The following is a 288,358-nucleotide window of genomic DNA, read 5'->3' on the forward strand; positions in this document are numbered from 1 at the left end:
GAATTTTCCCCATATTCAAAATGTTTTAATTTGTTAACCTCCCATCTTTTCACAATGCGTGCCTGTAGAATATTGGCCAATTGTGATCTTAGCTCGGCAAGTTCCACTCTTCCTGCCTCCTCCTCCTGAGACCCAACCAACATTTCGTTTTTCATCAACATTTCCTGTTCTAAAGCCCTTATTTTGTCTCTGAACACTTTGCGTTTATAACATGAAATACTTTTAAGCACCCCTCGTATTACTGCCTTAAAAGAGTCCCAAACCACTGATAATGATGCCGACCCTATATTAATATTGAAAAAAGACTCCGTTTCCCTACGTAATTGCAGCAAGACATCTTCATCTAATAATAGCGCACGCTCCAGTGTCCACCTCTTAAACAGCCTTCTCTGGGGCGAAGTCAAGTGCAGTACTACCGCCGTATGGTCTGATAAGTGTGAAGGCAAATATTCGACCCCATCAACATTTTTCAACAACTTTTCATCCACTAAGAAGTAATCGATACGTGACGCATGACTATGGGGGTCATTCCTACCCTGGCGGTTCGAGACCGCCAGGGTAGGGGACGGAGGAAGCACCGCCAACAGGCTGGCGGTGGTTCTGGGGCTATTCTGACCGCGGCGGTAAAGCCGCGGTCAGAAAAGGGAAGCCGGCGGTTTCCTGCCGGTTTCCCGCTGCCCCTGTGAATCCTCCACGGCGGCGCTGCAAGCAGCGCCGCCATGGGGATTCCGACCCCCTTCCCGCCAGGCTGGTTCTGGTGGTTTTCACCGCCAGAACCAGGCTGGCGGGAATGGGTGTCGTGGGGCCCCTGGGGGCCCCTGCAGTGCCCATGCCACTGGCATGGGCACTGCAGGGGCCCCCTAACAGGGCCCCACATTGATTTTCAGTGTCTGCTTGGCAGACACTGAAAATCGCGACGGGAGCAACTGCACCCGTCGCACACCAGCAACTCCGCCGGCTCCATTCGGAGCCGGCTTCCTTGTTGCTGGTGCTTTCCCGCTGGGCGGGCGGGCGGCCTTCTGGCGGTCGCCCGCCAGCCCAGCGGGAAAGTCAGAATGACCAAAGTAGGAATGACAGCCTATATTTCTTATTAAAAAAGGAGAAGGCTCTAGCCTCCCCTTTCTTCTTTCGCCAAATATCACACAAACCATGGTCTTTCATCATTCTCTTTAAAAAACATTGCGATTTGGGTGTACCTAAAGATCTGCAAGAGTCAGTTCTATCCAATCTATTATCCAGTGCCACATTAAAATCACCCGCCATAATAACCGAATCTGAAAATTCAATTAGCTGTGAAAATACCTTCTTCAGAGGTTCGCTATCGTCACAATTCGGACTGTAAAAACCAACCAAGACCAAAGGTACTTCATTAACCTGTAATTTTACTATGATCCACCGGCCAGCTTGGTCTGCCCTTATTTCGAAAATTTCTCGTCTGGCTTGAAATCCTTGTTTAACCAAAATAACTCCCCCCCTTGTATGAAAATTATGGGAGGTGCAGAAACACATTTGCACCCATTTTTGGGTCCTAAATAGCTCTTTACACTCGTCTGCCGCCAAATGAGTCTCCTGCAAAATTAAGATTTGAGCCGGCGAATCCTTTAAATATTGTAAAATTTTGTTTTGTCTCGATTTAGTCCTCAAACCATTAATATTCCAAGAGAGAAGTTTTATCGTAGGCCTCCCCTCCCCCTGGCCCTTACCAATTTTAACCATTTAAAACTAACCCACCACCCCACCGCCTAGGTGTATGAGGAACTATTTCCGTGCTTATCCCAAAAAAACAACCCCCTTGTACCCACCCCTCCCTAACCCCTCCCATGGAGAACCCCCCCACTATGTCAGCCACCATGGGCCTAATTTTAGAGTGCCCTGCCTACCTGGGGGGCTCAAAATTCCAAAACTTATTACAGATATTACACATGATCGGCCTGTTCTTTCCTTATAACGTCTAACAACTCATCCGCCTTATCTATCTCCCTTATATTATGCATTTTATTATTGTGCATTATTCGCAAGAATGCCGGGAATTTCAGCTGTGCCGTAACTCCAAGTTTTTTAAATTCAGCCAGCCTTTTTCCCAGCTCCCACTGTCTGTCCATTGTAATTTTAGATAGGTCAGATCTAATCTCAAAAGTCACATTATCCATCCTTAATGATTTCTGTTTTAGCTCATTAGTCAATATTTTCTCCTTTAGATGATAAGTTAAGAAATTAACCAAAATGTTTCTCGTCTTTAGCTGTTCGGCCGCCTCATAAAGGGATCACGATGAACTCTCTGAATGTGTCTTTCAATCTCTTCATTGCTCTCTTCCAACTCACAGACAGATTTAATTGGGGAGACAACATATGACTTAAGATTTGCTCCTTCTACTCCTTCCGGAACTTTAAACAATTTTATATTGTTCCTACGTGAATAGTTCTCCAGATGCTCAATCCTAACTTGTAATCCCTGCTCTTTTTCATTCAAGCCTCAGATTTAATCTTTATGGAGTTTCAACTCCTCCTTCATCCCCCCACCGTCTCCTCCAATGTCTGAATCCTCTCCATCAAGCTATCAATTCTTTTTTTCCAGTACCTCACAGGCTTCTCGTATTTCCCCTTGGTTACACTCCGAACTTGCAAACCCTTTCTTTATATCCTCCGAGATGGAGAGGATCACTTCCTCCATAGAGGGGATGTACCTCAAATCCAGGGCCACAGATTGGCCTAGGGGGGGACTGGTGACTAATACTACCAGCCTTCTTCCTCCTGTCGTGGGGTGGGCAAATTGCCACCTTGACACGTTATGGAGGCATCAGATCCAACCTGTATATTCTCATGAAGAGACAAATTCTCGACTAAGGAGGGGAAACCCTCCTCAGCCCCCTTGCCAGAGTCTGTACCGTTTCCAATATCCTTGACCACAAGGGTATCCATTTTTCCTTGCCCCGGCACTAGCACAATATCCTCTGGCCTAGCCCTGAAATAGGATCTTAAAGAAGGTGCCAATCTATTCTTTATTTTAGATCTCCCTTCAATTCCTTCTTTTTTTTTTTTTTTTTTTTTTAAATAATTTGCCTGGTCCGAGGTTTTCCCCTTCAGCTTCACTTGATTATCGCTGACCGCCCGATCCCTTTTATCCACCCTTATCCCCAACCCCTGCCCCCCTACCTGCCATAAGCTGACGGAGGACTGGGGTGGGAAGGGGCTCTTTTCTTCCTCTTGAGTCCTGATTGTGGCCCCAGCACCAGCTGCCGCCTTGCTGGCTGTTTTAAAATTTCCTGAAAAAACGCGTGTAACCGCGCTACCAGGCTCCCGGGACGCCTTCCCGGGAACCTTGCTGGTGCTGGCGCTGCCCGGAGGGGAATCCTTGCCGAGCCTCTTCGCACCCGGCGGAGCTCCAGCGCGGCACGTCCCCAGTGCCGGAGTCTCCCGCCAGGCACCTCGTCCGATTTCCAACGCGGCCGGCTCCCAAGAATTGGCACGTCTGGCTGACACAGTCAGCCGATCACTACGTGCAGGCACCACACCCCCCTGGAACGGCAGAAGGCGCCTCTAACGAGCTGCGGCCGTGACACAGCCCGCCATGTCCTCCCTCCAGGGGCAGGTCGTTGTTGTCAGAGTGGTAGTAGAGTTAGTGCACTTAACTTCCTTTAAACTGAATCTATCTTTCTGATATGGCCACGGGAGCGGTAGAAGAACACCGGGATGCTCCAGCACTTTTTTTGGAGAATAATAACTGTTGCCACAATTACTAACACTGCATTACCAAAAACCCAAACTGAGTGCCATAACAATAAGTACTGCGACACTAGGGCTGGCTTCACAGAGATTCACTGATGCACACTACAATTAGAACTGTGGTTGCACTTATCACGCACAAGAAAGACAAACAAGGGCATTAATTATATCACGTATAACTTTCCTGCATGCATAGGGTTAAACTAAAAGGACCAAAAACAATCCAAGAAATACAAATGTCCACTCCGGGTTTAAACAGTTAGGGTAGCACAGTTTGGTTTGGTTTCACTGTGTGTGTGAAAAACCCTTCAAAAGCAAATTCCTCAAACCTGAAACACAGGCATGAATGACACAATTTAAATCCAAGAGTTATACTATTAGAGAAAGAAAAGTCACGTAAATGCTCTTTTAAAATTGCACTGTCACTTGTTGTAGTACTTGAGCTCAAACAGATTTCCTGAAGCACATTTAGGCAAGTAACTACAATAATAATGTAGAATGTTCAGAAATGCATTTGTCTCTTCAAAAGAAGCACTCTGCCAAAATACGAGGTCTGAAATACATCAGCTGTTCTAGGAAAGTCCTGCGCTCAAAGAACAAACTCCGTGGAGACTACTAGTCACTTAGCTGCAGTCTTTTCCGGAGTGCTGGAGGAATGCCTTGTGTCAGCTGGTACAGTAACGAAGAAAAGAATTGCCTCAAAAGTCCACGTGCCCATGTCAGGCCTATTTCGCAAGAAAAAAACATGCATTTCTATAAAGCACCATGTAGGCCAAATGGGGGATAAGAGGGGTCCTTCTGACCAGGATTTCCATCTATGCTGCATGTCCATTTCAGCAAGTCCTCAGCCTTGCCTCTGCAAGCCAGCTAAGGAGACAAAGGGCAGCCCTTCATTTGAAGGTAATGGGGGTGGGTTCTCCTCTCATGGACTCAATATGGACAGATTTGGCTCTCACTGCTGTACTTTTGCTAGAAGATAGACACTAGGCCTCAGTATCCTATTAATTACAGCTCGTATATTTTATCGTAGATTGCAGTTTTAAAAAAATATATTGAAAACCACCATGCATCTTTTTATTGCCTGCGTGTGTATCAGACCTTTTGCTAATGAGAGGAAGGGGTTAGATCTGTTAACTGTGACTTCCCTGAGAGGTCACTAGAGTGTAATGCAATAGGTCCCCAAAAGTCACCTTTCCTTCTTGGATTGGGTTAGGTGCTACTAGCAAGCCAGCAGGGTTGGGCCAGCAGCCACCAACTGGTGTGGGAATTACTCAGTCATCCACAAGCAGTAGTGATGTCACCCTGAATCCAGCAGTATAGATTGAACAATAAGGGTCCTACAACATTCTTTGCAATGAGCTGTCATGAGCAAGCCTCAATGGGTTTTTCACCCTTTGAACTACTTTTTGTACACTGCCTTGTACCCTCCTGGACATGGTGGCTGAACAATGGGAAGAAGAAGAGGATAAGGGTCGTACTTTGTTGGAATATGCTTCTAGCTTAAAGAACTCTGTTCAATCGCTATGGGAGGAGGTGCAAAGAATCTTGGGGAAAGCCCAAGTGACCCATAACCAATAATATGATAAATCAGCAAAAAAACAAATCCTTATTCCGGGGGAGGAAGTCCTGATTCTTTTCCCCTTATCTGACAATAAGTTGTTGGCCCAATGACAGGGACCGTATAAAGTCATTGAGCAACTTACCCCTTTATCCTACAGAGTAGCAGTACCACATAAAGGAAATGAAGGGCAAATATATCATATCAATACACTAAAGAAATGAAGGCATTTGGAAGCCCTAACCTACACTGGAGAGCAGGCCCTATTGATAACAGATTCAGAGCCGTTGACGATTTAATATTTTCCCACCACAGTACACAAGACCTTAGAGAATAGAAACATAGGGCCCAACATCAGTCAGGATGAGAGAAAACAACTAAACCACCTTCTTCATTGTTTCCCTGGGTTGTTCTAGGGGAAACCAGGGGAAAATGATTTGGTCCAGCACAACATAATCATGGAAGGGTAATTAGATTAAAACTGTATCACATTCCTTCAGCCCGGAGAGACACAGTTGAAAAAGGAATAACCACCATGTTACAAGATGGTTTCATTGAACCCTCAGAGACTGGTGTACCTCATTGTTCTGGTGTGAAATCGGACGGTAGCCTGTGCTTTTGTATAGATTTCTGACAGCTGAACAGCATCTCAAAGTTTGACATATACCCTATATGTAGGTTAGACAAATTGATAGAAAAGCTTGGTAAAGCCATCTACCTGTGTAGTGAATCCTAGTTTGTTTTAACAGGTTAACAGGAGTTCGCTTAGCCGTAGGCTTGTAAACTCGTGCCCCCGTCACCCAGTGACTTTTAACCTACTTAGCTTGCTCTGGCTTAGTCCATTTAGTTATTTATTTCCTTTACAATGGCGGCCTTGTTTATAGTTAGGCCACTTGTTATGGGTTCTATTATCAGTGTCACTGCGCCAAGGCGTCAAGATCAAGCACGAAAAGACAAACATACAGTAGGCATTCACACTTAGGGATTTTCCCTCTCTATACTTTCGAGGGATTGTTGATTTAATTGCCGTCCCAAGCATGCCTGTTATCTATTGTTATGAATAACACTTATGTCAGGGGACCTTGTAGATCTGTATAAATACAACACACTTTTAGACAGATAATCAGAGGGATTCCGACCAGAGGGCATCGCCACCATCGCTGATACCGATGCTGCAGTCATCTTGACACTGACTCAGTCTTCGTGTCCCTACGGAGCCTGAAATAGAGACCTCATTCCAAGGTAACGAGGGTTGGGGGCTCCTCTCATGGACACGGCTTTGGCAGATTAGGTTTAACGAACCCAGCTCTTCTTTTTTAGGTAGGAGGTTAGACCTACTCTCCTTAGGGTATTAGAGCTTATTCCATCTTTTACATATACATATATTTCTTTCATATATTGCATAATGGTGGGGGTCTTTATAACTATGACTCTCCTCTTTACAATACTGTTGCTTGGTATATTCATTATCCTAATCATTGCAGTTCATGCAACTTATCACAAATTGCAGTTATGTTGAATAAAAACTATTATAACTTTACTGCATCTGTGTTATTGCCTTTGTTTGTATGAGACATAATAAATCTGTGAGAAAAGGGTAATTTCCGTTTAACCACGACAACCCTGAGATATTGTACTTTGAGTCCATGCGTAAGCAACTGCTACAAATCACCTTTTACTATTGTGTTTCTGGTGAGGTACTGCTAGTAAGCCGGTAAGGTTTGGACAACAGTTACGAATAGTTGTAGGAAGAGACTTAGGGGGTCATTCTGACCTCGGCGGTAAAAGTCGCTTACCGCAGGCCAGAAGGCCGCCATAACACTGCCGCGGCCGCGGTAAACCGCCACGGTCATTCTGACCCACAACTGGCAAACCGCCAAAAACCCGACATCCACAATATTCCGCCACACCAAAGGTCAGCGGGAAACTGGCGATGACCAAACCTCCACCGTCACGCCAACAGAAATACGCCCATGCCATTCCGACCCACAAATCCCCGCAGCTGTCTTTCAACCGCGGTATTCCATTGGCGGTACACACCGCTGCGGTCAAAATACACACACCTTTACAAAACACATCCACATTGGATAATTTAAAATACACACACCTGAGACACATACACACACCACTCCCACACAGCCAATCCAGTATAAAACACACACCCACATCACCCACAAACCCCTACGACCACAATTGCGAGTGAAGGACAGAGAGAGAGAGCACAGCATAGAGTACACCATCACACAGAGGCAAATCACAACATCACCCACACACTTTCCACGCACAAAACACCATACACCACCACACTCACCACACTCTACAACACATACACCACCCCTCACCTCATCCACACCACCCCATGGCACCCCAAAGACACCCCAGGTTCTCTGACGCAGAACTCAGGGTCATGGTGGAGGAAATAGTACGTGTCGAGCCCCAGCTCTTCGGGGCACAGGTGCAGCACACCACCATTGCCAGGAAGATGGAGCTATGGAGCAGAATAGTGGACAGGGTCAACGCTGTGGGACAGCATCCACGCAATCGGGACGACATCAGGAAGCGGTGGAACGACCTACGGGGGAAGGTGCGTTCCATGGTATCAAGGCACAACATTGCGGTGCAGAAGACTGGCGGCGGACCCCCACCTACTCCCCCAGAATTCACAGCATGGGAGGAGGAAGTCTTGCACGTCCTGCATCCTGAGGGACTCGCAGGAGTAGGCGGAGGAATGGACTCTGGTAAGGCAAATCTTCACTACTTCATTCCCCCCACCCCACCTGCATGCCAAATCATACCCCCACCCTCACCCCCACCCCCATCACACCAACTCCTTGCTAATGGCTCACCATCACAACCCACCCATCCCAAAACCCAGCCCTGCATGCCTCCCCAAAGCATGGACACCCATCCCCAAAGCATGCCCACTGCACACACCCATCACCCCCACAAGCCACCGTCACAAAAGCCCCCACAAGGGAATGCCATCTCTGGGGGACACGGCCACCCACCCATTACACGAAATGCCACACACAGAAGCAATAACCATACTCTTATACCCCTGCAGGACCCGAACGCCACCACACTGCCACGGAGGGTTCAGAGATGTCCATCCCACCCCCAAAAGAGGCCCCCAGTGATGACAGCAGCTCTGTCTCCCTGGACCCTGATGACCAGCCCGGCCCATCGGGGACCTCGGGAGAGTCGGTTCCCCACAGACAGCCACAGGCTACACCAGACCTAACCCCCTCTGGGAACACCAGCACAGCTCCCACCCAGCGGGCCCATGCCTCTGTCTCCAGGACACGTCAATCAGCGGTGTGTCCACCACTACAGGGCACCCAGGTTGACCCACCACCCTAACAACAACAGGGACCTGGGGGCAGTGGTAGTGGGCACACCGTCCAGGGGACAGAGGCCCAGGGAAACAGGGGAACTGGGAGGGCTGCTGTGCGACGGGGGGGGACAGGCCCAGGGAACTGACTCTCCAAGAGGCCCTCTCCTCCATCATGGGAGCATACCACCGCTCCCAGGAGACGATGGCTACGGTACTGGCCAGGTTCCAGGAGATCCAGGTCATGCAGGAGCAACAGTACATGGGGTTCAGAGAGGAACTGAGGAACATTAGTTCCGCAATGGGGACCATTGTCATGGCCCTAACCCAGATAGTCACCACATTGCGGGACCATGTGGCACCACAAAGGGCCCCTGTCACTAGCCTGGACCAGGAACAGCCTACCACCTCCGCCGGCGCTAGTGGACAGGAGGCCCCCACACAACGATGGGCCACCAGAACCCCACCTCCTGCAGAAGAAGAACCACCCCGCAAGCGGAACCTGAGATCTCACAAGAAGACAGAGTAGGATTGCAAGACCCCCGCCAGCAAACGATACCCCCTGATGTCATCCCACTGTCCCACATTGTCACCCTGTCCAACCTTGAACTGCCCCTGCTCCATCCTTCCACAGGAATATGGACAATGCACCTGTGCAACTGAGAACTGGACTCTGCCATGGACATTACTCCACCATCACCCATCCCCGTTTTACAATCATGTTCCATAAATTTAGCACTTGAATTAAATCACTTTTTGCACAAAGAAAATCTGGAGTCTGCATGTAATTTGAACAAATGTATTAGACATAACGGTGCCAAAATGTTCAGTTACATTGTGATGACAACATACCACTGTCACACAGCTGTAGTACATGGGCAAACAAAGCAGAGGTCACGCAGTGGGGCCCACAGCTCTGAAAGCGGAAGGGAAAGTCACAACTCAGTTAACAGGAACTGGGGGGGAACTCAGACAGTAGAGAGGCAGGAGACTTTAAGTAAATGTAAAATGGCGTGGTTGATTCGTACCTGTGTGCTACTGAAAATACTGTTGTATCACTGTGTCCCTGTTGTCTGTGTCGTCCCCGTCGTCCTCCTCCTCTTCACTCTCCACAGGCTCCACAGCTGCTACAACACCACCATCTGGACCATCCTCCTGCAGGAAAGGCACCTGGCGTCGCAAAGCCAGGTTGTGAAGCATACAGCAGGCCACGATGATATGGCACACCTTCTTTGGTGAGTACATTAGGGATCCCCCTGTCATATGCAGGCACCTAAACCTGGCCTTCAGGAGGCCGAAGGTTCTTTCTATAATCCTCCTAGTTCGCCCATGGGCCTCATTGTAGCGTTCCTCTGCCCTTGTCCTGGGATTCCTCACTGGGGTAAGTAGCCACGACAGGTTGGGGTAACCAGAGTCACCTATTAGCCACACACGGTGTCCCTGTAGCTGTTCCATCACATAAGGGATGCTGCTATTTCGCATGATGTACGCGTCATGTACTGACCCAGGGAACTTGGCATTCACATGGGAGATGTACTGGTCAGCCAAACAGACCACCTGGACATTCATAGAATGATAACTTTTTCTGTTCCTGTACACCTGCTCACTGCCACTGGGGGGAACCAAGGCCACATGTGTCCCATCAATGGCCCCAATGATGTTGGGGATATGTCCAAGGGCATAGAAATCACCCTTCACTGTAGCCAAATCGGCCACCTCAGGGAAAACAATGTAGCTCCGCATGTGTTTCATCAGGGCAGACAACACTCTGGACAAAACCTTAGAAAACATAGGCTGAGACATCCCTGATGATATGGCCACTGTTGTTTGGAATGATCCACTTGCCAAAAAATGGAGTACTGACAGAACCTGCACCAGAGGGGGAATCCCTGTGGGTTGGCGGATGGGGGACATCAGGTCTGGCTCCAGCTGGGCACACAGTTTATGTATAGTGGCTCGGTCAAGTCTGTATGTCAGTATGACATGTCGTTCTTCCATTGTCGACAGGTCCACCAGCAGTCTGTACACGGGAGGATTCCTCCATCTCCTCGCAAGTCCCAGCGGACGGTGCCTAGGAAGGACAACATGGAGCACAGAGTCAAGCAACCCACAGGTACGTAACCACAGGTTGCACAGTACACGATTCGCTATGCATTGAATGGCTTGTATGAGTGGCAATGCAAGGCCTAGGCCTGTGTGACGCAGCAGAAATTCAGCCATGTGGGCCCTTGAAATGGCGGCTGCCTGACCTGTGAAGTGTGACAATGGGATGTGAGGTCAATGCGCTGGCGTGGCACACCGTGGCGGTAGACGGTCGAAGACCGCAGCGCAAAGCAGCATTGGTTAACATAGAACCCTATGGGTCTCAGGAGCCAATGACGATGTGCGCCGGTGGTCGCGGTACGCACCGCCGCGGTACGCACCGCCGCGGGCGTGACCGCCATTTTCTAACTGCTTAATCACTCGAGACCTGATCATCCACAGGACAGGACCTATACTGCAAGTGCTGCTGTGAACTCGGTCTGGAAGAGACAATGGCTGCTGCGACTGGGGAAAGGGCCCCTGCCTTCACATCTGAGGAATTGGATAAACTCGTTGATGGGGTCCTCCCCCAGTATGCGCTACTCTACGGTCCTCCAGACCAACAGGTAAGTACACTGGGAGCACGTAGTATGGGCTATGCCTGTGTTGAGTGGGGTGGATGTAAGATGGTGGGGAGGTGAGCGAATGAGGATAGCAACGCACGACAGATGAGAGCATGTGCCACATGGCAAGGTTGGGGAGGGGGGGCCACTCACATCGACCATGCAGAAAAGTGATGATATTTCTTTTTCCACCCTGTCCATGTCACATAGGTCAGCGCCCATCAGAAGATCGACATTTGGCGTGCCATCGCCAAGGACGTCCTGGCCCTGGGGGTCCACAACAGACCGGGCACCCACTGCCGCAAGAGGTGGGAGGACATCCGCCGCGGGAGCAGAAAGACCGCTGAGGCTCTGCTGGGGATGGCCTCCCAACGTAGGAGGGGTGCCAGTCGTCAATTGACCCCCCTGATGTCCCGGATCCTGGCAGTGGCCTACCCCTATTTGGATGGGCGCGTGAGGACATCACAGCAGACACAAGGGGGTGAGTATCAGCACATTCTGCTATATTAGCGCACAGTGGAGGCGTCTGGGTGGGGGAGGAGGGCTGTGGCTATCTCTAGGCCTGGGAGGTTTCTGTAGGCTAGGCCCCTCCGTTAGACATGGCCCTGTGCCCCCGCCCCCCACCTCTGTAGGGTGCTAAGTTCAGCTATCCATGGCCCGGGCTCACCTATGTGTGAATTTGTCGTCCATAGACTTGTAGGCCAAGTCACAATAATTGAGTAGTGTACCCCGAGTGCGCAGCGTAGTGCAGGGGGCTTCTGTGTCTGTCCTCTCCGCCAACGGTGCCGCCAATGCATGCACTCAACATGTCTTTCTTTCTTCTCTTCCCCCCTTATTTTTTGGTTTTCCTGCTCATGTGTGCATTAGCATCATCAGGCGGAGGAGAAGTGGCATCGGCGCACGAGGGAGCTGCATCTCACATGGGCCCGGAGGGCCCTGCAACCGACTCGGACTTAACCAGTGAGACGGAGGGCGAGGGGGGCTCCACAACGGGGACCCGTGGAGACGTCAGCGACACCGACACGTCCTCGGAAGGGAGCTCCCTTGTGGTGGCGGCAACATCCGTGCCCACCGCAAAAACATGTACAGCCGCCACCCAGCGCACCAGCTCCGCCCTCCCAGCAGCCCCTCAACTTTCGCCCCGTGCCCGCTCGGCCAGGAAGCCGGCCATCTCCTTCGCCCCTGGCACCTCAGGTCCTGCCCCAGTTACCCCTGCTGCCCTCAGTGAGGAGGTCATTGACCTCCTCCGGACGCTCACTGTTGGGCAGTCTACCCTTTTGAATGCCATCCAGGAGGTGGAAAGGGAGGTGCATCGGAGCAATGCATACCTGGAGGGCATTCATTCGGGTCAGGCTGCCCATCAGCGATCGTTCAACGCTCTGGCCTCAGCACTGACGGCAGCAATTGTCCCTGTGTCTAGCCTCCCCCCTCCAACTTCCTCAACCCAGTCCCACTCCCCTGTTCCTCTGCCTATCCCAGACACACCTACAGACCAGCCTGCACACACATCAACACCCAAGGGCAGCTCATCCAGACATAAGCACCACAGATCACACAAGCATTCACCCAAGCAACATCCATATGCAGACACAGCAACACCCACTGCCTCCACTGTGTCCCCCTCCTCCTCGTCTCCCTCCTCCCTCCCTGTGACGTCTCCACTCACACCTGCATGCACACCACCATCAGCCAGTACATCCATCACCACCACACCCACCAGAACAGTCCGCACACGTGCAGTCACCACCCCCACTACCATTTACACGTCCCCTGTGTCCTCTCCCAGTGTGTCTGTCACCTCCTCTTCCAAACCACACAAACGCAGGCAGCCACCCACCCAACAGCCAACAGCCATCCACCTCACGACAGCCTCCGTCACAAGCACCTGAACCCAAAGACAGCACACTTGACTCTCCTACAACCACATCCTCTTCCTCCACTCCCATACCCACTACAACTACCCGTCCCTGTCTTTCGAAATTGATTTTCCTTTCCAGCCTTGACCTCTTTCCAACAACTGACCCACCCCCTCCATCTCGTAAGAGTCCAACCAGCACCTCAGCCACCACAAACCCTGCACCTACTAGGACCATCGTTCAGGGCTATTGGAGTCCACCAGCTCCTAGGGCAGGAAAATCGGCCAGCAGCAAGGGGACAGCCAGCCCACCCCCTGGGAAAAGAAGCAAAAAAGTGAAGGGCCGGCGCCACAGGCCTGAGACGGCTGCCCCCAAGGACACCAGCCTTGCACCGTCACCTGGCCCATCCACCAAGGGAGGCAAGGGCCCAGAGATACTTCCAAGGAGGGCAAGGGCCCCAGAGATACTTCCAAGGGAGGCAAGGGCCCCAGAGATTCGTCCAAGGAGGGCAAGGGCAGCAGGGCGAAGAAGTCCAGCAGCAGGCGAGCTGCCCAGGAGTGCCCCACCAGCCCCATTTGGGGTGTGACGGAGGACACCCACGGGCCCAGGAGTCCAACACAGGAGGGCCCCGCAAGCGATAGGTCGGATGGCGACTGAGCGGGAATGATTGCCCAGATCTGGTTCCCTAGGAACACAAGACAAGCACCGCTGAACAGGGCCCCGCCGTGAGAAGCCCCGCTCCGCTGGGCCCCGCCGTGAGAAGAACCGCTGAACAGGGCCCCGCCGTGAGAAGCCCCGCTCTGCTGGGCCCCGCTGTGAGAAGAACCGCTGAACAGGGCCCCGCCGTGAGAAGTCCCGCTCCGCTGGGCCCCGACGTGAGAAGAACCGCTGAACAGGGCCCCGCCGTGAGAAGCCCCGCTCCGCTGGGCCCCGCCGTGAGAAGAACCGCTGAACAGAGCCCCGCCGTGAGAAGCACCGCTCCGCTGAGCCCTTCCTGTCAAGCACCGCTCCGCTGGGCCCTTCCTGTCAAGCACCGCTCCGCTGGGCCCTTCCTCTCAAGCACCGCTCCGCTGGGGCCTTCATCTCAAGCACCGCTCCGCTGGGCCCCGCCGTCTCCTGTCAGGCACCGCTCCGCTGGGCCCTTCCTGTCAAGCACCGCTCCACTGGGCCCCGCCGTCTCCTGTCAGGCACCGCTCCGCTGGGCCCTTCCTGTCAAGCACCGCTCCGCTGGGCCCTTCCTCCTCCCCCCTCCCCTGTGTCGTAGGTGCAGTACTCACTGTTGTCTCCTGCGGCGGCGTTCGTGCTCCTGGTAGAGGAGCAGGTAGACAATCGCTGGTAGGATGTTTAATTCGGCTTCCATGCTGTCCAGATTCCTCGTGGAGTGTATAGAGGTGAGAGTTTTCCCGTTCGTGATCTGTTTCCGCCGTGTTTTTATCGGTGGGGCTCCCGCCCCGGAAAAGTTGGCGGATTGGTGGGTCGTGATAGGGTGGGCGGTACATTGTCTGCCGCCTGTCTGTTGGCGGTGACCGCCGCGCTGTTTGTTTGCCCTGCCGTGGCGGTCGGAGTGTTAAAGTGGCGGGCTGTGTTGGTGGTTCCCGCCAGGGTCTGAATTCCATTTTTTTGACCGCCTGCCTGTTGGCGGGTTGGCCGCCGCTTTAACACCGACCGCCAGGGTCGGAATGACCCCCTTAGTCACCTACAAACGAAAGTACTGTCATCCTGAGACCAGCAGTCTTGCTCAGAGCAAGAGTCCAAACTACAACATGGCGCCACCAACGATGGTGTTTAGGCACTAATTTACGGATACCCTGACTATCACTGTCTCACAGACAACAGGTACCCTCAGTACCATTATACGGAGACGTCCGTGGTCTTTGGGAGAATCCTCCTCAGCCAAACAGGTAATACCTGATTAGGCTGTAGGTTGTTCGAGCTCGAACTCACAAAAGGAAAAACTTCCCCTATTTTGGTGTTCCGTTTCTCTAAAACAAATATGGCCAATACCATAGACATTCCTGCAAATGCTAGAAATGCACTTACACAACATTCAATAGCGCATGGCCTTACAGAAGAGGGCGGGGATGTTACTCTGATTGTAGAAGCGAGTGAAGCCTACCAAACAGAAACATTTTACTGTTGGGTTGCCTTTCCTGAGGCTGACCAACGGACGCACACATTTCACACATATGACATTGCGGACGTGCCCGTAAGATACGAAGCATACCAGTATCATGAAATATCGCTCACATATCAAGAACACCAGAACTGGTTTGAAGGCGCCCTACCACATGTACTAAGACGGGTGAGGCTAGGTCCTTTAAGTAATGAGGGACCTACATGGCCTATGTTTGCCACATATACACCTCACCCAGGCATCCAGAGTATGCCGATCGCAGATTTGCGAATATTATATAATGAATTAGTGGCATTTTATAGACGATTGGTTCAGTTCGTGATGCGAACATTGAATACTACCCCAGCGCGTCCAGCACCGCCAGTAGCTGGTGGATATCAATTAGCTACCGGGATTAATCCACAAACAGTGCATACCATTATGGGTAAAGTGCCCATGGAACGGGAAAAAATACCGTTCTGGATTGCCCAGAAAACAAATCAGCTGGAAGCTGTGTTCCCCCATACGGGGCCACAGGACAAACATAGATTGCTCACTATGTGCTTGCCGTTTGGGATGGTTCCCTCGGTGGATGAATGTGCCACATAGGGTACAGTCTTCGCTGCCATTTATACTACCACACATGGTACCCCTACACTTGCCAATTTGCCGGAAGTGTTAAAACAAATACAAAATGAACATGGGGCCGCACCGGCCCTGGATCTGGGGATGAAATTGATGCGTAACTTTGATGCCGTCTCCTCGATAATACTAAGTAATATTAAATGGGAAGCGGTGGCACTGGCAATACGCCAGCGTCTCCGGGAAACTCCAAATATGGAACAAGAGAGACAGCTGCCGAGAATAATATCCGATACCTATACTAGTATAGGACGGGATGGTTTGGGAGCCAAACCTAAAAAATTGGAATTACCAAATACCACCCATAAGGAAGGTACGAAGCAGGCACAAGAGGGCTCTAAGAAGCGCTGGGACAAACAAAAAGATTTCAAGGATAGGAGAAACAAAAGAGCTGATTCTCCTCATCCGGAGTACTCCGACAGGAGATATAGGGGGTCATTCTGACCTCGGCGGTAAAAGGCGCTTACCGCCGGTCAGAAGACCGCCATAACACCGCCGCGGCCGCGGAAAGCCGCCACGGTCATTCTGACCCACAACGGCCAAACCTCCAAAAATCCGACCTCCACTGCAGGCCGCCACATCAGCGGGCAGCGATAAACTGGAGATGACCAAACCTCCACTGTCACGCCAACAGAAATATGCCCATGCCATTTCGACCCACGAATCAACGCGGTGGGCTTTCCAACGCGGTATTCCATTGGCGGTACACACCGCCGCGGTCAAAATACACACACAGCACCAAAACACAGGCACATTGGACAATTACAAATACACACACCTGATACACATACACAACCCACTCCCACACAATCAATCAACTATAAAACACACCCCCACATCACCCACAAACCCCTACGACCACAATTACTGAGAGAAGGAGAGAGAGACACAGCAGACAATCCATAGCAATACACACTGAGGCACCCTACACCATCACACACACCACATAGTAGCACAAAGCACCACACACCAACATACTCATCATCACATACACCACCCCACACCTCACCCACACCACCCCATGGCACCCCAAAGGCACCCACGCTTTTCGGACCAAGAACTCCGGGTGATGGTGGAGGAAATCCTAAGAGTGGAACCCCAGCTCTTCGGCTCACAGGTGCAGCACACCAGTATAGCTAGGAAGGCGGAGCTATGGCAGCGGATCGTGGACAGGGTCAACGCGGTGGGACAGCATCCCAGGAATAGGGAGGACATCCGCAAACGATGGAACGACCTACGGGGGAAGGTCCGATCGATGGTCTCCAGGCACAACATCGCGGTCCAGAAGACTGGCGGAGGACCCCCACCCACCCCTCCCGAATTTACATCATGGTAGCAAGAGGTCTTCAACATCCTGCATCCTCAGGGCCTCGCAGGAGTAGCCGGAGGAATGGACTCTGGTAAGTCCAATCTCAACTACTATATACCCCCACCCCACCAGCATGCCAACCCACACCCCCACCCTCACCCCCAACCCCCCAGCACACATCCTCCCTGACAATGTCTCACCAGCACAACCCACCCATCCCAACACCAACTCCTGCATGCCAACACAATCCATGGACACCCATCACCCAAGCATGACCACTGCACTTACCCCCCCCCCCACTAACTACCCTCACAACACCTCCCTCAAGGGAATGCCTGCACTGGGGGACGAGGGCACCCATAACACGCACGCCATTGCACACACAGAAACAATAACCAAACTCTCTTACCCCATGCAGGACCCGAACGCCAACACACCAGCCAGGAGGGTCCAGAAATGTCCATCCCACCCCCGGAACAGGCCCACAGTGAGGACAGCAGCTCTCTCGACACTGAACCTGATGACCAGCCCGGACCATCGGGGACCTCTGGGCAGTCGGTTCCCCTCAGGCAGCCACAGGCCACACCAGACCCAACCCCCTCTGCCAACACCAGCACAGCTCCCACCCAGCGGGCCCATGCCTCTGTCTCTAGGACACGTCCATCAGCGGTGTGTCTGCCACTACAGGGCACCCAGGCTAACCCAACACCCCAACAACAACAGGGACCTGGGGGCAGTGGGAGTGGGCACACCGTCCAGGAGACAGAGGCCGGGGGAAACCGGGCAGCTCGGAGGGCTGCTGTGCGACAGGGGGGGGAGGAGAGGCCCAGGGAACCCACTCTCCAAGAGGCCCTCACCACCATCATGGGGGCCTACCACCACTCCCAAGAGACGATGGCGACGGTACTGGCCAGGTTCACGGAGATCCAGGCACAGCAGGAGCAACGCTACATGGGGTTCAGGGAGGAGCTGAGAATCATCGGGACCGCAATGGGGACCATCGTCCTGGCCCTCAACAGGATAGAAGACGCGTTGCGGGACCATGTGGCACCACACAGGGCCCCTGTCACTAGCCCGGACCAGGAACAGCCTACCACCTCCGCCGGCGCTAGTGGACAGGAGGCCCCAACACCACGACAGGCCACCAGAACCCCACCTCCTGCTGAAGAACAACCACCCCGTAAGAGGAGCCTGAGATCCAAAAAAAAGACAGAGTAGGATGTCAAGACCCCCGCCAGCAGGACATACCCCCTGAACTCTTCCCACTGTCCCACATTGCCACCCTGTCCAACCATGAACTGCCTCTGCTCCATCCTTCCACAGGCAAAAGGACAATGCACCTGTGAGACTGAGAACTGGACTCTGCCATGGACATTACTCCACCCCCACCCATCACCCTTATAATCACATGTACCAATATCTAGCACTGTAAATAAATCACATATTGCACACAAATCAGTTTGGAGTCATGCTGTATTATTAGCAAATGTATTACATATTACTGTTCAATATCTGTTCTGTCAATTAGTGATGACAACATACCAATGTCAATACGCTGTAGTTCATGGGCAAACCAAGCAGAAGTCAGGCACTGAGTCATACAGCACTGAGAAGGGAAGGGAAAAACAAAAATTACCCAAAAAGATCTGGTGGGAACTACAGAAAGTACAGATGCAGGAGGCTATAAGCAATTGTGAAATGGCGTGGGTGATTCTTACCTGGGTGTTACTGGAAATACTGTTGTATCACTCTGTCCCTATTGTCTGTGTCGTCCTCTGAGTCTTCCTCCTCTTCACTCTCCACAGGCTCCACGGCTTCTACAACACCACCATCTGGACCATCCTCCTGCAGGAAAGGCACCTGGCGTCGCAAAGCCAGGTTGTGAAGCATACAGCAGGCCACGATGATATGGCACACCTTCTTTGGTGAGTACATTAGGGATCCACCGGTCATATGCAGGCACCTAAACCTGGCCTTCAGGAGGCCAAAGGTTCGCTCAATCACCCTCCTAGTACGCCCATGGGCCTCATTGTAGCGTTCCTCTGCCCTTGTCCGGGGATTCCTCACTGGGGTCAGTAGCCACGGCAGGTTGGGGTAACCAGAGTCACCTATTAGCCACACACGTTGTCTCTGTAGCTGCTCCATCACATAGGGGATGCTGCTAATTCGCATCACATACGCGTCATGCACTGACCCTGGGAACTTGGCATTTACATGGGAGATGTACTGGTCAGCCAAACAGACCACCTGGACATTCATCGAATGATAACTTTTTCTGTTTCGGTACACCTGCTCATCGTCTTTTGGGGGTACCAAAGCCACATGGGTCCCATCAATGGCACCAATGATGTTGGGGATATGTCCAAGGGCATAGAAATCACCCTTCACTGTAGGCAAGTCACCCTCCTCTGGGAAAATGATGTAGCTCCGCATGAGTTTCATCAGGGCAGACAACACTCTGCTCAAAATCTTAGAAAACATAGGCTGAGACATTCCATATGACATGGCCACTGTGGTCTGGAATGACCACTTGCCAAAAAATGGAGGACTGACAAAACCTGCACCAGAGGGGGAATCCCTGTGGGTTGGCGGATGGGGGACATCAGGTCTGGCTCCAGCTAGGCACACAGTTCATGGATAGTGGCACGGTCAAGTCTGTATCGAAGTATTATATGGCGTTCTTCCATTGTCGACAGGTCCACCAGCGGTCGGTACACGCGAGGATTCCTCCTTCTCATCGCAAGTCCCAGCGGACGGTGCCTAGGAAGGACAACATGGAGCACAGAGTCAGCCAAACCACAGGTACGTACAGACAGCTTGCACAGTTAAAGAATGGCAATGGGTTGAAAGGCGTGTATGTGTGGCAATGCAAGGCCTAGGCCTGTGTGTCGCAGTCAAAATTAAGCCATGTAGGCCCTTGAAATGGCGGCTGCCTGACCTGTGAAGTGGGACAATGGGATGTGAGGTCAATGCGCTGGCGGGGCACACCGTGGCGGTAGGCGGTCGAAGACCGCGGCGCAAAGCCGCATTGGTTAACATTGAAGCCTATGGGTCTCAGGAGCCAATGACGAAGTGCGCCAGCGGTCGCGGTACGCACCGCCGTGGTACGCACCGCCGCGGGCGTGACCGCCATTTTCTATCTGCTTAATCACTCGAGACCTGATCATCCACAGGAGAGGACCTATACTGCAAGTGCTGCTGTGACCTCGGTCTGGAAGATACAATGGCTGCTGCGACTGGGGAAAGGGCCCATGCCTTCACGTCTGAAGAGTTGGAGAAGCTCGTGGATGGGGTCCTCCCCCAGTATGCGCTACTCTACGGTCCTCCAGACCAACAAGTGAGTACACCGGGTGCACATGGAATGGGCTATGCCTGTGTGGATTGAGGTGGATGTAAGTTGGTGGGGTGGGGGGCGAATGAGGAGTGCAACGCCCGACAGATGAGAGCATGTGCCATATGGCAAAGTTGGTGGGGGGGGCCAATTACATCTAACATGCAGGTCATTGATGATTTCCTCCTTTCCACCCTGTACATGTCAAATAGGTCAGCGCCCATCAGAAGATCGAGATTTGGCGTGCCATCGCCAAGGAAGTCCGGAACTTGGGGGTCCACAACAGACGGGGCACCCACTGCCGCAAGAGGTGGGAGGACATCTGCCGCGGAACAAGGAAGACCGCAGAAACACTGCTGGGGATGGCCTCCCAACCAAGGAGGGGTGCCAGTCGCACCATGACCCCCCTGATGTCCCGGATCCTTGCGGTGGCCTACCCTGAATTGGATGGGCGCTTTAAGACATCACAGCAGACACAAGGGGGTGAGTATCAGCACATTCTCCTATCTTTCTGCGCAGTGGAGGCGTATGGGTGGGGGAGGAGGGCTGGGTGACATTAGGCCAGGGCGCTTTCTGTAGTGTAGTCCTCTCCCTTAGGCATGGCCCTGTGCCCCCGGCCCCCACCTCGGTAGGGTGACAAGTACAGCCATTGAAGGTCCAGCATCTCCCATGTGCGCGTTTGACGTCTCTTGGCCTGTTGTCTTAGTCAGTACTACTGAGTAGTGTACCCCGAATGCACGGCTTAGTGCATTAGGCACCTGTGTCTGTCCTCTCCGCCAACGGTGTTGACATTGCACGCACTCAACCTGGTCTTCTTTTTTCTCCCCCAACCCTTTCTCTTCATCTTCTTGTGCATGTGTGCATTAGCATCATCAGGCGGAGGAGATTTGGCATCGGAGCATGAGGGAGCTGCAGGACACAAGGCCCCGGTGGGCCCAGGAACAGACACCGAGGGCACCAGTGATCCGGAGGGCGAGGGGAGCACCACGACGGGGACCGCTGGTGAGAGCAGCGAAAGCGACACGTCCTCGGATGGGAGCTCCCTAGGGGTGGCGGCAACATCCGTGCCCCCCGCCTCTACAGGTACAGCCGCCACCCAGCGCACCAGCCCGCCCTCCCAGCAGCCCCTCAGTCTTTGCTCCGTGCCCGTTCGCCCAGGAAGGCGCGCGTCTCCTTCGCCCAAGGCACCTCAGCCCCTGCCCCTGTTGCCCCTGCTGCCCTCAGTGCGGAGCTCATTGACCTTGTAAGGACGCTCATTGTTGGGCAGACGACCCTTTTGAATGCCATCCAGGGTGTGCAAAGGGAGGTGCAACAGAGCAATGCGTACCTGGAGGGCATTCATTCGGGTCAGGCTGCCCATCAACGAGCGTTCACTGCTCTGGCCTCAGCACTGACGGCAGCCATTGTCCCTGTTTCCAGCCTCCCTCTTCTAACTGCCTCCAGCCTTTCTCTGTCTCCTGTTCCTCAGCCTATCCCATCCACACCATCAGACCAGCATGCACACACCTCAACACCCAAGAGCAGCTCATCCAAACACAAGCACCACAGATCCCACAAACACTCACCCAAGCAACACCCAGATGCAGACATGCCAACAGCCACTGCCACCCCTGTGTCCCCCTCCTCCTCGTCTCCCTCCTCCCTCCCTGTGACGTCTACACTCACACCTGCATGCACCCCAACATCAGCCAGTGCTTCCATCACCACCTCACCCTCCAGTACAGTCCACACTCGTGCAGTCACCACCCCCACTGCCATTTACACGTCCCCTGTGTCCTCTCCCACTGTGTCTGTCACCCCCTCTTCCAAGACACACAAACGCAGGCAGCCACCCACCCAACAGCCATCCACCTCACGACAGCCTACAGCACCAGCACCTTCACCCAATGACAGCACACCTGACTCTCCTACAACCACCTCCTCTACCTCCACTTCCATCTCCACTTCTCCTACCCATTACCTTGGCCCTAAAAAACTTTTCATGGCTAACCTTGACCTCTTTCCCCCCGATGAGCTCCCCCATCCATCTTCAAAGAGTCCCAAGAGCACCGCAGCCACCACCAGCCCAGCTTCGGGTGTCACTGTTGTGCATGGGTTCTGGAGCCCACCCTTTGCCAGCAGTGACACATCGATCAGCAGCAAGGACACGTCCAGCACCCCCCCCCGGCAAGAGGACCCGCAAAAACAAGGGCCGCTGTGCGAGGACCGACAGGGCTGCCCCCAAGGAGCAATGTGCGGCCACTTCACCACCCACACCATCTAGGGGAGGCAAGGGCCCGAGAGCCCCATCAAAGGAGCGGAAGGGCAGCAGGAGCGCGGAGAAGGTGGACCCCACATGCCACATCCCAGCTGGGAAGGAGGACACTAAGGAGGCCAGGAGTCCGTCCCCGAAGGGTCCAGAAACGTCACGGTCCGAGGGCGACTGAGCAGGGAGTCCAGGCCAGGTCTGGCTCCCTTGACCTGCTGGATGAGCACCGCTGAACAGGGCCCGCGGTGAAGAAGAGCACCGCTGAACAGGGCCCGCCGTGGAGAAGAGCACCGCTGAACAGGGCCCGCGGTGAAGAAGAGCACCGCTGAACAGGGCCCGCCGTGGAGTAGAGCACCGCTGAACAGGGCCCGCCGTGGAGAAGAGCACCGCTGAACAGGGCCCGCCGTGGAGAAGAGCACCGCTGAACAGGGCCCGCCGTGGAGAAGAGCACCGCTGAACAGGGCCCGCCGTGGAGAAGAGCACCGCTGAACAGGGCCCGCCGTGGAGAAGAGCACCGCTGAACAGGGCCCGCCGTGGAGAAGAGCACCGCTGAACAGGGCCCGCCGTGGAGAAGAGCACCGCTGAACAGGGCCCGCCGTGGAGAAGAGCACCGCTGAACAGGGCCCGCGGTGAAGAAGAGCACCGCTGAACAGGGCCCGCCGTGGAGAAGAGCACCGCTGAACAGGGCCCGCCGTGGAGAAGAGCACCGCTGAACAGGGCCCGCCGTGGAGAAGAGCACCGCTGAACAGGGCCCGCCGTGGAGAAGAGCACCGCTGAACAGGGCCCGCCGTGGAGAAGAGCACCGCTGAACAGGGCCCGCCGTGGTGGAGAAGAGCACCGCTGAACAGGGCCCGCCGTGGAGAAGAGCACCGCTGAACAGGGCCGGCGGTGAAGAAGAGCACCGCTGAACAGGGCCCGCCGTGGAGAAGAGCACCGCTGAACAGGGCCCGCCGTGGAGAAGAGCACCGCTGAACAGGGCCCGCCGTGGAGAAGAGCACCGCTGAACAGGGCCCGCCGTGGAGAAGAGCACCGCTGAACAGGGCCCGCGGTGAAGAAGAGCACCGCTGAACAGGGCCCGCCGTGAAGAAGAACACCGCTGAACAGGGCCCGCCGTGGAGAAGAGCACCGCTGAACAGGGCCCGCCGTGGAGAAGAGCACCGCTGAACAGGGCCCGCCGTGGAGAAGAGCACCGCTGAACAGGGCCCGCCGTGGAGAAGAGCACCGCTGAACAGGGCCCGCCGTGGAGAAGAGCACCGCTGAACAGGGCCCTTCTTCTCAAGCACCGCTCCGCTGGGCACCGCCGTCTCAAGCACCGCTCCGCTGGGCCCTTCCTCTCAAGCACCGCTCCGCTGGGCCCTTCCTCTCAAGCACCGCTCCGCTGGGCCCTTCTTCTCAAGCACCGCTCCGCTGGGCCCTTCTTCTCAAGCACCGCTCCGCTGGGCCCTTCTTCTCAAGCACCGCTCCGCTGGGCAACGCCGTCTCAAGCACCGCTCCGCTGGGCCCTTCATCTCAAGCACCGCTCCGCTGGGCCCTTCCTCTCAAGCACCGCTCCGCTGGGCCCTTCTGCTCAAGCACTGCTCCGCTGGGCACCGCCGTCTCAAGCACCGCTCCGCTGGGCCCTTCCTCTCAAGCACCGCTCCGCTGGGCCCTTCTTCTCAAGCACCGCTCCGCTGGGCCCTTCTTCTCAAGCACCGCTCCGCTGGGCACCGCCGTCTCAAGCACCGCTCCGCTGGGCCCTTCATCTCAAGCACCGCTCCGCTGGGCCCTTCCTCTCAAGCACCGCTCCGCTGGGCCCTTCTTCTCAAGCACCGCTCCGCTGGGCACCGCCGTCTCAAGCACCGCTCCGCTGGGCCCTTCCTCTCAAGCACCGCTCCGCTGGGCCCTTCCTCTCAAGCACCGCTCCGCTGGGCCCTTCTTCTCAAGCACCGCTCCGCTGGGCCCTTCTTCTCAAGCACCGCTCCGCTGGGCACCGCCGTCTCAAGCACCGCTCCGCTGGGCCCTTCATCTCAAGCACCGCTCCGCTGGGCCCTTCCTCTCAAGCACCGCTCCGCTGGGCCCTTCTTCTCAAGCACCGCTCCGCTGGGCCCTTCCTCTCAAGCACCGCTCCGCTGGGCCCTTCTTCTCAAGCACCGCTCCGCTGGGCACCGCCGTCTCAAGCACCGCTCCGCTGGGCCCTTCCTCTCAAGCACCGCTCCGCTGGGCCCTTCATCTCAAGCACCGCTCCGCTGGGCCCTTCATCTCAAGCACCGCTCCGCTGGGCACCGCCGTCTCAATCACTGTTTATGGTTCACTGTGCCCACCATGCCTCCTCCTTGACCAGTGGAGACTGTCATCCACCTGATGGACTGTGGCTTTGCACTCCCCAGGATGGTCCAGTGGGCAGCCCACCCACTGTAGAGACATTGAGAGACTGTGGCTTTGCACTCCCCAGGATGGTCCAGTGGGCAGCCCACCCACTGTAGAGACATTGAGAGACTGTGGCTTTGCACTCCCCAGGATGGTCCAGTGGGCATGGTGGCTCCTCGTGGATCTGGCGTCGTGGACTCATGTGGCTGTGGTGCCCCCCCCCTTCCCTTCCCCCTGAGGTGCCTGTAGTTTTTACATCTGATGCCCCTGCAGTGTTCTCTCCAAAGGACTCAGGTCTCCTGTGTGGGCTTTGCCCTTGTTTCTCAAAACTTTGGCCCACGGACATGATGAATTCTTAGGATGTGCAGGACTTGTTACTTCAGTTATACACTGATGTGTATGTCATTTGTTTTCTTGTGAATATCTTTCATGGTTGTACGATATTTTTCAGGACCTTTTTGGTACATAAATATTTATTCCAAATTTGATTATGGCCTAGCATTTTTCTGGGGTGTTTGGGTGGTGTCACTGTGACTTGTTGCTCTGCATTGGTGTGTACATAGTTGGGGGGGGGGGGTCGCATATGTGTGTGCCCGTAACCTTTCGTCCTCCCCCCTCCCGTGTGTCGTAGGTGCAGTACTCACCGTTGTCGTCTGCGCCGGACTTCGTACTCGTGGTAGATGAGAAGGTAGACGAGAGCAGGTAGGATGTTTAATTCGGGTTCCATGCTGTCCTCCTTCCTCCTGGAGTGCGTAGTGGTGAGCGTTTTCCCGTTCGTAGTCTGTTTCCGCCGTGTTTTTATCGGCGGTGCTCCCGCCCCGGAAAAGGTGGCGGATTGGTGAGTTGTGATAGGGTGGGTGGTACATTGTCTGCCGCCTGGCTGTTGGCGGTGACCGCCGCGCTGTTTGTTTGTACCGCCGTGGCGGGCGGAGTGTTAAAGTGGCTGTCTGTGTTGGCGGTTCCCACCAGGGTCAGAATTCCATATTTTTTACCGCCAGCCTGTTGGCGGGTTGGCCGCCGCTTTAACACCGACCGCCAGGGTTAGAATCACCCCCATAATCTCAGAAATAGGAATACCATTAGAACTCCAGACAGATATACTGATTCACGTCCTTCTCGTTCCTTTCAGGACGCACCGGATAGACGTAGCGAGAGAGGGGGCTGTCAAGATCGACGTCCGGAATACATGAAAGAAAAGAAAGACTCGCCACAGTCTACTGTTAAAAAAGAAGAAAAGACTCCTCTATACAAGCCACAATTTAAAAAGAAGAAAGTGGCTGCACTGACCATTAAAAATGCCGGTAGTATTGAGAACACTGTTGAGGAACAAGAGGTGGGCAGTGACTCTGTTGGACAGCGCAGCAGAGGTCACGCTATGTCGCCAGAGTCTGAAAGATCATCTGGATGCGACAGCAACTAGCGATTACATCGCAGTTGAAACGGCGGATGGCCGCGTTCTTCCACCCGATCGGGTTTTTGATTTAACAATTCAGATAGAGGGAGACGTGGAAAGCATTATTAGTGTAATATTTTGGGATGAACTTACTAGTGATATCCTGTTGGCCGAGAGAGACTGGCCACCTGAACATGTCCGCAAGCTCCCACATGGGGAAGATGTCATTTTGCCTTCTTTCTCCGATCTTGTTCCGGAGGCAGACAAACAAGCCTATGCTGCTGAATGGGCTTTAGCGCAGGCACCTGCATTATACCGTAATCATGTAGGATGGGACAAGGACTCTCCTTGTCATGTTATTCTCGTTCGGTCTACACCACACCGGCAGCCACAATACCCTGTTAAACATGAAGCAAAAGCTCCAGTGACCGAGATACTGTCACAACTTGAATATCAGGGAGTAATTGAGCCCTGTACATCGGCAATGAATAATCGCTATTTCCCGTTGCGAAACCTGATCATTCATATAGAATAGTGGTTGATTATAGGCACTTGAATAGTCATGCACGCACTTATGCTATACAAAATTCACACAGCACAGCGCTAATTAATAATATAGTGCGTAAAAAATACAAAACTACATTGGATATATCTAATGGTTTTTTCTGCCAGAATTTAGCACATGAAAGTAGAGACCTAAGTGCCTTTTCCTTTGGTTCCCAGAAACGCTTTTGTCGTTTACCCCAAGGTTATAAGAACAGCCCAGGACTGTTTTCGGCCCGTGTCACATCAATCTTGCACAAGCTTGATTCCGAGGCATTATCATATGTGGATGATATCTATCTCACTGATGACACCCTTGACATTCATCTTGCAAGGGTTGATCGGATAATTCTGGGATTTGCTGCCTACGGATATAAATTTAATTTTATGAAAAGCAAGATTGCCTTTCTTAGTGTATTGTTCCTAGGATATGAGCTATCAAACGAGGGGAAGAGCCTGGCCCGCACTTCCTAGAGAAGTGTGCTCAGCTACAGCTTCCGAACACGCTTAAGAAATTGCAGTCATTACTGGGTTTCTTTAATTTTGGCAGAACATACATTCGAGATTATGCTGAACGCGTAAAACCATTATATGACTTAATTCAGCCCAATTATTCTAGCAGGCGATGGACAATTGAACACACACACATCCTAAGGGACATACAACGAGACATGCTGGAAGCTAGACACTTGTACACACGGGACAATAAAACGAATTTGGTCATCAGAATAATAGCTGGTGCCCTAGGATTTACCTATGTCACCTTTAATGAGGGTGACACGGTGCCAATAGCATACAAATCACATTTGTACTCCAATGCAGAGAAACGTTTTGCTCCTACTGAAAAAATTCTGACGGCAGTTCAGATGGCCGTCATAAAGGAGAGACCGCTTGCCCAGGGGAAACGCATTGTTGTTGTCTCCCCGGTTCCGGCCTTAGAGGCTGTCACTAAAGCGAGCGTTCCAAACGCTAAGGCATTGCATCCACGCTGAATTCAGTGGGCAACGTCTCTGACCGCCACTGATGTTGATTATGTGTTTGACCCAAGACTTCAGACACAGGAATTTCTCCAGTATGAACAGGAGTACCCCGCTCCCTTACACATATTGCCAATAGACAGTTATGATACAATCATTCATACTGATGGATTGGCACAACCGGCTGTGGGTACTAAACATCAATACTCGGCCGCTTGCGCAGCCGTGTGCGGGGTAATGGAAGACGGAGTTTTCCATCCTCATAATACCTACACTCAGACCTTAGGGGACTGCACAGCCCAGTTGGCCGAGCTTAAGGCTCTTCTTTTAGCGCTCGAACATTCGGAGCCAGGAACACAGACTTTGATTGTCTGTGATTCGTATTATTGCGTCCAGTCATACAATGAATACCTTAATCATTGGAAACTGAACGGGTTTAGAGATTCTAAAGGGAACACCATTAAACACAAAATGCTGTGGGGAAGGGTGGCTGATCTTAAGGATAAGTTGCCATGTGTCCATGTAGTTCATACATTAGGGCACCAACGTGTAGGAATACATGTTGCCGGTAATACATTGGCTGACGAAGCAGCCAAAGCATCAGTAGCTACGGCTTCTGTGGCTGCAGTGACTCGTTCTCGGACGAGGTTGGATAATGAAATACTGATTGCCGTAAAAGCCTCGGCTGCAGGCAGGACACTTCCGAAAGGATACCCTACGAACTATACCTATCATATCAGTGCCCAGAATGTTGCTTTTGCAACAATTCCTGATGTTGGTGATCGAGTGATCCCAAATGAAGACCAAAGATTGGAACTGATTACAGCTGCACATGAGGGTGTCGCTTCTGCACATGCTGGTATACAGGCCACTATCACCATTCTACAACAACGGTACTGGTGGCCTGGTCTATGCAGACGGACTAAACAGTATGTCCTTTGCTGTGACATTTGTCAGCAGATTAAGGGCTCGAATATCAGACGCCCTCCGCAGACATCTCTCTTAGTGTCAGACAAACCACTCCATTGTGTGTACCTGGACCATTGTGGTCCTTTGCAACCTGATGGTGCATACAAATACATTTTAGTGGCTGTAGATTCCTGTTCTAGATTCCTGTGGGTATGGGTATGGCCACAGCGGTCGGCTGACGCCCGGACTGTTATAAAAGATTTGCTGATCTTTATCGGTACATATGCGGTTGCAGCATTCCATTCGGACCACGGCCCTGCATTTGCCTCTAAGGCTTTCAGGGACACCATGAGGACAATGGGTGTTGAACTCCATTACTCCTCACGATACCATCCCGAGGGAAATTCGGTCGTGGAGTGGCGGAATCGTGATCCAAAGCAGTCCTTAACAGCTCGAGTATTAGGTTCAGGCCGCAGTTGGTTACATCACCTATATGGGGTCCAGAGAGCACTGAATAATCTGCCAAGACGGTCCTTGGGTGGAAAGTCTCCATATGAGGTTCTCTTTGGGACAACTATGTATGTTCCCGATCTTGATGCCCCTGGTATGGTGGCAGCAGAAACACCATTTGACATAAAAGAACGTCTCGCTGTTTTACAGGAGCTTCAACAATTCCGTGATGATAAATCATCTGCAAGCGCTGCCACCTTGGGAATAAGGGATTTGGCGAAAACTTCGACTGGCTGGATTCCTAACGTTGGGGATCTGGTTCGTGAGAAGATCGCTGTGAAAAAAGAGTTTGGTCCAGCATACAGAGCACCTGTATCGGTCTTGGGGATAAAAGGCACCAGGACTGTCATCCTTCCGCCATTGTCTGGTTCCAAATCAAACAGATTCATCTCCATTGATGACATCAAATTACACCATGTGGCCGATTCTTCACAGTAGACCAGGAGGTCCCTTGGGTGGTTCCCGATCCCCTCTCACTACCCAACAGGACATCCCTCTACATAGTAGGATGACCATCGCTACTACTGACTATGCAACTATGTCAGCTGCTGTTCCAAACACTTCCTCGACCATGGGGAGGGCGGAAAATGAACTTTTGTTGGTTCCCGTAACAACTTCGGAGAACACACCGCTACAGGATTTGGCTGTATTTTACACGAACACTTCCACGACTGGTAACGTCATCTATCATGAACCTCCACGAACGGTGGATGGGAATTCGATGAGTCCTGTGTTTGCGGAGACTTCCTCTGGCTATTTTGTGGACATTGAAGATTTTTCTTCAGATTCATCTTCAACTGAGACTGACAAACTTTCCAGAGGTAGCATGTTCTACTGATGGCTTAAAAAGAACTATTTGATATATCCATGGAACTATCTCTGGTTCTGTTTGACATTTATTGCATTGTTTTCATGGATTGGTTTTGTGACTGTTTTCTTTTTACTAATTAATGGTCACTATATTGCTGATCGCTCCTCAGTGGAGCCTGTTGATGGAATTTTAACACCACATCATTCATCACATAAGGTCCGACGTGATTTGTCCCCTGTCAATATTACAGCTATTCCAATTTCTGATGGGATTGTTTGGGACAAAGTTCCGTTCAATATATACGGGCCAACGGAGATAATTCAAATACCATACGTGTTCAAAATTTCTATGTCTGATGTTATTACACCTAATGTTGTCTCTGATGATTGGGATGTCCAAACAGTTGATTCCATGCTAACTGAAATGAAGGACTACTCCGCTTTTGGAAATGATGATGTATTTGATTTTACAATGAATCATGGTGAAATGTTCTGCTATAATAATTGGGGACATCACTACCTGCACCGTGCAACTAGATATAGGCCTCTTTTTAACTACACACAATGGGAACATTGTTCAACACCACGGGTGGGGAGTCCAAAGTATTACAGTGACAAATTCACATACTTTTCTGGGCATGATACAAAGAAAGCGGAATCTTATTATTTTAAATTACCAACGACACACATTAGAAAACTATTACTAACAGATACAAAACTGATTTATTCAGATCCCTTTGTTTCCCAACTTTCGATTGAGGGTTATGAATATTGGAAGAACACTATTGATTTGAAGAGTGTATGGGGGACGCAAGATTGGCAGATACAGGGTAGGGAGGCTTTGTTTCGAGCTTGCTTAATTCCTGTGCAAATGATTTTTTTGAGTAACACTGTTGAGCAGACATCATGTCTGGGATTAGCACAAATTAAGGATCTCAACACGCCCAGTATTCCTACACCGACAAAATTTAAAGATTGGCAACACTTTCTAAATGTTTCTGAGGAAAGGTTAGATGCATTGGTTAAGGCTGGTGACTATAATCCTTCACTTTCCAGTCCTGAGGGATGGTTAGTATGGCCCACCGATACTGATGAGTGTCAAAGGCGTTTTCTGAACTCTTCAGGGGGTTTTTCCATTCATAGACCAGACCCTCGCTTTTTGTCAGGTCAGCATGCTGGTATAATTACAACATATAGTGTGGGCAAGCTGTGCCAACAATGGGTACAAACGAACACCTTAACAGCTGTAAAACAACATCTGAATACTCTTTCTGACAGTATAGACCGCCAAGACTTCCTATTAGGTCCTAGAAAACAACGCTCGAAGCGGTTTTTATATGCCATGTATAATGAAATTTGGAAACGTTCTCAAATTGAGGCTGCTGCACGTTTACGGCAACTTGATAAAGAGAATTTGGACAAAAACATTAGCTGTTGTCGACAATGGCATGAACACGCTATCCAACAGGATTTATTCCCTGTCGAAAATAGTGTCATCTGCTATTGATATCACTCAGACTGATTTGTCTTGGTTATATCATGGGCAAACACAGCTGCGTTCCATCATGCAGCTGAGTTGGGCATTGCAGACGCTAAGAAGTGGCCACATTCCATGGAAATACATTAATGGGAGTGAACTATTGGCTGCTTTTAATTTTTCCAGGGAACAAGAGACAATGGCTAAAAGGGAGGCTCGTTTCACCTTGCTTCAAGTAGAAAAATTAGATAAGTTGCCCTTCACGGTAGCAGAGAGTCCTTCAACTATCTGGCTCTTACACGGCATTATTAATTTACCGTTTTCAACGTTTAGTTTCTCAAGCTGCCTGAAACATCTTGCAATGGGACGATATGAACAGCTAGGAGATAGCTTTATTAAGGAAGAGTGGGAGTTGCCCTTTGAGTATCGATGTCTGAATGGCGAACAGGAGGTCTTTCTTAGCGGAAGTGAATGTGAGACCACTGTTCGTCATTCCATGATATGCAAACAGGTGTCTCTTCACAGTCTTTGCAATGCGGGGGTCGCGAATTTGGCCTGTTTTCTGAAGGGTACTCCCGTCCCCTTGATTCGTTCAGTGTTTCATGTACTTTCTAATGGGAGTTAGGTTCTTCTGAGCGATGACAGCTGTTGCGGTTTGCGACCTGGAATTGCCTACGCAATCTCAGTCACGAAGGTCGTTACGTGTTGTGGCCATGTTTTGTTTCTCCCCACACAGGAGATACAAGTATCTGAAATGTGGCTCCACATTGATACTATTAATGTGAACTATGACAAATTGAGTAGACTGAAGGCGCTATTGTTTCAAAAACAGGTCGCCTTGACATCCGCAAAAGAGACGTATGCTCTCCAGGTTGCGAGATCATCAGCCGAGATACAATCCCTTTTAAATGCCGATTTCCCCAAACACTTTGGAGAGTTGGTGTCCAGAATATTCAATGCTTCAAGCACAACTGGGATTGTTCATTTCTTTAAGGCTGTCGGGTCTGGTTTTGTGTCCATCTTCCAGACTGTCTTCGGAGTCATCCCATCAGCCATCCATTCTCTCTTTTCCAGTGTGTTTGGTGGCTTTCCAATTATTTTGGCTTTAATTGGCGGACTACTACTGCTATTTTTTCTGATTCGCGGTGGTTGTTTTTTTCCAGCGACACAGAGCAATGGAGCCGCTCCCGTCCACACCGCTGTGCCGTGAACGCATGGTTCGGATCTTCGGTACACCTTTGCTGGTGGAACTGGAATTTGACTGGTCATTGTCATTCCGGCCTTTACTGTGGTGCGTACAACCGGTGTTCCGCTGCATATGGTGTCTCTTTGAACATCTGCCTATAGTCTGTCTTGCTGTTGCACCGACATCTCCTGTGGACCACGGACTGCTGATGTCCCCGATGAGGAGTCATACACGGTCATGCCCCTTGAGACTGAGGTTGCTCCGTGAGGCCACCTATGAGCCTTCTGTTATACGATCTAACATGGATGAGGACACTGCAGCGAGTGTCGATACGCTGATGACTATGGCTCACTTCTGCTCTGTGGATCCGTTTGTCCGTCCAGCTCTCAATTTCACTTCAGACGATGTTGACTCATTTTTAAGATCCTTGAATGGTGACTTCGATGACATTCTTCAAGATCCTGCATATAGCACATAATTTGATGAATTCGCTTGCCAGTTCCCGATTCTAATAAATTAGCAATTATACTAAAAGTTTGCTATACTTGTCATGGTTGATATTAAAGTCTCTGAAATGTTTTCTAAACGAATTTTATAACACAGCATTTATTTTATGATTAAGTTTTTTTGCTTTTTAGTTCAGTAGCAGCTTTTTAGCAATTGGGTTTCTTTACCTTCATCATACCTTCATCATACCTGTTACGGCAATGGGGAGGGTGTAGTGAATCCTAGTTTGTTTTAACGGGTTAACAGGAGTTCGCTTAGCCGTAGGCTTGTAAACTCGTGCCCCCGTCACCCAGTGACTTTTAACCTACTTAGCTTGCTCTGGCTTAGTCCATTTAATTATTTATTTCCTTTAAAATGGCGGCCTTGTTTATAGTTAGGCCACTTGTTATGGGTTCTATTATCAGTGTCACTGCGCCAAGGCGTCAAGATCAAGCACGAAAAGACAAACATACAGTAGGCATTCACACTTAGGGATTTTCCCTCTCTATACTTTCGAGGGATTGTTGATTTAATTGCCGTCCCAAGCATGCCTGTTATCTATTGTTATGAATAACACTTATGTCAGGGGACCTTGTAGATCTGTATAAATACAACACACTTTTAGACAGATAATCAGCGGGATTCCGACCAGAAGGCATCGCCACCATCGCTGATACCGATGCTGCAGTCATCTTGACACTGACCCAGTCTTCGTGTCCCTACGGAGTCTGAAATAGAGACCTCATTCCAAGGTAACGAGGGTTGGGGGCTCCTCTCATGGACACGGCTTTGGCAGATTAGGTTTAACGAACCCAGCTCTTCTTTTTTAGGTAGGAGGTTAGACCTACTCTCCTTAGGGTATTAGGGCTTATTCCATCTTTTACATATACATATATTTCTTTCATATATTGCATAATAGTGAGGGTCTTTATAACAATGACTCTCCTCTTTACAATACTGTTGCTTGATATATTCATTATCCTAATCATTGCAGTTCATGCAACTTATCACAAATTGCAGTTATGTTGAATAAAAACTATTATAACTTTACTGCATCTGTGTTATTGCCTTTGTTTGTATGAGACATAATAAATCTGTGAGAAAAGGGTAATTTCCGTTTAACCACGACAACCCTGAGATATTGTACTTTGAGTCCATGCGTAAGCGACTGCTACAAATCACCTTTTACTATTGTGTTTCTGGTGAGGTACTGCTAGTAAGCCGGTAAGGTTTGGACAACAGTTACAAATAGTTGTAGGAAGAGACTTAGGGCCAGATGTAGCAAAGGTTTGCGATTCGCAAATGGGCCGATTCGCTATTTGCGACAGTACAGAATCGGAAATGGGATGCAAAAAGCCCATTTCCGACTTGCAAAAAGCGATGGGACCCGTTTGCGAGTCGCATCAGTTGCGACCCCATTTTGCGACCCGCAAATAGCAAGTCGCAATTTGCGAGTCGCAAACCTTATGCAATTGCAACTCGCAAATTGCGACTAGTCGCAAAAAGCCCAGTTTGCACGTCCCATTTACCACTAACTCAGAGCAGGTGGTAACCATTACCAAAGTATAAAAGGAGCCCCAGAAGGCATCTGTGCTCACCAAGATGGCGGAGATATACCTGATAGCAGTGAGAAGGAGAGTCCACGCAGCCCAGCAGAGGAGGAGGAGGGGCCACAGACAGGAGAAGATATATAGAACAAGGCAGACTCTTTTTCAGCAAACTGAGGATGAGATATAAGATAAATACCGCCTTAGCAGCGCAGCCATCCTAGAATTAATTGATTTACTCAAACCACAGCTAGAACACCATACCCTGCGTGGCTGCGCCATCCCTACGCATGTGCAAGTGCTATGCTCACTGCACCTCTTGGCCTCAGGGAGCTTTCAGGGGGTCATTGCTGTGGCAGATGGGGTATCCCAAAGTGCAGTGTCAAGGTTCCTCAGGGCCTTCCTAGATGCCTTGCTCACACACATGTCTCACTTCATATACCTACCAAGGAATGAGGCAGAAATGAACAGCACCAAGCTGGACTTTTACCGCATTGCCCACTTTCCCCATGTCATAGGGTGTGTAGATGGGACACACATTCAAATATGCCCCCCTGCAAATCTGGAACACCTTTTCCGCAACAGAAAGTGTACCCACTCACTCAATATTCAGGTTGTTTGTGACGCCCATTATGTCATCACGGACATTGTAGCTAAGTTTCCAGGCAGTACCCATGACTCATACATGTTTAGGCATAGTGGGATACATCAACGCCTGGAACGTGGGGAATTCGGAGACGGTTACCTCCTAGGTAGAGCTACAGACACTTGCAGACTGTTGGAAAATGGGTTATTGGTAGGGCAGGTAGGTACCTACACCTAGCAACAAGCCACAAACCTCCACAAAAGTACAGTTAGGTCTCAGTAAATTAATCCCAGCTCTACCCTTGGTAGCTTGGCATCGAGCGTCAAGGCTTAACTTAGGAGACAAAGTGTAAAGCATTCAAATATCACACAACAGTAATTAAATAAAACACAGGAAACAGTTTAAAAATCCAAAACCAATTTATAAAAATAGCTTATATTTTTATCTTTAAAATGACACAAAAACTATTAAAATCGGTTCAGGGGAACCGGAGATATGAATTTTTAAAGTATTATTATTTTCTAGCGCATAGAAACAAAAAGCGCCAATCGGGTCATCTGGTTGCACCAGGACCGGGACAAAGTCAAACTTTCAGGCCGACCGCGATGGAGCCCTGCTCGGATACAGGTCGCGGGAAGCCTCGGTTAAAAAGTTACCTTCTGACTTAGTCTTTATTTTGAAGTTTTTCTTCACCGGGACGAACCTGCCAGTTGGATCCGACCTCCTGGAGCCCTTGTCCGGATATGCGAAGTCGGTTTCCTCGGTGGTGATTTCTACCTTCGGACTTAGTCGTTTTTTCGAGATGAAAATCCTTCGACCGGGGTAAACCTGGATCTTGATCCGACGTCCGTGGAGCCCTTCTCGGATACGATGGCTGGAAGGTCCCGGTCAACTTTTTACGTTCGGACTTAGTCTTTTTTTCGGATGTTTTTCTTTACCGGGACGAACCACGAAGTCAGGCCGGGTCGCGGTTGAGGCAAGCCGGCTAGAATTTCCGCGTCGGGTCGGTCACTTTATGGAGCTTTTTTCCAAAATTTCTCCAATCTTTTCCAAACTTCTGGGGCTTCACCCAGATGTTCTTTTAAGGTTATTTTGGGGTCCACAGCTCACCCCAAGGGTCCAGAAGTTCTGTGATGGTCCTTGGGAAGTGCGGACTTCAACTCCCAGAGTGCACCTGGCGCAAACTCCTTTTTGGCCACTGGGCAGTGGTCAGCTGGTCACTTTTTCAGGAGTTGGTGCAGGGGACTCTGGTTAGCAATTTTTCACCTGTAGCAAACAGGGAGTCCCTCCTTGAACCAGTGGAAGCCAGGCAAAGTCCTTCTTGTGGTGAAGCCCAAGTGTGCAGCTGGTGCAGTCTTTCTGAGTGCAGGGTCCAGGTGCAGGCCAGGGGTCCAGCAGGGCAGTCCTTCTTCTCCTTGTAGTTCTTTCTTCTTGAAATTTGGTGGGGATCTGAGGCGTGGGTGCAGGTCTGCCAGTTTTATCCTTGCTCCTGGGTGAAAAGCAGGGGGGCCCTGGTCCTCCAATCAGGGACAGGGTCGTCCCCCTGTGATGACCACTTCCTGGGAAGTGTGGCAAAAATCCATCCCAGAAGGTAACAGTCTCTAAAAATCCAAAATGGATGAATCTGATTTTTAGAGGAGAGATCTGGCTGAGCCCACCCACTGGTGTGGCTAAAAATCATAAACACACCCCTCTCCTGCCCTCTCCTAATCTAATCAAGGGGGCACCTAGCTGTCTGGGGTTGCAGGATGTGGGGGTGTTGCTGGGTGCTCCAGATGTCCTTCTCTGCCTTTGAAGACCAGTTTGGCAGCCCTCCCCCTTCCTGCCTCACCATCTGCTGAGGGGAGATTCTCTCCCCCAAGCACATTCCTTTGTGTGAAGTCAGGCCACTTCACACCTCATTAAAGTAGCCTGGCAGAAGCTGCTGCAGGCTGGCCAATCAGAGCACAGCAGCAAAAACAATGCAGAGCTGAAATTGGCAACTTTTTAGGTAAAGTCTAAACTTTTTACCTGCACTAGTTATATTAAATCCCACAACTGGAAGTTGTGGGATTTATTATAACAATCAATTTGATACCAAATTCTTGGTATGTAACATTTAAGGAGACTTTAAAATTTAAAATAAAGTCTGCCCATTCTAGCCTATGAAGGCCATTTACTTCAATGAGGGAAAAACGAATTTGGCTGTTTTTACCTCACCAGGGCTTATAAATCTATTTTTATAAAGTCCCTGCTTATAGTTACATGGCACCCAGCCCTAGGGGCACATAGGGCACACCTTAGGGGTGACTTATATGTAAAAATAAGGTAGTTTAAGACTTTGGAAGTACCTTTAATTCCAAAGTCGAATTTGCATATAACTTTAATTTAAAAGCAGCCAGCAAGGCAGGCTTGCTTTTAAAATGACACTGGGCACCTCAGCAATGCACCTAGGTGTGCACCACCTATGCTGTGGTCCCTAAACCTACATGCCCTACCATATACTAGGGACTTATAGGTAGGTTAACTTAGCCAATTATAATTAGCCTAATTTGCATATCCATTTTACACAGAGCACAGGCCCTGGGACTGGTTAGCAGTACCCAGGGCACCATCAGAGTCAGGAAAACACCAGCATAAAGTGGAAAATGGGGGCAAAAAGTTAGGGGGCCTCTGCAATCAGCCCCAGTTTCTCACACAACCCCCCCCCAGCCCACACGCCCAGGAGACTCAGCCCAACCCTGGGAGAGTCTTCCTGGCTTGTTAGGCGAGGAAGACAGTGAAGAAAACTGGCTGTCCCTTTGCAGGGCCTACTCTGCCTTATATCCTCCTGTCAGGGTCACTCCCTCTGGGTAGTGAAGCCATCCCAACAGTAAAAGGACCCAACTCAAACTGAAACTTCCCTCTAGGGGGGTTTTCCTCCTCTCTCTCTGCCAACTTGGGTAGTGAGGTGCCCACCTCCCCTACTCCAAACTTTGCTAGGGCAACACCTAGCTTACCCAAAGAGGTCACCCAACACTTGAGCAACCCCACCATAACCAATAGGGTCAGGGGGCCTACTTTGCTATTGGCCCTGGGGTCTGCCTCCCAGGCCAAGTACAGTGCTGCCAGGAAGGCTAGCACCCAGCAGAGGCTACTGACAGCTGTCAGTACCCAGAACCACACCCTAAGCTCTCCACTGACAGGTGGCTGAGCTGCTTTAGGGGCATCTTTGGGGTCCTGGCACCCCTCTTGCTGTCTAGAGTGGGGGGCTACCACCTCCTGTGGCAGACACCCTCCTTCCACTCTCCCTTCTGTCAGTGCAGGGGCAACACCTTGCATCTGGACAGCTGCCTGACTACTCAGGACTTCCTTGGGGTCAGGTGAGGCCTCACCAGTGCCAACTCTGGGCTCCCCCCCTACTGGGGCAGAAGGCCTTTGGCTCCTTGGAACTCTCTTTAAGAGTGGCCTACCCTTCCTTTTCTTCTTTCCTTTTCTTGGGGACCCCTGTCTCCTAACTGTAGGGACTGACTCCCCAGGACTTTGGGTTGGGGGGGCGCCCTGGGCGACCACCCCATCTGTGACCAGACTCTCCTCTGGGAGGTCATTGCCCAGGATACAATCTAGGGGGAGGTCAGCACTGACTACCACCCTAATCCAGTCAAGGATACCCTCCCTCTCTAGGGGCACTATGGCTACAGGTTTGGAGGTGACCTCCCCTGTGGCTATCCTGACTTTCTTTGTCTTTCCTGGGACATACATGTCTGGGGTCACTAACCGGTCACTCACTACAGTGTGACTGGCACAGGTGTCTCTCAGGCCAGTGGTAGGGATCCCATTCACTTGAATGTGGTGGAAGTGCCTACTCCCACCCTCAGGGATCACCAGCTTACCATCTGGTCCTGTCTCCCAGCACAATGCTAGGAGGACTTCATCATCTGAGGAATCCTCCTCTATGGCTACACTGGACAGCCCAGTGCTAACCACCTTCTTTGGACAGGCTGCATTTCCTCTGAAGTGACCTGTCTGCTGACAGTCAAAGCAAGCCCTACTGTCCAAGAGCTTTTTTAACCCTGGGTCTCCCTGTCTCTGCATGTCAGAGTGGGAGTGGGATTTACTCTCCTCCTTCTTAGGGTTCTGGGGTACAGAGGGAGTCTCTGTGGTGGGCTTACCACCTCCCTCCTTAGGTTTTTGGGGACCTGTCCCCCCCTTCTTGGAGTCTCCCCCCTGGGACTTGACAACCACCCTGGTTCTCAACCACTCATCAGCTGCCTCCCCTAGCTCTCTAGGGTTGGTCAGCTTAGAGTCCACTAGATGCTGGCGTAACCTTTCTTGGATACAATTGGTCAAGATGTGCTCTCTCATGATCAGATTGTATAACCCCTCATAAGTATTAACTTTGTTGCCAATAATCCAGCCCTCTAGTGCCTTTAGTGAGGTGTCCACAAAGTCAACCCAAGACTGGGTACTGACCTTCTGGGTGTCCCTGAACTTCATTCTATATTGCTCTGGGGTCAGACCAAACTTCTTGACTAAGCACCTCTTCATACTAGGGTATGAATCTGCCTCCTCCCCCCTTAAGGTCAGAAGCCTATCCCTCCCTGAGTTGGGGACCAACTCCCACAAAAGGGAACCCCAGTATTGAGGCTTAACCCTTCTCATTTGGAGTGCCCTCTCAAAGGCCCCTAGCCACTTATCTATGTCATCCCCCTCTACATAAGCAGGAACCACCCCCTTGGGTAATCTGGGGCAAACTCCCCCACCCATGGACACCTCAGCTTCTTTATCGCTGCTTCCATCTTTTTTCTCTTTGCTTGCCCACTTTTTCTTTTCTAGGGCAAGCTTATCTGCTTCCAAAGCTATGTAGGCTAGCTGGGCTTCCAGCTCTCTCTCCCTGATGGATGGGTTCTCTCCTCCTGAAAGGACCCTCTTCCTACCACTAGCTTTGGGTCTGCCCCTAGTGACTGTGTCCAGTGAGGACCGTTCCTCCTCTTCCTCACTTGGGGTCTGATGCCTTTCCTCCCCTGAGTGGTTAGAGTTAGCATCATCCTCTTTTGGTTCCTCCTCTGGAGCTTCCTCTGTCTCTACCTCTTGGGCCTCAGCCCATGCTGTCAGGGATTTAATCAGGATTTCCTTCCTGAGATTAGTGGTTGCAGGCAACCCCCTCTCAATACACAACCCCCTAAGCTGGACTACTGTTAGTGTGGGTAGGCTAGCCAGATCAAGCTCCATGGTTCCCTAGTTTTGTGTCAACAAAAACTTTTTGCAAAAATTGGAAACAAGAATTTAGAAAAATTACAAAAATTCAATAATTGAAATTAATCCAAATTAATTTAAAAAAAAAAAAAAAAAATTAAAAATTAAAAACAATTTTTGCACTAGGACAATTTAAAGGATTTTTAATTTGTTTTATCTAAAACTGTAACGTGATATTGAACACAAGTACAGGATCCCGTCGCTGCTTCCAATTATGTTGGAAAATGGGTTATTGGTAGGGCAGGTAGGTACCTACACCTAGCAACAAGCCACAAACCTCCACAAAAGTACAGTTAGGTCTCAGTAAATTAATCCCAGCTCTACCCTTGGTAGCTTGGCATCGAGCGTCAAGGCTTAACTTAGGAGACAAAGTGTAAAGCATTCAAATATCACACAACAGTAATTAAATAAAACACAGGAAACAGTTTAAAAATCCAAAACCAATTTATAAAAATAGCTTATATTTTTATCTTTAAAATGACACAAAAACGATTAAAATCGGTTCAGGGGAACCGGAGATATGAATTTTTAAAGTATTATTATTTTCTAGCGCATAGAAACAAAAAGCGCCAATCGGGTCATCTGGTTGCACCAGGACCGGGACAAAGTCAAACTTTCAGGCCGACCGCGATGGAGCCCTGCTCGGATACAGGTCGCGGGAAGCCTCGGTTAAAAAGTTACCTTCTGACTTAGTCTTTATTTTGAAGTTTTTCTTCACCAGGACGAACCTGCCAGTTGGATCCGACCTCCTGGAGCCCTTGTCCGGATACGCGAAGTCGGTTTCCTCGGTGGTGATTTCTACCTTCGGACTTAGTCGTTTTTTCGAGATGAAAATCCTTCGACCGGGGTAAACCTGGATCTTGATCCGACGTCCGTGGAGCCCTTCTCGGATACGATGGCTGGAAGGTCCCGGTCAACTTTTTACGTTCGGACTTAGTCTTTTTTTCGGATGTTTTTCTTTACCGGGACGAACCACGAAGTCAGGCCGGGTCGCGGTTGAGGCAAGCCGGCTAGAATTTCCGCGTCGGGTCGGTCACTTTATGGAGCTTTTTTCCAAAATTTCTCCAATCTTTTCCAAACTTCTGGGGCTTCACCCAGATGTTCTTTTAAGGTTATTTTGGGGTCCACAGCTCACCCCAAGGGTCCAGAAGTTCTGTGATGGTCCTTGGGAAGTGCGGACTTCAACTCCCAGAGTGCACCTGGCGCAAACTCCTTTTTGGCCACTGGGCAGTGGTCAGCTGGTCACTTTTTCAGGAGTTGGTGCAGGGGACTCTGGTTAGCAATTTTTCACCTGTAGCAAACAGGGAGTCCCTCCTTGAACCAGTGGAAGCCAGGCAAAGTCCTTCTTGTGGTGAAGCCCAAGTGTGCAGCTGGTGCAGTCTTTCTGAGTGCAGGGTCCAGGTGCAGGCCAGGGGTCCAGCAGGGCAGTCCTTCTTCTCCTTGTAGTTCTTTCTTCTTGAAATTTGGTGGGGATCTGAGGCGTGGGTGCAGGTCTGCCAGTTTTATCCTTGCTCCTGGGTGAAAAGCAGGGGGGCCCTGGTCCTCCAATCAGGGACAGGGTCGTCCCCCTGTGATGACCACTTCCTGGGAAGTGTGGCAAAAATCCATCCCAGAAGGCAACAGTCTCTAAAAATCCAAAATGGATGAATCTGATTTTTAGAGGAGAGATCTGGCTGAGCCCACCCACTGGTGTGGCTAAAAATCATAAACACACCCCTCTCCTGCCCTCTCCTAATCTAATCAAGGGGGCACCTAGCTGTCTGGGGTTGCAGGATGTGGGGGTGTTGCTGGGTGCTCCAGATGTCCTTCTCTGCCTTTGAAGACCAGTTTGGCAGCCCTCCCCCTTCCTGCCTCACCATCTGCTGAGGGGAGATTCTCTCCCCCAAGCACATTCCTTTGTGTGAAGTCAGGCCACTTCACACCTCATTAAAGTAGCCTGGCAGAAGCTGCTGCAGGCTGGCCAATCAGAGCACAGCAGCAAAAACAATGCAGAGCTGAAATTGGCAACTTTTTAGGTAAAGTCTAAACTTTTTACCTGCACTAGTTATATTAAATCCCACAACTGGAAGTTGTGGGATTTATTATAACAATCAATTTGATACCAAATTCTTGGTATGTAACATTTAAGGAGACTTTAAAATTTAAAATAAAGTCTGCCCATTCTAGCCTATGAAGGCCATTTACTTCAATGAGGGAAAAACGAATTTGGCTGTTTTTACCTCACCAGGGCTTATAAATCTATTTTTATAAAGTCCCTGCTTATAGTTACATGGCACCCAGCCCTAGGGGCACATAGGGCACACCTTAGGGGTGACTTATATGTAAAAATAAGGTAGTTTAAGACTTTGGAAGTACCTTTAATTCCAAAGTCGAATTTGCATATAACTTTAATTTAAAAGCAGCCAGCAAGGCAGGCTTGCTTTTAAAATGACACTGGGCACCTCAGCAATGCACCTAGGTGTGCACCACCTATGCTGTGGTCCCTAAACCTACATGCCCTACCATATACTAGGGACTTATAGGTAGGTTAACTTAGCCAATTATAATTAGCCTAATTTGCATATCCATTTTACACAGAGCACAGGCCCTGGGACTGGTTAGCAGTACCCAGGGCACCATCAGAGTCAGGAAAACACCAGCATAAAGTGGAAAATGGGGGCAAAAAGTTAGGGGGCCTCTGCAATCAGCCCCAGTTTCTCACACAGACATACACACAGGTCACTGTGCATGACAATCAGGACTTCCTAACAGTGTTCTTTTTGTGCCCAACAGGTGACAGTGCATATGCTCTTAGGCCTTGGATCATGACTCCGTTTTTATCACCCAGCAATGATTCAGAGAGTCAATACAACAATGCACATGAGAGGACCAGGAACCTCATAGAGCGCACCTTCGGACTCCTGAAAGCAAGATTCAGATGCCTCCACCGCAGTGGAGGTGCCCTCCAATATACCCCCATTACCGCATTCAAAATTGTGGTCGCATGCGCCATCCTCCACAACATAGCCACCCGGCGTGGGCTACCTCTCACCCCCGCAGACCCAGATCCTGATGATGAAGAGCAAGAACAACCACATCGCCATCATGTGGATAGGAGTATAGCTAATCAAGGCAGACTGAGACGGGAACACATCGCAACACAATATTTTGGAAGGTACGTGCCAACTCCAACCATACTCACCTATTGACCAAAAACTCCATTTGTTAAGTGGAACAAAAATAACTGTTTTATTAGTGCATTAATGAAACTATTTACAAGTACTGAATGTCCATGGGCATGAAAATGCAAACCAGGCATGTGGCACATTGACGTCATGTGCCACTTCTTATGGTCCAGGGTGATCTCTAAGACCTTCTGCCCCTCCTGCCAGCCTGGCTGCTCCCTGGTGCTTCAGTGGTGCTCTGCCTGCTACTCCTGAGCACCCTGCTGTCAGTGACAGAGACACTGCTCACTGTCAAGCCCTCCTCACTGTCCTGGGGTGTTTCCCCTGTGCCCCTCGACATATTCCATGTCTCCATCATGTCTATGATGTGGGTCAGACGTCCCAGGCCCCTTGCCACATCCCCAGCAAAATGGCCCATTTCCACCTGCAGCCCAACTGTCCTCCTCGACAGGCCTGTGGTGTTCATGGCGAGCCTGCCGATGGATGTGGCCATCCTGTCCAGTCTGTGCAGGAGCTGACGGTCCCTGCACCACCCACCCTCGGCCTGGGCCAGTAGTCCTCCCGCCAGTTCCCTCATGGCAAGGGCAAGGTCCCCAGTGTTATTGCAGATCATGTCCATCCTTGAGTTCAGGTGCTGCATGCTGGCATGGTTATTGCGCACGAAGCGGTGCAGCACACCACTAATCCTCACTAAAATTCGATTTTGTAGGCGCTGACCATGCAGCAGATGTGCCTCACTGGTGCTGGGAGGAAGTAGCCCGGATGCAGACTGCAGCCTTGAGGTAATGGACCTGCGATGCCTGCGCAGCGGTGGCTGCCCTGTGCTTTCACCTGTCTCATCCCTGCCTGTTGCTGGGGCAGCCTCTTGTGATATTGTTGCAGCAGGTGTGGCTACTGCAGGGATGCTGTTGACCGTGCAGGTGGGGGTGCTGGCGGGTCCTGAGGTGTCCTCATGGGGCTGGCTGCTTGGAGTAGTGGTGGTGTCTTTTTGGAGACTTGTGGGACATGGGGAACAGACTGTCAGTGTCTACTATCTATTGCACACTTCATAATAAACATTTGCCTATGAACTGCCTACTTGACTACATTTCCCATAATGCATCATTCTGGCATTTGCTACCCTGAAATGGAGCTATCTTGGTTGTGCATGCCCCTGTGTACATGGTGGGTGGGGGTATGGCATTGATAGGGGTACAGGCATATCACATGGTACTCACCGGTTGATGTGCTGGGCTCTGAGGTGTCCAGGTCCCCAAATCCAAACACTGCCTCCTGCTCCAAGGTTTCCTCCACCCTTTCTTCCAGGGGTGTGGGTGGTGGCACAGACGATGGTCCCCCTCCTGTGCCTCTCATCTCCCGGAGCCTTTCAGCCACCCTCTCCTTGGTCCGGGAGCGGAGGTCATACCACCTTTTCTTTATGTCGTCGATGGTCCTATGGCTCACCCCCAGGGAATTTAGCTTGTCCTGTATGTCCTGCCACAGCTGTTTCTTGGTGGCTTCAGGAACATTGAGGGCTGATTTACCAAACAAGTCATCATAGTGCTGACAGCATTCGTCTGTCAGCACCTCCAGCTCCCTCTCAGAGAATTTAATCTTCCTCTTCCTTGGTGTTCCCTCCATGGCAGCTGCTGTTTGACCTGTGTGTAGTTCGGCAGTTATAAAAGGGTGTGGTCCTCCCTCCTCCCAGGTGTATTAGTAAACTTCCTGGCTGTGATGTCATCATCATGTGCCAGGAAGTGTTTCCAGAGTGTTCTGGAGTGGTTTCTGGAGTGTTCTGCTGCACCTGTAATCAATTTACAAGTTAATCGCAATTTGCGACATCTACTCGCTAATTGCGAGTTTGTTTTTTGCACACTCGCAAAAAGCGACCTCGCAATCGGCGGACTCGCACACTGCATTGCGAGTCCGGGTGCGAGTCGCTATTTCGGCAGTTTTTTTTTGCCTGCATTCCAATTTGCGACTCGCATTTTGCGAGTCGCATCAACTCGCAAAATGCGAGTCGCAAATTTTTTGTTTGCTACATCTGGCCCTTAGTCACCTACAAACGAAAGTACTGTCATCCTGAGACCAGCAGTCTTGCTCAGAGCAAGAGTCCAAACTACGACACCTGTCCTTACTGGAAATGACAAAAGGCTATTGGGATATTTCTTTGACTGAAGAAGCCAAGACAAAAACAGCCTTCTCCACCCATTCAGGGTTATATCATTTAAAAGTCTTGCCTTTTGGGTTCCATGGCTGCGCCTCTACTTTCCAGAGGCTATTGGACAGGCTCTTAAAACACCACAGTGAATATGCAGTGTCATATTTGGATGACATTGACGTTTTCAGTCCATCCACGACGTTACACTTATAACAGTTGTCCTCAGTGTTCTCAAACCTACAAGCTGCAGATCTTACAGCCAATACAAAAAATGTACTTTGCCCACAACTCTATCAAGTATCGCAGTTAACAAATTCAGGCAGGCACCATCTTCCCACAGATAGAAAAGGTGCAGGTGATCAAAGACACCCGCCTTCCTACTACCAAGAAAGGGTTGTGCTCCTTCTTAGGGTTCTTGGGTTATTATAGATGTTTTAGTACACATTACTTGGACCTAGCCGCTTCTCTCACAGATATACTAAAGAACCATCAACCAACAAAGATAAAGAACTTGTCAAAACATCAGCTGGAGAGCTTTAACAATCTAAAGACAATACTCTGTAAGAAGGCGGAGTTATTCTACATTAATTTCCAGCAGCCCTTCATGTTGCAAACAGATGCCTCTGGTAGGGGTTTGGGGGCAGTTTTATCTCGACCGTGTGAGAGGAGGCCTCTTTTTGCATGGTCAGCCCCCACTTTGTACCTGATGTTGATGTGTTCTAGAAGTTGGTAGTGCCCAGGGCCCCTGCTAAACAGGTTCCCTAGGTCAGATCTATTTCCCTAAAACTGTTGTGATGCTTGGCACAATTAGTTATGCTTAAATACCCCATAAGTTTCTAGTAAATGGGTACCCCAGTACCCCGGGCAAGAGGTATTAAGAGTAGGCCCCTGGGGGCAGCAGCACTGATTGTGCCACCCCAAAGGGCTCGGGACCCAGATGCACCCAGCATTGCCATTGCAGTCTGAGTATACTGGGGCAACCCTAAAAGGATAAATTCGACATGGCACACTGTCTGTGTCCCCTGTCCACCATACACTGCATATACTATGTGTAAGTCACCCTTCTAGTAGGCTTTGCAGCCCAGAGGCAGGGTGCACCATACTATGTGTGAGGGTATAGCTGCATGAGCAATATTCCCCCACTATGTCCTTGCTAAACCTAGGACATATTGAGTGAACAGGGCAGCTATTTTAATGTATGTACTGGGCAATGGTCAAACACGAGTTCTCCAGCTACATAATGGCCACTCTGCACCCTGGGTTGTTTGGTATCAAACGACTCAGAATATGAAATCCAAACTGATACCAGTATTGGATTTAACCCTAAATGTACCCAGGGGCCACCTTAGAGATGCCCCCTGCAAAAGCTAACCCTAACTGGCAGAGTTGCTGGATGGTTCCATCCAGCTGACACTCTAGACAGCCAATATACAAACCTGGGGAGAGCCCTGGCTCTCTGGTTTGTAAGACTATGCCCTTCCTGGGTGGAGGAGCTACCTCCCCCTCCCTTAGAAATGTGCAAAACCCTGACGGTGAGCTTCAAAGGGCTACAGCCCTTGAAACTCGAGCCTCCAGGCCTGCTGCTAGCAGCAGTGGGCTTCCCCCTTTGCAAACCCCCACTTTTGGCAGGAGCAAGGGCGGGAAAGCAGACAAAGGGTAGGAGGAGTGGCCTCACTGAGCATGCACCACCCCTAAGGACTTGCATGCGAAGTGGACCGTCTGATTCAGTTTTCTCCATCTTGGAATGGAAACAGCCAATGAGGTTTAGGGAAGTGACCCTTCCCACAGGAACTGGTTACTGTAGTGGGTGTAGCCACCCAAGGGTAAGTGTCCCATTAGACCTTAGCAGGTTCCCCCTAAAACGCCCACTAAGTTCAGTATTTAGTGGGCTCCCCTAGACCAAGATTTTAGGTTCGAAAAGGATTCCAAGAAGACAAGAAGACCAGCACCAGAGAAACCGCCAGGACAAGAACAGAGGACCTGCTGCAACAGAAGAGGCACCAAGTCCCCTGCTTGCTGCACCAGAGTCCCGACAATCGCGATATCGGATGAGCTGAACACTGGACCAACCCCAAGAAACTCAGGGGACATCCAGGATTCAAGGATCACCCCAGATCTCCATCCTGAGTGGAGGCTCCACACAAGAAAAGCAAGAAAACTGCAAAAGACCAAGAAACCAGAGAAGGACACTTCACTGAATCGCCATTATCTCTGCAACCAGAAGTTGCAGCTGGAACCAATGATATACAGATGACAGTCCGGAGGTGCCCCCCAACTGTACCAAGTTTGGTGGTGCTGTGACTCCTAGTGGCCAAGATAGAGCAATACCCTGGGTCCTGGTCAGTCGACCTCGAACCAGGAGAAAACCAACTCCCCCAGAGATGACAAAGGATCAGGAGGAAGCCCCAGTCGAGGGACTTCAGGAACACCCTGGACCTCTAACCAGAGTGCCCCCGTTGTCCTGCAAGCAACCCTCCAAGAGACTTACCTCCAGCTTGAGTGGACTTTGTTGCCCACAGCATCCAGGACCTCCAAAACACCCTGCACCTGGCCGCCCTAGGCCTTGCATCATTGATTCTGATGTGTGCCCCAGATCCCCAACCCCTTGTGACCTCGACAGCCAAAGGGGACCCCCAGGCACCACTTCGAATTTTCAAACAACCTCCTTTTCCCAGTGGTCCATCCAGGTGGCCCTGTTCCTGTGCCAAGAACTTTTCCAACGCTACTCTTGCCGGAACTGGGAGCTGCCCGTAGCTCTCCAGCTGGCACAAGGTGCCCACCGACCACTGCGACCACCCTGCAAAAGAAGAGACTGGTAACTCAACCGTACGATTTTTAATGCATTTTTAAAAGTGACTGCCTATTGTTTCCAATGATGAGTAATTACGCACAGAAAGACTAACTTTGCTAAAACTTTAAAAAGTCATAACAAGAAAAGTACTTAACCTATTCTAAAGATTTTGGTCTGAAAAATTGTATAAAAGTCTGAAGTATTTTAATATCTTCTGGTCTTGAGTTATTTATTGGGTGTGTGTGGTGCATGATTGGATTTGTGAGTACAGCATATACTTAGCACATCTCCTCGATTAGTCTAACTGCTCGACCAGCTACCTTAAAAATGAGAGCCTTAGGTGGTCTTATTTTTACCCCTGAAAACGAACATGTGGTTGTTCGGGCTCTCTGCATAGTGTACTTAGTTTTGTACACTACATAGAGGGTCAGCCTCCAACAGACTGGACAGAAATGGCGAGCTACACCTGGTTGTATACCTCAGTAGGGAATTGCTAACCTGAGAACAACATTATCTAACCATTGAAAAAGAATGCCAAGCTATTAAATGGCCTGTGGAGGCATTGCAGTACTACCTCCATGGGTGCACCATTACTTTGCTTACGGACCATGCCCCTTTGGTTTGGCTTCCCCGAAATAAGGACTCAAACTCTAGGATATTACGATGGTTTCTAGACTTGCAACCCTTTCCATTTCAGGTAGAACATTGTCCAGGTTGCTTACAGAATAATGTGGACTACCTATCCCAGTAACCTGTGTCTAGCTGGCCAATTGACCAATCCTAAAGAGGAGGTATTGTAGCCAGGTCAATGGCTGCATTTGTAATATGGCTGTCAAAGAAGCCCTGGAGAAGCCTGGGCCGAGTGCTATAGAGGTGCTGATGCCGGTATCTCTGACATCAGCACCAGGAAGCAGAAAAGGAGGCAGCCCGAAAACACAAGAGGAGAGCTATTGAGAGAACACCAGAGTTTCCAAGTCAGAAGAAGAGCATGAGATTGCGAGAAATGTGGAAGAGGAGGAGTGTCGCCAAGGAGAGGGAGTGTGGTACTCCAGAGAACAGGAAGCTGGGACTCGGATCGGGGAAGGATCTAGCAGAACTGCGGTCTCCAGCAACCCAAGTTGGGAGAGAAGAACAGAGGACTGCCAGGTTTGCCCAGAGAGTCAATGCCAGCTGCTCCCAGATGACACGACTCTAGACCCGAGTCATGGCCCACGCCCCCATGCATTGGGGTTTATTTATTCCGTGTTGGTGATAGAGGAGCTTGACAAACTAACGGGGTGCTAAGAGGTGGGAGGGGGAAAAAGAATGAAAGAAGGAAGAAAAGAAATCACATTAACACAATTCTTTTATTTGTGCATGTTGGTACCTGAGTGTTGGTGACGGTATCAACAGAGGACAAGAACAGAATCTCAGCGAGTCTCTTTTCTGTGTTTTCTCTCAGAGGCATTACGGAGACACAAGTGGGAACATCTGATCTGGGAGGACAGAACAAGGCCAAGTTGTGCAGTCCATGTGGAATGTGTAATAAAAGGACCTAATTCACTCCCTTTTTACTGGTAGTCACTGGAGGAACCAAACATTGCTGTTCTCTTTAGTTGTAGTTTCTTCCTTCTTTTCTCTTCCCAATAGTGGAGAAAAAATAAAAATACAGTCAAACCCCAGCAGCAAGAGAGTGTGGTCATCCTTACTCTTTACACCTTCCTTCTATTCCTTATCCCTCCATCTGTAGTACTTGACACCTAAGACCATCAAGTCTACCTAGAAAACAGTACAAAACAAATCCAATTCAATGGCATCATCCTCTAATGTTTGAGTGACATATGGAGGATAGAACTCAGCTGGCCAGATAAGCTCCTCCAGATACAAGCCCAACCCAGCCTCCTTTAACATACCCCAAAGATCCATCTGTGGGCCAGTGATCATAAATCTGAGTGTGGATCTTTTCCTGGACCGATTAGCTTACAATAATATCAGAATTTATCAGTACACAGAGGATTTGCAAACATACCTGAAAATTGCTCCTGGGAACAACATTAAAGCCCTCATTATACCATTGACGGTTAATCCCACTTACCGCCACACTGACAGACACCAGTTTACCGCCTCCGCCGCGGACATCTGTTCACCATATTATGACACAAACACCAATCCTACAGAATTCAGCCACACACACAAATCCGCCAGCCCAAACGTCATTGATAAACTGGCAGCATCAAAACCCACACCGTTAAGCCAACAGAACAACGCCCATCACCTTATGACCCACGAATCACCACAGTGGACATTCAATGGCGGTAAACCATTGGTGGTACATACCACCGCGCTCACAATGGACACCCACAAACAAAAGAACTCCACAATGGACAATTCAAACAACACACATCTGATTCCCATACATACACCACACCCACACACCTACACCACTATAAAACACCCACCCACATTACCCACAACCCTCTATGATTACAAACCATTGCCAGCAGAGAGACACCAAGACCACTGACACACCTAGTGCCACACACTATTCACACCAATACACCATTCACACACTACACATCACACACCCCAACACATTACCCAACACACCCTCACCAACACACCTCACAGAACACCCATGGCACCAAAAAGACACTCCTGTTTCACAGAGGAGGAGATAAGGGTCGTGGTGGAGGAAATTGTCAGGGTAGAGCCACAGCTATTTAGAGCACAGGTGCAGTAGATGTCAATAGCCAGGAAGATGGAGCTACGGCGGAGAATCGTGGACAGGGTCAACGCCGTGGGACAGCACCCAAGAACTAGGGATGACATCAGGAAAAGGTGGAACGACCGTTCCATTACAGCAAGACACCAGCTCGCTATCCAGAGGACTGGCAGTGGTCCCCCACCCCCTCCCCACAACTCACAGCATGGGAGGAGCAAGTCTTGGCAATACTGCATCCTGAGGGCCTGGCCGTAGTCAGAGGTGGACTGGACTCTGGTAAGTCAACTTTCTACTATTATCACCCCCCTACCTGCATGCCATCACATACCCTCACCCTCACTACCATCACTCCACAACATCCCACACACCCCACCATCACAACCTACTCATCCCAATGCCAAGCCCTGCATGCTGTACCAATGCATGGATACCACTCACAGCCCTACATGGACACTCATCACTAAAGCATGCACACCATAGAGAATTAACTATCCCACCATACACTAACATACACAAGTGAAAGCTGGCAGAGCAAATCCAACCATAGAGGGGAAGCCACAGATGTACAATATGTCAGACACCGAAACCATAACACATCATTACATCCCCACAGGTAACCCAGCCAATGTCAGCGGAGAGTAGGTGCCACCTCTATCCAGTCCCCCTACTGAAGAGGCCTACAGTGATGACAGCAACTGGACATCCGGTTACCCAGGCCCAGTCACACACTACCACAGAGCCTCCCCCATCTGGAAACACCACCACAGCACCCACCCAACATACCCATACCTCTGTCCCCAGGACATGTCACTCAGCAGTGTGTCCACCTCTACAGGGACCCCAGGGCACAGCTTGCCCCCAAGACAATTAGGGACCTGGGGTCAGTGGCAGTGGGCACACGGTTCAGGGGACAGAGGCACAGGCCACCAGGGACACTGGGAGGACTGCTGTGCGCCAGGGGGAGGACAGGCCCAGGGAACTGACTCTCCAGGAGGCACTCACCGAGATCCTGGGAGCCTGTCAACATTCACAGGACATAGATCCTGGACAATGTGCAGGAGAACAGGCGGCTGCAGGAGGGATAGTACCAGGGGATCAGGGAGGACTTGCAGGCCATTAACAACACCCTGATCTCCATAGCAGGGTTGCTGGAAGACATGGCAAACATTGTGAGGGAGGGAGTCTCACACCAGCGGGCCCCTGCCACTAGCCAGACATCAGAACAGCCTTCCATCTCCGCTGCCGGCCAGGAGGCCCCGCCACAGGACTCACAGGCCACCAGCACCCCTCCCCCTGCAGAAGGTGAACCACCTCGCAAACGTTCCCTGCGATCCAGACAGAAGCCAGAGACGATTGCCAAGACTCCCACCAGGAAATGAGACTCTCCTGATTGTCACCCTTGTGTCCCACTCTGTCCCCCTGTCCACCTTGAACTGCCATTGCTCCAATTTCTATGTCACCTTGGACAACAGACTGGAACAATACCCTGGACTTTCCTCCATCATCTCCCCATCCCATTGCACTTGACCCTCTATAAATGTGCACTTCAATAAACACACTTTAAAAAAAATCAATTTGGAGTATGTCATTTATATCAAATATGTATTCATTGATACAGGTACAAACATTGCAAATCACACACCTACAGAGAATGAGCATTGACTAATGACCTGTAGCTGGTTGTAGGAGTATTTTTCAAATCACCAACATCTGCAAAATGAATTGCCAGAGGGACCAGTAAGTGGGCATAGAAGTGGAAAATATCAGCATGCCATTGCTACACAAATAACAACAAAGTCATTAAAATGTGAAGTAACACTGTCCTACCTGTGTGTCATTGGAAGTATTGTTGGATCACATATTTTCTGTTGTCCTCATCCTCTGCCTCCTCATCCTCACTGTCCACACAGTCTACTGCTGCCACACGGGCATCTCCAGCGTCCTCCTCCAGCAGGATTGGGACATGGCGTCAGAGGGCCAGGTTATGCAACATGCAGCATGCCACCACTATCTGGCAGATCTTCTTTGGTGAGTAGCACAGGGAACCACCTGTTAGATGGAGGCACTGGAACCTGGCCTTCAGGAGGCCAAAGGTCTTCTCAATAATCCTTGTGTTTCGCCCACGTGCCTCATTATAACGTTCTTCTGCCCTTGTCCTGGCATTCCTCACAGGGATCAGCAGCCAGGATAGGCTTGGTTAACCAGAGCCACCGGCAAATATTGTGGGACAACATTTAGCCACACACTATCCTAAATGGCCCACACCATACCCATACACCAGCATATACTGGGTGGGAACCAGGGCTCACCTATTAGCCACACCCTGTGCCTCTGCAGTTGGGCCATCACATTCAGGATGCTGCTATTCCTCAGGACAAAAGCATCATGCACTGATCCAGGATACTTAACATTGACGTGGGAGATGTACTGGTCCACCAAGCAGACCATCTGAACATTCATGGAGTGGAAACTCTTAAGATTCCTGAACATCTGTTCATTCTGCCGTGGGGGGACAAATCCAATATGTGTACCATCAATTGCCTCAATTATGTTGGGAATATGTCCCATTGCATAAAACTCGGCCTTCACAGTGGCCAAATCCTCAACCTGGGGGAAAACAATGTAGCTGCACATGTGTTTTATCAGGGCAGACAACACTCTTGAGAACATTGGCTGTGACATTCCTGCTGCCAAGCCCACTGTCTCTTGGAAAGAACCAGTTGGAAGGAAATGGAGTACTGATAGCATTTGCACAAGAGGGGTGGATCCCAGTGGGGTGACAGATAGCAGATATCAGGTCAGGTTCCAACTGGGCACACAACTCTGTGATTGTGGCCCTGTCTAGTCTATAGGTGAGGATAATGTGCCTGTCCTCAATGTTGCCAACTCCACCAGTGGTTTGTACACGGGGTATGTCTCCATCTCCTATTTATCCGCATTAGTAGCAATCTAAGGGACAAAAGAGTGAGGAGCCGGTCACAAACTGCAATGTAGCTGCAACAGTAGTTTGCATCCTGTAAGCATGTAATGGGCCATGTGATTTGTCCAGTATGTGCTAATTTCTCTTGTGATGCAGCATTATTCCAGGGCCTGCCCCCCCCTGAAATGGCATCCATCTGCCCTGTGTGGAGGGACAGGTGGAAGTGAGGTAAATCCGCTGACGTTGAACCGCCTTGCAACTCATCATTGGTTAACATTGGGCCCTATGGGGTACAGTGGCCAATGGTGATCTATGCCGGCGGTGCCGGTATGCACCGCCGCGGACATGACAGCCATTTTCTATCATATTCCTCACTTGCTACCTGACCTTTCATTAGCATCATCTGGCGGAGGAGCAGAGGCACCGATGACGGAGAGAGCTGCATCCCACAGGACCCAGGAGGCAGAGTCTACTGATGGAGAGGGCACTAGTGGGACGGAGGGCAAGGGCGACACCACGCCGGAGACTGGAGATGACAGTTCAGACACAGATACCTCCTCCGATGAAGCTCCCTGGTGGTGGCAGACACTTCTGTGACCACTGCAGCTACAGGTGCAGCGGCCACCCCCTGTACCAGCACCGTCCTCCTAGCAGCCCCTCATTGAGTTGCCTATGCCCGCTCACCCAGGAGGGTGGGCATCTCCTTCGACCCAGGCACCTCAGGCCCTGCCCCAGTGAGCACTGCTGCCCTGAGTGAGGAGGCTATTGACCTTCTGAGATCCATCTCTGTAGGACAGTCAACCATTGTGAATGCTATCCAGGGGCTTGCAGCCCAGATGCAACAACCTAATGCATTCCTGGAGGGCATTCACACTGGATTGGCGGCCTAACAGAGATTGATTCAGGCTCTGGCCTCCTGTCTGATGGCAGCCATTGTCCCTGTTTCTACCCCCTCCAACGTCCACTGCCCAGTCCCATTCCCCTCAACCCCAACCTATCCCAGGCACACATACAGACGAGCAAGCACACAAGACAACACGCAAGAGTGTCATAGGCAAACACAAGCACCAAACTTCATCCTACAGACACTCACACAAACACCATCCAGTGTAAGACACAACATTCACTATTTCCACCGTCTCCCCTCCTCTCCCTCCACTACCTCCTTCCCAGCCACGTCCACACTCACACCTGCATGCACTACATCATCACCCACCACCAGCATCACCAACCCAAGCAGAACACACACCTCATGGGCAGACACCTGCACAACATCCATGTACATGTCCCCTGTGTCCTCTCTCACTGTGTCTGTCCCCCTCCTAAAGTTTACAAACGCAAGCACTCAGACACCCAACAGCCATCCACCGCACAACAGCATACAGCCCATGCACCTGCACCCAAATCCAGCAGACAGACACCTCCAACAACCACTCCCTCATCCTCCACTCCCATTCCCTCTCCCTCTTCCCCAGCAATGTCCCTGAAATGCTTTTCCTTGCCCATTTTGACCTCTTCCCTCCCCCCGTCCTGCATGCATGGCCAGGGTATCACAAACCCAGCCAAGCACCTCAGCCACACAGTTCACGCGCCCAGTCCTAGCTGCACCCACTTGTGGTGTATAGGGATCCATGCCACATGTACTGAAGGGGAAGAGCCTGCTCCAGCAGGCAAGAAGGGCAAGGAGCCTGCATCTGTCACCCAAAAGGCTAAGGAACTTGTACCTGCCACCCGAAAGGCCAAGGAGCCTGCACCAGCAGGCAGGAAGGGCAAGGAGCTTGCACCAGCCGGCAGGAAGGGCAAGGAGCCTGCACCAGCAGCTGTGACGGAGAGCCCACCACCAACCATGGTTGTGCATCTGTCCGAGGGTGCAGGGGATGTGCAGAAGCCTCCCCCCACCAGCAGCACCACCACTGTGCATCCGTCTGAGGATGCAGGGGATGTGCAGGAGCCTCCTCCCACCAGCCGCACCACCACTGTGCATCTGTCCGAGGGTGCAGGGGATGTGCTGGAGCCTCCCACCAGCAGCAGCACCACCACAGTACATCCGTCTGAGGGTGCAGGGGATGTGCAGGAGCCTCCCCCCCACCAGCAGCACCACCACTGTGCAGCCGTCACCGCGGGCAGACGCTAAGTAATCCTGCCTTCATGGGCTGCTGTGTGGCCTGTCCCCTCCAGAACCAGTGGGGAAGACACACACTCGAGAGACTGTGGCCTTGCATTCTCCAGGACCAAGCACAGGGCATGTTGCCCCATCCAGAACCAGTGGGGAAGACACCCACTCAAGAGACTGTGGCCTTGCACTCCCCAGGGCATGTTGCCCCATCCAGAACCAGTGGGGCAGACACCCACTTGAGAGACTGTGGCCTTGCACCCCCCAGGACCAAGCACAGTGCATGTTGCCCCATACAGAACCAGTGGGGAAGACACCCACTCGAGAGATTGTGGCCTTGCACTCCCCAGGACCAAGCACAGGGCATGTTGCCCCATCCAGAACCAGTGGGGAAGACACCCACTCGAGAGACTGTGGCCTTGCTCTCCCCAGCACCACGCACAGGGCATGTTGGCCCATCCAGAACCAGTGGGGAAGACACCTACTAGAGAGACTGTGGCCTTGCACTCCCCAGGACCAAGCACAGGGCATGTTTCCCTATCCAGAACCAGTGGTCTTGTTTCATTCTCCTGGCAGAGGTGCCCTCCCGTCCTCCTGAGGTGCCTGCCTGTTTACCAACTGATGCCCCTGCAGTGTTCTTTCCGTGTTGAAGCAGATGACAAGTGGGGCCTTGGACTTCGGCCTGTGGCCATGCTGCTCACACAAACTGAGGACTGGGCTGTGCCTCTTTTTCTGTAAATTTGTATATATCTGTTATGTTGCCTATCTTATAATTTCTAATGTGTTGTTCTTATTACAAACAGTTTGGCGAAATCATTTTGTCCTTGCATTATTCAGCTGATTTAGGGGATAAATTGTTTTTCTTGTGCATCTGGTTGTATGTATGGCATGTGTGTGCGTGGGGTGTGAGTTGTGCATGTGTGTGTCACTCTCGTATTCCTTCCCCCTCCCTTGTGTGCTAGGTGACTCTACTCACCGTCGTCGTGGTCTTTGCCGGCGTTGGTTTTGGTGTTCATGGTGGAGCAGAATGTAGAATATCATCGGAAAGACATGTAGTTCTGGTTCCATGGCAGCATTGTTCTTCTCTGTGTCTCCAAAGGTGAGTCCTTTCATTTCTGAGCTCAATTTCTGCCAGGCTTTCGATGTCGTAGGTACCGCCCCGGAAAAGGTGGCGGTTTGCAGGGTCTTAATATGGTGGGTGAAACATTGACTTTGGCCTGGCTGTAGGCAGCTACTGCCGTGGTGGCTGTTGTTTCCGCCCTGGCGGTCGATGTGGTACATTGGCTGTCTTTCGGAGATCTTTCCGCCATGGTCATAATTCGGCGGTAGTTACCGCCAGCCTGTTGGTGGTATTACCCCAACTTTATCCCCGACTGACAGGGTCGTAATGAGGGCCTATATGTGCCTGTCCTGTATTATTATTGTGAATGTCCTTCCATCTAACTCCATCAGAAAACGTCACTACACAAATGATTGAATTTAATTCTTGATGTCACTCATTGGCCCCTGAATCATTTTGATACTTCATTTTACTTCTGTTTGAACGATTCCCTTGTCAGCAGTTTGCCTTACTATATATAGTTAGATACCAAAGCTCACAAGGGTTTGTTGGTTCTCCCTTTTGTTCAAACTGTTTGAGCTAGAAACACAATTTTATTTGTTAAAATTTGCAGGTCATGCAGCAGATTATGGTTTATGTAGAAAATGTGGCAAATCCATGATTATGACAAGAAAAACTGTGGATGAGAATCGAAAAATTGCAAAGGCACTGCAAAAATACACCCAAAACATATAACAGCTAGCTTTGCACTATATATGTCACTGAAATAAATATATGCATAAATAAGTCGCTCATGGGAGGGAATCATTTGGCTGCCTAAATGTGCAAACAGTAGAATTCACATATTTACTCACTTTTGAAAATCCCCAAGTCGCATAACAAGAGTAAAGTTGGACTTGAGTTTGCACAAATTGTTGATTTATTTTGACTGAATTAACACTTTAGTTTTTCTTCGTTTTAGATGCGAAATAGAAAGGAAGTGTTTGTCATAGACATAAACCACAGTGTATTTACAATTGAGATCTCACTATAATTCTGATATGACTACCTATCCCTTTTTAAGTCAAAGATTTTTATGATCCGTGGACTACTGCCAAGCACTCTCAACCATCAACTTTTCTTTCCCTGATCCCACCTGCCTTAATCACATGGGTCAGTACTTTTGAACCAATGGAATTGAAGCAAGTTTTAGGCGCACAGGAAAAGTAAACAAAAGACTTAGGGCCTGATTTAAGAAAGATGATCTGCACCCAATGCAGCACCACTTTTCTTGTGCCCCTTAGCACTCTCCTAACGCCACCATGTGTGCGCCATAGCTAAGATACGATGCACCATGGCGGTAGTTGGGGAACTAGCGTCAACATTTTTGACACTAGTTCAGAGCTTTGCAGGATTAGCGTAAGCAAAATGACACTAATCCTGCAAAACCCATTGCAGCTTATTGTAAACAATGGTGTGCCTCCTTTTAACACCTACTCTGAGCAGGCTTTAAAAGTGACTGAAAAACATGACGCACAGAAATCTTTTAGATTTCTTTGCACCATTTTTTCATCCCCTCTAAAGGGGGACGCCCCTTGTGCATACATTATGCTTGGTGCAGGCATGATGCAGCCCAAAGGTTTACAAAGTGGCGCAATGCATGCATTGTGCCACTTTGTAAATTTGGGGTGGCGATTTTGGCCTCGTTGGGCCACATTAGTGTAAAAACATTCTTCTAATGTGGCGCAGGGAGGAACTAGGGGCTCTTAAATCTGCCCCTCAGTTGGTTCAGCCTACCCATGCTGAGCACACTGGATCTGGGAACTTTTCCCCTCACTGGCCTTTTATACTATAAGCCTCATAAATACCTCTTTATTACAGGGTGATTACCAGACAAATGGAAGGTAGTAGTAATCACTCTACTGTTTAAGAACCCTTGTGCAAGCCCTGCTGTTCAACCGATTTTAGACCTGTGTCTCCATCTTGTGTTCCTGTCTCCCTAGTCTCTTGGATTAGTATCTATCTTTTTCTTGTGTCTCTCCTAGTATCTCTCTACCAGTGTTATCTCACCACCAATACCCATAGACCCTCATTGACTGGGACTGATTCATAAAGGTACACTTGCATTTATTTGTAAGTTTAGGTTTGTTTGCAATTCACAGATGTATTGTATATTTCAAGTAGTATCTTTATGACTACGGAGTGTCCTCATACCATTATGAATTGCAAAGGTGGACGTTTAAGTTTGTGATTCAGGCCCACTATGTCTCAGCCTCAAAGTCTGCTCCATAACATTGCTGTTGGAAATGGCTCTTTCTGCAGGTTCACCCCCAAACTTTTTGCCTTCTTCCACCTGTTCTTCTGACTAATTTTTGCTGACTTTTAGGATTCTCGGCCCTTTACCACTGCTGACCAGGGCTAAAGTGCAGGTGTTATGTAGTCTAAAAATGGTAACATTGACTTTTGGGGATTTGGCATATTTAATTTACTTGTAAGTCCCTAGTAAAGTGCACTATATGTGCCCGTATCTGCAAATTAAATGCTACTAGTGGGCCTGGAGCACTGATTGTGCCACCCACTACAGCAGCCCTTCAAACATGTTCCAGGCCTGCCACTGACGAGCCTGTGTGTAAGGTTTAAACTGCCATTTCGACCTGGTAAGTGTAGCCACTTGCCAGGCCTAAACCTTCCCTTTTATTACATGTATGTCACTCCTAAGGTAGGCCTAGGTTAGCCCCAAGGGCAGGGCGCAATGTATTTAAAAAAGGTGTACATGTACTTTTAGGTTGCCATGTAAAGATAGTGAAAAACTCCAAAGTACGATTTTCAACATTGCAAGGCCCATCTCTCCCATAGCATAACATTGGGATTACCTTAAAAAAATCTTTTAAGTGTAATTTCCAAATGGGAGAAGACAGAAATATGGAGTTTGGCATCCCTCAACTCACAATTTCTAATCACAATTTATGGTGAAATCAGATTTTAAATTGTAAGTCAGAAAATCCCACTTTTAGGAATGTTTGCATTTTCTTACTTTAAGCATTCTGTGCCTCTGAATGCACATCTGGGGTAGATGACAGTTGGGCTTTGTGCATTTCCTCTAGACCAGGGGTCATAAACTGGAAGGTGGGGGGCCTCTAGGGGTTCCTCAAGTGATCCCATGGGGCACCAGGCTGTGGCCAAAAGAAAAATTATACTGATAACAGTGTCACTAACATAATTTTTCATTTATATCCTGTCTGGAAGAAGGTGTCAAAAGGGAAGGGACTTCTAATATTCTTCAAACCCCTCACCCCCATTTCTAATAATCACACTGTGGCTACTTTTATACGTTAGTAAAGCCTGCCTGACCAGAATAATATGTTTAGTAGTCATGTATTTGATTGCAATTTTAAATCAGTAACAGAACTTAATGGCAATGTTTGAATAAGGCTAGACATATTTAAGCATTGCCAGATTAATAAAATAATTGGTAAAAATGTTTAGGGGGAGCCCAATGATTTTTTTCCCCATTGGAGTAGTTGGGTGGGTGCGGCATTAAACAGTTTGAAGACCACTGCTCAAGGCAGTCACACAATAGGAGCTTTGGTGTGACTTAATGGCCCTTTACCTGGCTTGATGGGGGGCAGGTGGAAGTTTAGAACTGCCTCACTTACACCTTAACAGGGCTGTGACTCCTCCCACACAAAGGGCTGCATAACCCCCTATAGAGTGTCTGCAACCAGGGAGGGCAGAACAGGGACGTGGTGGACTTCAGAGGAATGCCTGAACATTTCTCCCACCTTCCAGAACCAGGTCCCCACAGTATAAATACTGGGCCTCAAACCCCACCAAATCATATCTCTAATGGAACCTAGGACACTCTGCCAAGAAGAAGTACTGCTGTGCTGCTAGGAGGGACTGCCACCCTGCACCTGCAACTGCACTGCAGTGTTGGCCTAATGCTTGTTGGGCTGTAGGAGGGACTGCCACTTTGCTACTTGCTTTGCTGTGTTGGCCTGCTGCCTGCTCTTTCTGTCCCGAAGTGAGAAGGAATGGACTTGTTCTCTAAATCCTTGCTCCCAAGAGTTTCCAAGGGCTTGCTGGCTTGCACCCTAGTCTTCTGCAGTCTCAGGTACATCAAAGACTTCTTGCAACTCTACTGGTGCTGTTGGACTCTGCCATCTGTAGATCCTACCCTTGCCTGAGGTGCCCCCCTCCTTTCCCGGGCCTCAGAGGTGGGTTATACAGAATCAAACCTCAAAAACTGAAGCATCGCCCGAGTATGGCAGAAAAGTCTGTGCTTTGCTTCTCCAACAACAAAGCAGCGGCTACCCAACAACGGCGGCTTCACCTCCTGCGTGGCCCAACGCTCTGAACGTGGGCCGCTGCTGATGCATCGCATCCACTTCAACAGAGCCCGACGATGACGCATCGCCCTGAAAAAGTCAGAAATATTGACCCATTGTGACCTCACTGTCGCCCATGGATCCATCAAAGATACTTTTTAGCGAACCCTGTGTAGGTTCTGTAACCAGCCTACCATCCATCGTGGTCAGACTGGAGTTTGAATTTGCAGCGGACTTGCGATCTCAAGTAACCTTTTTACCGCTATGGACTTGCAAGCACTGTTTTCAGATTTAGGCCCTCATTATGAACACGGCAGTAAACACCGTTGACCACCGTGGTGATGTCGAACAGAAGACCGCCATTGGAAGTGAACAGAAACCTGCCATATAATGATGAAAAAATCAGAAACCGACAAAAATATCCCTGCAACCAGTCACCACCAGGAGCTTGTTGGCGGAAATGCTGGACCTCCCACCCCGCCACCGCCGAGCACACAACTCTCCGCCCTCCAACTAATGAAGCACAAATCATGCAACGGTCAGTGGAAGCTGAATGACCATTTGCGGTACAGACCGCCCCGGGCGCCAAGTGGACCCAATAGTTAGAAATGCATACATTGGCAAGTTTGAAACCCACACACCTGACACACATCCACAACACTATAAAACACTCACAGACACACCCCACAATCCTTTGCAATTAAATTAGGCCCACTAATACAGAAAACCCCAGAAGCAGACACCGAACACCACAGTACACAATACATACACCCAACCACACAAGAGCACCCTCACCTAGATCCACACAAGACACCATTCACAACACACACCATGGCACCTCCCAAACACCCACGCTTCACAGAAAGGGAGGTAAGGACCATGGTTGATGAGATATTGAAGGTCGAGCCATAATTATTTGGGGCACAGGTCCAGCACACACCCATCGCCAGGAAGATGGAACTATGGCAAACAATAGTCAACAAGGTCAATTGAGTGGGATACCATCCACGGACCAGGGATGACGTCGGCAAGAGATGGAACGACCTGCGTGGGAAGGTCAGATCCATGGCATCCAGGCACCACATTCCAGTCCAGAAGACTTGGAGTGGACCTCCACCAACACCACCCAACTACACTGCCTGGGAGGAAAAGGTACTGGCCATCCTGCACCATGAGGGACTAACTGGAGGGATAGACTCGGGTAAGTCGTCTACATTTACCCCATATCCATCACACCTGTAATGCATGTACCACCCCACCCCTCCAACACCCACCAGGACCACTACCCCACCAGGCCACAATCACTACATCCAGTCCTCCTGCATGCCCACAAACCCACTAACAGGCCCACATCTCTCCACCTGTGTACAGCTACCCACCCCTGCAAGGAATCACAATGGCCTACAGCACCCACAATACACCTCCACATCCAAAGCAAAATACAATGCTAACCTCACAAAAGAACCCTGCATGGCCCCAAAGTGTGAATACCTGCACAAAACTGCCCAGTCCTGTGCATCCCATCCGATCATGCAATTGTAACAGACATGTCCATTCCTCCCAACAGGCACCACCACCCATGCCGCCCTGATGGACAGGACAAGAGTGGCAGTGCCCCACAGGGAGACAGAGGCACCTCCCAGGACACTGGCGATGGAACCCTGGACAGTGACGATCACCCTGGCCCCTCACACAGTCCTGGACTGTCATTATCCAGCAGTCTCACCCAGGATACCATTGACACCCCTCCACCCAGCCAACAACATCAGCCCAGGGCAACCGTCCCCACACCTGTGTATCCAGGCCACAAACTGGTGGAACACATGGACAGAGGCCACGGTCACCCCCTACCAAGAGGCAGGAAGATGATGGCCCCAGTACAAATGGTACCGCCAGACCTGTGCAGGGGATACAGGCACAGGGGGCTAGGCCCAGTGGAAGGGCATCAGTGGCCCAAAGGGGAGGCCACAGGATTGATGCAGCAGCCCAGAATGTGATCGCTGAGGTCCATGGAGCATATCACCATACCCCGGACAGATTGGCCCAGATAGAGCCCACCCTGGAGCAGAGTCAAAAGATGCCGCTAGCAGACCATCATGAGGCCATGGAGCAGTGGAAACTGCACAATGCTACAATGGCCAGCATAGAAGGTGCACTGCTGCACCTTTTCCCAACACAGCCTGAGGCCCACATAGACCAGGATGCCCCCACTACAGGCCAGGCTACAGACCGGACAACAACAGCATCAGCAGCACCCTGCACCAAATAAAACACCAGTTCACCTATTACAATGTCCCCTGTCATTACGTTTAAATAAAGTGAAGTATGGATGCAACTGTATTATAACTCATTTATTATTATCTGAGTAGCAGGAGATGCACCACATGCATAACATGTTGTTGTGCCTACAGATGTGTTGAACTATTATACTATAATGTTACCTGTCCTATGCAGACCTGTTCACAGTGGCAATGACTATTGACCCAACACCCCCCTAGATGAAAGGGCACACTGACAGTATGCTGCACAGACAGCAATCTCATCCAATAGTCTCACATAGTTACTGGAAGTAGAGTTGTATCAGTTGGGTCCTGGAATTTACATCTTCCCCCTCCTCATCATCACCATCACTCTCGTCCCCTCTCTGAAGAAGCTGGTCTGGATATACAGCACCCTCCTCCTCCAAGAGAGGGATAGAATTCCTCACAGCCACGTTGTGCAGCATGCAGCAGGCCACCACTATTCTACACACCTTTGCAGGCCCATAGGCAAAGGAACCGCCAGAGATATGTAGGCAACATAATCTAGCCTTCAGGAGACCTATTTTGCGCTCTATCACCCTCCTAGTACGTCCATGGGCCTCATTGTAATTCCTCTCTCCATTTGTTCCAGATTACTCAGTGGTGTTACGAGCCAACGCAAGTTGGGGTAGCCAAAATCACCTAAAAAAAGGTGCAAAACAGGACTGTCAATGACAACCCTCAGAGGCAGACAGCCTGGCTGTCTGTTATGTGGCAATAAGTGTCAGAAACACCTACCTATGATCTATCCTATGTCCTCTTGTAGTTGTTCTATCTTGTGTGGCACACTACTGTTCTTTAGCACAAAGGAATCATGGACTGATCCAGGGAACATGGCATTCACATGTGAGATGTACTGGTCTGCAGTACACACCAATTGAATGTTCATGGAATGAAAGTCCTTCCTGTTTCGGTATACCTGTTCACTGACTCTTGGGGGGATGATAGCTATGTGGGTGCCATCGATGGCACCAATTGCATGGAGTATGTTGGCAAAGGCATAGAAGTCCAACTTGATGGCAGGGAGGTCAGCACTTTGGGGAAACCTCACATAGGACTGCAGGTGTCGTAGAAATGCATTCTGGAATCTGGACAGTAAAATGCTAAACATTCGCTGTGAAAAACCTGCACCCATGCCCACTGTCACTTGAAATGAGCCCGCGGCCAGGAAATGGAGTGCAGAGAGCACCTGCACTTCAGTAGGGATGGCATGCTGATTACGATTACCCGGTCTCAGTACTGAATCCAGTAATGCACAAAGTTCATTAATAGTAGCACGAGTGAGTCTGTAATTGATAATGATGTGACGCTCCACCATGGTCCACAAATCAACAAGTGGTCTGTACACCGATGGGGCCCTCCCTCACCACAAGGGTCTGTACCTAGGAGGCGTTGAAAACATGTGTGAGGAACACACATACATCTTCACACATTGTTTCTCATTCAGCACTGCTGGCATGACTGTCGACGACACAAATGCTTAGTGTGTGTGACATTACAGCAACATGACCACAAGGACATATCAGGACTGGTCAGGTGAGGTAATGTATATTGTTTCATGCCTATGGATGTTTAGGGGACAATAGGGCCTGCATTGTGCTGATGAGGGTTTTACAACTGCGTACTTAAGGCCAAAATGTCTGCCCCCTGTAATCCAGAAGTGTTGTGGTGGAAGTGACCTTATACCGCTAGCGGTTGACATAATAGCGTAAGGCAGTGTTTGCTGCTGTGCGCAAATTCATTGGTTTACATGGTTGTCAATGGGCATTCTTAGCGTATCATGATCGCCACCAGCGGTGACGGTGCACACCGCCGCGGTGCGTACGCAAACTTATCACCGCAACTTCACTTGACTCCCTGATTTCGTGCATGCAGGTACTCCACTGAGTGTACTACTGTGTCCTGCCTCTGGTCATGGAAATGGCATGTGTTGCATGGGAAAGGGCCCTGGCATTCACCAACGAGGAACTGGAGAAGCTCGTGGACGGGGTCCTGCCAGAGGTACAGGTGAGTAGGAGGATTGGTTGGCATGGATGCGTGTAATGGTGGTTGATGGCTGCATACATGTGTGCACGTGTGCCACTGTATATTACAGGGTTCCTCACATGCTGTATATGTGTGTTCTGTTAGGCTGTTTGAAGTGTCCGTCCAATAGTGGACGTATAGCCAGCTGTATATTATTTGTCATTGTCTGACCTCAGTGACTTTTTCTGTGTGTCCCTTATAGGTAAGGGCCCACCAGAAGAGGGGACTTTGGCATGCCATTGCCAAGGAGGTGTGGACCCTGGGGATCTACAACCGGCAGAGCACCCACTCCAGGAAGAGGTGGGAGGACCTTCGGCGCTGGGCGAGGAAGATCTGTTAGGTCCAGCTGGGGAAGTCCTCCCAATGAGGAAGGGGTGTCCATCCGGCACTGACCCCCCCTTATCTAATGCATCCTGGCGGTGGCGTACCTGGATGGGCGCTTGAAGGCTGCACAGCAGTCACAAAGGGGTGAGTACATATATCATATTTTGGCTTCTTGATGGATGTGTGTGTGTACGTTTGGATTTATGTTGTCTAGTGGCAGGGACTCTGACTGTTGTCCATCTACATAATGGCCCCCATGGGGAGTAGGGGTGTAAGGGTCAAGACTGCAGTACGTCAGGTCCTTCAATTCTGTGGGAAATGGCTGTAGAGCAGGGTTCTGGCCACTAGTCAGGGGCATAGCCATGTGTATAGCGGTAGGTACTGCCTGGTGGAATATTTTCTGGGTGGGTGCATGTGTGAACCACTTATGTACCTCCATTCAGCTATTTACAAGTGTCTCTCCTGTTTTGTCTCCCCATCCCTGTTCTCTTGTGTTGTCTGTGTACATCAGCATCATCTGGCGAGGGAGCTGAGGCACCGGTGAGTGGGGAGGCAGCGGCCCATGGATCCTCGGAGGCAGAGTTGTCCGACACCAAGGGGACCAGTGGGTTGGAGGGTGAGGAGAGTTCCACGGGGGAAGCAACTACCACTGGAGGTAGTGACTCCAATACCTCCTCCGATGGGAGCTCCCTGGCAGTGACTGACCCTAGTGGGCCCACCCCTACTGTGTCATCTTCCGCCACTCCCATACCATGACTGCTCTCCCAGTTGCTCCCCATCGAGTTGCCCCTGCCCGCTCACCCAGAAGGGTGGGCGTCACCTTCGCCCCAGGCACCTCATCCTCTGCCCCAGTTAGCCCTGCTGCCCTCACGGGGGAGGCTATTGACCTCCTGAGAACCATCTCTATAGGGCAGACAACCATCGTCAATGCCATCTTGGGGCTAGCAACAGAGGTGCATCAGACCAATGCCTATCTGGATGGCATTCACGGTGCCGTGTCTGGCCTACAGAGATCTTTTCAGGCTTTGGCCTCCTCCTTGATGGCAGCCATTGTCCCTAGTCATTCCGTCCGCCCCAACCACCTCTACCCCTTCCAGCACCCCACTCCCTTCACCCTTCCAAAGCACACATTCTGACACACAGGCACACACCTCAACACAAAAGAAGCACACTTCAGAACACAAGCACCACACCTCCAACCACAAGCATACACACAGCCAACATACACATGCACACACACCAACCTCCACTTCCCCCAGTGTGTCCACCTCTTCCACCTCCTTGTCTGTCCCCTGTACATTCACACCCACATGCACTGCACCCTCATTCAATGTTGCTGACCCTATTCCTGCAGTCACCACAATAGCACACATCCATTCATGCACCCCAGTCACCACAATGACTTTAGTTGACACATGCAGCACACTCACCCGAATTGCAGACACCCAGACAACATCCATTTACACTGGCAGCCTGTCTTGTCCCACTGTGTCCATCTCCCCTCATCCCAAGACACTCAAATGAACCAAAACACCCACCTATCACACATCCACCACACCTCAACTTACTGTCAAGTCACCTGCACCCACGTCACGCACACCTACACCTGTCACGACCACTCCCTCTACCTCCACTCCCACTCCTTCCACCAGGTCCACCCCAATTGCACCTAATAAACTTCTCCTATCCCTGGTGACCTATTTGAACCCACTGGCGCTCCACGTCTCGTCCCTAAACGTGCTCACCTCCTTGCCCTGTCCACTCCTCCCACGTCACAGCCCACCCCTGTACGCCCTTCCCAGTCCCTTGCTACCTACCCTGTGAGGAAGTGACCCTTTGCTGGCCCAGGAACATCTGCCGCACCCCAGGCCAAGTCCGCTCCACCAGCTGCTGTCACAAAACCTAAGCCCCCTCCACCTTCCAAACGGAAATCTAAGCCCCCCCTCCCAGTTGTAAGTACCCATCCCCACCACCCACTGCCCCTGTTCCCTGAGGTGCCTGGATGCCCCATTGTTGCCCCAATGAGGTGGAGTACCGTTGCACTTGTGAGAGTCAAGTTGAGATCATTGTGGCCCATCGGACTTCTTTACCTATGGACTGGCCATTGGCCTTATATGCACTTCTGTTGCTCAGTGAGCAGAATAAAGGTTAACGTGTAGCCTGTGTTGTTGAAGGGACACTCTGGATTTGTGGACTCTCATTTCTTTGTTTGAGGGTGTTGTGCACATGTATGTACTTTGGGGAGGTTGGATTTGTCTTGTGTCGGGTAAGTACCTCTTGCTGAGGGTGTATGGCTTGTGCTGCTGTGAAGGGTTGTGGGAGCGCTGCCGGGTGGGTGGAGTGGGTGGGTATGTAAATGTGCTTTTTTTCCCTTGTTTAGTAGGTTGCGGGACTTACTGTCGTCGTCTTCGTCTGCGCTCTCGGTCGTGGAGGTATATGGCAAGGAGCAGGGCTGGCATTTTTCTCTCCATGTCTGCTTTGGCATGTTGTGTGAGCCTCCGGTGAGTGTTTCCTTACATTTGGTTCATTTCGGCCTGGCATTGCATGACGGTGGTTCCCACCCCGGAACTGACGGCGGTCTAGTGCTTCATTATTTGATGGGTGGGTAGGGCCTTTCCGTCTGCCTGTGGACGGGCTCTGCAGTCGTTGTCGGCACTCCTCTGCTGGCTGTGAATGGTTTTTAGGATGCCTGTGTTTCAGCTGGTTCATTATTTGGTGGTTCGAAACGCACATCTGTTGGCAGTTGTTACTGCAAACGCCGGCGGTGCGGTGTTTACCGCTGTATTCATAATGAGGACCTTAATCTTTAAAAATATATATTTCGACTTCTATTGATTGGAAGTTTGATGTTTTGGTCTCGTTTTACTAAGTTAATAATTCTCTATATTTCTAAAGGATATTTCTCCCCGTTGTGCCTCCCTTACACCTTTTCTGGTGAGGCACAGGCTTTTGAAGCATTCCCAGGTTTACAAAATCTTGCAGATCTCAAAATGTGTCAAATGCCATGGCTGTTATGTGGGAAAATCCACTGTAAACACCCATGGCATGCCTCCCTATAGCAGTGTGAGACAACGCAGTGACTTGCACTGAGTTGCCTCACTCCAGATCTTTTAGGCCATGGAAAGTGACGCAGGGTGGCTTTACATGCACTTATAGGTATGGCTCGGCAGTGTGCGCCACGGGAGCTTCAAAAAAGTGATGCTCCGGTGTCACATGGGGCTTGTAAATAGGCCCCAAGGTTTTAATTTTTTTCTTGAAGCCAGATGATGTGTCATCTCTTTCAAGGCACGAGGTAGACCATTCCAAGATATGGCAACTAAGGGCCTGCTTTAGATCTTGGCGCGCAAGGTTACTCTATCCATCTGTACCTTAGCTTCTCCTGTGACTACATACACTGAAGTGTTCCTCCGTGAAGTCTGTGTTCAAGGAGCCAAAATCCTCTGCTCTACTCCCTTGAAAAATGTTACATAAGCAACCCACACTTTCAGCCTCCCTGCAGTTGCAATGCTGGTACTTGAAGCAACTCCCTACTCTATCATCCTGTACCGGACTACACAACAAGCTTCAAATGCTACAAACAACCGTTAACTAGAACAAACTGATTTTGAGTTCCATCACTTCTCATCCTCAAAACGTCTCTTGGAATGTATTGCTCTAAAGAACGTTGCGGTACAATGTGGTGCTGTTGTACTGTGAGCTCTAGTGGAGACAGATTATAAGGGTGTAATTAGATCACTTGAGTAACTTGTGTTATCAGGGAGGCTGAATAAAGTGTTTACAGCTGACATTTTTACATTAGGTCATTGGTTCTTAAAATGTGTGTGCTTTTTTAAGAGGAGGTGTGGGATAATGACTTTGATGTGATGTGTGCCTGTGTGTGGTTTAGTTAGGAGTGTGTGTTCATGTGTGTGCACACACATGCAGCTTTGGTTTGGGTATGTTTTCAGTGAGATCTCATAGATGAAATGATTATTAAAAGTCAGACAGAATATTCTGTCGCTGATGTGATGGAGTACTCTTCCACCTCATTCAGAGACGCCTCTGCTGACAGAGCCCCTGTTAGCCTTTAAACTCAGTACTTCTTCCAACAGGACAATGGAGTAGGGGCCACTGGAGGACGGAAATTACACCATCCACCATTTTTTGGGTAGTGGAACATTGTCTTTTTTCCTGTCCATCATCACTAGGAAAGAACCTGGTGGTGAGGGACAGGAAAATAATTATAACGACCCCCTCACCCTAGGTAAAAACTCCCAGGGTGTGAGGGTTATTAGTGTTTTGGTTTTTCAAAAAAAAACTGCCACTTTGTGAGTTTGTTTTCCAAAAAGAAGCACAGTACTCCATTAGTGTGGTAGAGGTAATATCCACCCTGACAGGCTGTACTCCAGCTGCTAATAGTTAAAACAGGCCCTAAGTGTAGGCTGCTTCATTTAAGGTACAGAATGGTAAAATGTGGTGCCCTAAATAATGTAGATGTAGAATATTGGGATGCTACTTTCTGAGTACTAGAAGAGAGAGAGTAGAAGGGTGATGGTTAATGCTCTGGTCATTTTCTATGCAGTTAGAATCTGTATTTATTGCACTTGGTGTGGATGACTTAATTAAAAGGAAACTATTAGACATTTATACTCTGCCAACAATTCCTCAGATGCAGCCCTTCCCACAAAACCTAGAGACTTCCCTAGTTATGATTACAATCATACAAAACCATCTTCCCTATGAATGGCATCTTAAACAATGTCAAACAGAGCACATGCAGTTCATTCCTAATGGATTTTTGTTGAATCACAGACCACTATTATAACACCTTTAACAAGATAATGCAGGCCCATCCTTCACTTCTACACACCTAACGTCATTCAAAACAAAAATGTATTCACAAGGCCCTCCTTTTTATTGTTGACCGTACCCTCAAGGATTCCTCAAGACCAGACAATGGCTACAATGATAACCTTGCCATTAAACCACAAATACTGGCAGCAAAGCTGTCCCCAAAAAGGATGTGCCTATAATGGTGTTTGGACAAAATATCAAATTCTAAATATAATGATACCTGAATATTGTGTCAAAAATATTGTGGTGCAGGAAATATCTTAGACAGGAATATCACAGATAAGTATATCATTGCTTGGGTATGTTTTTCATACCGTTGTTAAATATATCTTTGTAAAAGATACAATTGTTACTATTTTAAATCAATGTTTTTGTTTATTTTTAACTGTTATGGTAATGTTTTTTAGTAGCTGGATGTTTGATGTAGGGCGAAGGGGTGAAGAGAATATTACAAATGCTGTAATGTATTTTTTTAGTTTAAAGTTAGAATTTAAGAAGGTTTTAAGCATTTTTGTAGGTGCTAATAATCATTTTAATGCTCTGTTTTACAGATATAATAATGTTTTTGTAAAATATAGATGTATTATGTTTTTCAAGATTTTTTAAATAGACATTTTATAACAAAAATAATACTTTACAGTAATAGTTAAAGCACTTGTCACATAAATAAATATTTTTGCTACTTGTTAATTTGTAACACTAATTTACAAATCATTATGTTGTATTTAAATTTCCTTATAGTGCTAAAAAGTATTAGATTTACATTTTTAATCAACATTTTTTTAAATAATAACTATTATTTCTTTAAATATTACATTTGTTTTTGATTTAGTGTTATACATTTATATTTGTCAAGTTTGTACATGTTTTTATTGGTATTAAAAATATATTTTGGACTGTGTTTTAGTGTTTTAAATGTACATTATATGTATTTATATATATATTTGTTTTAGTATAAGTTGGTTACAGACTTTAGTACAGGTTATAATGATTTTGTAGTGTTCCCCAAGATGGTTTAGTTTGGAATGGGAGTAATACATTACTCTTCAATACCTTTCAAAGGGGGTTAAATTACAGTTAGAAGAGGCTATTATAATTATTGAGTCTGTAATTATTTAAGTAGGTTTATTATATTGTAGGGATTTAGGTGTATTAAAGTTTGTTTGTGTTTTGATTACTGTGTAATTTGAGTTATGCATATATTCGTATTAGATATGCAAAGTGATTTTGTATTGCAGTAGTTGTAGTTGATTCTGGTGTGGATTTTGTTTTGCATTTAAATAAATGACAAGTTGTTTAGTTATAAATATTTTATTAACAGATTTTAATATTTGTTAAACTTTTTCATGTTATGTAGAATACTTATACATTTATTATAGTATAAAAGTAACATGTTACAACATGTTTTTTGTTTTGTATACAAATAAATATTTTGTAATGTAATCTTATCTACACATTTTTATGTCACATAAAATGTTCTTTGTTACATTGTACATGTTTGTATTTCAAGTATTTATAACTCGTGCTTTAAGGCAACTATAACTCGTGCCCTCACTATGCACAGTTTTTTTAGCAATAATTTTCCTGCAAATGTTACAGTGTTATTATCAATGATGTCATAGAAGATATTCTGAATGCAATTATCCTGCTCACACCCCAACACATCCACAGCCAGCAATTACAGCAGGAAATTAAACAGGCCTTCTAACCAATTGGTGGGTCCTCTGAGCCATGGACTGCACACATGTGCAACTTATACCACCTGCCGCAACAGAACATGTGTACCTCAACCGGAAGCACACACACTCAATGAATGTTTAGGTCATTATGGATCATCGCGGCTTAATCATCAATGTGCTGGCCAAATACCCAGGCAGGGTCCATGACTCGTTCATCTTCAGAAACTCAATCATCAACAAGAGGTTTCAGGATGGTCAATACGGGAATGGCCTGTTGTAGGTAAGCAAACAGCAAGTACCTAACAGGCACAAGAACAAAGACATACGAGGGGCACAATACACAAATCACTTTCTGCCTACATAGATGGGAACTTCATAATGAGACCTGTCACACAAACATGCACTATGCCTCACTATACAGATCTGATGCAAATCACCCTGACATATAGGTGAAGACATCTTAAGCCACGTTTGCATATGTTGCATGATGGAAAGGCACACAGCCATGCATGGCAGACAGGAAATCTGCTCTACATCCCTCTGTGCAAGGGAGATGTTCTATCTTCTCTGGGGGTGGATACACACAACACACATGGGACATCAGCAGTGTCATGCCTCACACATCATGGGTTAGCGGCCTCAGTTACCCTGTCCTCGTGCCACTCTGTGCCACCAGAGCAACATTTTTTGGATGCTCCGCTGGTACAGTGTGCCAGTCCATATTTACAAAGCCATGCAAACCCACCTTTTATGGCTTGTCATGGCCTTGTAAATTTGGACCCCTTAGGACACTATAAGAAATGGCCGTTCCTTGGGTGTTTCTTGGGGTATATCAACGCAACGCCATGGAAAAAAAAGGTACCTTACGTATTCACAGATCTACAAGGCAGGGAATGTATCACAATTGTATGGCATCTCAGGGATGGCATATGAGTGACGCAATGGGGAGCAATATCCCTATCACTTCCTCTTCCTATGTGTGCATTCTGCAGCTCACAAAGAAAGAGGGAAACAGCTCTCATGATTGATATTTTATGTGCAGGAAGGTGTTCCTTCTTTCAAAAAACAATCATCCTCACAATGCATGTACCCTTGCATCATGTTGCAAGGCTGCCTACCTTGGCGCCTGGCAGCTAGTTGTGCATCAGTGCAGGGGGAGGGGACAGAAAGGTGCCATATCTTGTTGCTAAGGCCTTTTGTTGGCACTCCACAGTGGCGCATGGCAGCACAGCAAGGTATGTGCTGTGCTGTCCTGTGCCATGGGCCACATCAATAGTGCCCTAGGTGCCAGATGACAAACCACTGGCCATGGCCAGGTCACATGTAACTGTACAAATGTACAATGCTATGTCAAATAACTCCCATCTCACATATGTGAAGTCTAATGGTACACACAGACATCACTCGCCGTGCTACTGAGGCAGCAGCCTTGGCTGGAAGTTGCTCACGCATACACAATATACATCCTGAAAACTAAGTGTACACCTACAATGCCTGACGCAAGTTTAAATGTGTATTCCCTAGGCAACTTGTGTATAATTCCAGTTGTATGGACCACAAATTGGCATTAGTCTGCAAGTAATATTTATCAGTTCCCTTTCTTAAAGACACAGTACAGTGCAGGAAGTTATGTAGCTGGACTGCAGATTAACACCCACAAATCTGCAGTATTCATGTATTGTGGGCACATTTTAGGCACAATTTCCTCACACAGGTAAACAATGTCAATATAATGTGACATGCAAACATGGTTTGGGAAATTCCAGTTGTCACATCAGGTCACCCATTTGAGATGTGTGAGGGTATACTTGGTATACTGTGTGGATGGCATGATGTCTACTGTCATTGACAATGTGGGCCAAACTAAGGCATGGGCAAAAGTAATGTAGGGCAATTACAACATCTGAGGAGGAGCACAGACCCATACACATGTCGGTGTCAGCAGTTTGGCAGGTCACCAACAACCTAAGTTGGACCAACAGAAAAGATTCCCAGCCACAATCTGTTGCACCACGCATGTAGTGGCAACACAACACATGTAGTGGCAACACAACACAAAACAATGACTGGACTAGAGCAATGGGAATCAGACACCATCCAACCCTGCTGCACAAATTTGACAGCCAGGAAGTTTATTGTTATAATCTTATCTGCCAATGTATTGCATTTGACCCCACATATAGTGAGTGAAACTGGAAACTGCACCACACTGGCATGACTAACATATCATGTAGTCATAGTTGGCTGAAGTGCCTGACAGTGGGCAGGATGTTTGAAAATGCAGTCAACCAAAGCAATTACATATTTTTTCATTCAACATTTCAGCTGACCAAGGTTCTGCCATGGGCGATGACCCCTATAGCTTATCCACAAACAGATGCAGATAGGGCCTATAACCAGGCCCATACCCGGACCACGGTTGGGAGAACATTTGGCTTGTTAAAATCCTGCTTCCTTCTCTATATGTATCAGGTGGGCGACAGCTTTTTTCACGATCATTAGTGTTTAAGATGATCCTGGCATGTGCCATACTGCACAACACCTGTTTGAAAACGAATGGCCCATGGGATGAGCAGGAGGCTCCCAGTGAAGAGGAGGAGGATGACCACACAAATCATCCTGACATACACAATACTGTTTGCTGGGACATAACAAGGTGCGCACATTGTCCAGCATTTTTTCACATAAATACATGTGGAATAAGGCATGACTGCCAAACATGTAAATATATTATCCCATATAACATAAGTCTCGGAGTGTATGTCACAGTCCTATTTCATAAAAAAATATATCCTGGGACCCAAGAGTCGTTAATCTAGTGTGAACACTGATGTCATCCACTAAGTACCAGACAAAATGCAGTGAGCTCAGAAAAGTGTGGTGTGTAATGTTTGCATTGCATCCCAAACAAACATGTTTGAATGAATACACACATATCCGCCATTGAACTGGTGTATCAAAATGAATACAGGTAGATAGGAATCACTATGTGAAGCATCAGGGCAAGATCTGTAAATATTAGTCAGGAACTGCAACAGTTGATCACTGTGAGATATGTGTCAAATCAATAGGTGAAAGATTCATAACACTGCAGACAACTCACAGCATTCACATCTTTTTGCACTTACATGTATGACAAATAGCAAGTATATCTCAGAGGAGAGTACATCTGTATGTGTAGCCCAGTGTCCAACAAATCAGTGTTCATCTTGCTTGTATGCCAATCAATATAATTGAATATCTCATGCCATAGGCTATGGGTCTGAGTACATCATGACACAGCATGACTTGTACATAAATGTGGGACCATTAGCCATTAGCTGTATGCCAAAGGATATTGTCTGTAGCTGTAGCTGACTACTCCTCACCAACATATCCACAGGGAAGCCAAGCTGAGTCCAAATCAATGGGTAACAGGGCGCGCTACATTGTGGAGGAGGCTAGTAGAGTACACCAGTATTACTCTTGGAGTCATGATGGGTTGTGGGACCATTTACCCTGCTCCCAACCAATAGCAATTGAAACAGTACCACTGTGCTGCATATTGCCAGACATGTGCAGGACATAATCTCCTATGAACCAATGACAATGAGGAGCAGGAACAGCTGAACGATGATTATGTGAAAGATGGGGAGTAAGCCCATAATGTAACATCAATAGCATCAATATTGCTGAGTCTATAATTTTTAGTCCAATAGGCGGTAGATGCGTGAGTGAATCACACAATGTCAGAAGAGCATCATCCACCTAGTGTAGCCGAATTACCTGCCCATTCACAGTGTGAGAAAGTCATCCAGTTTGCACATACTACAAAAGTTAAGTTACTGAAAATAGGGTGGACTGACTCTGACTGTACCCTGGGTCTGCTACCTAGCCCTAAGGTCACAACTCTGAATAAAAAGTACATAGTACATTGGCACAAGCACAATTGCAACTGACAGACTCCTGTTAGTCCATAGTAGATAATAGGGCGAGGTTGACTCCAACTACCTATAAGTCCCTAGTAGATAATAGAGCAAGGTTGAATCCAACCACCTATTAGTATCTGGTAGGTAACAGGGCAATGTTGAATCCAATTACCTATAAGTCTCCAGTAGATAATAGGGCTGGGAATGTTTGACTGTCTGCTGCATGTCAAATGTGGTGCCATTTACAAGACCCTTGTGCCGCTGGTATGTCACTTTTTGCCATATAAAAAGTAACACTCCAGTGGCACAATGGCCATGTAAATTACGCCCTAAGCATCACAACACTTGCTTGCACCAGACACAGTAAAATACCCCCCTTGCTTGACAGCCTGCTGTCTGCACGTTGGGACACAGCACATATCCTCCAATGTCTGCCCTGTCCTAAATGTGGGTGTGTATCCCACATTCCAGGGGTAGTCCATGTCATCCCTGGAGACAAACTAAGCAACGGTCTCAGGTGCCAACACATAGGGTTATATTTACAAGCCCCTTGCGGCACCAAAAAATCATTTTTTATGACGCTACAGTGTAGCAGAACTGTCTCCCACTCTGCGCGATTTACAAACTGGCACAATTGTAGCATTGTGCAGTTTGTAAACCCTAGTGCCACAACATATCTACACCTTGTACAATGTATGCAAGGGAGGCTTTTCTCCACAAGGAGGCCTTTCAAAATAGTGCAGTGAGATCTACTAGATTTCACTGCATCATTTTAGTGTCATTTTTAGCTCCTGTTCAAGGGCAGGAGTTAAATTGACTGTCTTTTGTTCTACGGGCCTCCCTGCGATTTGCTGGACTAGCGTCAAACTTTTTTACACAAGTCCAGCAAAGCACCACAAGTGCTTCAGAAATTCAGACGCAGCTGGGCTAATGAGTGCTATGGTGCACTGTATTGTGATTACAGTGCTACCCTGTTAGGTCGACACATGGTGGTGTAAGAACACTATTGCATTGATCATCATGCACCATTTCCTTGTAAATGAGGCCCATTGTTGACACAAGGGGCAACCCTCTGAAGGTGTGGTGTCCGCGAAGCATAGGAAATGTGGCCTATGCGTGGTCTGGTCCATTAAATGCATGACTTACACCCATGTACACTTACAAAAAATAAATTGGACACATGGAAAGAGAGGAGTATGTGAAATACAACCATTCACAGGCAACACAACAGCCCGTAGGCCTAGGAAAATTATTCCCAATAGACACCATAAACATATGGGAAAATTTACTAACAACACGGTCAATGCAACGCTATGCATTGACCATACTCCCATTACCATGCATATGTGTTTACTATGTTGCATTTACCACCCATATGCATGGTGACAGCAGAGAGAGCAGAACAGGAAGGAGCTGCGACCAGAGAAGAGAGAGGTAAGTGGGGACAGGTTTGGGCGGAGGGTTGGGGTAGTTTTTAGTGGAGGATCAGGGGATCGGGGTAGTTTTTAGGACAGGTTGGGGTAGGTTTTAGGACAGGGAAGGGTTTAGGGTTTAGGGTGGGTGGTCAGGGTAGTTTTTAGGACAGAGCAGGGTAGGTTTTAACACAGGGCAGGGTAACTTTTAGGGTTTAGGGCAAAGGCGGGGGTCGGGGTAGATTTTAGGACAGGGCGGGTATGTTTTAGTGTTTAGGGCGGGGGATCTGGGTAGTTTTTAGGACGGGGTGGGATAGTTTTTGCCACAAGGTATGTTTAAGGGCTTAGGACACGGCAGGGTAGCTTTTAGGGTTTAGGGTGGGGGAGAGGTCATTTTTAGGACAGGGCAGGGTAGGTTTTAGGATTTAGGGTGGGGGTGGGAGGTCAGGGAAGTTTTTAGGACAGGACATGTAGGTTTTAGGACAGGGTAGATGTTAGGGTTTTGGGTAGGGGCTCGGAGTAGTTTTTAGGACAGGGTGGGGTAGTTTTTAGGATAGGGTGGGGTATGTTTTAGGTTTCAGGGCAGGGAGTCGGGCAGTTTTTAGGACAGAAAGGGGTAGTTTTTTGGACAGAGTAGGTTTTACAGTTTAGGGTAGGGGGTCGGGTAGTTTTTAGGACAGGGAGGGGTTGGTTTCAGGGAAGGGCAGGGTAGGGCGGGATGTTAGGACTCATGGGTAGAAGGGGTATTTTAAGGGCTTGGGCGGGTGCAGTATGGTGTCAGGTATAGGGGGCGGGGGGAGAATTTGTCACACATGTTCCTTTACTAAACATGCTCTTTCAACAAAATTTGTTGTAAAGGCATGTGTAGTGAAGGGATGTGTGCTAAAGACAGGGTTGTTGTAGAGACAGCGTTGCAAAGGCATGCGTGATATACGCATGTGTTGTTCCATCATGCATCCCATTTCTTGAAGGCCATGCATCTAAAAAACACAATGCTTTGCCCCACTGCTTGTATTTTCCATCAATCCTGTATGCCAAAAATTGACGCATGCCATCTGCACGTCAGAAATTCGTAAAAAATGACACACTGCCCAAAAACGTGCCGCAGCAGCCTAGGAAGTGATGCAATGGTTCAGTCATGTGGCAAACCAGGAATTGCAAAGTTACTTTCACTTTCTTTATGGTCAAAGTCTTGTTGTCTGTGTTGGAGAGAGGTGGTGTGTTGTTGGAGGCGTGTTGAGGAGTCGTGGTAGAGATATCTTTTGTGCTGTCTTCTGTCCCTATAGTGTCACTGACCTTTGTTTTGTCCTGTCTATTTGTGTATTGTATATTTTTGTGATTATATTGTCAGGTGTTTGTCTTTGGGGTAGTTTAGTATGTTGGGGTAGTTGGTGTTAGCTTGGGGTTCATTTTTGTTTGTTATGGGTAACGTGGGTTTAGATTGGGACATGTGGGGAAAGGGGGGCCCGTCACCTCAGTGTCAATGATTTGGGAGGATTCATCTGGCTGATAAAGCACTACCTCCCCAATAAGGCAGCCATGGAGGGAAGAGTCATGCAAGGATACAGGACGGAGGAAAGCAAGCTGTGGTGGAGGAAGGTAATGTTTCATATGACCTGTGATTCTGAGGTGGTGTACACAGTCCACCAATTGAAACATCACTGGGCAGACATCATTGCCAGGGAACAGTACCTTCTGGACCACCTTGGAATTGAAGTCCTGTTCTTGTCCCCTGTGTTTAGCCACCAAATTCTGATGTGCACCAATGCCGACACACCTGTGTCATGGTGCAAGGATAAATAGTTACCAGAGATGAGTGTCAATGTCCACTTAGGGCCAGACTACTGTTATGTGTTGCATTGTCATGTCCATGTGATGAGAAAACTGACACAGGAGTGAAGGGATTCATGGCTGAGTGTGTGTGTGAATCATGTTTGGCCAGAGTGCCACCACAATTAGGTATGCTTTGAAATGGTGCAGTAGGAGCTCATCTACAAAATGTGAACAAAGTAGCTGAGACATGTATGCATGGTTCATGAACATATGTGAACATGTCAGCCTTGCCGACCAATGTATGTCACTGAGAGATGACTAATGGCCTATTTGCATACTCACTAACCAAGATCTTCTATGTTCATTAGCAAATCATGTGTAATGTGCAATAGTTGTCAATAGTGTTCATTGTTCAATGTTCACAGTGCTATGTCTCATGTTATTTCTTGCAGGTGGATCCCAGCCATATACCATTGGAGAGGTGTCAAGCTTTGCTGACCACAATGCTACCAGTGAGTGTGAATCTGCATGTGTAATGTGTAGTGCACGTTTTGTGTGTGATGTTTTATGTTGTGTGCAATGCCATGTACCAAATGAATGTATGCTACTACAGACATCATATGCAATACATGGATATGGACTGTATGGTTGATGTTGTGTGTAGGATCTGCCTCCCAAAAAACAATGCACTGGTGGCAACATGTGCTGCAAATTGCCTTTTAAATGTTGGACATGGTGTAAGAGCGCAAATACAGTGATGACAGACTGATGATAGTAAAGACAGGTGCCAGAACTACAGGGACCAACACACATATGCAGGGTAGCAAAATGTTCTCTAAACATGTTACTGCTCTGTGTGGCACATATAGCACACAGTAACTCAGGCCATGGTGGAATTAGTGACCATAGGAATAGATCCCAAAGATTAGCAGGACAGTTGTCAACATACCACTCTTGAAAATGCTGTAGATTTGCCAGCCCACGTGGTGTAATGCCCCATACTCTGGGGGTGATTCTAACCCTGGCGGTCGGTGATAAAGCGGCGGCCAACCCGCCAACAGGCCGGCGGTCCAAAAAATGGAATTCTGACCCTGGCGGGAACCGCCAACACAGCCCGCCACATTAACACTCCGCCCGCCACGGCGGTACAAACAAACAGCGCGGCGGTCACCGCCAACAGACAGGCGGCAGACAATGTACCGCCCACACTATCACAACTCACCAATCCGCCACCTTTTCCGGGGCGGGAGCACCGCCGATAAAAACACGGCGGAAACAGACTACGAACGGGAAAACGCGCACCTCTACGCACTCCACGAGGAAGGAGGACAGCATGGAACCCGAATTAAACATCCTAACTGCTCTCGTCTACCTGCTCATCTACCACGAGTACGAACGCCGGCGCAGACGACAACGGTGAGTACTGCACCTACGACACAGGGGAGGGGGGAGGACGAAAGGTTACGGCACACACATATGCGACCCCCACCCCCCCCAAACTATGTACACACCAATGCAGAGCAACAAGTCACAGTGACACCACCCAAACCCCCGTGAAAAAAGCAAGGACATAATTAAATTGTGAATCGAAATTTATGGAAAAAAAAAGCCACTGATAAGTCATAGTCAAATAGTAATAACAATTTTAAAAAATCAATTCAATATTTAGTGCATACGATAAACCGAGGCAATTAGTCCTGCACATCTAACGAAATTCCAAGTGTCCGTAGGGCCAAAGTGTATCAACACAAGGGCAAAGCCCACACAGGAGACCTGAGTCCTTTGGAGAGAACACTGCAGGGGCATCTGATGACAAAACTACAGGCACCTCAGGGGGAAGGGAACGGGGGGGGCACCACAGCCACATGAGTCCACGACGCCAGATCCACGAAGGGGCCACCATGCCCACTGTGCCATCCTGGGCAGTGCAAAGCCACAGTCACTCAAGTCTCTACAGTGGGTGGCTTGCCCACTGTGCCATCCTGGGGAGTGCGAAGCCACAGTCTCTCAAGTCTCTACAGTGGGTGGCTTGCCCACTGTGCCATCCTGGGGAGTGCAAAGCCACAGTCTCTCAAGTCTCTACAGTGAGTGGCTTGCCCACTGTGCCATCCTGGGGAGTGCAAAGCCACAGTCCATCAGGTGGATAACAGTCTCCACCGGTCAAGGAGGAGGCATGGTGGGCACAGTGAACCGTGAACAGTAGCTCGAGACAGATCCGGCACTGTCATTGTGCCAGTGGTGCTTGAGACGGCGGGGCCCAGCGGAGCGGTGCTTGACAGGAAGGGCCCAGCGGAGCGGTGCTTGACAGGAAGGGCCCAGCGGAGCGGTGCTTGAGACGGCGGGGCCCAGCGGAGCGGTGCTTGACAGGAAGGGCCCAGCGGAGCGGTGCTTGACAGGAAGGGCCCAGCGGAGCGGTGCTTGAGACGGCGGGGCCCTCGGAGCGGTGCTTGAGACGGCGGGGCCCAGCGGAGCGGTGCTTGAGACGGCGGGGCCCAGCGGAGCAGTGCTTGAGACGGCGGGGCCCTGTTCAGCGGTGCTCTTCTGCGCGGCGGGGCCCTGTTCAGCGGTGCTCTTCTGCACGGCGGGGCCCTGTTCAGCGGTGCTCTTCTGCACGGCGGGGCCCGGTTCAGCGGTGCTCTTCTGTGCGGCGGGCCCTGTTCAGCGGTGCTCCTCTGCGCGGCGGGGCCCTGTTCAGCGGTGCTCTTCTGCACGGCGGGGCCCTGTTCAGCGGTGCTCTTCTGCACGGCGGGGCCCGGTTCAGCGGTGCTCTTCTGTGCGGCGGGGCCCTGTTCAGCGGTGCTCCTCTGCACGGCGGGGCCCTGTTCAGCGGTGCTCTTCTGCGCGGCGGGGCCCTGTTCAGCGGTGCTCTTCTGCGTGGCGGGGCCCTGTTCAGCGGCGCTCTTCTGCACAGCGGGGCCCTGTTCAGCGGTGCTCTTCTGTGCGGCGGGGCCCTGTTCAGCGGTGCTTGTCCAGTAATTCAAGGGAGCCAGACCTGGCCTGGACTCCCTGCTCAGTCGCCCTCCGACCGTGCAGTCGCAGGACCCTTCGGTGACGGAGACCTGGGCCCTTTGGTGTCCTTCCTTACAGCCGGGATGGGTCTTGTGGGGCCCTCCTGCTCCGCGCTCCTGCTGGCTGACTTCTCCGCCCTGCTGTCCTTTCGCTCCTTAGAAGAGGCTCTCTGGCCCTTGCCTCCCCTGGATGTTGTGGCAGGTGAAGTGGCCGAACTCTGGTCCTCGGGGGCAGCCGTGTCAGTCCTCTCACGGCAGCCCTTGAGTTTCCGGGTCCTCTTGCCTGGGGGGGGGGCTGGCTGTCCCCTTGCTGCTGATAGAAGTGTCACTGCTGCCAAAGGGTGGACTCCAGAACCCATGCACCACAGTGACACTCGAAGCTGGGCTGGTGGTGGCTGAGGTGCTCTTGGGACTCTTAGCAGATGGAGGGGGTGGGTCAGGGGAGGGAAAGAGGTTAAGATTGGAGAGGTAAACTTTTTTAGGACCAAGGTAAAGGGTGGGAGTAGTGGTGATGGGAGTGGAGGAAGAGGATGTGGTTGTAGGAGAGTCAGGTGTGCTGTCTTTGGGTGCAGGTGATTGTGACGTAGGCTGTCGTGAGGTGGATGGCTGTTGGGTGGGTGGCTGCCTGCGTTTGTGTGTCTTGGAAGAGGGGGTGACAGACACAGTGGGAGAGGACACAGGGGACGTGTAAATGGCAGTGGGGGCGGTGACTGCACGTGTGCGGACTGTACTGGAGGGTGTGCTGGTGATGGAAGCACTGGCTGATGGTGGTGTGCATGCAGGTGTGAGTGTAGACGTCACAGGGAGGGAGGAGGGAGACGAGGAGGAGGGGGACACAGAGGTGGTAGTGACTTTTGGCATGTCTGCATCTGGATGTTGCTTGGGTGAGTGTTTGTGGGATCTGTGGTGCTTGTGTCTGGATGAGCTGACCTTGGGTGTTGACGTGTGGGCAGGCTGGTCTGATGGTGTGGATGGGATAGGCAGAGGAACAGGAGACAGAGACAGGCTGGAGGCAGTTAGAAGAGGGAGACTGGAAACAGGGACAATGGCTGCCGTCAGTGCTGAGGCCAGAGCATTGAACGATCGTTGATGGGCAGCCTGACCCGAATGAATGCCCTCCAGGTAGGCATTGCTCCGATGCACCTCCCTTTCTACCCCCTGGATGGCATTCAAAAGGGTAGTCTGCCCAACAATGATGGTCTGAAGGAGGTCAATGACCTCCTCACTGAGGGCAGCAGGGGTGACAGGGGCAGGGCCTGAGGTGCCTGGGGCGAAGGAGATGCCCGCCTTCTTGGGCGAACGGGCACGGAGCGTAGGCTGAGGGGCTGCTGGGAGGGCGGAGCTGGTGCGCTGGGTGGCGGCTGTACCTGTAGAGGCGGGGGGCCCGGATGTTGCCGCCACCGCTAGGGAGCTCCCATCCGAGGACGTGTCGGTGTGGTGCTCCCCTCGCCCTCCGGATCACTGGTGCCCTCGGTGTCTGTACCACGGCCCACTGGGTCCTTGTGACTTGCAGCTCCCTCGTGCTCCGATGCCAAATCTCCTCCGCCTGATGATGCTAATGCACACAAGCACAAGATGATCAAGAAAAAGGGTGGGGGGAGGAAATAATAAAACAGGTTGAGTGCATGCAATGTCAACACCGTTGGCGGAGAGGACAGACACAGGGGCCTCATGCACTACGCTGCGCAATCGGGGTATACTACTCAGTACTTGTGACCAGGCCTACAGGTCTATGCACAACAAATACACACATGGATGATGCAGGACCATGGATAGCTGTACTTGGCACCCTACAGAGGTGGGGGGCGGGGGCACAGGGCCATGCCTAAAGGAGAGGGCTACACTACAGAAAACGCCCTGGCCTAATGTCACCCACAACCCTCCTCCCCCACCCAGACGCCTCCACTGCGCAGAAAGATAGCAGAATGTGCTGATATTCACCCCCTTGTGTCTGCTGTGATGTCCTCAAGCGCCCATCCAAATCAGGGTAGGCCACCGCCAGGATCCGGGACATCAGGGGGGTCAGGGTACGACTGGCACCCCTCCTAGGTTGGGAGGCCATCCCCAGCAGTGACTCAGCGGTCTTCCTGGTCCCGCGGCGGATGTCCTCCCACCTCTTGCGGCAGTGGGTGCCCCGTCTGACGTGGACCCCCAGGGCCCGGACTTCCTTGGCGATGGCACGCCAAATGTCGACTTTCTGATTGGCCCTGACCTATTTGACATGTACAGGGTGGGAAAGGAAAATTCATCATTTATCTGCATGTTAGATGTGATTGCCCCCCCCCTCCCCAAATTTGCCATGTGGCACATGCTCTCATCTGTCGTGCGTTGCACTCCTCATTCGCTCCCCATCCCACCATCATACATCCACCCCACTCAACACAGGCATAGCCCATTCCATGTGCACCCAGTGTACTTACCTGTTGGTCTGGAGGACCGTAGAGTAACGCATACTGGGGGAGGACCCCATCCACTAGTTTCTCCAACTATTCAGACGTGAAGGCAGGGGCCCTTTCCCCAGTCGCAGCAGCCATTGTATCTTCCAGACCGAGGTCACAGCAGCACTTGCAGTATAGGTCCTCTCCTGTGGATGATCAGGTCTCGAGTGATTAAGCAGATAGAAAATGGCGGTCACGCCCGCGGCGGTGCGTACCGCGACCGCCGGCGCACCTCGTCATTGGCTCCAGAAACCCATAGGCTTCAAATGTTAACCAATGAGGCTTCGTATAGCGGTCTTCGACCGCCTACCGCCATGGTGTGCCACGCCAGCGCATTGACCTCACATCCCATTGTCCCACTTCACAGGTCAGGCAGCCGCCATTTCAAGGGCCCACATGGCATAATTTGTACTGCGTCACACAGGGCTAGGCCTTGCATTGCCACACATACACGCCTTTCAATACATAGATAATCGTGTGCTATGCATGCTGTGGTGAACGTACCTGTGATTTGCTTGACTCTGTGCTCCATGTTGTCCTTCCTAGGCACCGTCCGCTGGGACTTGCGAGGAGAAGGATGAATCCTCGCGTGTACCGACTGCTGGTGGACCTGTCGACAATGGAAGAACGCCATATCATACTACGATACCGACTTGACCGAGCCACTATACATGAACTGTGTGCCCAGCTGGAGCCAGCCCTGATGTCCCCCATCCGCCAACCCACAGGAATTCCCCCTCTAGTGCAGGTTCTGTCAGTCCTCCATTTTTTGGCAAGTGGCTCATTCCAGACAACAGTGGTCTGTTTGGCTGACCAGTACATCTCCCATGTAAATGCCAAGTTCCCTGGGTCAGTGCATGACGCGTATGTGATGCGTAATAGCAGCATCCCTTATGTGATGGAACAGCTACAGAGACAACGTGTGTGGCTAATTGGTGACTCTGGTTACCCCAACCTGCCTTGGCTATTGACCCCAGTGAGGAATCCCCGGACCAGGGCAGAGGAACGGTACAATGAGGCCCATGGGCGAACTAGGAGGATCATAGAAAGAACCTTTGGCCTCCAGAAGGCCAGGTTTAGGTGCCTGCATATGACAGGGGGATCCCTGATGTACTCACCAAAGAAGGTGTGACAGATCATCGTGGCCTGCTGTATGCTTCACAATCTGGCATTGCGACGTCAGGTGCCTTTCCTGCAGGAGGATGGTCCAGATGGTGGTGTTGTGGCAGCTGTGGAGCCTGCGGAGAGTGAAGAGGAGGAAGACGAAGCGATCGACACAGACAACAGGGACAGAGTTATCCAACAGTATTTTCAGTAGCACACAGGTAAGAATCACCCACGCCATTTAACATTTACTGAAAGCCCCCTGCATCTTTACTTTGTGCATTCCCCCCCCGTTCTTTTAAACTGATGTTTGATTTTCCCTTCCCTTTTCAGTGCTGTATGACCCACTGCGTGACTTCTGCTTGGTTAGCCCATGGACTAATGCTTATTGACATCGGTATGTTGTCATCACAAAATTAACTGAACATTATTGATCAGTAATGTGTTATACATTTGTAAATAATACAGGCTGACTCCTGAATGATTTCAGTGCAATGAGGGATTTATTTTTAGTGCTAGATATTGGTACATGATATTAAAACGGTGATGGGTGAGGGTGGAGTTATGTCCATGGCAGAGTCCAGTTCTCAGTTTCACAGGTGCATTGTCCATATGCCTGTGGAAGGATGGAGCAGGGGCAGTTCAAGGTTGGACAGGGTGACAATGTGGGACAGTGGGATGACATCAGGGGGTATCTTATGCTGGCGGGGGTCTTGGCATCCTACTCTGTCTTCCAGTGAAATCTCAGGTTCCTCTTGCGGGGTGGTTGTTCTTCAGCAGGAGGTGGGGTTCTGGTGGCCCGTCGTTCTGTGGGGGCCTCCTGACCACTAGCGCCGGCGGAGGTGGTAGGCTGTTCCTGGTCCTGGCTAGTGACAGGGGCCCTTTGTGGTGCCACATGGTCCCGCAATGTGGTTTCTATCCGGTTGAGGGCCTGGACTATGGTCCCCATAGCGGTAGCGATGTTCCTGAGTTCATTGCTGAACCCCATGTACCGTTCCTCCTGCTGTGCCTGGATCTCGGTGAACCTGGCCAGTACCGTCGCCATCGTCTCCTGGGAGTGATGGTATGCTCCCATGATGGTGGTGAGGGCCTCTTGGAGAGTCGGTTCCCTGGGCCTGTCCTCCCCCCCCTGTCGCACAGCAGCCCTCCCAGTTCCCCTGTTTCCCCGGGCCTCTGTCCCCTGGACGGTGTGCCTACTACCACTGCCCCCAGGTCCCTGTTGTTGTTGGGGTGTTGGGTCAGCCTGGGTGCCCTGTAGTGGCGGACACACCGCTGCTTGACGCGTCCTGGAGACAGAGGCATGGGCCCGCTGGGTGGGAGCTGTGCTGGTGTTCCCAGAGGGGGTTGGGTCTGCTGTGGCGTGTCTGTGTGTGGGGAACCGACTGTCCAGAGGTCCCCGATGGTCCGGGCTGGTCATCAGGTTCTAGGTCGACAGAGCTGCTGTCCTCACTGGGGGCCTGTTCTGGGGGTGGGATGGACAAATCTGGACCCTCCGTGGCGGTGTGTTGGCGTTCGGGCCCTGCAGGGGTAAAAGAGTATGGTTATTGTTTCTGTGTGTGCCATGGCGTGCATTTTGAGTGCCCTTGTCCCCCAGTGCTGGATTTCCCTTGTGGGAGGTGTTGTGAGGGTGGTGGTGGGGGGGTGTATGGGTATGTGCAATGGTCATGCTTTGGTGGTGGCTGTCTATGGTTTGTGTTGGCATTCAGGGGTTGGTGTTGTTTAGGGTGGGTTGTGCTGGTGAGACATTGGCAGGGAGGTTGTGTGCTGGGGGGTTGAGATTGGGGGTGAGGGGGGGGGGGTTGGCATGCTGGTGGTTGGGGGGGGGGTGAAGTAGTTGAGATTCGACTTACCAGAGTCCATTCCTCCGTGTACTCCAGCGAGGCCATCAGGATGCAGGATGTTTACTACCTCTTGCTCCCATGCTGTGAATTGGGGTGGAGTGGGTGGGGGTCCGCTGCCAGTCTTCTGCACAGCGATGTTGTGTCGCGACACCATCGAGCGCACCTTCCCCCGTAGGTCGTTCCATCGCTTTCGGATATCTTCCCGATTTCTGGGATGCTGTCCCACAGCGTTGACCCTGTCTACGATCCTTTGCCATAGCTCAGCCTTCCTTGCTATAGTGGTGTGCTGCACCTGTGTGCCGAAGAGCTGGGGCTCAACCCTTATAATTTCCTCCACCATGATCCTGAGTTCTTGGTCCGAGAACCTGGGGTGTCTTTGGGGTGCCATGGGGTGGTGTGGATGAGGTGTGGGGTGGTGTTTGTGGTGATGTGCGTGGTGATGTGTGGTGATGTGTGCGTAGATGTGGTGTGGGTGATGAAGTTGGGTTCCTGTGTGTGTTGGGGTTTTCGATTGCTGTGCTCGCTCTCTCTATCTCTATCTCTATCGCCTTCTCTCCGATTTCCAACTAGTGGGGGTTTGTGGGTGATGTGGGTGTGTGTTTTATAGTTGATTGGATGTGTGGGAGTGTTGTTTGTATGTGTCTCAGGTGTGTGTATTTCAAATTGTCCAATGTGGCTGTGTTTTGGAGCTGTGTGTGTATTTTGAGCGCGGCGGTGTGTACCGCCAATGGAATACCGCGGTTGAAAGACCGCCGCGTGGATTCGTGGGTCAGAATGGCATGGGCGTGTTTGTGTTGGCGTGACGGTGGAGGTTTGGTCATCTCCAGTTTTCCGCGGCCCGCTGATGAGGCGGCCTTCCTTGGATGTCGGGTTTTTGGCGGTTTCACAGTTGGTGGTCAGAATGACCGTGGCGGTTTACCGCGGCCGAGGCGGTAGAATGGCAGACTTCTGACCGGCGGTAAGGGCCTTTTACCGCCGAGGTCAGAATGACCCCCTCTGTGTTGTAAGTTGTAACATGGTGAACCCATGCCATTCTCACAGATCTTGACATGTGTGTTTGGCCTGAGGGATTTCCTTACAATATTGTCATATGACATTTCATCACTCAAAACATCATCAGATAGTGGTGGTCCGGATTGCTTCCATGATGTGATGCAAACAGCTTCACACAATGTACAGCATTAGCCAGTGCTGTTCCAAGATCCCTGTACAGATGAAGTGTACGGCATGCATGCACCCACATGTGAGATGGCAGTGCTGAGTGCTGTTGTGCAACACATTAACCTGATTTTTGGACACATATACAGGCAATGGGCAGCACAGTGAGGCACAAGAAACTCTGGGACTGTGTTTGGGGACATGGCACAGGTCACCAGGTAGTGACCTGAGTGGATATGGGTATAGAGTTATGCTCCTCTGCATGTCCATTTTCAGATGTTATTCCTGTCACATACATTTTCTATGTAGCAGTGTGTTCAGACATTGCTCCTTTCCATATCAGGCACAAAATGTTTACATTTAACTGGCAGTCCTTGATCAGATGAGTTTCGTACGTGACAACGGATCTAAGGGCAATAGTGCATGCATATGAGACACTGATGAGCAGTCCAACAGATGAGTGTGACCTACCATGGTCACATAACGTATGTGTGTGATGAGCATAGTCAATGGTTACGTGGTCCTTTAAAGATGTTCCAGGAATGTTCAATGGTATCGTTCAACATTAGCTAGCCTTGAGTCCTTTGACATGAGCAAGATGGAGATGATGGTTGGTGTGCAGATGTGTATGAAACTTGCCCTTCAAGATTTCATTTTGATTTGTGCTAGCCAACATGTGATTACTGTAGATTGTGTTTCTCGTGCATGCATGTTATTTATTTCCATAAAATACATTTGGCTGACGTCCTATTTCTGTTTCAACTATCAACATGACACGATCGCTAAAGGGGGAATTTGACAAGCATGGGCAATACCACTGCCACATCTGTCTGGTGCAGAAGGGCTTCCGGAGGATGGGGAGGATGTATAAGCAGGAGCGATCATCGGGCGCCTGGAAGACCTTTCCTGAATGGGGACCACCCAAGGGTCCATCCACCTCCAGCATCCACACAGCAGGCCGGTCTAAGGCAACAGACAGGGCAGGGTCTACAGGAGCTGGACCATCACTGTCAGCTGGACATACAAGTGCCCCTGCTACTCCAACAGCTGTTCCTCCCTTTGTTGAGCCCCCATATATGCAGGAATTTCGTGCGGAGCTTGGTGCCCAAAGACACAGGACTGCCAGACTTGAACGTTACAATGTGGAAATGATGAAGATGCTGAGAGAGAGAAAGGCTGCAGTGAGGAGGCACTGAAGGAGACAATGGACAGAGGGACACTACTTCCCTTCCCCTGGATATAGTAGTTGACATAATTGGGGTATTTCGATAGTTAGATTCGTTAGTGTAGTGTAGGTTTTTGTTAGTGCATAGTGGTTCTTCTTGGGGTGGATTTGGGGTTTCTCTTTTCCTTTGGTGTTTCTAGGGGGGTGTTGTTTTGGATATATGTATTTAAAAAATAAATAAATCAAAAAAAAAAAAAAAACACCTATGTTTAGGCTATATGTTTAGTTAGTAAATGTTTAGCTGTAGTTCCTATTATCCTTGTCTACAAATGTGCTTTGAGGTGGTTGGGGGGCATTGATGTTTGCCATTTGGTGTTGATTGTGTAGGATAAGTTAAGTTAAGCCAAGTTGGTTGCATGTATAAATTAGGATAAGATAATGTAGCTTAGGTTAGTACAAGTAGGTTAGTTAGTTTGGGGAATTTTAGGCTTATAGTTATAGTTTATGAAATCTTCTTGTTACCTACTACATGGTCTCTATCACGCTTTACTGTCTAGGTGGTACCATGTCTGCACAAGTCTACACCGGCATATGCCTTTGTCTCTGCATGCAGTACTTTGAGACATGTGTTTCCCTAATGGTCAAGTACCTGTCAGGTTGGCAACGGTGTCACATCAGCTATCTCCAGACATCATTCAGCAATGTACGTGACAATGTGGATGTGCATGGATACACATTCCAAAGCATGTCTTCATACGCAGTTGCTCTGTGTGGGTAAGTCATGGGACAGGCATTGTTGTAATGTTGAATGCACTCACCCCTAAATCTAGGATTTGTTGCTAACACACTTATGGCTGCCATCACAGTTTTGGACATGCATCATTTGTTAGTCAAATGAAGGTTCACCTTTGCCTACCATCCTTTTTTAGCACAGCCACCTGTCTTGTGATTTTACCACATCACAATTCATGCCTGCTACCTGTAGCATGATATCCTTAGGAGGCTCAGGAACTGTTTGCTAGTCAACATAGATATCAGTCACCTCACTTATGTTTCAGTCAATGTGTGTGGCTTTGTTTCTGTCACAAATCCACACATATCCCTTTGGTAAGCAGTCAGTGTGTTAGTTTCACACGTCACAAAATGTTCATGTTGTTAACGCGTTTGACACACATACGACACTAAGATTGTGCAAAGTAAATTTATTTGAAAATGTAATGTTGCATGCATTAATTCTGTACATGACATTTAATGCCAACCTTAAATTATGTATTTAACCATTGGATGTCCAGAGTCCATGAGGGTGAACAAGTCCTCGGACATGTGTAAGAAAGGAGTGTTTCAGTGAGGATGTGGAGGAGCAAATTGCTGTTAGGGAAGATTGGGCAGAATGGCAGTCCATATATGTGAGAGGTCAACAGTGGGAGAGTCCATTTGTGGACAGTTGCAGATGTTATGACACTGGCATGATCTTAGGCACAGAGCAAAGGAGAAAGGGGTCATGTGCCACAGAGAAAAGCTACTGACCAGTTTTCCTTGTGAAGGATGCTCCTTTCACATCTTCATCCTCTGATGAATGTGGTGACTCTTGTGACAGGGGTTTTGTACGTGCTGCAGTAGAGGAAGGCACAAACACATAAGGGGCTGAAACTATAGATGTGGTGTCCCTGGCAGCTCTCATTTGTGGGAACATGAGGCATCACAGCAGCAAGGAGGGCCTGCAGGGTCTACAACACTACAGCAACATCCCGGTGGTAGTCACCCAAGTTGGCAATGAGGGAGTCCAGCTTCAGCTCTATGGACTGGAAGACGTGTTGCATTGCCCCCAGCCTGTTGTCAATCACATTGGTGCCACTTTGCCACTTTGGCAGGGCATTTCCCCATGCCTCTGCCTAATGACACCAGCAATTTTGGCCAGGGACTGCCTGAGCCCACGAATCAGAGAGTGGGTGCCCTCCATGGATACTGAGTTGTCCTTATTCAGATTGAGGCACCTTTGGACTGCCTCTAGGGTACCCTCCACAGTCTCCATCCCCACCTGCACCACATCTGGAGTCCTCCTGAAGTTTTTTGGACTGTGACTGTTGAGTCCTGGGAGTCCAGAACTGGGGGTTGAACTGGCAGGTGGTGCTTGTTGGCTGTTGGGTGGATCATCAGGAAACCACGTAACGCTTCTTGGCCAGCCTGCAACCAAAGATGGTGTGTGTATGGCACCTAGGATTTCCTCCAGGGCCTCGTCGATGATGGTTTGCAGCTACTTATCCACATCATTGGAGAAGTCCAGGACAGGCAGCTGGCCAGGAGGTATGTTGTTTTCCTCTGCAATGAAATGGTGATAAGTCAATGTTGAGCTCTTCTAGATGTTGGCATAAGTGATCATCTTTACAATCAAAGTTTCCAAGTGAGCATTGCTGGTGCCTCATTTCCAAGGCCCTAACACCACACTGCACAACTGGAGTCTCAGTGATTTTGATGCTCCAGTGGCACAGTGTGGAGACCACTACTTTCACAGCTCACCCAACACCAACTTGTGTTATTTGTGATGCCCTGTAAATATGTAACCCTTTACACCACATGACAGTTGAGTCCCAGGGGTGTTGGTGTTCCCCCACAACACCCATGGATGCCCTAAGGAATGTTACACATTTACAGATTTAGTCATCTGGACATGCATCAGAATCGTGAACCACATGAGGTGTGGCTTTGAAGTGGTACAACAGTGAGATCTGACATTGTAGTCCACATTTTTCCTGTTGCTTTGCATGCTCCATTCTGCAGCACACATGAAAAGTAGAAAAGGATAAACATGATTGTTCAATTTCAGGAAAGTGTCCCTTTTAGCACATGGGCAATCATCCCAACAACGCAGGTACCCCCACACCATGGTGCAAGTGTGCCTATGTTGGTGCTAGTAAGCAGTGAGTACATGATCACAGAGGAAATACAGGACTGTCTTGCATTTTAGTACGTGCAACACAGACCTTCACTTTCACAAGACACAGCATAGCAGAGCAAGCTGGCTGTGTGGGCTGCACTGCATAATTTCCTCATACATGAGGCACTAAGAATCTCAATTCCATGGCCAGTGGTGCAGGGCGATGCAGCAGGTACCTTGCAGAGCTGCCTTGTGCCACCAGGCAAGGGCAGGGATGCACCATATGTGCAATATAGGGTGCATTTCTGTCCTCTCTGTGGTTCACAAAATACTGGCTATTGCCAACGCAGGCACCCTTGGACCATTGTGCAAGGATGCTTGCATTATGGGAATGATATTTTAGGTACATGAAGGGAGATCTTCCTGCTCACTAACTGCCCCAAGGGGTGTTATCATCGTTCAACGTGTGTGGCATTCTGCAGCACACATAGGAATGGTAACACAAGAAGAGTATTGAAGATATTTCTCCCCATAGTGTCATTCTTATGTCACCCCTGAGGTGGTGTAGGAATGTGACACATTCCCTACCTTGTTAATCCCTGTGTATTTCAAGTTTCTTTGGGTTCCATGGGTGCTGAAAGTGTGCAGCCCAAGCAACACCCATGGAATGCCCCTTTCACAGAGTGTTCTGCATGAAATGTGTCCATATTTCCAAGGTAATGACAAGCCATGCAAAGCTATGCTCCCATGACACAGTGTGCAATAGTACCCTGTCGAGGAGGCCCACAGTGGGGTACACCTGCAAGGATGCTGCTCTTCGCACAATGTGGTAAGTGACGTGCTGGTTCTGTCATGGGATGTGCTACTTGTGATAAGTTAATGCACATTACAGGGCTTCTTTCCAAGCCCCTTTCTCCACTGGTTTCTCCCTTTTTAAATGTGAAGAAGTGAAGCACGAGCAGCACAAAAGACTTGTAGGTGAGCTCCTACAGCTGTTTGCTGTGAATATTAAGTATGCCAGCATCCTAGACTGTAGGTTGCAGACAGTACATTTTGACACAGGGACATGACTGCCTCCCCCTTTTGTCATAACGTATTTCCCACATTGCCTCCCAGTGCGACTTACCCTGTGGTTGCTATGCCTCTTCACATGTTGCATTTGAAAGACTCCTCAGGGATGACAGCTGCCACCATCTCCTCCAGGTCATCCCGAGATGCCGGACTTCTACCTCTGGTCTGCAGTGCTGCCTTGCAATTGTGGGCCTGTTTCTTCCTTGTTCTGCGCTTGCAATTGTGCCAGCACCTCTTACAGTCAACAACTGACCTCTGCCAAACTATTGACTTTGTCAACTATGGACTGCAATATTTGCCTCCTTCCTTAATGGCAATTTGGAGGTGACAAATAGCTGTTCATGATAGTGCGACACCTCCCTGATAAAAATGCTGTTCTCCTCACTGAACCTGCACTTCTGCTTCCTCTTCCGCTTCTCCTGGGTATCTTCCTGGACATCGTGGCTAGTACCTGGGTTGTTGGGGTTGTCATAGCGGCTATTTACTCCTGGGTTCTCCAGGCTCTCTTGTGGTATATTCTGTGCCTCCTGTGTGTTTTTCTTTTTTTGGAACGGTGTCTCACAGCAGTTTTTTTTAATGCTTTTGGCACTAAATGATTATAGGCTGATTAGAGTCAAAATACGTGCCGCTAATCAGACTAACGTCACGTTTGCAGCACTAGCGTCATAATGCTTTACGACGTGGCACAAAGGCCAGCATCATTTTTTAACGCTAACCAAATCCTAGAGCACCGTTTTGTAAATATGGCACACATATGGTGTTAAGATCTGATGTTAGCTGGCGGTAAAAAATTGATGCACAACTGAGCTAGGGCTGTTTAGCATCACTTCTTGTAAATGAGCCCCTTAATTTCCTATGTGAAAGTTTACAAGTGGGGATAGGATGCAGTTATGATGGATTTAGCCAAACCTAAAAATGGATTTAGGAACAAATTTGAATGGGAAATGACAACAGTAATGTGTTTACTAGCAAATGTCATCTGTTTAGCATACGTAAGCACTACATATCTGCAAAATAGGGTGTACAGATACAAACAAGGCATTGCATTTGAATGCATGAGGATTGCTTGTATAGAGCACAGCTACTCTTAAGAATGTCCCGCCGCTAAGGTTCTAGCAAAGAGAAAAAGCAAGGGCAACCAAGGCCAACCTTCTCCTGTTTAAACAAAAAAAAAATCAGCTCTTTCTTAAATTTATTATTTGCATTGGTTGATCTTAAATGAACAAGAAGCTGATTCCACGCCTTGGCGGCTACAACAGTGAACGAAGAACCTCCATGATGCTGCCTTTTAAAACGGGGGACCACCGTCAAACCGGCAGTACTGGACCGTATTGAACATACTGGATAATATTCAATCACCTTCAACAGTCATTCAAGGTCATTCAAGGTGATGATACTCAATCACCTTCATTGACCTTGTCAAAGAAGCAAGTCAAATATTTGTATATGCCTAGAGAACATTGGACAGGGTCCACGGCAAGAGCCTCATTTAGCATGTAAAGACAGCTCCGTCTATGCTGTATACTGCTAAGCACTTTTATCAGGGAAAGAGAAATGACGTATGTGCCACTGCACTGCAGATGTGTGTATGACCACTTTGAAATCTTTGTATTATTTTGATTGAGACTTGAGACAAGTATCACAAATGCAGGCCTTACTCCATTGACACTAAATATGCCATTCAAGATATGACTAAATTGACACAAAAAAGCATGTATGATATAGCATGAAATCCTCAAAGCATAACCCTTCCTTCCCCCAGTGGATACAACACTTATGAGGTCTTTTGGAGTCTGGTTCTGTTTTCCGTTGGTGTATTTTTCTTGAAATGCAGCTAGCTGCAATTATTACCCCAGTTATGTCTACTACACTACAAGCCCCATAATGCCCCCATAAAGCATCCTTTAAATAGCTCCAAGGAGACCTTGACCTCATAAATAGTGTAACCATTACAAACAGGGTGTAAGCAAACAAATAAACATAAAATAACATCACTTTCACCCCTCACATTATACTACGAGGCACGTAAAGCAGTTCATGTGTTTATCGGGTTTCTGCTGCTCAAGCTCCTCCAGCTGAGCAGTTCAGGCCGTTCTTAGGATCCTCCGGTAAAGTGGGCTGAGGTGGAGCCTATGGACATGTGACTGGGAAGACAGGCCAAAGAGTTCCTGGGCCTTACTCCGGGCCCAGCATCGCAGATTCTCCCAATGCTTCTGCAGTCCGCTGCAAGTCTTTCCAAAACTGTGTGCGTGCTGCAATACTCAGCTGGTCATCCAGGTCCCCATAAAGCTTATCAAGCACCCCTCTGCTAGGGTGTTTAATTGTGTCTCAGTGAAAGGTGGAGCCTTGTCATCAGAACTCTCAGCCATGTTGCAGACAAGTTAGGTACATTGAGAAGGGGATGGCAGTATATTTTCATGCAGGTGAGGATGGCTCAGAATGACTGCATAATGGCTACCAAAAGCTTTCTATTTAGAACTTCCTGCTTTTTACTTCCTGTATGAAACTGTTGGGCTCCCGCCCGAGTGCAGAATCTCCATTCTGTGTGAGGAGTGTACGCACTCAGGGCGGAGACTCCACAGTTTGGCAGCAAATCTGTAATATAATCTAGAAAATGATATACAGGCAACCAGAAAGCAGGAAAAAAGTACCTACTGTGACACACAGCCAATGGAATGTTTTTTGAGCCATCCTCAACACATTCATTAGAGCAAAACACTCCAACAGCTGACTTAGACTGGCCAAACTGTATCAGGAGTATGTATGATTGCATTGCATCATGTATGCATCACACAAAAGAATTATTTACAGGTTTTTCGGGCAGGGAATCTCCACAAGCCTTCTTGCTGTACTGCTCTGCATCAAAAGTAAAGGGCAGGAATGTTCCATATCTCTGAGATACGGCGTATTTCTATCCTTTTACCCCTGCGCTCATGCACACTGTGCTGCAATGCGCCAATGCTGGCACCCTTGCACCATGGTGCAAGGGTTTCTGTGCTGCAAGGATGATTGCTTTTGTGCAGGAAAGGACACCTTCCTGCACAAAAACAATAACGAGAGGCATTTCACTCTTTCTATGTATAGAAAAAGGAAAAATGGGGTGGAAATACATTTATTTCTCCTCATTGAGCCTCCCTTACACTTCCCCTGGGGAGGTGTAGGCTTGTGACACATTCCCAAGTTTACAAACTGTATTCCCTCAGTCCATATCTACAAGGCCATGAAAAGCTATGCAGGGTGATTTACGTGGCCTCGTAAATATTGCCCTGCAGTGGGTCATGCCGGACTGTCCCTAAAAGAGACGTTTCGGCAACACACAGGGGCTTGTTAATAAGCCCCAAAATGTTACATGCATGACACAACACTCCATGTCAGATGTAAGACGCAAAACCAAACAATTGTGATTGGCTTAGGGTGGCCTCATAAATCAGAAGTAGCAGAATGATGCACACTGCTGCATTACACCACTCTGCCCTGGCTTGCAGTAGTTATTTACATGCAAATAAAAAGATTTGGATACATCCAGAAATTTCAAGGCTATGTGGCCTTGGAAAAAAGCAACAGCTCTACGCCTTCCCGGGTGAGGCACAATGTTGTGACAAATCACTATTTCTCCCAGACCATACGCATACAAAGAGGCTAAAGCATCTTAGGCTAGTCTATGTGCAGGAAAGTGCCTCTTCCTGCACAAATACAAAAATGCATGCAATACAAGCACCCTTGCACCATGGTGCCAGCGTGCCTGCATTGGCACTGGGCATATCATTAATCCCTAGCTTAGGGGTAGAGGCAATGAATACTCTATATGCCTCACATATGGCCCTTCCTGACCTTTCGAATTTACACAGTACATGGCAACAAGTTGACTTGCAGTACAGCACTGCACCATCTCTTATTATATTTGCCCCCAAGAGCATTACACGGCCTAACACCCCAATGTCACCACATGTATTAGGGCCTTTCTCCACCGTACAGTCTGACACACAGCCAACCTCCTCTCGGCAATGGATACAGTGTGCTAGTTCGAAGTTGTGTTTTTTCAAAATGTCAACAGCTTTCATTTAATTGTTCCCTTTGCAGTTACAATTCTAATGTTTCCATCTTGGACCCAGTGCAAAATGTAAATGACTCCATGCATAGGCATCATCCATTGTTACAGTTGGGTGCAGATTGTTGTGAATTTGGCACGCTTTCGCGCAGCTAGTCAGCTCGCAGCACTGGCCTGCATCCTGGTAAAATGGTAGAAAAGAAGCCTATCTACAGCATACTGTGCATTACTGACCTTCAATCAGCCTAGTGCTAAACAAGGAACTCATGCACCATGGTGCAAGGGTGTCTGTGTTACATGCAGGATTGTTTTTGTGTAGCAAGGGGTACCTGCCATTGCAAACACATTCTTGGGAGACACATTCCACTCTCTATGTGTACAGCAGAATGTAGCTCAGTTCAGCTGATGACAAAAGGATGTGAATGAATGAGTTTACTCCTCATTGGGGAGGAATTAGGTTTTAACGGATCCCCAGGTACACACGTTCTTGTGAATCTGGGTAGGCATCTAAATCCATGGGTTTTGGGTGGAAACATAGAAAGGCTCCCTTGTGCAGAGTGAGACAATGCAGCAATTTGTGTAGACTTGCCCCACTCCATATCTATGGGGCAATTCCAAGCCATGCAAAGTGATATGATTGCAAGGTCAGCACCACTACTGAATCACAGAAAGAGATGCTACAGTGGCACTAGAGGCTCAACGAAATGGTCCTTGGTAGGTGGATAGTTTAAGAGATTCGTTGTCCGGGATGATGACACAATTAAATTGACATGTAGCCCCCTTAGGTAATAGAGTTATTTTCAAATTTGTAGGCACTTTACACTGGCACGTTCACAAAATCTGTAGCAGGACCTGACTTTTAAGTCATGAATACATCTGTCATTGGCAAACTATGTGTATGGTTTATAGAAAAAAGTCTCAGAATAGAATTTATGAACAGAGTGTTAAATTTCCACCAATCATTATTGACAACAGACTGTGCAACCTCATAAAGTCTGTAACACAACTACTTGCTCATGAGAATAAAGTATCAACCAGCTGGTCACGCACCTGCATACCCTGCTCCCTGTTGGGTCCAAAGGCCCGGTTCCCTGGATTCAGACCTAGGTAGGGGTTCAGAGGTATTTGTAAGCCATGATTTACTGCAATGCTGTGTAAGACACAACAGGCTACTATAATCCTGCTCACAGCTTCAGGGAAGTACAGCAGTACACCCCCTGAACGGTCAAGACATCTGAAACATGACTATAGGAGTCCAAAAGTACACTGGATTATGGCTCTTGTGTGTAGGTGTGTCCTATTGTACCTTTGCTGAGATAAAGTGATTGCACGTGTTTATTGTGTGAGGAGATGATGGGAGAGTGCATATGCAGCATCACCTGAGGAAGGAAAAGTACAGATTTTCATACATGTCCCTATTGTATGTATTAAGTTACTGAGAGATTAAATGGGTCATGCAGTGTCTGTTGGCATAATGTATGTGTAGCAAAAAATTATTTACATTGTGAAGGATGTGAATGAAAACAATGTTACACATATGCAAACTTCTCTGTAGTTTGTTTACTTACCCAGAAGCCACATGTTGCCAAATTCTAACACTGCCAGCTGCTAGGTCAGATATGACCTGCCGGATATGTAGCTGTCATGCATACTACCGGGGAACACTGCATGAAGCTGTCACTGGCATCACATACACCCTTCATATTAATGGAATGTCAGCTGTGTCTTTTGCAGAAGATGTGGACACTGTGGCAAGGTGGCTGAAGTGCCACATGAGTGCAATCAATTGCACCAACCCCACGTGGGAAGCAGGAAAGATGACAAAATCCCTGCCAACTCTTTGCCTTCCTGCCAGTGTGTGGGACATACATATGTACTGATGCACTCTCCTAATATTGCAGCACAGTACCTGACACAAGCATCAGGATTGGCTTGCCTGTGATATGGCCACAATGTCAATGGACACCCTCTGGAATGATCCATTAGCAAAGAAGTGAAGAACTGCTAGGATCTTGACATAGTCTGGGATGGGTGGGAGTGGCAGGCCACAGAATCAAGATTCTGCTCCCACTCAGAAACCATCTCCAAATGACAAAAGGGGGGAAACCTACATTTTCCCTGACATCTTGGCTGGAAAGCCCAAAGAGGTCAATCCTTTGCCTGAAGATCCTCTCTGCTCTCCTCTTCCCCCTCCTTCTCCTCACATCATTCTGTTTCATGACTAGGGGCAAACCAACAAACACATTGACTGAAATGCTGAATGGTCTGAAAGGGTTTGTTTGTGGCAGCTCAGTTTTTATATCTGTACCTAGGCTGTGATAGGCCAACAACTTCAAGCTGGTGCTAGATGGAGGATGGTAAGCACTGACACAAGTGTGTGTGGGGTGTGTTTGTGAGGAACTTTGGACTCTTAAGTTTGTTCATAGATTTAAAGTGGCATTTTACCTTCACAGTTTAACTATTAGTGGAAGACGTTAACTGCCCTATGATTGTGGGTAACATGTGATGCTGCAAGAAGATGTTTAGGTGATATAATGTAGTATTTAAACAATCTTGTAATGTTGTGGTGTTTTGTATTTTTTACAGGATACTTGGTACTGCAAAACACACCGTACACGTCCATGTATGTAACAGCCCAGTGCCTACATGTAGTTATTTCATGTTGTCAGCAATGTATTATTTACTATTTTTTTTGTACATTTTGAAATTTTTGTTTTCTGATTCAGTGCGGATTTCTCCACCGAGTGCGTAGATTCTGCCCCGAATGTGAAGTCTCAGCCCCGAGTGGGGAGAATATGCCTGAGTGCGGACATAAAAATACTGCTTGTAAATGTCCTTTGTGAACGTCCTTTGTGAGTTCCCAAAGTTGTAAACTAAGGCCCATATTTATACTTTTTTAGCACTGCATTTGCGCCACTTTTGGATGCAAAAACTACGCAAACTTGCTAAATACCATTGCATTTTGCAAGTTTGCGCCTCTTTTGCATCACAAAATGACGCAAGTGCGGCGCTAAAAAAGTATAAATATGGGCCTTAGACTTTTAATTTAAGTTTAGACCAAAAGTCTAAGTTTACCTTTGTGAATCGGGCCCTGAATCTTTTGGACCTGGTTCCTTGGAAATAACCAAGGAAAGTTTCTATTCTCGAATCTTCAAATCTTTCCAAAATCTCTCGGCTAGACCTTGCCGAAATTGCTGCATAATTCATGTAAGTTAAGGAATTTATAATAAATCTTATTATGACAAATTTTTATTTTTTTCCTTTTCCCTTATGGAAGCTTTGGACTAGGACAGAAAATATGCCTTGGTACAAAATTAAAAGCAACCCCATCAGTGAATTAGATAGCTAGAAAAGTGCTCTGTGTTTTGCCAATTGGGATAGTTTTGAACTTGTAAAGGCATGCAATATAAGTACTTTGCAAATGCTTGAAGACTATATGAATTTGGGCTTGCTGTAGCCAGTGTTTGTTTTAATATCAGAGAAATCAACAGTAAAAAAACAGAGCAGCAGCAATAAACAGGCTCACAAGCAGTCAGAAATTTGGCCCACAGACAAATCTCTCAAACCAGCTCTTCAGGCACAGCCTGATTGCTTGCCAGGACAGTCTGACCATGTATGGAAGATTGTAGTAAAGTCCTCCTTTTTACCCTGGTCATCCTCAAACCTTTTGACTGATACTGGTGGTTACTGACTCTGACTGTGCCCTGGGTACTGCTAACCAGTCTCAGGGCCAGTGCTCTGTATACAATGGATTATGCAAATTAAGCTAATTACAATTGACTGTGTCAACCTATCTATAGCTACCTAGTATATGGTAGGGCTTGTAGGTTTAGGGACACCAGCATGAGTAGTACACCCATAGGCACACTACTGTGGTGCCCAGTGTCAATTTTAAAGGCAGGCCTAACTTGCTGGCTGCTTTTAGGTTAAGGTGAACCCCAAATTCGACTTTGGAATCAAAGTACTTCCTAAGTCCTAAGCTACCTTATATTTACATATAGGTCACCCCTAAAGTGTGTCCTAAGTGCCCCCAGGGTTGGATGCAGTGTAACTATATGCAGGGACTTTGTAAAATATGTTTTATAAGACCATGTAAGACAAACATAGCTACATTTGTTTTCCCCTTTGTAGTGAATGGGCTCCATAGGCTCATGTGGAAAGACTGTATATTAAAATAATAAAGTCTATTTTCCATAGGAAGAAGCTACATATGGCATGTTTAGTATCAAATTAAAAGATATAATAGATCAAACAACTTACCACTGTTGAATTTAATATAACTCGTACACAGAAAGAGTTTTAGAACTCTTGCTAAAAGTTACCAACTTTAGACTTGCAGTGCCCTTCTCTGGTTGGTCAGCCTCTGGCAGCCTGAAACAGGCTGTCTTGATGAGGTGTGAAGTGGCCGGGGCTGAAACAAAGGAAGCATCTGGTGGCAGGAGAGCTGCCTCAGCAGATGGTAGAACAGGATGGGGCGAGAGCAGCCAAACTGGTCTTCAAAGGAGGGAAGGACATTTGGGACAGCAACTGTACCTCCCTCATTTCCTGCAAACCCAGACAGCCAGGTGCCCCGTGATTAGATTACGAGGGGTTGGAAAGGGGTGTGTTAAGGGAAACTTAGCCACACCAGTGGGGTGAATCAGCCAGATCTAAACTCTAAGATAGAATTCTTGCCATCTTGGATTTTGGAGGAATGCTGCTCCCTGGGATTGATTCCCCCCACTTGCCACCCCAGGAGCAAGGTTAAATATGGCAGAGCTACACACAACTTCAGATCAGACAAGAAGAAGGGCTGCCCTGCTGGACCCCTGGCCTGCACCTGGATACTGCACCCAGAAGGACTGCACCAGCTGCACACTTTGGGCTTCATCAAGAAAAGGACTTTGCCTGACTTCTAATACCTGAGGAAGGGACTCGCTGTAAGCTACAGGTAGAAAAGAGCTGACCAGAGTTCCCTGCAATTTCTGCAAAAATAGCCCAGCTGACCAATGGCCAATGGTCATTTTTGGATTGATCCAGGAACATTCTGGGAGTTGAAGTCCCAACCCTCAAAGAGCAGCTCAGAGCTTTTGGAACCTTTGGAGTGAGTTGTGGACACCTAAAGTACCTTAAAAGAACTTCTGGAAGAAGATCCAGAAGCTTGGAAAAGTTTGGAGCAACTGTTGAAAAAAGCTCCATAAGTGGACTGACCCAATGTCGTGAGCCAAGCCGGCCAATGTCAACCGCAACCCGGCCTGACTTACAGGATCAACCTGTTGAAAAGCTCAGGAGCCCCAAACTTCAAGGATTTCACGGGGCTTTAAGGAGAGGCAACCCAAAGATGTTGTATCGAAATCAGCTTGCGGTGGAGGGTTGCCTGATGTCGAAGAGAAAAAGCTCAAAAAAAGTTTTGATGTCCGAATGTAAACGTTTTCCTGAGGCTTCCCGCACAGTGGATCTGAAGAGGGCTCCTGGCAGGTCGGCTTCAGTTTCAACTTGGTCCCGGACAAAGATTTCCATCCCAAAAAATCGTCAAAGTCTGAACGTAGAATTCTTCACCGAGTATCCGAAAGGGGCTCCATGGAGGTGGGTTTCAACTGGTGACTTCGTGCCAGTCCAGGAAATCTTCACGAAAAAGACTTAGGGCCACATGTATGGCATTTTGTTTTGCAACTCGCAGTTTGCGACCCTATTGAGAATGGCTGCCCTCACAGAGATAGTGGCCTGCTGGGGACAGCAGACCAAATTGTCCACAGAGATGGTGGCCTGCTGGGGACAGCAGACCACCATGTCTGGTACTGCTTTTAAATAAATCAGTCGTTTTTTTTTAAATGCAGCCTGCTTTCCTTAAAAGATAATGGGATGCATTTAAAAAATGAAAATGAAAGGTTTTCTTTTCCTTTTTTAAGAACAGGCAGGTGGCTCCTAAAAAATGCTTTTACAGACAATCACAAAGGGAAAGGGGTCCCTTGGGATCCCTTCTCTTTTGCGAATGGATCACCACCAACTTGAAGTTGGTGGTTACTGAGAATGATTTGTGACTGCATTTACGGTCGCCAATATTTATACAAGCCAGTGCGATTTGATGTTAGGAAGAAATGCCATAAACAGGTCCCTTACTACTACCGACTCACAAAAGCAAAATGTGATTCTGCAAACAAGTTACTGAGTCGCACTTTTCTTTTTGTACATGGCAGAATACATTTTACCTGTCTCAAACGACCGGTAAAATGGTTTGTACATCTGGTCCTAAGTCCAAAGGTAAAACTTTAACTGAGGCCTCCCGCTCTCTGTATCTGAGCTGGGCTCCATCATGGTCAGCCTCAAATTTAGACTTTGCCCCGGTGGAGTGTGACTAGATGTCCAGATCGGATTTCTAAGCACTAGAAAACATTTAGGCCCTCATTACAAGTCTGGTGGTCTTAAGACCGCCAGACTTGAGGTGGCGGTCATACTGTCGAGGTCGTAGAGGTCCGAGCACCACATTACGACTGTGGCAGAGCCACCACGGTCCAACCGCTGACACCGCCGACACCGCCTGGTTGCCACCAGTCGACAGCCTGGCGGACTCGGTGGCTGTAATCCGCCAGGGTGGCTCTGCATGCAGCGCCGCCCTGGGGATAACAACTCCACAATCCGCCAGCCTTTTCATGGTGGGTGGACCACCATAGAAAGGTTGGCAGATGGGGGCGTTGGGGCCCCCATGGACTGCCCCGTTGCACTTTCCGCAGCCTGAAATACAGGCAGTGGAAAGCGCGGCAGGTGCTGCTGCACCAGCCGCACTGCCACATTGCCATCAGCTTGATTACGAGCTGGTGTCAATATGAAGGCCCTGTTTCCGGCTGGGCTGGTGGGTACAAACAGCTTGGAATAAGGCCGGCGGTGTTATGGCTGCACTGGGGCGCCCACCAAACTCATAATGACTGCTTTTATCTTTAAAAATGATTATCTCTCTGCCAAAATTTAATGAAGGTTGAGGTATTTAACACATTTATGAATGATCAGATATGTTAATTACCTTCCAATTTGTAATTCAGACCCATGCATACACAGGGGTTTACGCACAGGTCAGAATACACCGACCCAATGCATTTTTATTGTTTAATGACCCAATAAGTTAACAGATCTTTTTCTGACAGCCAAATATTTAAGGCCAGTTTATGGGACAATGGCAACCATTATTGGTCTCCCAGGCTTATGTTTTATCATCAAACTTTGACTGGGAGCAAGTGAAAGAAAGGAGGAAGGAAGAAGAGAGAGAGAGAGACATGAAAATAATGACAAAGGGAGAAGGCAGAGTAAACAATCTAACGCAACAGTAAGGGTATCCTGGTGGAAGAAAGATGTGAAATGTTATCATAACTAGCCAATTGTGGCATTTGGCAACTCTGGCATTCAGGAATACCAGCAGTGGGATTTTAAGTAAAACCTGAGACCCCCACGTTTATTTTTCATTTAAAAAAATTACAGACTGGTAATTAGTAACGTATGCAGCATAGTTCCAATTTGATCCCATTTAAATTAGTGTTGCCTTTCTTTGCGTAGAAATGTAACTAATACCACCAAGGAACAATGCTAGGAAGCACAAATATGGGAGGAAAGGATATATGATTTGAATATTTAAAACACATCAAAGTAGGTTAATTGGGATGGTTAAGTAAAACTGTAAGTCCCAGAATGCAATGTGCACTTGGCTGAAAAAGGAAACACGGGCTCCATTAGTCATTGCTAACACAATGGAGTAACTTGTCATCTTGTTAATACAGTGGAAACGGTTTTCCACTTCCTAACATCCACCATTGTAACTTTCCACCCTCACTCCATTCCCTCAATGGTCTACATTGTCATATACAGCCTGGGAAACAAGCAGAACTGCTTGGCATAAAACACCTGCTTTTATTTCTTGTGACCTAAAGGGACTGGAGCACTTTCCATGAGCACTAGCTCCAATTTTTTAGGCAGCAGGAGTGTGAGAAATGGGGTCTTTATTTGGCAGTCTGGTTACCCCTGTCCAAGCAAGGACCTTCACTCTAGTCAGGGCAAAGGAGTAACACACCTGGTTAACTCCCACTCACTCCCTTGGTAGCTTGGAAAGAACATGCAGGCTTAACTCTAGAGTATTTGTACCAACACACACAGTAATGCAGAGAAACGCTACAAGATTGACACCTCACCAGTTTAGACAAATGGCAATATTTATCTAAATCAAACAAGACCAAAATGACAAAAACCCAACATACACAAGCTATGATATAAAGTTCAAAAGAATAAGAGTCTTACACCATAGAAAACAATGGAAACATGGATTTTGCACAAAGTACCTGGTTTGTGTAAAAAATAAAGCTGCACAGGCGAGCGTGCATTGGAAAAGTCAACAATGGGTTCATTCCTTCCTCGCAAGAGAGGCTGTATGTCGTTTTTTCCCCGGTCGGCAATGTGTCGTTTTTCTCCCTCGCAAGACAGTGATGCATCAATTTCCAGATGGGGCACCTCGGATCCGCGCAGAGTTGGGATGACTTTGACGCTCAGGGATGATGCATGGAAAATCCAGTCGCACAGTGTTTGAAAACTGCGCTACGTGGGGTTTGCGTTGGTATTAGCAGCAGCAAGCGGGTGTTGTGCGTCGTTTATCCTTCTCGACCGCAATGCAGGTGGAGTGTCGATTTCAGCTGGGAAACCAGTGGAACAACGTTTATCAGTCGCGTTGCAGATGGTGCATTGAAAATTTCCACACACGGCATTCTGTGCGTGGAGTTTCAGCTCTTGTTCTGCCAACTTCACCTTTCAAGGGCCCAGGGACTGGGTAGGGCACCACTTGGCAGAGCAGGAGTCTCAGCAGAGAGTCCAGGTGCTGGCAGAGGAAGTCATTGATGGCCATGAGACTTCAAAACAGGAGGCAAGCTCAGTTCAAGTCCTTGGAAATTCTTCTCCAGCAGAAATGCACAACAAAGTCCAGTCTTTGTCCCCTTTCACATGCAAAAGCAACAACTGGATGATAGCCCAACAAAGCACAGTCACAGGCAGGGGCAGCACTTCTCCTCAGTTCTTCCCCTTTCTGCCCTTGAAGTTGGTAAACTTCAAAGGGAGGTGTCTCTTGTTTGCAAGATCCCGCCTTGCCCAGGCCAGGCCCCAGACACACATCAAGGGGTTGGAGACTGTATTGTGAGAGGGCAGGCACAGCCCATTCAGGTGTAAGTGGCCACTCCTCCCTTCATTCTCACACAGATGTCTCATCAGGATTTGCAGGCTACACCCCAGCTCCCTTTGTCTCACTGTCAAGAGGGGATTCACAAACAGCCCAACTGTCAAAATGACCCAGACAGGGAATCCACAAACAGGCAGAGCCACCAAATAGTTTAGGCAAGAAAATGCCTACTTTCTAAAAGTGGCATTGTCAAACTAACAATCTGAAAACCAAGTTCACCAAAAGATGTATTTTTACATTGTGAGTTCAGAGACTGCAAAGTTCATATTCCTATCTGCTCTCAAAGGGAATCTGCACTTTCAGAATATTTAAAGGCAGCCCCCATGTTAACCCATGAGAGAGAAAGACCCTACACAGTGAAATTAGCAGTATTTAATTGTTAGGACATGTAAAACACATCAGTACATGTCCGACCTTTAACATACACTGCACCCTGCCCATGGGGCTACCTAGGGCCTACCTTAGGGGTGAATTGCATGTATGAAAAGGGAAGGTTTTTGCCAAGTCGAATTGGCAGGGTAAAACTGCACACATAGACACTGCACTGGCAGGTCTGAGCCATGTTGGCAGGGCTACTAATGTGGGTGACACAACCAGTGCTGCAGGCCCACTAATAGCATGTGATTTACAGGCCCTGGGCACCTCTAGTGCACTTTACTGGGGACTTACCAGTAAATCATGTATGCCAATCATGGAAAGCCAATTACACATACATTTTACACAGGAGCACTTGCACTTTAGCACTGGCAGCAGTGGTAAAGTGCCTAGAGTAGCAAAACCAGCAAAAACAGAGACCAGCACACATCAACAACCTAGGAAGCAGAAGCAAAAAGTTAGGGGAGACCACGCCAAGGAAGCCAAGTCTAACAGGGAAATTTAGCAATTTGCCCCTAATCACAGGATATTGTGCTCACGCCTGCAGTCAACTAGGGACCAGATTTACAATGCCCTTGAGCCTCCCTGCGACACACTAGGTTTTTTTTTAATGTTAATGTGGCGTTAAGGGGGCCATTCCCCAGAGCCATATTTACAAAGTGGTCAATGCTTGCATTACATCACTTTGTAACCCCTTGTGCCACATTATGCCTGTGTCAGGCATAATATATGCAAGGGGGGTGTTCCCCCGTTAGGAGGCCCAGAAAATTGCACAGTGAAATCTACAAGATTTCACAGAGTCATTTTTTCTGTCATTTTTAACACCTGCACAGGGCAGGTGTTAAAGTGACAGACCCATCGGGCATACTTAAGAGCCCCTAGTGCCATTCGAATGTAACATTAGTGTTATTTGCTTTACGCTAATGTGGGGTTAGACGGTCAATAACGCCACTTCATATTTACAAAGTGGCGCAATGCATGCATTGTGCCACTTTGAAACCCTTTGTTTTACATTATGCCTGCGCCAGGCATAATGTATGCAAAGGGGGCATTTCCCCGTTAGGAGGGCAAAAAATTGGCGCAAAGAAATCTAGGAGATTTCTTTGCATTCTTTTTTCAGCACTTTAAAAGCCTTCTCAGAGCAGGCGTTAAAAGGAGGCTACCATTGGTTAAAAAACGGCTTCTGGGTGCTTTGCAGGATTAGTGTCAAAATTTGACTGCAATCCTGCAAAGCGTCGGACTAACATGAAAAATTCTGATGCTAGCCCCGTAACTACCACCATAGTGCGCCGTATTTTAAATACGGTGCACACATGGTGGCATTAGGAGGGTGATAAGGGGCCAAGAAAAGTGGTGCTGCACTGCGTGCAGCGCCACTTTTCTTAAATATGCCCAACCATAGTAACCTGTGGGCCTCCTTACCCATAGTAACCTATAGGCCTCCCTAGTACTTTGCTGCACTAGCGCCATAATTTATGGTGCTAATGCTGCAAAGCATAACAATATTATTAATAAATGATGATGCTACTGTGGAATTGACCGCCATGGTGAGCCCTCTTGTAAATACGGCGCAACCATGGTGTCTTGAGGTGGGGCAGGGGTGACGCAAGAAAAGTGGCATATCAGGACCGAGGTGCCACTTTCTTCTAAATTTGGGCCTTGGTTTTCCAGGTCCAAAGTTGAAAACTCTGGTCGTAGTGCCACATACTCCATCAGTTTAGCAGCTGGTTCAAAGCAGTCCAGAAAATAAATATTAGGGCCCAGATTCATGAGGGCTTAACGCCATTCCAAAACCACATTAATGTCATTTTATTTTTTAACCCTTTGCGCCACATTATGCCTGCGTCAGGCATAAAGTATGCAAGGCGGGTGTTCTTGCAATATGGGGGCTGAAAAATGGTGCAAAGAAATCTAAGGCCCTGATTTATGGTGGCCTAGCGCCATTCCAATGCCACACTAGCATATTTCTTTTACGCTAATGTGCCGCTCGAAGGGCAAAAAATGCTGCACCAAATTTGCAAAGTGGCTTGATGCTTGCATTGCACCCCTTTGTAACCCCTTTTGCACCACATATGCCTGCGCCAGGCATAATGTATGCGGGGGATGTTCTGGTGCTTGGGGTGCCATAAAAATGGTGCAAAGGAATCTCAGAGATTCCTTTGTGCCATTTTTACTGGCATTTTCAATGCCTGCTAGGTGCAGGTGTTAAAAAGGAGGCTCCCATTGTTTTCATTAGGCCTCTGGGTACTTTGCAGGATTAGTGTCATAATGTTTTACACTAATCCTGCAACGCGCTGGACTAGCATAAAAAATTATAACACTAGTTTCCCTGACTACTGCTATGGTGCGCCGTAATTTAAATCTGCACACACATGGTGGCGTTAGCATGGCGCTAAAGGGCGCAAGAAAAGTGGCGCTGACCTAAGTGCAGCGCTACTTTTCATAAATCTGCCTAGCAGAGTGAAAAAGGCATAAAAGTACATTCATTTCTGTTTCGGTTTTCCTATTTTTGCTTTTTACCCCTCTCACACTTCCTCCTTTCTGCCGTTCACTGCTTGTTCTGGTAGGTCACCCTGATGTCCCTGCTTTAGCAGCCTATCTTTGAGCACGATCCACACACACACTGCACTTAGAAAGAGCCCTCCCCAACACACAGCACAAAACCCACGCCTTGAACATAGCAAATGCAACACACAGGACAGCACAGCTCACACCGAGTTCTCCCCACGACCACAATACAGTCACACCGAGCAGGTCGCTGGAAATAATTGTGCTTTTTTGATGGTTTATGTTAAAAATGGAGGGGCCCGCAGAGAGAGAGACTCGCTCTAGTCTCTCCGCTGGAGCATTCGGGAGGACAAGAAGTGGTGCTGACGGGACGGGTTAGGCTGCAGGTATGTGGGGAAGGGACTAGGGGTAGTAGTTAAAGGGGGTGTGGGGGGAGGGATTTCCAAGACGACGTTTAATCGGGACAGAATTTGGTCATGGCAGGGGTTTTCTATTGAGGCAAGTTTTTTCAGGTATCGGTGAGGCTTTCTGCCTCGCCGGATAACATTAACGCAGCACTCCGCCGCTATACTGATTCAGCGCCATGGCAACCAGCCCCGACGCTGAAGCAGTTATAGACGTGCTTTGCATCATTGGCAAAGCCGACCGGGCCGCCTTACTCAGGCCTGGCGTCCTGGATCAAGCCTGTGTCGGCATGATGCGGCCGACGTGGGCTGCGACAAGCCGGGTAGCGCAGTTATAGCTGCGTGGTCGTCACCAGAGCGGGGGGAGGGGGCTGGGCTGCAAATGTCTTTGGAAACCCCAGGGGCGAGCGCGATGCACATCCAGTCCCCCATACCAGCCCACAGTGACTCAGGGCCCATTACAGGCTGCAGAGGGGGCGGGGTGGCGACAGGCCCCGAGTTTGCTATTTTTGTGCTCCCCTGGGACCAACAGGTTTTGTCTACATGGGGAGGGCCTGACTCGTACACAGAGTCAGGCGAACACCCTTTGCCGGGCCCAGCAATATATGTGCCCCTTTGGACCTGTCTTGTCCTAAGGAGGACACAGCACACCTTAAGGGCCTCGGGCCCCCAGTCAAGAAACGTGGCAAGTGCGCAGCAAAGGGGAAAAGCGGGCCTGCCAAGGCCAAGACAGTGAGCAGGCGGTGTAAGAAATCCAAGTTAGGGGCAGGGGTCGGGCCAGGGCGACCTGTGTCTGGTGGGGTCCCGGGGTTTGCCTGCTGGGACCAGTCTGAGGCATGGGATTTGGAGACTAGGATCAGAGAGCAGTGCCGCATTGTAGCGGAGACTGATGCAAGGTGGGCCCAGTTGTGCAGGGACAGGGAGGAGTCAGGGGCAGGTGGCAAGCAGTTTAAGAGGGGGGCAGAAGGTACTGACGTTATGGGGCCACAGCCAACAGGTTCGAGGACTGGTAGTTGGGTCTGGGTGTCACAGGTAGAGGAAGGGAGGGGCCAGGAGGCTTGTGCGGCCGGAGGGCTGGTCGGTGCGGGAAGTCCCAGTGGTGCTCACGGCCGCGTGGGGAAAGGTCGAACAAGGCCAGCAGTTGAGGTTGGCAGAAAGAAGGCGACACCAATGGGGCGCAACACGCCCCTGCACGTTGGTCTGGAGCACTAGAGGGGTCTTCGGCTGCCTTCTCTACGACGCTGGATCATGGGTCTCCCAGGAATGGTTTGCACCATGAGGGTCAAGAGGAAATCTCGGAGACGACGCTGAGACTGAAGGGTGGTGTCACTAACAGGTGTGAGTTGGATGACGACAAGGCGTTTGACCTCGATTATGATGAGGATGTGGATGAGTGGGAAGAAGGAGAGATTCGTGAGGAGGAGGTGAGCCGTGCCAAGGGGAGGGGGCGAGGGTGCAAGTGCAGCGCAACCTCTTCTTCTGATTCTTTTTTACAGGATCCCGAGTCTGTTGACGGGCCAACGGAGGTGCGACAAGCGAGGGCGCGCGGTCGAGAGTTTAAGAAGGTTGCACAGCCTTTGGGGGGCAAGGCAGAGGTAAGGGACAATGGTGGTCGGTTTGGGGGGATGGTGCTGTTTCCAGTGGTTCATGCACGTGCAAATCCATTGAGGTGGGCGATTGCTCAGTGCTCGAGACAGCCATGGAAGGGATAGTGCAAGGTGGCGAAACGACGAAAGCTAAGGAGGCCAGTCCTATAACAGTTACTGAAACGGGCAACCAGACATCAGGGGAGGACACGGGGTCGACGACAAGGAAGGGGGGGGGGTCACATAAAACGGCTCCCATACATGGGTTTGGCCATTCCTTTGGGTTCCCATGTAGCGGACTAAACAAAAGCGAGAATTTGGAACCACGGATATGTGGATGTTTTTAACCTCCTACATAGGAATATACAGGCCAAGGAGGGATCCAAGGAGGAGGAGTGGGAACTAGCATGCATGCCAAGAGTTCCAATCACGATGGATAATTGGACGTCAGCCTTTTTTATCTTTGCCAGTATTTATTGTGAAAAATACCCAGACAGGGCCATAGCGCTTTTCAAATATATGGATAATATACGGAAGGCCCAGATGCATTTTGGAGGTTTCGCATGGCTGAGCTATGATGAAGAATTTAGGGATAGCGTGAGCTTCAATCCTGAGAAGCCATGGGGGGACGTAGACCCAGAACTATGGATGCAGTGGATGGCATCTGCTCAATCCTCTGCTTCTACACATACTTTGAGTGGTTTGCCTATAGTCTACAAGGCTTTTCAGGTCCGTCCCGCCCAGGGAGCTGCGGGCGTGGGTCCATGAACCCCGGTGTCCACCACGGGGGGATGCTGGAATTTCAATAAGGTTTCTGTTCCCGGCAGCCCTGTAGGTTTAAATACGACTGCTCCAAGGTGGTTTACGCATCGGCGGATGATGCCATCAAGTTGGTCAGAGGGTGCGGGCAAGGTGCTGAACTGGCAAAATGGATATTCAGACCGCCTTCAGGCTACTGCCAATACACCCAGAAATGTTTGACCTGCTAGGTATGCAGCTGAACGGGGTCATTTATGTTGACAGGGTGCTGCCCATGGGTTGTGCCATTTCATGTGCACTCTTTGAAACCTTCAGTACCTTTCTACAGTGGGTTTTTGTCAGACAAAGTGGGCATCGGACGGTCACTCAATATTTGGATGATTTCCTTTTTGTAGCGACAGCCACTTCTGGGGCCTGAGGGCGGGCGTTGACGGCCTTTCAGGAACTAACTCAACAGAAGGGGGTGCCCTTGGCCCCAAAAATGACAGAGGGGCCGCAATCAGTCCTAACCTTTTTGGGTATAGAATTGGATGCAAACACCTTGGTTGACCAGAATGCCGGCGCCGAAGGTAAAAGAGATGTTGGATTTTCTGGGCGCGGTGTGGGTGCTTTGCCAGATTGACCTGCGGACTGCTCAGAAGCTACTGGGCCACCTTAATTTCGCTTGCAGGGTAGTGAGGGGAGGACGGACTTTTTGTAGGCGATTGGGGTTAGCTATGTCAGGAGTGGTGCTGCCACATCATAGGATACGAGTTTCAGTAGGTCTGAGAGAGGACATTGAGGTGTGGGAAACCTTTTTTGCAGATTTCAATGGTGTATCCTTGTTTTTCTGCGACATCGATATGGTGTGGCAAGTCCAGATTTTTTCTGATGCGGCTGGAGCCTCTGGCTTCGGACTTTTCAGGGATGGGAGGTGGTGCGCAGAACCATGGCTTACGCAGTGGCTGCAGCAAGGGAGGAGCATTCCTTTCCTCAAATTTTTTCCACTCCTGGTGGCTTTGGCAGTATGGGGGCAGGAACTAGCTAACAGGACAGTGGTCTTTCGGGTTGACAATATGACAGTCGTTGAACTAGTCAACAGACTGCGAGCAAGAGACCTCAGAGTTTTGCACTTGTTGAGCCAGTTTATGCTTTGTTGTTTGTCATTAGATGTTATTTTCAAAGCTGAGCACATACTTGGGGTTTACAATGAGATTGCGGATTCCCTGTCTTGTTCACAGTGGCAACGTTTTCGCACATTGGTGCCAGGAGCGGAGCGGAGCAAGACTGTGGTCCCGGCAGACATTTGGGAGTTGGGGGGCATGATGATCACTGGGCTGGTGGAGATGTCCTTAGCGGAGTCCACTCGATGGAGTTACAGGCTTACATGGTTGGAGTTTCAATCTTTCAAGTTGTGTTCAGGCAACTTTTTGGTTGCAGGGCCCTCAGGAGCTTGAGTCGCGTGCGTTGCGTTTTGTGCTTTTTCTGATTGGGGAAGGTTTATCTCCTGCGACAATTGGGGGCAAATTGGCTTGGGTCTCTTTTTACGGGAAACTCTTTTTTGGTTCTCATCCAGCGCGTAATGATTTGCTGGGCAAGATGCTAAAATGCTGGGCCAGGTTTAGGGCTGGTTCGGGTAGGTCAGCTAGAGAGCCTACCACTTTTGATTTACTTTTAGAACTCTTGCATGGGCTGCCGGTATGCTGCAATGATGAATACGTGTTGGCGTTATTCCATTTGTGTATCGTCTGGATGCTTTCTGGAGCTTTTTGAGTATCTGAATTGTTGAGGGTGGGGAGGGGGTAGGTGTGAAGATCAAAGAGGTTTGGCTGCATGGGGACCATTTGGGGATTTGGCTCAGGCGTTTTAAGACTGATCAGTTGGGGAAAGGAAAATGGTATGGCTCGACAAAGGTGGTGATGTGGCAGCGTGCCTGGTGTGGGAATGGTTGAGTTTTAAGGACATGCCTGAAAGGGGAGAATGGGGTGTTTGTACATAAGACAGGGGCTAAGCTTACTAGCTTCCAGCTGCTGCAGGTTTTGAGGATGGCACTGAAGCAGACAGGTCGTCAACCGCTGGAGTTTGGCATGTATTCATTCAGGATCGGGGCAGCTACTGCGGCGGCCCATCTGGGTTGGGACTGGGCAAGGATTAGGGCTATAGTGAGATGGAAATCTAGATGCTGTGAGCGTTACGTGAGGCCGTAATAAGGTTTTGGCTTGAGCCAGCATGGCTAGTTAGTTGACTCAGTATTTGGGGTAAGGGGTTCGTTCTGAGACAACATTTACAGTTCTTTTTCTTTGCAGGGTGTGTGGCTGGCCCACATAAGGACAAGATGGTGACATGGCTGGTCGGCCATTCCTTTAATCACTGGGTGACGAAGTTTGCAGAAAAACAGGTTTACGGCCGGGCGCTGGGCCTCCCTAGCAGACATCATGAAGTTTTCTGGTGCGGCAAAAGCAGCATGAGGTGGGGAAGTCTGCTTCCATTTATTTCTGCTAGTTTTCCCAACTGGGGATGCCCTGACTTGCTGTGGATTCATCTGGGGGAAAATTACCTTGTGAAGCTATCAGGGCTTCCACTACTGCAACACATGCAGAGAGATCTGGAACTCCTCAAACAGAGGTTGCATGGTACCTGTTTGATATGGACTGAGTTTGTACACAGACGAGCTTGGAGAGGTGCAGTTAAACATGGAGCCATGGAGTGGGCTGGCAAGAAACTGAACAGGGCCATGAGGGTATTTTGTTGGTCACAGGGGATAAAAGTTCTAAGGTATGAGGACATCAAGGAACAAGATGAGGCACTGTTCAGAGCGGACAGGGTGCACTTATCACAGTTGGGAAATGCATATTATTTAACAGAATTGAGGTTACTGGTGGGGGAGTTGTGGGGAGAGAAGTTGTGGCTCAGAGAACAAGCGTAAGTCGTTGAGGTTGCAGTAGTGTGTTCAAAGTTTTTCCCAGGGTGGGGCAGCAAAATGTCAAGTGGGTTTTGCTGGTTGGCAGTAGATGGGGAGGATGGAGTGCCAGGTGTGGGCTTGGCCACCCTTCCAAGGGGAAAAACAAGCGGGTGAAGGATCAGAGTGGGGGGGATGCATGAAGCAAGTAGGGCATGAAAGGAAAAGGGGAGTGTCTAGGGGAGTGGAAGCGAAATGCGGGTTTGGAAGTTAGAAAGATAAGTGAGGAAATCTTAAAGGATTGGGGCTCTGTTAAAGTTGGGGTGTATACAATGTAAGTTAAATGATGTAATCTGGTTTAAATCCTGTCCTAAATAAATGACCTTTTACACTAACGATTGGTGTCACTGTAAGTGTGACCCGATGGAGGTGCCCGCGGAGAGAGAGACTTGCTCTAGTCTCTCTGCATGCGCATTCGAGAGGACAGGAATTGGCGCCGATGGGACGGGATAGGCTGCAGGTAAGTGGGGGAGGGACTAGGGGTAGTGGTTAAAAGGGGTGTGGAGGGAGGGATGGCCTCTTTCCGCGCCGATGTTTAATCGGGACGGAATTTGCCCACCCACCCACCCGGCAATTTGGCTACGTTATACAGGGGAGATAGTGGCGCGAGGTGCTATGACAGGGGGTTCTAGTGGGGGCTGCTGAGTGTCAGTTAGGGCAGGTGGCGACAAAAGGGTGATACAGTAGATGGGAGAGGGTGGAGAGCCAGATGCGGGCTTGGCCACCCTTCCAAGGGGAAAAACAAGCAGGTGAAGGATCAGAGTGGGGGGATGCACGAAGCAAGTAGGGCATGAAAGGAAAAGGGGAGTGTCTAGGTGAGTGGAAGCGAAATGCGGGTTTGGAAGTGAGAAAGATAAGCGAGGAAATGTGATAGGGTTGGGGCTCTGTTAAAGTTGGGGTGTATATGTTGAAAGTTAAATGATGTAATCTGGTTTAAATCCTGTCCTAAATAAATGACCTTTTACACTAACGATTGGTGTCACTGTATGTGTGTCTCGATGTAATCTTACATTTGCAAACACCGTTTCTTTTGAATGTATTTGTTGTTATACGATATGCAGTGCATTGGTATTGATTAATAACTGTTGAACTCAATGATAGCTTGACTGAATGTTGTCATATAACCTCATTGGGGATTTTCCCATGATGCATTGCAGAGGGTACACAGGTGCCCCACCGTAACCTTGACATTAACCAAAGCTGGATAATATCCGTGACCTTTCCAGTGCACAGCAGACCTCCCGTGCTTTCTTATTACCATATTTGACTTTTGCGTGTTTGCACAACCTGTCCAGGGACACAATTACAGCCCTTGTTATAGATAGTCCATGTGTATGCTTCAGTGGGGTGTGGCTTTGTGTTCGTGCTAACTAGAGGTGCAGCCTCAGCCCCAGGCACTGTACAGGGAGACTCTCTGTTCCCAAATACTATAATACAGGCTTTGTGCAAAATACGCTACAGGAGTCTCTTGGAAGATTAACAACAAACATTGTACAGGTTGACGCTTTCCTAAATAATGCCTTTAGTCTCTGCGTGGGCCATTGCCAGATGAGTGCGCCGTCGTTCTTTGTACCTTGGATGGAATAATGTTCTACCAGTGCCCTCCGATGTATCGATCCATGCAAAGCAGTCTACCGGTGCTATATTTACGTTTATGCTCCCTTCGAGAAGGAGCATTTCATTATACTGAAATGTGATGCTCTCAACACAAATGGTGCCCCTTTACCATGCAAAAGATTAGAATGGGGTAATTCATAGAAACACTTCCAAGACATCGCTGGAGAGGATGGAACAGTGGCCGCAACCTAGGCATCATTTACAGATCTCCATTCTTACCTATTTATTGGAACCTTCTGGCTCTCCTATAAAAGCAGGACATTTCATCTGCTTATGATATATGGGCACTGTGTTGCATGTGTTCACATGACAATAATATGGTATATACTACATCGGCCTAAAGGTTGCATTGCAACATAAATATAGGTGGCGTTCAGAATAGTAACTATATTCGTACATGACAATGTTGCATTAAGCGATGTAGAGTGTACAATATTATTTTAGGTTGATACTATCTAAGTGAATAATGTGTCGTACAAGGATATTTATGTAACAATAGTGGGTGAACTCCCACCAACAAAAACAAATCATCTAGTCCTTATTTCTTTGAAAGCACCTTTATCATTTTTTTGATTCTGAGGGATGTTATATGCTTCAGCTATAGGTACTGTCCATTGGGAAGTACACGTAATTTTCTCAGTTTCAGTCTTTTCTCTAGCTCATTGGTCAAGCGTCAGCCTGGAATCTTGGTAAGAGTGATGTTGCCACCTAGGCACAAACGGAAGCAGCCAGTGGAGCCTGAAGAAGCCATCATGGTTATGGCTCCGAGAGGGTTTAGAGGAGGGGTTTTGTTTGTGGGTGTCTCTCTGTAAGAATCCAAGTCCAATTCTAAATATGGTTTTCTTGTAATCTGTCTTATCAATTGGCTCAAAGGTGTTTTGTGTCAAATGTCATCTCAGAGTAGGATATATGCAGCTAAAACTATCCCTAACAACAAGCAATATTAGCTGCTCACAAAATAATATTTGGTGCTGCCTGGGGAACTAGTGGTTGCTCATTCTCCCTAGACTAATGAATAACACGGAGAAAAGGGGGTCAGGGGCATCCCAGAAACTAACAAGAAATTGAAAAAATATGGAAGAAGATATTAAACACATATAGAATCTTACAGCAGTGTAATCTGATCAAATCACGGAGAGAGATACAGAAAAAGTCTGGTGGTTTGGGAACTCGTAATCCGGAAGTCAGCGCTGCCCTGGTGGATTACAACCGCCAGACCGCCAGACCGCCAGGCTGCCGGCTGGCGATAACCTGGCGGTGTTGGCGGTCTGACTGTGGCGGCTTCCCCACAGTCGTGTTGTGGCGGACGGACTGCCACAACAGCGGCAGGCCAACTGCCACTGTGAGCCTGGCGGTGCATTCTGCGGCACACATAGAAAGTGAAAAATGCCATGAATGATTGTTGTCCCTTCCTGCACTTAAACAATCATTAAATAATGACGATAGGCTACTTCTATGTGTGCTGCATTCTGCAGTACACATAGAAGTAGCAAATCACCATTATTGATCATGTGCAGGAAGGGACAACTTCCTGCACATAAACAATAATTCCCTGCAATGCAGGCACCCTTGCACACTGATGCAAGGGTGCCTGCGTTGGTGCTAGGCAGCTAATTTCGGTGCCAGCGCTAGGGGAAATACAGGGGTGCACTGTATTTTCATAAATATGGGGCAACCCTGCATTTCTGAAGTGATGCAGCGTGGCACTGCCAATTTAGGTGCAGTGCTGTGCTGCACCACTTTCGTGTAAATGAGGCCCTAAGAGTTCTCAAGGGCAGATCCAGGGAAGGCTAACCTCCAGTCTGGATCCATACTACTGCCACTTCAAAGTCATTCTTGGAGTATACAATCATACCACGCACTGAAAGCGACATTTATCACAGTCAATTGAAATAGACATTGCCCTACCTTTCCTAGGTAGGGCAAGGTACAGTAACTGCAAATAACACATTCATATCCAAGTGGGCGATTATTTAAGTGCTCAATACACAGCAAAAAAAGGAGGAAGCAAAACTCCAGGCTGCCTATGGGATTGTAGTTAGCTAAGGATTAAAGACGGCATTCATTGAGGCGAGTCAAACAAGTCACATAACGCGAAACCAGATGCAAGAGTATCCCCCCCTGGCCTGTGTACAGGCAGAAATCATCAAAATATTAAACAAAAGTCACATAGATGGCACTCTTGGCCCAAATGACCTGCCCCAAACATTATTTAAGAGCAACGTTGCGTTCTGGTGAAGAAAACTGGCACGGCTGTACATGCATGGTCTTGTAAGCAGGGTGATCCCAAACTCAAGGAGAGGGGCCAATGTGCATTCAAACTCTAACAGAGGAGACAGGGCTTATCCTGCTAATTACCACCTTATCAGTCTCCTGGATGATGATGCTAAACTCTTTGTATCGCTCCTACTGAAAAGTCTAAATGACTGGCTGGATCATTACAGTTTATTAATTTGAATCTACCAGGCTTTAGCCGAGGTACAGGCATGGTAACTAACCTGCAAGAGATCTAATTTATTATCGACAAAACCTTGCTGACAATATATCTATATCTAAGTTTTGTGGATTTAAAATCTGCCTTTAATAGACTGCCCAGGAATTCAGTATGTGCAAAGCTTTCAAACTGGGGAATCCATGCAGTTCTACTCAGATCTATACAACTATTGCATAGTAACACCTGGATCAGAGTGAAGATTGAAGAAGGAAAACATGTTTTGTGCAGAATTTCAACATCTATTGGCCTGGAACAGGGCTGTGTGCTCACCCTACAATTATTCAATTTTTATCTGTCTGACCTTACCTACGATTTGGAGCACACACTCTTACCCACTAGGCGGCAAACTAATTTCCCATTTGTTGTACACCATGATGTGATCCTTGTAAATAAAACACAAATGGGTCTTCAAAGGCTCCTTGCAAGGCCATATCATTATACTACCATCAACAAATTAGAAGCCACTTTAAATAAAACAAAAGTACTAATAGATAAATCAATAAGAAGGGAGCTTAGTTTTTAAACAACAGACCAGTTGACAGGGTCACAGAGTACAAGTATCTGGGTGCAATTATCGACTACTGTGGCTCATTTCTTTCAAACTTACAATAGGTAAGTGCTAGAGACCAGTGCTTTCTCCTCAGCCTTCATCTCCCTATAAAAAACCTTAAAGGGGTCCCATTTTTTACCCTATCTTGGAAATTATACAGATTGCGCTATTATCAACGCTCAGTACTGGCTGTGAAGTTCTCTGTGGAGGGAAGCAAATACTCTTGGTAAACTAGTTCTAAAAACTTACAGAATCTTATTCCACATACCAAGATCTGTGTCGCTGGCACAGGTTCGTTTGGAGTTCTGGATCGCTAAACAAACCATAGCAAGACTGAGAGCGTTTTAAAATGCTGCTTTGAACTCAGATCAAGAGAAGAAAAGTCTCTAACTAAACTGGTAAGGACTGAACTAACTAGTGGTTCTGTAGATCTGTTTGCAGGTTGTTACATGGAAGAAACCCTGATAAATCTACAGGCACAAGAGCTTTGGAACATAGTAGTCACTTTGCAGGTTTTTAAAAAACTTCTTATCAAAACGGGACCCTATTCACAAATGAAAACTTAGACCAAACTCCTGAGATTTTAACTTTGGGAATTCACAAAGGGCAATTACCAGTAGTATCTTTAGGTCCGCACTTGGGCAGAGATCCGAAACTGATGAACTGCCAGGACTAACAGGTACTGGTACAAGATAGCATGCCCAGTTGGCCCTAAGAATTTACACCTCTTGCACTGTAACTCTTGTTTTTCCACGGAATGCTAAAGTTTTTTTTAAACAAAAATGTATGTCTTATGCATTCAGCAGTCTGCCATCCTTTAACTTGATCTTTATCTGAGGTGGGTCTCGCCAAGGGGAAGCAACCAGGCAGACTCTGCAATCAAGTGGATGAAACATTAACACATGTGGACTGCAAATGTCCAGCTTTATTGCTTGAAAGGAAAAAATATATTAAGAACACGTTCAATGTAAGATCTTGTCGCTGGGCAATTATTAGTTGCTTTAATCCTAACCATCCAGTTTTAAATACCATTTCTGTAAAGTTTCTAGCGTGGGCAGAAAGGAAGGTAACGGAATAAGTGGAAAGTCTTGTCAAAAAATGTTTATAGAGTAACTAGTTTGTGTGAAGAACATTTGTATTTTAGCATGATGGCAGTCTGTATTTTAATGTTAATGATATTATCATGTAATGACTTTAAGTAATCAACCATGAAGAAAATATCCTATTGTTATCATTGGCACTTGTAGTAAAATATATTGGTCTATATAAATAATGTATTAATTATATAAAGCATTGAACACGATAGACAGTGTGATGACTCAGTGTGCTTTTCAGATGTAAAATAGTTCCACATGCATTCCAACTGAGTGCATTCCTAAAATGTGGAATTATACTGCAAACTGCCAATAGGGTGAAGTGATAGTGGAGTACTCTTATGGGTGAAGTCAAAGTGGGAACTGGTACCGATAGGTCTGCATGCAGCTGAACTATCAAATCGTTCCTAAAAGAATCTGCAAAAGTCTGAAAAAGTGTCACAGTAAATATATTGTTGGGTTTGTTTTATTATTACTATTATGTTTTTCACAAATTAAGCACTGGGTAAAAAACAAAAACTCGACCATCATCTAAGCGTATGTGACACAGTTTTGCTGTACTACAATATATGTACTTTTGTTTTTTAAATCCAGGAACAATATAGCTTTGGTGGTTTAGCAGCCGATTATAAATATTGCGGTTTTTCATGGAGCCTTTATAACAGCCTTCATAAAATGTTAATACATTTTCATTAAAGTCCTTTTTCATGTTTGAGCACATCTCACATTGTCACTTCTGCGGAATCGTTTTACAGAAGCATTTTGCTTTAGGCAGAGGCAAGGAGCTGACTGTGTGTAACAATCATTTGTCTCCCTGTAGCATTATTTTCTTCAGATACCTGCTGAGGAGAGTGTTTATCAGCGTGTGTACTGTTAACCTGCTAATTTCCTGTCAAAGATTTTTCAAGGGGCAGTAACACTAATATTACAACTATTATTTTGAATACAATTAATAACAGGGGAGCTCCTCTGTTAGGGCGGAGGAGTGTCGCCCCCCCCACCCTGCCAGCAGCGGCAGCTGCAAAACAATTACCAGAAAACAATAATAAACTGACCTTATTGTCATTTTCTGGTAAAGGGGTGAGGCCACGGGCATGACGAGAAGTGAGTGGAAGTGCACAGCACTCCACCTCTTTACGTGTGTATGTTTGGCCAGCCATCTTGGGCCGGCCAAACACACACGCACAATAGGCTCTCTCCAGCCCGACAACACAGTTGCCAGGCTGGAGAAAGCCTGCACAGAGGCCCAATCTGCTTGGAAGCCCCCTGGATAGACGCTCCCTGCCAATCCAGACGCTGCTCTGAGCAGCGTCAGGATTGGCTGGAGGTCAGACTGGGAGCCTGTGGCTGCAGCCTACCACAGAGGATAGGAGCAGTGCAGCGGCGAGGGAAGGTAAGTGGTTGTTTTAAAAAAATTAAATTAATGTTTATTCCTTCCCCTCCCCCTTGCGCTGCCCAGCCCCTTCCGCGCCCTGTGAGATGCTACTGATTAATAATGATAAATACCAATCCATTGTTATGCGCTTTCGGCTTGCACAGGCCTTTCCTGCCACAACATAAAAAAAAGTAAATACCAATTGATATGACAACAGAATTATTTTAAAAAAAAGAAAGCTGATGTATTCAGTCCAACAGAGGCTGAGGGGAGTGACAGCAGATGTGTAGAGTAAAAAGGCTTGTGAAACGTCAGTGAAAGTGCACAACACGGCCCTGGCAGAATCATAGGCCTGATTAGTTGTATTTAATGCGTCCGGTAATTGTGAGATGCATTAAATATCTCAAATGTCATGAAATCTCGGCCGGTCAAGCCTGACGAAAGTTAACGGGTATAATCATACGGTATTTACCATATCATGTGTATTTTGATGCGTTAGAGACCAAAATCCACGTTATTCCCCACAAACTCATAACAGAGATAATTAATTGCATCCGATAAATAACACAACCTGTGGTATAGTTATTTATCAGGTGATAAATTACATATAAACTTCTAATCAGGCCCTACACACGCTCTACTCTATCTGTGTTTCTTTTTAGCTTTTGCTTCTGTGATCCATTAACTCTCTTTCCTATAGTGCCACGTTCTCAGTTTAATTGTCATTCAGGTTAATTTCAGCTACTCAAAAGTCTCTTTGTACACCACATATGGTTCCTGACGTCTGCTTCCGGACTTCTCTCAAAAGAGTGACTGCATAGATAGAGAAGCATTTCTCTGGCATTCTTAACTCTGACTTTTTTAGGAGTGACTTTTTTCATTTAGGAATAATGGGGATTAAGGTTTTAATGTGAAGTACATGATCCACAAACAGCCCGGACTGAATGTCCACCCAGGGCTGGATGTCCAATGAGCAAGTCTGCACACTATGACCAAGAGATGTGCAGAAGTGTCGCAAGTGATCAGGGTTTGTTTGCAAGATAAATTGGAGGAGAAAACTAAAGCAATCAAGCATGGGCAAAGCAAGAGCTGCTAACACCCACAGGGTTTGTACATTAGAGCGACAAGCAAGGGAAGGAGCCTGCAAGATCAGGCAGAGATGGCTATAGTGATATAGTAGTCCCTCATTCAGTTAAATGCAAGCACGTGTGATTGCAGAAGGATACACTCAATAGCCAACAGCCATTAGATAAGGGATGAATACCCCCACATCCTGATCCAAGACGTAATTGACAAAGTCCCTAGCCAATAGCTGAAGGAGCAAGAAAAAAGGACCAAAATCCACTCTACATATCTAGCAATAGGTCTGTTTGATAGCTGTGCAGTCAAAGCCCGTACCTAAAAACAGTCAACCTAAACATGGCTCGACATTTACCTAGAGTGATATTAATAAAGAGGAATGAGACAACCGGCAGTGTAGCAGCTCAAATTCAGTAGGGGGCAACCATAAAGCCTGTATTAAAACCTGTATTCTGATGATCTCCATATTTAGTTAATAGTGAGTGTTCTTCTGTACATACGTGATTCCTTCAGATTCATGTAGCACATACCTCAATTCTGATTAGTAGCTGATTTTTACTCGGATTTTGCTCTTATAACTACCCAACTAGGCACCTATTTTGGAGACCATTTTTTCACATCTCAGTATTCTGTTTGTTGCAATTGGAACCTGCTTGAGGCTTTTATCAGTGTTAGATTCCAAGCTATATTTGCCCAGATTGCATGCTGTAATCAGCAGTCTGTCTTGAGTTGAGAGGAACCAGCAATAGCAATTTGATGATCGGAGAGCAGGAAGAACTAGCAACACAGACTGAGCTAGTGCTGTGTGAGCATCTCCATTTTCTGTTAAGTATCTGCTGTAAGGTCAAGTGTATGGCAACATGCGCAAAGGCATGAAATGTAACGGAGAGGCAAAACTGAAACCAGTCTGCACAGACACTGATGTGCAGAGCAACAGTGCTTTGACGAGTCTTACTAAAGAGAAAAAATCATGAAGGAGAACATCATGTGATCATTGCAGGACATTCAATGCATTAGAATTCAGGGACAAAACAAAACTATAATTAAAAATATATATTGTCAATTTTTTGTGTTTACTTAGAAACAACCAATCCCAGTGAGAATTGGAACAGACAGTAGGATGATAAACAGGTTAAGGGACACAAGGCCGGCTTTAGAGCTGGTGGCGCCCAGTGCAGCAATCTTTTTTTAAATTGTTTTTATTAATTTTACGAGTACATCATGTTCAATGAGGAAACAGTCAACATATAACAACCCTTCTGAGCCTCAACCCATCCTTATTAAATAGTGACATTATAATAGAGCACAATAAATGAAAGTATTCAGTAGACATCAGCGCACTCTCCTACGGATAGATCATACAGGAGTCATGGCAGCGTTCCCTCAATGTACCTCCAGTACAGACCGCGCCTCCGCAGGTGTAGGAGACACTACTCACGTCAATCCATCTCTGGGCTCAAGTTCCTCATGTCCCAGAAGCCCCACACCCCCCAGGGGGGATCTCAGTGGTGACAAATCAACAATCGAGTCCTGACACTGAAGCAGGAATGCATCCAATGGGGCCCAGATATCTTTAGGGCGGGATGAGGGTGGCTGCAGCTCACCATACGTCTCCAGCTGCATCCTACCATACAACAAATCAGAAAGCCAGTCTTTGAATTTGGGAGCCCTGCCCCACCTACAAACCACCCTTCACTTAGCCTATAAGAGAGTGAAACTGACATATCTACGGTAGCCTGGGGCAATCTCCTCGGTGTGCCCCAATAGTGCAATCAACAGTGCAAGTGTCAATGGAGCGCAAACCATAACAGACAGTGCCTCCCCAACCTCCCTTCAATAGTCCAGCACCACTGGCCAGGTGGAGGAAGTCAACCCCCCCGCCCCACACCTATCACAGTTGTCAGTAGCTCAAAGGTTGTGACAGTAGAGCCTCGCCGGGGTGTGGTAGAGATGGTGCAGGTATTTATAGTGTATAATCCGCAATCTACTGTTAGCAGTAATTTTCCCCACCTGCTGACAGCAATATGTTCACTGAGCCTCTGTAATCGGCAGCTCCTCCTCCCACCTCCCACGCGCTCCCCCCTCAAGAATTGGCTGATCCTGTCGAACCGAATGATAAAATCTCGAAACTAAGTGCTGCAGTGAACTCGACTGCAGACGAGTATGAAACGTGTGTAGACAGGGCGGCTCTTCAGGGAAAGAGGGCGAGAGGGCTCTAATGTAACACCGAAGGTGCAGATACAAGAAGGTTTCCAACGGGGAGAGTGGGTCAGCCAAAGAGTCATCACCCCGTTCACAAAAATAGGAGGCCGTATATAGGTCTCCCCATCTGAGGATATGAAGCCTAGTGGGCAGCCGCACACCCGCAGATTCACACGCCATCGAGACCACTTCGTGCCCTAAGAGTGGTATTGCCGGCGAGTATAGCAGGTTGCTACCCATTCGGGTGGCTAGTTTTTTCCAGGCTAGCTGCGTACATCCCACCGTTGTGTCCCGAGGGCCAGTGACTGCTAGGTCTGGTCTCAGATAGATGGAACTGGGCACCGGCGCCATATATCCCTGTTCTACCGCCAGATGTGCCATGTACGGGAGGGGATGATACCAGTAATGCTCAAAGTGCACCTGCGCGCAGTAATAATACAGTTCAAAATCTGGGGCTTTAAAGCCCCGCATTCAAAGGGCTGTATCATAATCTCCCATCTAAGGCGAGGTTGTTTGCCAGCCCAAGCCAATCTAATCATCTGCGTTCTTAGTTCTTTAATAAAGGGTTGGGCCAGGGGGAAAGGTTTGTTTAGAAACCAGTAGAGGAGCTTAGGGAGTACTATCATTTTCATCAATGATATGCGTCCTGCGAGCGAGAGGGGCAGAGTGATCCAGCGTGTGACCGTCGTCTGTATATTATCCAGTAATACCCCATAATTCAGGCGCATCAATTCGTGTTTATCACGAGTAACCTCTATGTCCAGATATCGAAGGGAGGTATTGAACAATTGAAGGGGGAAATCCGGGCAATATCGTGCTGTGAAAGCAGTCAGTGGATAAATCTACGACTTCTCCCACTTAACTCGTGTCCCTGACATGTAGCCAAATTTGTTAAACTCTCGTAGTACAGGATTTAAGCTTTCCTCTGGGCTTCTTAAATATAGTGAAACGTCATCTGCATATAGCGAGATTAGGATATGCCTGGAGGGGGTGCGGACTGCATAGTTGGTATAATGCTGACAGAGCACCGCCGCCAGAGGCTCCATCGCCAAGGTGAAGAGCAACGGCGAAAGCAGACATACATATCTCGTGCCCCTCTCTATACGGACCGGCGTATATCGATGGCCATTGATCCGCACAGTGGCCACCGGACCAGAGTACAGGAGGAAAATCCAAGAAAGATCCATGTGGGGGAAGCCCATGCGCTTTAAGATTGCCATTTAGTAATCCCATTCAAGGGTGTCAAAGGCCTTGGAGGCATCTAAAAAGACTGCCACTGCTGGGATCTCAGGATCCATACTCTGCGGTACAGCAAAATTATGCGCTGTAGATCGGCCCGACATGAATCCGGATTGGTCTGGCCTAATCAAAAAAGTTATCAGGAGACTCAGGCGATTAGCAAGCACCTTCGCCAGAATCTTGGCGTCACAGTTTATAAGGGACAATGGATGATATGAATTGCAGCTTGTCGCAGGTTTATTGGGCTTCAGTATGGTAGTTAAGAGGGCCTCCCTCATAGTAGGTGGGAGAACTCCCAACTGTCTTGCCTCACGATAGACATCTCCCAGCCATGGCCCAGTGCAGCAATCTTTTGTGGCACCCCTACCCTATGACCTTGCCCAGTGCAGCAATCTTTTGTGGCACCCCCACCCCCAATTCCTTGGATTCCCCCATTACCAAAGTGCCCCTCAACTGTCCATAGCTCTTCTCACAAATATTTCTTTTGTTTTAAAGCGCTCGTAAAATCTGATTTTACTAATACACTCAGCTATTCACTTGAAATATAGCTATTTTATTTGCATCAGGCATATTAACCCTCTACGCTATTTTATCGTGAGTCAAAACTGCCACTGGACAAAACTCCCATCTCTCTCCCTAGCAAGAACATTCATCACAAGAGTTATCTTGACATTTGAATTCCTTCCTGAAGGCTGGACACACAAGGAACTTTCCAGCAGGTGCTTTTAAATCACAAGATTGGTAAGTTATTGCTAAACACAGTGCCCCCCTGAGGTCAGTGCTTCCCCCATCCAGGTCCGCACCCCGTGCTGCCGCACCGGTCGCACCGCCCCAAAGCCGGCCATGAAGGACAGCACTGCTTAAGAACTGCTCTCCTTTACTAAATATTGGAATTTAACTGATTATGAGATAAGTGTCTGCTTGAAGAAGTTCACGTTTGCTAAAGTTTTACATTTTGTGAATTGCACATTGAAGTAATGAGGTCAGCTATCAGATCGAAAATATTGAGTTAAAAATATTGTTTGGACAAAATATAATCTTAAGAGTATTGAGGACAAAAATATTGTGAAGGTAAGTTCCTATGGGTAAGCAATGTTTTACTATACTTAACTCCACATATATGTACTTTGACAATATACATATCTGCAAGGTAAGTAGATGTGAAGTTAAGAATAGTAAATCTATACTTACCTATTTGCCTTACTTTCTTGATATTGTGGTCCTTGATATTTTTGACAACACAATATTTTTAGCTTCAATATTCAGACACCCCATATTAGGGCCAAAAGGGCTGGATGTCTTTGAACATCTACTGAATTTGACCCCTGAAAATGCTAATAGGTTAAATGCGTCTGAGGTGTATGTCAAAGAACTGGATTTACATACTTACCAAGGTCTGCTCAGTATTAGATATGTTCTATTTTGGGATATTAACACATTCAAATGGAGAAAATGTTGAAGAGTATGTCTCAGAATTAGGGAAGCTTGAATCCAGCTTCATGTTTGCTACACATGGGAAGACAGCCTAAGGCATCAATGTATGTGGGATGCTGGAATACAATATAGAAAATATGAGGGATGAATTGCAACTGAAAGATAACACAGGATAACGTGAAATGTGACATATTGTGAAGAAAATAGAACATAGTTTATTGTGAGTGGGAAAAACAAGAAAATAAAAAGGACATTAATAATTTGGTACAGGCGGTAATTCGCAAGTCTAAAGATGCTCAGGTGATGATGACTTTACCAGAAAGGGATCCAGATGTGGAACAATGAGACATATGAACAATAACAAATATTTTCTAGAACTGATGGCAGTGTGTAAACGTTGTGGGAAAAGGATACTTTTCAAAAGTGTGCAGAACACCCAAAGCATTTAACAATGGCAATAAAGCAAGTGTGGAATGTGATTCAATAGTGTTACAAGTGGTTTGTGTGAAAGATGATGGATCAATGGATAAAGTAATAATTCAAGGGCATGTGAAAGAAATTGTATACAACTCAAGAGCCAAGTTGACAATTGTGTCAATGAAAGAGTCTGAAGAAAAAATCAAAGGGAAAGTGAAGCTGTACAAACCAGATGTAAAACCAGAAGAATATGGAGAGGAACCAATCAAAGTGTTTGAATATATCATTGGGGGAACAGTATACAAAGGGAAATATGCTTGGACCTCAATTCAAATCCAGTGATTATACTGAAAGAAGAAGCACACATAAAGAAAACAGGACAACTGATGTTATGAAAGGGTTAAGGGAGCCATTCAAAACATGAATAGTTTGCAAAGTAGTTCTCTGAGGTGATTCAAAACATGAATAGTTTCCAAAATAGTTCTCTGAGGTGTTTAGCAAACTCTTAGGGTGTATGAGAGGATATGTATATCAAATGAAGCTAGGCACACAATCTAAAATAGACAAGGTTATATGTGTGCCATTTTCAATAATTCAAAACTTGGTAGCAGCATAATAACAAATGTGGTTAAGGTCACTGTATGGTCATTGTCAGTGGTTGTAGCACACAAAATATGAGAGGACGCTAGGTTGTGCTAGGTTGTGCAACTATCTAAGTTAACTGAATACAAAATGTGTTTAGTTATTTATTTATTTGCAATTTTATATAGCACAGGCATGGCCTGAAGGCATTAGAGAGCATTACAACACACAGACTACTGATTTACATATGTTTACATTGATAGTAATTGAACTCGGACATTTACGTCAATATAAGTATACAGGAATTACCACAGGAGGCAGTTAGAACAACAGGGCAGAGGACATGAACAGCTAAACGAAGCAGATCAGGATGCATTGGAGTAAGTAAATAAGTGTAGTCAAGGGTAAATTGACCAAGATGTCTATCAAATAGGAGGAGCCTGAGGTAGTTTTTGAAGTTTGGTAGGCAGGTGGTTAGACGGAGTAAGGGAGTAAGGGAGGCAAAGAGTTCCAGATTCTTTTTTATGTATTGTTCTCGTCTGAAGGTGGAGGGGGTTTCAAGAGCAGGGATTGGGCATTTCTGGAACCCCTATTACACTGGCCGCCGAAATGTGGTCACATTCGGTGAGACCTACGACGATGCATGCTGCAGCATGTAGTGTTGTTCTTAGTTGGCCTTGGTGAACTTTGGGAATGCCTGAGAGTAGGGTAATTCCATAGTCTAGTCTAGAGAGAATTAGAGGCTAAACCACTGTTTTGAGGTCTTGTTCCGGAATCGGTTGTCTGATGCCCCAAAGCTGCCTAAATCGGTGTCATGAGCAGTTGGCCATTGTTGCTATGGGCTGTGGAGATTAAGACAATTTTCCAGGGTGATTCTGAGTGATCTGGCACTCGTGACGATGGCAGGGTGGCCTACGAAGGCGGGAAGGTTGGCCATCCTTTCTTGTACGTGCGTTTTTGCTTTCAGAGATGAGATCAGAAGAAATTCAGTTTTAGTTGAGTTGAGTTTAAAATGGTGGTTAGACATCCAGTTTTGAATCATTGAGAGTGTATTTGAGTGCTGCATCATCTTGGGAGATTTTTAAGTATATTTGGGTATCGTTGGCGTAGAGATGGAAGAGAATCCCAGAGTTTCTGGGAATCACACAGAGTGATTCTAGGTAGAGGTTGAAGATGGTTGGGGAAAGGACTGAACTGTGGGGGACACCTTGATGAACGCAGAATGGTCTTGAACATGAGTTGCCTGTTTTCACAATTTGGCAACTGTTGGATAGGTAAGAGGAAAACCAGTTGAGGACCATTTCTCCACATCCCATGCGTAGCTCAATAATACAAAGGAGGTCATGATGGTTGAGAGTATCGAATGTGGCATATAAATCCGGGAGGGCCTGGAGGCAGGAGTTGCCAGAGTCAAAGATTTCAAGGTAATCATCAACTATTTGGAGGATCGCAGTTTCTGTACTGTGACCCTGGTGGAAACCTGATGGAGACTGTCTAGGAGGTTGTTTGGTTGGAAGTGTGCGGCTAGTTGTGATGCTAATCAGTTTTCAATTACTTTGCCAAAAAATGGGAGTGTGGAGTCTGGGCAGTATTTGTACAAGTTCTCTGGATCAAGAGTTAGATTTTTTGAGAGCGGAGTGATTTGACCCATTATTAGTCGTTCGGGGAAGAGGCCCTGATTAAGAAAGGAACTGACCAAGGTGGTCCATATGGGAGGTAGGTATGTGGCAAGAAATTTGCTTATAGATCCTGGAATAGCATCCTGATGATGGTTAGAGGGTTTTAATTTGGAGATATTTCGTAGTAGGTCCTGCTCGGACATTGGAGAGAAAGATCACCATGGTTGTCTTGAGTTGCATGGTAGCGATTCAACCATTTCAAGGGAGTCGATGATGGGAAGTGAACAATGGATATCACTAACATTTTTATCAAAGAAATCCACAAAATCATTGCAAAGGGACACGGATGGCTTGGGAGCTGAAGTGATAGAGGGGTTAGTAGACTGGGCAATAAACTCAAACAAGTGTTTTAGTCTATTCTTTGCAGAATTCACAAGGGCTCTAATATTGGAAGATTTAGCTCTGACTATTTAGTCTTTGTATTGTTTTCTCGCTATGCGAAGCTTAGTTATACTCAGGAAAAATTGTGCTTTTCTCCATCCTTTCTTGTATTTTCTGGTAAGCTTTCATTCTTCATAGAGCTCTTTAGAAAACCAGGACATAGAGGGTTTTGGCCTGGATAATTTGCACCTCAGTGGTGGATTCCATGCAGTAGTTGAACTTGTTGGTGGCCTTTTTGATGTCAAGATGGGGTGTGATCGCAATTAGGGTGGGAATGGCAGTGATGGCCATGGCTTCTGTGTCAAAGAAGGATGTGTCTCTAAACCATATTTTCTTTCTTTTTGGGTTGCCCATACGGTTTGGTGTAAGAGCCAGTTAGAGAGAAAGGGGTCTGCATGTGACCAAACCAGTCAACTGGAATGGGGTCAGATGTCTTTAGGGAGGGGGAGTTGGAGTGTGTCACTCACAGTCATTGAATGTCACTCCCAGTTACACTGAAATTATGAAAATGACACACATAAGCAATCTGAAAACTTGGCAGATGATCCAGTTGAGGACTGATAGTGCTGTGCAGCGCGAAGAAGGGCAGGAGGCTCTCTCACTGACACCGTGCAGAAAAAGAAGCAGAAAATTCATGCTGTGGCACTCACCATGGACCACACTAGGGCATCCGCTGTCCCTAGCAATGGCAGCGCGGTGCCATGCTGCAGCCAATTTCACCACCACAGGCCCAGTCTCAGGTAAGTAAGGTCAGGCCCACCCTGCAGCAACACTCCTCAAAGTGCAACGGAATGGGAGAGTGGGGCTCCCCAGGCCTCATTGCACTACATCTCACCGTCTGATTAACACTGCCTCTGGCCCAGGTAGGGATAGGTCGCTCCATGTTGCACTGCCGCCCCAATCTGCAGCGCACACCAGCGACATGCACTGGCCTCCCAGTCCACACTGCGGAGTCGGGGCAGCTTCATCCCCCACTAATCAGCACCACAGCCTCATCTATGTTCTCCAGTCCTTGTTTCCCGTCCCCTTGCTTCCATTGACCGTCCATTACCCGAAAGCTCACTGAACTGCATTAAACATCATCACGGTGCTCTGAGCCAGCAGCTGGGGGAGCGAAACTGGCCCTATCCACCTCAAAATTTTTGTAGTAAACAAGTATCCACTTGAAATATTGCAGAAAATATTTTCAATGCTACGCGGAGAGAAAATCTTTTCTACACTAGAGGAAATCTCAGCTTAAATTATATGAAAATTCTAAGAATCTTAAAGCCTTTGTCACCTGCTTTGGAAGTTTTAGATGGCTTAGTGGAGTTACAGTGTACCAGATGGTATGCAGGGATATGGGCTAAAACAATGAGGAGCATGATGACAGAATGAGGAGGGCTTTAAAGAGAATAAAATTGAGTGGATTGACATTAAAAAATGAAAAAGGTAAGTTCTGGAAAGAGGATCTGCGTTATTTAGGACACTGGTTATTAAGAGATCAAATCAAGAAAGAAGAACTGGTGAAAGCTTTAAAGAAATGTCCGTTCTTAAAACAAACGAAGACTAAGGGCCAGATGCATGAAGAATCCACTTCTGCGATTCTCTAATAGCAATTTTTAAGAAATCGCTATTTCTGATTCACAAAATGGTATGTATCATATTTGCGTTTCGGTGATAGCGATTTCTTAAAAATCGCAAATTTATTACTGAATTGCAAATAGCAATTCTGAGCCCATTCGTACCTATGGGCCTGTAGCACCTATTTGCGATTTTTTTGCATTTCCCAAATTACGAATTCCTAACTGGAATTCGCAATTTAGGAAATGCTAAACCCCAGGGTGCTGGGGGCCTAAGGCCTCCTCTGCTGCACCCCAAAAAAATATTTCAGGACATGTAAAGAGCACACATGCCAATGCTTTTTCAAAATTTGCATATGGTTACCACCATGGTTAATGCCCAATTCGCATTAAGGAAAAGCTTGATACATGTGCATAAGAAATCGCAAATAAGGACTCCTTATTTGCGATTTTCTAATTAGAGAATCGCAATTTGCAATTCTCTAAACCGGCTCCCAATTTTAGGGAATCGCTATTTTAGCGATTCCTTAAAATTGCATAGCGAATGCCTTTCATACATCCTGATAGACATTTTTGCATTCGCAAACGGCCATTTGCACCGTTTGCAAATGAAAAACCGCTTGATACATCTGGCCCCAAATTCCATTCTTAGGTATGGCAGAATTCTATAGCAAGATTGTATCCAACTTCCTAGGCAGCATGCAATTTATGAGGAGACTATTAAACATTAATTTGAGAGGGACAGAGCCTGCTAATCAGAATTTGAAATGATGACAGGAAAGCCTGAACATGGTAACAGTATTTGGAATTTTTTAATCACAATGTAACAATATCATAATATGTGATGCTAAGCAATTAGGGGAGATCAAATGAAAAAACAAGGAGGAGGAGAAAGGACCAATATACTTATGCTGAGGACTCTGAAATGGTCAGAGAATAACTACTTTATTAAAGAGAGAGAAGGTTTAGCTGTATGCTGGGCAATGGAAAGATTCAAGATTTTTTTGTGAGAAGGTAAATTCACACTAACGACAGATCACAAGCCCTTCAACAACATATTTACAAGGGTAGGAATAGATTCAGTATCTAGTTGCATATATAAATGAGTGGTTACATTAGAAGAGAGTAACTATGAAAGAGAATACATACTGGGAGGGCCGCGGAAGGGGCGGGGTGGGGAGGCTGATTGCAACGGGGCTAATGAGAACTATGCCAGATAGGTTTCGGCCATGAGGAACACATGGCAATCAGCAAGACGAAGGAAAGATTGTAACACAGTTGCTGGTGGTCAGGAATAGGCACTTGGGTGGAGAGGACAGTGAGGGAGTGCTTGGAATGTAATGTTTGCGTAAAGTTCACAAGGTAGGTATACAACTTATGAAGCAAAGGGAATTACCAGATAAGTCTGTAATGCCAATTGAGCTCTCCTCAAATCAGTCCACATGGAAACATGGCCTAAGCGTTTAATGACTGTAGCGTGGAATATTGTAGATGGACTATCACATGTCCTCAATATGATGACCAACATCGAAAACAAAAATATCCAGGAGGTATGTACCTAATAGCAAGTATAGATTTACTACTCTTAACTCCACATCTTCATACCTTGAAGACACATTTTTGTCATCAAGGTACCTATGTTGTGAAACCTAGGCATATAAAATCTATACATACATACCTGTAAATATTTTTGTCATTAATATTTTGGTCATGATATTGTGGTCACTCATTTTTCCACCTTGGATATTGCACTTGTTTGCAGGAGCTGCATGGCTTTCAATTTGCTCTGTCACATTCTTCTATCAGTGGAAAGTTAGCAGCTTGATTTCAGGCAAATCGAAGACATTTGTTAATCTGCTCAGGGACAGCAGTAAAACTTGGTATTTCGCATTGCAGCTCTCACAAACCCTCGTGGTCTCTTGTCCACCAAAGCCAACAGTGAACCCATTGCAGTGCCCCGTGCATAGCTCTGCAGGTTGGTTTTAAGGGAATGCTGCTTCCTCTTGGCATCTTAGCTCTAGTGACCCCAGACATACTTACTCCTGGAGTGCATATGATCAACACAACCGACCCAGGCACTTGAGGCTGCAGTCCTCCTGTGAATCTCAACACACCTATAACACAATAACTATCATTGTAAAATGAGGGTTTGGTGCAGAGAATAAAGGCTTTTAGACCTGTTGCTCGGAAGAAAAACAACCATGTGTGATTATTAAATGCATTTGTTTTTACACACCTTTAGCAAGGATTTTCGAATGTAAATGTTTCCCTTATCAACACTATGGCCCTCATTACAAACGTGGCGGTAAATGCCGCTTACCGCCATGCAGAAGACTGCCAACATACAGCTGCGCCCGCGGAATTCCACTACAGCTATTACGACCCACAGCTCGGAATCCGCCATAATACAGACACCCACAGAAGTCCGCCACACCAAAGGTAAGTGATGAACTGGCGATAACAAAATCTCCACCGTCACGCCAATAGGAATACGCCCACACTATCACAACCCACGAATACATGCGGCGGTCTTTCAACCGCGGTATTCCATTGGCGGTACACAACGCCGCGCTCAAAATATACACACATTTACAAAACACAACCACATTGGACAATTTGAAATACACACACCTGAAACACATGCACACACCACACCTACACACCCAATCCAATATAAAACACACACCCACATCACCCACAAACCCTTACTACCAGAATTCTGATATCACGCCAGAGAGAGACACCACCATAAACAACACCAGCATCCACAGACACACAACACCATCACTTACACAACATCCACGCACCTCAAACAATACACAACAACACATCCCCTCACACATCACAACACACACCACCTCACACATCACCCACACCACATCATGGCACCTCAACGACACCCCAGGTTCTCTGAAGAGGAGCTCAGGGTCATGGTGGAGCAAATCGTCCGGGTAGAGCCACAGCTATTCGGATCACAGGTGCAGCAGACTTCCATTGCAAGGAAGATGGAGCTATGGCACAGAATCGTCGACAGGGTCAATGCAGTGGGACAGCATCCCAGAACACAGAATGACATCACGAAGAGGTGGAACGACCTACGGGGGAAGATGCGTTCCGTGGTCTCCAGACACCAGATTGCTGTACAGAGGACTTGCGGTGGACCCCTACCTCATCACCCACAACTAACAACATGGGAGGAGCAGGTCTTGTCAATACTGCATCTGAGGGCCTTGCAGGAGTAGCAGGAGGACTGGACTCTGGTAATTCCAAGCTTTACTATTATATCCCCCACCCTACCTGCATGCCATCACATACTCCCACCCTCACCCCCTTCACTCCAACACCTCACATATGACCCACTATCACAACCCACCCATCCCAACACCAAGCCCTGCATGCAACACCAAAGCATGGACACCCATTACCAAAGCATGTCCACTACAGATACCCCTCAGACCCTCAAACCAAATATCACACAAGGACCAAGACAAGAATGCAAGCACTGGAGTACAGGGTCACTCACCAATTGCACATGATGGTACACACAGATGCAATAATCATGCCTTTACACCCCTGCAGGACCCCAACCCAACGTCACCGGACAGGAGGTACCAGACATATCTAGTCCCCCCACAGAAGAGACCCACAGTAATGACAGCAGCTCTGCACAAATGGATCAAGATGACCAGCCCATCAGGGACCTTGGGACAGTCGGTTCCCCTGACACTGGAACAGGCCACCACAGACCCTCCCCCCTCAGGAAACACCAGCACAGCACCCACAAAGCGGGCCCACCCCTCTGTCCACAGGACACGTCAAGGAGCAGTGTCTCCACCACTACAGGGAACTCAGGCAAACCCACCAACCCAAGACAATCAGGGACCTGGGGGCAGTGGCAGTGGGCACACGGTTCAGGGCACAGAGGCTCAGGAAAACAGGGAAACAGGGAGGACTGCTGTGCGACAGGGGGAGGACAGGCCAAGGGAACCCACTCTCCACAAGGCCCTCTCCAACATCATGGGAGCTTACCATCATTCCCAGGAGATGATGGCAACGGTACTGGCCAAGTTTCAGGAGACCCAGCGGCTGCAGGAGGAACACTACCTGGGGATCAGGGAGGACCTGAAGTCCATAAACAACACCCTGGTCACCATTACATGGGTGCTGCAAGACCTTGTCAACACCAGGAGGGACACTGTGGCACAACAAGGGGCCCCTGTCACTAGCCTAGACGATGAACAGCCCTCCACCTCCGCCGGAGCTAGTGGACAGGAGGCACCGCCACAGGAACACGACACCAGCACCCCACCCCCTGCAGATGGAGAACCACCCCGCAAACGGTCCCTGAGATCCAGGAACAAGACAGAGAACATTGCCAAGACCCCCGCCAGGAAATGAGACCCCCCTGAATGTCACCCTTCTGTCCCACTTTGTCACCCTGTCAATCCTCAAACTGCCATTGCTCCACTTCCTATGCCCCTTTGGACAATGCACCTGTGAAACAAATAGACTGGACTCTGCCATGGACATTCCTCCACCATCACCCCTGCCCATTTTACAACCCCCTCCACTTATTTGCACAGAAATAAACACACTTCAACCACAAAACAATCTGGAGTCAGTCTGTGCTTTCACAAACGTGTAATTGCAATAACCATGGAATAAAGCAATGCCAATTTAATTGTTCACATACCGATGTAACACAGCTGTAGGGCTGGAGGAAATATAGCAGAGGGCACAAAGTGGGACCCACATCTGTGAAATGGAAAGGCAAAGTGACAAGTCAGGGTCCATACACTGAGTGAAAATGACAGACTTATGCTAGCTCCAACAATAGTATGAGATGTGGGAGGCAGTGACATCTTCTTACCTGTGTCTTACTGGAAGTATTGCATGATTATGTTGTTTCTGTTGTCGCTATCCTCTTCTTCTGCCTCCTCTTCTTCACTGTCCACAGGCTCCACAGCTGTCACAAGACCACCAGCTGGACCATCCTCCTGCAGAAAAGGCACCTGTCGTCGCAAAGCCAGGTTGTGCAGCAGACAGCAGGCCACGATGATCTGGCACACCTTCTTTGGTGAGTAGTAGAGAGAACCACCTGTCATATGGAGGCACAGGAACCTGGCCTTCAGAATGCCGAAGGTCCTTTCAATCACCCTCCTAGTTTGCCCATGTGCCTCATTGTAGCGTTACTCTGCCCTTGTCCTTGGATTTCTCACTGGGGTCAGTAGCCATGAATGGTTGGGATAACCAGACAAACACACCATCTGCACATTCATTGAATGGTAGCTCTTCCGGTTTCTGTACACCTGTTCACTCCTGCGGGGGTTACCAAGGCCACATGTGTCCCATCTATTGCACCTATGATGTTGGGGATATGTCCCAGGGCATAGAAGTCACCTTTCACTGTGGGCAAATTCTCCACCTGAGGGAACATGATGTAGCTGCACATGTGTTTCAGCAGGGCAGACAACACTCTGGACAACACGTTAGAGAACATTGGCTGGGACATCCCTGATGCAATGGCCACTGTTGTTTGAAAGGAACCCCTTGCCAGGAAATGGAGCACTGACAGGACCTGCACTAGAGGGGGTATTCCTGTGGGATGGCGGATAGCTGACATCAGGTCTGGCTCCAACTGGGCACACAGTTCATGGATTGTTGCACTATCAAGTTTGTAGGTGACTATTACGTGTCTCTCTTCCATTGTCGACAGGTCCACCAGCGGTCTGTACACCGGAGGATGCTGCCATCTCATCACCTGCCCTAGCAGACATGCCCTATGGACAAGAACAGCGAGCAAGTAGTCAGCCAACACGGAGGTATCACAAAATGTCATTTGCACACATTTATTAGTCCACAATGTGCCTGTTACTGTGTGTATTTTAGGCCTGCATTGGTGTGACGCAGTTAATATTAATGCCATGTGGCCCCCTGAAATGGCGGCTGCCTGACCTGTAAGGTTGGACAAGGGGATATGAGGTAACGGCGCTGGCGTTGTACACTGTTGCGGTAGGTGGTCGAAGACCGCGGCGCAATCCTGCATTGGTTAACGTTGGACCCTATGGGGCCGAGGAGCCAATGACGATGTACGCCGGCGGTGACGGTACGTACTGCCACGGACGTGACCGCCATTTTCTGTCTGTACACTCACTTGATACCTGACCATCAACAGGAGAGGACCTACACTAAAAGTGCTGCTGTGACCTCATTCTGGAAGCGACGATGGCTCATGTGTCTGGGGAAAGGGCCCCTGCCTTCACTTCGGAGGAGTTGGAGAAACTAGAGGATGGGGTCCTCCCCCAGTACACACCACTGTACGGTTCTCCAGACAAACAGGTGAGTACACTGTGAGCATGCTGCATGGGCAACGCCTGTTTGGAGTGGTGTGGATGAAAGATAAATGGGGGGGGACTGAGGACTGCATGTGTGGACGGTGAGTGTATGTGCGTCAGGGCAAGGGTGGGAACGTGGGCCAATGAGTATGACGGTCCGGCCGGGTAAAGATTTTCCTTTTCCCCTGTACTATTCCTGTAGGTCAGCGCCCACCAGAAGAAGGCTATTTGGCCATTTGGCTATTTGGCACCCATTGCATGGGTGCTGCAAGACCTTGTCAACACCAGGAGGGACACTGTGGCACAACAAGGGGCCCCTGTCACTAGCCTAGACGATGAACAGCCCTCCACCTCCGCCGGAGCTAGTGGACAGGAGGCACCGCCACAGGAACACGACACCAGCACCCCACCCCCTGCAGATGGAGAACCACCCCGCAAACGGTCCCTGAGATCCAGGAACAAGACAGAGAACATTGCCAAGACCCCCGCCAGGAAATGAGACCCCCCTGAATGTCACCCTTCTGTCCCACTTTGTCACCCTGTCAATCCTCAAACTGCCATTGCTCCACTTCCTATGCCCCTTTGGACAATGCACCTGTGAAACAAATAGACTGGACTCTGCCATGGACATTCCTCCACCATCACCCCTGCCCATTTTACAACCCCCTCCACTTATTTGCACAGAAATAAACACACTTCAACCACAAAACAATCTGGAGTCAGTCTGTGCTTTCACAAACGTGTAATTGCAATAACCATGGAATAAAGCAATGCCAATTTAATTGTTCACATACCGATGTAACACAGCTGTAGGGCTGGAGGAAATATAGCAGAGGGCACAAAGTGGGACCCACATCTGTGAAATGGAAAGGCAAAGTGACAAGTCAGGGTCCATACACTGAGTGAAAATGACAGACTTATGCTAGCTCCAACAATAGTATGAGATGTGGGAGGCAGTGACATCTTCTTACCTGTGTCTTACTGGAAGTATTGCATGATTATGTTGTTTCTGTTGTCGCTATCCTCTTCTTCTGCCTCCTCTTCTTCACTGTCCACAGGCTCCACAGCTGTCACAAGACCACCAGCTGGACCATCCTCCTGCAGAAAAGGCACCTGTCGTCGCAAAGCCAGGTTGTGCAGCAGACAGCAGGCCACGATGATCTGGCACACCTTCTTTGGTGAGTAGTAGAGAGAACCACCTGTCATATGGAGGCACAGGAACCTGGCCTTCAGAAGGCCGAAGGTCCTTTCAATCACCCTCCTAGTTTGCCCATGTGCCTCATTGTAGCGTTACTCTGCCCTTGTCCTTGGATTTCTCACTGGGGTCAGTAGCCATGACTGGTTGGGATAACCAGACAAACACACCATCTGCACATTCATTGAATGGTAGCTCTTCCGGTTTCTGTACACCTGTTCACTCCTGCGGGGGTTACCAAGGCCACATGTGTCCCATCTATTGCACCTATGATGTTGGGGATATGTCCCAGGGCATAGAAGTCACCTTTCACTGTGGGCAAATTCTCCACCTGAGGGAACATGATGTAGCTGCACATGTGTTTCAGCAGGGCAGACAACACTCTGGACAACACGTTAGAGAACATTGGCTGGGACATCCCTGATGCAATGGCCACTGTTGTTTGAAAGGAACCCCTTGCCAGGAAATGGAGCACTGACAGGACCTGCACTAGAGGGGGTATTCCTGTGGGATGGCGGATAGCTGACATCAGGTCTGGCTCCAACTGGGCACACAGTTCATGGATTGTTGCACTATCAAGTTTGTAGGTGACTATTACGTGTCTCTCTTCCATTGTCGACAGGTCCACCAGCGGTCTGTACACCGGAGGATGCTGCCATCTCATCACCTGCCCTAGCAGACATGCCCTATGGACAAGAACAGCGAGCAAGGAGTCAGCCAACACGGCGGTATCACAAAATGTCATTTGCACACATTTATTAGTCCACAATGTGCCTGTTACTGTGTGTATTTTAGGCCTGCATTGGTGTGACGCAGTTAATATTAATGCCATGTGGCCCCCTGAAATGGCGGCTGCCTGACCTGTAAGGTTGGACAAGGGGATATGAGGTAACGGCGCTGGCGTTGTACACTGTCGCGGTAGGTGGTCGAAGACCGCGGCGCAATCCTGCATTGGTTAACGTTGGACCCTATGGGGCCGAGGAGCCAATGACGATGTACGCCGGCGGTGACGGTACGTACTGCCACGGACGTGACCGCCATTTTCTGTCTGTACACTCACTTGATACCTGACCATCAACAGGAGAGGACCTACACTAAAAGTGCTGCTGTGACCTCATTCTGGAAGCGACGATGGCTCATGTGTCTGGGGAAAGGGCCCCTGCCTTCACTTCGGAGGAGTTGGAGAAACTAGTGGATGGGGTCCTCCCCCAGTACACACCACTGTACGGTTCTCCAGACAAACAGGTGAGTACACTGTGAGCATGCTGCATGGGCAACGCCTGTTTGGAGTGGTGTGGATGAAAGATAAATGGGGGGGGACTGAGGACTGCATGTGTGGACGGTGAGTGTATGTGCGTCAGGGCAAGGGTGGGAACGTGGGCCAATGAGTATGACGGTCCGGCCGGGTAAAGATTTTCCTTTTCCCCTGTACTATTCCTGTAGGTCAGCGCCCACCAGAAGAAGGCTATTTGGCGTGCCATCGCCAAAGACGTCCGGACCCTGGGGGTCCACCACAGATGGAGCACCCACTGCCGTAAAAGATGTGAGGACCTTCGCCGCTGGAGCAAGAAGACAGCGGAGGCCCAGCTGGGGATGGCCTCCCAACGTGGGAGGGGTGCCCGTCGCACCATGACCCCCCTGATGTTCCGGATTCTGGCGGTGGCTTATACGGAGTTGGATGGGCGCTTGAAGGCATCACAGCAGCCACAAGGGGGTAAGTACACTCTCATTCAGCTGACTCTGTGCATGTTACGAGGTATCTGGGTGGGGGAGGTGGGTAGTGGGTTCCCCTAGGCCAGGGCGAGCTTGGTAGGCAAGGTCCCTTGTGAGGCAGGCTCAGTGGCATCCCAACCCCACTAGTGGTTAGTTTCATCTACACCTAGTCAGGCTCCTGTGACTTCCATGTGTGCAGCAATTGGGCTTAGGCCTTGTACCCCATGGGCACGTGATTAATCTAGGAACTATAAGTGCATGGCGTAGTGCAGAGGGCTGCTGTGTCTGTAGCGTCCGCCAACGGTAGTGGTGTTGCATGCGCTCAACATGTCTTTTTCTGTCTCACCCCCCTTTTTGTGGTTTCCCTGTTCTTGTGTGCAATAGCATCATCAGGCGGAGGAGCATTGGCACCGGAGCAGGAGGGAGCAGCATCCCACTTGGCCCTGGAGGGTGAAACAACGGAGTCTGAAGCCACCAGTGGGACTGAGGGCGAGGGGAGCTCCAAGGCGGGGACAGGAGCTGACAGCAGTGACAGCGATTCCTCCTCTGATGGGAGCTCCCTTGCAGTGGCGGGCCCCTCTGTGCCCCCGCATCAACAGGTACAGCCGCCACCCCCCCTACCAGCGCCGCCCTCCCAGCAGCCCCTCAGCGTGTGTCCTGTGCCCGCTCACCCAGGAGGGTGGGCGTCTCCTTCGCCCCAGGCACCTCAGGCCCTGCCCCAGTCAGCCCTGCTGCCCTCAGTGAGCAGGCTATTGACCTCCTGAGATCCCTCACTGTTGGGCAGTCTACCATTCTGAATGCCATCCAGGGTGTTGAGAGGCATTTGCAACAAACAAATGCATACCTGGAGGGAATTCATTCTGGCCAGGCAGCCCAACAGAGAGCATTTAGGGCTCTGGCCTCAGCACTGATGGCAGCCATTGTCCCGGTGTCCAGCCTCCCCCTCCAACTTCCTCTACCCAGACACAATCCACTGTACCTCAGCCTATCCCAAGCACACCATCAGACCAGCATGCACACACATCAACACACAAGGGTGGCTCAGGCAAACATAAGCACCACACATCCCACAAACACTCACACAAGCATCATACCCATGCACACATACCAACATCCACTGCCTCCACTGTGTCCCCTCCTCCACGTCTCCCTCCTCCCTCCCAGTCTCATCTCCACTCACACCTGCATGCACTACATCCTCAGCCACTACTTCCATCACAGCACGCCCATCACCACACATTGCTCACGTGCACTCACCACCCCTACTACCATTCACACATTCCTTGTGTCCTCTCCCAGTGTGTCTGTGAGACCTCCTCCCAAAGTACACAAACGCAGGCACACACCCACCCAACAGCCATCCACCTCACATCAGCCTCCAGCCCATGCACCTTCACCCACGTTCAGCAAACGTACACCTCCTACAACCACTACCTCTACCTCCACTCCCAAACCCCCTCCATCTACCCGTCCCAGTGTGTCTAAAAAACTTTTCCTGACTAATATTGACCTCTTCCCTACACCTCCCCCCCCCTTCCCCTAGGGCCAGGCTTTCCAGGTCCCAGCCCAGCACCTCAGCCATCACATCCCCAGGCACAGTGGTGCCAGCAACTGCGGGGTATTGGAGTGCGCCAACCATCAGGGCTGCCAGTGTGCCACAGAGCGAGGGCAAGGACATTCCGCCACCTGTAAATGTGAAAAAAGTGCCCACATCCCAGAGGGAGAAGCCAAAAACACCTGCCACCAAGCGGTCAGGGAAAACGAAAGGGGATAGTGGCAAGACACGCCACCATCAAAGGTGGGGGAGGGCCAACAACCGAAGGGCAGGTCAGGAGAGGGCATGGTGGCACCGACTGAGGGACCAGTGTCACACCTTCTGTCCACGTCGACGCCAACCTGTACAGCGGAGAACACCGCCACCTGCACCGCCACATACCCCGCTGCCAGCACTGCCGCCACAGAGCCCGCAGCCAGCACCGCCGCCACAGACCTTGCCACCAGCATCGCCGCCACAGAGCCCGCAGCCAGCACTGCAGCCACAGACCCCGCAGCCAGCACCGCCGCCACAGAGCACGCAGCCAGTACCGCCACCACAGAGCCCGCAGCCAGCACCTCTGCCACAGATCCCGCAGCCAGCACCACCACAACAAAGCCGGCCGTCAGCACCGCCAGCACCGCCGACACAGACCCCGCAGCCAGCACCGCCACGACTGACACTGCCGCAAGCACCGCTAGCGGCCCCGTGACATCCTCAGACAGTGGCACCACGCAAACATGGCTACCATCCCAAGTGGTCAGTCATCCGAGGCTGATGGTGAGTTCCAGGACCATGGGCAGCTTCCATGAAGCATCACTGTCATCACAGTAGTCACCTGCATATGGAATGCGAAGCCGCAGCAGTGTGGGGTATGTCTCTGCCTCCATGGCGTATCATCCTACCTGTACCTCGGCAATCTCGTGGCACACACACCCAGGCGAGTGCATTGTTCTGGCCACAATGCACGTGGAGTACTCTGGGCACAAAACCCCCTCCAGAATCAGTGGAGAAAGGCATCCACTAACACAGTCCTTCGCAGGATGAAGCACTCTGGGCACAGAGCCCCCTCCAGAACCAGTGGAGAAAGGCATCCACTACCTCAGTCCTTGGCAGGATGAAGCACTCTGGGCACAAAGCCCCCTCCAGAACCAGTGGAATATCTCATCCACTACCTCAGTCCTTGGCAGGATGAAGCACTCTGGGCACAAAGCCCCCTCCAGAACCAGTGGAGATTGTTATCCACTTGAGAGACTGTGGCTGTGCACTCACCAGGATGACACAGTGGGCAAACCACCCACTGAAAAGACTTGAGAGACTGTGGCTTTGCACTCCCCAGGATGCAGCAGTGGGCAAACCACCCACTGGAGAGACTTGAGAGACTGTGGCTTTGCACTCCCCAGGATAAAGCGGTGGGCAAACCACCCAGTGGAAAGACTTGTGAGACTGTGGCTTTGCACTTCCCAGGATGCAGCAGTGGGCAAACCACCCACTGAAAAGACTTGAGAGACTGTGGCTTTGCACTCCCCAGGATAAAGCAGTGGGCAAACCACCCAGTTGAAAGACTTGAGAGACTGTGGCTTTGCACTCCCCAGGATGCAACAGTGGGCAAACCTCCCACTGAAAAGACTTGAGAGACTTCGGCTTTGCACTCCCCAGGATAAAGCAGTGGGCAAACCACCCACTGGAAAGACTTGAGAGACTGTGTCTTTGCACTCCCCAGGATAAAGCAGTGGGCAAACCACCCACTGGAAAGACTTGAGAGACTGTGGCTTTGCACTCCCGAGGATACATCAATGGGCATGGAGCCCCCTTGTGGAGCAGTGGCGTTGTGCGTTCATCAGGCTGAGGTGCCCTCCCTCCCCCTGAGGTGCCTATATATTTTCTATCTGATGCCCCTCCAGTGTTCTCTCCGTTTGGAGTCAGGTATCATGTGTGGGCCTCGCCCATGCATTTTGGGCCCAGTGGTCCACGGACAATGATTGGTGCACTATCCGGACTTGTGTAGTTGGTGTACATAATTGTATATACTGGATTTGGAATTTTGACTAATGGATTTTTATTGATTACAATCGTGACAATCATTTCATTTTGTCCTTGCGTTATTCAAGGGGGGGTGTATATGTAATGTTGCAGCATGTATTTGTGTGTACGGTGTTGTGGGTGAGGGTGGGGGGGTGGGGGTGTTGCGTGTTGTGTGTGTGTGTCACTCTCTTTTCCATCCCCCCTCCCCTGTGTTGTAGGTGCAGTACTCACTGTGGTCGTTGCCGCCGTCGTTGGAGCTCCTGATAGAGGAGCAGGAAGACCATTGCCGGCAGTATCTGTAAATCGGGCTCCATGGCGTCCTTGTTCCTCGTGGGGTGTGGAGATGTGAGTGTTTTCCCTTCTATGTACTGTTTCCGCCATGTTTTTATTTGCGTTGGTTCCGCCCCGGAAAAGGTGTCAGATAGCCGTGTTTTGATAGGTTGGGTGGTACACTGTCTCCCGTCTGTCTGTTGGCGGTGTCCGCCGCGTTGTTTGTTTGTACTGCAGTGGTGGTCGGAGTGTTAAAGTGGCTGTCTATGTTGGCGGTTTCCGCCACGGTCGTAATCCCATTTTTTTTTCAGCCGGCCTGTTGGCGGTATTACCACCACTTTAACACCGACCGCCAGGGTTGTAAGGAGGGCCCATGTGCCTGAGCTGTGATGAAGTTCCTCCCTTTCCCGTTAACCAGCATATGCCCTGGCAGCCACCCTACCCTTTCTACCAACCTCGCCCCATGATGCCGTACATGCCTTTTTTAGGCAGAGGCCGGGGCAGAGGAAGAGGCAGAAGAAGAGGCAGAGGCAGACGAGTACAATGGGCTATGGAGGAACCGAAGATGATTACCAGGAGTCAGGGCAAAAGCCAACCCCCGAGAACTTAGTAGTTAATCTCTCCACTAGACACCTCACCAAGATTGAAATCGGGGTGCTCAACCGAGGCCTTGGTTTTGTCCCCACACCGACTGAGGATTTTTTCAGGCTAAATTGTGAACTCTCACAATTTTTCCGTAAAATAAGACTACAATTTTACTTCTCAGACATGTCATCTGATAATATCAAAGCAGACTCTGGATTAAGACCAAAATCGACATTCATCCCACCCCCTACAACCATTCCATGCAAAGTCCTAGCCTTTGAAAAAGCGGTTTTAACAGACCTAGCAATGCTACATCTGAAACGCCCTTTCATGAATATTTCTACAATCGAAAGAGAAGCCTTAAGAACGTTGGCTGGAGATACTTCTATTGTTATCAAACAGGCAGATAAGGGAGGGGCCATAGTGATAATGGATACCGGAGACTACCGACTTGAGTGTCTACGGTTGTTGAGCGATGACACTTACTATGCTAAGATTCATAGGGACCCCACCACTAGATTACAATCTCAGATCAAGTCTATGATTCTAGAGGCAACCAGCCACGCGTGGATCTCTCCTAAAGAGGCGGCCTTTTTGGACACTTTACATCCTAAAGTTCCATACTTCTACTGCCTTCCTAAGATCCACAAGGGTACCTTGCCACCCCCGGGACGGCCAATTGTGTCTGGTATTGGGTCTCTATTAGAACCATTGTCAGTTTTTTGCGATCATTTCTTACAACCTTTGGTGAAGAAATCCTCTACCTATTTGCAGGATACCAAGGATGTACTAAATCTGATTGAATTAATCAATGATACAGTCGATGTCCATGGTCTGATTACTCTGGGCGTTGAGGCACTATATACAAACATTCCACAGGACGCAACATTGCAGGTAGTGGAAACTACGCTGCTAGACAATAGCGAGGGTCTCACGTCACCTGTCTCATTTATTATGCAGTGTGCCACTTTGGCGATGACTGAAATTTTTTTTCAATTTGAAGATCAATTCTACCACCAGATAAGGGGTACCTGCATGGGAAGCACTTTTGCTCCCAGTTTGGCATGTCTGTATATGTACAATTTTGAAAAATAATTCATTTTACCATCTACCAACCCGTTTACTACCAACATTAAACTATGGCGTCGTTATATCGATGACATTTTGATAGTATGGCATGGTCCCCTTACAACTGCAGCAAGTTTCACAGACTGGGTTAACACTCTCAATTCCTTTCTGAAATTCACATCTACAGTGTCAACTAAGGAGATTAGTTTTTTGGATTTATTGATCACTATTCAGAATGGCAAACTGACCACTAGTACATATCATAAACCCACTGATCGTAACAGCCTTTTGACATACGACAGCCATCACCCTAAATCCTTACGCGATAACTTGCCATTCGGTCAATTCTTGAGATTACGACGAAATTGCAGTTCTACACATGTGTATAACACACAAGCCAATGATCTCCAAACCAAATTGTTAGCACGCAACTATCCACAGACATTGTTAACAGAGCCCGCAAAAGAGCAAGGAATAATAATCGTGAAGCCTTACTCTCACCTAACACTAGGGACACTAATAAGATGTTGACATGCGTGACCACTTTCACCCCCCTATCAAATAAGATCAAAAGTCTCATTAATAAAAGATGGACAATTCTTACTAGTGGAGGAGGGACAATCCCTAGACCGCTTTTTGCCTTCAAACGATCACAGAATATTAAGGACTTGTTAGTACATACACGTCCCAGAAACACAGTCCAGACTCAGTCAATACTTTGGAATCTTCCTCCGGTGGCAGGACACTATCCTTGTGGACAGTGCAACGTCTGTCCTTTGACTTGCCAGGTCAAAGCTCTAGACCTGGCCCCAATAGGTCGATGGGAGTTGAAGAAACATACCAATTGCAATACTAAGAACTGCATTTACATGATTACTTGTCCGTGTGGTCTTCGGTATGTCGGGATGACCTCCAGATCCGTCAAAGTTAGGATTAATGAACACAGAAGCAACATCAGATGTGGACGTGTCACTACGAAGTTATGTGCTCACTTCTTGGAAAAAAAACATAGACCAGACGACCTACGCTGGGTGATCTTGGAGTCTCCTAGATTTGTTAACGATTCCTCTGACTCACTGTTCAGGCTTGAACAACGATGGGTATTCAGACTTCACACCAATATTAATGGATTGAATGATGACATTCCTTGGGTGTCACTGTCCCGATAATACCTATCATGACCCTTTTCTCCCTTTATTCTCAAAATGATTACCACTCTAAGATGGCCACCCGCTAAATGTGGCATATTCGTTTCCACAATATTGTTGGGACCGTGATTTTTTGGTCTGTCTTTAATTTCGACTATGCGGCTAACACATGACACGGAGGAACGGTTCCTCCGCGACACGATTTATATGTTTTGAATATTTTCCCGATACACTAACCATGTTTAAATAATTTTTAACTAGGCGACGTGACATTTCCATAAGACTTTTCTCTACCTTGTACATTTTACTCCTTTAATTCTTCATATCATTACCACTCCAAGATGGCCGCCCGCTAAATGCGGCTTGTTTGTTTCCACATTATTGTTGGGACCGTGATTTTTTGGTCCGTTCTCAATTTCGACTTTGCGGGTAGCACACGACATGGAGGAATGTAGCCTCCGAGTCACGCATTATGGGCCTGATTTTAACCTTGGCGGACGGCGGAGGCCGTCCGCCAAGGTTCCGCCGCCAAATGACCGCACCGCGGTCACAAGACCGCGGCGGCCATTCTAACATTTCCTCTGGGCCGGCGGGCGCTCTCCAAAAGAGCGCCCGCCGGCCCAGAGGAAATGCCCCTGCAACGAGGACGCCGGCTCAGAATTGAGCCTGCGTAGTTGCAGGGGTGCGACGGGTGCAGTTTGCACCCGTCGCGTATTTCAGTGTCTGCATGGCAGACACTGAAATACTTTGCGGGGCCCTCTTATGGGGGCCCCTGCAGTGCCCATGCCATGGGCATGGGCACTGCAGGGGCCCCCAGGGGCCCCGCGGCACCCCCTACCGCCATCCTGTTCCTGGCGGGAGACCCGCCAGGAACAGGATCGCGGTAGGGGGTGTCAGAATCCCCATGGCTGCGGAGCGCGCTCCGCAGCCATGGAGGATTCCCCCGAGCAGCGGAAAGTTGGCGGGAGACCGCCGACTTTCCGCTTCTGACCGCGGCTGAACCACCGCGGTCAGAATGCTCGTGGGAGCACCGCCAGCCTGTTGGCGGTGCTCCCGTGGTCGGTGGCCCTGGCGGCCACCGGCCGCCAGGGTCAGAATGACCCCCTATATGTTTTGAATATTTTCCCGAATGACAATTACAGGGAGAGCACGCCGCGGTAGGTTACTTTAACCGATACCGCCACGTCCCAAGTAAGTGTCACTGGGTTTCTTCATCATTTTGTAGACTGGGTTCTCCTTACTGTTAGATTGGTCACGTTGACCGTATATCCGTTTGTTGTTAATTTGTGCAATCCGGCTTGTTGCACTGACTTTATGCCTGAGTGGGCTCATGATCATACCGATGCGGCTTATACTCGTAGCCGATGATATTTAGGCCACCTGCTACACAGACATGGGGCTCAGGGGGATGTACTATCCTTTATCGAGACAATTTTGTTTGACAATTGACCAGCTATACAGTTTGGAGATAATGTACATCCAAGGGCTTTTGTTAGTGGAGCATTTTTGGTATGGGACTACGTAACCATGGGAATGTCTTCTACTGAAATGTATTACTGATGGGGACTACGTATTGATTTTCTTCTCGAGTTCCCAATAACATTTACTGTACTAATTCATTGTTGGGATATATAATCCTCAATAGTATGTGACTGGCTGGACCGTGCCATTCCCTAAGGGGCCCCCTACTTGGAGAGGGACGGTAAGCAGGTTTCTGATTTACCAGTTGAATACCACTTACTTCACGGATTTACCACGGGTGTTTTGGTCATTTTACCATGTGTTTTGTTTTCTTACTGTATTAATTATTTTCTAGGGCGACCTTTTTTTATTCAATTTTTTGACGTGACAGTTCTTACAAGTGTAAGTGACTATTACCCATTTCTATACACATAACAGATAGAGTTTCTTTTATTTTTCATACAGCCAGGAGAAGCTCAGTTGATTATAGGTCCTGATGAAGCGTTAAAGGATCTTTCACGACCACATTACGCGAAACATGTTGACCAGACCCTAGGGGTCTGGTGACAATTTCCCAGATCTCCAGGCATTCTTAAGTGGTTGAGCATTGTCATCATTATCCACTTTTCTCTTTGTTTTTAATCTTGATCGCAACCCCTTGATATACTTATTAAAGTCAATTTTTGTGGGGATGCTAATCAATTTTAATTCTGTTTACTCTCCTGCATTAACGAGTGTCTGACCTTTACTATTGTTACGGCAGCCACCAAAAAGATCTCCGGTAAAGAGCCCCCGCAAGGGGAGCCCGTCAGATATTGCACCGCCGGTCTGACGAGGAGCTTCCCGATGATGAAGCATGACATCCATCTGGGTGTGTGAGGGCTCTTGCTCCTGAACTTTTAAATGTCCCCCTAGATACATGGAACAGTGTACCCTGTTACTGTTAACTGTTCCTAAGTAGCAGCCTCTATTTGGTTGCGTGCAAGCAGAACTTGGCTTTAGCAACATTGTGGCTTCAAGCTTGTCAATTAAGTACTGGATTGACCTCTCTGATGAAAGAAAAGGGAATTAAAGACAAGTGGCATTTCTGACTCCTCCTGGTAAACCATATCAAGACACCCTGCAATCATTGTAATCCTGCAGCTGTGGTGTTTTAACCGCACTTGCCATTAAATCCATCATGGTATAACATGCAGATTCCTACAAAAAAAGTGTTTATAGCTCAAAGGGTTCAAAGTTACTAAAAAAAAAAAACACACACACACATGGTTCCCCAAAGTGGTAGACCCCTTGCAAAGGTTAATTGGTGGCCTTTCATTTGCTGATTGCTGTATTCAGATGTCAATAGGTACCAATAGTGTGAATTGGTGTGAAATGTCTAATCAGAAGGCATTAATGGTGGGGCAGCGAGGATACTGTCATAAAATGTGCACAATAGGCAGCATAATTTGCTGTTTCTTGCTGCATAATTTAGACAGCCCTGCTGCATAACTTGGTCATCCACAAGGGCACATTTTGAGTGGCCTTACCTTAACTCATGGATCCACAACAGAACATTAACATATTTTATTATTGGACTCAAAGATTTGACATTTGACAGCTCTGGTGTATGTAAGCAAAAAGTTTAGATTTTTAGAAAGCAGCTGCATAGGTTAGAAAGTGCCTTCAAATCCTGACCAAGCCTCTGGATTTGATGCTGATACATAGGTCATAACACCCACCTGGGGTCAGGGTCAAGGAACTCAATTAATTAATTTAAAATAAGGCAAATCGGAGGGTGTGGCCAAGCAGGTTAGCCACTGGGACCAAGCTTTAGGTGGCTCCTGTCAAATCCGTCCATAATCCTACTGCATAGGTGTGTAAAACTTACAAAATGTATGCCTTGGGCCTCCCTGTAGACTCCTGCATTTTAAGGCTAGAAGACGGTGGCGCCTGACTGCGGCGGTCGGCGATGGCCTGGCCATAGAACCTGGGGTAGATTCCTTGGGCCAAGACACCCAACTCGGACCCCGGGGTCTGAGACAGATGAAACCTGGGGGAGTAGTCTTCTCCTCCGAGACTCTCTTAAGAGACAACAGCGGCTTCAGTGACTGAAGGAGAGAGGTGCGGAGGGAAAAGGCTTCCCCCAACACCGGAAGAAGCCAAGGAAGGAGATCGGCCCTTGGTGGTCTGAACGAGGTGCGTGGGCCATGGATGGGCGCTGCAACACTGGCAGAATCCTACAGGCAGGGCGGGGACCAGCACCTGCCTGCCCTGGATCGGAGTGGGATTGGAGACCGCTGGCTGCTGCTTTGGTGAGGCCTGGAGACTGCGGTGAGGTTAGGCAGGCAGCCTGTCCTTCTTGGTGAGATATCAACCCATCAGACGCAGGTCTTCTTCCATGGAGGAGTGGCTGAGAGGGACTTGGGGGCAGGTTCTGGGAAAGTAGGCACCAGACACAACGGAACCAGTTGCGGGGAAGACTCTGCTTGTACAGTGCCTGTTAGTCTGCTGCCCTGACACAGGCCTGGACCTGGGGGGGAGCCCGGGAGCACCTGAGGCCTTATTGTGACCCCCAGACTTTCACACTACAGGCTGAGCTCCTCTTACAAAGTGTTGAACTAGTACTACGACAAAGGCGTGTGGTGCCTGTGGAGCTTGGCCTTGCTGCACAATGTGAGTCCCCCTAACCCTGGCCCATGACGACTGATGCAGATTTATGCCCGAATGATTCACTGACTTTAATCTACGCAGACTAGCACACATAATATATGAGACAATGAATAAAGATCAAGAGCTAGCTCTGGTGTCATTGGATATAGCGAAAGCCTTCAATACAGTTGAATGACCACACTTGATGGTGGTGCTGCGCTTATGTGATTTGGGACGGCATTTTGCAGCTGGGTGAGGTTACTATACACTGCACCCACAGTCCACATATAGGTCGGGGTAAATCTGTCTGAGCTGTGGATGGTGGGGAGGGGGACTAAACAGGGTTGCCCTCTGTTGCCCTGCTTATTGCTATTTAAATTGAGTCATTGGTGATGCTGCTACTCCTCAGGGACCCCGCACAGTACAGAATACGAGTCAGCCACACAACTCACGTTATCTCATTATATACTGCACTGATATACCTTTAGTCTGATATGCTCAGTCCTGGTTTTGATGATATTACTGACAAACTTAGGAAGGATGCCAGGATTGTGGGTCAATGAAGGCACATTGATCCTATACCCACTCAGGAAGGACCCCAGCCCAACTGCCGGTCTTGGGAACACGGTGGGAGACTGAGGAGTTCATATACCTAGGGGTGCAAATAACCCACATAGAGAATACCTTCAGACGCCTGAAAGTTACTCACTCCTGACAAGACTGGAGACCTCTGTTTCCTTCTGGTCTCAACTTCCATTATTGGTAATGGGTCGGGCAGCAGTGGTGAAAATGTTCTTCCTGATGAGGTGCTTTTATGTTGTACAAAACATGGTATTCCCTCTCCGACGGGAGTTTTTTTTTTGTAAATTGGATAGCTTACTCTCGTCATTGGGGGGGAGACGTAGCAGGGTGGTGCTTTCAGTCCTAAAGCGAGACTTACCGAAGGGGGACTCGCCCTCCCAGAAATTCGTTATTATTATTATTATGCGGCCACATTACATCATGCAGCAAAATGGCTTACGACCTCTGACAATTGGAGGAAGAAACTATCTGAAGGTGTTTAAGAAGGGGATACCCTCCCTCGAATTCTTATGAAGGGGGGCTCTCTGAACATCCAGTCTTGTATCTAGTAAACACACAGCAGCAATGTGGGAGATGTTTGTGACAAAAGTATTACATACAGCACCCTCTGAGAAGGAACTTACACTATGTGATCTAGGGCCATTTTGTGCGATAGACAACAACATGTCCATGGAAAAATGTAGAGTGCGTGGCTGTACATTGGCAGGAGACTTGTAACCAGGTGAGGTTTTTCTCACATTTCAAGAAGCACAGGACACATTTGGGTTGGGGTCAGGACACTTTCTCCATTATGCAAAGCTAGAGAATACTGCCAAGGAGATCTGGGCGGGATTCCCTGCACCGCCACAGTACTCGAGAATAGTAGGTGAGTTGCTTCAATGGGGTGAGGGGCGGCACTTGATTACTCTGTTCTACAAGGTGATGCAAGATCATTCACAGCCCACAGGGCCTGGCATGGCGATTTAGGGGAACTTATAGCCAATGCAGATTGGACCTAGGCTTCAGGGCTGGTGAGGAGAGTATCCTGCAACCACAGATTTTAATTACTACATTTTTATTTCTTCCATTACACCTACATAACCCCTAGACAATTGAATAAGCTGGATCTCAATGGAGATGCTAGTTGTACTAGATGTGGGGGACATGGGGCCTCATTTTTTCATATAACCTGGGCATGTGCTGATGTTCAGAAATGTTGATAGGAAGTAGTGTCTACCATAGAAAAGGCAATGGGATGGAGGTCCCCTATACAGTGTTAATCTGCTTTTTGGGAGTGATTATGCGGCCTCGGGCATAAGATCTCTTATAAGATTGCCCAGCTTACCCTCCTGCTGGCAACGCGTAGAATGGCGATTTAGTGGATGAGTGTGAAAATACCTCAATTGAGCTCTTGGATGCAAGACTTCCGTGAGTGGGGAGCGGCAGAGGAGGCCCATATGAGTCTCACCTGCACTGACGAAAAGGCTGAGGCAGAGATTATGACATGGAGCCTGATCCTCAATAACTTTATTGCTGTTGGCAATGAAAGCACCTCTGATGGATCCGATACAGAATAGCAGGGGCATCCATTGGATGTAATTGATAGATATAATCCAATATAATTGAATGAAGGATGCTGGAGGGGGGTTATGGGTACTCATTTACTGGAAGGTCACTTTGGATGCACTCCAGGGGTATGTTTCATACAGATTTCTTTGTACATCTTATACACCTCACAAACCACAACTTTTATCTTTTAGGATTCATAGAGAACAGTATTTAGGATGTCTCAATTGTTGTGAAATGCAGTGTATATTTTAGAAACGCACTGCAATGCTATTTGTTTTATGGTTTAATTAAAAAAACAATAAAATACAGATTTAAAACAAAAAATAAGGCAAACCTGTGGCACTCATGGCTTCTTTAGAAAAGACAGTATGAGAGGAAACCTTGAAAAGGATCTTCGGGCCAGATGTACGACCATTTGGTATTGCAACTCGCAATTTTCCAATTTTTGCAAGTCGCAATACAAAATGTACAACAGTGTATTTAACACTGTTAGCAATTCGCAGTGGGTCGCAAAGGGACCGGCCTCACCATTATTAATGAGGCAGGTAGCAAGTTGCAACCCACTGTGAGTGCTACAATTACAAGGATGGTGGCCTGCTGGGGACAGCAAACCACCATGTGTGTAAATGCTTTTAAATAAAGCAATCTTTTATTTTTGAAACATAGCCCGTTTTCCTTAAAGAAAAACGGGATGTATTGCAAAAAGAAAACTTCTAAGTTTTCTTTTCATTTTTTTCAGAGTACCACTGCCTACTCTGAAAAAATATTTTCACTTGAGTTCACAAAGAGGAAGGGATTCTGTGGTGACCCCTTCTGTTTGTGAATGAGTTCTCACCAACTTGAAGTTGGTGGTAACTGCCATTGTTTGCAACTACATTCATGGTCGCAAAACAATCTTACATCCCTCCGCGACTCGCTGTGAGGAAGGGATGCCGTTGGCACATCCCTTCCTAATAGCGACTCGCAAAGCTATTCTGCAAGTTGGTAGCAGGTTACCAACTCAGGGAATAGGATTGTCACATGTGGAAAAGCCTTTTCCTGGTAGCAAACAGCCCAATGGGCCATTTGGGACCGGGTAAAGGCTTTCATATATGTGGCCCTTAATCCTCTTTGAGTTGGCGCAGAGCTCAATTTTGCAATCTGTGTAGAGCCCATTAGCCAATTTACAGCAATGCAGAGTGCCAAGTATGATAATTTTAATTTTTGTCAAGTTGCAAGACGGGGAACCGAGTGAAACTTTGAAAGTATGAGTCACTCCTGAATTTCCAGGATTAAGACATAAGAAGACCTTTTTAAATGAAGCCCAGATGGATTAAAAATGATTCCCAATCATTCAAAATCTTCATTTGTGATCTCCGGCCAAAGGAATGGTAGGAAGCAAAGCCTCAAGGCCAAATCCCGTTATATGGAAGGGAACAAGACCAGCAGCACTAAATCATGAAATGGGCGAATGAGTCAATGAAGTAAAACAACAAAGGTAGAAAAACTTATTGCAGTATTATGCAATATTTAAACCAATTAAACATCCAGAAAAAAGGGAATAGAAGAATTGATACAGATTTATCATAACAAGAACAAGAACTTTGGATCACAAAAGCTCTTGCCGTGAAGCCAGGCTAAAGTTAGGCAAAGAAAAAGTGCAAAATTTTGAGTCTTGCCATTTGGAAGTGGAAAAACATGCAGGAATACATGGTGTTACCCCATTTCAAACTACACAACTCATAACAGGAAGGTAGTACCGCACTGAGCAATTGCATAAGGATTGTTCTAGAATTGGTGGCAGGCTATGTGGTAGGTGTCAGGGAATAATATTTATACGGGCCTTACTAAATAAAGAACCACGGCAATTCGCAATATCATATTACATCCAATCTCTAGCTGTACAAATGCACAAAATGTGCAATTTTAATATTGTGCATGTCTACTGTCAGATGAGCATCCGAGCTGTGTCGAGTTCCTGACGTGCTTCTGTGCGGATCATAACTGGTTTTCTTTAGTCATTTTGTAAAACTGGCTCAATGCTTATTATGTGTGACTGGGAGGTAGCTCAATTACACTAGGTAGCATCAAGGGCAAGATGTACTATGTCTTTAGCTATGAGCATCTTATTTTAAAGGCGGTCCCGAGGGACAAATGGCTGAGTCGCCACTTTAGTACCAAACCACCCCATAATGAGCTGTATACAATATTCTGCTACTGGTCTATTTAGAAAGCACACAACTAATGTCTAAAATCACCTGTTCCATTGGCACAATGCAGGGTTGCTATTGACAAAACATAGACATTGAGAATGCACAATTCATCTAATTTCGACATGATTGGGAGATTTTCTCTAGTTATCCTTATTAATGCAAAGAACAGGTCTCTACTGATAGAAATACAAGGTTCTATGGTGATTCATCTGTGCTGGTTGCATAATAGAGCTCTGAGCTGTGCGTTTTTTTCCCAAGTTTTTGAGACATGATTTGGGGAGATTAGGTTTAGATCCAGGGAAAATACAGTAGGGGTATTAAAGGCCTTATGTGTATATTTGTGGCGTTCATACAAAGCCCCTGCTACTTAATGTGTTCCCAGCTTTGCATTACTGCCAACACCCTGGTCTCGTTCAAGGCGACGCCCATCAACAGAGGCCGGGCTGCGTCAGCACTGGCAGTTCCTACCATAATTCACTGCCCTTGCCAGGAAGCTCTTTCATTGTGACTCAGCTCTGCTGGGACATGCCTATGCTGGGTGCTGTGGTTCCTCTCCTTGCAAAACAAAGTCCCCCACTCCACAGCCACCACCTGCCTTTCACCGACTTTTTAACCCTCAGGAGAGTTCTGCAATTCTAAGCAGACGTCATGGACATCCCTTCCATTCACTTCTTTAGCCCCTGTATTCATTCACAATGTCAAGGATCTCGAAGTATTGAAATAAGCACACGGCCAGGTGGGTTCTCCGCATAATTGCCTATCTTAAGTGTCAAAGCTGCTTTCTGGATTGTTCCTCAGGCAAAAACTACTTTGATTTCCATGGATTACCTTCTAAAATGTAATTGTAATCATTGGTAGCTGTACATTTCACCTCAGACGCTTTCACTTTCCTCTGCTTGTCCTCTTCAAATCTTTACCATCATTCTGTGTCCTCCTGTGAAAACCTATTTATTAGCAGAAATATGCCACTCGTCCGATTTTAAAACCCTATTGATCCCCAAAAATCTTATCTGATGCGCTCATATTTAGGAGCAAAACATTCACTGAAGTTCTGTGATTCTTAAATTGCTACCAGTAATTTCATGTTGCTTTATTTGGCATTGGTGGCATATACGTTGCTTTTGCGCAATAATGACTGTAATTCCAACAGGGGATCTACCTGTTTGCTGGAAGAATCGTCAGAATGTTTGGACATTCATTCGGTGAATCCATGAAGGAGTGTGGTTTCCCATCAGCCGGTGACTGCAATACTCGCTCTAGTTCTCTCAATAACACTGATACTGGATCAGCTGAATTCTATGAACGTGTGTGCGGTGTTAATCCGTAATGACAAACGGAGCATGCGAGTTAATGATCTGCGTGGACCCACGTGTTAACCCAACATAGGTATTACGGCGTCTACTTTCCTTTTCGACGTTTTTTTGTTCCTGCAGCAGATATTACTTTCCTTATTGTGGGAGCTCAGCTGAAAATATTTTACATATTTAGGTACAAAGTCCTGAAACCTCCATTTGTTGATTGTTGTGAAATAGGTCAATTCTGACTTTTAAATGGTACCAGGATGAGTAGATAATTTGAAATAAGTGCTGGTACATTGGTGACAATTTTTTTAGTGACTTCTAATCAAAATGTAATTTATTCTAAATTTAGAAGTGGAGGACTCTTGGTTGCAACTACCTAGCCGACGGCCAGCCAGTGAAGGCACAAATATTGTGTGGCGCACCACCAGTAAATCTGTAGGCAAGGAGAGTGATAGAAGACAGCCTTAGAGATTTGTTAGGATGTGCATGTAGGAGTATTCTAGTCTATTTTTCCTCCTCCCATTTTTGTCTATTTTGTTTTGTCTTTCCTGTGTTAGTGACATACCAATAATGTAGATGCCTTGCATGCTGCTTAATTTGAGAATGTGGCCCCAGTATTCCTCTGTATTCTTCCTAATTTCGTTTATGAGGGCATTTTCTTCGTGTGAAGCTGCTGATAGAGAGAGGCAATACGTTGGGATCAGTTCTTCTATCAGATATGGGGTATGTCTGGGTTTTTTGTACTTTAGCTCTTAGTGAACCTGAGCCTGTTCATCTTTAATAATACAAAATGAGCATAGGTTGTTACATATTCAGACCTGAAATCATAGTACATACCATAATACCATTGTGGTCTAATGTGATAAACAAATGTCGAGGCATTGTGTATTGTGGAGCAATAGGTCGAATGTATTACTTAAATCATTGTGGCAAATGGCATACTTATTGGTACTGTCTATTTCTTTCCAATATGATATAATATATCTCTAAATAACAAGACAGAATAAATACCTAAGGTAGCTAAGACATGTTATGTAGACAGCTATCACAGGATAACAACAATACTTTATATTTATCAGCATGGCAAATTAGCCCGACTGGTGCAGACATATACATAAATCGCTAAACTCCGATGAACATGGTAGCAACAACATCCTAGCTCTTTCACCCAATATGACACCAAATCTGGGAAAGTTTTGTTTTGCCAATGGCACATTCTTTAATAAGCATCGTTCCCTCGCAGAACCGAGAGAACTTCTTAGTCAGACAATCTCAATTCCCCAGGACAATGTGACACCAGCGCATATTATTGGTTAAGCATTGACATCTCAATAACACCCCCTCCTTCCTCACACCACCAGATCCACGGAGTCATCAGAACGTTTTAGATCAACCATAGAGAACCAGGAAATTCAGCATAGGTCCTTAACTATGTAGCTGGCAAACAATATAGCTGGTTACTTGTCACTATAAGGGCTGTGTGTAGAATGTGCATAGAACCTCATGGGCAGGGAGTTCCACACTGGTCAGTTGGCCAGAGGTTTCTGAATGCTGCTGCTGGTAAATTTGATCGGAAAATAAAATCAATTAATTAACATGTATGAGGGAAAATTAGACCTAACTAGAAGCCGCATTTAAATGTGAACGTGCCTGTTAGACCTGACATCCTTAGGGTGGTCAACTTCAACTTTTTGCCTGCCTCCCTCCACTATTTGACACTGTTTTTGCTGGTTTTAGGAATCTGCACACTTTACCACTGCTAACCAGTGCTAAAGTGCATATGCTCTCTCCCTGAAAACATGGTGACATTGGCTTATTTAAATTTACTTATAAGTCCCTAGTAAAAGGGCACTACATGTGCCCAGGGCCCGTAGATTAAATGCTACTAGTGGGCCTGCAGCACTGATTGTTCCAACCATATAAATAGCCCCCTAACCATGTCTCAGGCTTGTTATTGCAAGGCCTGGGTGTGCAGTTTCACTGTCAATTCAACCTGGCATTTAAAGGTACTTGTCAAGCCTTAAACTCCCCTTTTTCTAAATATGTCACCCCTAAGATAGGCCCTAGGTAACCCATAGGGCAGGGTGCTATGTAGGGAAAAGGCTGGACATGTACCTGTATAGTTTGTATGTCCTGGTAGTGTAAAACTCCTATATTCGTTATACACTGCTGTGAGGCCTGCTCCATTCATAGGCTAGCATTAGGGCTACCCTCATATACGGTTTGAGTGGTAGATTTTGATCAGAAAGGAGTAACAAGGTCATATTTAGTATGGCCAGAATGGTAATACAAAATCCTGTTGACTGGCGAAGTTGGATTTAATATTACTATTTTAGAAATGCCACATTTCTCTGCACTTAAATCCTTCTGTGTCTTACAATCCAGGTCTGGCTGGGTTAGGTGACAGCTCCCTTGTTCATTTCACTCAGACAACCCGAAACACAGGATGCTCAGTCACACCTGCACACATCTGCATACTGAATGGGTCTTCCTGGGCTAGGAGTGTGGAGGGCCTGACACTTACATACCAAAGGACAGTGGCCTGCCCTCACACAACGGACTGCCAAACCCCCTACTGCGACCCTGGCAGACAGGATTGAACTGAAAGGGGACCCTGTGCACTTCTTAGCCACTCTTTGAAGTCTCCCCCACTTCAAAGGCACATTCGGGTATTTAAACAGGGTCTCTGGCTCTACCAACTCAGACACTTCTTGACAAGATACCTACTGGGAAAGGAACTCTGAAACAGAACCTGTAACCTGCTGAGAGAAGCTGCCTGGCTGCCCAAAGGACTCACCTGACTGCTTTGCTGAAAAGGACTGCTGCCTTGCTGCTGCCCTGCTGCCTTGCTGCCCTCTGTTTCTGCTGAGAAGTGCTCTCCAAGGGCTTGGATTGAGCTTGCCTCCTGTTTTCTGAAGTCTCAGGGCCAAAAAGACTTTACCTCTGCAAAGAACTCCTTGTGCAGCGAAAAATCGAAGCACAGCCTGCACCGCAATGAGAAAATCACTGCACGCCGACCTGGAATGATGCAGCCTGGCTCCCCGAGTGGAGATCGACTCAACGCCAGCACAGCAGATGCACGGCCCACTGGATCGACGCATTGCCGAGCAGGAATGGCGCGGCCCGACTTTCTGCAAAGAAGAATCAATGCAGCGCCTGCCATGCAAAATAAATTTCCCCGCATTGCCCACCGGATTGAAGCAGCTCCTGTGGCTTCGTTCCGCATGCCCAGGATTTCTCTGCATCATCCCCGGGGCGTCCAACTACTCCGCAACCCAAAGAGGATCCAAGTCCGCACACCGGAAATCGAATCGTGGAAAATATTGACACATCGTCTGTGTGCACCCGGAGAAACCAACGCACACCTCCCAGTTTTCCATGCGTCTCCTCCTCGCGGGGCCTTGCAGATAATTTATATACAAACCAGGTACTTTTTTCTTGTAAGAGACACTGATTGCTTTTAAGAGCTTAAGACTCTTTTTTTCATTTTCTAAAGTGATATTTCAAAGTGTACTTATCAAATATTGAGCATTTTGACCTGCATTTAATCAGACAGATATTCTATATTTTTCTAAACCTGTGTGGTGTATTTTTGTGGTGTTTACACTGTGCTATTTCATGATTTATTGCACAAATACTTAACACATTGCCTGTTAAGTTAAGCGAGACTGCTCAGTGCCAGGCTACCAGAGGGTAGGCATAGGATAATTTGGATTGTGCATGACTTACCCTGACTAGAGTGAGGGTCCTTGCTTGGACAGGGGGTAACCTGGCTGCCAACCAAACACCCCATTTCTAACAGTGCCTTTCTATACTTTGCATGACCCCTGTTTGCTCAACTTGCTTGATTTGCGTAATGTTGACAAACTCCAACATACTTTTATTCAATAGACATGTTTGTTTTGGAACCTTTGCATGGCCTATGTAAGACGTTCTTCTATAAAAAAAAGAAAGCTATATCATTTAATTCTTTTTTATCAAGCTTACCTGCATTGTAATTTCAGGACTTACTAAACTAATCTGAAACTTGCTACTTTATGAATAGGCTTATAGTGGAAAGACATGTGTGAATGGAAGTGATGAAATGAATATAAACTTGAAAGTTATACAAGTGTCTTGTTTTTCAGAGAGTAAAGCGAACGAGAAAGAATGCTTATGTATCCAGCTTAAGGTTGACAGAAACATGATTTGTCGCATGTTTAGACTGCTCTTTGTTCAAATAGTCACATCAACTGAAAGTGTTCCGTTCCCAAAAAATCACAGATCCTTGATGGCTGTCTAATATGTTGAATGAAACAACTTTGCAAAAATGTATTTTACATGTTAGGTGTACGTAAGTGTCCTAGGGAAAGGTCAGATAGCAGCAGCAGTGACAGCAATAGCAATTACTGCAGCAATGGCAGCAGGTCTTTATGACATGGAAGACTTTAGCAGACTCACTCTCAGACCCAGACTTTTAATTCCTCTCCGAGCTCTTGACATGGTTAGATTTGTTAGCTGCCTAGCCTGGTCTTTATTAGAAGTCTGTTACAGTAATCTTTATGAGTATTGATAGCTCCGGAGACCAGACTGCTACTGGATTGGTTCTTTTCACTATTCACTATTGACTACATTGTCTTACTTTACTTATTTAGAATATTAGAATAGGGATAGATTGTGGGACACACTTTATGCAATGTTGTGTAAAATATAATTGATAAAGAGAAATTGTAAAAACGTATTATAAACCAAAGCTTTCAAAACTTCAAATTAAAATTTTCATTATTGACTCCTTAATTAATATAAAATGTACTGTGCATGTTGAACTGCAGCTTGTCCGACAAGGTAGATCACAGTTTCTTAGGAGCAGTACTCTCAAAAGCCCACCTTGTACCAGCACTGACTCTGTGTTTGAGTATCTACCAGACGATGGAAGTGGCTAGATGAGGGGAGAGGGTATTAGGGAGGGCACTGCGGGGGAAAGAGATCTGAAACAGACGTGTCTGAAAATTAGAAGAGGATTCAGATAGTTCACAAAAAAACGTATTACTCATGCAATATACAAGTAAGTTCACAGCTTCTCCTCACCTGCGAAAAATCTTTGGAAAATCCTTTGTGCTGTGACATCTGACTTTTCACATAAACATGAGTATCCATTATAGTATAGTAACAAGTGCCTTTAGGGTGCTCAACAGGATTAAACGTCACAGAATTACGTTTTTGCTAGTTCTCCAAAATGTATAAGGCACAGAAGAATGTGTTTCACATTTACCAATAGCAGGGAGGTTTCTTAGGTTTTCACTCAAGTTTTACATGTGCTTTACGACTTCCACTAGAGTGAATGCACAGAAATTCAATATGCGTATTATCTTGTGATAGTTCCTCAAATTGTTGAGAAATGCAAAGCTACTTCGCAAATGCCAAACATCCTGGTCTCAAGTTGTAAGAACTGTTCTTATTCGCAACATACTAGCACTTCTCCTACGATCATTTGTGTACCGCTTGGTCAGGATTCCTAGAGACTGACAGGACGAGTACAAGATGCTCAAAAACCGAACATAGACAATGTGAAAATCAAATTGCTTCAAGAATTTAAAAATGAACAATGAGCGTGTGTGTCATTTTGCAGGGTCATCCCCAAAGTTTTTGCCTTCTTCCTCCTATTTTTTCTGACTTGTTTTTTGTTGGCTTTAGGACTCTGAGCACTTTACCTCTGTTAACCAGTGCTAAAAAGGCTTATGCTCTCTGTCTAAATTGTATTGGTGATTGGTTTATCCATGATTGGCTTATTGATTTACTAGTAAGTCCCTAGTATAGTGCACCGGGTGTGCCCAGGGCCTGTAAATCAAATGCTACTAGTGGTCCTGCAGCACTGATTGTGCCACCCATATGACATATGAGTAGCCCTGAAAACATGTCTCAGGCCTGCCATCGCAGTGTGTGTGTGTGTGCAGTTTTAAACTGCCATTTCAACCTAGCAAGGGCACCCACTTGCCAGACTCAAACCTTCTCTTTTATTACCTATAAGTCACCCCTAAGACAGGGTTATGGCAGCCCAATGGGCAGGGTGCAGTGTGTTTAAAAGGTAGGATATGTAGTGGTGTGTTTGTCCTGATAGTGAAATACTGCTCATTTCATTTTTCACTATTGCAAGGCCTAAAGGGTGACATGGGGATTGCCATGAAATATCACTTAAGTGTAATTTCCCATTCAGAGCAGATAGAGATGTGAAGTTTGGGGCCTCTGAACTAACAAGTTAAAAATACATCTTTTGGAGAAGTTGCTTTTTTAATTGTAAGTTTGAAAAGGCCACTTTCAGAAAGTGGGCATTTGTTTTCTAAACAATTTGTGACTCTGCTTGTCTGATGAATGCACGTCTGGGTCAGGATGATAATTGATCTGTTTGTGCATTCACTTTAGACAATCACACAAAGGGAGCTGAGGTGTGCCCTGCATATCCTGATGGCCCGTCACCAGGCTGATGGGTCTTCCTGAACTAGAGTGGTGGTAGGAGCTGACACTTGCACCTGAGTAGGGCTGTGCCTGTCCTCACACAAAGCAGTCTCCTGCTACCTGGAGTGTGTCTGAGACCAGGGCAGGGAGAGGCAGGGTGTTGTGCATTACAAAGATTTCTCTTTGAAGTTTGCCTACTTCAAAGACAGAAATTGGTACAATTACTGGACCTCTGACACCACAGAGTTAGAACACTTGTGGTCTGGGGACATTCTGCCAGGAAGAAGAGCTGGATGCCGCAGGAAAAAGTACTGCCACTCTGCCTGTTGAGTTGTTGTGCTGGCCTGCTGCTTGTTGCTTCTGTCCTGGCAATGAAAGGACTAGCCTTTGCTTTCTACATCCTACGTTCCAATGTTCTCCAAGGACTTGAACTGAGTTTTCCTCCTGTTAAGAAGTCTCAGGGGCATCAAAGACTTCACCTGCCAGCACCCTGGCTCTCTTGCTGGGAGTCCTAACTTGCTAATTGATGCCAAATCCAGTTCCTGGGCCTTTGGAAGTGAGGTCTGGTGCAACCAAGAAGAAACTAAGCACATCGGCTCCTGAGCCTCTTCGAAACCGGTGCTGCTGTCTGATTCAATGCTGCTGCCTGCACCACAGCTGTAGTCCCAATTGAGTGCAACGATCGCGACCTGCAACACAGGCCTGATGCCATTGCTGCACTTCCGTAGTCCTGCCACAGTGTGAGTCCCAAGTGCCATGTCACCAATGTCCGTGACGCTTGACTCGGACTCCGCCACAGCTCCTGTGGCCACATGGTGTAATTGCGACACCACAAAGTTGACGCCTCGCATCTTCACCTGCTGAGTTCATTGGCCCGGCCTTGTCCTAAGGAACTGACACCTCACAACTCATGCCGCATCACCACCCCTGCAACTGTAAGGAACCAACGCCTCACCTTCCCTGCATAGTGGTAAGTAACCAATGCTTCCCCTCCCTGGTAGCAGTAAGGAACCAACGCTGCACCGTCTCCAGTCATACCTCACCTCCCCGACTCTGTGCAATGTCTTTGTTTCCTCATCATTTTCCAAAGTACTGTACCCGGAGATGTGTGACTTCGTGACTGGCCCCCACTCCCTCACAAGTGGAGTCAGACTGTTGGAAGTGACTCCCTCAGGATGCCATGATAGACCCTGTTGAAGCTACTATGTTTCTAAGTGTTATGCTAAGATTTCATATTTGAAAATTCATATCTTTACTTGTGCATGTCAGATGTTTGTTGTTTTGATCTTGTTTCTACTCAGATAAATATTGGCCATTTCTCTAAACTGGTGTGGAGTACTTTGGTGGTGTTTTCACTGGGTTACTTTGTGTGTGCAAATACTTTAGACAGTGCCTCTGAGAAATGCCTAATTGCTTGAGCCAAACTACGAAGGGGATGAGCAGGGGTTATCTTAGCTGTGTGGCTCTTGTACCTGGACTAGAGTGAGGGTCCATACTTAGACAGGATGCAAACCACTGCCAACTGCAACCTCATTTCTAGCAGTATTGAACAGACACGCCTTACCAGACATGCATTTCTTTTGCTGAGGTGCCGCTCAAAACTCAGCTGCTAGTGATGCCACTTTGAACTCAGCTGCTTGCTGTGCCACTCATATCTGGGAAACTTTGGTGCAAGTGCGAGTTGTTAGGTGCGGTTGGCATTTTTAGAAAAAAGGCATCGCCTGGCAACCATAACATCAATGGCAGGGGTGTGCACTCGAAAGACTCAATGCACGCAATTAAGGAGCTAGAAAGAGAAAAAGGACAGCTTAATCAAAGAGGGAAGAAACATAAAAATGGAACTAAATGCATATCAAAGGATCGTTCATGTTAGTGTGTAAGATGGGCAACATGTAGCTCAGTTCAGAGTCATTATAAATAAACATGATGCATAGTTATGGCTTAGTCACCAAAGTCTATGAGGAGAAAGTGCACAGCAAATTGTAGCTCAGTTCAGAGTCTATCCAAATAAAAATGATGCATAGTTATGGCTCAGGCACCAAAGTCTATGAACAATGCAGTGCACAGCAAATTGTAGTGCAGTTTAGAGTCTAGCCAAACATACGTGATGCATGGTGATGGCTCAGGAACGAAAGTCTATGAGCAATGCAGTGCACAGCAAATGTCATCAGTGTTGTGTAGCACAGCAAATGTAATCAGTGTTATGTCCAACCATTGATTTTGGAGTTGGGGGATTCTAGGAGGCATGACATTGCCCCTACTATCCATTCCCAAGATCCCCTCTAAGGCCCTAGAAGGTGTAGGGTATTATATAATTTTAGGATTCTCCACTCTTCCATTGCCCTGTATGGGTGGAGGTCATGTTGGCTAAGCAACTTATCCATACGAGTTGTTGATGAATTTATTCACAACAAAACTACTAAGGCAGGGCAATGGCCACCTTTCTGACCTCGGGCATTGTACACACATCCCGGGGCAAAGTACACCTTCAGTAAACAATACTTCAAACACTGTGCCCTACACTTGACATCTAAATAATATAACAGCAGACCACCCTACCAATGGGCAATCAAAAATTCCACAGACATATGGGAAGGGCTCTCAGATTCTAAAATATCTACAAAACGATACATATGATTAAAATGGGCAATAGAGAGATGCAGATAACCTCACTTAACCTAACTGGATATAACCTAACATAACTTAACATAACATAACATTAACTGCTGGGTGATCTGAACTTTGGGATGCATTGGGCGGGCCTGACAGTTGTCTAGAAAGTCATTAAGTAAATGGTGCCATGAGTTACTTTAGCAACACAAAAGGATGATGGACGGAGTGCTGAACAATGCAAACACTCACCCCCCAGTCACAGATCTGGGGTTTAATCCATCGTTCTTTTGCTCACCATGCTACCCCAGTTTGGACCCAGCCATATGCAAATCAGTCTTGACCCTGTTCCCTCCTGGGAACAGTCCAGCCCAAACTGCCAAGCCAGGTCCTCCCTGGACCGGAAACAAGCATCCTGGGACCGGTTTCAGGGTTTCACATTTCATCAGCCAGGCTAGCTTGAATGCAGTGGCACAGTGAGCAAGGGACCCACATCTGGGCATACCCTTCCCATTTAGGGCAACTTTAGCAACACAAAAGGATGATGGACGGAGTGCTGAACAATGCAAACAATGCAAACACTCACCCCCAATCACAGATCTGGGTTTAATCCATCATTCTTTTGCTCACCATGCCACCCCAGTTTGGACCCAGCCATATGCAAATCAGTCTTGACCTGCAAACGAAGGGGACCAAATCTAGATGCAGTTGAAGTGTCCTGTTGGGGCAGGAACCACTTCTCACCCTTCTGGAGATGAAGGACCAGATCGATGTTGAAGACCGGGAGTTGGCTATGCAGCACAGGAGCAGAGAAAGAGTTCAGCCAATGTCCCACATGGGAAAAAGAGTTGCAGTCCATCAGTGGTATGGAAAAACCACAAACAAGCTTTAGCAAAGGCAAGAGTCACAGACAAGGATTAGCAGAGCTGCTGGGGACTAGGAATGTCCGAGGGAACTCAACCCAAGGAGGGTATTCCTAGGCATCCCCCAGCAGTCAGGAGAGCAAGAAGTCATTGATACAACCCCGACAGGCAACTGACAGGCAGCAGGCATAGGAGTCGCAGTGAGGTCCACTCAGCACACCTGGAAAGGAGTCCCACGTCGCTGGAACTGCAGGCAGGTAGGAGACCACACATTGCAAAGAAGAGTGTTGGAGGTTGTGGCTACAAGGAGCCTGAGGTTCCCTTGGAACAAGAGCCAAAAAGCCTTGGTAGCTGCAAGAGTCTTGGTAACCAGGGGTACTATCCTGCAAGATGAGGCAAAGACTCACCACCTTCTAAGTTGGACAGCTGATACAGAGGACCAAGGGGACCACTAAGGACCACCAATTTTGTTGCAGAATCCACGCAGAGTTGCCGGAGAGAGGACCCACGCAGCCTGTTGTTGTTGCAGTTGGTGACTGCAGATGCAGAAGAGTGACTCCTTCACTCCAAGGGAGATTCCTTTTTGCTTCTGCATGTAGACTGAAGACTTGCCTCCCACAGAGGATGCATAGCTGGGGAGATGTTGCAGTTGCTGTAAGGAGCCAGAGAAACAATTTTGCAGAGTGAAGTCATCGCTGGAGCTGCAGATTGTAGGTTCCCGTGAAGTCCAGTTGCGATTCCAGTGGCCAGACGTCGAGGTAAATGTTCCAGAGGAGTCCTGCTGGAATCTTGCATGTCGAATCTGAAAGCTCACCCAAGAGGGAGACCGTGAATAACCCTGGAAGGGGGATTGGTCACCTAGCAAGGTGACCACTTACCAGGAGAAGGGTGTGATGTCACCTTCCTCACCTAGCCACCCAGAAGCTCCCAGAGACCTCTGCTCACCTTGGATTTCAGATGGGAGAATCAAGTGGCCACCTGGTGGAGCTCTGGGCACCACCCGTGCGATGGTGATGGACAGGGGAGTGGGATAGGACTGGAGGTCCCGGAACCAGTGCAGACTGGATTATGCAAGGAGGGCACCAATGTGCCCTTCAGATCATACCAGTGACTTGGGGAGGCTTCCCATCCCAAGTCATGTAACACCTATTTTCAAAAGTAGCATGGGGGCATAAACCTGTCAGTAGGATGGCAGCAGCACAGGCTGCCCAGAAAACCCTGTAAACTGGTAGGGGCAAAGCTGGGGGTCCTCTAAGGATCCCCCAGAGTGCATGGAACCATACAACCAATACTGGCAACAGTATTGGGGTATGAATCCGATATGTTTGATACCAAACATGCCCAGGTTTGGAGTTACGATTATGTAGCTGGACATAGGTAGTGACCTAGGTCCAGTACACATGTAAATTGGCTTCGCCTCACTCACAGTGTCCAGGTAAATGGAGCTGGAGTTTGTGGGGGCACTTCTGCTCATGCAGGGGTGCCCTCACACACAGGTACTTGCACCCTGCTCTCTGGGCTAGGAGGACCTACCATAGGGGTGACTTACAGTGACATGGTGCAGTGACCTGTAGTGAAAAGGGTGCATGCACCCTTTCATGCAGGCTGCAATGGCACGCCTGCAGACACACTTTGCAGAGGCTCCAACGGGTGGCATAATACATGCTGCAGCACATGGGGAAACCCTGGTGCCCCAATGCCCTGGGTACCTAGGTACCATATACTAGGGACTTATATGGGGGCACCAGTATGCCAATTGTGAGGTGTAAAATGTTAGGGACAACCAAATCCAGAAGGAGAGAGCACTGTCACTAGGGTCCAGGTTAGCAGGATCCCAGTGAACACAAAGAGCTAAGATTGAGCAGTAGGAGATGAGGTAGAAGGAAAAAGGAGAGATGCAGGAGGAAAGGTATGAATACAGACGAGGTGAGGTGAAGGGAGAAAGGGAAAGATTCAGAAAGAGAAGGACTGTGACAGACTAAGAGAAGGTGAATGGAGTTTTAGAGACGAAGGTAGGGAGCTGAGAGGGTTGGCAAAAGGATGCAGCAGAATGAGGGGAGGAATTAATGGTATATCGAAGCGTGGCAGAGTCATGTGAGGAGTGTGTCACCTCAAGGCAGTGTTTGGCCATGATGATGAGAGGTAATATGTGGGAAGCATGATAATGTTATTACGATTAGTAGTAGTGTGGTAGTAGTGGTGGAGTGGCTGTTGTGGTAGTGGTTTGGGATCTCTTAAATGAAACGTATTAGATGTTTTCAATGTGACAGGTCCTGGGAGGTGTCGCCTGGAAAATATTAGAAAACACATGGCTGGTTTCTGCTAACAACAGGGCAACATCAGATTATTACCTCTTAAAACTGTTAATATCACCACCACAAACTCAATGATAAAGAAGTGGGGCGCTGCACTGTGATTTTGCCTTGGGTGGCAATACATCTGCAGCAGCTCCGGTGGTGGTGGTTTTTTTTCATTCAGCTGAGATTCTATCTAGCATCATATTACATACTGAAAAATAATGCAGTTTGTATTTTGGCTTTCATAAACAAACTATAAATATTTAATTTTCTGTTGCAACATAGGACTTGTATTTATTTTCTTTTTAATTAACACATCAAAAGAAAGCAAATAAAAAAACATAGGTAGAAATCGTGCTTGTACCACAAGGTCTCATGGTGTGATATCTGCTAGTGCTTCAGATACCAGCTTGAGCTGCAGAACAAAATATTTCACTTCATGATTTGCCATATGGAGCTCATTAGCTCATGTAATCCAGTCATCCGGGGTATTTAGCCCATCTTCCAGATAGAGTTATGAGAAGGTTGAAAGGGGCTCATCTCTAAACTTAGTTAGAAATCTTTCCTTCCATGCTTTGAAAATGTCACAGAGACTGCAAAGTTAAAAGAAGAAAATGTTTGAAAAAATGCTAGTGAAGGAAGTTTCTTTTTAAAAAACAAAGTCAGTTAATACAATTTATAGCAGTAAAATGTTGTCGCCCAGACGTTTTGCACAAATCTCATAAGTGCTTTTTTGCTGTAACTTTCATACTAAAGTGCAGTTTTATGAAGATGACAAACTTTGCAAACTTGAAAAATTTTTAATTTGTCACCTTCTTAAATCTTTGCAGGAGAGATTACGTTTTCTACACCTTCTATTTCAAAATGCACTTGGGGATAATGTGTGCACTTCCTATGCAAATCACCATCAAAAAGATACCTCGGGCACGTGCAGATTTTGTCCACTGCTCCATTTTGCAAAAAAAAGAACCAATGCTGTATATCTCTGCAAAAAATGTTTACATTTGATATTGTATTTATGATCTCCGTGTGATCTTAATTAAATTACAAGGAAATTCAGCAAAATAATCTGTATACCAACTCTGATATTTGTACATTATTTAGTAAAATGAATGGCAATATGTGGAACTGTTGGAAATAGCCCTGTCTGCAGGATCACCCCAAACCTTTTGCCCTCTCCCTCTTTTCTTCTGACGTTGTTTTCTATGGATTTAGGGCTCTGTACACTTTTTCACTGATAACCTATGCTAAAATGAGTGTGCTCACTGCGTAAAGTGTGGCAACATTGTGTTATCCACAATTAGCATATTTAATTTACATATAAGTCCCTGGTAAAGTGCACTACCTGTGCCCAGTGCCTGTGTGTGCAGTTTTGAACTGTCATGCTGACATGGCAAGTTAACACTCTTGCCAGGCACACACCTTCCTTTTAAATACATATGTCACCCCTACGATAGGCCCTAGACTGTCAAAGGGCAGGGTACAATGTATTTAACAAGTCAAACATGCCCTATGAAGCGTTACATGTCCTGGTAGTGAAAAACTCTTAAACTCATTTTTCATTACTGCAAGGCCTATCTGTCCCATGGATAACGTTGGAATTGCCTCATTACATCTTAGATGTGTATTTTCCAATTGGAACAAGTTGGGCCACCCAGGTTTGGTGTCTCTGGAATCACTATTTAAAATTACAACTTATGGTGAAGTCAGACTTTAAATTGCAATTTTGAAAATGGCACTTTTAAAAAGTTTGCATTTTCTTACTTAAACCATTTGGTGACGTTGGCCTGTCTCTGGAATACACAACCGGGGTGGGTGACAGCTGGCATCCTGCATTCCTTCTAGACAGCCACACACAAAGGAAAGGTAGGTATTACTGAGTGGCCATCTGCATGTTTGTGGGCCATCCTGAGTCAGATGGGAGGGAGGAGCTCACACTTTACACCTGAAAGGGCTGTGTCCGGTCCCCACACAAAGGGTTGCGTACCCCCCGATAGTGAGTCTGGAGCCAGGCCTGGAAAGGCATGATCTTGTGAAGTCTCCCTACTTCAAAGGCCCAAGTGGGTATAAGTACTGGACCTCTGACATCACCAACTCAAAACACTTCTGGAACTGTGGACATTCTGTCAGGAGGAAGGACCGTGGAAGGGACTGCCACTTTGCTAAACTGCTTTGCCGTGCTGGCCTGCTGCCTGCTTTTTCTTGCCTAGGAGTGAGAATGACTGGTCTTGCATCTCTACATCCCAAAACCCAAGTTTCTCCAAGGGCTTATTGGCTTTCCTCCTGTTACTGAAGTCCCAGGGATATCAAAGGCTTCACCTCTATTTTCATAACCCCACCTGCATTTTGCTTGATGTACATCCTGCTCTGCAAAGTGGTACCAACCAAGACCAGAGCCCTTGGAAATGAGTATAAAATGCTGCATCTGCCAGAAACTGCACATCTGCGCTGCTGCACCAATCGGAACCAAAGCATGAGAGATCAGGATCGACAAATCACCGCTCTTGTAGGGACAGCACATCACATTCAGAAGTGCCACATCGCCTCCAGAACCACCTTTTGAGAAGCATATTTTTGTGTTATTTATAAAAATTTAGGGGGTGATTCTGACCGCGGCGGACGGCGGTCGCCGCCCGCCAAGCGGTTCCCGCCGAAAGACCGCTCCGCGGTCAAAAGACCGGGGCGGTCATTCTGGCTTTCCCACTGGGCTGGCGGGCGACCGCCGAAAGTCCGCTTGCCAGCCCAGCGGGAAACACCCTTCCCACGAGGAAGCCGGCTCCGAATGGAGCCGGCGGAGTGGGAAGGTGCGACGGGTGCAGTTGCACCTGTCGTGAATTTCAGTGTCTGCAAAGCAGACACTGAAATTCTTTGTGGGTCCCTCTTACGGGGGCCCCTGCAGTGCCCATGCCATTGGCATGGGCACTGCAGGGGCCCCCAGGGGCCCCACGGCACCCCATACCGCCATCCTGTTCATGGCGGGCAAACCGCCAGGAACAGGATGGCGGTAAGCGGTGTCAGAATCCCCATGGTCAGCGGAAAGTCGGCGGTACCCCGCCGGCTTTCCGCTTCTGGCCGCGGCTGTACCGCCGCGGTCAGAATGCCCGGCAGTGCACCGCCAGCCTGTTGGCGGTGCTACCGCCAACCTCCACCATGGCAGTAATTACCGCCAGGGTCAGAATGACCCCCTTAATCTGTTTTTATAATTTGCTGGGAAGTGTTTTTGTAGTGTTATCACTGTGTTACTGTTTGGAGTGTTGCACAAATACTCTACACATTGCTTCCTATGTTAAGCCTGGCTGTTCTGTGCCAAGCTACCAGAGTGTGAGCACACAATAATTTATGGTGTGTAAATGACGTACCATGACTTGGATTGTGGTTCCTTGTTTGGATATAGTGCATACCTGTGCCAAGCAGAAACCCAAATTCTAACAGTAACCCATACTTCCTTTTGGAGGGAAAAAAGTGTTTATGGAAAGAAAAGATGTAAGAAGGTTGAAAGTGAGAAGCTAGCACAGAATGTGCTTTGGAAATCTGCTGTCGTTAATATTTAAATTTATGAGTGATTGTAAGATGTTAGAATCCACCCTGCTAAGTAATGGTCATTGTTGAAATCGTTAATAGACTGTTTTAATGTTATGGTTAATATAAACTTATTTTTCAACACGTAATGTATAATGGAAGTACAACTGTAGTGCTCTTAATGATTGCACTGTACTTTGGCTTAATTTCCCATGTAAAGATGTAATGCAGAACACAAGAATGCTGTCCTTGGAGCTTTCATTACTTATTGCCTGTTTTTAATGATAGGCTGCTGGATCGGCCAAACACCTGCATGGGCAAGGACATAAACCTGCCATACCAAGAGAGGAAGGTTTGTCACACTTAAGGTTTTCAACTAGAAAGGCTTACCTTTCCCGAATTCTGGGGAAGTTGTGTTGTATCGTGGGTTTGAATTCAGAATGTGGAACGGGGCTTAGTGAGGGAAGTGGAATGTTGGTGTGGCAGTTGGCGATCAGCGTTGGGAGCTAGCGGTTGGTGCCGCTTATGTATGTACTTACTGAATAACGAAGATACATAGGTTCATCTTGTATCTCATTCTTACAAGTTGCCTGTGACATGCCACGATCCATCTTGGAGAAAAAGCAATTGCAATTTCATCAGCCCTCTGCAGCATGCTGGTATTGCTGTCACCTAAAGTGGATAATGTGATGCACCCTCATATTTCCGGTACCCACCTAAGAAGTATGTTTAACATATTCAGTGTTTTACCCAGCATCTCAAGGTCACCAATCTATATTTGAGTGAAATGCTGGCATGGCTTCCATGCAGTCTTAAACAGAGGTGGTAACCCTCGATCTTGTGGTAGACAAAAATTGGACACCTGATCCAAGGACATTTGGAACAGTGTCATGCCCAGTGGGAAGGCTGCCTTTTTCCGCAAGCAGCAGCACACAGATGTAACGCCCATCAGAAAGTCTGCATTGTGTCCCTGGACACTCGATTTCATTGAGAATGTGGTGCCTGATCTTCTCTTCCTTTGTAAATGCCAGCCATCTAGTATGCAGTGATTCCTCCAACTTTGACAGACTGAGATTACGTTTCTTGAACCCAAGGTTGATTGGTCCTGGCTTCTTGCCCACATTCACAGCTTTAGGTAGTCATCAGTTCCTCCATTAGGTGAACCTTCTGGAGTAGCACTGCCACACTTGCACAGAGGGATGTCTCTGTGAGTGGACTTGAGGTTGCTGGTTAGCACGAGGAAGAGAGCAAACCTAGGACTTTGGAGGACGCCCCTACAGCTGCAACCAGTCCTGCACAATGAGGACCTTTCAGTGCACAGTGTGGGGAGAGATGCTGAGCTGTGAACATGAGAACAAGGAGCAAACGCCGCAGGCCTCAGTCTGGCATTAAGGTTGGCTCAATCCACCCAATAACTACAAGCATTTGCAATCCGAGCTGACAAGAGTCAAATATGCACTAAGAAACTAGAACCACAGCCCCTGTGAGGAAACACACCCGGTCTCCTGATTCAAAAGTTTGCAACACATGGGTTGCATGTCTTAACATTGTCAATGTATGCATCCACAAAGTATAGCTTTATTATTATTAACTTTACAATATGTTGGTAGTCAATATTGTGGAGTCGAGATAAGTTCAGATTATTATTAAAACTTCGCTATTCTGGTAGAACACCATGACATACTCTTCTGACAGTGTTCACAAGCCATATTTGAGAAAGTTCTATGACTAACAAAGTCACTTTCACAGTAACATTGCAAATAGATGATACCCTTCTTCTCTACTGTTCCTTGCAATCATCGATTGCCCTCAATAAAGGCCAAATAACAAAGTGTCACTGTGTGTCACATTGATATCGGCCCTCTTGACACGGCCTCCCATTGAAGAGCTGATCTCAGACGGTGGCTTGAAATCAAAGGAGAGAGCAACTTTCCAGCTCGTGTTTGGAAGATAGGGCAGCCGAAGTCCATCAGTGGTTTCACAGCCTTCCCTAAATTGCCTGTTAATTGCCTGAGAAGTCTTTATTTCCTTTTGTGGGAGTATAGGCTCGGGCAGCTCTAAGCCCTGTCCCTTTCATGGTTGGTCAGGTGTCGATAGGCTCAAAGCCCCACTACCTGCCTATACACAGCCTCTTCAATGCCCCAGCCCCTCACATACAGTAAAATCTTGGCATGCCTGAAAGGGGCGCATTACGCCAGAATTGTATTTTGATTATCATGCAAAATTGTAATTTATAGATTTTTTTTTTTTTTTTTTTTTAAGCTCATTATGTCACCTTCCTCACAGTTCAGGACACATATTACCTGATGAGCACCAAGCCTACAAACTGGAATTGCAAATGGAATTAGAAATGTTTACTGGGATTTGTTGTACTCGTCATCGCTTTCATGAAAACATTTGCAAAGGATTTTTTCCAAAATATGTATTTTTTTAAGAAAGTATGACTATGTGAAATCTAATAAGAGTGCCTCTCCAATTAGTAAAGTTGTTGGATCGCCTGGTCAGCAAAGCACATACTATAAAGTGAATTCTGTTTCAAAAACAGTAACTGTAGGAAAACATTAAAGAGTAATGAACAGTTATAACCACATGCACTCAATATGTCGAAAAGAATATTAAGCAAATACTTTGACTAGGTCATTCTGCTTTCAAGATGTGAAGCAGCTGGACTGCATTCCACAGCAATTGTGATGCGAAGGTCTCTCTTCTTACTTTCCATTTGTGACTACGGAAAGACAAGCTCACTAGACTAGGCCATTTGACAAACGACATTTTTAAACAGCAGAGCTGACCACGGAGATTATTGCTCCTTGTACCCGCCATTTCAGCAGATATATAGAATGTGTCCTCTTCTCTGTTAACCATTTATCCAGATCAGTTTGTTTTGGAGTTTGGTGATTTTACCATACACTACACACTAACATCTCTCGTGCAGGTTGGTAACAGGTCGCTCTGCCCTGACATCTGCCCTCAACCTCACCCTTCCTCTACAAATATCTGGTACGACTGGGGTCAAACCAACTCACACTCTTCTTCCCTACACACAGCCTCCCAGCACCGCTCTAATCAGATGTGTCTCTCTGCACTCATCTGAGCCAGTCCTTGTCAAGAGTTTTAACTTCATGAACTCTGCACATGTCATGCATCTGACCTTAGCCTCATTCTTTTCCACATTCCAGGAATATTTGACACAGTCAATCACACTATACTGACAGACATGCTCTCCTTGCTAGGGACAGCCAGACCAGCACTGATTCTTTCATGATGCTACACCATCTCTCTTCTCACCCCATATCTTTGGGATGTCTCACGTGACTTTGTTCTTGTTCCCCTGCTATTCTCCCTTCACACAACCACACCTAGCAATATCATTTGGATTTTCTTACCAGCTCTTCTCTGACAAGGCACAAATTGTTGTCACTCTACTCCTGCATGCTAAACTTTGCCAAAATGAATATTAACTGCTTCCCCTAATCCACTTCGACATATCCAAACATTTCTCCCATCCTTATGCCCTTGAAACCAGAAACGCATCGGTATGAGACTTTGGCATATATTTTGAATCCTTTATGAAGATGACCCACCTTCGACACGTCGCAAGAAACACCAGGCCACTTCCATACTCTTCCGGTTTAGCTCATTCTGCATAACCACTCCTTCCAAGCAGGCAAAATATTATATAATAATATTTAATATAATATAAAAATATAATTACTGCGAAAATCCTCATTGGGCTCCAACTTTGACCTTTCACTTAGACAAAGTCATCAACTGCAACATTTTAGACCTAACTTGATCTGTTCCCTCCTTGCAATATCAGCACCAGCCCCTGTTCAGGACCCTGGAAAAATCTTTAAAATCTATTAACTTGGTCTCCACATTGATCCAAAGCCTGAAAGCCTGAAACGTCCCTATCTCTGAATAAAGAATTCGAAATCAAGATTGACCTCGAGCCCATCATCGCCCCCGTGAGCGCTCCATGTGCTGCATTTCGAATCCAAGCCCTCTTACTCCATGACACTCCTGTTTGGGCATTAGTGTACTTACCAACTTGCTGGCACTCAAAAAGGGCACGTAGGGTGACCTTAGGAGAGCAACACTGCTGAGACTTGTGAACACATGACAAGCTTCAAAGATCTCCAACAGCCTGAGCTTCTATCCAACACCTTGTTACATGTGGGCTAAAGTTGACCATTTTTCACAATGAGCTTCTCTTCCTTCCACAGGTTTGTGAAACCATAAACTGCAATATTCCTGTCTATCATCTTTGCTACCTATATACAGAATCAAGTGCCATAATGCCACGTTTTAGAAAATAAATTCAACTCTGAAGATTTTAGCTAGCATCACTGATGTGACACATAGAAAGATGACATTCATTTAGAGGACGTAGCTCTCGAATGTCATAAATGCACCTATGCTCAAATGCAGGGCCGGCTTTAGGGCGGTGTGAACTGTACGGTCGCATTGGATGCTGACTTGAATTGGGGGGCGCTGGCCTCAGGGGGGCGCTGTGTTCAGCAATAACTCAAAAAGTTGCGGTTTAAAAGCACCTGCTGAAAAGTTCCTTGTGCGTCCAGCCTTTAGGAAACATTTAATATGTCAAGATGGCTAATCTGCCTGCTGCAAAGAACTGAATTACATTTTATGTGGATAGTTGTGTATTAGTAAAGCCAGCCTTTACAAGTGCCCTAAAACAAATTAATGTATGTGAAGGGGGGCTATGGAGAAATGAGGGGCCCATGAACCAGGTAGTAAAGAGGGAATCTGAGGAGGTGGTCATGGGGTGGGGGGTGCCAAAATAGACTGTTGCACAGGGCTCCATAGGCGCTAAGGGTGGCCCTGCTCAAATGCTCACAAAACAAATGTTCACATAAATGGTCTCCACTTACAGCCTTTAGTATAAGTCCAAAGAGGGCACCCTCCTTTCTATTTGTACTAATTTTATATAAATATACCTTGAACATTCAGATTTGTTTGTTGTGTTGGGGCAATTCACAAAGGAATTTAACAGCATTAAGGTCATATTACAAGAATACTACTGTAGAAATAGAAGAGGACTACAGTAGAATGATGGGCATTCTTTATGTACTCATAAATGCCTTTGTGAATTGGACTCATAATCTCTTACCCAAGATTCTCACACATGAAAATTGATAGAGCATCATCATTTTAATGGTCGGCACTTATAGCCTGGGAATTGGCATTTGCTAGACGCTCACAATGGACACTAATGAGCAACCAAGTATTGGTCCTCTTCTTCAGATATTAACAGATGCTTTTTAAGGTTGACAGGCCCATAAAATGCAGAATTACTTTTTTTTAATTTCTCCAGCTTTGATGTGCCTCATTGTGGCACAAATACTTGTACATTTATCTAATATTAAATGCCATTACTGTGCATTTTTAGGACTCAGCAAGAGTTATGGTTTCCAATACATTGAGTATACTTAGGGTGAGCTTTGGGACAGCCTCCTGCTTGTGATTTAAGGGATGTTGTCTATCTCACAGACCTGCTCCATATTCAAACACTTTCCTACCTGTCTGGTGTTTGTCCCACTCTGGCCCCATTTATGTCTCACAGCATTTTGGTTGGTTCATGTGTCGTTTCCTGCTGAAGTCAGTCCAGTGCATGAGAGGGATTCTTTTGTTCCTTTGTCCCTCTACTATCCCTTTCACCTGTCTTTTAACCCAGTCCCTCTGTTTTTAATCCCCCTACTCATCCTAGTCCCAACCCAGTGTCCTTTTGCTTCCCTCAACCCCATTGGTAAATTTCACCTAGCCACTATCCTATCATGACTGCAATTTTAAAACAGCCTTTTGACCATATCAAGACAGCTGTCATTGTGCACGCCACACCTGCACACCAGACATATGTTAATTGTTTTGTGTTATTCAAAGATGGTTACTAACAATGTGTGTGCATCCACAGCAGCTGCCTCTGAATGAGATTTATTAAAATAAACTAAAATGCATTTGATTATAGTTGCCGTGGACATGTGTAAATGCACAGCAGCCATTTTTGAACAGCACTCTTTAAAACATTACAGACTGCATTAAAAGAAGTCCACCGTGAACACATGCTCATCTGCAGCGGCCATCTTTTAATGCATTTGTAATGTTTAAAACCCATTCCAAGATGGCCGCTATGGAAGTGCGCACATTTGTGGTGACTAAGCAAAAAAATTAATAAAATAGGCAAAGTCAACAGGTTTCACTGCTTCAAAATTTTGACTTTGCAAATGCTTGTCTTTTTTGTCTCCAATGTTGTCGTAAGTTCAGGACTTACAGTCTTCACAAAAATTAGCATTTCATCTTTGCCCTCACCCAGGTAAAGCTGTCCATTTCAAGGTTTTTTTTTCCCAGCTAATCAGATAATTTTTACTTTCCATGGAACTTCAGGAAGGTTGCAAAAGAGAAAAAAACACTTTTCAACTTCCCACAACCCTAAATCTAACTCGCCATAACATGAGATAGCATAAATTACAATTGCATCATACCATATCATAATGTAACATTACATTCAATCTTTGTAATAGTTGATTAAAGAATAAACCGTCAGGTTCACACTACCAGTTTTAGTGATGTATTAATTTGTTTGTTTGGTAAAAATAACAAGAGCAGTTCATTTAGAAGTGCTTTAAGTAGCAACAAGTGTCACTGAAAATAGAACAAAAAATAACCAGTCTATAGTGAAATGATGATGTACATTCCTTATATTTTATTACAATAGATACGATAATATACCTTCCAGTATGCATTTTTGCATAGGACATTACGGAGGGTGGGTGAATGAAAGATGGTGTTGTGAAGAAGAAATGGTTGAAGTTTCCTCCTTGTGTTTAAGGTGTTTCTAGAGCGATTCTGAGACTTCAGAGCATGGTGATGAAGTTGAAACCAGTATGGAGGTACAAGCGATTTCTAAGACTAAGGGCCTCATTACAACATTGGAGGTCCTAGGACCGCCAATTCCACTGTGGCGGTCGGACCGCCGCACTCCAGACAGTCCGACTGCCACATTACAACCCTGTCGGTGGGACCGTCATCCCTGTCAGGAACATGGTTCCCGATGGGATGACAGGTAGCCGGCCTTGTGGTCATCCATGGCAGCACGAGTTCAGTGCCTCCGCGCTGATCACAAGTCCAGTTTCTGCAATCTTTTACAAGGCGGGACCCCATTATGAAAGGGCTGACAGAAACACAGTGCATGAGGGCCACAGGTGGAACCCTGCACTGCTCATGGCCATGTCGTGGGAAGTGCAGCCCCCCCCCTCCCCCCAGTCCAGCATTGGCTTTGCCGACAGTGTGCATTCCAAGGGAGTTGTGGTGTTGTAGAGCTACAGAATTGGCCTTGGCTATACCGTAGCACTGTTCCCACTGGGCGGACCAGCGGGAATATCATAATATGATGTTCCTGCCAGTCAGCCTAATGGGAACATTGTAATACGATAGGGGTGGCAGCCGGGTTGACGGCCGCCTCATCCCCATAAGTTTGGCAGTTGGCTCATCCGACTGCCAAATTTGTAATGAGCCCCTAAGCTTTGAATAGACACAGTGAGCTCTGAAGGTACATTATGAATAAGGTTTTTGCTAATAAGCTGAGAGATAGTCCTTTCACTGCTTTAAAAATAAGTAGACATGGTGCTATTGTGAAGTTACATACTTTTCCATATTGGGTATGTAGGACTCACAATAACGGGTTAGTGTATAGAAAAATAATGAAGTTCGGAACTAAAAAAGCAAATACGCACTTGAATAAGGATCCCCAACCTGAGTATCACAGCACCAATGGAGTCGTCAGAAGACTGTGACAGTTGGCAGGCAGTGCCACGTAAATCAATTGACTTAGTAATGTTGAATTCTCAGTGTAGCAGTGTAAAATATTGTATATTTTCCTTTTTGTATTTTATGCAGATTTTTTATGGCACAAACTTGGCCCAAGAGTATTAGAGCTCTCTTGCATGATCACTAGATTACAACACATTATGTTTTTGATTGTAACTCACAGGAAGATTTAGCGATTTGCCCAGAATCATAAGATGTGACTCGAACCTGGTTCCTATTTCGAGAGACTGCAGCTCTGAACACTAGGCCATATCTCGTCTCCACTGTTGAATTTAGGACAAACAAAAAAGGACTAGGGGATCACATCGAAAAATGTTTGAAAAATCCCCATATTGAAATGTAGAGGGCAGACCAACAATTCGAAATTACATTTGGCATGGTCAAAATACCACAATGCCTCTATTTATCTGTTATCTACAGATATTGCAGCAAAACCATATCAGTGATAGAGGGGGTGCAACTACAACTTTATTCTCTGGTAAATCCTGAATAATATATGCAGCACATGAAATGCCCACTTTTCTACTATTACAAATCCAAAGAAAGCACAATGTTTGCATATTTGTAGACAGTGTATATGATAACCACTGTATATATCCATTTTTGATGTCTTGGGTCAAATTCACAAGGGCATTTATTGAGTACCTGAAGTAGCACTCTTGTAGTATTATTTCCCCTACTTATAAATGCATTTGTGAATTGGCCTCAAAACGTCCTACATTCCAGTAGTAATAGTCCAAAGAGGGCACACACTCCTTTCTATTTGTACTAATTTTATATGACTATACCTTGAACCAGTGGTTAATATGAGCAGGTGGTTTCCGGTGCAGGGCACCAGCACTTTTTTTTTCATGGGCAGCACTTATTTTTCTGCCTCAAGCATTTACTGCGCGCAAAAGACACATATGGGATAGGTGGAGGAATAGAAAAGTGAAAAAGTGTCACAAAGGGAGAAAGCAGAAAGCTGCAAGAGCGAGCTGAAGACGCAGGGAGTGGCTGCAAATGGATTAAAGAGGCACAAGAAGGTTTTAGGATTATGCTGCTTCAGTATTCTGTGCTTGCACATTTAATTGCAGCAGCCACGTGTTTCAGAGGCACCGACACATTTTTATTTACAAATTAAGCACTGCCACCAACATTCCGATTTGTTTGTTGTATTGGGGAAGTTCACAAAGGAATTTATCAGCATTTAAGGTCGTATTACAGGAGTGATACATTAGAAATACAGGAAGATTACAGTAGAATTGCAGGCCTGCTCCATGTACTCCTAATGCCTTTGTGAATTGGCCTCGTAATCTCTTGCACAAGATTCTCACACATGAAAATTAACAGAGCATCACCAAGCGTTGGGTAAATATGTATTCCTTTCAGCCCTGATGATGTAAGATTTAAAATGTACACCCTTAGGAGATAATCTACAATGCACTTAAAAAGTATAATGTCATGTATGCATGGGCAAATGCCAAAGGTAGACATTTGCACAGATAGCTTTGTGGGTGAATGAGGCTGTTTCATATGTAGGCCTTCTGTTACCTTTCAACCAGTCCTAGGGGACATTTCGATTACGTCGGTGTGATTGGTGTAATTTGTAGCATTTCGTATCTGGCCTTTTTTTGTGAAATTCTTTAAAATTATGCTATTATGCCATTTGGAGTAATTGGGGGTCTCTAGGGTAGATATCTTATTACGAGAGTACCAAACAATGCAAACAGAGGAAATTATCAGCTCTTATTGGCTTGTGTTTTTTTTGCAATTTTTAGCACGAGGTGCGTCCTCGTGTCCAAGATGGATGCAAAGAAGCATTGCAGAGTAAAATAACTCGCAAAAGGCCATTTAATTTTTCTGATACTTCAGGTAATTACTCAAAAGGAAATTACGTAAATTTCGCACATCCCTAAATTCAACATGCCTTCTTTATTCTTCTTAGAGTAGGGGTTTAGAAAAAGAGGACCGGCCATTGGGAGCCTGCCATGTTTGCTGAAACTGTTTTGACCAGCGAAGGGGGCAGTTTTCTCTCCCAGACACTCTTGCGATGAAAAGCCCCTGCCGTAGATGTTCTGATTGCGCCTTGTTGTGCTCCCTAAAAGCTCAGTTTTAGTTAGTGAGTACCGGTGGGCAGGTTCGATATGGCAATTTGGATGCATTTAAAACATTGCAAAAACCAATATTGGTACTAATGGACACTATTAAAAATTGAAGTCTTGAACCAGTGGGTGGCGGAGGAATGATTGTTCCTCACCCATGTGCAGTCTGTGGATTTTAGTGCCCAGGCAAGAAAGTTCAAAAGTGGTGCTCTGCTATTTTCCACCAATAGTTCCACTGCGCGTTTAATCATTTTCCCTGACGGCCAGTGAAAAATGTTCATCAGAGAAGGGAGGTGTTAGGACTGTGCTTTGCCCCATCCCGACCTACGCAGTTCCAGTTTATGAGTAATGGGGGCAAGAGAGCAAAGCAGCGCCCTGTGATTGTTAATCAGTAGTTACACCTTTGGACATCAGTGCTAAAACAATATTTGCAAGTACCCCTCTGGTGGCGCAGTTCGAGTTTGAGAAAAATGGAGGCCAGGTTAGATACTATAAAAGTGGGGGCATGCAATGTTCCCCAGATATTCCCTGAGTGACGAATGGAATGAAAATTTGCACCTGAGTAACAGACCAGTGCAAAAAAAAAAAGTCTGTACCTGTGGGCGCAGGAATCAAAATTGTGCGGTTCCTCATTCCTATCTTGTGGAGTTCCGGGCTGTGAACATAAGGGGGTAATTGCCGAAAATTAGTGTAATGCAAATCTATTGACACAGCCCGACCACTACAAAAACATTTGCAACGACAGTTCATTGGAAAAAATAAACCCTATACCAACGAACCGCTATTGTCCTAGTTGCCTCGTGCTCCATGCCTTATACAATGCTAGATTAGATCGCGAGACGCTGGTTCGGTTCACTTCTGCGCTGATAATTCACAGATTGACTTCTTTAACTATGTAATACCCTAGGAACCCCAATCACGCTATACACTTACACTATGTGCGATGCAGTGTACAAGACGTTTCATGTGGGAATACGCAATTTCGATAACACGGTGAACTTAGAGGTCTCTTTGAAACAGACTGTTTTTTAAAACCTCATCACACAGACCTGCGTTCCTTTTGTGCTGAGGCGCTCTCTGTGCTTCACAAGTATGAATCATGGCACAAGGCCACCGAGCGCCTGGTAATTTCAGTCCTTGCCCTGCCCATGAAACTCACCCGCCCACAACTTGTCTAAACTTCTCCAGCTGTTCCTGGCATTTGCTTAGCATTCATTAGGCAGTGCCAACCCTTCCCACACATGCACAACAAGGAAACAAAACACAATAGCTAATTTATAGACGGAACACACACTTGCAGTGCATTGCACGCACAGAATGTGTTTTTCTTTTCTGTGTTATTCTGTGGCCCCTTGTTTTTATGGTATAAGGACCTCGAACAATAGTAACATGGGATAGATATTCTGTGGACTAAAAAACTTAATGGAATATTCACAAATATTGGCAAAGCCAAATGGTCTGGCTTCGGCAATTCACTGCGAAACTTTTTATTTTTTTATTTTTTATTTCAAGTGTACGGCGCAAAAAAATTAATGCCAAAAGAAACAACGCACATTATTATTTAATATAAGAGGGTGTGGGCTTCTTAGCAAGCAGGTGTTATAGATATATAAGCTCCTTTTAATTTTAATGTACAGCATAGAAAGGACAGGAAACTATTGCGCATATTTATACTTTTTGGTGCAAAACTGCACTAATGCAGTTTTGCATCAAAAAGTTTTGCACCGGCTTGTACCATTCTTGAGCACCAGCTGGGCACCACATTTATGGAATGGTGCAAGCCGGTGCAAAGTGTAGGGTAGCGTAAAAAAAAATGACATTAGCCGGGTGGGGGCGGCATTAAGACAAGGGGTCTTTGCACCAAAAAATTACTTTAGGCAAGTTAGAATTAAAAATGACTCTAACCAGCCTAGCGTCATTTTCTGAGACAAAACCATCCACACCACATGACTCCTGTCTTAGAAAAAACAGGAGTTATGCCCACCACCCCAGTGGCCAGCACAGGGGACCAGGGTCCCCTGGGCATGGCTGTTGCACCCAGTGCCATGTAGGGGTGGCCCACTTCAGGGCCCCTAATTGCACTTAAAAAAAAAATACTTACCTGTACTAACCTATACTTACCTGGGATGGGGTCCCCCATCCTCCGCTTTCCCTCTGGTGTGGGTGGGGTTGTCCCTGGGGCATGGGTAGGGCACCTGTGGGCTTATGCCATGGTGTTCCACCATGGAAATAGGCCCACAGATCCCTTAGCACCTGCCCTGAACCAGGCGTTAAATAATGGTGCAAAGCAAGCTTTGCACCATTATTTGACCCCTCCTCCCCCTGTGCGTGATTTTAGTAAGGGGGGATAAATATGGCACTAGGCCATAGAGTCATTTTTTGCCTGGAAACGCTTACCTTGCATCTCATTGACTCAAGGTAGGTTTCCACGTCCAAAAAATGACTTTAACTCCATAACTTTGGTGCTAGACGGGTCTAGCACAAAAGTATAAATATTGAGTTAGTTTTTCACTGAATGTGCAAAACAAGTATAAATATGCCTATTAGTTCTCACTCAGCATGCCGGGCTGATGTTGCAGTATGCGAAAAAAAAAAAAACTATATAATTCCTGACCTATGAAAATGTTGTACTCTTATTGCAAGGACCGAGTGCATGAGGCCTTTTATCCTCCTAAGGTCAAGTAAATAAAATCTGCTATGGGTCTGATAAAGAGTGGGCACCAACAAAGTGCATTATTACTGTTACTTTTTGGTATTACCGCATCGTACTGGATCGTTCCATTTTTTCACACCTGGAATGGGCAATAATATATGGGAAAACAGTATTAAAGTGATTATTCCCCACAGGTTTTTCCTGAATTCTGGCTCTTTTTCAGGGCATATGTCTGCTTGCTTTTTTGCAGATGGACATGTGTCTGGAGAAGCACTGTGAGCTCAGCTTGTGTTAGCGCATCTGACCTTAATAAGTAAACTTACAAGGGGACTGTTAGAAATAGGGTTTTTGGTTGGCAGTCAGGTTACACTCTGTCCAAGCAAGAACCCTCACTCTAGTCAGGTTAAGTTACACACAATCCAAAATTAGCCTGTGCCCACCCTCTGGTAGCTTGGCACGAGCAGTCAGGCTTAACTTAGAAGGCAATGTGTAAAGTATTTGTGTAATAAATCATACAATACCACAATATAGCACCACAAAAATACACCACACAGTGTTTAGAAAAATATATAATATTTATCAGGATAATTGTAGGTCAAAACAAATAAAGATGCAATGTGAAATTGTAGAGATATCACTGGAAAGTGATATAAAGTGTCTTAAGTTTTTAAACAGCAAACAAAGTCTCTTTCAAGCACAAAGTACCTGGTTTGGAGTGGAAAATCCCAGCAAAGGGCCGCAGAAGAAGCGATACGTGGAAAAATGGTGTGTGCGTCGATTTCTCCCCAGCACGCACAGACTTGCGTAGTTATTTTTCACGCGGGGAAGTCGGGTGTCATTTTCCGGCGCGCGGACAGTCTCTTTCTGTGGGTCGCGGGGATTACCAGATGTCCTGGGTCTGTGCGTGGATTCTCCTGCTTGTTTTCCGGCTGCGCGTCGTTCCGCGGGGCTGTGCGTCGAAGTTTCGCTCTCATCGCAGGCGTCGCGTCGATTTCCCCTCTGGAGGTCGGGCGGCATTGTCATTGCGAGGCCGTGCGTCGAAGTTCCGGTTGCCCCGAAGGCGTCGCTTCGATCAGCATCGGTGTGCGGCGTTTTTTTCACCGCGGAACAAGCTGTGCGCTGAAATTTTCGGCGCACGAAGAGTCCAAATGAAAAAAAGAAGTCTTTTTGGTCCTGAGACGTCAGGGAACAGGAGGCAAGCTCTATCCAAGCCCTTGGAGAGCACTTTTGCAGCCAGACAAGAGTTCAGCAAGGCAGCAGGCCAACAGCAAGGCAGCAGTCCTTTGTAGAAAGCAGTCAGGTGAGTCCTTTGAGCAGCCAGGCAGTTCTTCTTGGCAGGGTGCAGGTTCTGATTCAGGTTTCTTCTCCAGCAAGTGTCTGATGAGGTAGGGCAGAGGCCCTGTTTTATACCCAAATGTGCCTTTGAATCGGGGGAGACTTCAAAGAGTGGCTAAGAAGTGCACCAGGTCCCCTTTCAGTTCAATCCTGTCTGCCAGGGTCCCAGTAGTGGGTGTGGCAGTCCTTTGTGTGAGAGCAGGCCCTCCACCCTCCCAGCCCAGGAAGACCCATTCAAAATGCAGATGTATGCATGTGAGGCTGAGTACCCTGTGCTTGGGGTGTGTCTGAGTGAATGCACAAGGCGCTGTCAACCAAGCTAGCCAGACGTGGATTGTAAGACACATAAAGATTCAAGTGCAAAGAAATGCTCACTTTATAAAAGTGGCGTTTCTTTAATAGTAATATCAAATCCAACTTCACCAGTCAGCAGGGTTTGATATTAACATTCTGGCCATACTAAATATGACCTTCCTACTCCTTTCAGATCAGCAGCTACCAACTTCAATACTGTACGAGGGCAGCCCCAATGTTAGCCTATGAAGGGAGCAGGCCTCACAGTAGTGCAAAAACGAATTTAGGAGTTTTACACTACCAGGGCATGTAAACTACACAGGTACATGCCCTGCCTTTCACCCACACAGCACCCTGCTCTAGGGGTTACCTAGGGCACACATTAGAGGTGACTTACATGTGGAGAAAGGGGAGGTTTAGGATTGGCAAGTACTTTTAAATGCCAAGTCGGGGTGACAGTGAAACTGCACACACAGGCCTTGCAATGGCAGGCCTGGGACAAGGTAAAGGGGTTACTTAAGTGGGTGGCACAACCAGTGCTGCAGGCCCACTAGTAGCATTTAATCTACAGGCCCTAGGCACATATAGTGCACATTAATAGGGACTTATAAGTAAATTAAATAGTCCAATCAGTTAGGATTCAAGGTTACCATGTTTAAAAAGGGAGAGAGCATATGCACTTTAGCACTGGTTAGCAGTGGTAAAGTGCGCAGAGTCTAAAAGCCAGCAAAACAGGGTCCAAAAAGTGGAGGGAGGCAGGCAAAAAGTTAGGGGTGACCACCCTAAGGCATGTCAGGTCTAACATGTGTCCCCCCCAGCTGAAAGTGTGGAGAGCCACCCGACCTCCTGGGAGCTCCCATCGCTAAGGCGGAAGTATCTGGAGAGACCATCAGCATTGGCGTGGTCAACCCCTGGGCGATGCTCCACCGTAAAGTCCATCCCCTGTAGGGAAATGGACCATCTCAAGAGTTTTGGATTCTCACCCCTCATCTGCATGAGCCATCTGAGGGGCCTGTGGTCCGTCTGAACCCGGAAGTGAGTCCTAAACAGGTAGGGTCTTAGCTTCTTCAGTGCCCAGACCACAGCAACTGCTTCGCTCTCAATAGCACTCCACCTTTGTTCCCGTGGTAATAGTCTTCTGCTAATAAAGACTACTGGTTGATCTGAGCCCTCCTCATTCAGCTGTGCTAGAACAGCCTCTATGCCATGCTCTGAAGCATCTGCCTGCACAATAAATTCCTGGGAGTAGTCAGGGGCCTTGAGCACAGGGGCCGTGCACATGGCTTCCTTCAGAGAATCAAAGGCTTTCTGACAGGCCTCTGTCCAATTCACCAACCTAGGTTGTTTCTTGGAAGTGAGTTCTGTCAAGGGGGGCACAATGGTACCATAGCCCTTGACGAACCTGCGGTAGTATCCAGTGAGGCCCAAAAAGGCTCTCACCTCAGTCTGTGTTCTAGGTGGTTGCCAGGCCTTGATAGTTTAAATCTTGGCCTGGAGTGGTTGCACCTTGCCACCACCTACTAGGTGTCCCAAGTACACCACGGAACCCTGCCCAATCTGGCACTTACTAGCCTTGATAGTCAGGCCAGCCTGTTGCAGAGCCTGAAGCACCTCCTTGAGGTGGAGCAGGTGCTTCTCCCAGCTGGAACTGTAGACAGCTATGTCGTCCAGGTAAGCTGCACAGAAGGCATCTTTACCAGCTAGGACCCCGTTAACCAACCGTTGGAAGGTAGCGGGGCATTTTTCAGCCCAAATGGCATCACCCGGAATTGATAATGGCCATCAGGGGTGGAAAAAGAGGATCTTTCTTTAGCCCCCTCAGTCAGGCCAATCTGCCAGTACCGGGAAGTAAGATCGAACGTACTCAGGAACTTGGCAGCGCCTAGCCTGTCAACGAGCTCATCAGCTCGGGGGATGGGGTGAGCATCAGTCCGGGTGACTGAATTGAGACCCCGATAGTCCACACAGAACCGGAGTTCTGGCTTCGTACCTGGGGCAGTAGCCTTAGGAACCAATACCACAGGGCTGGCCCAGGGACTACTGGATTTCTCAATAAACCCCAACATCAACATCTTGGAGACCTCCTCCTTGATGCTGGCCTACACCTTATCCGACAACCTGTACATTTTGTTCTTTACAGGGGGACTGTCACCTGTGTCAATGTCATGCACACAGAGGTGGGTCAGTCCAGGAGTAAGGGAGAACAGGGGGAGAACTGCTCTAACAGCTCATAGCAGTCCCCTCTCTGGGTTAGAGTCAGGGAGTCAGAGACAATGACACCCCCCACTGACCCATCCCCTTCTTTGACAGCGAGGAGGTCGGGAGAGGTTCACTCTCCTCTTCCATGCCCTCATCTGTGAGCAGGAGCATACTGACCTCAGACCTCTCAAAGTGAGGTTTGAGCCGGTTGTGATGGAGGATCCTTAGGGGGTGCCTAGGGGTCTTGAGGTCCACAAGGTAAGTGGCCTCCCCTTTACGCTCCTTGATCTCAAAGGGGCCAGTCCAGCGGTCCTGGAGAGCCCTGGGCTCTACTGGCTCCATCACCCAAACTTTGTCTCCAGGTGAGAACTCAACTAGAGTGGCCTTCTGGTCATACCACTCCTTCATCACCTCTTGACTGGCCTCAAGGTTACTCTGGGCCTGCTTCCAGAAGCGTTGGGTTTGTTTGCGGAGGGCCAGCATGACCACATCCTGGGGAGGTGCCTGGGGAGATTTCTCCCAGCCCTCCTTAACAATGCTTAGGGGTCCCGTGACAGGGTGACCATAGAGAAGCTCAAAGGGGCTGAACCCCACCCCTTTCTGGGACACCTCTTAATAAGCAAACAACAGGCAGGGTAAGAGGAAGTCCCACTTACGCCTCATGGCCACAGTCAGGCCACCAATCATGCCTTTCAGGGTCTGGTTGAATCTCTCAACAAGCCCATTGGATTGAGGATGATAAGGGGTGGTAAACCGGTAGGTCACCCCACACTCATCCCACATGGTCTTCATGTATGCAGACATGAAGTTTGTGTCCCTGTCAGACATGACCTCCTTAGGGAATCCCACACGGGTAAATATTCCCAACAGGGCTCTGGTCATCACCTGTGCAGTCACTGTTCTCAGAGGGATTGCCTCTGGATAGCGGGTGGCATGGTCCACCAAAACCAGGATAAACCTGTTGCCCAAGGCAGTTTTGGGGTCCAAGGAACCAACAATGTCGATGCCCACTCTTTCAAAGGGGGTGCCAAAGACTGGAAGTGGGAGCAGGGGAGCTTTAAGCCGTTTCCCTGTCTTCCCACTAGCCTGGCAGGTGGGGCAAGCTCTGCAGAAGTTATCTGGGCGTTTCCTCATTCTGGGCCAATGAAAGTGGGTGTCAAGCCTGTCAAAGGTCTTGTCTTGGCCCAGGTGTCCTGCCAGGGGAATGTCGTGAGCCAGGTCTAGTAGGAATTTCCGTTAACACTGGGGGACCACCAGCACACGGGGTGCCCCAGGACCTGGAATCCTACGCTCACTGTAAAGGAGATCATTCTCCCAGTAAATATGATGAGCGCCAGAGGCCCTGGCCCTCCCTTTTGGCAGCTGTCTGGGCCATCTTTCCAGGATCACGACGCCCTTGACTCCCTTCCCGAGCAGCCATGGACCGTGTGGTCATGCAGACCCACTCAGGCAACCCTAACATCTCCAGGTGAGATCTGATCTCTACTTCTTTCCAAGCAGTATGCTCAAGATCATTGGCTAACAGACAATCTACAGGCATGGCAGGACTCACAGCTACTTTCAGAGTACCAGAGACCCACCCCCACTCAAAGGGAACCAGAGCCACCGGTAGGTGACTCTCACGATTGTCAGCGATTATGACCTGGTGGAATGTATTAGGGACTATCTGCTCTGTTGACACCAGCTGACTCTGGATAGTAGTCATACGGGCTCCTGTGTCACGCAGAGCCTCCACCTTCTGCCCATCAATGGTGACCCACTGCCAGTACTTGGAAGTATTTCGGGGCATGTGGGCTTTGGGCACCATTTCTCTTTCTCCCAGGGACACTAGGGAAATCTCTACCTGCTCCCCAAAGCTATCTGGGTCCATCTCCCCCCAAGCTCTACACTAGTCAACCCAGGTGCCTGTCCGGTAGTGGACGGTGCCCTCTTGGAGCACTGGGGGTCGCCTTTATAGTGACCATACTGGTAACACTCCATGCATTTGGGGTTGGATTTCCCTAACCTATCATATGTCCCTGGCTTTTTCCCAAATCTGGAAAAGGAATGGTTGCCACCCCCTCCCTGGGAATTCTTTTGGGGGCCTTTTTTAAGAGTTCCTTATCTGTAAGTTTATCTCCCCCCTCTTTCTTCTGTTGGGAACCCTGACCACCTTTGTGGGTGTCCCCCCAGGTACCTTTTTGAACACTCTGGTGCTAACTCCGAGGTCCGCCTCCTCAGCAAGCTTCCTGGGATCAGTCAGCTTACTATCTACCAAGTGCTGACGCAACTCTGTATAGCTAACATTGAGTATATCTCTCAGAATCAAGTCATATAACCCTTTATAATTATCTACTTTGTAGCCCAGCACCCATCCATTCAGTGTCTTACTGGAAAAGTCAAAAAAATCTACCCATGTTTGTGTGGTTTGTTTGGTGCTGTCCCTGAACCTCTGACGGTATCCCTCAGGGGTCAGCCCAAACTTGGCAAGTAAAGTGGCTTTCTGAAGGGGGTATGTGTTTTGATCAGGTTGATCCAATGTGAGAAGTGTGTCCCTCCCCAATGGCGGCACATAACCCCACATAGCTACCCCCCATTGCCCTTCAGGAACCTCATGAGCCCTTAGTGCAACTTCATAAGCAGCTAACCATTTATCTATGTCATCTCCCACCACAAAACTGGGCACCACATTTTTGGGTATACAAACCTTCTTTTCTCCAGCAGGTCCTGTCTGTATGCTGCCACCATTATTGCTGGATTCAGACTGTCTTGCCTTGATCTCCAGCTCCTTGAGACTCAGTTCATGAGCCAACAATAGTTTCTTTTCAGCCAAAGCTCTTTCAGCTTCCACCTGTTTGGCTGCTCTTTAGGCTTCAGCTTGTTTGGCTTCTCTCTCAGCCTCAGCTTGTTTGGCTTCTCTCTCTGCCCTCCTGTTTTCCTGTTGGGCCTCAATTTTCAGTTTTGCCATTTGCAATTGGAACTCCTTTTCTTCTCTCCTTTCCTCTGCGGTCAGGCTTTGCACAGAGACACTGGTCCCTGGTCTGGAAGGGGGCACAATTGCAGTGGTAACATCATCCACTGATTGCAACAAATCCTCTGAGGGGTCATTTTCTGGCTCCTCTTCTTCATCATCCTCCTCTAAATGGGCTTCTGCCCAGGCCCTCAGCGCCACTTGAAAGTCCTCCTTTTTGGAGGCCCCTTGGGTGGGTACTCTCATCACCCTGCAGGACCCTCTTAACTGTTTGACCGTATATGTATCCAACAGGGCTAGGTCAAAGTCTCCTACTTGAGACCCAGTCAGAGACATGTTGAGTGTTCAGGTTTCTTCTCCAGCAAGTGTCTGATGAGGTAGGGCAGAGGCCCTGTTTTATACCCAAATGTGCCTTTGAAGTGGGGGAGACTTCAAAGAGTGGCTAAGAAGTGCACCAGGTCCCCTTTCAGTTCAATCCTGTCTGCCAGGGTCCCAGTAGGGGGTGTGGCAGTCCTTTGTGTGAGAGCAGGCCCTCCACCCTTCCAGCCCAGGAAGACCCATTCAAAATGCAGATGTATGCAAGTGAGGCTGAGTACCCTGTGTTTGGGGTGTGTCTGAGTGAATCCACAAGGAGCTGTCAACCAAGCCCAGCCAGACGTGGATTGTAAGGCACAGAAAGATTTAAGTGCAAAGAAATGCTCACTTTCTAAAAGTGGCGATTCTAGAATAGTAATATCAAATCCAACTTCACCAGCCAGCAGGGTTTGGTATTACCATTCTGGCCATGCTAAATATGACCTTCCTACTCCTTTCAGATCAGCAGCTACCACTTCAATACGGTATGAGGGCAGCCCCAATGTTAGCCTATGAAGGGAGCAGGCCTCACAGTAGTGCAAAAACGAATTTAGGAGTTTTACACTACCAGGGCATGTAAACTACACAGGTACATGCCCTGCCTTTCACCCACACAGCACCCTGCTCTAGGGGTTACCTAGGGCACACATTAGAGGTGACTTACATGTGGAGAAAGGGGAGGTTTAGGCTTGGCAAGTACTTTTAAATGTCAAGTCGGGTGACAGTGAAACTGCACACACAGGCCTTGCAATGGCAGGCCTGGGACAAGGTAAATGGGTTACTTAAGTGGGTGGCACAACCAGTGCTGCAGGCCCACTAGTAGCATTTAATCTACAGGCCCTAGGCACATATAGTGCACATTACTAGGGACTTATAAGTCAATTAAATAGTCCAATCAGGTAGGATTCAAGGTTACCATTTTTAAAAAGGAAGAGAGCATATGCACTTTAGCACTGGTTAGCAGTGGTAAAGTGTGCAGAGTCTAAAAGCCAGCAAAACAGGGTCCAAAAAGTGGAGGGAGGCAGGCAAAAAGTTAGGGGTGACCACCCTAAGGCATGTCAGGTCCAACAGGGACGTAAATAGGTCAATGAACCTTTTGACTCGCAATTAATATATTCTTCACACATAATCAACAATCAATACACAATAGTCAATAATCAATTAGTAATCAATAACATCAATAATCAACGGAGTCAGTAATTGTCATGCACCAGGACCTTTCAGTCATGAATAACTACACCTTTAGTAAAAGTTTAGAATGTTTATTTCCCTATATTAACAATGCTAAAGTCATGTAAATTAATCTCAAAATCAGATGAAACACATACGGAAACAACACTAGTGGTCCAAAGCGGCAGAAGAAACGTAATTTAATCAAAGCTTGAACTACAACACATTCTAAGGTTATGGTGCAAATCAATAGCAAAATCAACTGCGTCAACGTTAAAGCATACATGAAATTCGGCAGGGAAATTCGTCAAGCATTAGTCCCTGTTATTGTAAGTCATTAGTGAGAATCCTTAACTAACATCAGATTACCATCAGTATGTTGGGCTTCATGCAACACAATTTAGGTACACAAATTTGGAAAAACATCTAACTATGGTAGAGCCATAGACAATCAGCACAGTTGGTACATAGAAAGGAAAAGCAAAAATGCATAATAATCACAGTCTGGATATACCTATCCTCAGGGTGGATCAGCAAAGCAGAATCAGTGTTCGTCCTCAGAACATCACTCGATCAGCAAAACATCAGGTTTTTTCATCAGAATTTAAAAGGGCAAAGTCTTTAAGCATTAAATTTTAGCACGTCTATATTCAAGACGCATAATAAAGTAGTAACCTCTTTGTCAGGAAAAATATGGGCAAAATGTCTGCATGAAGGCAAGGGCAGAATGTTACAACATGAGTGACCTTCTTCTCTCTCAGCAGTGTTGTTAAGTTAAAGTCACCTAAACTATCCCCCAAATCCCTATTGGTCAGTTTGATTGTATGTTCACACTCTGTCCAATAAAACCAGTATCCCAAATTTATGAATTCTAATATTTCTCCATTCTCACATTGTTCATCTTGCGATGTCCTCATCATCCGGCTTGTCAGGTAACAATATTGTTGCAGCTTCTACTCTAGTCAGTATCTTCACTGTTCCTGTCCTGGGAAAGTCAGTCTCACACACATTACACATAAAATGTTGCATTAGCAAGAACATCATCTCCTAGCAGTCAATTCACACGAAAAGCTTCAGTTATGAGCACATTTAAACAATACAATAGACATTCATAGTTTAACTTCTCTGGTCAGCAAATTCATTAAACGCTAAGAAATACAGCTTTCCCATGAGGTCTGGCAAATAGGCCAAGACACTCGCTAAGTTAAGGCCTACAATTTATAAAGCTAAAGTTTAATTCATAACCCGCAATATGACATATTACTGCGTCAGCCTAACATATATTCACCATTTCATACTATTTAATAATTGATTAGTACATTTTGTTAACCTTGGTGGCCATTCTTCGTGATCACATTTTCAAATGCATGCATTATATTTCTAGTTATTTTATTTTTTACATAACATTATTATTCTAAATACATAAACACTCATTAATAATTTTTATTAAGACACCTGCGCTAGCACTTATATGTGAATATCAGTTCTTGCCTTTCTCTTATAAATATTCATTATCAAGGAAACACTTCATGGTTTGTGATGAAATTCTAAAAATAGTTATTTAAATAAAAAAAAAATCCTTTTATTAAATACAATGAATTCAAGACTGATTTCATATCAACAACTGTGTCAGATCCTAATTTATATCTGTCCTCACTGAAATTGTTTATGTTATAAATCCAAAGAGAGAAAATATTGTTTCTCCTTTAATTTTGTGGTCATTTTAGGGACGTTTTGGCTGGTTCGTTCAGATATTATGGAGTTTGTAGGGAGCTGGTGAGTCTTCAAGGATGCTAGCACTCTCTTTAAAGAGAGTGCTAGCCTACCAGGGAGGCACCTGCAGATTGAGGTGGACTTGATATGCCTAATATTTCATGAGAAGGAGGGATAATCACCTGTTTATAGTGCCATACATATTCAGAATTACAGCCATGCCACACAAATCCATTTAATACATCCAGTTAAAGCATTTAGCCATGAAAACTATCAAGGTAAGATGAATGAATATGAGGCAAAAGGAAAATTATGCTGTATTTTATTGTATTGCAACATTTATATCACGTTTACTACCATTATGTGGGCTGATGAAGTGCTTGACTATCTAGGCAGCAGGCTACAACAATCAGGGCGTGTGGTCAGTAAGGTACTGTCATTATTTTGATCCTATGTGGGAAATGTTTTCATATTGTGCTTGAGGATCACTGAGGTGTGTTTATCATGTTATGGCATGTAGTGCTTAGCAGTTTGATGAATGAAATAGCGTGAGAGATAGGCAGTTTATGGTTTTCAGTAATCTGACAGCTCTGCACACCCCTTAATGGTATTTCTTATAATCATAGCCAACATAGGTGTCCATTTTGATATCTTTTAGGATTATGATCCTGAGAAACCATAGGTTGGAGGGAGAACACAAGGCAAGATCTACTGAGATGTAGTTTGACACTATCAAACTATATCCTACTGCTATTGTTGAGATGTCAAGAAGTGGTCATAGTATGTTGCTTGTTGGGTCCTGCTATGGCAAACTAAATTAAAGGCCTTGATTGACCACCTACATGTAGCAGATACCTTCTGTTATTACGTGCCTGTTGAGTGGGTGATGGGTCATTTATTGCAGTAGACTTGCACAATACTTGCCATTACCTGTAGAAGTTTTGGCTTATAGGAGCGTAATAACGCCTAGCTGTGGAAGGCAAATATTATGCAGTCTTTATGAACTACTATCAGCTGCCTGATCGCTGAGTGTTATGGTATTAGTATTAGTGAGGGCCAGGGCTATGTACTACAGAGGCTAGATATAGGTCATTTCTTCATAATTTAAATGATATTAGAAAGTAGCGTGCTGATTGGGCTGCTCCATATCTGTGGACAGTCAAAGGGTACTGTGACCAATCATCGTCATTTTGCAATGCAATGCTACATAGGTATTTGTCTATGGTTTAATTCAAATGCTCCCTTATTTAGTCCATCTCTGGGTGACAACTGGTAGACAAAGGAGCATCTATATTTAATGACTTACATATCTGTCACCAACACTGGAGGTAAACTGTGAGCCCCAGTCCGTAATGATTGTGCTGTGTATTCAATGCAAGCTGATTATGTACTGGGAAAATGTCTGTGCTTATTCAGGAGCACTGGGTAACCTTGGTAAGGTGATAAAGTGGCCCATGTTGGTTAAGTGATCTGTTACTACCAAAATTACCATGCGCTGGCTGCGTAGCAATTCTACCACAAAATCCATAGAAACAGTGTGCTATGGAGCTTCTGGGATTGGGATTGGTTATAGCAAGACAGCTGGTTTGGTCTGGCCTGACTTAATCTGTGCGCAAATGGAGCAGGTTTTTATGTATTGTTCTACATCTGCCTGAATAGTAGGCCACCAGAAGTATTGAATGATTAATTATATGGTTTTAATGGAGCCCAGATGCCCTGCTACATCTGAATTATGTGCCCGCTGTGTAACTTGTAATTGGAGGTCAGTAAATAATTGGAGGTCAGTAAAAGACAAGTAGATGTTGTGACCATGATACCATAGTCTCTTACTTTCTGAATGAGTCTTGTCAGCTCCTAGCCAATCACTAATATGCATGGTTTCCAATTGCTTTTTGAATTCCTTTAGGAACTCTTTATTCACACCAGCAATTCTGGAGCTTTCAGCATTAAAGGGTGTGACTCGTTCTTGTAGAATAAAAGGTGGGTCCCTTTCTGGCTTTTCTTCTTGTGTCTCGAAGGACCGTGATAAGTCATTCGCCTTACCGTTTTGGATCCCCCGCTTGCAGGCTATGGTGAAATCAAAATCTGAGAAAAATAAGGATCAATGCAACTGGTGAGGAATGAGGGCATGGGCTGACTTAAGGAATTGTAAATTCCTATGGTCTGTGTAGATTTCAATTGTGACTAAGCCCCCAGGAGGTAATGGGGCCATTCCTTAAAAACTTGTTTTATCACAAATAACTCCATGTCAGATATGCTGTAATTTACTTCACAAGGGGTCAACCTTTGTGAATAATCTACCACTGGGTGTATCTGACCTGTTTCTGAGTGTCTTTATGATAATGCAGCGCCTAAAGCTTAATTAGAGTGTCAGCTTCCATGGTGAATGGTAATGTGATATCTGGGTGAGGCAGTTTAGGTGTCTGTACGAAATGTGTCTATAGATCAGTAAACAAAAAGCAATTACAAGAGCAACACAGAATCTTCACGTGAACAGAGGATGAACTATGGTAGAGAAGTTCTTAATGAATTACCTGTAGACGTTTGCAAATCCCTAGAAAGATTTGCAAACTTTTCACACTTGTAGGTGCTGGCCACCGGAGAATTACCTTAACCTTTCTGGTGTCCATTGTTTCTCTTCTGGACTTATTACATAATGTAAAAACTCAATTTTAGAGATGTAAAACAAACACTCCTCCAGTTTGGCAAGGAGGTGGTGTTGTTGGAGATGAGCCAAGACTTCCTTTACATTCTCTACATAATCTTGAACTGTGTCTAAATATATAAGAATATCATCAATATAGACAATAGAGAAGATATCAAGGTAGCCTCTCAGAACATCATCCATAAAGTATTGAAAGGCAGCTGGAGCTTTACAGAGTATGAAGGGCAAGACCTACTACTCCAACGGTCCAAATGTGGTCCTAAATGCTGTCTTCCATTTTCTCATCCCTGTCGGACTCTGATTAGGTGGTTCGAAACCCCGGAGAGCAAGTTTGGTAAATATCACTGCCCTCTTAATCTGATCTAACAGGATGGGAATTAGCAGCAGAGGATGGCAGTTCTTAACTGTTATTTTGTTTATGGTCTGGTAATTGATACATGTGTGCAAGTCTCCTCTCTTCTTGGGGGCAAAAAACAGAAGAGAGGAGGTCAGATATAGAAAAAGGCCAAATGAACCCAGATGCAAGATTTTCCTCGATATAGTGCTTCAGATATTCTGTTTCTGGTTCGATCAATGCATAAATGTGACTACATGGAATGAAGGTCCGAGGTACAAAATCAATGCGAGAATCAAAGCTGCAATGTGGAGGAAGCTAACTTGCTCCTTCCTTATCAAACATTGTTTTGCATGCAGCGTAACAGTTGGGTACAGTGGTTATGCAACAGATCTGTGTATTCAGGCTGCCATGTGACAACAATTTTGCAGGTCTGCTTGTTTGGGCCCACATGAGACTGAGTCAAACTAGAAGTTAACTCTATGGAGTGTGTGGACCAATGTATTAATGAGTCATGATAGGTGAGCCATGGCATGCTTATATATTAAGGTGAACTTGGGGCATCTATTGATGTCAAATTGAATCACCTCACATGTGCTGTGCCAATATTCATAATCAACTCTTGAGTGCAATAGCATATTGGCCCTACAGAATTTTGTGGTTATGGTACACTTTTCTTTGCTAAAGGACAGTCCATTTATATGGAAAATGTCTGATCAACAAAGTTCCCAGTAGCTCCAGAATTAAGTAACGCTGAAACTTGCACCTGCCTCCCATTTGGCAGCACAAGCTCCACTGATAGGTTGTGATGTGTAACTGTATTCTGTAAAGTGTTTGCCAACTGAGCTGGGGTTTCTATAGCCTCCACTCTTACATACACAAGAGCTTCACTTTCCTGACTCTTGAGCATTATCAGGATTGTCTGCCATGATCACTGTCTGAGTCGATGCTGTGGTCCTTGATTCTGGAGCCTTAACCCTTGTCCCACAATCTTTTATAAAGTGACCATTGCAACCACAATAGAGGCATAGCTTAAGTTTTCTAAATCAATCCCTCTTTTCTGTGGACAGTGGACCTTGTATACCTCCTACCTGCATAGATTCCACAATGGATGTTTTAGGAGAATCATCCGCAGGAGGTTTACTGGGCCGTACGAATAACACCTGTGATTCAGTCTTACTTCTGTCACTCTTTCTTTCTGACAGGTGATAGTCTAGTTGTACGCTAACCACAATTCATTTATTGCAGTCATTGGGAAGGTTCATAATCTGATCCAAAACATCTTTTAACTGCTCTCAAAGACCTTGTCAATCATATATCCCCTTCTTTCTTCCAGCCACTATGGGTTTCACTACTAGTCTGTTGAATGTGGTTATGTATTTTTTCAGGGTCAGCAGTTCCTTATCCAAGGATAAGGCATGGGCCTTTCTATCAAAAAGTTATTGTCTCGCCGTGCAAAAGTTACCAACATTATATAGTACAGGATCATTTTCAAATGAATAGACCACGTTGTTTTGTTACCTCCCAAGTAAGACAACATGAAGGCTTTTTTGTATTGCTCAACTGGAAAGGCTAACGGTTTACAAAGAAAGTGCAACTTACACTGGCTCATAAATACTGCAAATCTATCAGGGTCCCCATGAAACTGCTCAGGTGGATCTAAAGTAATAGTGGGTGGATATAATACCTGGATCGTACAGGGTGTAAGCTGAGATGTCCCACCAAGAGTGGTGAAGGCATCAGACATAGATGAATATTTGGACCTGGCCCTTTTTGCAGGATCACCCCACACTATTTGCCTCCTTCCTCCTATTTTTCCTGACCTGTTTTTGTTGGCTTTTGAACGCTGAGCACTTTATCACTGCTAACCAGTGCTAAAGTGCATATGCTTTCTGTGTAAATTGTACTGTTGATTGGTTTATCTATGATTGGCATATTTGATTTACTAGTAAGGCCTGTAAATCAAATGCTACCAGCGGGCCTGCAGCACTGGTTGTGCCACTCACATAAGTAGCCCTGTAATGATGTCTCAGTCCTGCCACTGCAGTGTCTGTGTGTGCAGTTTTAAACTGTAAAATCGACTAGGCAAGTGTCCCCACTTGCCAGGGTTAACCCTTCTCTTTTCCTACATATGAGACACCCCTAAAGTAGGCCCTAGGTAGCCCCATGGGCAGGGTGTAGTGTATGGTTAAGGTAGGACATACACTAATGTGTTTTATATGTCCTGACAGTGAAATACTGCCAAATCCGTTTTTAACTGTTGCAAGGCCTATCTCTCTCGTAGGTTAACCTGGAGGCTGCCTTTAAACATGATTAAAGTGTAGATTCCCCGTGGGAGCAGATAGACATGTGGAGTTTGGGTCCTCTGAACTCACAATTTAAAAATACATCTTTTAGTAAAGTTGGTTTTGAGATTGTGTGTTTGAAAATGCCACTTTTAGAAAGTGGGCATATTCTTGCTTAACCATTTTGTGACTCTGCCTGTTTGTGGATTCCCTCTCTGGGTTAGTTTGACAGTTGGGCTGTTTGCACCTCTCTCCACACAGTGACACAAAGAGGGCTGGGGTGTAGCCTGCATTTTCCAATGAGCCATCTGTGCTAGGGGGCGGAGGAGGAGTGGTCACTCGCACCTAAAAGGGCTGTGCCTGCCCTAACACAATGCAGACTCCGACCCCCTGGTGTGTGTCTGAGGCCTTGCGTGGGCAAGTCAGGATTTCACAATCAAGTGAGACTTTTCCTTTAAAGTAAGCCTACTTCAAAGGCCAAAATGGGTATAAGAAGAGGACCCAAAACCACAGACTTCAGACACTTCTTAGGGTAGACACTCTACCTCACAGACACTTCTGGACAAGAAACCTGCTGGTGACGAAACCCTGAACCAGACCTGTCCAGAGGACCTGACTGGCTGCCCAAAGGACTCACTGGGACTGCTTTTCTGACAAGGACTGCTGCCTTGCTGCTCCCTGGCTGTGCTGAGAAGTGCTCTCCAAGGGCTTACATAGAGCTTGCCTCCTGTTCCCTGAAGTCTCAGGACCAAAAAGACTTCACTCCTGAAATTGGACTCCTTGTGCGGCGAAAATTAGATGCACAGCCTGCTAAAAACGACGCACAGCCTGCCCTGCGGTGAAAAATTCACTGCATGCCGAACCGGGATGACGCAGTGCGACTTCGCAAGGAGAAGATCGACGCAGCACCTGCATTGCGACCGGAACTTCGACTCACGGCCCACCGGATTGACACACACCCGACCTGGGCCGACACAGCACAACTTCCAGAGAGGAATCGACACAGCGCATGCAGTGCGGGAGAAATTTCCACGCAACGCCCACCGGATTGACGCAGCGCTGTGACTTTGCTCCGCAAGCCCAGGATCCACGCACAGACCCAGGGGTGCCCGAAAACCTGCAACGCGAAGAGGAACCAAGTCCGCGGGCCGGAAATCGACACAAAGCCTTCCCGTATGTGAAAAATAACGACGCAAGTCGGTGTGCGAAGGGGTGAAACCTACGCACACCTCCCCGTTTTCCACGCATCGCCTCCTCTGCAGTCCCTTGTAGAGATTTTGAATGCGAACCAGGTACTTTTGCTTGCAAGAGACCTTTATTGTTCTTAAGAGACATTTACTTGGTTTTAAAAGACGTAAGACACTTTATATCACTTTTACAGTGATATCTCAACATCTACTTATTGCATTCTAATCGTTTTCAACCTGCAACTTATCAGATGGAGGTTGGTGTATTCTGTGGTGTATTTTTGTGGTGCTACATGGTGGTATTGTATGATTTATTGCACAAATACTTTACACATTGCCTTCTAAGTTAAGCCTGACTGCTCAGTGCCAAGCTACCAGAGGGTGGGCACAGGATAATTTGGATTGTGTGTGACTTACCCTGAGGAGAGTGAGGGTCCTTGCTTGGACAGGTAACCTGACTGCCGACCAAAGACCCCATTTCTAACAGGAATGATTAGTGGAACTACCAAACCCGGAAAATGGTGGAAGTAGGGTCTATGGTCGCAAGGGGTTGGCACCCCTCCCGGTTTCTCCTTTTCCCCTTTATCCTAATCCATCTACCTCTCATCGGACTATTACCAGCTCCTTTCATAGTTCCTGATTTCCTAGCCTAGAAGCTTAGACCTCCTCCTGTAATACTGTCATAGTGCCTGAAATAGAGTCTAGGACTTTGCCTGCATCTATTCTTCAGGCCAGCAAGGATAAATATGGGCTTGGGAATGTGTTAGACAACTCAGTACTGCTGTGAAGGGAATGATGTCCAGATACTAACATCCTGTGCTGGTATCTGGCCCCAGCACTTGCTGCCATACAAATTCAGGAGAAACGTCCCAATTCCTCACTTGCGGGTGGAAGTCTCTTTTGTTATGCAAGTCTTTTGTTTTAGTTGTTACAATGCCCATGTTTTGCGTGTCTGTGCTTGCCTAAAGTGCTGCTTAGCTTTATTCTTCTTTTTTACTGGCAGTTGGTACAAGCCTCAGCGAACCGCCATCGCCGAAGACTGGTGGTAGATCCTGGTTTGCACAGGGCTTGGAGGAAGCCAGCTCAGGTAAGCAGGAGGTGCTGCTAGTTCGGTGCCAGTTTGCCAAGCAAGCAGTGGCACGGGGCATGGCCATTTATACCTTGGTGTTGCAAGATGACCTCCGAGAATTTGGAGTCTTGCGCAACCTGAGAAAACCTAATCAGATACTTCTGAGTCATGGCATGTGAGCTTCCCAGGCATGTGGCAGTAGCGTGCATGTGTCTGTCTGTACTGTCAGTGTGTGGTTGTATGTGTGTTTGTGTGTGTGTGTGTGTATGTTGGAGTGCATGGAGGGATTTGTGTTTGATTTCTTCTTTGGTTGGTGCCCACCACCCTAGTCCACAAGAGTCCATACAAGACTGAATGGGCAATGGGGGTCAAGTGGGCTCAGACACAGGGACGGAGGGTCTGTTTCAAGATTAGAGTTATGGCCTGACATGGTTGGGAAGAAGTGAAAGAGGCAGAGGAGACAGCCTGCTATTCAGGGACACAGCTATCATTAGTGTAGCAGGTGTGGTCGATTGGGTCCAAAGAGTGGAAGGAATTCATAGCACCTCAATTATGGTGAGCAGCGTTTTAGACAAATTCAATTTTTGTTTGATGTATTTCCTCTTTTGTAAGTCTCATATTTAGTGTGGATTATGAGGTACAGTAAAAAATACCCATGAATTGATCTCATAAGCTCCGCCCCTGCACTCAGTCCTGCCCTGAGCCCTATCCCAATCTGCTCCTCCATATACTGCCATAACGTTTTGGATGGGATGCATGACTTTAAAATATTTTGTTAAGGGAGGAGAGCAAAAATCTTTGAAGACCTCTGCCATATAGTGTAATGACCTGTTTCTTTGTAGCTTCACTGGTCGTTGATAACACTATCCTACTCTCAGTATTCAATTACACCATCCTTCTAATGATTTTTATTTCCTTTAATCTGCAAAATAAAACGAGGAGAATTTTCAGGTGAAAGCCACAAAACATCCAATCGTTACTTTAAAGCCACTCACTGCAGAGCAGTACCTTTTATAGAATATTTTATTAACAGAGAAGCAATAGTTGCGTTTGCTTTATCATGTCCTATGTTCAGCCCTTTTTTCGCTGCTGCAAAGTAATAATGTAATGCTGTTAGGAACTTTTACCCCATGCATTTAACGCAGTCTTGAACCACACCTATTGGAACAAGCATTTGCAATACATTTTTGAGAGTGAGAGCGACTGGCATCGTAAATTTATAACTGGACTGTTCTACTCAAATAAATTGGTCAACCCTTCCTCATAATTTAGTCTTTTCCTGCCACATAATTCCAGTGGCCCTGCATATAACTAAAGCACTTCCATTTACCTTTTTCCTCTATCTGCAGCAAAAAACTAAAATGTTTCCATTTACCACCCTAATTTAAATCTGCCATGCTTTTTCCAAAAGAATACTACGTTCACTGCCCCACCATCAGAGTTCCTGGCTGGCTAATACAATTCCCCCCAAAAAACACAAAAACAACCACAGAGGCGTAACAAAAGAAAAGAGAGTTAGAGCTATTGGTGTTGTAAATGCATACTTGGACTTTTTTGCCACATAAATTGGTCAACATTGCTTTATAATTTGGTCCTTTCCTGCCACACAATTCACTGAGCAAGCAGTTCTGCATGACCATACGTGACAATAGCGGTTTTAATGAGAAACAGTGAACATTAAATTGTCAAGGATAGGGTATCACAGAACTATACAATGATGAAGAAAATGGAAGTGCTTAACTATAGTTAAACAAGCTTTGTGTTGCCATTTTGTAAGCTGTGCCTGAAAGGGATGCACTAACCTCTCTCTAACTGTGACATGAGGTAACTAAGGAACAATGGAAGGAGCTGGTAGTCTTGCGAAGTGCTACAAAGCTGTTGAGCGAGATCACGCTGCGTAAGACTATGAAATCGCCATGGAGCATGAAGGATAAACAATGTAAGTAACTGGTAGTCATGCAAATCGCTCCAATACTGCTTAGTGCAATCATGCTGTGTAAGATTTTCAAATCACCATGGAGAGATGAGGATAAATGGAAGTACCTGGTAGTTATGCAAACTGCTCCAATACTGCAGAGCGTGATCACACTGTGGAACACTTTTAAATCCCTTGGAGCACAAAGATTAAACAATGGAAGTAACTTGGTCATGCAAATTGATCCAATACTGCCAAGCGCGATCGCGCTGTGGAACACTTTTAAATCCCATGGAGCAGGAAGGAAAAACAATGGAAGTAACATGTAGTCATGCAAATCTCTCCAATACTGCAGAGACAGATTGCGCTATGTAACACTTTAAAATAGCCATTGAGCGCGAGGATAAACAACGGAAGTAACTATTAGTCAAGCAAATCGCTTCAATACTGCAAGTGTAATCGCACTATGTAAGACTTTTAAATGGCCATGGAGCGCAAATGATAAACAATGGAAGTAACTTGTACTCATGCAAATCTCTCTAATACCGCAGAGCGTGATTGCGTGGTGTAAGACTTTTAAATCCCATGGAGCGGGAAGGATAAACAATGGAAGTAATTGATAGACTTGCGATTCGCTCCTATACTGCCGAACGCAATCCCACTGTGGAACAATTTAAAATCACCAGGGAGCATAAGGATAAGCAATGGAAGTAACTGGTAGTCATTCAAATCGCTCCAATGCTGTTGAGCCTGATAGATCTGTTTAAAACTTAACTGGCTACGGAGCCCAAAGGATAAACAATGAAAAAAAACTGGTAGTTATGCAAATCGCTCCAGTACTGCTGAGCCGGATCGTGCTGTGTGAGACTTAAATGGTCAAGGAGCACGAGGATAAACAATGGAAGTAACTATTAGTCAAGCAAATCGCTCCAGTACTGCGAGTGTAATCGCACTGTGTAAGACTTTTATATGGCCATGGAGCGCAAAGGATAAACAATGGAAGTAACTTGTAATCATGCAAACCGCTCTAATACCGCAGAGCGTGATTGTGCGGTGTAAGACTTTTAAATCCCATGGAACGGGAAGGATAAACAATGGAAGTAACTGATAGTCTTGCAAATCGCTCCAATACAGCCGAACGCAATCGCACTGTGGAACAATTTAAAATCACCAAGGAGCATAAGGATAAGCAATGGAAGTAACTGGTAGTCATTCAAATCGCTACAATGCTGCCGAACCTGATAGCTCTGTTTAAAACTTAACTGGCTATGGAGTCCAAAGGATGAACAACGGAAGAAACTGGTAGTTATGCAAATCGCTCCAGTACTGCTGAGTCGTATCGTGCTGTGTGAGACTTAAATGGCCAAGGAGCGCAAAGGATAAACAATGGAAGTAACTGGTAGTCATGCAAACCGCTCCAATACTGCCTGGCACCATCGCGCTGTGCAAGACTTTCAAACCGCCATGGAGAGTGAGGATAAACAATGGAAGTAACTGGAAGTCATGCAAATCACTCCAATCGCCCTGTCTAAGACTTGTAAATGGTCATGGAGTGAAAAGAATAAGCAATTGAAGAAACTGGTAGTCAGGCAAATCGCTCTAATACTGCAGAGAGCGATTGCGCTGTGTAAGAATTTCAAATCGCCATGGAGCGTGGGGATAAACAATGGAAGTAACTGGTAATCTTGCAAATCGCACCAATACTGCTGAGCGTGGTCGCGCTGTGTAAGACTTTCAAATCGCCATGGAGCATGGGGATAAACAATGGAAGTAACTGGTAGTCATGCAAATCGCTCCAATACTGCCGACGGTGATTGCGCTGTGTAAGACTTTTAAATGCCATGGAGCACAAAGGATAAACATCGGAGGTACCTGTTAGTCAAGCAAATCGCTCCAATACTGCCAAGCCAGATCGCGCAGTGTAAAACTTTGAAATTGCCATGGAGCGTGTCAGTTCGCACTGTGTCAAAAATAAAAAAAGAGTAGCCCAGAAATAATGCGTAAAACTTGGATGCTTCCTATGTTAATAGTAGTTGGCCGGTGCTCTAGAGGAGGACTAAACAACGGATAAGGCATGACATATCCAAATAAAATCAAAGCAATTTTAAAAGACAAGCCCACGAACGAATGGAATTGATGAGCATGGTTAAACCACACAAAATAGATAACAACTGTTTGAAAAGCAAAAGCTTGCGCACTGCTAATGCTCAGCCTAAAAAGGTCTCTTTTTAAACCTCTGAATTAAGGTTTGCGCAGGGAATGACATTCTGAGATTTATGGTAAAAACACTGCAGCCTGTCGAAATTTAGAAGAGTGCAAACATGACATATATTTATGGATATTTATTCTACAGTTATTTAAAATTCTTACAAAATAAAACAGCTTTAAAATTATACAAAACTTCACTTGGACTAATCCAGTTTTACATCGATCTACTTTCAACCATATCTGCCACTATTATTTTAAAAGCAATTGTCAGACACTTTAAAAATCATTCTGTTATTTGGAGATCCATTCACCTTAGGGATTCTATAGGTGCCCTTTGTATTTTCATATTCTCAGACGTAAAAATCGGCCTTCCCAGGTGTCTCCTTACTGGAATTCGTTTTTTCACGTACGCAGAATAATTGAATTAAGAACGTCTTCACCAAAGTGCACAGTTAACGGTTAGGGCAGTGTCTCACTTTAGCCTGCCTAATGATATCCTCTCATACGAATAAGACCGAACTTTGCCCTTAGTAATTTATTCTTTTGAATTATGTAAATGGTAAGCCTAAGTATTTTTGCTTTAGCTTCACATCATATGAGGTACTGACCACTCACGAGTGACTGCTTGTCTCAGTTCGGCCTTATCTTTATGAAAGGAGATCAATTTAGCTTGTTTCATTGGTATTTTTGATGTTAGTGTGGATTAAAATAGCTTATTCCATATTTCCATGAAGTGTATTCTTTTAAAGTTGATGTTAAGCAGGCTCCTCAAAGCTTTCTCTTCTTCCTAATTGATTGGCACTCTAAAAAATTCAGCTTATTTGCACAAGCATTTCTTAAATTCACACAGTAAGCCACAAATGCAGCTTGCTGCACGAGGAATTGATTTGTCAAGTTACAATTCAGAAACACTTAGTGCCAGATTTACAAAAAAAATGGCGCAGCACGGTGTTGCGCCAAAAGTGGCAGCGCCGTGCTGTGTCACTTTAGAAACACAGGGATGCGCCGTATTTATTAGAAAACGGTGCAGCCCTGTGTTACTCCTTTCGCTGGCGCTAAATTTAGCTTCCAACGCAGGTATCCTTGCACCATTGTGCAAGAATGCCTGCGTTGAGGGGTTTGATTGTTTATGAGCATGAAGGTGTTCCTTCCTTCACATAAACAATCACTAATGACAATTTGGCACTTCTCTGTGTGCTGCAGAATGCAGCACACACAGAAATGCCAAAGCGTCTTTTTGATAGATTTTTTATGTGCAGGAAGGGACACCTTCCCACACATAAACAATAGTTTCTGGTATTTTGCTCTCTCTATGCGTTCTGCAGAATGCAGCACACATAGAAAAAGCAAACAACGAGGAACAATATAAGTATTCCTCCTCGTTGCGGCTTGCTAAAGCCACCCCTGGGATGGTGGCAATTCTGGCGCTGTCTCAGGTTTACGAAAATATGTAAATCTAGGACAGTGTCAAAATGTAATAGGAGTTGCTGTGGCACACCCACAGTAACACCCATTGCAGACCCCTTCCACGCAAAGTGCTGCGTATGAAGGGGCCGTATTTACAAGGTGAGGTTAAGCTACAAAAAGTGGCTTAACGCCATCTTGTAAATACAGAGCAGGGCACAGTGCCACCAGAGCGTCATTTAAAGTGATGCTCCGGTGGCGCTAGGGGCTCTTAAATCTGCCCCTTGGGCTTTCACATTACTATCAGGTAAATGAAACCACTGTCTATATGCTCGGCATTGTGCAACATTCATACATCTAGCATATGTGAGGATATGTATTAACTTACTCGTAACCTCACTTCAATTAGGCACAATTATCAGGCCTGTCAGCTAAGTGCGCAGGTGAGTGAGAGCTATACAGTGCTAATGCCGTAGGTTTTAAAGCTGCTAGGTGTATGGTTGAGACTCCTTTGTAACTGATAGAGTACTCAAGTTTCTTGCCCTTCAGTGGCCTTTTTTTATTAGCTTTCATAGGAAGATTACAATCTTTGTTTTATGTGTATAAATCCTAAGGTTGTTCTCCACTTTAATACTTTATGTTAACCATCGGGGAACATTCCAAAACCACTGTGTCACCTGCATATTGCAAGATGACAAATGTTTGCTCATGCAGTTTACAGGGAAAATAACTTGGGGTTGAAAGCAGATATACATTTAATAATAGTGGAACTAAATAAAGCCCTGCTTTAACCCTTTGTTAATATTTTCTCTGAGGTGACCAGGCCCCCAAGGAACAAAAGTGGCCCCGCACCCTTCCAATCTCCCAGGGAAAAGCCCGATGCCCAGTACATCCAGTCCGGCCTTGCAGTTACTGTCCCAGAGAGGTTTTATTACCAATTCTGGATCCCCAAGAGGGAAAGGAGAAAAGGTTTACAACTTGTTGAAAACATTAAAATTGCCTGCCCAAATTGCAGCCATGAATTGTTCTGCGCACCACAAAGGTAATGGCTACGGGCCTCATTACGACCCTGGCGGGCGGGGGAGAATTGGCGGTAATACTGCCAACAGGCCGGCAGAAAAGAAAATTGAATTATGACCATGGCGGTTACCGCCATGGTCATCCGACACTTCTCCACTCCAACCGCCAGGGCGGTGATGACCGCTGGGCTGGAGACTTCAGCCCGGCGGCCGTCACCAGCCCGGGGCAGTATCAGGACCCTGCATACCGCCATGGATTTCGGGTGGTTAGGAACCGCCACGAAATCCATGGCTGTAGGCACTATCAGTGCCAGGGAATTCTTTCCCTGGCACTGATAGGGGTCTCCCCCTTCCCCCACCCCGAGTCCTTAGGCTCTTATGTGCAGCACTAAACATCGAGCACATGTTGCATTGTAGTTAACGCCCTGAAGCATCAGGACTGGTGGAACAGATGAATGGTACCTTGAAATCAAGAATTGCAAAGATGTGTGCAACTATGAATCTGAAATGGCCAAATGCATTGCATTTAGTGTTGATGTCAATGAGAAACACACCTGGCAGGAAGACAGGGCTGTCGTCCCATGAAATCCTCATGGGCAGAGCAATGAGATTGCCAGCAATTCCAGCCAATGCACTTGTCAATATTACAGATGATATGCTGTTGGACTACTGCAAGGGTCTGGCTGATGTGGTTCGCTCTTTCTCTCAGCGGGTGCAGGCCACTACCCTGCCACTCATCCACGATCCAGGGCACAACCTGAGATCTGGTGACTGGGTCGTTGTCAGGAAGCATGTTTGCAAGACCTGTTTGGAACCGCGTTGGAGGGGTCCTTACCAGGTGGTGTTAACAACTACAACTACAACCAAACTGGTTACACGCGAGTCATACAAAGAGAGTGGTATGCCCACCAGATCATGAAGAAGCATTGTTGAGAGCACCAACAACATGGAAACAGGTCACTGCACCTTAGCCAATAGAGCCTGAAGTTGAACCAGAGCTTGTGGAAGATGGTTCCATTACCCCGGTAAGAGACAAAAGTGAAGAATTACAGGAGAGTGTACAAAAACCAATCTCAACGGATTCAGCAGGGGAGCCTAGCTCAGCAGAGGTTCTCCCAGAAGCAGACAGTGCTGAAAAACAGACAGAGCAGGTGCCAGACCAAGAGGGGGAAATAGTTGGGACAGATCAAAGTCAAAGTAATCCGACTCCTCCTGAGCCCGTTGCAGATCCATCAAGAGAAAACACCATAGAAAAAGAAAAGGAGAAGAGTCCAATCTTGAGAAGAATATTGACAGAAGGAGCAAGAAAAGGAGATAATTGGCCTGAATCGCAAATAGGGAAGGAAAAGGAACTGGTCATAAATGAAACCATAGAAGAAGAAATAGACACTACAAGAAAGGAAGATTTGAGTGAAGGAGAATTAAGTGGTGATCGAAGGTTAAAGAGAATAGCAAGTTGACGTTACGCAGGTCCCGAACGGGCATATGCAACTACCAATGAATGGCACCATGAGTTTATGTCCTTTTGTTTTGATAGAGAAGTTCCGAGTCAGTATTTTGATGTAACTTGAAGGTGATCAAGAAGCTGAATTGTAGAGCTAATCTGAAAATCCTAAAAGAGACTGTTTAAAAATAATACTGGAAGAAACATTGAAAACCTGATTTGACATAAACCCGGATGTGACAAACTGCTAATCGATTTTGACAAAGGAAGAGGGTTCCTGGATGTGAAACTAAACTGTGAGAGAAGAATTTTTTATTTTTACTGCACCTTATCTAACAGTTATTTCTGCTTTCTGATTCCTTACAGATCCTGGCTGAGTTAAATAATCAAAATAGAGATGTTAGGCATTGTAGATATATGAGTGTTGGATTGACAGTAATGTGTGGAAACCTGTTTATAATAATGATTGTGGGAATGTCTGTTCATGATATGAAAAGAGCTATTTTTTCTTTTGCTCCTGAAACTACTACACTAACAGCTTTAGAGAGGTTTAAGTTAGATGAGAAGTATTTGCATGATTATACTAATTCTCAAGGAGAGCTTTCCTCTACCGTATTCTATCGATTGTTGAGTGAGTATGTTGAAACGATGGATGCGAGGAATTGTCTTGTGTGTACGCAAATTCCTTTGTCAGTAGAGGAAGGGGTTACGTACCACAGTCTTCCTTTAACATATGGAATATGTTGTAGCCTGCTAATAACAAGATTCTATAACTAAGAGTATATACAATATTGTTATTTGAACCACAATGTCGTATTTTCGTTTGTTCCTATTATTAGATATCCGATTAAAATAGCTAGAGAAAATGATATAGTACCAGTTAGAGGATTCTTTGAGCCAACACTAAGGTTTGGGACTTGCACACAAAAACAATCTTACATGCTTGCCTACACCTTTAGAAAATACCTTTATAAGGCATACTGATGAAAGGAGAAAAGCATTAAAAGTAAAATTAGAAAAAGGTATAGAAAAAAGGACTTACAAAAATGATTATGCTTACACTGCTATTAAAACGCAGGGGAAATTAGCTTTAGATGCATTGCATGTAGAAATGCTTAGTATACATAGGCCAAAATCGCACAATGACACTTTATTTGTGGGAACGAGTGAATGTAGGCATGTGTTTTTGTTTCAGAGTAAGTGGACATTTATGCTGAATGGTCAGGACCTTTCTACTCCTGGAACTTACTATATTTGCAGACTTAATGCTTATTACTGTTTTCCAAGAGGATGGTATGGGACATGTTATTTGGGGATAGTTTTCCATAAAATTAATCAGATAGATGATTTAAAGAAGTTTCCAAAATTGACTGAATTTCATTATAAGCGACAGAGGAGGGAAACCTTTTCTGCAATTGTGGGAGATATCTTTCGTGCAGTGATTCCCTCAGTTGGAGTCATTTTGAATTCGATCAAGACACGAAAGTTGTCCACTATTGTGGATAACATGCTGATAAATTTTACATGTGCAATACTCCTGATAGATACTGAATTAGCCACGGATAGAGCTATGACGCTTCAAAATAGGCTTGCTTTAGACATTCTTTTAGCGAAAGACGACGGAGTCTGTAAAATGATTAATGCTAGGCATCATTATTCGTATATTCCGAACAATGATACGGCGATAAGAGACTTACTCACTAATCTGACTAATTCTAGTAAGGATTTGAAGGAATTGAAAGAACCAGGCATTTGGGAGAAAGTTGGAAAGGGATTTGCTTCAGTGGGAAATTGGCTTAGTCAAATTTGGAATGAGGTATTATTAAAAATCATACAAGGAATATTAATTGTGATTGCCTGCATATTAGGATTATGGGGTATATGTAGATTATGTCAAGAGATGAAATAGAAAAGATCTGAAAACAATCAGAGGAGGGAAGAACGAAACAGGGAAATAATTTATAGGGAAGATTTAAGAAGGAGACAAAATACAAGTGAAACGGAACTGTGAAATGATGGGAAAAGGAAGGTGTGATGACATATTTAGTCGTCAGAGGAGGGACTGTTGGCGCAGATATGCTAATTAGAAATTATTAATGAATGTTTATGTGTTTTAATTAATGGAAAGCTCGTAGAAAAATTAATCATAGAGAAAATAATGTGCACATTCGAAAATGTGCCCATGGGGTATGGCAGCCACTTATACGAAAATTGTACTAAAATAACCAAAAATGTGTGAAATAATGAAAATGTGTAACAATAATGTAGTAATATGTCATATTGAGATGTATAACCTATGTTTTGCATTAATTTATAGAATTAACTCAGCTGAAGTCGTAGCCTACTTGCCAGGCCTCATACAGAAGCTGTTTTTGTAGAACATGCTGGAGGAAAGCGACAATGCTGACCTGACCGTGAACCACCCCATGTTAAAGTTGCTTAGCTAGAATTTTCTGCAATGTACCGACCGACAGGAGATGATGAAGTCAAATTGATACAATTATGTGTAGAGTAGGCTAAATGTACTTTTCCAGGACTTGAACAATGAGAGCACTGACTGAAGAGGAACATGCAACATTTTCGATACCTGAAGAGCCGGATGATGAAGACATTATGCAGTAGACCAATCCGTGAACTGAGAACGAAGAAATATTAGAACTAATAGATTTGTAAAATTAATATTATAGGTTAAAGTCATATCTGCTGGTTGACTGACCAATTAGGAATTAGGGGGACGGACTGAAAAACTCTAATAAAAATTCATGACAAGGGGCTAAAACTTCAGAATTTATGGGGATGCGAGGGGTGAATGCTGATGACATCAGGAGACGTGGTTCGAGATTCTGTCATTGGGCTCATACTTTTTAGAGCCTGATACGTTGCTGATCTATTGATGACTTGAAGACGAAGACTGACTTTGTTGCTGATCCATTCTGTGGATAGGTAGCTATGACAATGTGACTGACTAACTTTGTGCCTTTTCTTCTAGGTACCAACTATGCTGTTTTATAGTTTTCCCTTCTAGCTAGATGTTTTCCAAATTTATATATTCTAAATTGTTTTCGCATGAAATCTCACATGCTGATGCTAATCTGGGTTAGGTAGTTTTCTTCTTGGGTGACGTTGACAGTGACAATTGATTGACGAAGTGATTGCTGAACTCTGCTATTAATGTTGGTATATTCATCTTGTTGGTTTACGCTGAGGCTTTTGATCATATGTTTTCTCAAGTTCTGATTATATTGTGTTATTGGTGGTCACTAATAAACTAATTCTGAGCTGATTGAATAAAGTTTGAATTAATCAAATGCAATTAGAATTGTAATTAATAGGGAAATAAAATTTGTTAAACGCTTTATGGAGTTGTGTTTATTCATGAAATGTTGGTTATAATGGTCTATTGACTAATGATTTTCTTAGTGGTTATTGATTGATTACATTGCTTCCTGATGTCATTACATGACTAGGATACTCCATGCGATCCAAAAGGTTCATCGGCCTATAAGCGTCCCCTTGTAAGTTTACTTATTAAGGACCAGGCGCATCAGCAACACTCAAACTTTATTTTATTTTATTTTACTTTTACATTTGCTTTTTGATTATTGGTCTGACAGATTCTTTTGATAGTAGAATGCGTATACTAGATGCGAAATAATTATTTGTAGATAGTTCCAGAGGAGATCTTTCTTCAAACACTTATTACAAATGACATAATGAGTATGTTGACACAATGGATGCAAAGATCTGTTACATTTGTACACAACTGCCCGTGTCACTTAGTGATGGAATTACATTTCAGTCTTCTTTTGACATATGGTATCACTTGTAGTGTGTTGATGAGCCTTTTGTATCAGCAAGATTATTTCTAGTATTATTATTCAAACTATGACCTCTTTTTTGCCAGAAGTTCCAATTATGAGACACTTAAATAAGGTTTCCTAAAGAAAAGTATAGAGACAGTAGGAGGATTCTTTGAACCTGCCTGGATGTTTGGTACAGTTTATGCCCATAGAAATAATTTGTTACGTATTCTTACCCAGGTGGAAAATAATTTTTAAGACAAGTTGAAGATAGACGTTGAGGAATAAAAAACAAGGTAGAAAGGGTGTAGAAGTAGCTTGCTGGGGAAAAAGAAGAAGGCCATTCAGAAGCAGAAATATCAGGCTGCTTTGACATTAGACTGACAGCATGGAGGGAAGTTATGTGTATATAGGCCTATGTTGAAAACTGACACAAGGTTTGTAGGGACAAGTGAGTGCATGTGTTTAAATTTCAGAGTAGCTGGATGTTTATCTTGAATGGACAAGACCCCACTATACCAGGAGTTAATTTCATTTGTGGAAAGCATGCAAATTTTAGACTGCCAATAAGATGGTCTGTTACATGCTATTTAGGGATAAGTCTGATGCGTCAGATTTTTTGCACTGCCCAACGATTCCCTAACAATGCCATGGATGCGCTGTATTTACTATACAGAGCACCATGGTGCACGCTTTCAAAGATGCGTCAGAAATTCTGATGCATCTGTGACGCTAAACTGACGTTTTGATGGACCAGCATAAAAAAAATTATGCAACTCCAGCAATACGAGGAAGGCTCCTATTGATAAAAGTCCTGTGTCAGTTTAATGCTTGCTCTGAGCAGGAATTAAAATTTTGATGCAGTGAAGTCGCAGAAAGACGCACTGAAGTGTTGTAAATTTCACTGTGTCAGTTCTGCATGGCTTTTTGCCTGGGAATGCCTACTTTGCATACATTATATCTGTCGCAGATATAATGTGACGCAAGGGCTTACAAACTGATGCATTGAACCAAATTTGGAGCACAGTGAAGCACTGCTTAGGGCCACCGCTGCTTAAAAAAAGAAATTATTCAACGGTGGCTCAAAGGCCTTGTATATGAGGCCTTTAGATTTTTTTGGACCCATGAGAAATCTCTTGACCAAGCATCTGGTATGCTGACACCTTCCCTTTTTTCCTAATTATTTGCCAACTTTAGTCTCTTTTTGCTCCAGATGTCTTTTTTCCACATTCTTTTTGTCCTTTATTTCCTTTTACTTTTGTCCCCACGTTGTAGCCCAAATTCTCTTTGCTTTAGCTAGCTAGTTAGATGATACTAAATTGCATTAATGTTTAGATGAATTGGTAGACGCTTATTTTCTGAACACCAAGTATTGTTATTGTTTTTCTGTATAGCAGTGATTGAGTGCTTGTTTGTTTCATGTTAAGTAGACTGTGTTTCTTTCAGAGGTTGGGACACCCCATGTTGTTACTCTACCGCTACAGCTTGTTTGTTTTTAATTGTCTTCATTAACCTGAGTATCAACTTGTAATAAAACACTTTAGCTTTAGTTCCAATTCAGGTTTTCCTTGTGTGACCAAATTGTTTATCCTGTAAATTACATTTTGATTGATGTACATGTTAACATTTCTTACACGCTACTAGTGTGAAAGGATTTGTTGACCTCGTTAAGAGCATAACGAAATGCTCCCTCAGTAGGTTCTTGAGATTATCAAAGAGAGTCAAAACACTACTTATTGCTTGTAGATGTTTAGTGTTACTTCCTACATCTATCAAAGAATTCAAATGATTAGTTAAAGTGCACATTTTCCGTATGTCACTTTTCACCCTTCTAAGGGGTTCTGTGCCCACTGGAGTCTCTACCTCGGTCAAGAGAATATCCCCAGTGGTGTTGTAGCTTTGTCCAATATATTGGGAAAAATATTGGTGCCTGGCAGAGGAAATATTCAGTTTACATTACTGCATTAAAAAGTTCCACTGGGACCAAGGTATAGTCCAATGTGTGTAGTCTTTGCAATTAAAAGTACATGGGGGCTGGAGCTTTATCAGATGCAAAGTGGTAATTTAACAATTGAAAGATCAGGCCCTGGAGAGCCGTCATAAGTGGATTTCTATTGTTATCTTTTCCCTGAAGCTGAATTCCACCAATTGCAGCTCATGTGCCATTGGTGGAATAGTCCAGTAATTATTATCCTCCATCTACCAATCTAGCTTGTCAATTTCTATAAAACAACTCTGATCAAGGTCCTAAGTTAAGATCCACATACAGTCTCTGTGTTCCACTTTCAGATTGCAAAGTTTACTAGAGAGATCTTGGACAATTCATTTTTTGCTGTGGCTGTGGGTTTAATATCTGTAGTACAAATTATCATGTTTTTACAACAATGTGCATGATTTGAGAGTAACTCCAATTCGACCAGTAATAAAAATGTCCTATCTGGTAACAGTGTTTTAGCATTAGAGGATACATTATTATGCACATAGATTGATATTCTTTCCCTCAAGCTTGTCCCAGGTTTCTTGGAGTCAAATTGTGTCATACATGTCTATGTGCTTCATCTTAGCAGGATTAAAACTCAATTGTATGAATTCCTCTAATGTACCAAGAACAAATGATTCATTGCTGACTACTCAGAGCTTATCTCCTTTCAGGAATGACAATGTAACGCTTTAGATAACCATGACCAGCCGTCAACTTTTTAACATTTGATTTTGCACACTTTTCTTTCTTTGCTTTGTTGTTATTGATGGTTAATTGGGTATCTTCGATGTTATTCACCCTTTCAGTGCCTTCGCCCCACTTAAGACTGATGTACTCTCTTTAATAGTTTTTAAATGCTGTTGCAAACTTTATAAAGAGTGTGTTTCCAACACACATAGATATCTATGTGGTGCTGGGGTGCAAGTCTGACTGCTCAGTTTAAGAAGTGTGCTTAGGTTTCCCAGATGAGCCTTCCCTTCTGTATAGTTGAGAAAGTTGTCTCCATTGATTTAATATTTCCTAATTTCAGGGCTTTAAATCCCCGATGGAGATATCCTTGGATTCTACATGGTGTAAGTCTGGTAGTGCTAGGAGGAGCTTATTAATAGTTCCCCATTCGAAATGTCATCTTCCCCTTGAATGATACTCCGGGTACAAGATGAGTTTTAGACCCTCCGTAAATTATTCATTTAATATAGCCCTGCTGCCAATTAGATCTTGTTTTTTATACTTAAATTAGAAGCCAGCAGTGCTCGCCATGATTGCATTAGTTGTAGAACATTTTCACCTATGTGGGAGATTATGAGACTAAAACTTGGGGGCCGATTCAGAGTTTGGGGGTCAGAAGTAAGTTTGTCAGTATGGAGGAGTACTTCACTCTAATCATACTAAGGGTCCTCCACCCTCCAAATTTCTAGTAGTCTACCAGCCCTGTGGACAACCCTAAACATTGTCAGGAACTGCAGTCACAGCAGGTTGTGTCAATGTATTAAGGGCCAGATGTACAATCCTTTTTGCACGTCGCAACCAGCAAATTACGCTATTTGGGATGTGCAAAAAGCACATCGCGATGGCCAATCCCCGTTTTGCGAGTCGCAATTTGGAAGGGGTGTACAAGCTTTTAAAATTTTTCTAAGTTGGCATTCATTGCCATCATGAGGATGTTGGCTTCTTGAGGACACTGGTGTGGAAAATAATTATTTTGCATGTCAAAGTTCATTTTCTAGAGGAAATCCTATACCGGGAAAGTATTTACCACACCTGGTAAGTACTACACACTGCAATATTTACTTGATTACTTGATGCAGTAAATATCTCAGCCTTCCCTGTCCTGCATTTCACAGGGCCTAAAGGGTCCTGTTAAGGAATTTGGGGGCCCCCGTTAAGACATATTTTGGGGCATTTTTTTTACTTGTAATGTCCTCCACTCCCTTCCTTAGAATCAGTGGGTATTGTATTACAGATTTATTTGTATTTAATTCGTCATATGAGTGTTTCGTATAGTAATCAGACTCAATTAAGACAAAATAGATCTTGAACATACAGGTTAAAAAACGTCTACCAAAGACAAGAAGGAAAATGTAACATTTTAAATATATTCCCTATGTGTTGTTTAGGGTTTTTATGCAAAGTAGAGTAGCAAGTGTGTCGTTGGCCCTGGTGCATGGAAGCGCACGGTCCTCCCCAGCCTTGGTACATGTAAATTATTCTGCCAGACACCCAGTGTGGTATTACACATCTTTATTCCTCAGCGTGTAGCTGAAAACTTAACATTCCAATCATGAATTCTATTAACCACACCTAAGCACTTACATCATAGTTCCACATAGTCTATCAGGAACCAAAAGGGTCCCTTAGCTCTAACTTACAAGTCACTGCATCTCTTCAATAAGTCGTTGTGGAGCTCACATCAGTCATCCAGAACGTGTCCTATGAGGCTGTGAAGAGATAAGAGGACTGTTCATGAAAGACACGGGTGATACAGAGACAAGTGCAGTCAGTGGGCTGTCAGAATTCTCAGTTGAAACAGGCTCATTTCTGATATCTGGAATTGGCGATTGATGATGCAGATGATTGAAATGTGAAGAATCTTCCGTAAAAAAAAATCCAGGCCGGTAAGCAGTCACGATGTGTCCTTTACTAATCACAACTTTGAAGGGTCCAGCATCAAATGGAGCATAACACCTGTTGTCTCCTTTGTCTTACTAGAACTTGATGTCCTTCTATAAACACAGTGTACTTAGCACCTTGGAGTTTGTTTGGGGATTTTCATCTTGTGATTGTGACACAAATCTGCGTGACGACGTTTACCATCATTTGTTGATCTTTCATTTGTCCTTTGTGGCAACTTGGTTGTCATGGCTCTCACCAACATCAGGGTGGCAGGACTTTTGCCTGTCGTTGAATGAGGAGTCAACCAATAGGCATGAATGGCTGAATGAAGGGCTGATTTGAGATCAAACTTCTCCAGTGCGGCACTCTGAACAGTCTTCTTGAGTGTGCTCATAAAACACTCGACAACACAATTTGATTGTGGCCAAAGAGGTATGCTTTTCTGATGCTTAACCTTGAGATAATTAAGAAAATCTCTGAATTCTCTATTGTTGAATGCTGGGGGGGAGCACTGTCGGACTTTAAATTTGAAGGAATCACCTCCACGTTGCAAAAATGCCATCTAACCTCTTGATAACGTTTTTGTGAGTGATCAATGAGAGGTCATGCACAAAAGGAAAGCACGAGTACTCAGCAGTGAGCAACATCAGGTGATGTACATTGTCAAGGGGTCTAAAGAAATCAACAGCAAATCTCTCCCACACATGCTTCATAAGTTAAGACATGTTCATTAGGAACTTGGTTGTTTTGGGAGATAAGCAGATGAACAAATGACAGGCATTTAATTACCTTTCCACTCTTTCATCAAGATGAGGAAACCAGACTCGGTCTTGGAGAGCTCATTCAGTGGCAACAATTCCCCAATGTCCTTCATGTGCGACTTCAATTACCTGTTGTCGCAGACCCTCCGGTCTGACAATTCTCAAACCTCATAAGACAATACCTTCCTGAGTAATGGACAGTTCATCTTTCACATTTTTAAATTTCTGATATTCACTGTCATCTGTACAATGTTGAGTTTGCTGTTTCCAGGAATGATTTGCAATAATGTCTTTAAGAATCAACATGTCAGTATCTATGCTTGTGGCAGTAATGATTGTTCCAATGAAATAGCGGCAGGTGTACAGGACTTTACTATGAAGTTAATGTATACTTCAGCTGCTGTGGAAGTGGTACTGGGACTCTATACTGTCACTTGTGATAAGTGGTTTTGATTTTCCCTGGTCAATACACAATAGTGTAGTCATACTCCTGTAATCTCAAACCCCAACATTCAATGGGAGGAGGGATCTTGGTTTCAAGTTTAAGATTGCCAAAATGGTAAGCAATGCTTTATGATTTGTGGCAAGAGTGAAATGCTTTCCATTAAAAAAAAAAAGTGAAAATGTTCACAAGCCCACACAACTGCTAAACTTTATTTTTCAGGCTGTGAAAAGGCATGCTTAGTTTGTGAGACATGTCTGCTAACACACACAACAATATGCCTTTGAGCACTTGGGTGTTCAACGTGTTGGGCAAGAATCGCACATAACCTGACTAGGTTTGTGTCAACAACAACCTCTGTATGAAGTTTCGGATCAAATTAGGACATTTCAGTGGCATTCCCAATGACATGTTTGAATTTCTTAAAGATTTGTTCACACTCATGTGACCAGTGAAATGAAGCATTTTGTTTTGGTAAGCCTCTTAAGGGAGAACTTACTGTGGCAACGTAACTAGGTACCTAGAACACTAACCAGCCATGTCAAGAAAATAACATAATGTGGTAACATCTTGTGGGGGACAGGAGGCTGACAAAGACTGTACTTTGGCTGGATCTAGAGTCATTCCCCCATCAGCTCAGCTGATTTGGCCATTTTGTTATCTTGGCATTACAAAATGGTTGTCTTTCCCGCTGCCCTTGCATGCTTTCCCAATGGCGGGACATTTACCTTCAGGTGGAAACAAAAGTCTACATCTAAAGCACAGTTTCTTTTTCTTTGGAGACATCACTTTGTATCCTTCAGCCTTCTGTTTCTGCTTACTTTTCATGTTCATGGCTGACTCACTTTGGACATCTCAGGCCTCCATGTTAGCAGCTTGTCTATCTGCATGTTCTTCAGCTCTGGCAGCCACAACTTCTTGCTCCAGACCAAGTGTTTCTCTCAGCATTCGTCATTTGAATGAATTTAACAAATAGCCATCTATAACTCTGATACATATGGCTTCTTCTTCATTAAATTATTCAGACTAATAATGTTTAATAAGCATATTGAGCCTTCCAACAAATGTGTTGATAGTTTCACCAGCTCTCTGTCTTTTCTGGTTGAAAATAAATCTTTTGTAATCAACACTCAGCATTGGATTGAATTTGATATTTTGCATGTCTTTGATTTGATGGTATGCAAATTCATCAACTTGTGGTATTTACTTTATTACTTCCTTTACTCCTTCACCTGCAACTTTCTTAAGATATTTGATAATCCTTATGTCATTCACTTTTTCCAGTGCATAGATGAAATCATCAAAAGTTTCTATCCAGGCAGTCCATCTAGCGGCAATATTATGATTTTTGGGGGTATTGAATGGAAGTGGTGGTTCCAAGAAGGCGGCGGCTGTGTCTTTCATGCCTCCTTCTACGGTCAGTGAAGGAATGTGCTGTTCAGACAGCACTTGATATGCACCTAACTTCGCACCTTCTAGGGAAACTGTACCAGTATTTAAACTCGGGTCGCCAGGCCCACTTACCATACGTGCTGCACCTTCTACCTCTTTTACAGCAAGTACTTGTTTTGTCTCATGCACCTGTTCTTCACCATTCTAACCTTTCTGCACTGTACCTGGTTTTCATTGCCTTCAGAATTTCTCTGTATCAGGCTATCATTGCTTTTAGTGCTTCTTTGCACTCAGCTATCACTGCCTCAGGTGCTTCTCTGTACCTGGCTTTCGCTGCCTTCAGCACTTTTTGGTACCTGGTCATCGCTGCCTTTAGCATTGTTGCTCCGTACATCTTATAGCCCTATGTTGCATTGTGGTGCAGTACCTCTTTCACGACCTCATCAGCAGGTCCCTGGCCAATAAATACACAAATTTCTCTGTAACATCTTTGTCTTCTTCGAAAGCTTGGCACTGGCTGGAGTGGCTCTTTGAATCCACATATGCCAAATGTTAAACTTCACTTTTATTGAGGCACGTGTAGCATGCATAAGCAGTTTGCTGGACCATGGCAAACTCTCTGGGAGATCACTGTCAGTTCTTTGGGTTATGTATCTACTATCTCATTGCCAGTTGTAGCGTCCTTCACAGCCTTGGTACATATAAACGATTATGCCACACACAGAGCATGTTATTACATGTCTTTATCCCTCAGCGTGTAACTGTGAATTCAACATTCTAATCATGAATTCTATTAACCCCACCCAAAAACTTACACCACAGTTCTACGGGGTCTGTCAGGAACTAAAAGGATCCTGTCATCTCTAACTCACAAGACACTACAAAATGCAGCAATAATTATGTTCAGTAGGCCCCTTAGGCCTCTGGGCTCCAGTGGCATTACACCTGCTGCAAGAATGGAAGTAACGCCCCCAGTGTACGTGGCCACAGCTGGTCTCCGAAGTAGAGGCATGCAACAAAATCTGGGATACTCACTTAGAGTCAAACAGTGCTTATGTTTTACGAACCTATTCAAGAGCACACAAAATAGAAAATTGTCCCTTAAAGAATTACATGTTATATATTTAAAAAGCACACTGCTTTGTGATCCATCATATCCTCTCCATTCTAGGATCTGCTCTGATGACCCAGCTGTTGGGCAAGCAGAGGATTCAACCAGTGGTCTACCAGCCAGGCTCTGGCCCTTTAGCAAGCAAGGGAAATGGGCCCCATCCCCTGGTCTGACGATGAAAAACCCTTCTATAATCAGGGTGTAATGGGCCACTCTGACATCTGGGTCCCAGTACCACTACACCTGCTGCATTACTGGTAGCTGCGCCCCTGAACTCTACCTAAAATCTAGTTCCCAACCCTCAAGACACTGTCCAGAAGCACTTCACATTGCTGTCGAAGCAACTATTCTCATACAATCAGATTACACTTTCAAAGGTGGCCATTCAAAACTGCCCTTCACTAGATCTCTTGAAATACAAGCAGTTTGGGATTGTCTATTTACTCACAAGACTCATTCCTTTGCCATTTTTAGTTCTATCATTTTGCACCCAGGCTTCAAAAAGTTATTTCAATATTATAGGACCAGCAGTCTACATATGTCAGTTTGTTTTCCCGCACCTTACTTCCTCCACAGCTGCTACATAAACTAATGGAAGAAGTCATCTAAATGCTCTAAATAATGCAAAACCATTAAACATTATAAAGTAAAATAAATAAATATTTACAACAAGGGTCTGAATTCATAGCCACGACAGTCTTGAGTTCCCTTGCCTAGTCAGAGATATCTGCATGAATGACATTAAACTTAACATTTTTTTTAAATGAACAGTTTTGGCCAAATTATATCGTGCGGTTAAGAAGTCAAAATGTATTTAAGAAAGCAGCTCCTCCAGTGTATTTAAAAAACAGCCTAGCACATGAAGCCCCTGAAAAAAACTATATTCATTGAATGCTAGATTAATGGCTAAACACTGGTTACACTTCTTAAATGTGCTCTCTTTTACAGTAATCACATGTTATTACTCAGTTTAAAAATTAAAAGCATTCCTTTCCCACAAATTTAAGAAGTGGTTTTCAATTTAGTGAACCGTTTGCTGTACGGCAGAAAAAAATACACTCAGTTAATTAGTTGTCTGTGGTCAAATGCTTTGTGGAGTTTTGCCTTTATATTCAGTCTGGCGTTTTCAAATACATGCAGTTTTCGAGTTTGAATGGTCAAACTAATATCGTATGTTTTTACAACCAGATGAAACAGTTCCCTAAACCATACAACGTGTTTTGAAAAAATGTAATCCCCGCCATTTAGCTAAGAATGTTTTCATTACGCGACAGGCAGGGCCTGATATGCCAATATTTAGCCACCTTGTGACAGGTGCAGCACCACTTGAGAAGCTACATCTATTAAAGGTTCTGGCACAACCATGATATGGCGGACACAAACTAATATTCCTACCTTCTACAAATATATGCTAGGTTCAGCCTCATACACCTAAACACTTCTATCATATGACAAGTATCCTTGAACCTGCCGTCAAGCGTAGGCTGACCATTAACTCAATAGGGAGATTGCCAGGTGCCCTGACATGCATTAAAAAATATGTGGGTCGCTCCCCTGTTAGTTTGTATCTGCTACAATTTAATTGTTTGCATTCCTATTATTAGCATCTCCAAAGGTAATAATGCTTTGCTAAAGCTGCATTCAGCAAGGCACCCCTGGCTCTGCAGTGGTTCCAATCACATTGTAAACAAATGATGGTCCCTCAAAGGGACCTTGTCACACCTCATATTCACAGCATCAGGAGTGCTTAAAGGACATAACATCCAGCCACAGCAGTGCAAGGTGTATCCATGTAGGCTGCTGCTTGAGGTGTTGTAAAGACCCCAAGGCTGGACCAATTTCTGCCTGATCGTTAAGGTAGCCTGCCTACCTTAGACCCAGATACCGTCTGTCCTTTTTTTTTAGGAACCTGTGAAAGTGTCAAATCATCCAGACAACAACCTTAACAAACACCTTAGGCGACAAAGATCTGGGACAAGTTCCCTGTTTTCAGCGCTTCAAGGTAAGTCGGTCCATGTATAATGTAAACAATGTAGTCTGAATTGACATATTTTTGATGTAAAAGTTTATACTGGTTTGTCTTGAATCTAGAACTGGTTTGTAATGATTATGTCCAGAATCAAGTGGAAATTTCCCAATGTAGGGTAAAGGTCTGTGGCCAATACTATAAAAATCCGAAAGAGTGGCCACTGATTCAAGGAGGTATTCAACCCAGATCATCGCACAAAGTCCTGCAAGATGTCCTGCTAGAGACTGCCGTACTCCTGCAGCATCCATTCCTACTCTGAGAGGAACTGAGCTTAGCTGATGTGTGTTTTCTTTTCGAGGGAACACTCTCTCTCGGCCAAAGTCTTATAATCACATCTTCTTCACTGTGAATAGGTATGTAGTGTGCTGGGAGGACTCCTTACAACAGGTTCTGGGTGAGATGTTCACGACATACCAAAATAGTTGCACATGTGTGGAGCATTGGCTGTCCTACTTGCTGGGTCTCAAGTGCATTGCTTCTGTTAGTCCTTGCAGTAGAAAACAGTAAAAAAATGACTACATGTCTGCCCATCTAAATTGCTCAGATGGACGTAGAGGCACGTCTTTGATAGCCCTTGCTCCCCAGGGCCATCAGAGTAATTTGGCCATGCAGAGACAGAGTAGTCTCTGCCATGACCAAACTTGAGGACCATTATATTGGCAGATGGGGAACTCCGTCACCTTTGAAGTATCCTCTCCGCTAATATATGAGTCAGGCCGACAATATATGAATTAGGCCCATAGTTGTCCATCTCCATGAACTATTAAGATGAGACAAACAAGAAGGTAGGTGAGATACAAGGTTGGAATTTAGAGCTTCTAGGAGAATTCTTGCTGAGTGGTCAGACAATGTCATTATATTTGTGCTAATGGTAGTTCCTTAGGAAACCTGTCTTTAATGGTGAAGGGGTCGATTCATGGGCTGTTCTACTCCCGCATGGAAATGGAGAACAGGAACTGAAGTGATATTGCTAAGGATAGATAAAGTGGAATTTAGGTAGGAGGTACAAGAAGTATAAAACAATGAAAGTAAGTCCTACTATGTCATTTTGTGCTTGAGGACAAAACAATATTTAGAGAGGCCTGAATTTATTGTGGTTGCATGTCATAATATCAACACCATCATGGTACAACATGTCATTGCCAAAATATCTACCCCAAAACATTCACATTTGACAACCCCTAAGTAAAACAAGAAACATTGACTAAAACATATAACTAAAACAAAAATACTGATAACAGCAAAATAGCAACATCAAAAATATCATGTTTAAAACATAAATATGTCTATAGCATAGCAATTTAATATTTCTGTGTCAAATGTAAAATCATCATCTTTAAAACATATATAAATTACAATTTACCATTCTTAGGGCATAAGTTAAATATAATGCACAAAAATGTAAATACCTATTACATGTAGTTAAACATAATAAAAAGCATAACTATACTAAAAATATCAAAAGTACAACACACATCCTATGAAGTAAATATCTATCTACGTATCATAAAACATTACACAAGTCATTTATTAATGAGATATAAGCACAAAACCCATAAGAATATAAACTTAGCAACAAAGGATTCCACTCACAAACTGCATTTTGCAGTATGAAAAGTACTACTCACATATCTACCAAAGTCATTCACAATCCTGCTGGCAGAGACATCTACCTCCCTTATCTTTTCTGTGTGTAGATCTCCACCACCGTGTCAGAATTCTCGACAAATATAGGTATATATTTCAACTGTAAAAGTGGAAAGGAAATTGAACTGGCTGGAAAATGGGGAATATTTACTACTAAATGGAAGCGGTTTAAAGAAATAAGTTGTTAGTGAGAGCAGGATTTGTTTAAGATTTATTATTTATACACTAAATAATACATTTATATTAATTCACTGTAGAATAAACATTTAATTTAATGAGTTAACAATGAGTTAAAAATAAATATTTAAAATGTATCTACATTAAAATAATTTCAATATTTTTTAAAGGATAATAAACTTAAATCATTTTCCCTACCCTTGACCATAGGCAGATATCATACCCACCATGGCTGAGATCTCTACCTATGTGTGCAAAGTTATTGGTCGTAACTGTCCAGTTACAGGAGTCCCATCCACCTCTGATTTGAAGGGTGAGAGGCATATAAATCTATACCTTTGTGTACATCTACACTGTAGAATAGCAAACAATTGTAGTAACATCTATGTTTAGTAGTAAATATACATTTGAGTAAATACACATACATATATTTACCTTTGTAAATAGGCAACATTATTAATAACACATTACGTTACAACATACATAAACAATAAAATAAATGAAAGTATACACAGCTCTGATGCTGTTGAAAATGTAAATAGGCCATCCCTCTAAAGTAGATAATTCAAAAGGTATTTGCCACTGCTGAAATGACGTAAAACTTATTTTAAAAAATACAAGTATAAGATTGTGTTTTTTCTGACATGCTCTAGTCCAACAAAGGAAAAGTGGGTACCACAATTTGTGGGTTTTGTAACTTTACTTTTTCATTGCTTTGTGTTTGTCTGCCCCTACTCACTCACAAGACCGCCTTCCAGTAGACCTAAGACACTACACACTCTTTACAGTCTATAAGAGACGTGATATAATACCACAAGAATATGTCGCCATAATTCTACATAATAAATCCGCAAGTTCAGGGTTATTCATTATTTTATCATTCCCATGCATTCAAATGGGAAAATTTTGAGGAGTTTTAACATCTATTTGCACAACACACTCCTTTTAAGACACTGGAAACTGGCAACACTATTGCACCCATTGTTCTCTTTACCCTTTTGCTCTTTCTCACTCTTTCGTTCTCTCATTCCCTGAGTTGTCTCTCTTGCTAATCACACTTGTTTCTGTAATCCCATGGAGACTCCTTACCTTTTTACGCAAAGTTACATGTTCTCCTTCATTGCCCTAATAGCATTGCTGACTTTACTTTGCATTTTGCTTTCAATGACTCCAAAATGGCCACTGCCATAGCCAAACAACATGAGAGTTTTGAGGACTGTGGGACATGTAGTTGATGGTTGGTCCTAAATACATACTGCATCCCTAAAGATGCAAAACCATTTGCCAAGTATCGCTGATTTTCCAGGACAGCAGCTACTCCTTTCTTCCTCAGAATACACTAAAATGAGGGAGTTTGGAATAATATGCAAGTGCTCGCCGTAAGCTTGAATGTAAGCAGAGGGTCATACCACTCAACTGCTACTGATTGTACAGTGTGGTGACACCTCTTGGTTGATTAGCACTTTGTAAAAATGCATAAATAAACAAATAAAGTTTAAAGTTATTGTGCGAAAGTAGCCTCTTTCTAGCATGGTTACCCCATTTTTGACCTGTTTGTCAGTGTTTGACAGTGTGTTTTACTGTATCACTGGGATCCTGCTATCAGGACCCCAGTGCTCATAGTTTGTGGCCAACATGTCAGTATGTTTTACTGTTTTGTCAGTATGCTTGACTGTGTCACTGGAGTCCTGCTCACCAGATCTCCACTGCTTATGCTCTCTCTGATTCTAAACTTGTACGTACATATTTTTAACCCAGTATTCCACTCCAAATTGGCATACTGTACCCCCCCCTTATAAGCCCCTAATATATGGTACCTAGGTACCTGGGGCATTGGGGTTCCAGGAGATCCTTATGGGCTGCAGCATTTCTTTTGCCACCCATAAGGGGATCAAACAAACACTTCTTCAGGACTGCCATTGCACCCTGAGTGAAATACTGCAAGCACTATTTCACAGCCATTAGCACTGCATCAGGTAACATATAAGTTGCCTATATGTCTAACCTGCAGTTCCTGAAGGCTAGGTGCAAAGTTACAGTGTGTGAGGGCAACCCGTCACTACCAGAGGTGCCCCCACATTGTACAGGACCAATTTCCCTGACTTTGTGAGTGCTGGGATGCCATTATAAGTGTGTACTACACATAGATCAATACATATATGTAGCTTCACAATGGTAACTTCGAATATGGCAATGTGAGGTGTCTACGATTGAGAAATAGTACCCCTAATGGGGGCTCCACCATTGACCTCCAGTACTGCCAATCCAGCCTTCTGAGGTTTTCACTGCAGCTCCAGCTGCTGCCACCTCACAGACAGGCTTCTGCCATCCTGGGGTTTGAGCAGGTCAATCACAGGAAGGAAGAAAAATGCATTTCCTTTAGGAGAGGGGTGTTACACCCTCTCCCTTTGGAAATAGGTGTTACAGATATCAGAGTGGTTTCCTCCCAGAGCCTCTGGAAGTGCTTTGAAGGGCACAGATGTTGCCCTCCTTGTATAATCCAGTCTACATCGTTTCAGGGACCCCCCAGTCCCTGCTATGGCATGAAACTGGACAAAGGAAAGGAGAGTGACCACTCCCCTGCCCATCACCACTCCAGGAGTGTGCCCAGAGCTCCTTCAGAGTGTCCCTGGGTTCTGCCATCTTGTTTTCAGGATGGTCAGGGAACTCTGGGAGCATCTGAGTGGCCAGTGCCAGCAGGTGACGTCAAAGACCCCTCCTGATAGGTCCATACCTGGTTAGGTGACCAATCCCCCTCTGAGGGCTATTTAGGGTCTCTCCTGTGGGTGTTTCCTCAGATTCGGTTTTGCAAAATTCCAGAAGGACGCCTCTGCAACCTCTGCTTCACCTTCTACCATTGGATCAACCATAGAATTGCTCCAGGAACTCTACAGCTGCAACAAAGTATCCAAGAAGGCTACTGCAACTCTGTAACTCCAGCTCCTGCCAGCAACTGCAACAGTTTCCAGGTTGTTCATGCTCTGAGGACTTCCTGTCTTCTTCCTGCACTAGAAGGACCAAAGGAATCTCCCGTGGAGTGACGGAGTAATTTCCCTGCTTCAGCAGGCACCTCTCTGCAGCGGCGACCGGTGTATTGGGTCCCCTCTCCAGATGACAGGCATGGATCCAGCAACACGGGTGGTGGACTAAAGTGACTCCAGTGGTCCCGATGTACAGCTGTCCAATTTTGGTGGAGGTAAGAGCTTGCCTCCCCATGCAAGGCAGTACCCCCGTGCTCTGTGTGACTTGCAGTTGCTAAGGCTTGTGTGTGACCTTCTGTGAAGTTCTTCATGCACAGCACAGCTTGGGCTCCCAGCACTCCATCCTGCAATGCTGGGACTCCTCTCCTGGCAACGAGCATGATCACCGGAACACAGTGGTGGACTGAAGTGATCATGGCTGTCCAAAGGTCCAGCTGTCCAAATTTGGTAAAGGTAAAGGCTTGCCTCCCCAAGCCAGACAGTACCCCTGTGCACTGTGTGTTTTGCAGCTCCTAGGGCTTCTGTGCACTTCTCAGAGAAATCCTTCATTCACAGCATAGCCCAGGTCCCCAGCACTCTATCCTGTGATGCTCAGCTCCCTGAGTTGTTCTCCAGCAGCATGGGATCCCTTTGTGTAGTGCTGCAATGATCGCAATTTGCAACTACTTTGTCCCCGTGTCCTGGGACTCCTGTGGATCCTACCTGGTCTTCTGAGGGCTCTCTGAAGTGCTGAGAGCCCCATCTGTCTCCTCAGTCCGAGTTGAGGCCCCAGGTCTCTCCTGGGCCCAGGTAGCGCCTTTTCCCGCCAACCGCGACATTTGCATGAGCTAAAGCTTGTTGGCAGAATCCAACAATAAAAACCAGCCTGCTTCCAATGACTCTATGTGGGACATCTCTTACACCAAGCAGGAACCCACATCTGTCTTCTCTGGTGTATTTCTGACTTTTTCTTCCAACCTGAGAATCCACTTTTGCACCTTCATCCGGATCAGCAGGGGCTCCTGTTCTTTCTGGACTCTTCATCTGTTCTTGGACTTGGTCTCCTCCTCTCTCCACAGGTCTTCAGGTCCAGGAATCCATTGTTGTTGTCTTGCAGTCTTGCTTGGTTTTTGCATAATCCTTTACCACGACTCTTAGTGTGTTCTGAGGAAACTTGCTGTCGTTCACTCCTGTTTTCCTGGGCTCTGAGGTAGGGTACTTTACTTACTTCTGGTGTTTTCTTACACTCGTAGCACCCCTCTACACACTACTCTTGCCTAGGTGGGGAACCGACTTTTGCATTCCACTATTTTAGTATACGGTTTGTGTTGCCTCTAGGCCCAGTCTAGCCTATGGTGATTTTCACTATTTGCTCTATTTTGTGACTGTGTACTTACCTGATTTTGGTTACTAGTGTATATTTTATGTGTATTACTTACCTCATAAGGGAGTATAGCCTGTAAGATATTTTTGGCCTTATGTCACTAAAATAAAATACCTTTATTTTTGGTAACACTGAGGGCCATATTTATACTTTTTGACGCAAAACTGCGCTAACGCAGTTTTGCGTAAAAAAAATTAGCGCCGGCTAACGCCATTCTGAAGCGCCATGCGGGCGCCGTATTTAATCAATGACGTTAGCCGGCGTTAGCCGACGGCGCTGCCTGGTGTGCGTGGAAAAAAACGACGTACACCAGGCAGCGCCGGCGTAGGGGGATATGGGGCTTGGGCGTCAAGAAATGGGGCAAGTCAGGTTGAGGCAATTTTTTCACCTCAACCCGATTTGCGCCATTTTTTTCGACTCCCAACCCCCATAGAAATGACTCCTGTCTTAGCAAAGACAGGAGTCATGCCCCCTTGCCCAATGGCCATGCCCAGGGGACTTCTGTCCCCTGGGCATGGTCATTGGGCATAGTGGCATGTAGGGGGGCACAAATCAGGCCCCCCTATGCCACAAAAAAATTAAAAAAAACACTTACCTGAACTTACCTTAATGTCCCTGGGATGGGTCCCTCCAGCCTTGGGTGTCCTCCTGGGGTGGGCAAGGGTGACAGGGGGTGGCCCTGGGGACATGGGAGGGCACCTCTGGGCTCCTTCAGAGCCCACAGGTCCCTTAACGCCTGCCTTTTGCAGGCGCTAAAAAACGGCGCAAAAGCGGCCGTACGTACTTTTTTTTTTGACCCGCCCACTCCCGGGCGTGAATTTTGCCCGGGAGTATAAATCCGACGCACATGCCTCGGAGTCGATTTTTTAGACGGGAACGCCTACCTTGCATATAATTAACGCAAAGTACGTGTCCACGCTAAAAAATGACGCTAACTCCATGGACTTTGGCGCTAGACGCGTCTAACGCCAAAGTATAAATATGGAGTTAGTTTTGCGTCGAAATTGCGTAAAAAAAAACGACGCAATTCCGGCGCAAACGGAGTATAAATATGCCCCTGAGTATTGCCTTTCTTGTCTGTAAGTAGTGTGTGACTACAGTGGTATTGCAAGAGCTTTGCATGTCTCCTAGTTCAGCCTTGGCTGCTCAGCCTACAGCTACCTCTAGACAGCCTGGCTACTAGACACTGACTACATTTCACTAATAAGCGATAACTGGACCTAGTATAAGGTGTAAGTACATGTGGTACCCACAACAAACCAGGTCAGCCTTCTATAGTTATTCACTGCCAGCAAAATGGTTGTCAGTTTTCTATTACTTTCGTCCAGCACTACCAAACAATAAGCTTTTCCAATGAATGCCAATCTAACTAGTGCAGCTCACTGTAAACATTTCATATTTCTTTAAGACTTTAATTGTAGGTCATCCGTTCTGCTAAGGTCTGCTAAGCTACTCCACCCAAAAGTATATATCCCGGAATATTAACATTGTTGGTGTTCACTGGGAATATGCACATAGTGTTGGTCTTCCGCCCAAGCATCATTACGTAGAGGAAGTTGAGCTCTTAGTCACCCTGTGATTTTATTTTTTCAGGTTGTGAGAGGATTGTTCCCAATAGCTACTGTAAACAATTAAGATACAAAATAAACTCTTCCTGGTTGCTTGCCTCTTTAATTTACTTTTTCAAAGATATGTGTGTGGGTATTGAAATAAGTACTTTACATTGGACATAAAATATCTGAGGTCACGTGGGCTGTAAATGCCAAATCAGTTATTGATTCAGTGGGCTGGGTAAATGTAGTGTTTGACCCATACCAGGAAGCAGTGTGAAATCTTTTGAAGCGTTTTGGTCACATTGCTTTCAGACATTCATGGTCAAACGTCTATTGGTTTTCTCATTGCAGCTTTTGTTCTTCATGAACGTACATCGCATGAATTCTAGCTTGTTGAAAAAGAAAGTCAAGCAGCCATTGCCACAGTAATGTCTATCAAAGTGTCAGGTCATAAAAACTACAACACTACACTCCTGGGGGGACAACTGCTGCACAGATGGTGGACTGCTGCATACTTAGCAACCTTGTAATATTCAAGCACTGCAAGCTATATCACATACAGTGCACCAAAGTACTAATTTAAGACAGGTGTATGACTGTTTTCGGGTTCTGGTGACTAAAATGATTGAAAAACTGGAGCAATGCTGTTTTATCACCTTTTACAGTGATGTGGTTGTTTGTCATTGGACTTTAAAAGGAAAGTGATGCTAATGGCTGGAAGTATAACAGCATTTGTTTACAGCTCCAAAGTGATTACACAGCACCACAGAACATGGCATAACAGACATGAAGATATCACCACAACAAAGACTTAACAGGTCAGACACAACAAGAAGATAACACAGAATACAACACAACAAGCATGGTACAACTCAACAATAACATATTGCAATAATGCAGCACAAAAATACTAGAGAACAGAAAGATAACACAGTATCACCACAGGGATAAAATGCAACAGAACACATATGCACACATTTTCAGGTCTCACATTGCCTATTTCACAAAACTGATTTCATAATATGATGGTAAATGGGGTTTGGACCAAGGACTGCTGTAACTTACCACCAAGAACATGAAATTACACCAGTCAAAAATGTTTATCGCCTGGTTAAGCCAGCTTAACCTTCTACCTCTTATGCTTGTACTTCTTGGATAGTGTGTAAGGCTTTTCTGTGCACCAACACAAAGTCTTAATACCAGGTGCATAGTAGAAGAGTAGACTCATCCTGAATGGTTTAATCAGACAAAGCACATCCCTCTTCAGAACTGAAAAAATCAGTTGCTATTGATCAGGAGGTAGGCCTATCTTTTGCTACATTTTGGGTTTCACGTTTTCAATCATATCAGGATGTTCAACCTCTACGCTGAAGGTCTTATCTAGCATGGCCTTCGTGAAGATCTGTATTGATGGTGGCTCCACCTCCTACTAGTGATTGAATGTGAGAAACTTCAAATGATCAATCTTCAAGTGTCTCCAATACCAGAGTCAGAAGAAGAACCAAATAAAAGAAAAACGTATATCATTAATAACAAACAACAAAAGCCTGGCGTCTCGGGCTAAACACCTGTAGAGTTATCCAAAAACCTGAAACCAACCTTTCTTAAGATCTATTTACGTCATGTAGGACTTATAAAGAGTTTTGTGCTTATTTATTTGTACTTTCTATTGCAGTTCTAGGGCTACATTCAAAAAAAGATATATTTATATTTATCCTAAGCAGCAGCTGTAGAAATAGTATCTTAGTAAAGGTGGCGATATTGGCCTATTAAGAAGTCCAAATTGTGCATTAAGTGAACAATTGGTTATTAATACCCATTAAAAGAGGAGACAAACTCCTGTTGAAGAGTAGACTGTCTCGCGAATAAGCCATGTTGTTTAAATAATTATCTAACCATCAAAATAGTATGTATAAGAAATGTGTTATAAAATAAGTAGTTTATCAGTTTGATAGGAAATGAATTTCTAATGCCTGCACTTTAACAAAAATCTATGCAATTAGCAAAATTGTTGCAAATGTTGTTTTAACATGATTGGAAATCAATTTTTCATACTGCTAATTTAATCGGCCTACACTATATAACCATTTTGCTGTACAATTCAAAGCAATTAAAATAACTCGATTCCAATTGCAACAATGATATATGCTAGAAGATGACGCAAGCCACTTTAATTTTGGTCACATACCTCAGATGTGGATGTTGTCCATCACCGGGGATAGACCCATGAGGGGGCACACAAATTTGCTATTCTAGTGCAACAATTTGCTTCAAATGGAGCCATCTGGTGTCGGCTTCTTCAAGGCATGGCAAGGCAAAACAAAACATTTCTTTTGAATTAAGTAATTTCAGAGTAAAAACAGTCACATGATCGAGATAGGTATGTGATTCATCTCAACAAAGAAATGACCACCCACCAACGTATTTCATACAGTTGGCATAAGGTGTGGGGCACATCTTTGGTGAACAAGGGACACAATTTAAAGTAGCACAACAGCTGACCCTTTCCTCAACAATAAACATTGGGGCCCAGTTGAATTATTCCCATCCATTGACCTACAATCACCATGATGAGCTGAAATTAAAATGTGCACTAGGATCATGATAAACATTAGATGGTATAGTCACTAAGCAATTTGGATTTATTATTGTCCTACAAGAATATCACAGCCAAAATATTGATTACACATAAATTAAAAACTTCACATTTCATTAAACGAAAGACTTACAAAAGAACATAGTACATGACTCAAGGTAACAGTATCTAAATAAAGAGAACACAACATCTCATAGTAGGGAATATTCCCCAGATGCCTGTAACATGTAACATCTGTTAGCAGGAGCTGCTACATACTCATCAATGGCATGCAAAGCCTGACCTCCCCTGAAACATAGTATCTATATTCATGTGATCTGTTACAGAAATCCATGTCAACCGCAAACCAGACGCTCATTACCAGTGACTCTCCATCCTTGGTGAATCCCGGAAAACAATTAACTCACTCCCTCAGCCAAGATTAATCATTTATGATTTTATCATAGCGCTGGTCATCGCCTTTTGGTTGCATCTGAGAGCTAGAAGTCAGCAAGAAGGTGGCAGTTGTGCTGATCGGAGAGATAGAGTCCAGTCAACCAAGGTGGGCTCCATCCCTTTATTTTAGGATCACTTCTACCCCCTTGTGCAGAGTTGAGAGATGTCCTTAAACATTTCAGAACACCTACAATTGAATCTTATACCTGAGCTTTTATATATGCAGACCGGTTGTGACACAACTCTAGAGTAAGGGGCTGTGTGGACTATGGAAACAATGGACCTGAGACCCAGCAAGTGAGACAGCCAATGCTCCACACATGCGCAACTATTTTGTTTTGTCGTGAACAGCTCACCCAGAACACGTGGTAAGGAGGCCTCCCAGGTCCAAAGCCAGGACACTTGAGATCACTTCCAGTAGCATGAACTGAACTGGAAGTATAGGGGGGCGCTGAGCATTCACTGGGGATTAGTGGGATGAGAGAAATTCCCTCAAAACAAGAAGAAATCCAGAATAGAGGGCAATTGGGGAATAAAAAAACAACACGTCCTAGGCGCACTGTCTTTCACCCGATTTCTTGCAGAGACTAGGACCGAAAAGTTTAATTGTAGCAAATCTATATAATGTAATTTTGATATAATTCAGAGGGAGCTCCAACAGTTTGTCCCAGTTGGGAACAAGGGTCCACGGCATTGACACGAAACAGCAGCAATGGCGTCGCTAGGAGACAGATATATAAAACAAACTTGTCTTCAAGCTAAATGAAAACACGAAGTCTCACTTTCAGCATTTCCTCTAATTTTGAGTGATCGTTTTCTCCAAAACTGCCATTCTTTGGGGGGTTCACAAAAATGCGCAATATAAATGTTTGTAAAAGAAATGTTGATGTCAGAGATATCGTAAACAAGAAGTCATTCGCCGCGCTGCGGGGCTCATCGCTTTGCCAAAGCCGCCTACCGCACCACCTCAATTACTGCGCATTTTGGCTCTAGGCACGTTATCGCACCGTCTCGCTTGCCAACAGTTGTGGACAACCAACATTTTCGACATGACAAATAAACATTGACAAAAACGAGAGGTGCCTCCAAAAAGGACGACAGTTAACAGGAAGCAGGGTGCCGCTGAGTCCATCCAACTGGGGATTCATGACCGCAAAAGTTTATTTCTACATTTCAAAAAGATTAGTAAATTAGTCACAAATATGTCAGTGACTATCAATAAGAAAGACACAATGGGGCACGATTCTACTAATAATTTGAGGTTGATAACGTTATGAAGGGTATCACATGTATTTATTAATTTGTCTAAACTTGTTTATTTTTTCCATTCAAAATATTGAAGTTTTGAAATAGAACTGCGCAACCTCGCAGAGTGTCAAGCGCTTTAAAGCACAGCTAAAGTGAGTGGATAGGAATAGTTGCTAAACCTTTGAAAGTGGTATAGATGTACCTAGAATGCGCCACAATAAAGCAAGCAGGCGTCAAATGTCTTTGTGGTCAGCTGTAGGGCTACAACATTGTAGTTTGGGAAATGCGCAGGACACAGAAAGACGAAAACTTAGCCGCACTTCCACTTTGAAGATACTTCTTAATTCTAAGGCAAAGATCCACGACAGCAAGGAGAGCCCTGACGAGTCCAAGCCAGTGTCCAACTGACAACAGCTAGTTCTGGAACCTCGCCAGCACCCTGATGCAATGTGGAACACAGAACATGAAAACAGAGAATGTAGAACACGCACACTAAGAAACATAGCACATTACAAACATGCTGCATTAAAAATATATATTTATTTGTGGACTACACTGGAATGGTAGTGCAGCGTCGTGGGAAGATATATACAGTTGCTTCTTTTTTAGTTTTTAATGTACCAATCTAAAATGGCGTTCAACTGTGTTAAATTGCTAAATTAAAAATGGCTGATTTGCAACACCATAGCACAATGCTTTAATTGTGACAGATATGCCCAGACATCGATGCCGTGCTCACTATGCCATAAGATCTACTCCACTTTACTGATGAGGACAAATAGTCAGGAACAGGTTTGAGGTTGCTTGTGTCAGGCTGGACAGTTGCTACTGGAGCAAAACTAAAGTGTGCATATGGCTGGTTCCTATTTCAAGTGGCATGGTGGGTAAAGACGATGGACTAGATTGCTACACAGAGTAAAAATCAATGGCTAAGGTTAATTCAATCAATTCCTTAAGATTGAAGCTGTACCCCACTGAAGAGGCCCAAACAGCCAGAAATCTGCCTAGGGTTGCTTGCATTCCCATTCACGGGGAACCTTACCTGGCAGTCAGGCTGGGTTGCTCTTATTGGAGCAGGTCCAAGGCTGATTTACATACAGTTGATTCCTGACTGAGTTGGCTTGGTGGGTAAAAAAACAATTGCCTGGTTATGGTGCATAGAATTTAGAAGAAGCAGGGATTAATTCAACCAGTCTAACCATCACTTCCCTCAATACATAACTACACACATGCAGATTTGAATCACAAATCATGGATGCACTTGTCAAAATGTACCCATTCACAAGTGTCACAATGCTTGCCTACACATTGTTGGCCTACTGACAGTAGGTTTCCTTTAGTGTAACACCCACTGCAAAACTGCTTACCATGAGTCCACATATATGTGCACATCATGCCACATTCGTCTGCATGCACCTGACAGTAAACAAATATTGGCAAAGCAAATAACTGTGCTTTTTAGAGCTGAAAGCTATTGGTTTTGCCATTGCTTGTTAAAAATATCAGCCTAGCATATCTTCCCTTTGTTTTGAATGTGATTTACAGTATGTGAGCTTCTAACTGCTCTTTTCAGTTTCCATTTGTGATATGTTGTACTTGTGTTATCACAAAGAAGGTTGCTTCATATTACTAAAAACACAACATAACAAACCTCAGAGGTCCCTGAATGCAAATCACTAGTAATTATAAGTTGATGGGTTGGCAATATGAAGGGTAGGAGCAAGGCACAGCTTTTTAAACTTTTGTGTTTTTATTTATATTGCCTGGTAGGCACGAATGAGGCCCTCATTACGGCTTCAGTGGTCTTTTTGTAAGACCACCGAAGTTGCTGCAGCCATGCTGACCGACATATTAGGAGTCATCAGAGGACTTCAGCCCATTTTTGGGCGAAAGTTTGACTCTAAAGAGGCGGTTGCATCGCCAGCACCGCCACGGCAGCAAGACCCAAGCCGTATTATGAGCTGTGATACGGCTTGGCGGAGTCTTGCTGGTGTGGTGGCGCTGGCAGTGCAAAACCACCGGACTCATCCCCTCCTGAACGGCCTCCTCGACGGAGAAGGTAAGTGATCATCCGAAAGGGGGGGGAGTGTTGGGTGCATGTATGTGGTGTGTACGTGTATGTGTGCGAATGTGGGTGCATGTGTGAGAGTCTGTAAGTGCGCAGGGGTGCATGTGTGCAAGTGTGCATATGCGGAGGGGGGAGTGTGTGAATGTATGCATGCGTGGAGAGGGTGGGGTGTGAATGATTGTGGATGGGGAGGTGGAAGGGGTGTTTGTGGGTGCGTGTATGCATGTGCATGTGTTTGTGTGAGTGAACGGGGAGAGTGGGTGAGTGTATGAATACAGTGCAAGGGGAGGGGGCAGAGGGAAGGAAGGTGTGAATGTTTGTGGGGGGGTACATATGTGTGGGTGGGTGTAGTCAATGTGAGTGTGGTTGAAGGTGTTTGGATGGATGTGTACAGTTGGGGGTGTCTGGAAGTGTGTGGAGGGGTGGGGGGTTTGTAAGTGTGTGGACGAGTGGGGGGGCTGCATGGAGGTGTGGGGACATGTGTGCGTGTGTGTGCCGGTGACAGGAATGGGGATTCCTGTTACCGAGTGTGTTACCACCAGAGTTTTCGTGGTGGGGTGACCGCCAGGGAAAACCTGGCGGTCTGAAGCCTTGACAAATGGCTGGCAGGCTGAGGCACTGGTAGGCCAGGCAGCGTTGAGGAGGTTTGGCTTCTGCCAAACCCGACAACTTGTAATGTGGCGGTCTTTACTGCCGGCTCAGTGGCGGTAAGACCCCCACAGCGAGGCTGGCGTTCTGATGACTGCCAGCCTTGTAATGAGGGCTTGAGTATTTGTAGATGCATGCAATACTGTTTAAACGTAGACATGTATAATGATTCAGTCATTCACTGCTTTGTAGTGACAGGTAAATAAACATGAATGTGTGGCATACTGTTAAAATATTTTTATTGTGATTTTATAGGAAGAAGAGAAAGGAAAGTTAAGAAATGCATACAAAAAGATAAACACAACAATTTACCAACATAATTTATGGAGGTTTTTGATGTTGCAAAACCATAAATTTAGAGCTATAATATAATACTAGATTACCGAGCAGCACCTAGATCATAAAACGATCTGGGTTAATTCTGAAGGTCAGATATCTAAGGTAATCTAATAAGTATCAGTAGAGTTATTTCTATTTTTGTGTGTACATACCGTGATTATTTAAATCACGCTCTTCTAAATACTAACTAAATAAACTGTCTATTCCTGAAATGTGTCTTTGTTTGTGAACAATACATAAGGTAGATGCTAAAACTTACAGAATACGGTATTCAGTAACATAAAATCTGTTGCCACAATAAAACAGGTAATAAAGAATGTAGGAGAAAAAGGAAACGCCTTGCCAGGAGTACCTTCATTTTGGGTAAATAAAAATTACAACATAGATAAGTGGTAAATCCTGTGAACCGCTTTCATGAAAAAAAGACGTTCTTTTTTTAGGTCTGGCCTTTGAGACAGTGTTAGCTGTCTTGGCAGACTATTGTTTTTTTTTTTTTTTAAATCAAGCATAATATACATACATAGATGGCATTTTCGTCAGTAGTCTTCATTTATTAGTGAGTTCACTTGTCATTAAAATTTAGCTTCTGACCACCTCAGCATACCACATGAACCAATGGATCAACCAACTTTATCAATATGTTCCCTTCACTTTGAGTAAATACTGTCTACATCCACCTAAAGTAGTCCACTTCTCTTCAGGGACAAATCTGGGTCTAAGCATGTTTTATTTTACTTATTTTTATTAACAACTCTAAATATCAGCCATTTGCCTACTGCCTAATTAGATTGTGATTTATTTTCTATCTCCTCTAAAAAGATGTTCATATAAAGCCTTACATGACATTATAACATTTTAGCTGCATGCAATGTAGATTTTCCTAGTTTATGACGGAAAGTCTTAATTTTATTAAAGACACGGAGGTGAGTATTATGCCTTTCTTTTTCTTGCTTTAATAAATCAGCAGCAGTCAAGAAGAAACTACAAATCCCATAAGGCTCAACACAAACAGCCAATGGGATTAAAAACGTAGTATAACACATATGAACCAATGGGAACACTGCCATGCCATTGTGACGTCACTTGACTGCAAACAGCCCTCTTTTCTTGCAAATAAAGTCAATTAGTGATGATTAACGGGAATAATAAACAAAGAATAAACAATGCCATAAGAAATGCAAACACATCAGAACAAAAGTCCAAATTCCTACAAAGGAAGGAATGTTCCAGTAAAACAGGAGGAGACGATCCAAAACTTGAAGTAAGTGGAGAATTCAAATGATGCGAAGAGGTCCAACCAGGACGCCGGTTGAGTTGTCGAAACTGGTGCTAAAAGAAAGGGAGGGAGAAAATAGAGTTATACTAGAGGTGGGATAATACTCGCCTCCGTTTCTTTAATAAAATTAAGACTTTCCGTCATAAACTAGGAAAATCTACATTTTATGACAAAACCGGAGGCTCCTATTATGCGAGTTTAAAGCATATTAATTACATTCAATGAAACATTGTCAACAGGTTTGCAATAAAAAACTCTAAAAGTATTATCATTAGACCAATCTGCAGATTTCAGAATATCCTCTAAACGAGAACCTGCCCAGAAGGCTTTGGAAGTCATAGCCCCTCTGGAAGAATGAGCTCCAAATCTGGAAATGTCAATACCCGCTAAGGACATAATCCATCTCACCCAACGAGCCAATGTAGCAGACGAAACTGGGTTATAATGTTTTCTGAAAGAGATAAGCAGTTGGGAGGAGGATGTTCTCAAATCTGTAGTCTTTTGCTCATAGACCTTGAGGCACTGGCCTACACATAATTTCGGCTGTTGTGGAAAATAAGGATAAAAAACTGACGATAAATTGGTCTTGGTACGTCGTACAACCGAAAACAACACTCCCAAAGGAGTGAATTGTCGATTGGAGACGTCCAAAGCTTTAACATCTGATAAACGTTTGATGGAAACCAAACATAACAACATTGTTAATTTAGCGGATAACATCTTTAATGATAAAATTGGATTATCTGGTAAAGAAATCAAAAATTTTAGAACAACATTGACGTCGCACAATTGATTATACTTTGGAAGAGGAGGTTTGGAAAATTTTACTCCCTTAAGTAATCGGCATACCATCGGATGTTCACCTACCGGTTTCCCATAGACATGGATATGGTTAGAAGAAATAGCTGATCTATAGAGATTGATAGTGCAGAATGCTTTACCTTTACTGGCTTCTGCAGCAAAGAAATTAACAACAAAAATTACATCTGCTGAAAAGGGATCAATTTGCCTTCCCAAACACCAGCCGTCCCATAAAGATCCAGGCTGCCTTATAGGCTTTCTTGGTACCTGGGGCCCAGGACTTTGAGATGCATTGGGAATCCTCTGCCGAAATGATAGGGGAAGATTGGGAATACCTGAGATCTTCCAGGCGGATAGAGTGAGGATATTGTCCACGATAAGGGGGTGAGAACGTTGAAGAGGGTCTAGCAGTAAATCTGGGAAGGACGGAATTAGTAAGGGAAAATCTACCAAAAGTTCCAACAGAGTGGGAAACCAAACTTGGGATTGTCAAAAGGGGACTATGAGAATGAGAGAGGCATGCTGAGGTCTGGCGTGTGCTAGGACTCTGTTGATCAGTATAAAAGGGGGGAAGGCGTAGTTGAGGGAATGAGACCAATTTTATAACAAAGCATCTGATGCTAAGGCTAAGGGATCTGGACGCCAGCTGTAAAACTGAGGAAGCTGTGTGTTCAGACGAGATGCAAATAGGTCTATGGAGAGCGGACCCCCTAATGATTGTATCTGATGGAAAACTGAAGGATGAAGTCTCCAATCGCTGGAGTCTCGAAGATGACGAGAATGCCAATCTGCCACCGAGTTGAGGATTCCTGGAAGGTACTCTGCATGAACCGAAAGATGGTTTGAGAGGCAGAACTCCCAAAAACTCTTGGCTAAATCCGCCAGGGGTTTAGATTTTGTACCCCGAGATGATTTATGTATCTGACTGCAAAGATATTGTCCATCCTGAGAAGGATTGCACAATGCACTTTGTGTTTTGCCAGGCTTCTGATTGCAAAGGAGCCGGCAAGCATCTCTAAACAATTGATGTGCAATTTGGACTCCTCGGCTGACCATGTACCTCCAGTCGAGATGGGACCACACCGGGCCCCTCAACCTAGACGACTTGCATCGGATTCTAACACAAGATCTGGGGCTGATGGAAAAATACTTTTCCCGTTCCAAGCATCTAAATGGTCTATCCACCATTGAAGCTCTGTGCGTGACTCTACGTCTAAAGGAACGAGGTCGGAATACGATAGCCCCTTCCTCAAATGTTGAATCTTCAGTCTTTGAAGTGAGCGGTAATGAAGGGGACCTGGAAAGATTGCCTGGATAGAAGAGGAGAGAAGACCTTCTATTCGAGCTAAAGTTCGGAGAGAAATGAGAGCACTGCGAAGAATTTGTAAAATTTCTGACTTTATGGATTTTATTTTTGTCGTAGGCAGAAGAAGGGTAGCCAAAAGGGAATTGATCTGGAATCCCAAGAATTCTATGATTTGAGAGGGTTTTAGGAGAGATTTTTCTCTGTTTATTATGAAATCTAAGTCTTCTAAAAGAGAGCAAGTCGTTTGTAAGTGGTCTAGAAGAGTTTGGGGAGACTGACTTAAAATGAGGATATCGTCTAGGTAAATTAATAGCCGTATCCCCTGAGCTATCAGAAAAGCAACTATGGGTTTCATGAGTTTGGTGAAGCACCAAGGGGCAGACGAGAGACCGAAGGGCAGAGAGGTAAAATGATACGTTTGGCCCAGCCATTGAAATTGAAGACATTTCCTGAACTCCGGATGTACAGGAACCACTAAATAAGCATCTTGTAAATCCAGTCTGACCATCCAGTCGTTCTGAAGAAGTATATCTCTGAGGTGGAGAATTGTCTCCATTTTAAAATGTCGGTATACCACAAACCGTTTGAAATGTTTTAGATTGATGACTGGACGCTTCTTTTTGTTCTTCTTTTGAACTGGAAAAATTGGGCTGACAAACCCCAACGGATGAGGACGAGTGATTGAGACCGCTTGCTTTTGTAACAGAGTATTGACCTCGAGAGATATCAGATGTATCATTTCTGCGGAAAAATGGAGAGGGGGTTGTAAAAGAGTTTGTACCGGTGTAGAATAAAGCTCTATTTTGTAACCTTGAACCGTGTCTATCACCCACACATCTGCGGAAATTGTTAACCAATTTGACAGAAAATGGAAGATACGACCCCCTGTCGGGAAAAACACCAACAAGAGGGCTTACCTGTTGGATTGGAGGCTCTGGAATGTCTGGCGGACCTGGAGCGGTAACCTCTGTCACGTTGTGGGTAGAATTGTGGTCTGAAATCCTGTTGGTAGGAACCGTGGTAACCTCTGGAGCCCTCATTAGCGAATCTGCAGCCGGTAAAGCAACCCCTGCCTCTACTGGTCCTGGCAAAAACACGTTGATGAAACATTTTCCTCATGGACTGTTGAGCTTTGTCCAATGAAGTAAATGTAGCCACGTATTTGCTGAGGTCTTTTATGAAAAACTCTCCAAAAAGTTGTCCATCTGTTTGAATGTGAGGTTGTACAGACGCCAAAGTAATTAATTAATTTGGGATCCAGTTTAATAAGTAGGCCCTTGCGTCGCTCATGAATAAGGGAGGAATTTGAGTTCCCTTGTAGGCAGAAGCAGCGTTGAACCCACAACGATAACTCTTCTGGGTCTAAGAAAGTACCCTCTAACCTGGCCGACTCAACCAGATTGAATATCCTAGTTAGCGGTCCCGTAACGTCCAAAAGCTTGTCCTGACAAGATGACCACGCTTTATCCACTCCTTTGCGAGGGTCCTTCCCCTGCTTAGTAAAGAAGGTCAACATTTGCTGGTCAATAGAAGGGGTAATGGTAGCTTTGTTCGGAAGGACAGGACGAGGGCATTCCGACTTCAGCTCGGATCGAGTTTGTTTGTATAGCGGTGAAAACTATTTGTGAGCCACATAGCGACCCACATGGTCAGCTGAAAACCATTCCATAGAATTAGGGTGATGAATGTGAGAGGGGTCAAACATGGGAAAACCTTCCGAATCAAAAAGAGAGGGAACAGCTGAGGCTACTTTTGCTTTATTTGGAGGAGGAATGGAAAAGGTATCATCAGCATCCTTGTCAGATATATAAGAATCTGAATCCACATCAGGCATGTCCTCATCTGTATCCTGTATGGCGGAAGTAGGAACAGGAAGAACATTACGTTCTTTGGATTTATGTTTTAAAGAAGATTTTGAAGCCATATTATTATACTCCTTGGAAGGAGCCTTGTTAGGAACCGCGTCCTCTGGCATGTGTGAGATAGTCTCACTCTCCTTTTGCGTCATCATAGCTGGCTTTGTTGGTGGACGCTTACTGCATTCCCCCGCAGTCTGGGCCGAAGATTTAGATAACAAATTGGAAAAATTGGTTTCTTAATTTTTTGATAGTTTTTGCATAGAGGACAAAACTGCCTGATGGACAGAACTCCTAATGAAATTACAGAGTTCGTGTCTAATGTCTTCCAAATCAGTAGAAACACCCTGTTCCATTGTGGAAGTGCCAGGTTCCATAATAGGAAAATAAATAACTCCTGGAGTTAAAACCAATTACAGAAAACTGTAGAAAAAATGACGAAAAATAAAGCTCTGGTAATGTTTCTGTTAACCACTTCGCTGCCAGGGCTTTTCCCCCTCCTGTGCCAGGCCTTTTTTTGCCTATTTGGGGCAGTTCGCACTTAGGCCCTCATAACTTTTTATCCACATAAGCTAACCAAGCTAAATTTGCGTCCTTTTTTCCAACATCCTAGGGATTCTAGAGGTACCCAGACTTTGTGGGTTCCCCTGAAGGAGGCCAAGAAATTGGCCAAAATACAGGGAAAATTTCGTTTTTTTCAAAAAAAATTGAAAAAGTGGCTGCAGAAGAAGGCTTGGGGTTTTTCCCCTGAAAATGGCATCAACAAAGGATTTGCGGTGCTAAACTCAGCAGCTTCCCAGGTTTCAGGAACAGGCAGACTTGAATCAGAAAACCCAATTTTTCAACACAATTTTGGCATTTTACTGGGACATACCCCATTTTTGCAATTTTTTGTGCTTTCAGCCTCCTTCCAGTCAGTGACAGAAATGGGCATGAAACCAATGCTGGATCCCAGAAACCTAAACATTTCTGAAAAGTAGACAAAATTCTGAATTCAGCAAGGGGTCATTTGTGTAGATCCTACAAGGGTTTCCTACAGAAAATAACAACTGAAAAAGAAAAATATTGAAATTGAGGTGAAAAAAACATAAATGTTTCTCTACGTTTTACTCTGTAACTTTTCCCTGCAATGTCAGATTATCGAAAGCAATATACAGTTACGTCTGCTGGACTCCTCTGGTTGTAGGGATATATAGGGCTTGTAGGTTCATCAAGAACCCAGGGAACCCAGAGCCAATAAATGAGCTGCACCCTGCAGTGCGTTTTCATTCTATACCGGGTTTACAGCAATATATTTGCTGAAATATAAAGAGTAAAAAATTGCTATCAAGAAAACCTTTGTATTTCCAAAAAGGGCACAAGATAAGGTGTTGAGGAGCAGTGGTTATTTGCACATCTCTGAATTACGGGGTGACCATACTAGCATGTGAATTACAGGGCATTTCTCAAATAGATGTCTTTTTTACACACTCTCCTATATTTGGAAGGAAAAAATGTAGAGAAAGACAAGGGGCAATAACACTTGTTTTGCTAATCTATGTTCCCCCAAGTCTCCCGATAAAAATGATACCTCACTTGTGTGGGTAGGCCTAGCGCCCGCGACAGGAAACGCCCCAAAGCGCAACGTGGACACATCCAATTTTTTGAAAGAAAACAGAGGTGATTTTTGCGAAGTGCCTGTCTGTAGATTTTGGCCTCTAGCTCAGCCGGCACCTAGGGAAACCTACCAAACCTGTGCATTTCTGAAAACTAGAGACCTAGGGGAATCCAAGATGGGGTGACTTGCGGGGCTCGGACCAGGTTCTGTTACCCAGAATCCTTTGCAAACCTCAAAATTTGGCTACAAAAAAACACATGTTCCTCACATTTCTGTGGCAGAAAGTTCTGGAATCTGAGATGAGCCACAAATTTCCTTCCACCCAGCGTTCCCCCAAGTCTCCCGATAAAAATGATACCTCACTTGTGTGGGTAGGACACATAATTTCAGCACAAGCCACACCACATAATTCCATACCATGCCACATAATTCCACACCAGGTATTTTTACTCATTTTACAGAATTCCACTCTGTTCCTCATAACTACACTATACTCCAATGAAAGGCCCACGAAAGGAAAGGGCCCAAAACACAATGTGGACACATCACATTTTTTTTATAAAAAGCAGTGCCTACCTGTGGATTTTGGCCTGTAGCTCAGCCGGCACCTGGGGAAACCTAGCAAACCAGCGCATTTTTGAAAACTAGAAACCATGGGGAATCCAAGATGGGGTGACTTGCGGGGCTCTGACCAGGTTATGTTACCCAGAATCCTTTGCAAACATCAAGATTTGGCCAAAAAAACACTTTTTCCTCTCATTTCGGTGACAGAAAGTCCTGGAATCTGAGAGGAGCCACAAATTTTCTTCCACCCAGCGTTCCCCTAAGTCTCTCGATAAAAATGGTACCTCACTTCTGTGGGTAGGCTTAGCGCCCATGAAAGAAAATGGCCCAAAACACAACGTGGACACAACATATTTTTTCACAGAAAACAGAGGCGTTTTTTGCAAGGTGCCTACCTATGGAGTTTGGCCTGTAGCTCAGCCGGCCCCGGGGGGGGGGCAGAAATGCCCTAAAATAAATTTGCCCCCCCAACCCCCACCCCCCCCCCTGGAGCGACCCTTGCCAAGGGGTTGCTCCCCCTGCGTGACATTGGCGCCAAAAAACAAATCCCCGGTGCCTAGTGGTTTCTGCCCCCTTGGGGGCAGATCGACCTAAACTCGGCCAATCTGCCCCCAGGGGGCAGAAATGGTCTAAATACAATTTGCCCCCCTGGGGAGCGACCCTTGCCTGATGGGTCGCTCCCCATCTCTAAAAAAAACAAACAAACAAAAAAAAAAAAACACAACATTTTTTTTTGCCTTGGCGCCTAGAGGTTTCTGCCCCTCCCCCCGGGGGCAGATCGGCCTAATAATAGGCCGATCTGCCCCCAGGGGGGGCAGAAATGGCCTAAAATAAATTCCCCCCCCAACCCCCACCCTCCCCCTGGGAGCGACCGTTGCCTACGGGGTCGTTCCCCCTGCGTGACATTGGCGCCAAAAAACAAATCCCCGGTGCCTAGCGGTTTCTGCCCCCTTGGGGGCAGATTGACCTAAAATCGGCCAATCTGCCTCCAAGGGGGGCAGAAATGGCCTAAATACAATTTGCCCCCCAGGGGAGCGACCCTTGCCTGATGGGTCGCTCCCCATCTCTAAAAAAACAACAACAAAAAATTCCCCTGGCGCCTAGAGGTTTCTGCCCCCAGGGGGGGCAGAAATGGCCTGAAATAAATTTGCCCCCCTAACACCCACCCCCCTCCCCGGGAGCGACCCTTGCCTACGGGGTCGCTCCCCCTGCGTGACATTGGCGCCAAAAAACAAATCCCAGGTGCCTAGTCGTTTCTGCCCCCTTGGGGGCAGATTGACCTAAAATCGCCCAATCTGCCCCCAAGGGGGGCAGAAATGGCCTAAATACAATTTGCCCCCCAGGGCAGCGACCCTTGCCTGATGGGTCGCTCCCCATCTCTGAAAAACAAACAAACAAAAACAAAAAAAACACAAAAAAAAATCCCCCTGGCGCCTAGAGGTTTCTGCTCCCCCTGGGGGCAGATCGGCCTAATAATAGGCCGATCTGCCCCCAGGGGGGCAGAAATGGCCTAAAATAAATTTGCCCCCAACCCCCCACTACCTCCCTCGGGAGCGACCCTTGCCTACGGGGTCGCTCCCCCTGCGTGACATTGGCACCAAAAAACGAATCCCCGGTGGCTAGTGGTTTCTGCCCCCTTGGGGGCAGATTGACCTAAACTCGGCCAATCTGCCCCCAGGGGGGCAGAAATGGTCTAAATACAATTTGCCCCCCTGGGGAGTGACCCTTGCCTGATGGGTCACTCACATTCTCTAAAAAAACAAACAAACAAACAAAAACAAAAACACAAAAATAAAAATTGCCCTGGCGCCTAGAGGTTTCTGCCTAAAATAAATTTGCCCCCCCAGGGAGCGACCCTTGCCTAAGGGGTCGCTCCCCTTGCGTGAAATTCACGCAAAGAAAAAACTCCCTGGTGTCTAGTGGTTTCTGCCCCCCTTGGGGGCAGATTGGCCTCATCAAAATAGGCCAATCTGCCCCCAAGGGGGGCAGAAATGGCCTAAATATAATTTTCCCCCAAGGGGAGCGACCCTTGCCTAAGGGGTCGCTCCCCACCTAAAAAAATAAAATGAAACATAAAAATAAAAAAAAATAAAAAATGGTCCCTGTTGCCTAGAGGTTTCTGCCCCCAGGGGGGGCAGAAAAGGCCTTCCCGAAAAAATGCCCCCCATGGGAGCGACCCTTGCCCAAAGGGTCGCTCCCTTACGTGAATTTCAGTAAAAAAAAAAAATCCCTGGTGTCTAGTGGAGATCATCTTGTCCAAGGCATAGAAGCGGTTAAAGAAAAAACGTGTCCGATGAGCAGGGGTTAAAATTGTAAATAGGGATTGAAAGGAGGTTAAAACCCTTCACTTGGGCGGAATTTGAGTAAATATACCCGTCTTTGGCACAACAAACATTGTTATCAGACGGGGAGTCCAGACGGAGGTTGTGTAGCGTGCGCGCACTCCAGAAATAGAATCCTTGCCTCAGGAGCAACTAGAATGACGGTTGCTGCCTGAGGGGAAGGAATCCAAGGAATGCTGACGCGCACGTGAAGCGCGTTGCAATGTAAACAAAAGGGGGAAACGTTCGGCTCAGAAACAGCGTGACTGCTGTGTCTGAGCGAACGAAAATAAATAGAAAAGGATTATGAAAGGAAAATGCGGCAACTTGCCGGCACCAAGTAATTATGCATAACAACAGAAACTGGTCATGAAAACACCGTGTATTCAAAAGACAAAGACATGAGAGATAAAAAAGGCGACTTATCTTGACTGCAGCAGCAAGAAGAGAGGGCTGCTTGCAGTCAAGTGACGTCACAATGGCATGGCAGTGCTCCCATTGGTTCATATGTGTTATATTCCGTTTTTAATCCCATTGGCTGTTTGTGTTGAGCCTCATGGGATTTGTAGTTTCTTCTTGACTGCTGCTGATTTATTAAAGCAAGAAAAAGAAACGCATAATAGGAGCCTCCGGTCTTGTCATAAAAGTTGTGTGCTTCCACAGGTGGTAGTTTATTCTTGTCTCCTACACAAGTAATAAAATAATAAAATGCATGGCACAACTGAAAGGCTTCAACACTTTTGAAATTGGTGCATAGGTGAATGTCTGTTGCTAATTTTAGAAGTTTTATTGCGAGCATATAATGTCTGTATCAAAGTGGCTGTATTTTTTTCTTTCATTCTGTGGGAAATGCTTGCACTTGAAAATAAAAAGAACCATCACACCAGCTTGTGAAGGTCAAATCTATTGGTGTTGCCAATGCTTGTTTCAAATTAAGAAGTGCTTTACTGTAAAATATTTACTCGAGTTTTCAGGTTGCATGGTGCTGCAAGGGGATTTTAGATATTCTCCTGCCACAAAGGAAAAATGGACTGCATATACCTTCCTCAGGCAGGTCAATAAAGCCAAGAAGGACCTGTTGTAGGCTAAGTGAGCATACTAGTAGCCAGCACAGTTATCTAGAAAACATCTGCTGTTACCACATTGAAAGGGCATCCAAAGAACTCACAGATTAACTTCATAGTTAGTTATATAATCTTTAAAATCTATGATATAACTAATTCAGCTTCCCCAATGACCCAATTCTTGTGTTGAGTTGATGAAGGCACTTGCTGAAGAGGTCCCAGGGAAAGAGCTCACGAGTGTTGGACTAGGTTGTTGACAGTGAAATCTGGAAACCTGGTTCTAATCCCAGAAAAATCATTTGATTCATGGCCAATCACTTTATCTTCCTCTGCCTCAGATTGTAAATACGAACAATGTAACTATGTAAAAACAACTGCTGACTATACAAAGTAAATTATAGTACTGTGACAAGTGCATAGACTTCTATTATAAAGCGTTAATTAGGACACAGACACCCTTAATGTAGAATGTACAGAACCTCCTGTTCAAAATGCGCCTTTCACAATGCAAATGATGCCTGTGAATGTGCTCTACTGCTCCACAGAACTTGACCCATATACATCAATTAATACACGCGAATATACAACATAAACAAGGAAAAGGCAGGCCTTGCCACAGAATCCTGCTAAAGGAGAAAGAAGAATTTGACCGACCATGGGAGGAACACCAGCGGTCAGACCCAGCTACAAACATTCCTTGGGGATCTTTGGCACAGCAGGTGCTCCCACACATCTGTCCCCTATTGTCGAATCCTCACTATCTGTGAAGATCACTTCCAAGTGGCTTGCAAGAAGGTCTAACACAGAAGAGTTTCGGGACTGCCCTTTGACACCAAAGACACCGTTCAGCAGCAGTGTGCTGGATGGAGAGGAGCGGACCAGAGGTACAAGCCTTTATGCACAACCCTCCAAAAATGCTACAGTGAAACGCCCAGTTTAAGCCAAAGCCACACCACTCTCGTCCTTAAAGGTCTACATTGACTACCTCTAGGAAAGTCCTTTTCTCATCTTCTCAGGAATTCCCAACAGGCCATGAACAGAACTTGAATGATTTTTCTTTAACCCAAACTACACAGCAACTAATAAACTAGGACACTCTGTACAGACAGCCAAGCACTGGAATTGGCTTCCAGTAAAAATAAGGAAACTCCACAGCCATCATGATTTCCATAGAGGTGTAATAACCCAGTGTTTCCTAAACACTGAACCCACTCAGCTATGGCAAGATATGATACATATCTGCTAGCACAACTCTGTCTGTCCTGCACCTTTGTGCATCACATTCATGTCTAAGCACGTTTACAATTTCTCTGCAACGCAATTAGACCTCCACTCTGAACCACACTTGACACCCACGGGCCACTCTATAAACTCACACTCGACCAACCATGCATAATTAAAAGCGGAATCTTTTATCTGACCTAGAAAGTGCCTTAGAGCCTTGAAAGATGCATGTCGTTTTCTTTGCAGCGAGCTAAGCCTTTCACTGTTCTTTGAAGTGTATTTTGTGAGCTGTGGCTGTTATTGGTGTGGTTTTAGGCATACACACAAGCATACTGGAGCGCATAGCATTTGTGACCATCTCAGCTATGCTTTGTGTTCTTTGCACTTTGGCAACACATACCTCGGAGTGTCTCTCAAGCAGTGCACTTCACCACACTACCTAGAATGTATCAAATTTTTCTGTTTTTCGTTAAGTCTCATTGCAAGTGATACCAGTGCCAAATGACTCCATAGCAGTGAGTTCCGTGTTTTGTGGGGTTATGTGGCCTCTCGTGTGCTGTGATAATCTTGCGTATTCCATACATGTATATGTCCATTGCGACATTTGTTGAATGACCACTGTAACTATGCCTGCAAAAGTCATGCCATGTGCTGCAAATTTGTGCCTCACAGTGCATTATAATAGGCAGTCATTGCCTGGAAACACTACATTAATGACAGTGTTGTAGAGGGCAGTGTTACCTCGCACACACATGTGGTTGTCATGTGTCAGTGGGCATCGAAGGCACTGCACTTTGTTATTATTGTTTTTCCACTTTCCACTGTTTGACTGTTTTGTATTTGATGTCCATAGAAATTGCATTGTGTATGACAGCAGGTATATGATGACTGTCTCTCCCTGCTCTTGGTCATATCGGTTATTGGTGCCTTTCTCATTGTGCAGCAGGTCCTCCTTGAGAATTCATTTTTTGGGCTCTATACATTTTTAGGACCTAAGCTATCTGCTGATACTGGTTGAGACGTGCAACTACGTGGCCTTTGCCACAGTAACAACAAAATGGCGGTGAACTCAGACACCCTACAGGCGGCATATTATTCCATATAGTGGACTGACTCATGGCCAGCTGCTGTGTTAAGGAAGAGGATGTGGAGTTACGACCAGAGTTAATTAATGTAGAACTGGGGAACAAGGTTTGAGACTCAGGGTTGGATCCACATTATCTGATTTTGGGCAAATCACTTTATCTGCCCCTGTCTAGAAAAGAAATGTGACTTTGTGTAAGTGACTGTTACTCATATAAAGCGCTGCTATAACTTTGGATCGAGTTTGTGCTACATAACTGCAAAATAAATCAATCAATAAGACCACCATCTTCTAAAGTGGCCATTATATGAGTGCTGCAGGTGATGTCCTCCCATCGCGGTGCCATTCTTGAGTCTGCAGGAAGAAACCTTGTTGCACAGGCAGTGTGGGAACACCCAGCAACCCTTATCACAAAGTGATATCATTGATGTAGGAGAGGGTAGAAGAGGCTGCTCTACCTTTTCTACTGCAAAAGTATCCCCCCTTCTTCACCCACATTTACCACTCAGAATGAAACTAATATCACAGTCCCGGGTAGGTGTAGCAAAGTAGCCTCTTTCTAGTATGGTTACCCCCATTTGTGGCCTTTTTGTCAGTGTGTTTTGACTGTCACTGGGATACTGCAGTCAGGACCCCAATACTTATGGTTTGTGGCCTACTTGTCAGTATGCTTGACTGTGTCACTGGAGTCCTGCTCACCAGAACTCCAGTGCTTATTCTCTCTTTGTTCCAAAATTTGTCACTACATACTAGTGACCCAGTATTTCACTCCAAATTGGCATATTGGTCACTCCTTATAAGTCCCTAGTGTATGGTACTTAGGTACCCAGGGCATTGGGGTTCCAGGGGATCCCTATGGCTGCAGCATTTCTTTTGCCACCCATAGGGAGCCCATGCAAAGGCTTCTACAAGACTGCCATTGCAGCCTGTGTGAAATAATTCATGGACTATTTCACAGCCATTTTCACTGCACTAGGTCACTTATAAGTGACCTATATGTCAGGCCTTCAGACCCTGAAGGCTGGGTGCAAAGTACCTGGGTGTAAGGGCACCCCTGCACTAGCAGAGGTGCCCCCATGTCGTCCAGGCCCATTCCCCAGACTTCGTGAGTGCGGGGATGCCATTTTAAAGTGCCCAGGAAGGCAAAACAAAGAATTTCCTTTGAGAGAGGGGTGTTACACACTCTCCCTTTGGAAATAGGTGTTACAGGCATGGGAGGGTAGCCTCCCAGAGTCTCTGGAAATGCTTTGAAGGGCACAGATAGTGCCCTCCTTGCATAATCCAGTCTACATCAGTTTTGGGACCACCAGTCCCTGCTCTGGTGTGAAACTGGACAAAGGAAAGGTGAGTGACCACTCCCCGGCCCATCACACCCCAGAGGTGGTGCCCAAAGCTCTTCCAGTGTGTCCCTGGGTTTTGCCATCTTGGATTCCAATGTGGTGGGGCACTCTGGGAGCATCTGAGTGGCCAGTTCCAGCAGGTGATGCCAGACACCCCTCCTGATAGTTGCTTACTTGGTTAGGTGACCAATCCCCCTCTCATGGCTATTTAGGGTCTCTCTTCTGGATGTTTCATCAGATTCAGATTGCAAGACTCCGGCAGGAATCCTCTGCATCCTTTACTTCATATTCTAACGGCGGATCAACCGATGACTGCTCCTGGAATGCTACAAAACTGCAACAAAGAAGCAAAGATGACTTCTACAACATTGTAACTTCAGCTCCTGCCAGCAACTGCAACAGTTTCCAGGTCGTGCATCCTCCAAGGGTTGCCTTTCTTCAGCCTGCACCAGAAGAACCGAAGGAATCTCTCGTGGAGTGACAGAGTCACTTCCGTGCTTCAGCAGACACCTCTCTGCAGCGACGACCGGTGGCTTGGGTCCCTTCTCCAGATGACAGGCGTGGATCCAGCAACACGGGTGGTGGACTAAAGTGACTCCAGTGGTCCCAACGTCCAGCTGTCCAATTTTGGTGGATGTAAGAGCTTGCCTTCCCACGCAAGGCAGTAACCCCGGGCATCACATGACTTGCAGTTGCTAAGGCTTGTGTGCGACCTTCCACGAAGTTCTTCATGTATAGCACAGCTTAGGCTACCAGCACTCCTTCCTGCAACGCACAGCTATCTGAGTGGTTCTCCGGCAGCGTGGGAATCCTATGTGTCGTGTTGCGTGGGCCTCAATTTGCACCTTCTTTCTCCCCGGGCTGTGGGTCTCCTGTGCATGCTGCCTGTTCTTCTGAGGGCTCTCTGAGTCGCTGAGAGCTCCCTCTGTCTCTCCCTTCTGGATACAGTTGACCTGGTCTTTCCTGGGCCCGGGCAGTGCCATTTACCACTAACCCTGAGCTTTGCATTTACCAAGGCTCGTTGGCGGAATCTTGCGACACACACCAGACTGCATTCATCCATCCGGCTTGGGACATCTTCTGCACCATCCAGGAGCATGCATCTCTCTTCTTTGGTGCAATACTGACTTTGTTTTCTCACCGGTGTTTCTTCTTTTGCACCCTCATCCGGGTTAGCAGGGGCACCTGTTCTCCCTGGACTCTTCAGTGCTTCTTGGACTTGGTCCCCTTCTTCACACATCTTTAGGTCCATGGATCCATTGTTAGTGTCTTGCAATCTCTTTGGGTTCTTGCATAATCTTCTATCATGACTTCCAGTGTGTTTTAGGAAACTTGCTGTGTTTTACTCCTGCTTTCCTGGGCTCTGGGGTGGGGTCTATTACATACCTTTGGTGTTTTTTTACACTCGCAGCAACCCTCTACACACTACACTTGTCTAGGTGGGAAAACGTCTTTCGCATTCCACTATTTTAGTATATGGTTTGAGTTCCCCCAGGACCATTGCAACTTAGTGTGGTTTTTACTATTTGCACTGTTTTCCTACGCTGTACTTATCTGTTTTTGGTTACTATTGTATATATTGTGTAATTTACTTACCTCCTAAGAGAGTATTGACTCCAAAGTATTTTTGGCCTTGTGTCACTAAAATAAAGTACCTTTATTTTTGTAACACTGAGTATTGTCTTTAATGTGTGTGAGTACTGTGTGCCTACAGAGTTATTGCAAGAGCTTTGAATGTCTTCTTGTTCAGCCTTTACCTCTAGACAGCCTGGCTTCTAGACACTGACTACATTTCACTAATAAGGGATAACTGGACCTGGTATAAGGTGTAAGTACCTGTGGTACTCACTACAAACGAGGCCAGTCTCCTACATTGGTGGTGCAGAGGTGAGATACGAACTTGCAATTGCCTTATGACTCTGTCACCGGTGCTTTCCACAGGAAAGTGTACTCCATACTAGGAGCTATAAAAAAGTATATCTAGTCTTTCTCACTTGCTTTCTAAAAAGCTAACAGTTAGATAAAGTAGGTATTTTTCTTTCCTTTCATTTTACTCTAACTTTCTGTCACTATGTCTTCCCCTGAGGCCACCCCAAGGATAATACAAATCTCTTCTGAGAACCTAAACATTTAGGTTTTAAAGGGGCTCTGCTCAGAGAGAAGACTAGAGACAGGGAAGAATCCTAACAAGGATCTCCTTTTAAGTCTCCTTCACCAGGATGACCAGGAGCAATCTGGTAGCCAAGTAGAGGAGAGAGAGGGGGATTCTAAGCCTTTAGAATCAGGATAAGAGCCTGAGGATTTAGGGGATGGTCCTTCACAAAATCTTCCCCCTAGCAAGCCATCTAGTGTAGCTGGTAGTGGGAGAGGTTCACACATGGGTAGAGCTCCCTTCACACCTAGAGGCCAAGTTACTAGGGTTACAAAGACTAGGGAAAGATCTGCCTCTGCTTATTCCCATGTCACTTCAGTCTCTGAGGTGTCCCACACATCCAATGCTGAGGATATCTCCCTAGACAGGGAACTCAGAAAGCTGAGATTGGAGGAGGTTTAGACTGAGGCTGCAACAGTTGGCCCTACATAGGGAAGTCTTAGCTGGGAAAGGGAAAGGCAGGGGTTGGGGTTAGTTACCCAAGGTGGCAGCAGCAACAGTAGTTTGAGAAGTTATGGGGTCAGGGAGGACACCATTGACTAAAGAAACCTACACAAAATTGTTCTCCCGTACAAGGTGGGGGGTGACTTCCAAAAGTGGTTTGCTGCACTCGAGAGGGCCTGTAAAGTTCAGAGGGTCCCTCATAGGATGTGGGATGCTATTCTTTGGTTGTCCTTCTCTGATAAAGGGAAGGACTGACTCCTCACTGTTAGGGAGGATGACTCAGACAACTATGACATTCTGAACAATGCACTCGTTGATAGTTTTGGGCTCACCACAGAGCAATACAGAATTAAGTTCAGGGAAACCAAAAAATAATCTTCACAAGATTGGGTTGTCTTTGCGGTCTGTTCTGTCAAAGCTTTAGAAGGTTGGGTTCATGGCAGAAAAGTATCTGACTATGAGGGTCTATATAATCTGATTTTGAGAGAGCATATTTTGAATAGTTGTGTGTCTGATTTGTTACACCAGTATCTTGTGGACTCAGATCTGACCTCTCCCCAAGAAATGGGAAAGAAGGCAGACAAATGGGTCAGAACAAGGGTGAGCAGAAAAGCTCATACAGGGGGTGACAAAGAAAGAAGAAAGATGGTGAAAATCTCAGGACAAGCATAGGGACAAACACAAACACCTCTTCAGGTCCACAACACTCTTCTGGGGGTGGGGATAAACTCTTCTTCTTCCTCTTCTACACACAGTAAAAAGCCTTGGTGCTATGTGTGCAGAGGTAAAGGCCATAGGCCAGGGGATAAGACCTGTCCAGGTAAAGCCCCTGAGCCTACCGCCACTAATACACCCACTTCAACTTCTAGTGCCCCTAGTAGTAGTAGTAGTAGTAATAGTGGTGGGACTACTGGCAATAGTCAAACTGAAGGTGTAGCTGCGTTCACTTTTGGGTCCATTAAGGAAACTGGGGTAGGTGTGGAACCCCCCAAGACAGTTTCTGTCTCTCCAGGTGACATTGGCCTTGCCACTTTGGTTGCTTGTCCCCTTAACATGGACAAGTACAAGCAATCAATTGAAATAAATGGTGTTGAGGCCCAGGCCTACAGGGACACAGGTGCCAGTATCACGTTGGTGACTGAAACATTGGTGTCACCTGCACAACACCTCCTTGGACAGAAGTATCAGGTTACTGATGTCAAGAACTATACACAGTCTCTCCCCTTAGCTGTAGTGCAACTTAGTTGGGGTGGAGTTACTGGCCCTAAGCAGGAGGTGGTGTCGCCTAGCTTGCCTGTAGACTGTCTTTTAGGTAATGACCTAGAAGCATCAGGTTGGGCAGAGGTAGATTTTAGGGCCCGATCATCCATGCTGGGTATCCCTGAGGAATTGCTTCCTCTCATTTCAAGTGAAATGAAAAGGCAAAGAAGAGGAGTCCCGAAGCCTCAGGATCCTTCTCGCCCCACAGGTAAAAAGGGTACCAAATTATCCCTTCCCCACCCTACCACTAATGATACCATTCCTGTGGTGGGAGAGACCTCTCTTGAGGTGGATCCTAAACCAAGGGAGTCCACAGCTACCACAGATAAACTCCCAGAGGTAAAAGTCCCTCTCTGTAACAACACGAAAACAGATAAGCAAAACTGTACTGTTTTCGTAAATGTGGAGCAACCCTCCAGCCTGTCCAGAGAAACTTTAGTGCAGCAGCCCTGCACCACCTCTCAAAACCTAGGACAGCAGCCCTGTCCTAATATGGAGCCTTTAGGACAGCAGCCCTGTCCTGCTCCAAATCAAGAGGGACAGCAACTGTGTCCTCTCTTATAGCCATGGGGACAAACTTTTTGCCCTGTTCTGGCCTTGCAAAGACAGCACCCCTGTCTAGCATTGCAATCCTTACAACAGCAGCCCTGTCTTGACATAGGATCACAGGGACAGTCACACTGCCCCACTTTATAGCGTGTTAATAACCTTACAAATAGGGCATCTCAGAGTACGCACTTGCACTGTTCTCTAGTTAAAAATCTCCAAACAGGGTGGTTCATCTCCCCACAGAGAAGGGACCATACGGTGGATGATAAAAGGAGTAACCACTTTATTGAAGATCTACGCTCCACTTATCACCACTTAGACAATAAAGTCTCAACTGGCCAAGGTTAGCCTTCTTATCCTTTGTTTGGGGGCGGTAGGGTTTGTAGCTAAGTAGCCCCTTTCAAGCATGGTTACCCCCAATTTTGGCCTGTTTGTCTGTGTGTTTTGACTGTGCCACTGGGATCCTTCTAGTCAGGACCCCAATATTTATGGTTTGTGGCCTACTTGTCAGTATATTTCACTGTTTTTGTCAGTATGCTTGACTGTGTCACTGGAGTCCTACTAACCAGAACTCCAGTGCTCATGCTTTCTCTGTTCCCAAATTTGTCACTACCTACTGGTGACCCAGTATTTCACTTCAGATTGGCATACTGTTCACCCCTTATAAGTCTATAGTATGTGGTACTTAGGTACCCAGGGTATTGGGGTTCCAGGGGATCCCTATGGGCTGCAGCATTTCTTTTTCCACCCATAGGAAGCCCATGCAAAGGCTTTTACAGGACTGCCATTGCAGCCTGTGTGAAATAGGGCATGCACTATTTCACAGACATTTTCGCTGCACCAGGTCACTTATACGTCACCTATATGTCAAGCCTTCAGACCCTGAAGGCTGGGTGCAAAGTACCTGTGTGTGAGGCCACCCCTGAACTAGCAGAGGTGCCCCCACATCATCCAGGCCAATTTTCCCAGACTTCTTGAGTGTGGGGATGCCATTTTAAAGTGTGCCCTGGACATAGGTCAATATCCATGTCCAGCTTCACAATGGTAACTTTGATATGGCCATGTAAGGTGTCCAACAACTGGGAATTGTACCCTAATACTGATTCTATTATTGGTTTCACAATTCCATGCACTCTGGGGGGCTCCACTATGGACCCCCAGTACCTCCATACCAGCCTTCTGTGGTTTTCCAGGCAGCCCCAGCTGTTGCCACCACACAGACAGGTTTCTGCCCTCCAGGTCCTTGAACAGCTCAAGCCCAGGAAGGCAGAAAAAAGTGTTTCCTTTGAGAAAGGGGTGTTAGACCCTCTCCATTGGGAAACAGGTGTTACAGGCATGGGAGTGGTAGACTCCCAGAGCCTCTGGAAATGCTTTGAAGAGCACAGATGGTGCCCTCATTGCATAATCCAGTCTACACCACTACAGGGACCCCAGTCCCTGCTCTGGCACGAAACTGGACAAAGGAAAGGGGAGTGACCACTCCCCTGTCCATCACCTCCCCCGGGGTGGTGCCCAGAGCTCCTCCAGAATGCGCCTGGGTTTTGCCATCTTGGATTCCAAGGTGGTGGGGCACTCGGGGAGCATCTGAGTGGCCAGTGCCAGCAGGTGATGTCAGAGACCCTTCCTGATAAGTGCTTACCTGGTTAGGTGACTAATCTCCCTCTCATGGCTATTTAGGGTCTCTCCTCTGGGTGTTTCTTCAGATTCGGATTGCAAGACTCTGGCAGGAATCCTCTGCATCCTTTACTTCATCTTCTATTGACAGATCAACCACTGACTGCTCCAGGAACTCTACAAAACTGCAACAAAGAAGCAAAGACGACTTCTGCAACATTGTAACTTCAGCTCCTGCCAGCACCTGCAACAGTTTCTAGGTTGCGCATCCTCCAAGGACTGCCTGTCTCCTGCCTGCACCAGAAGAACGGAAGGAATCTCTCGTGGAGTGACGGAGTCACTTCCCCGCTACAGAAGGCACTTCTCTGCAGCGACGACCGGTGTCTTGGGTCCCCTCTCCAGATGACAGGCATGGATCCAGCAACACAGTTGGCGGACTAGAGTGACTCCAGTGGTCCCGACGTCAAGCTGTCCAATTTTGGTGGAGGTAAGAGCTTTCCTCCCCACGCAAGGCAGTACCCCCAGGCATCACGTGACTTGCAGTTGCTAAGGCTTGTTTGCAACCTTCCACGAAGTTCTTCGTGTACAGCACAGCTTGGAACTGTACTCAGACAGGTTCAATAAGTTGGGGCTGTGCACTTGGCAACTCAGAGGTAGCATTTTCTATCTAATGCAGTACTTGCCACACTTTTTAGAACCTTAATCCAATTTTTAGATTGACAAGCTTTCGTGACCCACCTAACTTTAATAGACATGAGGCGAGCATTCTTTTAATGTAACTAAAACAACGTGTGGTAGCTCACTGTCATTTTAAAAGAACAAATTTTCCATTGAAATGGCAAAGACACACAGTTGTATTGATAATAATATATTGTATACAAATTATGATTTGTGGAATTCAAATTTCAATGAATATTTATCATTCAATTGTTTTGATTTGTTTTTATCCTACTAAAATCTTTCCATCACAATTTAGAAATACAAAACAAATGTGCTTCTTTTTTTATTCTTAATTGATGAACGTGAACATTTACAGATCATTTACAGGTATTTACATTTTGTTTTGTGCTACAAAAAAATGAAACCATGCAGTCCTTTCTTTCACGTTCTCTATAATCCAACAAAATCCTTAGTCATTGTAATTTTCTTTCTTTGCAAAGTGAGGGGTATTTGGAAAACCAATACCTTTGTTACAAAATAAGGAACGATTTGTGAGAAGACACAGCCTGGTATTTGACCTCCGCTTTTGAAGCACAGCAAAAGTGACAAGATAAATACAATGCAACCCTTAAACGACTTTTCCAGTAGGTTCCTGACATCACTATAGACGTCTGCTGATAAAAAGCAATTCTGCTATCCCCATAGCTCATTTTTTATACTGCAGCACTGTGCCCGTCAATGGCCTATGGTGGGGGGATTGTTAATGCTGAAGTCGACTCTTCCAATCGAGTGTAGCACATGATTTGGCTAGAAAGAGCAAATATTTGATTCTCATTGGAAACTTTGTTTCAAATGGTGCAAAGCCTTCTGCTTGCTGTCCTCATGGAACAGAAATCAGGCATGAGCAAAATGGTAACCCCTCCCTTCCAGCTATTACATATAAAATATGTACTGCTGGGGTCTGTCTTTTGTTTTCTGAAAAGAACATTGAATTTACGATTATATGAAGAACCATGTTGGACAAAAATAATTACTATTTAAAAATCTCTCTTTATAAAACGTTTTTAATTCAAGGTTTAACATCTGTTACAGATGTATCAGTGGAAGAAATACAAAACATTAGTTCTGCTGAAATATAGCAGAAGAAGGGGGAGATGTTGAGTTTGCATTAAAATCTTAAAACAAAACAAGCACTGGCAAAGCCAAAAGGTCTCGATTTGGCAAGCTGGTGCAATGATTAATTTTATTTATTCTTATTTTGGCAAGCACAGTCAACAAAAAGAAAAAGAAAAAATATATGTTCCAAATAAATATTGGCACCATATGCTTGCAACACAAATTTGAAATCTGAGAAACATTAACTGATGTGCCTGTTTTACTAGTGATGTTAAATAGCAAGCCTTTCAGTTGATCCACACATATTTCTAGTAAACTTTGTGAAGGAGACAAGACTAAATAAAAACTTAACCAAGCACTGAAATTGCAGCCAGCTTCAGTTTTACAATGTTGCTTAGTCACTTCATAACACTAACTTTAAAAACTTGATTAAAAATAAATCTCCATAGAATTGGGCACTCAAAGTGCAGGCAAAATAAATATCAGTTACTTGAAATACATTAAGACAAATAATAAATAAATAAGATCATTTTGAACCGGCTCTGTCACTGAAGACACAGGTTAAGGTGGGTAGGAACAATGTGCACAGGCTGTGTGCAGTCTCTCAAAGTAAATAGAGCCAATGGGTAAAGTAGGCTGCCCCATGCTGTAGGGTGGTGGTGGGCAGACGCAATAGATAAAACCTGCTGATCGAAAAGCCCTCTATGTATGTATATTATGCATGGCATTTCTGGGAAAACAATAGTCTGGTGAAACCGGTAAAGCTATCTCAAAAGCCAGACCCAAGAATGACAATGTAACTAAAGGAAGACAAAGCCAGGTTTTGGCGGTTGCCACCAGAATTACTAAAAAAATAAAGTATAGGTAAAAATAAAAGCAGATTGCCAGTACTGTAGCACACAGCCATATATAGTAAAATAAGGATTTAAGGCCAAAACGCTTAAAAGAAAATAATTTAATAATTTCAGAAATCGGTATTGACCTTCAGATCCATTGGACGTTTGTCACTGTAATCCTCAAAGAATTCTGAATTACAGGTTGCAGAGCCAGGGCTGAAAAGTTTATTCACTGCCTGGTGGTTTATCTGCAACCATATTCTGTAGATTAAAACTAAACCTTAGTTCAGCATGAGCGTTTCACTAAATCCATGCAGAGGAATTTAAAGCATTCCCTAAACATTTGGTTGTTTGACTCTGCATTATTTGCCAATGAGAGAAGAGAAACAGCTGTTTGTGTTACTTGCCTTTTTATTATCTGTATGGTTTTCATAGACAACTAATGAAGCTGAAGCTTTGTGGACAGATGAAGTAAACTGCCAGAGGAATAAAGGGACAGCGCATTGAAAATAAAGACGGCCAGTGAGAGAAGTGGAGCAGCTGTTCGTACTCTATACATTATACATTATAATTTCTCGGGGCCAGGCGCAGTCCGTCCCTTAGGGCGGAGGGGCGACGCCCCCCACCTTTTGCCCCTCATGAAGAGTGTCTGTCAGGCTGAACAAAGGTCAGCCTGACAGACACTCTCCATGTTCAGATCAGGCAGCCAGGAGTGAAACATGCGGGATTTGCGCAGACTCCAGGCTGCCTGAGCTGAACTTTGCTGGGCTGAGGAGGTCACAGCTCCTGTGGGTGTGAAGTGCCTCGAGGCCCTCCCCGGGTGACGAGGAAAGCGTCACCCATAGACTTCAACTTGGGCGCTGCAGTTTTAAGCCCGGAAGCGCCCACGGCGAGTGTCAATCAGTGACACTTCGTCACAGAGTGGGGTGGGGTTAGCAGTCTCACGGACCCCATCCCACTCTGTGACGAGGCTGGGAAAGCTGCCTTCTCCCATGGGGAAGGCAGCAGTCCCAACCCTCCTGGGACCTCTGAGGCAGAAGGTAAGTGTGTGTGATCTTTTAAAATGAATGTTTGGTGCGTGCGTGCATGTTTGAATGTTATGAGTGTTGTTAATGGATATGCATGCGTGTGTGAAAGAATGAATGTGTGCATGCTTCCTGCCCACCCCCGTCTCTCCTAAAGCTGCCTGCGCCACTGCTCGGGGTGTGTGTGTGTGTGTGTGCCTTTGTGCATGTATGCAGACCAAGGAAATGCTTACACCTCAGAGTTAAGTTCTTTTCCCAGTACGGCATTACCTTACTGTTTGAGTTCTGAAGATTGGAATGGGGAATAACATCATGTTACTGCATATATTCCCCATTTCTAGCTGCAAGACTCAGAATATTGCAGTCATTTAGGTTTCACTTGCACATCGCTTGCACTGTGCTTGCAAAGGCTTTTGAAGTTAAAAAGTCTTAAAAGGGGCGTAGAAACGCCCAATACTTACTTGAACTTACCATTGGTTGCTTCTAACGTTACTCTACTTTACTTGCTTCACATTGGCTAACACATTGTCTGCTTTCACTTCCAGCTCTTCCTGCTCTGTTTTTGCTGTCCATGCGGTCACATGGAGCTTGGACCAAATACACCTTCAACTCACTGGCCACTGCCCAGTGTCCTTCCACTGCCTACTTCACTCTATAGGTACTTTTTTTGTTTACGAATGAGCAATCCAACCGCGCTCCCACCCTCCTCCCACTTTCAGTTGTGCTTTTGCTTCTAAACAGGCACCCCCACCACACACTTATGGTTGTGTTTTGTCCACTCTCAGCACCAACAGTTTTTTCTAAGTTCCCACCATCCTCCCTCCCATTTAAGTTTGTTCCCTGAACCCCGCACCGTCTGTGTCTGTTGTTTAATCCATGGTGGCTGAGTCCTCACTACAGCATACCAGGGTGCAGGGGCATATTTTAGGTCACACCTTCTTTGTGGTAGTTGTGTTATTGATGGGGATGTTGGCAGTGTGCCCTAAAAAATCACCGGAAGAGGATGTTAAGATCAGAAAGGAATTGAGAACAAAGGGCTGCTTCTGTATTTCCATACTTTACCAGGCCCATCCTTTGCTGCTCAGACAATGGAAACTTATTTGCGTAATGGCGGCATCCACCTTTCATGCTGTTTGTACTCATACAAAGTGCTTTCAGTGAATAAACCGCATGCACAGTGAACAGCAGACAACCAAGAACCTAGTGCAGAGAGCAACACTTTAATTGCAGCCGTAAGAAGTCAGGCAGTGCCACTCAACCCTAAAATTATCTACTGTACAGAGGTAAGGAACTGTTTGTATGGGTATTCTTACCACATATACTTTGCTTCACGTGTTCCCTTAGAATGGCCAAAGTTTATTTTAAGGTGTGTTTCTTTCAGCATGGGCACAGTTGTGTTTCTACAGGCAAGAAGAGGAGTGGTTGACAGCACGTAGAGGATTCCACTTTACATTGTTGTTTGGTTGAAACTTGCCAGTCATGTTTCTGGATAATAAATACAAAGGGGATCCCTCTTGAGTCTCAGTACCTCCCGATTCACAGTGTTGCTGTAACACCTTTTGTATTACAGTTTTTCTCACGCATACAGGTATCACAGTTATACTGCAATTTCCACCGATTTCTTCCATTAATTCTCTTTTCCCACAACAACCAACACCAACCACCTCAACTGCATTCTCCTCAACACACGCTCTGCACGAAAGCACGCCATCGAGCTCTGGGACCTGCTCGACACCTCCGCCCCAGACGTAGCCTTCCTGACCGAAACCTGGTGGAACGACTCCTCGGCCCCAGACATCGCCATCGCCATCCCTGACGGCTACAAGATAACCAGAAGAGATCGTACCAACGGAATCGGAGGAGGAATAGCCATCGTCAACAAATCCACCCTCAAGATCCACACCCACACAGACGACACTCTCAAGACAGCCGAACACCTTCATTTCCGGATCCACACAGACCCCAACTCCACCCTCAGAGGAACTCTCATCTACCGACCACCAGGACCAAGAGCCCCCTTCAGTGACACCATCGCCGACCTCGCAAGCACCCACGCCCTCGCCTCTACGGACTACATCCTCCTTGGAGACCTCAACTTCCACCTGGAGAACAACAACGATGCCAACACCGCATCACTAACCAACAACCTCTCCAACCTCGGACTCAGACAACTGGTCAACACACCCACCCACATCGCCGGCCACACGCTCGACCCAGTCTTCACCGCAAGCAACCACATCTCCTTCAGCCACACCACCGAACTCCACTGGACCGACCACCACTGCGTCCACTTCACATTCGAGAAACACACCGAGCACCACCGCACCCCACTACCTCCCCACCGCCGCTGGAGCAAAGTCACCGAAGACCAACTAACCAGCAGTCTCGCCCAGAACCCGCCTGCTGACCCTACCGACCCAGACACCGCTGCCATCAACCTCCAACAGTGGATCCTCAACTGTGCCAACACCCTCGCACCACTCAAGAGGCCCACCGTCAACCAAGAAAAGAAAAAAGCAGCCTGGTTCACAGACGAACTCCTCACCTCCAAACGCACCTGCCAGAAACTTAAGAAGAAATGGCTTCTGGAACGCACACCCGACAGCCTGTCAAACCACAAGGAAGCCACCCGCAAGCTCCACCAACTAATCCGACTCGCCAAACGATCCCACTTCACAGAACGCCTAAACAACAACGCACACGAAAGCAAGGAGCTATTCTGCATCGTGAAGGAGCTCTCCAACCCCAGCGCCAACGTCAACGACGTTCCACCATCCCAGAAACTCTGCGACGCGCTCTCCACCTTCTTCTACCAGAAGATCGCCGCCATCCACGACAGCCTTAACACCACACCTCCGCCAGACCCCACCCCGACAACTCCTCCGACGCCGACCACCTAACCACCTGGACCCACGTAGATGACGCCGAAACTCGAAAGATCATGAACTCCATCCATTCAGGATCCCCCTCAGACCCCTGCCCACACCACGTCTACAACAAAGCCGACTCCACCATCGCCCCCCAACTTTGAAAGATCATTAACCTATCCTTCGATACCGCGACTTTCCCCGACAGCTGGAAGCACGCCGATATCCAGGCCCTCCTCAAGAAACCCAAGGCTGACCTCAACGACCTCAAAAACTCCGCCGATCTCCCTCCTCCCCTTCCCAGCGAAGGTCATCGAGAAGATCGTCAACGCCCAGCTCACCCACTACCTCGAAGACAACTCCATCCTGGACCCCTCCCAATCCGGCTTCAGACGCAATCACAGCACCGAGACTGCGCTCCTCGCCTCCACAGATGACATCAGACAGCAAATGGACAACGGCGAAACTTCAGCCCTCATCCTCCTGGACCTCTCCGCTGCCTTCGATACGGTCTGCCACCGCACCCTACTAACACGCCTCCACGAAGCCGGAATACAAGACAAAGCCCTCAACTGGATTTCCTCATTTCTCTCCTGCAGAACCCAGAGAGTCCGACTCTCACCCTTCCGCTCCGAAGCCACTAACCTAATCTGCGGTGTCCCCCAAGGCTCCTCACTTAGCCCGACGCTGTTCAACGTCTACATGGCACCCCTCACACAACTGGCCCGTCAGCACAACCTCAGCATCCTCTCCTACGCTGACGACACCCAGCTCATCCTCTCCCTCACCAAAGACCCACACACCGCCAAAGCCAACCTCCATGAGGGATTGAAATCCATCGCCGAGTGGATGAGAAACAGCCACCTGAAATTAAACTCCGACAAGACGGAGGTCCTCAGACGCACCCCCTCGGCCTGGGACGACTCCTGGTGGCCCACCGCGCTGGGACCCCCCCCCCCCCGACCCCAGCCAACCACGCACGCAACCTCGGCTTCATCCTCGACTCCGCTCTCACCATGTCCAAACAGGTCAACGCAGTCTCCTCCTCCTGCTTCAACACCCTCCGCATGCTCCGTAGACTCTACAAGTGGATCCCAACGGAAACCAGAAAAACGGTGACCCAGGCCCTCGTCAGTAGCAGACTAGACTACGGCAACGCACTCTACACAGGCATCCCAGCAAAAGACATCCAACGACTCCAACGCATCCAGAACGCCTCCGCCCGCTTGATCCTCGACGTACCCCGCCGATGCCACATCTCCCACCACCTGAAGGACCTCCACTGGCTCCCCATAGACAAGAGGATCACCTTCAAACTCCTCACCCACGCGCACAAAGCACTCCACAATGCCGGACCCGCATACCTGAACCACAGACTCAACTTCTACGTCCCCTCCCGCCAACTCCGCTCTGCCAACCTCTCCCTCGCCATCGTTCCCCGATTCCAACGCAAGACCTCCGGCAGCAGATCCTTCTCCTACCTCGCCGCCAGGACCTGGAACTCCCTCCATAACCCCCTGCGCCAGACCCAGGACCTCCTCACCTTCAGGAGACTCCTCAAGACCTGGCTCTTCGACCAATAGTAACTACCCCCTCCCCCCCACCCCCTCCCCTCAGTGCCTTGAAACCCTAACGGGTACGTAGCGCGCTTTAGAAATTTCTGATTGATTGACCTTATGCCTTTTTACTTTAAACCATGTTGCATACTCAATTGCTATGCAACATGCAAAAAAAACACTGACAAAGTGAATAGATTTTGCATAGGCGAAAGCTATTGGCTTTTCCAATTATTGTTTTTTAATTTTGTTTATTAGTTTCATGGCAAAACAGGTATACATAAATTTCAGTTTTTGCATGCACATTTTCACTTTTTTAATCTGGCATAATTTATGCATGGAAAAAACACCTAATTTGCACACAAATTGTAATCCTGATTTAGCATCTTACACTTGTCTGCCCTGGAGCCAGAAATGCACTAGCACTTGTAATGAGGGTGCTAGTCTCTAGAGTTTAGATGCATCAATAGTCAATAGTCTCATCTGACACCAAATTATAATCACTAGAATGTCACATGAAGTTATCCCAGCTAATCTCCTTTCTGCCTTAAACATTTGCAACATCCTTAGCTCCTTGTTAAATGGATGGCTGTCATTGTGGGATAACATAGGTACCCGTTGTCAATATTTGAAAGGAATTTACTCACTGGTTTAATCATCACAGATGTTACTCAAGAAACTGGATTGACCAAAAGTCAGAAGTTCTTACATAATGGGGTTTTCTATTCTCCTTTCTACCCTTTATATCGTCCAGTGGTTTTATTTCCTGTATAGCAGTTCTACGACCAGGTTCCCCACCATTTTTGATGTCATGTTGCTCTATGTTTGTATGATCTCCAACGTGTTCGTGGGCCTGCCTAAAACAAACAATAAACAAATTCCAGAAAATTGATAAAAGAGAAGTTTTTATTTTGACGTCAAGATTAGCAACAACAAGACAATTGGAGTCATACATTGTGGAATGTGGAATTAACATACAACTGCAATGGACCTGCTGCTACTCACAAGGCACCCTTCTCTTGTATATATCAACCTCATCCCAGAATAGTATCATTAGCCATGTCGTAATCTGCATCAGTTCCTTTGGTAGAAGAACATTTAACTGAATTATAGAGAGTTCAAAGATCAGCACAGGAAGCCATACAAAAAGCCATACAAAAAAACTAATTTAGATGTATGCCAGCACCTACATCTACAGTGGGTAAAAATTGAATGTTATTCATTAACCATTTACAAATTAAAAAAACATTTAGGCTGCAACGAAAATATATTGATCTATTTTGTCTTGAACAGATTGTGAATTCAGTTACTTTAGGACTAAATTAATCCAATCAATGAAAATTCATCCTGTATTCCACATATCTCTGTGGAACCCCTTATCTCCACAAACAGGTCTTGCTCGAAATTCTGTACCAGTTCTGGTGAAATAGAATACAAATCATATAACATTATAGATACAAGGATTGTTAGCTTACTAAATTGGAAAGTGTTTTGCCTAAGGAGCCATCTTGGAAACAGGTTTTTAATTGGCATGCTCCATGTTTGTGAAGGAATGTTATGCAATATTTGTTTTTTATTGCAGATTTACTTGCTACTGCTACTGAAACCTCTCCCTCACCTCCAAAGGAATGGCAATGTCCCACTGTTGAGAAGCTTGGTGATTTCAAACTTGATTTATTGCAACTTATTCTACAATGGTCTTTTAAAGAAACTCACTAAAGGGCAGCAAAAGCATCGAATTCGAGGAACCATAATCTTCTTAAACCTTTGTCACATCAACATCAGACCTACCCCGGAAGAATTCCATGAGCTCACAGAGGAAAAGATATTCAATTTTAAGATCACTGTGCCATACACAACACATATTGGGGCACAAACTCATGGCACTTATAGAAACCTATTGCCCACTAAACCCATACAAAACTCAGTGAGCCATGACTGTACCCTTGATCAACTAAAGAATCTTCAGATGGAATGAACATGGGGGGAAACGCTGTATTCCAAGTTCCTAAATTGTAGAAAATCCTTAGATTAAGCCAAAGTCACAAAACAAATTTAACGCACTTCAAGAAGAATTAGAAAACACAACTGTTTCATCTCACCTCGATAATTCCAGAGACTTACGGCCCGATTCCGATCTTGGCGGATGAACAAGCAGTTGGCTTACTATAGCTTAGGAATTGCAATTCCTATTTGTACAGTTTTCCTGGTTCATTTGGATGCAAGTGTGATGTAATTGCTTTCACGTTATGGATATTTTTAATTGTTCGTTGGTGCAATCACTTACAAGCTAATGACAGCAGTATTAAATTGCCTTGTTGGTTGAAGATGGAGGATCGACAAGCAAGTCAAGCATGTCCAACAGTTACACCAAGAGACCAAGTACAGCTGAAAGGGATGGTCTTCTAGTAATTCATAGGAACTGTTTGGGTACACAGATGGGTACCCCTGATAGATGAGAATCATGTAAATATTTCAGTGAGTGATTGGCTGTTCCTAGGACCTGGACTGCCAGGTTGGGGGTTGAGAGTGTGAACTGAAATTGACAGTTAGTTTGAGATTGGAAACTTATGTAGATCATACATAGAATGTTTGGAGTAGATGGCACATAAGTGCTTTGTGGAATGTGAGGTACACACTTTTGATTAAGATACACATGGGTGGCATTCTAGAGCAGTAGTCATCGGTGTGACAAGATCTTCCACCAATTCTTTATATGTTTCTGTGTAGATTTTGACAGGTTGGCTTCAGAAGAAGTCCGCTTGTTTATTGTCCTTCTATTACATTGCAGCCATCCTACGACCTTTACACTGTAGCTACTACCGGATGTCTTGACTATCACAAAGCCCTCAACACACCGAAACCTCACCAGTCTTGCATCATGGTACCTTAGTCAATGTTAGTACCTAGTTATCCACAGGGGAGTTTATAGAGCAGTAACAGTCATCCAGCATTTGCAAGAAGGGCTCAAATGTGTCTGTGCCTTACCCTGCCCCTAATCTTCTAGTCAACCAACAAGAACAAAACCATGTCATTTGTAAAAATAGCTCATATTTTTAGAACTCTTAATACTGCAATTTGCTCAGTCTGAGCACTGTAAATAACAAGTGTTACTATTCACAACTTTATTGGTACTCAATGCATTCACCTTAAAGGCATCAAAGACGCAGTTGACAATTTAAAATGATTCCCTTAACTTTCCCTAACTGAAAATCAGATTGAAAGAAAAAAATTGTTTTTGTAGCATCTTAAAGTATGTTGGCTTTTGACAGGTACTGTCATATATGTATATCCTACACATTTCATAGTACTCAGAGAGTGCTACATAAGGATAACAAGGATTATACTAAAACCCAGGTAAGTATCAAGTAATATTTTAAATGGTATGGCAGTTCACTGGGTTCGTGCACATGCTGCATATACCCCACAAGCTCCAACAGAGCGGCAATACAACAATACCGTTGAAATCATTTGAAACATAACATTGATTGTAAAATACTTTAGCAAATGTTTACAATTAAGGCAATGGATCTCCAAGTATGCAACAAAATGTGGTACCATAAAATTCACTGATTAGCTGATCTGCGATTATCATTGGCCAGAAAATACCAATATGAAATCAGAGGGGTATTAACCTGGTATTCAGTGCACAAAATACATGTGTGTACCTTGATTAGTTTTAACTTACTAAATCGTTGTTGCTGTGTACTTCACCAATAAGTGGTGACATGTCTTATTTGCTCTTCCAAAAAGGATCATGCTTTCTAAAATATTTGTACAGGTAATGATAATGAAGACAGGGCAGCTGATATGGTTATCTGTGTGTTTTTAAGAACCCTGTGTTTATTTTTGAGATAATTTTTAAAGAGCTAAATGTGACGTTTACTTCAGAGTGCTTAGCAGAGGAATATGGCTGTTGACAGGAGTAGAAGTTGAAGTCCTATCAGGCAAAGAGAATCATGCCACATATTCATAGCTCACAACTTGTTTTTCTTTCTCTAGTTCAATTACACGTACATTTTGAATAGTTTCCTTTTCATACGTTCCCTAAGTTGCCTGTGGTTGGGTTCTGAGCTCAGATGTGGGTTATATGTGTTCCAGAGTATATTCCCTTCCACAACCAGAGTTCGCTGTCACTGTTTCATTCTCTTCAATGATCATTGATTGACTACAGCAGTAGACATGTCTCTTGGCTCCGATTGGGCGCAGTGAGGTGCCAGAGTCCGTAGGAATACATTGTATTTGCCTCAAAAAGCTTTATTGATGATGCACAAGACCTTAAATTCATTGCTGTCATCCACCTGGAACCAGTGGAGTGTTTGAAGGATGGAATTAATGTGGAACCTGGTAGTGGGCTTCTTGGGGACACCAGAGTAGATGTTATTGCAGTAGTCCAGGCCATCCAGGACAAGAGTTCTTGCACTGCCCCACTGTGCAGACAGTGGTTAAAAGAGAGGATTGTTTGAAGATGAGGGAGCTGGATGCCCATGCCATTTGTTAGAGTGTTGTCTTGGAGAGAACAATTCAGATTTGTGTAAAAAAGGATAATCAGTTCCTTATTTTTAGTGCAGCTGAAGAATGGATACAAAGGCTGGAGGTCCACTCTGAAGAAGTGGGTCAGTTCAGCATCTCTCACTGCCAGAATTTCGACTTTGCTACCATTCAAGGGAAAATTCCTTATGCAATGAAAGACATGATCCAGGCACAATGTAAAGTTGGTTGGGTTGTCTGGGTTGTTTCTGAGCGAATTCAGATTTGTGTTTTATTAGCATACATCCGTAGTTTACCTGGTAATCTGTTGTAATGACATACACAGATACTAAAAAGAAGGCAGAAGTTGGCCGATCATTGATAAAAGCCACAGGACATTATACATGTGACATTTGACTGAGGTTCTGAATCTTCCATGGCCCAGGCAGAGTTTTATTGGTTTTACGGTAAGAAATGGTCACATTTTGCTTTCAGACATGCTCACAGAAAATAGCTTTAGTATGTTAAAAAAACATATCCTTTGTTTGCAGGTTAACTACACCTGACAACTTTCCAAAATAGCACTCTGAACAGATGCGTTGCAAAGAAAATACTTGAAAAAAAGTGTTATGTTCTGCTGATCGCCTGCCTTGGTATCAGGGCTGCTGCAGCACCTCCTCCCTTCCTCCTGCACCCCTAGTTCCTGCCCCACAGTTTTACAGGACTTCGTGTGTTAGAATGTGATACTTTCCACATCTACTCGATCCATCGAAAGGCATTGGAACGCTACATAACCATAACATTCAGGCTTCACCTACATCTTGGGATTCCTCCATTGGATTTGCACTACTGTTACCTGCAAGACAATGCTGCCAGTCTTACAATACTTGGTTCACTGTGCAGTTGTGTTGAAGGCTCAAGATTTTGATTCTTATAGAAACTGAAACGTGTTGATGACTATTTGTCTGCATTAGCCTAAAAGGTTACCTGTTGTTCTTCACTTTTGCAAAGTGACAAAAGTCCACTGGTAGTTATTTGTTTTTTATTAGCCAGTACCTCACACTTTTTCAACAACACTTGATCAGTCTTCCTTTCACGATCTCATAAACTGTGAAAAATGTCGTCACTTCTGTTTTTTAATGTAATACGTTTGAAACGCATTTTATTGCGTGTGTTTATCTATGATTTGTTTTCGTGAAAGGCTCCACATAAGGGACTGTTAACAAATATTTGTGATCTGAACCCGAACCTTAGACTGCTTCACGCAGAAAGGCCGCAAAAAAACAGGTCCCCACATCGATTTGTGCTGTTCCAATAAATAAAAGGGTGGCGACAAAGATTTCTTTCATCAGAATTTATAAGCTGGAACTTTACACTCTCATCTTCAGGCACCAATTCTGCTTTTAAACAATTTTTAGGTTGTTTCTCTTATGGCCCCTTGTATTAAAGGGTGGTTAGTGGGTAGTCACTTCCGAGCACAATTCAGAGGCAGGAAGGAAGAGAGAAAGTAACCATGAGAAGAATTTGGCACCAAGTTAGGATTGCTGCAGCAAATAAGAAAACAACTTCTATTTTCTGGGAATACTCCTCTCCCACAATTAGAAAGATTCTTGTTAGTGGATATTTTCCCCCTGTAACTAGATTTCAGGAGCCAAAAGCCATACTGATTTTTAAAATGTGTGGTCGAATAAAGTGAACAGAGCCTAAAAAACCTGGATTATATCTGTAACACCAATGGCCAGTCAGGAACAAAACATTATTATAGGCAATCAGTTTTATATCTGTATTGTAATATACAAGCTCTCACTCCGCAATCATTGAAGAGTACCACCCATACAGGACGCAAGTAATTTTATGAGCTAATATTAACTAACAACATATTGCTTTAGAACTGGACGTTATATTTGTTTGTGGCTACATTGTTGTCGATGAAACTCGAAAACAAGGCAAATGTGCATGGTTCAAGGAATATCATGTTAACTCCGTGTATTACGTTTTTGCTACTAAACAATGTTTTCTCGTACACATTTGTATAATGTTTCTTAACAACTGTTAACTTGGCAGCACTTCTTCATCGCCATGACTGACGCTGGTTTCTGTGTTGAGTTTTTGAATGGAACAGATAGGAAGTCATTTCCGCATCCCCCTGCCCCCCACCTTCTGCCAGAGCCGCTGTCAGGAGCTGTGGGTTGGGAGGGTAGGATTCTGTGGACTGACATCTCTTTAGGCCAAGCTGAGTCACATAGGTAAGATGCTTTCTCCTCATCCCATGCCTGGTTTTCCTTACCTCCTGTGTAGCTGGAGGGGAGAAGGTAGTAGTCCAATGACAACAAATCTAAATGTGCACCTTCAGCCCACGATACTGCCTTTTCAGGACCATTAAAAAGGGGGCATTTTTTACCAGTCCTCATGTTTTTCAGGTCGTAAGCTTGAGTACGTGTTCCTCCCGGTTTATTAAATATGAGAGAGCTATCACGGCAAAAGGACTAGATGGTGTCAGCTGCTGGAGCTTCTGCTGTATTTTTTTCTTTCACTGACAGGAGCATATTCTTTGACAGAGAAACAAATGCTGGTGCTATGGCAGTTTCACGCTATATTTTTTTGCCTGGCCCCGCAAGAACACCTGGCATCACAGGAGCTGTGTCTCTAGCACGAAAATGCTCCTGCCCAGACTCGTAGGTGTGACTCTTGAATCATACCACACGGAGTGCCTCGTGTGGGGTTGCAGGAGCTGCTTGCCACCAGTCACCTCTTTCATCTCCTCCCCGAATTCCCCTAGGCTCACGAATGCACCAAGTTCTTGGCGCCAATACAGTTTTTTTCACCCAGAATCCTCATCGGCTACGCTAAACATGCTACTGTTTAACCTGGACCGACCCTCATAGTTAACAATAACTTGCATTTTTATATATAATACGTTATCCCCTTGTTTACTGTTTCTGAACACTGTCTGATTAACACATTTTACTGCTATCTAGTTTCTTGAAACTTAATTTACTAACGATGGGAGGATGAATACGTCTTTCTGGAGCTTGACCTATAAATCTCAGTTGTGCAAGTATAACTCACTGAGCCATTCTGTAAACCAAGCTGACATCAGCCTTCGCATTTATGTGGCCACAGTTTCTAGAAAGATCTTTAATCTACCCATTTTATTGCGGTTCTGGGGGATTTTAGGGGGAAATAGACCCAATCGCAGCTTGTGGCAGGGCATGGGGTACCTGGGGAGAGGGGATGGGGAAAACAACACAAAAACAAAGAAACAAAAAAGAAACATGCTGCGTCACCTCAACGCGGTCTTCAAGCTCCACTGAAGGCACAGGCTCCCATCCTGTCAAATCCTAGCGCTGCTCTCATGCTGCTGACAGGCCAGTGAAAAATTGTCTGAAAAATAATTCGCTCTGGACATTTATTTATGGGTTTTGTATAGCATCTGAGAAGTTTATCTCATGGCCACTTCAGGTGCTTATGCATTTTATGTCATGGCTACTTCAGGGTGTTCAATAGTTAATAGTATTACAAGTTACAAGGGGCCTCCACTTTCACACGGCATTCTCCTTGTGAATATAGTCAGCTCGGTCCTTTGCATCTTCCAGTGCAGGTCTGGACGATGACGACGGGAACTGGCTCCTGTCATTTTAGGATGGTCTCACTGTTGTGGGGCAAGTCTGATTTGGCCTATCCCTTGCTGTGTGCAAGGCCATGATACCGCTTTGGTGGTGGAGCATTGACCCCAACGAGCAGCTGCAAAAATTGAAAAATAAAATGATAGTAAACCATGTTTTAATATCATTTATTTTTCAAGTGGGCGGGTCATGGGTGATGACAGGCAGGGAGGGCGATTGTTGTGCAATCCCCTCAGTGCGCATGTGTGTTTGGTCAGCCTTCTCAGGACCACCAAACCCACATTCACATTGAGCTCTCTCCAACCCGAGCTGTGTTGCTGGGTTGGAGACAACAGGCACAGGCTCCCATTCTGCCTGGGATCATGAAGCCAGGGCACTACAGCCAATCCTAATGCAGCTCTCATGCTGCCAGTAGCATGAGAACCGAGTTAGGATTGGCGCCGGGCAGGCTGGGAGCCTGTGCCTTCAGAGGAGCCTGAAGAACGGTGTTGCGGCAATGCAGCAGGTACATATTTTTTTTCGGTTTTGTTTTGTATCACCCGTCCCCCCGTACCCTATGTCCCCTGGCCCCCCTTGCCCGACACCTTGCCCCGCCACCGACCGCAACTGCATTGAGCATTCTAAATGTGATAACGCACGGTTTTCCGATTAATGCATACGTATGGTGATTTTCTTGTTTTTTTACTACAAATGCAACGTACCATTACCGCATTACAATACAGTAATACTGCATTACAATATAGAAATAACAGGCCTATTTAGCAGCTTAGCATAGTAACACCATGGAAAAATATATGGAAAACAGTGTCAGGACATTTTTTTGGTACGTCATCTCAAGTTCTGTGTGAAAAAAATAAGCCTTCCCTAACCGTGAACATCCAGCCTATGAGAATGTAATTACCACATAAAGAGTATTACATAAACTAAAAATTCATGATTTTGTTCCAGAGAAACTCTACCTGATTGGGCACCCTGATGTAGCCCTAATTTACAGCCATTATAAGCCCTGCCTCTGACTAAATTGAATTAACGGGAAACAACATGTGAGCTAGGTAGATTTCATACAGTGGAACCAGCTAGATATAAATCCAGCAGCTACTCTTATGCGGAAACCAGGGTCTGGTTCTTACCACTGCAATTTCCCCTTGTCTTTCCAGTGCAGTCTGCCAACACCAGGACACCTAGCTGCCAGTGCCTCTGCGCTTCCATGCACATGCAGGGTGTCCACTCCAGACCTGAAATATAGCAAACATATACCTTTCTAGCATCTGCTCTCCCCAGATACCCAAGGTAATCAGCTAAGGTGTGAGTTTTATCTGCACCTCTGCTACTTCCGACAGATGTACCCTCACTTTCTCTAAAAATTTCCTCACCTACAGGCATTCCTAAACTGTATGCAACAAGGAGCTTTTTTGTCCACAACTTTTCAAAAATAAGGCAGATTTTCCATGCAACATTTTGTACAGCTGCTCATTGGATAGTGCCCTCTGTGCAGCAGTTTCAGCTGCACCAAGTGGAAACACACTCTATTGCCACCTCCGTTGGGTAGAAGCAGGTGTCCCCCTTTGCATCATCCTCCAGCCTACACAGGGCCTGATCCTACCTATCTCTTAGTGTATCCAGAGGGGTCAAATATGGGCCAACAATGTCCTGTAGATCTGGGAGAGAGCATGCGCTTGTAGGGGGGAGCCAGTAGCCGGAACTCCAGGGGGTGTGCCCCCGGGAGTTCTCCAAAAAGATCCTCATGCTTTCTAATGGTGTGCTGCAGCTGCGCATATCTAAGATATTGAGCCCATGACAGTCATACACCACCTCAACTCCAGGAAGGGAATCAGCTCACCATCCCTCCAGACATCCCCCACAACTGAAATTCCCAGTAAATCCCAGCATCGGTGATCCTCAATCCCTCTAAGCTCCCTTAGTGTCTCAGATTCAAACAGAGGCGTCACCAGAGAATGCCTCCTCTCCCAACCCATAAGCTGCGCTGCCCACTGCCATGTATACACCATGAGTGCACTCGGTGAGGGGAGCAATCACATCCTCCTCTGGCCCTACTGATGCTTCAAGTGGCCTGCAAGTCCCATCGCTGACCTATCTGCCATCAAGGAGGGTTCACATTGGTCGGAGAAGACCCAGTCACTTGTTACCACCAAGTGAACCACCCAATAATACAATTTCAGGTGGGGCAGCACAAAACCCCATCCCACACTTTCCTTATCAGCATCATCAGGGCAATTTAAGGAGCTCTCCCATTCCATAGGTAAGCTCTGGTAACCTTGTCTACTTGCCTGAAAAACTCCTCTGCCACCATGTATGGAGTGTTCTGGAGCGCTTGTAGAGTGCCTCCCTGCCCTTCAATGACAGTGGCAGAGAGTGCCAGTGGCCCATGTCTCTCTTATAAGGCTTTAAGGTCTTCTCCAAGTTATCCCAGAGAAATAGCTCCTCATCGTTAGTCACAAAGATACCCAGATACCAAAATCCCCAAGGTTTCCGTTGGACAAGGAGGGACCCATGGGGCGGTAGGCAAGTTGGAGAGGAAAATGCCACTGATTTACACAAGTTGATACGGAGCCCTGTATAAACCCCAAAAACATTCTGGATTTCCAATATGATTGGGAGAGAACAGTCCATGTCTGGCAAGCACATTAGGATATTGTCCGCATACAAGAATACTGCATCCTCCCACTCCATGTCCCATTGCAGTGTTCGAATCTGAGTATCATTCCATACCCAATCCGCAAGAGGCTCAAGTGCCTCTGCAAATAATAACGCAGTCTGACCTGGTGCCTCTCCCTATTTTGAACTCCTCCAACATCACTCCATTCACCCATATGAGAGCCACAGGGTAGTTTTACAGCAATTTGACTTATCTCATGAAGGAGTGACAAAACCCATCCTCCCCGAGAAGGCTCACAGATATGACCACCTCAATGAGTCAACACTTTTTCAGCATCCAACAACAGGAGCACCTCCTGCTCCCCAATTATGCCCCTGCACACCAAGCAACCAAACATTTGTCTGAGGTTATGGCGAGTTGCTGTATTCGCATAAAGACCAATTAATCGTCAGCCACCAGGGACTCCACCACATTTATCATGTGGGCTGACAGGACCTGCACCAACCCTTTCACCTCCACATTCAACAGGGAAATAGAGTGGTAGGATGCACAGTGCTCCTGAGGTACGATCAAAGCCTGGTGCAAATCTTCCAGTAGTGTTCCCCCCCTCTCTGGTGTCCTGGAACAGCTCTCCCAGATGAGGCACCACCTGAGTTCAGAGACATTTAAAGAACTTGGGGGTTAATCTTGGGTCCTGGTGCCCTCCTCCCCCTCATGTGGGCCAGGGCCTCTGGAATCTCAGAGTCTGTGTTGAAAATTATATCCCTTGCTGGGAAGCTGAATTGGGATGCAGAAGAAAGCAGATGTGTAAAACGATTGCTCTCGCTCTTCCCCACAAGTATGATTCAGGCAATAAGGTTGGAGTGCCAAATGACGGGGTGGAGCTATCAGGGAATGCAAGCAGGATTTAAATATTGGCTGAGTCTGTCTGACGTGGAGCTTCCCAAAATTGCAGGATTGTGTAAAAGGGAAATACAGGCAAGTAAGCTGAACTGGACAGCCCAAGTGAGCGGACGGCTAGAAAAGATCTGTGCCGCTCTAGGCTTACACCTACACAGTGGCAAAGAGAACAGATTCCTAAACAGGAATTGCGTGCTATGGTTAATAATAGGGCTAGAGAAACAGATCTGAGGTGTCTGGAGGGGAAAATATCAACCCAGTTTATGTTGCATAGCTGGAGAAATGAGGAAAAGTTCCCCTATATAGACTTTCTATCGAACCCAAAATTAAGGGAGGTACTGTTAAAATTTAGGGTTGGGTTAAACCCTTGCTATAAGGATAAAAAAATATAAATGGTAATTAGAGATGAATTAAACTAATGTACATGTGGCTTAAAACTAAAATGTAGTGCCCAACAAAATTTAATGGACTGCCTATGATTTTTAGATGCACACAAGAAGTTTCTAAAGCCAATGTTACTGGAATATAAATTATTAATCAGGTTCATGCTCCTAACTTTTTGGTAGATATGAGATTTGTAAATGTGACTTTGCGCCTTAATCGATTCACATTTACAAATCTCATATCTACCAAAAAGTTAGGAGCATGAAAAAGGGAACCTATACTAAATCCTGCTCTTACTATTTGCTGAAGATGTTATATTGTGGAGTTAGAAGGGGGAACGTTTCCTCACTGTATCCTCAATGCTAGGCTCTAAAGGGAAGCACTGTCACTTTATTAAGAGTTGTTTCCTATTATTAAATAGTAGAGTTCTTATAGGATTGATCTGGGGCTAGGTTGTATATTGTACTGAAAGTGGGGATTACAATTATGAATTGCTAGGAATTTCTTGTGTTAAATTGATTGCTTTCATTTTAAAATTGTAAATATTTGAAAATTATTTTAGGATCTTGAATGAATTTTTATCTCAGAATTATTTTTATCGAAGTGCATTGTCTCACTGTCACAGTCTTATGCATTGTATTTCTTTTATGTTATTTCATGGCCGAAGAGCTGAAATAAAGTTTTAAAAAATGACAATGTCACTCCAGACCTGAACTTTGCACCCACAGATCACTGTTTTCAGGTATGTCAGTCTAAATAGTTTGGTGGAAGCAAAGCGAGACTACATCAACCAGAATGCATTAGGCTATCATACAAAAGCCCAATACTGACCTTGAAGGAGGCAATTAACCTACATGAGGCCTGTGGGGGAGGATGAGGATTGAATGTCCTGTCGGTGTACACAGCTCTAACTGTCTGGCCTAATGCTTTTTGTATGAGTTATTCACCTGTGAGCAGGTGTCAGAAGAAAAAAGCAGCACAGTAGAAGATGCCACAACTTGCTTTCAGACTCAGAAGCCCATCAGGGGTAACAAAGAGACACTCTACATGTCACTTCTCAAGAAGAGACAAAACTGAGAAATAAAAAAGTGTTTTACACTCTCAGTTTCTGGACACATGGTATGTAGGGTTAACTGATCTCTTCAAGTATGTAATATTTGTAGATCTATGTGAACACTTGTGTTTGTGCAATTACAATAATAGACATTTATAAAGCACAGTGTAGATACGGAATTGTTTTAGCACATATTCGTCAGCAGTAGCTCACCCCTAACGCATTGTTTTATTAACCTTAAAATCGCAAAAGATTGAGTTAAAACCTGCGCATTCTGCAAGCTAATGCAGCTAGTTGTAGCGGTCAGATTAAACTCTGATCTAGTGTATAAAATAATTGAAATTGGTGGCTTTCAGATTACGCAACGATCTCTGTAGCCAGTGTGTTAGCCACCTAGGCTCCATATGTGCATGCACATAGATCTCTACTGTAGGTTTTTTAGAGCCTAAGCTACCTCACAATATGGCTGAATAATCATTATATTTCTCATTGATGTCATTGTTTTGAGGGATGGAGGTGGTAAATATAGCACAGATGTTAAACCGACTAATGACTGACTGTGCCCCTCATTACTCTATTCTTTATGGTTGCAATCCAGTTCCAATGACACCTTTTCCTCCTCCAATTTGTCTGCTGTTGTAGAAAATTCTTTCCATTTTGACCCTTGGGTAGGTACCTCTTTCCATGGCGCATGATTTAAAAAATTAAGATTGGAACAGATTCCCCAGGGGACCTATCACTTCCTTCATAGGGTAGGTTCTACTAGAAGGTACAGAATTGTTTCAATGAAACCATTTCAGCTAATGCTACCTTCTGGAAATACCCTCTGCAAACATTTTGTAATGCAACTTTGAGATTAAAAATGCGACTTGTTTCTTAGGCCACAATTTCTTTGCAAAAGTCTTAGCAAAAATAACAGCACAATGACAACTCACAGAATCCATGGAATGTCAGCCGTAGAGGTAGTGAACCATACTCCGTCCCTTTAACATAGCTTTGCCGATGGCATTGCAATTGTAGATGTTAAATATGAAGTCATCTGTCACCATCATAATTGATGTTCTGATTCAGTTAATCAGAACACTGCTCAGAGCAATGCTCCTCTGCCATTCGTCTAGATTCACAATATACAAATACCTCTTACACAAAAACATGGATACAAATTGAAGGCTATCCAAAAAATATGCCATTAACCTCAAAGTCTCCATCTTGAAAAATGACCACTCTTCCTCTGATCCCTTTGAAAACTTGTTGTCCTCTTTGTCCCGAGACGTGGTAGAAGGTTCTCCACCTTGACTGACTGCCCTATAAAGACTTAATGGACCCTAACACATGATGTTACCTCAAAGCTTGAACCACATGCAAATCTATAATTTTTTGTCTGGTTAATAATTAAAATCCTTTTGAATGACCTCAAGGGATTGACCTTGTGTTGCTAAAATAGCATGAGTAGCAGAATTGAAATGGAGCACATTTTGGCTCCAGATGACATCACATGCATGGGTGTCGATTCAGCAAAATACCAAGGGTAGGTGAAGCGACATCATGCACCCTTTAACTCATGATAACATCCCAAAGTTGACCCCATTTCTCATTCTTCATCCTCATACATTTTTCTGATGATGGCCAACGTGATGGGCAAGCAGTGATGCTACAGTAAAAAAATGCAACTTTCAAGAGCTTGTTTGACCTTTTGTTAATTAGAAATGGTTAGCACCCTCGGTAGCAGGGGAAGTGCGAAGTGCACCAAAGAACAAGCTAAAGACAGAAACTGCTACCCCTGGCTACTATAATTGACTTCTACGATGATGTGATTGAGCCCATGCCTCGACCTTACCCTCTCAGTAGCTTCCCATGAGCTGCTCAGGGACTTGGCAGAGGAAAGTGAATGTAGACCACAGAATGAAAATAGAATTTTCAGCCCCGTTTACTATCTATACTTGCTGCTGCCTTCCTGATACTTGCGAACAAGGGTAGCAACAGCAGCTCCTACCCCTGGAAACCCACAATGACGTCAATGCCCAAGGCACTGAAACAAGTGAATAAATCTTGATTCTGCATGTCCTTCATGAGTCATATATCAAAAGGTGTTTCCACTCCAAGCAGTGTTCCTGCTTATGTATTTGGTTAACTCAAAGGTGATTGCCTAGGTGGAGGCTGCAGATAGCCAAGAACAAGCGAGTGATGTAAGCCTGACTAATTGTAATTAAAGGCAAAACACTAGGTCAGGGTAGTACATTATGTCTGTGTCACTGGATTATATAATCACATGGCACACATTCAGCCCATTAGATGAATAATCAGTTGTGGCCTGTTTACATGAAGGCGCTCCTTGTTGTGATAGACAAATATAGCACTAGGCAGAGAGGTTTTTAACACTTCTCAGTTGTAAGCAATTTCTCACATACGCTTTGCCCTGCCTCGGATTACCGATCCTAAATTAGATTGTAGAGTGCATTGGTAGTTGAAAGTCTGTAAACGATAATTAATGAAGACGTCTTTAAAAAGTTAGGGTCCTTTGGTGAAGCTTTTCAACCTATTAATAAAATAAAATAACTATTAATCCCAAACATGACAGGGAGCTAGAATCTGATATAAAGATGTGTGGTAAAGGGTAAAACTCAAACTTCTCTTAGAAGTGCTAAATCCAGAGGAGAGTCCACTGGTGGTATTTACTACGCCATATTAACAATATGGTGGAGGAAACTGCATAGCAGTCAATGTACACCATAATGAAATCAACTCAATTTATAATGGCCCGAATTACGTCTTCAAAAGCATTGCTCTTCAGACCTTAAGACATATTCAAAATGGCCATGACCTAACTACCTACATTCAGAATATTACATAACTGAGCACAATTTCTAGTCTTTTCATTGGTTCACACCAGACCACCTTTTCACAGCCTTCTATATAATCAGTTTTACATTTCGATTCATTTTTATTACAAAAACATAGACGAGTATCAGTCAGTGTAGAAAATAAATCTTATGAAACTTTGTAGATATTATTTACCATGGTCAGTTAGACACAGTTGGTGAAACAGATTGCTACAACAAACAAGCACAGATAGGATCTGCAGAAACCACTCGGTGTGCTCTTGCACCTAAATTACACTCTGGAGGTAAAACAAATTGGGAGTGTTCACTGCAAATGGCGTTTGTGACAATTTGCTTTCCTAATGGTTGGTAGTGCTACAAAGGCCAAAGGCCAAACATCTGTCCCCATATATAAAATATTGTGGCTGATGGACAGCATGGAGGTCTTAGGTAGCTGACTTTGGTTGTTCGGTAGCTGAGAGTGGACAGATGTAGTAAGTAGGAAGGTTTTGGTTATTCACTGCTTTGTGGGTGAGACAAGGGATCTTGAAGTCAATATATTGTTTGTTTGAATGCTAGTGTAGTGTTACCATGAACTGAGACATCTAGTTAGATCTCTTTAGGTTTAAGATAAAGGGAGCAGCTTAGTGCATGACATGTCATCAGTTAGTGAAGGATCGCATAGTCGATATCACTGCAGTAGACAAGCTGGTACATCATGACAGCTAGTAACATTGCTTTTCAGTGCAGAATCTGTAGGAAAGGGAGGATGACAGTCAAGAGCCTACGGTACCAGGAGGGTGAGGTAGTAACCTGTGGCATGAGGGGGTGGTTAGTATCAAAAGTTATATTACATTTAAAGACTTGGTGGTCATTGTCTGAGGGCAAACTCCAGGTGGGCGGCCATATACATGTTATAGAATTAAATTCAAACTCAGAACTGTAGCAGGTATGCACTAGCAGTGCCAGATTGGTGTTAAGGATGATGAGAGTAATCC

Source organism: Pleurodeles waltl, chromosome 7, assembly GCF_031143425.1.
Source record: "Pleurodeles waltl isolate 20211129_DDA chromosome 7, aPleWal1.hap1.20221129, whole genome shotgun sequence".
Taxonomy (NCBI): Eukaryota; Metazoa; Chordata; class Amphibia; order Caudata; family Salamandridae; genus Pleurodeles; species Pleurodeles waltl.